Source organism: Hypanus sabinus, chromosome 3, assembly GCF_030144855.1.
Source record: "Hypanus sabinus isolate sHypSab1 chromosome 3, sHypSab1.hap1, whole genome shotgun sequence".
Taxonomy (NCBI): Eukaryota; Metazoa; Chordata; class Chondrichthyes; order Myliobatiformes; family Dasyatidae; genus Hypanus; species Hypanus sabinus.
This window is the reverse complement of record NC_082708.1, coordinates 11608619-11896976: the sequence shown is the minus strand read 5'-3', so window position 1 is coordinate 11896976 and position 288358 is coordinate 11608619. Positions and strand designations below refer to the sequence as shown.

Here is a 288358-nt window from a genome sequence, read left to right as displayed (position 1 = left end):
GTCCACAATAGAGACCCATATCAGAATCAGGTTTATCATCACCCACATTTGTCATGAAATGTGTTTTCTTGTAGTAGAAGTACAGTGCAATACATAAAATTACCTCAGTACAATTTAAAAGTCTTAGGCACCCTCACTATATACTGTATATGTGCCTAAGACTTTTGCACAGTATGGTATGTATTGTGAAGCTTGTTAGCTCATGGCAGCAATACAGTGCAAAGATATAAAATTAAAAAATAAATAAATAGTGCAAAAGAAAGGAAAATGAGGTCATGGGATCTTGAACCATTCAGAAAGATGATGGTGGAGGTGAAGAAGTTGTCCCTAAATCATTGGATGTGTGTCTTCAGGCTCCTGTACCTCCTCCCTGATGGTAGTTATGAGAAGAGGGCATGACCCAGATAGTGAAAGTCCTCAGAGATGGGTGTAGCCTTCTTGAAATACCACCTCTTGAAGATGTCCTCATCGGTTGAGTCCACGTAGATGCTGGAATCTGCAGCAACAATCTGCTGGAGGAACTCAGTGGGATGAGCAGAATCCGTGGACCTGGAACATCAACAACTCCCGCCCACCTCCACCTTAGATGTCGTTCGACGCACTCCCCTCCCCAGAGTTCCTCCAGCAGGACGCTGGTGAAGTTTGGACAGTATAGCTGCCGAGGTGGGCCACCAAGGAGTGAAGGTGTCGACTCACCTCACTGGTTGAGGCACATTCCACTGGGGAGCACTGTGATTAGACGTTTCTCTAGCGAACCAGGAGCCTGCTGTAACAGGACAACTGGTGATAATTTCAAACTAAAATTAATTTACATGAGAAAAGCTGTGGAGTCCGCACTGGCTCTCTGCCAGTCCTAACAAGTAGCTAAGTGACAGTGTACTGTGGACTGGTCTTCATGAAAAGGATTAAATTAAACAACAAAAGCAATTAATGCTAAGGTAACAAATATATTAATAATTCCCTCTTTATATTTATTCACTGTGTGTTACTTATGTCATTGCTGTGTTGCTAAATCACCCAGAGCCTTGACTTTCAACAAGACTAACTACATAGTCTCCAACCTGACTGCATGACTTCTCTGACTTCTGGTAATTTCTCCCCCCACCCCCACCTTTCTTTTCCATTTCTGATTCTGGTCACCCTCTCAGCCCTTCTCTTCTCTTCACCTACTCCTCACCTCCATAGTCCATTCTCCTCTCCTGTCAGATTTCTTCTTCTTCAGCCCTTTATCTCTTGCACCAATCACCTCCCAGCTTCTTACTTCATCTCACTTCCCCCACCCATCCATCTTCCTCCTCACCTGGCTTCCCCTGTCACCTTCTAGCTTGTACATCTTCCCCTCCCCCCACCTTCTTATTCAAAATTCAAAGTAAATTTATTATCAAAGTATATATATCTCACTGTATACAACCTTGATATTCATTGTCTTGTGGGCATATTCAATAAATCTGTAGAGTAAGACGGTATCAACTTGTGTGTTCAACCAGTCTGCAGAAGACAACAAACTTGCAATTACAAAGAAAAAACAGAAATAATAATAAATAAGTAATAAACTTCAAGAACATGAGATGAAGAGTCTTTGAAAGCAAGTTCACTGATGGTGTGAACATTTCAATGATGGGCCAAGTGAAGTTGAGTGAAGTTATCCCCTTTGGTTCAAGAGCCTGATGGTTGAGGGTTTTATTCTGGCTTCTGCCCCCTTCTTTTCCAGCCTGATGAAAGGTCTCAGCACAAAATGTCAACTGTTTATTCCTCCCCTTAAATGCTACCTGAACTGCTTCAGCATCTTGTGTTTGTTGCTCTAAATTTCCAGCATCTGCAGAATCTCTTGTGTAAATAAAACAGCAAATGCAATTAAGGAGTAAGTAACAAATGCACTAAATCATTACCTATCTTCGCATTTATTCTGTGTGTTAGTTATCCTGTTGCAGTGGTCCTAAATCACTCACAGCCTTGACTTTCCTCAAGACTTTATCTGAGATTGCTGTTGAATAATATGGCCAGGAAAGTACATTTGTGCCTTTACATCCTCAGATTGCTCAAGAAAGCTGGCATGTCTCTGATGACCCTCACCAATTGTTATAAATTCACCACAGAGAGTATCCTGCCCAAAAGCTTCACAGTTTTGAACAGCAACTTCTCTGCTCAAGTCTGCAAGGAATCTCAGAGAGATAAGGAGATTAGCTTGATTTTTCTCACATACATTACTGTGCAAAAGTCTTAGACACTTATATATATAGCTGGGGTGTCAAAGACTTTTGCACAGTACTGTGTTTGACAACATAGAGTCCAAGGCAAGTTTGCTAAAGTGGCAGGAGCAGAGGATGCTGGGAATGGTGAGGGTGGAGTGCTGTGGGAGGGATGTGGGACAGGCAGCAGAGACGGAGTGCCAGGGTGGTGGTGCGACTGCAGACAAAGCCAGCCCTGAGACACCAGGCAAGGTCATTTGATTCCAAACAATTGGTTTATTCATCATTACAGAAAGTCTGCCTGGTGCTTCCCAATCCCTCTCCACTCCCTTCCTCTTTTCCTCACCATGATTCCCCTTTCCCTACCCCCTTCCCACTCTCAGTCTGCAATAGGTTTATCATTTTTCACATGCGTCATGAAATCTGTGGGGTGTCTTTTGCGGCAGCAATTCAGTACAATGCACAAAATTACTAGAGTGCTGCCCAAAAGTCTTAAGCACCCTAACTATACATGACTTCTAGTTCTAGTCTCACCCAACCTGATCTCTCCTCATGCTCCTGTTGCACTTTGAGGAGTCAAATGTAAGGGGAAAGTACAGTTAATGACTTTTAACAGCATTGGTATACAGAGAGATCTTAAGGTCCAAGTCCACAGCTCCTTGAAAGTGACCACACAACTACATAGGATGTTTGCCTTCAGTTGTTGAGACATTGAATATAAGAGTAAGAAATTCACATTGCCACTGTATAAAACTCCGCCAAGCTAATCTTTACAACTCATGATCTCAGTGTTATTTTTTTTATTTGCAGTTTGTTTTCCTTTGCACCTTGGTTGTTTGTCAGTCTTTGTTAAAGTATAGTTTTTTATTGTGAAGTCTATTATATGTATTTATATTTCCCGTAAATGCCCGCATGAAAGTGAATCTCAAGGTAGTACGTACTTTGAGAATAAATTAACTTTGAACTTTGAACTTCTAAAGTTCAATGTACAGGTTTGTATATGGGGTGACATGTATCAAATTACATATACAACCCTGAGACACCTTTTCATGTGGGCATACTTAGTAAATCTAGTAAACATGATCAAATCAGTGAAAGACCACACTCAAAAGGATGGACAAACAACTGTTGTGCAAAAGACAACAGATTGGTTGTACTATGGGCAATTCTTCTCACCCTATTACTGGAAGGAGATGTAGTGGAGAAGTAGAAACAGCAGACACTTCCAGCCGGGATCCTTCATCGAGACTGGAGTCCCTCCAGCATTTACTGTTTGTTGCTCTGTGTTTCCAACATCTGCAGAGCCTCTTGTGTTTAGGAAGGATGTAAATATTTTGGAAAGGATGAAGAAGAGATTGCATGGATGTTGCATGGATCTGATGGGAATGTGGGGAGAACACATTGTGGGGTAATGAGATTTCTCTGAGAGCTGATACAGACTCAACAGGCCAAACGGCCTCCTATGTCCAATGTCAGTAAACAACAATGCTGCTGAACATGGGAATAATTAAATTACTTTGTTGGAACCCATTAAGGAAAAGCAAACTATCCCAGACCCAAGCATTCACTACAGAGAAATAGAAAATATTGGAATAATCTGCAGGTCAGTCAGCATCTGCAGTGGGGAGAAATGGAGCTAATGTTTTAGGTTGGAGATTCCTGGCAGAGATTTCTAGCATAAGTAGATTTTTTATTCACCTTCAGCAAAGAAAAGAGAGCATATCTCTGAAGACAGAGTTTCTAAACACAAAATGATTAGCAAGATTTAAATGTAGTTATTGAGGAGAGCAGGACAGAAAAGGAGCAGAGAGACTGTCATAAGTAAACAAAATCAGTAATGCATACAAGCTGAGTCCTTTTCAATTATTTAATGTTTTTTTTTTAATTTTAAAAACATCATAAAAGATCTAAGATGAAAATTTACTGTTACTGATAGGCTTACATGTTATAAGAGAGATAAATAAACTTGTTTAACTTTTTAAAGGGACTTGTTTCATTTAATAGCATCTTGCCTTCAAAAATCACTCATTCTTTATTTGGACTTGTTTTAAATTCAAAAGTCTATTTTTTATGCTTGTTCAACTATGAAACAAGATGATGCCTGACTCGGTGGGTCAGACAGTGCCGGCGGAGAGGAATGTCCAGTTGACGTTTCAGACAGAGAGCTTCCATCTGCACTGAATGAACAGAGGGGAGATAAGCAATAGGAAGAGGTGAAGGGCAGGAGTGGAACAAGAGCTGGCAAGTGATAGTGGGCCCAGGTGAGGGGAGGTTGATTGGCAGATGGAGGAGGGAAGAGAAAGGCTGTGAGGTGATGGCGGGAGACGAGGAATTGAAGATGATGGAACATGATAGGAGAGGAATTGCAGGACTCTTCCCCGGAGGATTATTGTTAATCCTGCACTCCACTTCCATTAGCACATACACAGAACAAAATATGCAAACACACTCACACACACTCCTACGCACACAGGCACACACAAAGTCATTTACTAACCTGTACACACACACTTAAAGAGGAGACACACATACACCCATGCATAACATATACAGCAAAAGCACACATTGACACACATGCAAATACTAAAATACACATTAACATTAACACAAAACGCACACATAAAACTAAAAGAAATACACAGAATATGAACATACAAACAATATACACGAAGGTACATACAGCAAAATCACAACATCATATGTACACACACGAACATACATAAACACGTGCTCACAACATGTATAACCAATGAAAACAATGCACATCCAGGTATTTCTCTCCATTCTGTAATAAAACAGAACAAGCTCCCTTGTTAGAATAAATCTACAAATACGTTTCAACTGTAAGTTCTCTGGAGGAAGTCGGAGAGTATAATGGACATATTCATTGCGCCAAGCTTCAGAGCTCCTTCACTGTCCACGGGGCTGCACAGTTCCCCGTGTCCCAGATAAACCTGCACCAAGAGAGGCTCTGACAGGAGGACTGAAATATCCAGCTTCTAAATATTCTCATTCCCCCCCCCCCCACAACCACCCACCACCACCACCACCACTGCTCTGTCCTTTCCTATCTGTCACCTTATGTGCACAAGTGCAAAGGAGAATGAAATAACTGTCACTCTGGATGGGATACAGCACGAAACAAAAAGACAATAAGATAAAGAACACAATTTTAAAAGCTCAATAAATATTAATACATAAGATTGCTTATATACGTTTGTACATAGATTGATTCTATGTCCATAAAGTGACACTTGGCACAGGAGTGTCTGTACATAAAATGCCAAGTGTCTCTTTATGGACATACAATCAATCTATGTATATAAGCTATCTGATGTATTAATATTTATTGAGTTTTTTAAATTATTGTGTTCTTTATCTTATTGTGTATTTTTGTGCTGCATCGGATCCAGAGTAACAATTATTTTGTTCTCCTTTACACTTGTGTATTGGAAGTGACATTAGACAACATTGAATCTTGAGACAATGAAGTCCTCAGAGCAGGATTCATTTGCAAGGTTGAGGACACATCGACCAATTTGCTCACAGCAAGCCTCCACTAAATGCAATGTGATCGTGGCTTGGTAACGGAGATTACCAAGATTAGCGATGATTGTAATTCATGGTCCAAAGATGAGCAGTTCTGGAAGGATTCGGAGACCATGGAGAGGGAGCAGAGAGGTTTGGCAACATGCCGTCTGGATTAGATTGTATGAGCTATAAGAACAGTTTTGATAAGCCTGGATTCTTTTCCCTGGAGCAGGAAAGGCTGTGCAGAGATCTGGTAGAAATTTATAAATTTTGAGAGACATAAAACCATAAGACTATAAAACCTTAAGACACGAGAGAAGTATTAGGCCATTCAGCCCATCACATCTGCTCCACCATTTGATTATGTCTGATTTATTATCCCTTTCTACTCCATTCTCCTGCCTTTTCCCCATAACCTTTACCACCTTTACTAATCAGGAACCTATCAACCTCTGCTTTAAATATACCCAATGACTTGGCCTCCACTGCTGTCTGCAGCAATAAATTCCACAGATACACTACTCTCTGGCTAAAAAAATCTTCGTCATCTCTGTTCTAAAAGGATCTCCTTGTATTCTGAAGCTGTGTCCTATGGTCATAGACTTCCCCATTATAGGAAATACTCTCTCCACGAAATAATTGTCACTCCGGATGGGATATGTACACTATTTAGGCCTTTTAATATTCAATAGGTTTCAATGAGATTCTGCCACCCCTCCCCTCACTCTTCTAAACTCCAGCAAGTACAGGCCCAGAGCCATCTTAGAAACATAGAAACCCTACTGCATATTACAGGCCCTTCGGCCCACAAAGCTGTGCTGAACATGTACTTACTTTAGAAATTACCTAGGGTAACCCATAGCCCTCTATTTTCCTAAGCTCCATGTACCATCAACTGCTCCTCGTACATTAACCCTTTCATTCCTGGGATCATTCTCGTAAAATCCTCTGGACCCTCTCCTATGCCAACACGACCCTTCTTAGGCACGGGGCCCAAAACTGCTCACAATGCTCCAAGCGTAGTCTGACCAAGGCCTTATAAAACTTCAGCATTACACCCTTGCTTTTATTTTCTAGTCCCCTCAAAATGAATGCTAACATTGCATTTGGTTCAATGGTTCAATTTAATGTCAGAGACCGTGTACAGTCCACAACCTAAAATTCTTACTCTTCACAGACATCCACAAAACAGAAGAAAAAACCCCGAAGAATAAATGATAGAAGACGTGAGAAACCCGAAGCCCCCTGCACCCACGTGCAAGCAGCAGCAGAAGCATCGACCTTCACCCTTCCCTCCAACTCGAGGGCTTCCTTTCGACAGCACGGTACACTGCTGTCTCGATGTTCCAATCTCCTGCAACGGTTCAGTCAGCAACACTGGCAAGCAATCAGATCACCCACAGGGCCACGTCCCGAAGCTCCATGTCTTCCAAGTCGCACCCGAAGATCCCAGAAACCAAGCCCCTGGGCGAGAACCCGCTGCCCGTGAAGGAGGTAGTTTGAGTGCGGCTGTAGGTGACAGGCTCCAACAGTACCCCAGGCACCTTGAAAAGGGGAAAAAAGAGACTTAAAAAGAGAAGAAATTTAACTGTTTTGTGGACAAACGGTAAGAAATCACTCAGGTCGGCAAAAACATCTGGCTGCATTTGCCTTCCTCATCACTGACTCATCCTGCAAGTTAACCTTTAGGGAATCCTGCGTGAGGGATCAAGTCCCTATGCACTTCCAATTTCAAAATTTGCTCTATTTTAAAAATAATTTATGCCTTTATTCCTTCTACCCCAGTGCATTACCATATACTTCCCTCCACTATATTCTCTATGACAATTCTCCGGTCATTCTCCTAATCTATCTAGCTCTTTCTGCAAACTCCCTAATTCCTCAACACTATCTGCTCCTTCATCTATCTTTATGTCATCTACAAACTTTGTCACATCCCCTCCCTTCGCTGTGCTCTCTGTCTTCTTAACTCTACTTGATCACAGAGGCACTAGACATGGAGCTACTAGACAGAGCTGGGGATCTCATTGAAACCTATAGAATATTGAAGGGCCTATTATAGAACAGATGTGAAGAGGATGTTTCCTCCAGTGGGGCAGTCTAGAGCAAGGAGACACAGCCTCAGAATAGAGGGACATACCTTTAGAACAGAAATGAGGAGGAATTTCTTTAGCCAGAGGCAGGAGAACCTGGGGAACTTATTGCCATAGAAAACTGTAGAGGCCAAACTGTTGGGTATAGTTAAAGTGGAGGTTGATAGGTTCTTGATTAGTAAGGGCATCAAAGGTTATGGGGAGAGAGCAGGAGAATGGGGTTGAGAGGAATAATAAATCAGCTGTGATGAAATGGTAGAGCAGACTCGATGGGCCGAATGACCTAATTTGGCTCCTAAGTCGTGGACATGTGGAGGACTGTGGTGAGGTTACTGGAAACTAGCGATCGAGCCAACCGCTCTTTACCTACCTATCCCCCCCTCCCCACCCAATGTAGATTCCAGTTCTGCGTAGAGCTGGAAATATTGCATCGACTGTTGCTGCCATCCCTCGCATTATTAAGCACAGGATTTCAATTTTGCAAAGGTTCTCCCTAAAGGATTACGCCCCTTGACTCTGCTCAATGCTGTAAATAAATACTGCATCATCGCTTGAGATTCCTTTGCACAGCAATGGATGGTGAAAGAAGATCCAGGCCATGTTTACATCGTAAGAAGTGAAAGATTTATATGACTCTCAAGGGAGGCCTTGAGAGCTGCCTCAAAGGTCAATAGAAGGGAGGTTCTATGGGACTTAGGTACAGTAATACTGAGAAAGATTTTAACCTGACATCCTTGACATCAGAAATAATATACAGAGAGCAGCGACCATTCATCACTGAAAGGAGAAAGCAGTCCATGGGAATCATTGATTGATCGCTTCACACAGCCAAACAGAAATTTCAGACATTTAGGATGGGTCTTTGTTGGCAATGCAGTACTGTGCAAAAATCTTAAGCACATACATATGGCTAGAGTGCCTAAGATTTTTGCGAAGTACTGTAGTAATTTTATGTGTTGAACTGCACTGCTGCCACAAAAAAAGACAAATTTCATAACGTGTGAGTGAAGACAAATTTGATTCTGATTTGGGTCTCTATCATGAATTGAGAGTGGGCAGGGGGCAGGGACAGGGGAATTTTGTTTGGGAAAAGAGGAAGAGAGAGGGGAGGGAGCGGGAAGCACCAGACAGACATTCTGTAATGATTGATAAACCAATTGTTTGGAATCAAGTGATCTTGCCTAGTGTCTTGGGACTGCACTGGCTCCACCCTCCCACCCCTGGTACACCATCTCTGTCACCTGTCCCACACCCCTCCCTCTCCCTTTCTCAACCTCCTTTGCTCCCGCCAGATTTACAAACTTGCTCTCCACTCCACGTTGACAAACAGTACTGTGCAGAAGTCTTAGCACCCTAGCTGTACTGTATGTATGTGCCTAAAACTTTTACACAGTACTGTATGTGCTTTAGGGAACATCCACAGGCCTACTGCTGGCAGCTTTAAGACAAGTGTTCTGGAAAATAGGAGACATTCACTGTTCAGCCCCTGCACAAACCATGTTAAAAAAAGGCAAGCTACACTCCACAGTCTCAAAGTGGTCTCTTGCAAAGCATCGGTATCAGCAGAACGTGTCAGAGTAACTCACCTCCTGAGGTAGATGTGGCAGACAACGGACTCTAGCCTATACTCAATTGCTAGGTAAAACCATAGGGCAAATCCGGGGTATAGTAGAAAATCTCCAAAGACTAATGGAACTGGTACCAGAAGTGAAAAGACAACTGGGCAGATATCAAGAAGCAAAAGGCATGTAGGAGAAGATCTGTCTGATCAGATAGCAACGAATGGAGGGAGTGTCAGCACAGTGTATTTTTCATAAAGTTCGAAGTCCTGTGGGTCAATGGTTCAACTTAAAGCTCAACATTCAAAGTAAATTTATTATCAAAGTACATACATGTCACCACATAAAAACTTGAGATTCATTTTCTTGTGAGCATACTCAAATGCACAATAGAATAATAACCAAAATAGAGTCAATGACAGGCCACTCCAACCTGGCCATTCAACCAGTGTGCAATAAACAACAAATTGTGTAAATCCAAAAGGAAAGAAATAACAATAATAATAATAAATAAATATTGGGAACACGAGATGATGAAACCATGGAAGTGAGTCCCTAGGTTCTGAAAACATTTGACTGATGACACAAGTGACGTTGAGTGAAGTTGCCCCTTTGGTTCAACAGCCAAAGACCAAGCAACCATTGGCAACACCTTTACAGATATCAGGCAGGAAGAGTTCAGGCCTTTATTTTGAAACATATCCCCGCCGACTTTTATTGTGATTGTGGTTCTGACTTCTGAATTCTGACAGCACTGCCATCTTTCAATTTAAAATTCAGTTGTACCATGTGAGCAGGGCAGCGTTTTGATTTGGTGGAGTTTTTACCATAAGAGTTAGGCCATTTGGTCCATCGAGTCTGCTCAGCCATTTTGTCACAGCTGATCCAATTTTTCATCCAGTCCCAACCTCTTGCCTTCTCCCCATTTCCCATCGTGCCCTGACCAATCGAGAATCTATCAACCCCTGCCCTAAATATGTGTAAAAACAGCCTCCACCGCTGTTTGTGGCAGTGAATTCCACAAATTCAATGCACTTTGGCTAAAGAAATTCTAATCTAATTCTAATCGAATCTGAATTTCTAATAAAGCCACTCTAATCTGAGGCTGTGTCCTCTGGTCTTAGACCCTCCCACCATAGAAAACATTCGATAGGTTTCATTGAGGTCACCCCTCATTCTTCTGAATTCCAGTGAATACAGGCCCAGAGCCATCAAACACTCTTCATATGACAAGCCACTCAATCCTAAAATCATTTTAGTGAACCTCCTTTGAACCCTGTCCAGTTTCAGCACTCTCGTTCTGAGATAAGGGGCCAAAAACTGCTCACAATTTCCAGCGAGGCCTCACTAGTGCTTTATAAAGTCTCAACATTAGATGCCTGCCTTTATATTCTAGTCCTCTTGAAATGAATACTAACATTGCATTTGCCTTCCTCACCACTGACTCAATCTGCAATTTAACTTTTAGGGAATCCTGCACCTAGACTCCCAAGTCCCTTTGCACCTCAGTTTTTTTTTGTATTTTCACTCCATTAATAAAATAGTCAACCCTTTCATTTCTTCTATCAAAGTGCATGACTAAACACTTCCCGACACTATATTCTATCTGCCATTTCTTTGCCCATTCTACTAACCGGTGTAAGTCCTTCTGTATCCTCTCTATTTCCTCAAAGCTACCTCCCTGTCCACCAATCTTCAGATCATCTACAAACTTCACAACAAAGCCATCAATTCCATCATCCAAGTCATTTGCATTTAATTTTTTAAAAATCAGTTCCAACACAGACCCCTGTGGAACACCTCTATTCACCGGCAGCCAGCCAGAAAAGGCTCCATTTATTCTCACTCTTTGCCTCCTGCCATTCAACCACTCCTTTATCCATGCTAGAATTTTTCCTATAATACCATGGGCCCCTATCTCGTTAAGCTGCCTCATGTGTGGCACCTTGTCAATGGCCTTCTGAAAATCCAAGTACACAACATCAACCAATTCTCCACTCTCTATCCTCCTTGTTATTTCTTCAAATAATTCCTACAGCTTTGTCAGGCAAGATTTTTCCTTGAGTAAACCATGCTGATACGGCCTATTTTATCATGTGCCTCCAAGTACCCTGAAACCTCATCCTTAATAATCGACTCTCAACATCTTCCCAACTACTCAGGTCAGACTAACTGGCCTACAGTTTCCTTTCTTCTGCCTCTCTCTTGCCTGCACTTTACATATCTGAAGAAACTTTTGGTATGTTCTTTAACATTATTGGCTCGCTTACTTTCATATTCCATCTTTACCTTCTTAAGGAGTTTTTTACTTGCCTTCCGTTGTTTTGTAAAAGCTTCCCAATCCTCTAACTTCCCATTAATTTTTGCTCTATATATGCCCTCTCTTTGGCTTTTATCTTGGCTTTGACTTCTCTTGTTAGCCGCAGATGTGTCAGCCGACCTCAATCCCAGTTGCTCCTCTGTTGCCTGTAGTCTTTAGTATCTGTTCCCTCTTGATTTTTTGACCCTTAATGGCTTGTAATTTTGAAGTCTATTATTAAAGGTATCATTCACAGCTAATTCATCTCCACTGCTCTGCTTTTGAATCTGGGTTTCCTGGCATTTTCTAAAAATAATCGGAATTTACTACAATACAGAACAGTCCCTGTGACCCAGTGTTGTGTGAAACTGATTAAACTGGTCTTTAAACAACTAACACAACACAGAACGGTTGTTACCACCCACAATGTGTGAAACAGATTAAACGAGTCATTAAACAACGAGGACAACACAAGAACATCCCTGTGACCCACAGTGTTGTGTAAAACAGATTAAACTAGTGATTAGAACCATAGAACATTACAGCACAGAAACAGGCCTTTTGGGCTTTCTTGGCTGTGCTGAACCATTTTTCTGCCTAGTCCCACTGACCTGCACCTGGCCCATATCCCTCCAAACACCTCTCATCCATGTACTTGTCCAAGTCTTCCTTAAACGTTAAAAGTGAGCCCACATTTACCACTTCATCTGGCAGTTCATTCCACACTCCCACCACTCTCTGTGTGAAGAAGCTCCCCCAATGTTCCCCTTAAACTTATCCCCCTTCACGCTTAATCCATGTCCTCTGGTTTTTTTCTCCCCTGGCCTCAGTGGAAAAAGCCTGCTTGCATTCACTCTATCTATACCTATCATCATTTTATATACCTTTATCAAATCTCTCCTCATTCTTCTACGCTCCAGGGAATAAAGTCCTAATCTATTCAACCTTTCTCTGTAACTCAGTTTCTCAAGTCCCAGCAACATCCTTGTAAACCTTCTGTGCGCTCTTTCAACCTTATTAATATCCTTCCTGTAATTTGGTGACAAAAACTGCACACAATACTCCAAATTCAGTCTCACCAATGTCTTATACAATCTCACCATAACATTCCAACCCTTATACTCAATACTTAGATTTATAAGGGCCAATGTACCAAAAGCTCTCTTTACAACCCTATCTACCTGTGACACCACTTTTAGAGTATTTTGTATCTGTATTCCCAGATCCCTCTGTTCTACTGCACTCCTCAGTGCCCTACCATTTACCTTGTATGTTCTACCTTGATTTTTCCTTCCAAAGTTGGTTTTTCCTCACACTTGTCTGTATTAAACTCCATCTACCATTTTTCAGCCCATTTTTCCAGCTGGTCTAGATCCCTCTGCAAGCTTTAAAACCTTCCTCAGTGTTCAGTACACCTTCAGTCTTTGTATCATCAGCAAATTTGCTGATCCAATTTACCACATTATCATCCAAATCATTGATATAGATGACAAATAACAATGGACCCAGCACTGATCCCTGTGGCACACCACTAGTCACAGGCCTCCACTCAGAGAAGCAATCCTCCACTACCACTCTCTGGCCTCACAACCATTACTACCTCTAATCCAATTTACTAACTAGTGACTGAATCTTCCTAACTAACCTCCCATGCGGGACTTGTCAAAGGCCTGACTGAAGTCCATGTAGACAACATCCACTGCCTTCCCTTCATCCACTTTCCTGGTAACCTCCTCGAAAAGCTCTAATAGATTGGTTAAACATGACCTACCATGCACAAAGCCATGTTGACTCTCCCTAATAAGTCCCTGTCTATCCAAATTCTTGATCCTATCTCTTAGTACTTCTTCCAATAATTTACCTATTACCGACATCAAATTTACCAGCCTATAATTTCCAAGATTATTTTTAGAGCATTTTTTAAACAACGGAACAACATGAGCTATCCTCCAGTCCTCTGGCACCTCACCCGTAGATACCGACATTTTAAATATATCTGCCAGGGCCCCTGCAATTTCAACCCTAGTCTTCTTCAAGGTCTGAGGGAATACTCTGTCAGGTCCTGGGGATTTATCTACTCTGATTTGCCTCAAGACAGCAAGCACCTCCTCCTCTTCAATCTGTATAGGATCCATGACCTCACTACTTGTTTGCCTTATTTCCATTGACTCCATGCCAGTTTCCTTAGTAAATACAGATGCAAAAAACCCATTTTGTTTTGGTTCCATACATAGCCGACCACTCCGATCTTCAAGAGGACCAATTTTATCCATTACTATTCTTTTGCTCTTAATATACCTGTAAAAGCTCTTTGGATTATCCCTCACCTTGACTACCAAAGCAATTTCATGTCTTCTTTTAGCCCTCCTGATTTCTTTCGTAGTTTTCTGCACTTGTTATGCTCCTCAAGCACCTTATTTGCTACCTGTTTCCTATACGTGTCATATATCTCTCTCTTCTTCTTTATCAGCGTTCCAATATCCCTTAAGAACCAAGGTTCCTTATTCTTACTCACTTTGCCTTTAATCCTGACAGGAACGTACAAACTCAGCACTCTCAAAATTTCTCCTTTGAAGGCCTCCCACTTACCAATCACATCCTTGCCAGAGAACAACCTGTCCCAATCCATGCTTTTTAGATCCTTTCTCATTTCTTCATATTTGGCCTTTTTCCAGTTTAGAACCTCAATCCGAGGACCAGATCTATCTTTATCCATGATTAAGTTGAAACTAATGGCGTTATGATCACTGGAACCAAAGTGTTCCCCTACACACACTTCCATCACCTGTCCTAACTCGTTTCCTAATAGGAGATCTAATATTGCATCCTCTCTAGTCAGTACCTCTATACATTGATCTGGAAAACTTCCCTGAACACATTTTACAAACTCTAACCCACCTAGACCTTTAACAGTATGGGAGTCCCAATCAATGTGTGGAAAATTAAAATCCCCTACTGTCACAACTTTATGTTTCCTGCAGTTGTCTGTTATCTCTCTGCAGATTTGCTCCTCCAATTCTCGCTGACTATTGAGTGGTCTATAATACAACCCCATTAATGTGGTCATGCCTTTCCTGTTTCTCAGCTCCACCCATATGGCCTTGGTAGACAAGTCCTCTATTCTGTCCTGCCTGTGCACTGCTGTAGCAATTTCCTGACTAGCAATGTCACCCCCTCCCCCCCACCCTTCATCCCTCGGCCTCTATCACATCTGAAACATCGGAACCCTGGAACATTAAGCTGCCGGTCCTGCCCTATAATGTTGTGATTCCATGTGTCAATCCATGCCTTCAGCTCATCAGCCTTCCCCACAATACTCCTCGCATTGAAATAGACACACCTCAGAAGATTATTACCACCACACACAACCCTTCTATTTGTGAATTTGCATGAACCTTTAACATCATTTACTTTCACCCCTGCTCCACTATCTGCTCTGGCACTCTGGTTCCCATCCCCCTGCAAATCTAGTGGGTAACTCTCACCAATAACACTAACAAACCTCTCTGCAAGGATATTGGTCCCCTTGTAGTTCAGGTGTAACCCATCTCTCTTGTACAGGTCCCACCTGCCCCAGAAGAGGTCCCAATGATCTTGAAATCTGAAACCTTGCCCCCTACACCAGTTTGTCAGCCACGTGTTCATCTGCCAGAGCATCTTACCCTTACCCTCACTCGCACGTGGCACAGGCAACAATCCTGAGATTACCACCCTCGAGGTCCTGCTTTCTAACTTCCTACCGAGCTCTCTATACTCACTCTTCAGGACCTCCTCACTCTTTCTTCCTACGTCATTGGTACCGATGTGTACCATGACATCTGGCTGCTCACCCTCCCACCTCAGAATGCTGTGCACGCGATCAGAGACATCCCTGACCCTGGCACCCGGGAGGCAACAAACCATCCAGGAGTCTCTGACACAACCACAGAACCTCCTGTCTGTACCCCTGACTATCGAGTCCTCTATCACTACCACTCTCCTCTTCTTCCACCCTCCCTTCTGCACTGGTATACTCATTGTTGAGCGGAATGGCCGCAGGGGAACCCTCTTCTGCCTGCTCTTTCCCCTTCCCTTGCTTGACAGTAACCCAATTACCTGTGCCCTGCTCCTTTGGCGTAACTACCTCCCTGTAACTACTATCTATAAACTCCTCATTCTCCCAAATGATCCAGGGGTTATTCAGTTCCTGCTCCAGTTCCCTAACACGGTTAGGAGCTGCAGCTAGATGCACTTCTTGGAGGTGTCGTTGTCAGGGACACTGGAGGTCTCCCTGACTTCCCACATCCTGCAAGAGGAGCATTCCAACATCCTGCCTGGCATTCTCTCTACTCTAAACAAACTAAACAAACCTTACTGGAACCTACCCTCGCCTCTGCCTGTTCACGCCGAAGCCTGTTGAACCAAAGCTGTCCCACTCTGCTCCCTCTCACTACGCTGTATGTTGGTCTTTTTTTTTAACCTTTGGCACTCTACGTCACGTGCCTGCACAGTCTAGCCTCTTTTCCCCGAGCAGTGTAAAAATAAAATAACTTCTCTCCGAGATTCCTTTACTCCTTTACTCTCAGCCGCTTGCTTCGATTTTTACTAAATAACGAGTACATCACAGAACAGTCCCTGTGGCCCACAACGTTGTGTAAAACTAATTAAACTAGTTATTAAGGAACTACTTGCCTTTTAGTCCATGCATAGTTGTAATGAACTGAGCTGTGTGATGTTTTTCACTGAAGCTTGGTACATGGTATTATAAAATCCAATTGTAATTTGTCAAAGTTTAAAGGAGATGTTTAGGCCAGGTTTTTACGCAGAGATTGATAAATACCTGCAATGGTCCGCCACGGGTCGTGGTGGAAATAATACCATAGTGGCATTTAAGAGTCATTTTGACAGACATGGGTCTATTCAGGAAATGAAGAAGTACACACGCAGTAGCCTCTCTATTAGGTACACCGGTATACCTGCTTGTTAATGCAAATATCTAATCAGCCAATCATGTGACAGCAACTCAATGCATAAGAGCATGGTGAAGAGTTTCAGTTGTCGTTCAGACCAATCATCAGAATGGGAGGCAGAAATGTGATCTAAATGACTGACTGTGGAACGATTGTTGGTGATTCGAGTATCTCAGAGATACTAATCTCCTGGGATTTTCACACACAGCATTTTCTGGAATTTACAGAGGATGGTGCGAAAAATGAAGAGCATCCAGTGAGGAGCAGTTCTGTGGCTGAAAACACCTTGTTAATGAGAGAGGTCAGAGGATGATTGCCAGATTGGTTTAAACTGACTGGAAGGCAAATAACCACATATTTAAACAGCGGTGTGCAGAAGAACCCCTCTGAATGGACAACACGTTGAACCTTGAAGTGGATAGAATACAGCTGCAGAAGACCATGAACATACACTCAAAGGCCACTTTATTAGAGAATACCTAATAAAGAGGCCACAGAGAGTGGATCTGTAGGGATTTAGTTTAATTTGGCATTGTGTGTGAACCAAGCGTCTTACAGAAAATACGTACTGCTGGGTGTGATGATGGAGGCAAACGCTATGGAGGAGTTCAAGAGGTTCTTAAAGATTCAAAGACTGAAAGTGTGTATGCAGTCTACAACCCTGAGATTTGTCTTCCCCACTGACAGCCACGAAACAAAGAAACACCATGGAACCTGTTCAAAGAAAAACATCAAAATCCCAACGCTCAAAAAAAGAACAAACCACACAAACAGGAAAACAAAGGAGTGAACAACACAGAATATAAAACACCAACCCATAAATCATCAAAACAGTCCAGGTATATTTAGCTCGGCTCGGTTCAATCTTGCTGCCTCTCTGTCGTCTGTTGACTTCAGGCCACAGAGCCTCTCTGCCCTGATCAAAATTGCACAAAATAGCAACAACAGGAGTGACCAGAAACCAGAAACACGTCATAACATGAACGACAGAGTCTGTGTTCAGCAAACTGTTGATTAAACATTGCCCAAGACCCTAGATTCAGGCACCACCCTCCGGCTGCATTGAGCAAGAGTGAGAGAGAAATACCGTTCATACTCTGGGACCTTCCTCTGGAGCATTGGGTTAGAGGAAGAGAGAGAGAGAGAGAGACAGTCATACGCAGACGCCTTCCTCCGGCAGCAGCAAGCGAGAGGCTATTAGACAGCGCTGAACACCCACCCACCTTCCACTCTCGCCTCGATGACTTAATTGGCGAGATTGGCAAGAAATGGAGTCAATCATGGGCTCATGCTCCATCTCCAGGCTTCTTGGCCTCCAGGCAGTATACTTCACTCGAAACCACATGGAACCCCCTTGGAGACAGCAAAGCACCTGATTGCTCAATCAGCATGAAAACTGAGGTTTTCAGCTGGGTCTTTTTGGTCTGAGGCTTTGGTTCGAGAGGCTTCAGCACAGAAGTACAGGTGATTAGCAGGTAAGGACCAGTAAGGGTTTTTTTTTTCACTGTAGTTAACTAAACGCATACCAAACTGCTACCAAATTAATGCAGAAGGGATGCAAGATCAGGGGATGTGTTGTAGCTGCATGACATGGGAGTTGGTTGACCCCACGGTGATTCCTGGTGACCACATCTGCAGCAAGTGTCGGTTGCTCGAGGAACTTGGGCTCAAAGCTGATGAGCTGGAATCAGGGCTTCAAACACTGCAATGCATCAGGAAGAGGGAGCGTTACCTGGACACTGTGTTTCAGGAGGCAATCACACTCATTTGATTAACTACTTCAAATTCAGTCGGTGGCTAGGAACCAGAGGGTGTGCCTGCAAATGAGGGAGGTAGTGAGATTCAAGATACGGTGCTGGAGGAATCTCATGCCTTGAGTTTACCTGACAGAATTGAGAATGTTACTGCCAGTGAGAATGTGGGTGGGGACTGTAGAAAAGGTGAGCAACTGAATCGCAGCACTGCGGTTCAGTGAGCCATTCAATAACGTGCTGAGATCAAGACAGTTGAGAGCGTTCAGTTCCTCAGAATGAACACCACCAGTACTCCTTTCTGATCCAAACACATTGATGCCACAGCCAAACAAGAAGTTCTACTTCCTCAGGAAGCTAAAGAAATTTGGCATGCCCTCTCCGAGACTCGACAATTGCTATCATTGTACCATAGAGAACGTCATATCCAGATGCATTTCAGCTTGCTATGTTAACGGCTCTACCCATGACCACAAGAAATGGCAGAGTTGTAGACCCAGCTCAGCTCATCATGGGAACCAGCCTCCCCTGTTTATACCTCTCACTGCTTTCCCATATCAGCCAGTATAAACCCACCCCAGACCTTCCCTCTTGTCTTCTTCCCACTCCCATCAGGCAGGAGATACAAAAGCTTGAAACCATGTACCACCAGGTTCAGGGACCGGTCTTCTACCCTGTTATTATAAGACTATTCATCTTATTGTCTACCTGCTCTACACTTTCTATAGTTGTTACACTTTATAACCATATAACCATATAACAATCACAGCACGGAAACAGGCCATCTCGGCCCTCCTAGTCCGTGACAAACTCTAAATCTCACCTAGACCCACCTACCCGCACTCAGCCCATAACCCTCCACTCCTTTCCTGTCCATATACCTATCCAATTTTACCTTAAATGACACAACTGAACTGGCCTCTACTACTTCTACAGGAAGCTCATTCCACACAGCTATCACTCTCTGAGTAAAGAAATACCCCCTCGTGTTTCCCTTAAACTTCTACCCCCTAACTCTCAAATCATGTCCTCTCATTTTATTTTGCTTTCCATTATTGTTTTACCTTGTTTGACCTGTGTGATTTCAAGCAACACACACAAAATACTGGAGGAGCCCAGTAGGTCAGGAATAAACAGTTGATGCTTCATGCTGTGACTCTCAGGAAATGTCATGAACTTGTTTTGGGGTAACAGTACAATGCAAGACATCATCGTTATGAACCATGCCATATGACGTAAGCAATCATGTTCTTTGACCATTGTTATATACCCGTGGGTATCTTGTACCTGAATGGGTATCTTGAACCGCAATGTAATTGAGGCTATGCTGAGCATGAGGTAATGGTCTTGTGATGGTGGAGCGACGTCATTTTCCCGCCAGTGAGAGGTCATGTGATAGTTTTTTTCAACAAGGTATAAAAGGAGAACCCCCGCCCTGTGACAGAGGCAGTTCGTGGTTGAATTCGTTCAGTGACTCCATGTTGCTGCATATTTCGATGTTATGACGCAGTTTCATTTCAAAGTGGAGTTTTACTTTCTGCCTTAAGTCAAAGATTATTGCTGGTAGTTTTGCTACAATATTGCCAGTTAAAATATAGTTGGAGAGTGAAGATTCGTCTAAGTTTGGAAAGCTGAAAGATCAAGGAAAGTTGATGACGGCTGTGAAGCAGGTTTGACCTTTATTTAATTTTCACACAAAGAATTAGTAACCTGCGTCCATGCTAACTCCTGCTTTGCAAAAAAATAGCAGAGAGTTGGATGCAGAGTTTCGCCAAGGAAAGATCAGTGCCTTTAAGCTGTTTTATTTTCTTCAATCGTAAATCCCTCAGCAAAGCATACTTCAGCTGGGATCAGCAGTAACATCGTGAAAGAGGATTTAATTCAAGGAAAGCCTCTCCTTTAATTGAATGAAAATCATTTTGGACTTTTTGCAATTCTACTTTAAAAAATTAAGTTCACATTTCTCGCTTTAAGAACTGTTCGAGCTGCTGTATCGCAGCTGACTTCCGGTTAAGTTAGTCGTTTGTTTACTTTTGGGTTTTTTTAGCAGTGTTTGATAAATGTTTTATTTGTTATAAAAAACCTGTCTCAATCATATATTCATTGTTGTTGGATCATAACACCATGATTGTTCTTGGGAATTTTTGCCATTGCCTTCTTCTGGGCAGTGCCTTTACAAAGTGGGTGAGTTACTGACTGTTTCACCACTGGTGTTTAAGGCAGCAATGAAGGCCCTCCATCTCTGGCTGCACTCATCATGTCAGTAGCTTCCTCTTGGTTTTCACTGCAGTCAGTCATGCAAGTTCTGGATGGAGACTCAGATGTCGAAGGATTCTTCATTGCTGTTTCTGTAATAAATTTTGTTCGACCAGTCAGGGTTGTCAGCCAGGAGCTGTACTCCCAAACCTGGAGGATTGGTGACCTCTCCTCTACCCTTTGACCTGTTTCCATGGGTGACCTTACCAAGAGCCAAAGCATGAAGCCCTGACTCCAGCCAACATAGCTCTCCAGGTCATTGAGGCACGCAAACCTCCAAACCACGACAAGGTTGTGGTCCTCTTGGAGGACAAGACAGATGACCACATCCATTATCAATACCCTTCAGAGACTGTCTGCCTGGCATCAGTGGTCACACAAACAGGACTTATGATATGCACCAGCTACTCATAGGACCATCCACCACATGCTCCCATGGTTTCACCTGACCTTGATCAGTGGCTAAACAGGTGCTACACCTTGCCCAACGGTGACCTGTAGGCTATCAGAAGGAAGGATCACCTTACACCTCCTTTGGTAGAGACATATCTCTCACCCACTCTCTCCCATAACCTTTCAAAAATATTATCTACATCCATCTAAAAAGTGGATCAAAGTCAAAAACAAAGTTAAGTTCATTACCATACAAGTAAGCACGGCTGCAATGAAAAACCTGTTTGCAGCAACATTACAGACACAGCGTATTAGATAAGCAGCATTGACAACACAAATGAACTAAATATACAAAATGCAAAATTTTTACAAGAAAAAGCACAATTAGAACAAAAACAAACCAAAACTCATTGGAGTGCAGAGTGGTCAAAGTGGTCATAGAGTTGCAATCCAGAGATAGTGATTAGGTTTGTGCCAGAGGGTTCAAGGACTGAATGGTTATGTGACAATTTGCTTCTGTTTCTGGTTGCCCCTTTCTTGTTGCTATCTTGTGCGATTTTGATCAGGGCAGACTGGCTCTGTAGCCTACAGTCCACAAGCGACACCATGCTATCTTGAACCGAACTGAGCTGAACTGAACATTCCTGGACTGTTCCGATGACATTGTGGTTTGATGGTTTATAGTCTGTGTTTTTTGTTTGTGTTTTTTTTTTGCTGTTTGCATGATTTGTTTTGTTTTTTTTGCAGATGGTAGTCTGATGTTTTTCTCTGATTTTCTTTGTTTCGTGACTGTCTGAAGATGATTCTCAGGGTTGTATACTACATACATAACATGATAATAGATGTACTTCAGATCTTTGAAACTTCAAAGAGAAATTGCTGCTGCTGAATGTGGTGCTGTGGGATGTCAGGGATCTGTACCTCCAGCCTGGTGGTACCTGCAAGAAGATGACATGGTCCAGGTAGTGGGGATCTTTGATGGCGGACATTGCTTTCTTGAGGCAGCGCCTCCTGTGAACGATGGGAAGGGATGTGCCTGTGGTGTAACCTGCAGTTTATGTTCCTGCACAATTGAATTGCCGCACAACACCATGATGCAACCAGTCGGGATGCTTTCAGCAGTATATCTGTTGAAATCTGTTGTATATCTGTAGGAGTAGAAATATCGGCCCGGACTAGAAGGGCCGAGATGGCCTGTTTCCGTGCTGTAATTGTTATATGGTTGTAAGTTTGTTTGAGTGCTTGGTGACAAGCCAAAGCTCCTTAACCTCCTAAGAAAGTAAAGCTGCTGATGCCTGACGAGTACTTTGATGTTCTGATGTGCTGGGCCCAGGACAAAGCATCCCATCTGCCAACACTCAGGAACTTACAGTTGTTGACTCTCTCCAATGCAGATGATTAGATGCTGTTTTCAAAGGGATAGCATGACTGTTGAGAGCAGAATGGCCATGTTTGTGTGAATCTATAAATATTGATAATTGGAAACACGGGAATCTACATAATCACATTTAAACCAAATCGTTTTGGTATTTTCTCCTAAATATTTAATAGTTTTATTTCTCACTTCCTTTTGCATCAGCACAGCTCACTGCCAATCATTTTGTCGTTGCAAACTGAAAAGAAATGCAATCAAAACTTCTCAGAAGGTCAGCGGGATCCATTAAACAATTCACTTCACCCATTCCGCAATAATAGAGACGTACAAATGGAAAAATATAAACTTTAACAGAAATACATTCAACTTAATCAGATGGAAATATAAGGCAGGATAGAGACTGAATGTTTTCTCAAATGTCAAGCAGAATCAGCTATTGTTTAATTCATACCTTTACTAACAAAATTCAGTTTGTATCAATGGGGAAATTGGTTCCACAGTTGCAAAGAGTAGAAAGTCTGCCTGTATAATGTGGCACTGTCTAAATGCCATTCTCCATTCTCCCCCCTACAGCTAATCTTCTTTCATAGGCCAGTGTGGCTGCCTTCCTTCCCTCAGCTACGAGGGGTGATTGATAAGTTTGTGGCCTATGGTAGAAGGAGTCAATTTTAGAAAACCTAGCACATTTATTTTTCGACATAGTCCCCTCCTACATTTACACACTTAGTCCAGCGGTTGCGGAGCATACGGATCCCTTCTTTGTAGAAGTGGTCCACAGCAGGGGTGATTAATAAGTGCATGGCCTAAGGTAGAAGGAGAAGAGTTATTAACTTCAAACTTTCTGCATAATCACTCGAAGAGTTGAACTGCACGTGCATGTAATGGGAGTTGTATAACTCATCTTCTGGAGGTCCAAGACGCAGCCTTCTACGAAGAAGAGATCTGTATGCTCCACGACTGCAGGACTAAGTATATAAATGTAGGAAAAATAAATGTGCTAGGTTTTCTAAAATTGACTCCTTCTAGCTTAGGCCACGAACTTATCAATCACCCCTCGTATTTATCTATAATGTCCACTGCTCCTATTTTCCTGTGTGTCCTTTCATTTAGAGCAGGGGTTGTCACCTTTTTTATGCCATGGACCAATAACATTAAGCAAGCGGTCCATGGACCCCAGGTTGGGATCCCTTGATTTAGAGATACAGGGTGGAACAGGTCGTTGTGGCCCAATGAGCCACACCACCCAGCAACCCACCTGTTTAACACTAGTCTAATCATAGGACAACTTACAATGACCAATTAACCTAATAACTGGTGTATCTTTGGACTGTGGGAGGAAACCAGAGCACACGGAGGAAACCTCATGCACACAGGAAGAACATACAAACTTTCTTACAAAGGACACCAGAACAAAACTCTGAACGCTGATGCCTCAAGCTGTACTAGCACCACAAGAATCACAATGCTACTGCAGCATCCCATTATTCAGTTCTTGTTTGACTCAACAATGGATGGAGGTCGAGTAGGCTGGAACTTCATTAACACAAAATACTCGGTAGATGCTGGGGTCAAAGCAACACGCAGGAGGACTCAGCAGGTCGGGCAGCATCCATGGAAACAAACAGTCAGTGTTTCGGGCTGAGTCCTGATGAAGGGTCTCGGCCCGAAACGTTGACTATTCGTTTCCATGGATGCTGCCCGACCTGCTGAGTTCCTCCAGCGTTGTTGTGCCTGGAACTTCATTAAACTGTGAGATATGATAATGATCTGGACTGAATGTTGATGATCATAAACACGAGAAAGCCTGCTGGTGCTGGAAATGCAAAACAACACACACAAGTTCCTTTAGCATTTTGTGTGTATTGCTTTGAATGTAGGAGCTGTTTGGAATTCTCAGTGGGCATGAAGATCTACGAAGCTGTTGATAGTGAGGACAGTATTTGGCTGAAGACAGATATCGATCGGCTGATAAAATGGGCAAAGAAATGGCAGATGAAATTTAATCCTGGTAGGTCTACGGTGATACATTTTCAGAATCGGATTTGTTATCAAGTCACGTCAAGTCAAGTCACTTTTTATTGTCTTTCCCACCATAACTGCTGGTACAGTACACAGTAAAAATGAGACAATGTTTTTCAGGACCATGGCGCCACATGAAACAATATTAAAAACTACACTGAACTACGTAAAAACAACACAGAAAAAAACTACACTAGCCTACAGACCTACCCAGGACTGCATAAAGTGCACAAAACAGTGCAGGCATTACAATAAATAATAAACAAGACAATAGGCACAGTAGAGGGCAGTAAATTGGTAACAGTCAAGACTCTGGGTATTGAGGAATCTGACAGCTTGGGGGAAGAAACTGTTACATAGTCTGGTCGTGAGAGCCCAAATGCTTCGGTGCATTTTCCCAGATGGCAGGAGGGAGAAAATTTTGTGTAATGGGTGCGTGGGGTCCCTCATAATGCTGTTTGCTTTGCGGATGCAGCGTGTAAATGTCCGTAATGGCGGGAAGAGAGACCCCAATGATCTTCTCAGCTGACCTCACTATCTGCTGCAGGGTCTTGCGATCCAAGATGGTGCAATTTCCGAACCAGGCAGTGATGCAGCTGCTCAGGATCCTCTCAATGCAACCCCTGTAGAATGTGATGAGGGTGGGGGGTGGGAGATGGACTTTCCTCAGCCTTCACAGAAAGTAGAGACATTGCTGGGCTTTCTTTGCTATGAAGCTGGTGTTGAGGGTCCAGGTGAGATTCTCCACCAGGTGAACACCAAGAAATTTGGTGCTCTTAATGATCTCTACCGAGGAGCCGTCGATGTTCAGCGGGGAATGGTTGCACCGTGCCCTCCTGAAGTCAACAGCCGTCTCTTTTGTTCACATTCAGAGACAGGTTGTTGGCCCTGCATTAGTCCGTTAGCCGCTGCACCTCCTCTCTGTAAGCTGACTCATCGTTTTTGCTGATAAGACCCACCACATTCATGTCATTGGCGAACTTGATGATGTGGTTCGAGCTGTGTATTGCAGCACAGTCATGGATCAGCAGAGTGAACAGCAGTGGACTGAGCACAGAGCCCTGGGGGGCCCCTGTGCTCAGTGTGACGGTGTTGGAGATGCTGCTCCCAATTCGGACTGACTGAGGTCTCCCAGTCAGGAAGTCTAGGATCCAGTTGCAGAGGGAGGTGTTCAGGCCCAGTAGGCTCAGCTTTCCAATCAGTTTCTGAGGAATGATTGTGTTGAATGCTGAACTGAAGTCTATGAACAGCATCCGAACGTATGTGTCTTTTTTGTCCAGGTGGGTTAGGGCCAGGTGGAGGGTGATGGCAATGGTGTCGTCCGTTGAATTTGTTTGGTTTTTTTTGTGATAGCAATAGATTTAATGATTCAGAGTACATTTATTATCAAAGAATAACAACCTTGAGATTTGTCTGCTTACAGGCAGCCAAAAAGCAAGAAACCGAAAAGAACCTAATTAAAATAAGAAAGACCAATACCCAATGCAAAGCAAAAGAGAAAAAAATCAAATCATGCAAACCACAGAAGCAAGCAGCAGCAACAGCACAGTGCAAAAACATAAAAAACCACAAAGATAAATAAATTATGCAAAAACAAAGTAATAATGAGATAACGTACATGGACAATGGTGGAGTGGAAGAAGGTATTTCTGAGTCGAGGACTGTGTATCTTCAGGCTCCTGTACCTCCTTCCCAATGGCAGTAATGAGAAGAGAGCAGGTTCCAGTAGTGAGGCAATCTCTTCATAAGAGACGTGGAATGTTATGTTGCAACCAGATCCATCACTGTTCTGTCCTAACTTGAGAAAGAGGAGACTGCACATGAACTTGAAAGACAGTTTGTTGAGCTACAGCTGTGTGGAACCTGCAAAAGGAGGAAGGTTGACCATGTGGCTAGCAACCCCATCCCATAAAAAAGAACCTTGAGCTACAGAAACACCAACAGAAGCTCCAAAGATCTCAGCCCTGAGAGAGAAAGAATCTTTGCCTAGAAGACAAGAAGATGAGCTACAATGAGGGACAACTTGAAAGGCTTGCCTCGGAAAGAGGACTCTAGCAAGTTACTGTCAGTGGCCTATGCCTCAGCAGGAGCGATGAGCTTTAAATAAGTAAGCTATGTGGGAGAGAAGTGTTAGATTGATCTTAGGGAGCTTGTAAGATCAGTACAACATTGTGGGCCGAAAGGCCTGTACTGTTCTATGTTCAAAGTAACATTATGTAGTGGTGAAGTCGGGGGGCACCTACAAGGTGGGGATTACTTTGTGTAATTCTGGTCACTCCATTACAGGAAGGATGTGGAGGCTTTGAAAAGGCTACAGAAGAGGTTCACCAGGATGCTGCCAGGATTCATGGTTGTGAGGTATAGGGAGAGGCTGGACAAACATGGGTTGTTTCCTCTCGAGTGCAGGAACCACTGGCAGATCTGATAGAAGTTTGTACAGTTATGAAAGGCATAGGCAGACTAGATATAAGAGTGTCTTTCCCTGGATTGAAATGTCAAATGCATTTAAGGTGGGAGGTGTGTGGAGGGGTTGGGGGGGATTAAAGGAGATGTGTGAAACAAGCTTTTTACACAGAGTGGTGTGTTCTGGAATGAGCTGCAGGAGTAGCTGTGGAAGCCAGTACGATTGTGGTGTTGTCGAGGCTGTTAGACTGACATATGAATGTGCAGGAAATCATGAGACATGGATTCTGTCCAGACAGAAGGGATATAGTTTAATTCAACATTGAGATCGCTGCAGATATCATGAGCTGAAGGGCTTGTTCCTGGACTGTCCTAAGTTCTAAGCTCACAAGACCACAGTCCCTCTCCATTTCCCAACAATGGAATGAGGCTATGGACACAAGAGGTTCTGCAGATGCTGGAACTCCAGAGCAATATACACAAAATGCAGGAGGAACTCAGCAGGTCAGGCAGCATCCATGGATATGAATAAACAGTCAATGTTTTGGGCCGAGAACCTTCATCAGGACTGGAAAGGAGGGGGGAAGATACAGAATAAGAAAGTGGGGGGGAGATACAGAATAAGAAGGTGGGGGAGAGGAAGGAATATAAGCTAGAAGGTGACAGCTGAAGTCAGGTGGGTGGGGAGGAGAATGGTTGAGTGGAGAAGCTGGGAGGTGATAGATGGAAAAGATAAAGGGCTGGAGAAGAAGGGATCTGATAGGAGGGGAGAGTAGACCTTGGGAGAAAAAGAATGAGGAGGGGTACCAGGGGGTGGGTGATAAGCAGGTAAGAAGAAAAGGTAAGAGTGGGTCAGAGTGGGGAAATGAAGAAGAGGGAAGGGGGAGGGGAAAAACTACCAGAAGCTGGAGAAATCAATGTTCATGCCATCAGGTTGGAGGCTACTTAGACGGAACCAACCTGAGCGTGGCAGAAGAGGATGCCATGGATCTTCAATGCAGGTGATGGACATCTGCTCAGATTGTGGATGTGCACTCGCCAAGGGAGAGAAAGCTATGCACCAAGTGCTGGTTGAGTCAATGTTGTGGATAGTGCCGAAGGTTGTCATAAGTTACAACTGGATGTAGACAGGTTGCAGATGCAGAGCTGGGTGGAGAAGTGGCAGATGGAATTCAATCCGGACATTGTAAAGAGACAGATGGAGATCATCAAACTTGATGGAAGAGTACGAGGTCAACGGTAAGATTCTGAGCAGTGTGGAGGGACAGAGGGATCTTGGGGTCCACGTCCATGGGTCCTTCTGAGTCGCTGTGCAAGTCAATGAAGAAGGTGTATATTGTGCTGGCCTTCATTAATCGTGAAACTGAGTTCAAGAACCACAAAGTAATGTTGGAACTGTACAAAACTCTAGTTAAAAGCAAAGAGTAGATATGCAGAGAGCTACTTGTAAAGGTGCCAGTTTGAATGGTTTATCAATAAGATATAGGAGCAGAAAGCATTCAGCACAAAGAGTCATTTGATTAAGGCTGATATTTTTTCAACTCTATTCTCCCACCCTTCTCCCATATCCATTAACCCACTTACCAATCAATCTACCAACTCACTTCTTTTGTGGGATGTGGCTGGAAACTTAGATCACTCATACAGAACCCACACAGTCACAGCGAGAACCTGCAAACTCCACACAGGCATCAGCCACAGTGAGGATTGGACCGAGGTCTGTCGTGCTGTGAGACAGCAACTCTTACCAGCTCCACCACTCTGTCATCCAAGTGTTTCCAGCACTTTCTCGTTTTGACTTATTGATGATCCAGTTGGGTTTTGAACAACAATTCAGTATCTTTAGGATTACCAGAAGCAAGATTAGCTCTTAATCCTTGAGTTATTTAATTACTTGAATTTAAAATTTTCAGCTGGGAATTGAACTTATATCTGTGATCAATGACCCAGGTCTTGGGTTAATAATCAAATAATTTAAATTTGGGTGACTCTCTCTTGAGTATGATTTCTCTCGTTCTTCCTCTCTCTTGCTGCCTCTCTGTTTATTTCTCTCCCTTTTTCTTTCTCTGCTTCTCTATCTGTTTCTTTCTCTCTCTCTCTCTCTCTCTCTCTCTCCTCTCTCTCTCCCCCTCTCTCTCTCCCCCTCTCTCTCTCTCCCCCCTCTCTCTCTCTCCCCCCTCTCTCTCCCCCCATCAGTTTCTCTTTCTATCAAATATTGAAATCTATAGTGGGGGGTCTCTGACTGTTTATCTCTCTCTCTCTCTCTCCCACCCCTGTTTCTCTTTCTATCGAATATTGAAACCTATAGTGCTCTCTCTCTCTCTCTCTCTCCCCCTCCCCAGTTTCTCTCTCTCCCCCCCCCCCACCCCTCAGTTTCTCTTTCTATCGAATTTTGAAATCTATAGTGGGGGATTCTCTGACTAGAAGGCACAGCGTCAGAATACAAGGACGTCCCTTTAGATCAGCGGTGATGAGGAATTTTTTTCAACTGATGAGAACACATAGGAACAAGATTAAGCCATTCAGCTCACCACGTCTGCCCCACAATTCCATCATGACTGATTTATTATCCGGATCAAACCCATTCTCCTACCTTCACTCTGTAACTTTCAGTGCCCTGATTATTCAAGAACCTATCAATATCTGCTTTAAATATACCCAATGACTTGACTTGCACAGCCGCCTACAGCAAAGAATTCCACAGATTCACTACTTTCTGGCTAAAGAAATTCCTCACCTCAGTTCCAAATGGATGTCCATCTACTCAGAGGCTGCCCCCTCTTGTCCTAGACACCCCCACTATAGGAAGCATCCTTTCCACTTCCCCTCTATCTAGTCCTTTCAATATTGGATAGTTTTCAGTGAGTTCCCCTTCATTCTTCTGAACTCTAGTGAGTTCAGGCCCAAAGCCATTAAATGCTCCTCATACATTAACCCCTCATGCCCAGAATCATTCTCCAGAATGTCCTCTGGACCCTCACCAACACCAACACATCTTTTCTTAGACGAGGGGCCCAAAACTGCTCACAATACTCCAAGTGTAGTCTCACCAATGTGTCATAGAGCCTCAACATTACATCCTTGCTCTAACATTCTAATACAAACATTGCATTTGCCTTCCTTACCACTAACTCAACATGCAAGTTAGCCTTTAGAGAACCCTGCACAAGGACTCCCAAGATTTTCAAATATTTTCCCCATTTAGAAAATAGCCTTTATTCCTTCTACCAAAGTGCATGACTGTACACTTCCCGACAAAATATTCCATCGCTGCTTTATTCCCCATTCTGATTAAATCCTTCTGCAGACTCCCTGCTTCCTCAACACTACCCGCCCCACCACCTCTCTTTGAATCATCTGCAAATCTGGCCACAAAACAATGGTGGACATGATCTCATTGGCTCTCCATGCGGCCTTGGATCATCCTGGCAACACAAATACCTATGTCAGAATGCCATTAATTGACTACAGTTCAGTGTTTAACACCATCATTCCTACAGTACTGATCTGTGTGGATTGGAAAAAATATCTCCACCTCGCTGACAATCGACACTGGCGCACCTCAGGGATGTGTGCGTAGCCCACTGCTCAACTCTCTCTATATCCATGACTGTGCGGCTAGGCACAGCTCAAATACTATCTCTAAATTTGCTGATGATATAACCATTATTGGCAGAATCTCAGATGGTGACAAGAGGGCGTACAGGAGTGAGATAAACTAGCAGCAACAACCTTGCACACAACGTCAGTAAGACTAAAGAGGTGATTGTGGACTTCAGAAAGGGTAAAACGAGAAAATACACACCAGTCTTCATAGAGGGATCCGAAATGCAGAGAGTGGACAACTTCAAGTTCCTTGGTGTCAAAATCTCTGAGGACCTAACCTGGTCTCAATACATCAATGTAGCTATAAAGAAAGTAAGACAGCAGTTATACTTCATCAGCAGTTTGAGGAGATTTGGTATGTCACCTAAAACACTTGCGCATTTCTACAGATTACCGTGGAGAGTATTCTAACTGGCTATATCGTGGAAGGTCATGTTTGACAAATCTTATTGAATTTTTTGAAGAAGTTATGAGGAAAGTTGACAAGGGTAAAGCAGTGGATGTTGTCTATATGGACCTCAGTAAGGCCTTTGACAAGGTTCCACATGGAAGGTTAGTTAGGAAGGTTCAATCGTTAGGTATTAATATTGAAGTAGTAAAATAGATTCAACAGTGGCTGGATGGGAGCTGCCAGAGAGTAGTGGTGGATAATTGTCAGGTTGGAGACCACGGACTAGTGGTGTGCCTCAGGGATCTGTGCTGGGTCCAATGTTGTTTGTCATACACATTAATGATCTGGATGATGGGGTGGTAAATTGGATTAGTAAGTATGCAGATGATACTAAGGTAGGTGGCGTTGTGGATAATGAAGTAGGTTTTCAAAGCTTGCAGAGAGATTTAGGCCAGTTAGAAGAGTGGGCTGAATGATGGCAGATGGAGTTTAATGCTGATAAGTGTGAGGTGCTACATTTTGGTAGGAATAATCCAAATAGGACATACCTAAATGGCAGGGCATTGAAGAATGCAGTAGAACAGAGTGATCTAGGAATAACGGTGCGTAGTTCCCTGAAGATGGAATCTCATGTGGATAGGGTGGTGAAGAAAGCTATTGGTATGCTGGCCTTTATAAATCAGAGCATTGAGAATAGGAGTTGGGATGTAATGTTAAAATTGTACAAGGCATTGGTAAGGCCAAATTTGGAGTGTTGTGTACAATTCTGGTCACCAAATTATAGGAAAGATGTCAACAAAATAGAGAGAATACAGAGAAGATTTACTAGAATGTTACCTGGGTTTCAGCACTTAAGTTACAGGAAAAGGTTGAACAAGTTAGGCCTTTATTCTTTGGAGTATAGAAGGTTGAGGGGGGACTTGATAGAGGTATTTAAAATTATGAGGGGGATAGATAGAGTTAACGTGGATAGGCTTTTTCCATTGAGAGTGAGGGAGATTCAAACAAGAGGACAGGAGTTGAGAGTTAGGGGGCAAAAGTTTAGGGGTAACACGAGGGGGAATTTCTTTACTCAGAGAGTGGTAGCTGTGTGGAACGAGCTTCCAGTAGAAGTGGTAGAGGCATGTTCGGTATTGTCATTTAAAGTAAAATTGGATAGGTATATGGACAGGAAAGGAATGGAAAGTTATGGGCTGAGTGTGGGTCAGCGGGACTAGGTGAGAGTAAGCGTTCGGCATGGACTAGAAGGGCCGAGATGGCCTGTTTCCGTGCTGTAATTGTTATATGGTTATATGGTATCACCATCTGGTATAAGGGGGCCATTGCCCTGGATCGAAGTACATTGCAGAGAGCTGTTAAGTTACTCAGCTCCATTATGGACGCTAACCTCCATAGTATCCAAGACACCTTCAAGGAGCTCAAAAAGACAGCATCTATCGTCAAGGAACCCACCACCCAGGACATGCTTTCTTCTCATTATTACCATCAAGAAGAAGGTACAGAAGCCTGAAGGCACACACTCAGTGATTCAGGAACTACTCCTTCCCCTCTGCCAACTGAGTTCTGAATGGACATAGAACTCATGGACACTAAGTCACTACTTTTATTTCTGATTTGCACTACTTATTTAATTTTACTACAATATTTTATTTTTTTATATACATATAGTTACATACACACACACACACACACACACACACACACACACACATATATACTTACTCTAATTCGCTGTTTTTTCTATATTATCATATATTGCATTGTACTGCTGCTGCAAAGTTAACAAATTTCACAACATATGCTGGTCATATTAAAACTAATTCTGATTCTGTTCAATTCCATCGTCCAAATCAATGCCATATAACATGAAAAAGAGCGGTCCCAGCACTGACCCCTGGGGAACATCACTAGGCACTGATGCTGCCTGGCCTGCTGTGTTCCACCAGCATCTTGTGTCTGTTGTTCCTTGAATTTCCAGCATCTGCAGATTTCCTCGTGTTTGATCACCAGGCACTGGCAGCCAACCAGAAAGGGCCCCATTTATTCCTAGTCTTTACTTCCTGCCACTCAACCAATCTTCTGTCCATGCTAGTATCCTTCCTGTAATATCAGGGGCTCTTACCTTGTTGAGTAGCCTCATATGTGGCACTTATCAAAGGCTTAGAGATCGTGGATGCATTGGTAATCATTTTCCAATGTTCTATAGATTCAGGAACAGTTCCTGCTGATTGTAGGGTGGCTAATGTTGTCCCACTTTTCAAGAAAGGAGGGAGAGAGAAAATAGGGAATTATAGACCGGTTAGCCTGACGTCAGTGGTGGGAAAATTGCTGGAGTCAATTATAAAAGAGGAAATTACGACACATTTGGATAACAGTAGAAGGATCAGTCCGAGTCAGCATGGATTTATGAAAGGAAAATCATGCTTGACTGATCTTCTGGAGTTTTTTGAGGATGTAACTATGAAAATGGACAGGGGAGAGCCAGTGGATGTAGTGTACCTGGACTTCCAGAAAGCTTTTGATAAAGTCCCACATAGGAGATTAGTGGGCAAAATTAGGGCACATGGTATTGGGGGCAGAGTAGTGACATGGATTGAAAATTGGCTGGCTGACAGGAAGCAAAGAGTAGCGATTAACAGGTCTCTTTCGGAATGGCAGGCTGTGACCAGTGGGGTACCGCAAGGTTCGGTGCTGGGACCGCAGCTGTTTACAATATACATTAATGATTTAGATGAAGGGATTAAAAGTAACGTTAGCAAATTTGCTGATAACACAAAGCTGGGTGGCAGTGTGAAATGTCAGGAGGATGTTATGAGAATGCAGGGTGACTTGGACAGGTTGGGTGAGTGGGCAAATATATGGCAGTTGCAATTTAATGTGGATAAATGTGAGGTTATCCACTTTGGTGGCAAGAACAGGAAGGCAGATTGCTATCTAAATGGAGTCATTAGGAAAAGGGGAAGTACAACAAGAACTAGGTGTTCTTGTACATCAGTCAGTGAAAGCAAGCATGCAGGTACAGCAGGCAGTGAAGAAAGCTAATGGCATGCTGGCTTTTATAACAAGAGGAATTGAGTATAGGAGTAAAAAGTTCCTTCTGCAGTTGTACAGGGCCCTGGTGAGACCCCACCTGGAGTATTGTGTGCAGTTTTGGTCTCCAAATTTGAGGAAGGACATTCTTGCTATTGAGGGAGTGCAGCGTAGGTTCACAAGGTTAATTCCCGGAATGGTGGGACTGTCATATGTTGAAAGATTGGAGCGACTGGGCTTGTATACACTGGAATTTAGAAGGATGAGAGGGGATCTGATTGAGACATATAAGATTATTAAGGGATTGGACACGTTGGAGGCAGGAAACATGTTCCCTCTGATGGGTGAGTCCAGAACTACAGGCCACAGTTTAAGAATAAGGGGTAGGCCATTTAGAACAGAGATGCGGGAAAAGCTTTTACACCCAGAGAGTGGTGGATATGTGGAATGCTCTGCCCCAGAAGGTAGCGGAGGCCAAGTCTGAATGCATTCAAGAGAGAGTTGGATAGAGCTCTTATAGATAGCGGGGTCAAGGGATATGGGGAGAGAGCAGGAACAGGGTACTGATTGTGGATGATCAGCCATGATCACAGTGAATGGTGGTGCTGGCTAGAAGGGCCGAATGGCCTACTCCTGCACCTACTGTCTATTGTCTATTGCCTTCTGAAAATCCAAGTAAACAACATCTACTGCCCTTCCTTTGACTGTCCTGCTTGTTATTTCCACAAAGATTTTCAACAGATTAGTCAGGCAAGATTTCCCCCATGCTGACTTTGGCTTATTTTATCATGTGCCTCCAAGTATTCCGAAACCTCACCTTTAATAATAGATTTCTTCTAACATCTTCCCAGCCACTGAAGTCAGGGTAACAGGTTGATAATTTCTGTTCTCCTGCCTCTCTCCCTCCTTAAAAAGCGGAGTGACATTTGCAATTTTTCAGTCCTCCGGAACCATTCCAGAATCTAGTGATTCTTCAAAGATCACCACTGATACCTCCACAATCACTTCATTTCCTTCTTTTAGATCCCTGGGGTGTAGTCCATCTGGTCCAAGTGGAGTATCTTTCTTTTTCAATATTTTTATTAACTTGCACATTGAAGAATACAGAGTACATGAGAATATATATTATGAATAAAAAAAGATAGATTAGTACCGAATACATTATATTTAAATCACACTTGCAATCACAGTACCCTATATTCATAATCAAACACGTACATTAATTAAATTGTAATTTGAATTGTAATAATTTAAGAACCTAAACCCACTACCAAGATCAAAGCTGTTTGGTAAAGAAAGAAAGAAAAAAATCCTTATCACATAGTGATTTATGTTATTAGCCAACATCTGTACTTTAACACCAAATCAAAAGTTTTGAAAGTAGTAAGTGGAGTATCTACAGGACTATGTAAAAGTCTTGTAGGCATTGTAGCTAATTATACAATATATGTGTCTAAGATTTTTGCACAGTACTGTACCTTCAGACCTTTCAGCCTCCCAAGCACCTTCTCCTCAGAAATAACAACAACACTCACTTCTGCTCCCCGACGCTTGAATTTCTGGCATACTGCTGGTACCTTCCACAGTGAACGCAAGCACAAAATACTTATTAAGTTCCTCCTCCACTTCTTCATCCCCCATTACCACCTCTCCGGCATCATTTTCTAGCCAGCTGATACCCACTCTCACCTCTTTTTCACACTTCATATATCTGAAAAAAATGTTGGTGTCCACTTTTATATTATTAGCTAGCTTGCCTTCATATTTAATCTCTTCTCTCCTTATGGTGTTTTTAGTTGCCTTCTGTCGGTTTTTAAAAGCTTCCCAATCCTCTAATTTCCCACTGATCTTTGCAGTATTATATGCCTCTCTTTAGCTTTTATGTTATTTCTCACTTCCCTTGTCAGCCAAGGTTGTTATTCTCCCTTTAGAATACGTCATCTCAGAATCAGAATCAGTTTTAATATCATTGCTATATACTGGAAGCAGTATATTGCAATACATAATAATAAAAACTAAAAATTACAATAAGATACATACATATAAAAATAAAGTAAGTATTGCACAAAGAGAAAAAATAGTGAGATCATGTTCGTGGTTCATTGTCCATTCAGAGATCTGACGGTGGAGGAGTAAAAGCTGTTTCTGAAATATTGAGCATGTGTCTTCATGCTCCTGTTCCTTCTCTTTGATGGTAGCAATGAGAAGAGGGCATGTTCATGGTGATGGGAGTCTTTAATGATGGATGCCACCTTTCTGAAGAATCACCTTTTGAAGATGTCCTTGATGCTGGGGAGGCTAGTGAAGATAATGGAGCCGGCTGTGTTTACAACTTTCTGCAGCTTTTTCTGATCCTGTGCAGTGAACCCCCCCCCCCCCCCCATACTAGAAGAGGATGCAGCCACAGAATGCTCTCCATGGAAATCTAAGAAATTTGCGAGAGTTTGACGTTGAGTGCAAGGTCGTTGCTGCAACACCACTCAACCAGCTGATCTAGCTCACACCTGTACGCCCCCTCGGTACCATCTGAAATTCTGCCAACTATAGCTGTGTTGTCAAGAAATTTATAGATGGCATTTGAGCTGTGTCTAGCCATACAGTCGTGTGTGTACAGAGTGTAGAGCAATGGGCTAAGCCCAGTGCACCAGTGGTGATTGTCAGCAAAGAGGAGATGTTATTTTTGATCTGTACTTACTATGGTCTTCTGGGGAGGAAGTCAAGGATCCAGTTGCAGAGAGAGATACAGAGGCCCAGGTTTTGGAACTTTGGGATGTATCTACCCTACGCCTTCTGAATTGCTCACAGAAATTCCAGCCATTGCTGTCTGTCATCATCCCTACTAGCGTTCCCTTCTAATCAACTTTGGCCAGCTCTTCCCTCATACCTCTATAGTTCCCTTTACGTCACTGTAATTCTGAGGCATCTGGCTTTAGCCGTTTATATGCCACTTTAATAACCTAAAACACTCAAAAAGGCCATTGGCAAGCTAGAGTGTCGCATTATTCGGCTGCAGAACAGCCCTTGGGAAGAAGCCGTTTTTCGATCTTACTTCCTTGCTACCAGATGGCAGGAGATTGAACAGACAGTGTCCGGGATGGGATGGGTCTTTAATGATGTTGCAAGGGCGCTGTAGGCATCGAGAGTTGAGCATCGAGGTCCAGTAGTTGAGTCCCAGTGATGAGCTGAGCCATCCGAATCACCCATTGGAGTGCTTCGTGTTCCGCTTGGCTGCAGCTAGGGTTCCATTCTGCATGTCATTCTGTATGTCAGTATGCTCTCTATCGCACTTTGATAATAGTTAGCCAGCAATTCCTGGGGCGGATTAGATCTCCTTAAGCACAACAGGTAGTCAGAGATGTCCTTCCCTACTATCGAAGTCGTGTTGACAGACTCAGAGAGTTTCTCAGTGATGTTCATCCCCAAAACCTTGAAGCTGGAGATCCTTTCCACTACCTCACCGTTTATGAATAGTGGGTCTTGTTCAGAACCACTTGCCTTCCTGAAGTCAGTTATCATTTCTTTTGTCCTCTTGATGTTGATAGGTTGTGGTTCCCGGACCAGTCAGACAGTTTCGGCACCTCCTCTCTTTATGCAGATTCATTATTGCTCGTGATTAGGCCAATCGCTGTTACGTGTCTGCAGATTTGATGACCGAGTTTGCAGCATGAGCAGGAGTGCAGTCATGGGTGAAGACAGAGTTGCGATGTGGGCTCAGTATGCTCCCCTGCGGAGTGCTGGTGTTCAGGGTTGGTGGGGTTGGTGTGCACGTGCCTAGTTTCACTGTCTGTGTATAACTAGTGAGGAAGTCCAAGATCCAGTTGATCTCAACCACAAGCTGCTCTAATATGTCGTCTCATGGGCATTCTACAAACTCCAGCCTGATTCTCCGGATCTGATATTGAAATCCCCCATGACAATCGTAACATTGCCCTTTTGACATGCCTTTTCTGTCTCCCACTGTCATTTGTATCCTACAACCTGGCTAATGTTCAGAGACCTGTATATACCTCCCCTCAGGGTCTTTTCATACTTGCAATTTCTTAACTCTACCCACAAGGTTTCTACAACTTCCAATCTTATGTCACCTCTTTTAAGGATTTGATTTCATTTATTTTACCAACAGAGTCAGTCCAACCTCTGCCTTCCTGCCTGTCCTTCCAATACAATGTGTCCATGGAGGTTAAGCTCCCAACTATGATCTTCTTTCAGCCACAACTCAGTGATGCCCACGTCATACCTGCCAATCTCTTACTGTGCTACCTTATTCCATATATTATGTGAATTGAAATATAACACCTTCAGTCCTGTATTCATCACCTTTTTCGATTTTGCCTCCACGTTATATGTACGTCAACTCTCCCCACTAACTGCAATTTTGTCCCATCTTCTGCCTGTCCTTCACCACAGTCTCACTACACACTGCATCTGCTTGATTACCAAGTGCCCCATCCTCAGACCATTCACCCCGGTTCCCATCCTCCTGCCAAATTAGTTTAAACACTCCTCAACAACTCTAGTAAACCTGCCCGTAAAGATATTGCCCCCCCCCCTCAGGTTCAGCTGTAACCTGTCATTTACCTTCCCCAGACGAGATCCAGAAATCTAAAACCCTGCCCCCTGCACCAATTCTTCAGCCTTGGATTCCTCTGCCAAAGCATCCTATTATCCTCACTTGCACTTGGCACAGGCAGCAATCCGAAGATGAACTTCCTAGAGGTCCTGTTTTTCACCTTCCTACCTAACTCCTTATATTTAGAACGGAGGTTGACAGGTTCTTGATTAGTGATGGCATCAGAAGTTGTGGGGTGAAGGCAGGAGAATGGGGTTGAGAAGGATGATAAATCAGTCATGATGGAATGGAAGGGCAAACTCAATGGGCCAAATGGCCTAATTCTGCTTCTGTCTCTTAAGGTTTTATGGTCTCTCTCTTTCCCTCCCTCAATTTCTATCTCTAATTCTCTCCCTCAATTTCTCTCTCTAATTCATGCCCTCAATTTCCCTCTCTCTCTTTCTCTTCACTGTGCTGGCCTGCTGACTGTTTCCAGCACTTCCCGTATCATCTGCACTGAAGTAAGTCTAGACTCAGTGCTTAAAGAAGAGACAGTGGTAAATAAGTGGCAGATTACAGGCTTTTTTAAAAAAAATCACTTCTATCTAATCCACATATGTGGGCATCACAGTGGCAGGCAGCACAATGTTAGAAACTGAGTTACAGAGAAAGGTTGAATAGGTTAGGGCTTTATACCCTGGAGCGTAGAAGAATGAGGGGAGATTTGATAGAGGTATAAAAAATTATGATGGATATAGATAGAGTGAATGCAAGCAGGCTTTTTCCACTGAGGCCAGGGGAGAGAAAAACCAGAGGACATGGGTTAAGGGTGAAGGGGGAAAAGTTCAAAGGGAACATTGGGGGGGGTTGCTGTTTCACACAGAGAATGATGGGAGTGTGGAATGAGCTGCCATTTGCGGACTCACTTTTAACATTCAAGAAATACTTGGACAGGTACATGCATGAGAGGTGTACGGAGGGATTCGGTCCAGGTGCAGGTCAGTGTGACTAGGCAGAAACATGGTTCGGCACAGCCAAGGGCCAAAAGGCGTTTCTGTGCTCTAATGTTCTATGGTTCTATGGTTAATACAGCTCGGGGCATTCCGGAGTTTGGGGTTCAATTCCAGCACGATTCTGTAAGGAGTCACTGTACGTCGTCCCCATGGAATGCGTGGGTTCTCTCCATCCCCCCTCCAGAAGCTCCCACAGTCCAAAGATGTACCGGGGACATTAGTTGGCCATTAAGTTAGGGTTAATTGGAGTTGTTGTGGGTTGCTTGGTTGGCCTGGCTCACAGGGCCAAAAGGGTCCTTTGCAGCATTGCTAAATTAGCAAGTACATTCCGACCTTTCTCCTACAGTTAAGATATCAAATGGGTGAGTGAAATGTTAATTTGAATGAAGGCAGCAACCCAAAAAAAAAGGAATCCCACTGAGTAAGCAACAATGAATGTGTTTCAAGAGCGGTCTGAGTGTGAGTTCCCGGAATTAATAAGCAGTTCACAAGAAAGGAGTCAGTGTCTTTACCTGGTATCATAGCAATCTGTGTGCTAAACCAGCTCAAAGGTTAAACATCTCCTGAATATGTATGTGTTAGACACATTCCAGTGTCATTTTCTGCAAGTGATCATGGTGCAATGAAATCCCAGGACAGGAAGGCTCATCTTAATGCCAGCTTCATGGCTAATACACACGCAGTGGCCACTTTATTAGGTACACCTGCTCGTTAGTGAAAATATTTAACCAGCCAATCACTTGGCAGTTCTGGACCTCTACCTACAGGAGAGATGTCAATGAGATTGAAAGGGTACAGAGCAAATTTACAAAGATGCTGCCAGGATTTGAGGACCAGAGATACAGGGAAAGGTTGAATAGGTTAGGACTTTATTTCCTGGAGTGTGGGAGAATGAAGGGAGATTTGATAGAGGTGTACACCATTTTGAGGGGTATATGAAACAAGCTTTTTCCACTGAGGTTTAGTGGGACTACAACTAGAGGTCATGACTTAAGAGTGAAAGGTGAAATGTTTAAGGGGACCCTAAAGGGGAACGTCTTCACTCAGACGGTGATGAGACTGTGGAATGAACTGCCAAGAAGTGGTGGACGCAAGTTCGATTTCAACCTTTAAGAGATGTTTGGAGAAGTACTTGGATGGGAAGGGAATGGAGGGCTATGGTCTGGGTGTAGGTCAATGGTTCTAAGCAGAATAAGAGTTTGGCATAGATTAGATGAGAAAAAGGATATGTTTCTGTGCTGTAATATTCTATGACACCAATAAGAACTGGCAGGTAAAAAGTGGATCCAGGTGAGAAGAGATTGATTGCCATTTGAAGTCATGTTGAAGGGAATGGTGGTAATAATGACAGAAGCCAGGAGGTGATTGGTGGAGACAACAAAGGACTAGATATCTGATTGGAAGAGAGACCATGTGACCAATTAGGTGAGCAAGGAGTCAAATATGGGAACAGTAGGGGGGAGGGGAGTAGTCGGATGGGTGGGTCTGGGTGATGGGCAGATGAAGTGTGAGGAATAGAGACTGGGAGATGGGTGATGGGTGACTGGAGAGTATGGCTCAGAAAGAAGGGTATCTGTGAGACTCCCTGGGCTAGAAAGAGACAGAAAGAATCGCAGGAGAGGTAGGGTACATGAACTTGGCTTTTAGACTACCCAGCTGGAATATGATGTGCTGTTTCTCGACTTTGAATTTGGGCTTGCTAGGGAGGAGAAGGCCAGAGAAGTGACAGACACACCACACTGTTGCTAAAGAAATTCCTCCTCATCTTTGCTTTAAAGGGATTTCCTTGTATTCTGAGTCTTAGAATCCCCCACTATAGGAAACATCCTCTCCACATATACGTACGTAATCCAGGCCCTTCAAAATTTGGTAGGTTTCAATGAGATCCCTCCCTTCATTCTTCTAAATTCCAGCGAGTACAAGCCTCAAGTCCTAAAATAGGCCTTGATCTCAGAACCTTATCAGTTTATTATCAATCGTTTCTTTTTTATTCTTCAGCTCTCAGTAATTTTTATTCCATTTCTTCAACTCTCTTGGAAATACGTATTTGTCATTCTGATGGAAATTTTCAGCAGTAATATTACATGCAGAGAGCTTATAGATTCAGAAGAGCTTAATAAGGTAAAACATATCATAAGTCACACATCAAATATTTATGGAACGCATTGCTAAGAGTGTATGAATAATTAAATTTGATGCAATATCCCTTCTATATTCATATGGCTGGGCTACATTTATAATCCCTTCAGAAAATAAAATCTACATTATATTTATTTTAACACTCGGCAGGGGGTGGGTAATTAATACTGATGTACGAGGCATTCTTGCACCTGGGTCAGGTAACAGCAAATTAGAATGACGTTTGGCGCAACACTTTTCAACAGCAGAGATCAGTGACCGGGATTCAAGTCCCTACTGCCTCTGTCTGTGAGGAGTTTATATGTTCTCCCTGGGTTTACTTATTTATTGATATAGCACAGAACAAGCCCCTTCGGCCCATTGAGCCGCTCTGCGCAGCACCCCGCCGATTAAACCCCAGCCTCATCATGGGAAAATTTACAATGACCAATTAACCTATATGTCCCATGAGTCCTGCAGGCCTGTGCACCTGTATTTGTTAATTGTTGTCTTATCTAGAGTTGTTAAGCCCTTGCACTTTCTGATTAACCTTGTCGAGTTTATTGAGAGTGGCAGGGGTTTTCCGTGTTCTGTGATCATTTAAGTGGACTCCTGATTAGCGCTATAACAGGGTCATTTTGCTTCAAGAATGATTCGTCTCACCCTGTCACTCAGTCAAGCCACTGATGTTCCGTTGGAATTCCCATGAATAAACTCTTGTTTCTGTTCCTATATGGGAGTCTGTCGTTCCTCTGCACTGTCTGTCACTCCCATGAAAGTGCAAATCAGAAGTCCGCTTTAAATAATATGCTATATCCATGTGCCTCAGACTTCTGCACAGTACTGTATTTGTCAATGTGGAGAGGAGAGCGAGTTTGTTAATCTAGTGGGAGCAAAGGATGCTGGGAATGGTGAGGGTGGAAAGCTGCAGGAGGACTGTGGGACAGAGAGCAGAGAAGAAGTGCCAGGGGATGGGAGTGGCAAGGGTGCAGACACATCCAACCAACGTCATTTGATTCCAAATAATTGGTTTATCGATCATTACAGAACATCTCTCTGGTGCTTTCTGCTCCCTCCCCTCTCGTTTCCCCTTTTCCCAACCATGACTCCCCTCTCCCTGCCCCCTTCCCTCTGTCAGTCTACAATAGAGACCCATATCAGAATCAGGTTTGTCATCACTCACATATGTCATGAAATTAGTTTTTTTGCATTAGCAGTACAGTGCAAATTACTACAGTACTGTGCAGAAGTCTTAGGCACATATATATATATATAGCTGGGGTGCCTAAGACTTTTGCACAATACTGTTGAGCTTGGACCGCATAACACTATAGACCCTTTGCCCCATGATCTTATGCTGACCTTTTAACCTACTCTATGTGAACTGTGTTGGTTGTTGACTCAATCGACACGTTTCACTCTATGTTTCGATGCATTGACATACATGTGACAAATAAAACTAACGAGAAGCTAATCTTTAAAAGTCCTGTGCAGCTAGCCCCAGCCCAGAGCTCCAACCGCTCTCTCTCGACAGCATGCCTTCAGCAACATAACCAATGCAGAATCACTGTGATTTGTTTTACGATGATCCAGCGCTGGGATCCGGCAGCATCTTGGCAGGCCTTGTATATCTTGTGGAGGGTTTAGTGTTTTGATGCCTCAGGAATTATTTAAGTCGATTCAGGAAAAGGTTACCATATGTGGTGGATACATGCCAGTCCATCACAGAGGAAGCCCTCCCCACCATTGAGCACGTTTCCAAGGAGATCAGCATCCTTCGACAAGTTCTCCACCATCCAGGCCGTGCCCTCTTGTCACTACCACCACTGGGCAAGAGGTAATAGAGATGCAACACTACCTTGTAGCTCTTGATCTCAAGACCTATTTTGTCTACTGAAAATGCCCACAAGAAAATATATCTCAGTTAATATATGATGTTATATAAGTACTTTGATAATAAATTTGTTTTGAACTTTGACCCTTTCAGATATTGTCAATGATCTACGGACTTGTGAAGGAAGGAAGGCAAGGAGATTTCTCTGGGCGGTACGCTGGCATAGGACAGCTTGGGGCATCAGAGTTCAGAGTTCAATGGCCATGCCATCTGTAAGGACTTTGTACGTCCTCCCCTGTGACTGTGTAGGTTTCCTCTGAGTACTCTGGTTTCCTCCCACAGATCAAAGATGCACTGGTTAGTAAGTGAATTCATCATTGCAAATTGTCCTGTGATGAGGCTAGGATTAAATAGGCTGGCTGCTGGGTGGTGCAACTCGTTGGGCCAAAAGGGCCTGTTCCGTGCTGTATCTAAATAAAATATTAAAAATTACTAACTTTCAAAGACATGCGGGTTTGTAGATTAATCGGTCACATGGGTGTAATGGGGAGGTGTGGACTAGTTTGACCTTAAGGGCCTGTTACTGCTCTGTATCTCTAAATAAGTAAGGTACCTGGTTTTTAATTCAACAGTATTGATCCTTCAGCTACAGGATCAAATGCTTAATTGCCAAAGTCTTAAGCACACCATCAGATCAGTTTGTGCAATGCACATGTGACAAGATTATAAATAATTGTTCAAATAAAATTTTAAAAAGTTAAAATAATTTATTTTATGTGACTATCATCTCATGTTGAGAAAGGAAAATGCGTTTAGTTGAAAATTCTGAGAATCTGTATGCAAGATATTCTTTTACAGTATTGAGCGCTGAATCTGCCATTGACTCGTAAAGGCTTGCGTTCAATCTTCAGCATACAATTGACTGCCCATGCCTGCCAGAATGCCTGGGGAGGGGGTAGTTCACACCATACTCATTCCATAAAGTGACTGATATATGAACAAGCGTATCTGTATTTCATTTACCATATCCCTTTTTTAAGGGTACTACAAAATTTTGGAGGCACTGCTGGTACTGGATGTGCAGGTGGACCATCTCCTTGCTAGATTGAGTTCATACAAGCCACATCCAGCCTTTTCTTATTCACCTACAGCAGCAGCAGAGTGAGGCAGTCGAGTGAGGTGGGCGAGGCTGAGGGCTGATGGAGCAGAGCGAATGTTGTAGAATCAAGTCAGCGACAGGTAATCTTACAGTCACCACAATAACTCACACCACTGCCAAGGGGAAAAGAAAGTGGATGTGCTTAGGGATCTCCAGGAAGAAATGAGTGAGAAAGTGTGGCAATTACCTAAAGAATTACTCAGTAGCTTCCTTCAGCTCCCAGGACAGGACCTAGCTAAGAAAACACCTTTGTCTCTCATACTCCTAATAAGTCACCATCTGGGAAATGTGGAGGACAGCGGCATGTCTGAACTTCTGCAGGTTACAGACAAGTTAAGTGAGTTAGTGATTGTTACAACTGCTGTGGCTGATGAAACAGGAAGAAAACAGGGAAATTACAGTAATCCCACCCCCCCCCCCACCCCAATGGAGAAGGAAAACTCTGATTTTAAACCTCTGCTGTCTTGTGGCCATACCCATCCATGGGGAAGGCTTCGGGAGTAAACCCTGAGGAAGAAATCCAGAGCCGGGGTCCCTAATGCAGTTTGATGTTGTTTACAACTTCACTCTGGCAACCTCTGCGATGACACTGGTGCCAAGCTGTATCGGCGCCTGCCCTTTCCTTGGACTACATCAGTGACGCAACCCCCTGATCCCCTGGGACCGATGGCTGACTACCCTGACACCCTGAGCCAATAGGCTGGTCCTGGACTTATTTCCACTTGGAATAATTTACTTATTTTTATTTAATTATTTATGGTTTTATATTGCTATATCTCTACACTATTCTTGGTTGGTGCGACTGTAATGAAACCCAATTTCCCTCGGGATCAACAAAATATGTCTGTCTGTCTGTCTGCAGCTGAGCATCTCTCTCAAAGATGATGAACCAGTTGCCCACTCTTATATCTCAGTTCCAAACCCCCCCCCCCCCCTACAATGAAATGAAAGGTTACTTGCATGACCTAATTGTCCATGGGTGGATTGAGAAACCTAACTCACCTTACGCCTCGCCATTCATGTGTGCCAGAAAGAAAGATGGAAGCCTTTGTCACTGTTTTGACTACAGGGACCTAAATAAGAAAACAATTCCTGACCGTCAGCCCATTCAAGACATTCTGCACAGCTTAGGGGGTAATGCTTGGTTCTCATTACTTGATCGGGGGAGGCACACAACCAAGGATTCATGATGAAGGGAAGAAGGCCACTAACAAGCTTCATAACCCCCGGGGCTTGTATGAGTGGGTTTGAATCCCCTTTGGACTCACAAATGTGCCCATGACCATGGAGGAGTGCCTTGAAGGATTAAGAGATGAAGTCTGTGTACCACCTCTGGTTGACGTGCTGGTATTCGTTAAGACCTTCGATGACCATGCTGATGTGGTGAAAAGAGAGCTACAGCGAATGTGGGCACATGGAGTGAAACTTAAACGCAGCAAGTGCAAGGCGGAGGTTCACTACCCGGGGAGAATTGCGTCGGCAGAGGGAAACCAGATGGATCTTGCAGACACATTGGCAGTAACAGCGCTGAAAGAGAAGAGACCAGGCTCAGTGGGAGAACTGAGAAAACTTCTGGGTCTATTAAGCTATTATTGGCAGTACATTGAAGATTTCTCTAGAATCGTGACACCCTCTATGACCCGTTAAAAAGCGGAGATGACAGTGACCAAAATCAGCTCAGCATGTGTAGCGTCAGAAAGACAAATAAGAGGAGGAACTGTGTGCCCTCATGCAAAGCGATCCTGTGGGCTGAGACACAGGAAATTTTGGAGAAGCTGACTGCCTGCAGAGTACAGCAACCTGTGCTGGATTCCCAGATTTTGTACAACCATTCATTCTCCACATTGATGCCTTCCAATAGAGGTTGGGAGCAGTCCTGTATCAAAAGCAAGATAGCAAATTGAGTTTCATAGACATTGATGAATGCAGAAATAAACTACACAGTGGGAAATTGGAATTCCTTTCCAATGGGAAATCACTGAAACATTTAGGGATTACCTGTACTATGCCCCGACATTCTCAATTTAGAGTGACAACAACTCCCTCATGTATGTTCTGTCTTCAGCAAAGTTGAATCCAACCGGATATAGATGGGTTGCTGAACTGGCCCATTTCTACTTCACCATCCGTTATCCCTTGGGAAATGAAAATGTCGATGCTGACTCTTTGACCCGAATGCCAATAGCCGTGGAAATGTCTCTGAGTGTCTGTACAGAAGGAATCTCATCCAATTCAGTGGGAGTCACAGTCCAGCCTTTTGAAGTGCAGCAAAGTGCAGACATACCCTGGTCCGTGACAGTATCTGTACCGTTAGACACAGTAAATATCGATTTGGTGAACACATCAGTTCCACCACTGTCCAGGAGAGAGATCCGGCAAGACAGGAAGAGGATGTTAACTGACATTTGGATGCTCAGGTTCAAAACCTACTTTTCAACAAATACAGACATTAAGCAAGTGAGCCAGGTGCTTCCTGTGGAAGTGGGATAAATCAGTATTGGATGAGGATCTCATTTTTTATTGAAAACTTACCCAATAAGCACAGCCAGTGCTACCCGAGAAATTCAATTGTACAGTCCTGAAAGAGCTACGTGATAAAATGGGGCACCAAGGTGTTGATTGCACAACAGGTCTGGGAAGAGAGAGATTTTTCTGGCCTCACATTGAGCACCATGTGCCACAAGTCTGTATCTGTCTCAGGTAAAAGAAGCCTGTGTCGGAAGGCACAGGATATATACATCCCAAAGAGGAAGAAGTATTTTAAAGGAAAGATGACACAACCATGGGTACCAAGAGAAGTCAAAGCCAACATAAAAGTCAAATAGAGGGCATATAATAGACCAAGAAAGTTACTGGGAAGTTAGAGGATTGAGAAGCTTTTAAAAATCAACAGAAGGCTACCAAAAAAGTCATTAAGAAGGAAAAGATGGAAAAAAATTTTGATAATGATTCGAGTGACACGGAAATACGTAGCCTTGAGATTTACAATGACAAAACTAGCAAGCGGCAAGAAATAAGGCTTACGCCAGAGGTGAACGTAAAATTAATTAAAGTGGAATTGGGCACCGGCTCGGCTGTTTCAGTCATTCCAGAAAATGAGCTTGAGTGGCATTTCAAAGATACTGAACTGAAGCCTGTAGATATCCAACCAAGATCTCACATTGGAGAAGAGAGAACTCCAGTGGGGATGACATTTGTTACAGTGAAATACAGCAACCAACAACCCACATTTAGCTTGTATGTGTAATAAACAAGAGGGCAGCATTGTAGAGGCATGGTTCCCTGAGGCAACTACAACTTGATTGGAGATCCATCTACCATTTGCATACCACATCCCTTTTAATAGGATCAACCGAAACCAAATTAAGAAAGGTACTGGATGATGCCACAACTACCTCCATGCTGTACACCATGAACCGTTGCCCAACTGAGGGCAAACAAGTGTTGTCATCCTCTGTCCCCTGGCTGGAAAGCAAATTGGACCAAGGAGGGCGAAATCGTGAAAGTGTTGAAAGCAGTGGTCCGACCACAACAGTTTAACATGGTTTGGTTTTAATCTGGAAGAGAATTCAAGGACAATAGTAAGCATTCAGCTTTAGTGAGTATAAAGACCCAGAATCTGTGAGAATTAAAGTTGTTTCATAAACCTCAAGTGGGAGACAAAGAGAGGGCTTTTAATAGAGCAAAAATTAGTGGGAATTTAGAGGACTGGGAAGCTTTTAAAAAGCAATTTAAGGTAAACAAAAAAGTCATTAAGAAAGGCCGTCACTATCATCCCCGTGCCGAAGAAGTCTTCAGTGTCCTACCTCAATGACTATCACTCACATGTTGCACTCACATCCATCATCATGAAATATTTCGAGAGGCTCGTCATGAGGAATATCAAGACCCTGCTGCCCCCCTCACTGGACTACCCTGCAGTGCACGTACCGTCCCAATCACTCAACAGACTACGCCATTGCCATCACCCTCCACCTGGCCCTAACCTGCCTGGACAAAAAAGACACATACGTTCGAATGCTGTTCATAGACTTCAGTTCAGCATTCAACACAATCATCCCTCAGAAACTGATTGGAAAGCTAAGCCTACTGGACCTGAGTACCTCCCTCTGCAACTGGATCCTAGACTTCCTGACTGGGAGACATCAGTCAGTCTGGATTGGGAGCAGCATCTCCTACACCATCACACTGAGCACAGGGGCTCCCCAGGGCTGTGTGCTCAGTCCACTGCTGTTCACTCTACTGACCCACGACTGTGCTGCAACACACAGCTCGAACCATATCATCAAGTTTGCTGATGACACAACCGTGGTGGGTCTCATCAGTAAGAACGACGAGTCAGCTTACAGAGAAGAGATACAGCAGCTAACGGACTTGTGCAGAGCCAACAAGCTGTCTCTAAATGTGAACAAGAGAGATGGTTGTTGACTTCAGGAGGGCACAGAGTGACCACTCCCTGCTGAACATTGACGGCTCCTCGGTAGAGATCGTTAAGAGCAACAAATTTCTTGGTGTTCACCTGGCGGAGAATTTCGCCTGGTCCCTCAACACCAGCTCCATAGCAAAGAAAGCCCAGCGGTGTCTCTACTTTTTGCGAAGGCTGAGGAAAGTCCACCTCCCACCCCCCCCCCCCCCCCCCACCATCCTCATCACATTCTACAGGAGTTGTATTGAGAGCATCCTGAGCAGCTGCATCACTGCCTGGTTTGGAAATTGCACCATCTCAGATCACAGGACCCTGCAGCGGATAGTGAGGTCAGCTGAGAAAATCATTGGGGTCTCTCTTCCCGCCAGTACGGACATTTACACTACACACTGCATCCGCAAAGCAAACAGCATTATGAAGGACCCCAAGCACCCGTCATACAAACTCTACTCCCTCCTGCCATCTGGGAAGGCACTGAAGCATCAGACTCCTCAATACCCAGAGCCTGGACTGACACCAACTTATTGCCCTCTACTGTACCTTTTGTCTTGTGTTACAAATCAGCAACAATGAATATATAATTGAGACAGGATTTTTTTAAACAAATAAAGCATTTAGTAAACACTGTAAAAAACCCAAAAGTAAACAAACGATTAACGTAACCGGAAGTCAGTTGCTGTGCGGCAGCTCGAACAGTTCTTAAAGCGATAATGTGAAAACAGTTCCTAGAAATAGTAATGCGAAAGTCCAAAGTTTTACCCAGTCGCTTGAGAGAGGCTTTCTTTCCTGTACTTAAATTCTTTCCACATTGTTATTGCTGATCCCAGCCGGAGTACGTTATTCCCCGGAGGATTTACGGTCAAAGGAAATAAAATGGCTTAAAGGCACTGACCTTTCCTTGGTGAACCTTTGTATCCAACCCTCTATTCTTCTGGCAGAACGGGGGTTATCATGGATATTCGTTACTAATTCCTCGTGCGAAGATTAAACAAAGGTCGAATCTGTTTCACCGTCGACATTAACTTTCCCAATCCTTCAGGATATCCGAACTCCTCTAAAATCTTCACTCTCCCCTGAGCAAACTGGCAGTATTATAGCGAAGCTGCCAGCAATAACCTTTGAGACTTAAAACAGAAAGTAAAACTCCACTTTTAAACAAAACTGCGTCATAATATCGGAATACGCAGCAACATGGAGTCAGTGGTGAGTTCAGCCACGAACTGCCCACGTCATAGTGTGGGGTTCTCCTTTTATACCCTGCTGAAAAAAACTATCACATGACCTCTCACTGGCCGGAAAATGACGTCACTCCCCCATCACAAGACCATTACCTCATGTCCAGCATAGCCTCAATTACATCGTAGTCACGTGACAGGCACAAGATACCCACGGATACGTAGCACTTGTTTATTATTGATTATAATACCTGCACTGTTTTGTACACTTTATGCAGTCTTGGGTAGGTCTGTAGTCTAATGTAGTTTTTTTTTCTCTGTTGCTTTCATGTAGTTCAATGTAGTTCTTGTACTGTTTCATGTAACACCATGGTCCTGAAAAATGTTGTCTCGGTTTTACTGTGTACTGTACCAGCAGTTATGGTCGAAATGACAATAAAAAGTGACTTGACTTGACTTGACTTGACTTGAGATGGAATACAAAAGTAAGCTAGCCAGTAATATTCAAGAGGACACCAAAAGTTTCTTCAGATACATAAAGTGTAAAAGAAGCAAGAGGGAGTATTGGACCATCGGAAAACAATGTTGGAGAGATAGTAAAGCGGGACGATGAAATTGCGGAGGAACTGAATAAGTATTTTGCATCAGTCTTTGTTATGGAAGACATTAGCAGTATAGTAGAAATTCCAGGTACAGGGGGCATGAATTGTGTGAAGTTACCATAACAAGAGAGAAGGTTCTTGGGAAACTGGAAGGTGTGAAGGTGGTTAAGTCACCTGGACCAAGATGGTATTCACCCTAGATAGTAAACACTCTGAAAGAGGTGGCTGAAGAGACTGTGGAAGCGTCAGTACTGATCTTTCAAGAATTATTAGATTCTGGAATTGTTCTGGAAGACTGGAAAATTCAAATGTCACTCCACACTTCAAGAAGGGAGAGAGGCAGAAGAAAGGAAACTATAGGCCATTTAGTTTGACCTCAGTGGTTGGGAAGATGTTGGAGTCGAATATTAAGGATGAGTTCTCAGGGTACTTTGAGGTACATGACAAAATAGACTGTAGTAAGCATGGTTTCCTCAAGGGGAAATCTGACCTAGCAAACCTGTTGGAATTCTTTGAAGAAATATCAAGCAGGATAGACAATGGAGAATCAGTTGATGTTGTGTGGATTTTCAGAAGGCCAATGACAAGGTTCCACACACGAGGCTGCTTAACAAGCCCATTGTATTACAGGAAAGCTTCTAGCATGAATACAGCAGTGGTTGAATAGCAGGAGGCAAAGAGTGGGAATAAAGGGAGCCTTTCCTGACTGGTTGTCAGTGACCAGTGGTGTTCCTCAGAGTTCTGTGTTGGGACCGACTTTTTTACATTATATGACAATGGTTTGGATGATGGAATTGATGGCTTTATTGCAGAGTCTGTAGGTGATATGAAGATAGGTGGAGGGGCAAGTAGTTTTGAGGAAGTAGAGAGGCTACAGAAGGACTTAGACAGATTAGGAGAATGGGTAAAGAAGTGGCAGGTGGAAAACAGTTTTGGGAAGTGCATGATCTTGCACTTTTGTAGAAGAAGTGAAAGGGTTCTCTATTTTCTAAATGGAGAGAAAATACAAAAAAAAGAGATACAAAAGGACTTGGGAATCCACGTGCAGGATTTCCTACAGGTTAATTTGTAGGTTGAGACTGTGTTCAGGAAGGCAAATGTGATGTTGTTATTCATTTCAAGAAGACTAGACTATAAAAGCAAGGATGTAATGTTGAGACTTTATAAAGTACTGGTGAGGCCTCACTTAGAGTATTGTGAGCAGTTTTGGGCCCCATATCTTAGAAAAGATGTGCTAAAATTGGAGAGAGCTCAAAGGAGGTTCATGAAAATTATCCCAGGATTGAGTGTCTTGTCTTATGAAGAGTGTTTGATGGCTCTGTGTCTGTACTCACTGGAATTCAGAAGAATGAGGGGTGACCTCATTGAAATCTATCGAAGGGTGAAAGGCCTTGATAGTGAGGATTTAGGAGAGGATGTTTCCTATGGTAGGACGGTCTAAGACCAGAAGACACAGCCTCAGAATTGAGGGGCATCCTTTTAGAGTGGAGGTGAGGAGGGAGTTCTTTAGCCAGAGTCTGGTAAATCTGTGGAATTCTTTGCCACAGGCAGCTGTATATTTAAGGCAGAAGTTGATAGATTCTTGATTGTTCAGGGCATGAAGGGATATGGGTTGAAGGCAGGAGATTGGGGCTGAGAGGAAAATTAGATCAGCCATGTTGAAATGATGGAGCAGACAAGGTGGGCCAGATGGCCTAATTCTGCTCCTATATCTTATGGTTTCATGGTCTTAAAAAGCTGTCTGCAAATATAGGTGCACAAACCAAAGCCCAGCTGGATGAATGGAAGGCCAAAAAAGAAAGGAGTTAATGTAGATATGAAAACAGAGGATTCGACAGATGATGTCATGGATGAGGAAGCCAAGAGGAGAGATTAGATCATAAAGTGAGCAATAGAAGGATTAATAAGAGAATACCCCTGTAAACCAAATGGACCTTCGCAAGATCAAGATGCACATCCCAGAAAGGTGAGAAAAAGAAAGGCAAGAAGTTGAAAAGAAGAGAAGAGATAGAGAGAAAGAATGTGAGCAAGGAAGAGAAAGTCTTGAAAGGGAGAAGGAACGTGAGCAAGAAAGAGGGCAGGGTAGAGAGAGAAAGAAACTGAAACCAGGGGAGAAGCAAGGATCAAAGTAGATCCAGAGAGAAAAGTTGAGAGAGGGAGAAGAAGGGTGTCATGAGCCGTCAGAACCATTTCCTGCAGACCCAGAGTCAACTCTGACAACAACCATGGAGGAGACCCAGAACCCAAGGTTCCTTTCACAGGTATAAGTCTCACCGGCCAGAGTGACTCACCTGTCAGGGAAAATGTTATCCCACCAGAAAAAGAAATACTCCACAGCATTTAAATATTCAGGGCTGAATGGGACAATTTAAAAATTTACTATGCTGTGGGTGTCTATATAGTAGTTGTATTATCTATAATATAATATTCTGTGTATATAGTTGAGTTGCATTCTATATTGAGTTGGAGTTCATAGCTAAGCAGGGAGGAGTCATGTATTTAATATTTCAGTACTGTAAATTTATTGTTTCATTAAGCATTCATATTCATTTAAATAATTAATTATGGGTTACATGTAAAAATACATGAATTGCAGATGTCAAAATGATACCACATGATAAGTGCATGCCTTACTTTAAGTAAAGAACAAACTAAAACTCACACCCCTCAGCTCTCTTGTCTTCCTTTGAATTAGTTTAATGTTTTGGAAGTTACAAAACATAGCCATTGTAAATTGTCCTTTGATAGGTTAGGGTTAAATTGGGATTGCAGGGGGGTGCTAGGAGGTGCGTCTCGGAGGGCCAGAAGGGCCTGTTCTACATTGTATCTCGAAATGAATAAAAACTAATGCATTAACCAATTCATTAGCATGTCTTTGGGATGGGAATGGGGTGTTGAGGAACTGGAGCAGCCAAGGGAAACACACACGGTCACAGGGAAAGCATGCAAACTCAGCACAGGTCAGGATTGAACCAGCTCACTGCAGATGTGAGGCAATAGTTCTCCTTGCTTTGCCACTGTGCTAACTCCATTGCAAGTGCGAGAGTCAATTTTACCAAGTAATGCTTTTGTTCCCGAAATCTCTCACAAGAAAAATCAGATTCATTTTGTGCAATATATCTTTCATTCATGTTTACAGGAAGCTGTTTCACAATTAGCTTATATGAGTTTCCTAAGGAATTTAAGTTCCTCACAGGAAGTCTTGCTTTCATGAAACCATCTCTTTCATGCCAGGAAGACTGAAATTGTATCTCATATATCAACATTATACAGACTTGTACATGTGGGTAACAGCATTCTACCTGAATCCCTCACAGCTTGGTCTGGCAAGACCGCAATGAAATGCAGATAGTTGGGAACGCAGCCCAGGCAAGACTGAAGAACATAAAACACCACAGCACAATACAGACCCTTCAGCTGGCGATGTTGTACAAACGTCTTAGTCCACTCGAAAGTGAATCTAACAGTTAGATTCTAACCCATCCCTCCTGTATAGCCCTCCATTTTTTGATCATCTTAAAAGCCAGTAATGTATCTGGCTCTACCACCACCCCTGGCAGGGCATTCTGTCCACTCAGCACTCTCTGTGTAAAGAACCTGACATCCCTGCTATACTTTCCTCCAATCACCTTAAAATTACACCCCCTCATCTTAGAAATTTCTGCGCTGAGAAAAGGTCTCTGGTTGTCCACTCGATCTATGCCTTCTATCATCTTATACAACTCTATCAAGTCACCTCTCATCCTCTTTCAATCCAAAGAGAAAAGCCCTAGCTCATTGAAGCTATGTTCATCAAATAATCCAGCCTCCCCTCCATTGACCCCTGCTGCTTCAAGCAAACGTAATCAAAGATCCTTGCCACCCTGGTCATTATCTCTTCTTTCCCTTCCCCTTGGGCAGAAGATACTGAAACATGTACCACCAGGCTCAAGGACAGCTTCTATCTCACTGTTATCAGACTCTTGAACAACAAGGTGGACTCTTGGCCTCACAGTCTATAATCTTACTCTTCATCATTTCCCTGCACTGCACTTTTTCAATGAATTTTTCACCTTATTCAGAATTGAGTTAACTTGCTCTAGCTCAATGCACTGTGTAATGATTTGATCTGTATGAACAGTATGCAAGACAAACTTTTAAATGTATCTTGGTTCACTCATTATGTGCCACATCATATGATGTGGGTGATTATGGACTTTCCATGACCATCATTGTTCTTGGCAAGTTTTACTACAGAACTGGTTTGCCATTGTCTTCTTCTGGACGGTGTCTTTACAACATGAGTGCCCCCAGTCATTATCATTATCCTTCAGAGATTGTCTGTCTGGCATCAGTGGCCGCATAACCAGGGCTTGTGATATAGAAACATAGAAAATAGGTGCAGGACTAGGCCATTCAGCCCTTCGAGCCTGCACCGCCATTCAGTATGATCATGGCTGATCATCCAACTCAGAACTCTGTACCTGCTTTCTCTCCATACCTCCTAATCCCTTTAGCCACAAGGGCCATATCTAACTTCCTCTTAAATATAGCCAATGAACCGGCCTCAACTGTTTCCTGTGGCAGAGAATTCCACAGACTCCCCACTCTCTGTGTGAAGTTTTTCCTCATCTCGGCTTCCCCTTTATCCTTAAACTGTGACCCCTCTTTCTGGACTTCCCCAACATCAGAAACAATCTTCTTGCATCTAGCCTGTCCAATCCCTTTAGAATTTTATACGTTTCAATAAGATCCCCCCTCAATCTTCTAAATTCCAGTGAGTATAAGCCTAGTCGATCCAGTCTTTCTTCATATGAAAGTCCTGCAATCCCAGGAATCAATCTGGTGAACATTCTCTGTACTCCCTGTATGGCAAGAATGTCTTTCCTCAGATTAGGGGACCAAAACTGCACACAATACTCTAGGTGTGGTCTCACTAGCTGCTCGTACAACCATCCACCACCTGCTCCTGTGGCTCCACATGACCCTGATCCGGAGTGGAGGGGTTACTCCTTGCCCAAGGGTGACCTACTCAAGAACTTGTACGTCTCAAATAGATTACCCAACGTTCTTCTAAACCCCATGAAGAGCAGAGTAAATTGTTTACATGGTAATAAATAAATAAATACAACAATAAGTACAGCAATGGACACAGGATGGTGCAAACCTTGCAGAGAAAACTGAAGTAGCATAAAATGAAATGTTAAAGCAACAACAATGAAATAACTGAGGTAGAATTAAGAGTCCAGGAATGTGGTACAACAAGACCTGACAGCGGATAGTAAAAAGCACCAAGAGGATCACAAGGGTCCTCCTCCCCACTATCTGTGACGTTTACTGGAAGCGTTGCACATAAAGGGCCCATAGCATTGTTGAGGATCACTTCCACCCAGCCCACAGTCTCTTTGACCCACTACCACCAGGAAGCAGGTATAGGAGCATCAGGACTAGGACAGCCAGACTGGTTAACAGCTTCTTCCCTCAGACTGTGGGACTAATGAATACCCTGCCATTGCCAAAGACTAATCACTAGGACAGTGGGCCTTTTACTGTTTACCTGTGCTACGCACTACATACATTTTGAATTATATTTTATTAACTTGTTTGTGGTAATATTTTGTTTTATGTGCTGTCTGTGATATCTGCTTTGTGGGTGCACCATGGTCCGGAGGAACATTGTCTCGTTTGGTTGTACAGTCAGTTTATGTACAGTCAGATGACAACAAGCTTGAACTTGAACTTGGCACCATCAGGAAGAGATGTGAGAGAGTTGATTGGTTCAATCCAACAGAAAGAGTTTAGTTTTATTAGTCACATGTACATGGAAACATTGAAGTAGACAGTGAACCATAGACCAATGAGTTTTACCTCAGCAGTGGGCAAGTTGTTGGAGAAGATCTGGAGTGGCAGGATTTATGGGCATTTGGAGAGATGTAATCTGATTAGGGAGAGTCAGCATGGCTTTGTCAAAGGCAGATCATGCCTTACAAGCCTGATTGAATTCTTTGAGAATGTAAAACACACTGATGAAGGTAGAGCATTGGATGTAGTGTATATTGATTTCAAAAGGCATTTGATAAGGTTTCCCCATGCAAAGCAGAAAGTAAGGAGGTAAGGGATCCCAGGAGACCTTGCTTTGTGGATCCAGAATTGGTTTGCCAACAGAAGGCAAAGGGAGGTTGTGGAGATCTCGCATACCTTTTTGAGAGATCACCTTTTGAAGATGTCTTCGATGATTGGGGCGGCTAGTGCTCGTGATGAAGCTGACTGAGTTTGTAACTTTCTGCTTCTTTTGATTTTAGAAAAACAGCAAGAAACAGACCCTTCTGATCCAGAGCTGCACTGCTCAGCAACCCACCTATTTCACCCGAGCCTAATCACAGGGCAATGTACAATGACCAATTAACCTACTAAATGGTACATCTTTGGAATATGTGAGGAAACCGGAGCAACCGGAGGAAACTCACAGTTATTGGGCAGAATGTACAAACTCCTTACAGATGGCACTGGAGTTGAATTCTCAACTCTGACAACCCAAACTGTAATAGTGTGGCCCTCTTTCAGTTAGCCCTGCCGAAGGGTCTTGGTCCAGAACGTCAACTGTACTTCTTCCTATAGATGCTGCCTGAATTTCCAGCATCTGCAGATTTTCTCGTGTTATAGTGTGGCATGAACCGCTTTAGTACTGTGGTGCCCCAAACCTCTGCATCTTTTTTCAATCACAGGCAGTAGCCATCCACCCCCATACCAGATGGTGATGCAACCAGCTTAAATGGTCTCCAGGGTACATCCGTAGAAATCTGATTGTCCTTGGTGACGGACCAATTCTCCTCAAACTCCTGATAAAATATAGTCACTGATGTGTCTTCTTTGCAATTGCATCAATATGTTGAACCCAGGATTGATTTTCAGATATGTTGACACCCAGGAACTTGAAGCTGCTTACCCTTTCTAACTCACCATTCAATGAAGCCTGGCATGCGTTCCTTTGACTTCTCCTTCCTGAAGTCCTACTGACCAAACCAAATAACCAGGAGGAAACCCAGGTGGTCGTAGGGAGAACATACAAACTCCTCACAGACAATGGTAAAAATTGACCCTTGATTTTACAAGTGGCACGCTGTAAAGTGTTGTACTAACTGCTACGTTACAATGCTGGTGTATGGGTGGAAGAGGCTGTTCTTAAAGCTGGTTGTCCGAGCTTTCAGGATTCTGCGCCTTCTTCCAGAAAGTAGAAGCGAGAACAGGGAATGGCCAGGGTGGCAGGTTGGAGAATCAAATAATGGAGGGCTTGGTTTCTCCAAAAGGTGCTGAAAATTCAAGGCTAATCAAAAATAAAATACAAGTGATTCTGCAAAAACTGGAAATCTGGAGCAGCACACAAACAAACTGCTTGAAGAACCCTGCAGGTCAGGCAACATTAACTGATCATTTCCGTCCATAGAGACTGCCTGCCCTGCTGAGTTCTTCCAGGTTTATGCTTGTGCTGTTAACATAAAAGACCTATGGTTTTCATGCTTGGAGTTATCTAATCCGGACACCTGTGGATGACCAGTTGTTGAGTCTGACAGACTTTTGATTGCTAATGGAACCAAAGGATATGGGGCAGTCAATAGTCTGCTGGAGGAAGTCCATGGGTCAAGCGGGGAGAAAGGAATTGCCAGCATTTCGAGTCAAGAATAGAGAGGAAAATGGCCAATATAAAGAGGAAGAGGAAAAGGCGAGAGAGGGACTAGTAGGTGACTAGGGACTGAGAAGGCAGAAAGGATGATGGAGTCGGGTAGGGGAAGGGGCAGGGTGGAGTTGGGAGACATGGGCTGATGCATGATAGACGGAGTGAGGTGCAGGTGGGTGAGGTGGAAGTGGAGGAAAGAGGCTGGAGAGTCATATAAAAGCACACAAATATTAACAGCACAAAATCCTGGAGGAGCTCAGCAGCATCTATGGAGAAGAATAAACAGTCAACGTTTCAGATTGAGACCATTAATCAGGACTGTAAACAATGGAGGAAGAAGCCAGAATAAGAACATGGGGGAGGGGAAGACTAGATGGGCCAAAGGGCCCATTTCTGTGCTGTAGTGCTCCATGACTCCTGATGAATAGTCTCGGTCTGAGACATCCGTGCATTCTTCCAGCATTTTGTGTGTGTTGCTCAAGATTTCCAGCATCTGCAGAATCAATTGTGTTTACAAATGCTAGTAGTGCTGGAATCTGGTAGATACAGAAGGTGATCATATGAAACGTTACCCAGAACCAAAGGGAATCATAAACACACGAGATTCTGCAGATGCTGGAAATCCAGAGCATCACACACAAAAAGCTGGAGGAACTCAGCCGGTCAGGCAGCATCTATGGAGGGGAATAAAGAGTTAACATTTTGTGCCGAGACTCTGCCAGAATAAGAAGCTGGGGAGAGGGAAAGGAGTACAAGCTGGAAGGTGATGGGTGAAGCCAGGCGAGGGAGAACGAATCATTTACACAAGAGATTCAGCAGACGCTGGAAATCCAAAGCAACACACACAAAATGCTGGAGGAACTCAGCAGGTCAGGCAGCATCCATGGAAAAGAGTAAACAGTTGAACTTTTGGGCTGAGACCCTTCGTCAGGACTGGATGAGTTATCGTGCATTCAGAGGTGCTCTTCTGCTAGTCCTGAGGGGGAGGGTGGATTGGTGGGGGGGAGGGGGGTATGAATTCAGAAGCTGGGAGGTGATTGGTGGGAAAGGTAAAGGGCTGGAGAAGACAGAAGAGGGAGAAAGAGAAGGAAGAGAGGACCCGGGGGAGGAGAACGGAGATGAGCCTGAAATCAAATAAACAGGCGTGACTGGTGAAACAATCTCTTGTGTTCATCTTGGCTTGATTGTCGTGAGAGATGGGGAGAAAAATCAGGAAAAGCACCAAAGCAAGAGAAAGCGTAACTAAAATTATAATTCCCAACCATTAGTTATGCATTTCATTTCACAGTCAATAATAAAGGAACACACAACACATATAAATTAAAGATATTCAGCCAATTTCATGGCTGTATTCAATTTCACCTGATCAGGAAGTGCATTTTGTGGTGACTATCAGGCCGAACTGGAACGTAAAATCCGTAACAGTACACTTTAGATTAAGAATAAGATTTTCTGTATTCATACACTTTATTAATCAAGGTGTACAGTAGTACACATAACACACATAATACATGAAACTTATGAAGTTAAGGAAGAATCTACATATGAATCACATAAATAAGGAACTAAAGTGCATTAATATTAAATATTGTAAGGTATGGAACAGATTAACCAGTGACTCTTCAAATACAATGCAACAGGAAATTCAAAGGAGTAATGGCCTGGGGGAAGAAACTGGTTCTCATCCTGGCTATTCTTATTTTGAAGCATTGTAGTCTCCCACCTGATGGTAGAAAATCAGAGGATGCTGGATGGATGGGTGGGATCCTTTACAATACTAAGGGTCCTGTGTATGCAGCGCTCCTGATAAATGTCCCCCATGGATGGTGGAGAGACCCCTATGATCCTCTCAGCTGTTCTCACAGTCCTTTGTAGGGACTTCTGGTCTGATGCTCCAATGCTGACATACCAGATGGAGACGCAGCTTGTCAGGATGCTCTCAGTGGTGCTCCTGTAAAACACATTTAAGATGGGAGGGGGGTGGTGAAAGCCTTGCTTGCCTCAATCTTTTTAGGAAGTGGAGGCGCTGCTGTGCCTTCTTGTTCTGGGAGGTGATGTTAAGGGATCAGGCGAGATCAACATGGTGTGAACTCCCAGCAATTGGGGCACTTAACTCTGCAGAGGAGCCATGTATTCGCAGAGGGGGATGGTTCATCTGCACCTTCCTGAAGTCCACAATGATTTCCTTTGTCTTCTCCATGTTCAGGCTTAGGTTGTTCTTCTGATAGCCATCCAGCAGCCACTCCACTTCCTCTCTGTACTCCATTCTAATCATTGTTCTTGATAAGGCCACCCACTTAGTGATAAGTTCAGCAAACTTGATGACACGTTTTGAGCTGGATGAATCCCATCCGCCATCCCGCATCCTCTTTGACTTTCTACCATCAGGCAGGAGACTACAAAGCATTAAAAGACAAGAACGGTCTGGATGAAGAAGTTTTTTCCTCCAGGCCAACTTCCTGCTACAAAGTACTCAAAGTGTTACTTGTTAATCTGTTCTGTACCTGGCAATATTTAATATTAATGAACTTTAGGTTTGTTATTTAAGTGTGATTTCATCTATGGATTTTATCCTTAACTTCATAAGTTTCATGTTTTATGTGTACTACTGTACTTTACACCCCGGTTTGAAGGAATGTTGTCTTATTTCTATATACATTATATGGTTATATACGTCGTGCATCAGCAATGTGAACAGCCACCTCCTGTACCTAATAAAGTGACCACTGAGTGTGGGTTCATTGTCTTCTGCTGCTGTAGCCCATCAACTTCAAGGTTCAGTATGTTGTGCATTCAGAGATGCTCTTCTGCACACCACCTCACTATTTTCTTTCGTTTATTGCTCTCATTTTGCAATACTTATTTAATATATAAGTTTATGCAGCTTTGATGGCTGAGATGGGAGAGACTGTACATACAACAACTGTTACCCAGGTGTCGCAGCTTTATGGCAGGGTGGCAAAGAGAAAGCCACGGTTAAAAAAAACTCACATGAAATTTTGGCTAGAGTTTGCCAGAAGGCATGTGGAAGACTCTGAAGTCAGCTGGAAGAAGGTTTTAAGGTCTGATGAAACCCAAGTTGAGCTTTTTGGCCATCTGACTAAACGCCATGTTTGGTGTAAGCCAAATACCGCACATCAGCAAAGACACACCATCTCTATCGTGAAGCATTGGTGGTGACTACATCAGGCTGTGGGGATGCTTCACTGCAGCAGGCCCTGGAAGGTTTGCGAAGGTAGAAGGTGAAATGAATGCAGCAAAATACAGGGAACTCCGAGAGGAAAATCTGATGCAGTCGGCAAGAGAACTGTGACTTGGGAGATTTGTTTTCAGGCAAGACAATGACCCCAAGCACAAAGCCAAAGCTACACAGGAATGGCCTAAAATCAACAAAGTTAATGTCCTGGAGTGGCCAAATCAGAGACTGGACCTCAATGTAATTGAGAATTTGTTGGCTGGACTTGAAAAGGGCTGTTCACTCATGATTCCCGTTCAATCTGACAGAGCTTGAGCAGTTTTGGAATGGGCTTTTGTAATGGCCTAAGTTTTGTGAAGAATAATGGGGAAAAATTAGTGTCCAGATGTGCAAAGCTGATAGAGACCTATCCACACAGACAAGGCTGTAATTGGTGCCAAAGGTGCATCTACTAAATACTGACTTGAAGGGGATGAGTAATTATGTAATCAAATATTTGTGTTTAATAATTGTAATAAACTTAGACCAATTTAGAGAAATTTGTTTTTACTTTGATTTGAAAGAATCTTTTCTGTGGATCAGTGTCAAAAAAACCCGAATTAAATCCACTGTGAATCAATTTTGAAAACAATAAAACATGAAATCTTAAAGGGGGTGGGGGTGAATACTTTTTATTGTGTGTGTGTGTGTGTGTGTGTGTGTGTGTGTGTGTGTGTGTGTGTGTGTGTGTGCGTGCGTGCGTGCGTGTATATATACACACACATATACATACACATGACAAATAAAACTAATCTTTATCTTAAGAGTCCATAACCAACTTCAGGATGCATGATCTGGATTTAAGTGCTCATATTTCAATGAAGGGAAGCATAGGCTGATGTAAAATGGTTGTTAAGAATGAATTCATTCATTTGACCAAGGGATCCATGACCCAGATAGCTGTCTTATGTATTTATATTTATTGTGTATTTTTTATCATTGTGTTAGACCATAATTCATCTTATTATGATTTTCATGCTGCATCGAATCCACAGTAACAATTATTTCATTCTCCTTTACACAGTATACTGGAAATGACATTAACCAATCTTGAATCTTGATCCTGAATCTTTATTTCCTTCAGAACGCAATTCATCAATGTCTCCCTGATGAATAAATTTGCACGGTGTTCATGCATTGAGAACCTGATTCCTGAATGCTGCCAGGACTTGAGGGACTGAGTTATAGGGAGAGACTGCACAGGCTACAAATTTTTTTCTTGAAGCGTAGGAGACTGAGAGATCTTGTAGAGGTGTATAAAATCATAAGGGGCATAGACGGTGTGAATGCACTTGGTCTTTTCCCAGGGTTGGGGAATCAATTAGAAAGCACACACTTAAGATGGGACAGGAAAGATTTATTAGGAACTTGAGAAACAACATTTTTTTTTAACAACAGCTGGCATGTATGTGGACAGGTTCAGGTTCACGGAGTGAAAGGTTTTAGAACAGGTGTTCCAACCTTTCTTTATCCATGGACCAACACCATTAAGCCAGGGTTCATCATCCCCAGGTTGGGAAACCCTGCTTTAGAAGGTTCTGGGTCAAATGATACCATATCAGATCAGCTTGGATGGGGCATATAGGGCAGCATGGATCAGTTGGGCCGAAGGGCCAGTTTCCATCCTGTATAACTCTTTGAATATTTTCTAAATTCAAATGTTAATTTGTACAGTATTTCTGCCTGTATTTTTAAGTGAAATATAAGGCACCTCTTCTCAAAACAAAACCACCGGTTTCAATGCAAACAGGTGACTCAAGACTTATTATCTCAGAAATGTAAGTCTAACAAAGAGTATCGTCAACACAATTTAGAACGTTGTTTTAAAGACATTGTCATATTTAATTATTAATGAATTGTATCAAATAACTGTCTTCATAGGCAGAGATACAAAAAGATACAACAAATTGAGAGAAAATGAGTAAAACAACTGTTGTCTGAAAGCATCTCAAAATGTTATAACAGATAAAATCCATTGGTATTTATGACACAGGGCATTGCCACAAGTTAACATAACTGCAATAGTTTCTAATAAATTCCAAAATTTATAAACCTTAGAATATTAACATCTTAAACAGTTAATCGTAAACAGATAGAATAGATGGAGAGTTTGCAATCCAGGAATATCTGTGCTCCTCAGACTTTGGGGTGATGAGCCTCAAATTCTGAGCAACCTTCTCCGGCTGCGCTCCACCTACTGTACTGCGCCATTGTACCCGAACATCACTAAGAGTTAGGTATACATCTCAAATACTAGTGAAAATAAATGTTCTGTCCGTTATAATGATCTATTCATAACAGAAAATAGGTGTTTTTATAATATAGCAGCACTGGACAAGTACACAGCAATAGGTCCATATGTACTGGGAGTTGCCCTGATTACTTATTTGCAAGTGCAACCTGTATACATTCAAGATTCAGTGGAAAAATTTCACATACAGTGCATATTTTCTCTGCATCACTTGAGTGATATATTTTGAGGTATTTTTCACTCAACCTACTGACTCCATGGGGAAAAAGAAACAGAACTTCTGCTGAAACATTAACTGTTTCTCTTGCCACAGATGCTGCCTGACCCAGAGTATTTCCAGGATTTACAGTTTTTATTTCAGTTTTCCAGCATCTGCAGTTTATTAAAACTTTTATTTAAGTCAATGAGTTGGGGTTTTTACAGCAATGAAGTCACAAAGGGAAATATGGTAATATATTCATAAAAATATGGATATCACCCAATGGTCCAATCTCTTCTCCTATCAGGTAGCATGGAAGCCTAGTGGCTAGCACTGCACTTTACAGGACAGGCGACGCAGGTTCAGTTTCTGCGACTGACTGTAAGGAGTTCATATGTTCTCATCCAGCTACTCCGCTTTCCTCCCACAATCCAAAGACGTAGTGGTTGGTAGGTTAATTCATCACTGTAGGTTGTCCTGTGATTAGGCTAGGAGTAAATCGAGAGATTGCTGGACGGCATGGCTCGAAGGGCTGGAAGGGCCTATTCCGCACTGTATCTCAATAAATAATTAAGTAAATAAATCTGTTTCTCCAGCCCTTTACCTTTTCCACCTATCACCTCCCAGCTTCCTACTTCAGCCCATCTCCCCCTCCCCCCCACCTCCTTAATTTGGCTTCTTCCCCCTTTCTTTCCTGTCCCGGTGAAGGGTCTCAGCCCGAAACACCGACTCTTTATTCATTTTCACTATCAGCTGAATCCCTCCAGCATTTTGTTACTGTGAATAACATAAGCAAAGCTTTATTCTCCCCATGAGTAATCCACTCTACAACCGCTCTGCAGAGTGCCCTGGCCCCGTCAAACTGCACCAAGCACGTCACAAACAACAAAGCGCAGGTGCCGGAAACTTGAAATAGAAACAGTAAATGCTGTAGACATTCAGCGAGTCAGGGCTTCTGATGAAAGATTATCGACCTGAATTGTTTCTCTGCAGGGTTGCTGCCTCACCTGCTGACTTCTCCAGCACTTGCTGTTTCCATAGCATGTCACCAAGGCAGCAGGAGGTCCGGAAGGGCACACACAAGAGAGAAAAAACAATGACACAACTGTTCGTAACCATCTGATCTTGCAACGTTGATAAAACAAAGTGCCTCTGACTTGCACCATCACTTACTCTGATAACCGTGAGATGACTGATCAATCTCTATACTACTTTAGAAAATCTCTGCCCTCAGATGAGCATTGATTATCATAAGCTGTTATTTTTATTGGGCTGAGCTATTGGGCTAACAACCCACCTATTTAGCAGGACAATTTACAATGACCAATTAACCTACTAATCATAGGTCTTAGACTGTGGGAGGAAACCCACAAGGTTCATGGGGAGAAGGTACAAACACCTTACAGATGGTGCCAGAACTGAACTCCAAATTCCAACGCATTGAGCTGTAATAATGTCACGCTAACTACAATGCTACCATGGTGCCCTCGTTATTCCTCACAGAACATTTTAACTTTCAATAAAATTACCCAATAAAACAAAAATACTGGAGGAGCACATCAGGTCAGGCAGCATCTGTGGAAAGGAATAAAAAGGTGACATTTCAGGTGAGGACCTTCATCAGGATGACTCTTTCAATCAGATTTAAAGGTATGAACAAACTATCACATATCAACACAACACACTCACCATTAGTGCTTTACAATGCAGAATTAGACACAGCTGAAAATGGAAGGGCCAGAGCAGTAAAAGGCACTATTTTCAATTCACAAACAGAAGTATTGCAAAACAAATTCTACTAAGGCCAATGAATTTTACTGTGGGTGGTTGATCTACCCTGGCCAATGCACTGTAGTGGAACTCTGCACTCTCTAACGACATCCCAGTCCTGATTATTTGCAGGTCCAAAGTGGGCGATGACTCTTCAGCTTAATGGCTATCAAGGAATACCAAATACAGGATGTTCCAGGATAACCAATAGAGATCCTTGTACCTTATGATCTAAATGCAACAAAGTAGGTGATTGGATAATTTATTGCCAATGGAAACACCAGGAGAAGCAGCAAGGACCTCATCCTTGTGAGAGGAGGGACTTTGCCTCAAGGACATATGAGGTCTTATGATGAAAGTTGCAAGTCCGTGGAAGCCACGGGACTGATCAACCTTCTATCATCCAGGGCCATCGCCACTGGAACATGGAACACCTGGGGACATATTGAAAGACTGGTCCATGACAGGACACTGGCGAGCTGCTGTTAGTGGCCTAGGCCCCTGTAGGGGTGAAGGACATGTGACTAACTAATGGAAAGGTGCATGGATGGGAAGGGTATGAAGACCATAAGGCTTAGGAGCAGAATTAGGCCACTCAGACCATCGAGTCTGCTCCACCATTCTGTCACGACTGATTTATTAGCCCTCTCAACCCCATTCTCCTGCCATCCGAGACCCTTACTAATCAAGAAATTGAGGTCCAGGTGCAAGACAATGGGACTAGGCAGATAATAGATGGGCTGAATGACATACCTCTGTGCTGTAAAACTCCATAACTTTATCTAGGAAAAATGGAAGTTCAGGTGGCTGTGTAAGAGGGAAGGGTTAAATTGATCATGGAGTAGGTTTCTAGAGGTTTTAGATACTTGGCAGATGTCATTCAATGTGAATAAATGTGAAGTTATCCACTTTGGAAGCAGGAACAAAAGGGCAGAGTATTGTCTGAACGGTGTAGAGTTAGGTAAGGGAGAAATGCAAAGAGACCTAGGAGTCCTAGTTCACCAGTCAATGAAGGTGAATGAGCAAGTACAACAGGCAGTGAAGAGGGCAAATGGAATGTTGGCCTCTGTTACAAGGGGAATTGAATACAAGAGCAAGGATGTCCTTTTGCATTTGTACAGGGCCCTGGTGAGACCACACCTGGAATATTGTGTACAATTTTGGTCTCCAGGTTTAAGGAAGGACATTCTGGCAGTTGAGGAAGTGCAGCGTAGATTCACTAGGTCGATTCCTGGGATGGCAGGGCTGTCTTACGCAGAGAGATTGGAGAGATTGGGCTTGTACACACTGGAATTGAGGAGATTGAGAGGGGATCTGATTGAAACGTTTAAGATAATTAAAGGATTTGATAGGATTGAGGCAGGAAATATGTTCCAGATGTTGGGAGAGTCCAGTACCAGAGGGCATGGATTGAGAATAAGAGGTCAGTTATTTAAAACAGTTGAGGAAGAGCTTCTTCTCCCAGAGAGTTGTGCAGGTGTGGAATGCACTACCTCGGAAGACAGTGGAGGCCAATTCTCTGGATGCTTTCAAGAAGGAGCTAGATAGATATCTGATGGATAGGGGAATCAAGGGATATGTGGACAAGGCAGGGACTGGGTATTGATAGTGAATGATCAGCCATGATCTCAGAATGGCGGTGCAGACTCGAGGGGCCGAATGGTCTACTTCTGCACCTATTGTCTATTGTCTATTGTTAGCACAACATTGTGGGCTGAAGGGCTCATGCTGTGCTATGTAACTCTTTAAATCTAGAACCACAGCTCCAGAGTTATCGATAGGGAGAAGGGAAATAGGAACGAAGGGTCTCGGCCCGAAACGTCGACAGCGCTTCTCCCTATCGATGCTGCCTGGCCTGCTGTGTTCTACCAGCATTTTGTGTGTGTTGTTGTTTGAATTTCCAGCATCTGCAGATTTCCCCGTGTTTGCTCCAGAGTTATGACAGCTTCCTCACCAAAATGAATCGGCTGCTTCTGTTTCATAGGAACCAGGGTGGGATAAAGGCTTGGATCCCACTGGAGGTGCAGAGATCACCTTCAGTTCACTGTCGGGGGTCTGAATACAACTTTTACTTTCAAATGGGTTTTGTAAATGTAAGGTGGCAGTATTCAATGGAACAGAATACACAGACGGTCTTTTGCGATCAAAAAAGAGAAAAGAAAGAACCCAATTCTGTGCCTGGAAACTGGCTTAAAGACTCTAATCATATGCAGGCAAACCAAACAATTCCGGCTGAAAATCTTCTAGTGACTTGATCATCAAGGTGGCTGCCTTTGTTAGCTCCGGGTCTAGTTGTGGGTCAGGAACTTGGATCACCTGCATTCCTGCGGCCAACGCTGCTTTCACTCCGTTCACAGAATCTTCAAACACGAGGCACTGGTACAAAAAAAACAAAGCACTCAATTGAAACAAGCAATGTACAAATTGTTTCGAATCCCTTTTATTTTCTAGCCTACCCATCCCCTGAACCATCCACTAAGCAAACACTCAAAGTCAAAAATCAAAGTAAAAGTAAATTCATTATCAAAGTACATACACTAAGTGACAACTTTATTAGGCACACCTGGTCATTAATACACATATCTCACCCAGCACCCAGGGCATGCCCTTTTCTCACTGTTACCATCAGGTAGGTGGTACAGAAGCCTGAAGGCACACACTCAGTGATTCACGAACAACTTCTTCCCCTCCATCGTCTGATTCCTAAATGGACATTGAACCTGTGAACACCACCTCACTTTATACATATATATATAATTTCCGTTTCTGCATGATTTTTAATCTATTCAATACACGTATACTGTAATTGATTTATTTCTTCTATATTATGTATTGCATTGAACTGCTGCTGCTAATTCGACAAATTTCACATGTTGGTGATAATAAACCTGATTCTGATTCTAAGTGACTTTGACTGTTGGTGCCAGATTGGGTGGTTTGGAGTTTCTCAGACTCCGCTGGTCTCCTGGGATTTTCGTGCGCAATAGTATCTAGAGTTTACAGAGGATGGTGCGAAAAACAAAAATAATATCCAGTGAGTGGCGGTTCCATGGGTGGAAGCACCTTGTTAATGAGAAAGGTCAGAGAGAATGGCCAGACTGGTTCAAGCTGACAGGAAGGTGACATAATAACTAAGTGTAACATCGGTGGTGTGCAGAAGAGCGGCTTGAGATGAATCTCAAGGTTGCATAATGAATACACACTTTGAAAATAAATGTTTGAGCGCTGAATGCACAACATGTCGAACCTTGAAGTAAATGGACTACAGCAGTAAAAGCAAAATACGCTCAGTGGCCACTTTATTAGGTATAGGAGGTAACAAATACAGTCATTATTAAGTGCACATACAGTATAAGTCTGTGCCAACCATGATGCCAAACTAAACCTACATTTTCTACCTGCATATGATACACACCCCTCTATTCCCTCTACATTAATATGTTTATCCAAAAGCCTATTAAATGTGACTGTTAGTACAGCTTCCACAACCACCGCTGGCAGTGCTTTTCAGGCTCATATCACTTTGTGTAAAAAACATTCTGCACAACTCCTTAAAACCTTTCTCATCCCACCTTAAAGCTAAGCCCTGTGGTATTCATTATTTTAAGTCAATGTAAATTCATTAACAAAGTATGTACAGTACATGTCACCATATACTACCCAGAGATGAATTTTCTCACAGGCATTTACAGGAAGATAAAGAAATAGAACCATAGAAACATAGAACACAACAGCACAGTACAGGCCCTTCAGCCCTCTGTGTTGTGCTGACCAATATAATTCTTAAAAAGTACTAAACCCACACTACCCAATAACCCTCCATTTTTCTTTCATCCATGTGCCTGTCCAAGAGGTTCTTAAATACCCCTAATGTTTTAGCCTCCATCATTATCCCTGGCAAGTCATTCCAGGCACTCACAACCCTTTGTGTAAAAAACTCACCCCTGATGTCTCCCCTAAACTTCCTTCCCTTAATTGTGTACATATGCCCTCTGGTGTTTGCTATTGGTGCCCTGGGAAACAGGTACTGACTATCCACCCTATCTATGCCTCTCATAATCTTGTAGACCTCTATCAAGTCCCCTCTCACTCTTCTATGCTCCTAAGAGAAAAGTGCTAACCTTGCTTCATTTGACTTGTTCTCCAAACCAGGCAACATCCTGGTAAATCTCCTCTGCATCCTCTCCATAGCTTCCACATCCTTCCTATAATGAGGTGACCAGAATTGAACACAATACTCTAAGTGCGTTCTCACCAGAGAATTGTAGAGTTGCAACATGACCTCTCTACTCTTGAACTCAATTCCCCTGTTAATGAAGCCTAGCATCCCATAGGCCTTCTTAACTACCCTATCAGCGACCTTGAGGGATGTATGGATTTGAACCCCAAGGTCCCTTTGTTCATCCACACTCTTAAGTAACTGACCATTAATCCTGTACTCAGTCTTCTGGTTTGTCCTTCCAAAATGCATCACCTCAGACTTGTCTGGATTGAACTCCATCTACCATTTTTCTGCCCAGCTCTGCAGCCTGTCTATATGCTCTTGTAACTCCATCCACAACTCCTCCAATCTTCGTGCCATCTGCAAACTCACTCACACATCCTTCCGCCTCTACATCCAGGTCATTTATAAAAATCACAAATAGCAGGGGTTCCAGGACAGATCCCTGGGGCACTCCACTAGTCACCGACCTCCAGGCAGAATACTTTCCTTCCACAACTACCCTCTGCTTTCTTCCTTTAAGCCAATTTTTTATCCAAACAGCCGAGGTTCCACTTATCCCATGCCTCATGACTTTCTGGATGAGTCTCTCATGAGGGACCTTGTCAAATGCTTTGCTAAAGTCCACGAAGACCACATCCACTACCCAACCCTCATCAATTTCTTTTGTTACCTCTTCGAAAAACTCAATCAGGCTCGTGAGGCATGATCTTTCCTTCACAAAGCCATGTTGACTATCCATGAGTAGACTGTACTTCTCCAAATGCTCATAGATCCTATCCCTGAGAATCCTTTCCAGTAGTTTGCATACCACCAATGTAAGACTCACCGGTCTATAGTTCCCAGATTTCTCCCTATTACCTTTTTTAAACAAGGGAACTACATTTGCCATTCTCCAGTCCTCTGGCACTTCCCCTGCAGCCAAAGAGGATTCAAAGTTCATAGCTAATGCTCCTGCAATCTCTTCTTTCAATTCCCACAACAACCTGGGATGTATCATATCCAGCCCTGGGGATTTATCAATCTTAATGTTTTTAATAAGATCCAGCACTTCTTCCTTAATCTCCACATTGTCCAGTACACAGGCCTGCTCTACTTCAACCTCATCCTGATCAAGATCCTTCTCACATGTGAATACTGAAGCAAAGTATTCATTTAGGACCTCCCCAAACTCCTCCGCTTCCAGGCACATGTTGCCCTCTTTATCCTTTAGTGGTCCCACCTTCGTACTCGTCATCCTCCTAAACTTCACATATGCATAGAACGCCTTGGGGTTCTCCTTAATACTACATGCCAAGGCCTTCTCATGCCCCCTTCAAGCTCTCCTAAGTCCCTTCTTTAGCTCCTTCCTGGCTACCCTATATTTCTAATAAGCCCCTCCTACTTCCTGCTTCTTATATCTAACATATGCTTCCTTTTCCTCTTGACGAGTGGCTTCACATGTTTCGTTCCCTTTTCCTACCATTTTTTCCTTGTCTCAGTGGGACCAACCTATCCTGAACCCAGCTCAAGTGGTCCTTAAACTTCTCCCACATTACTTCTGTGCTTTTCCCTTTGAACATCAGTCTCCAATTTACTCTCGCTAGTTCCTGCTTCATCCCGTCAAAGTTAGCCCTTCCCCAGTTAAGCACTTTACCATTTCGTCTGATTTTACCCCTTTCAATAGCTATGCTGAAACTAAGGGAGTTGTGGTCACTCTCACCAAAATGCTCCCCCACCAAGGGGTCTGTCACCTGACCAGGTTCATTACCCAGAACTAGATCTAGTATAGCCTCTCCTCTCATCACCCGGTCCACATACTGTGTCAGGAATCCTTCTTGAACACACCTGACAAATTCAGCCCCATCTATCCCCCTTGCACTCTGGAGGTGCCAGTCAATATGAGGGAAGTTGAAATCACCCATAACTACTACCCTGTATTCCCTGCACCATTCTAAAATCTACCTGCTTATCTGCTCCTTGGTGTCCCGAGGGCTATTTGGGGGCCTATAGACTACTCCCAGCACAGTGATTGATCTCTTCCTATTTCTGACTGACTCCGTGGACACTCCTTCTGCAGCGACCTCCCTTTCTATAGCCGTGATACTATCCCTGACCAGCAATGCCACTCCTCCCACCTTTTCTACCTCCCATCCTATTCCTTTTAAAACATCTGAACCCCGGGACCTGCATCATCCAATCCTGCCCTTCCTCCAACCAAGTTTCAGTAACGGCCACAACATCATAGTTCGTAGAGAATTTATGTAAAACTATATACACAAAGACTGACAAACAACCAACGTGCAAAAGAAGACAAAATATGCAAATACAAGTAAATAATATTGAGAACATAAATTTGTAAATTTGAAATTTAAGTGACTACTAGACAGGTATATGGAGGAATTTAAGGTGGAGGGTTACATGGGTGGCAGGGTTTAAGGGTCGGCACAACATTGTGGGCCGAATGGCCTGTACGGTGCTGTATTGTTCTAAAGTAAGTCTACAGGTCGTCACCACCTTTGATTTGGCCAAGATCAGTGGTGTCATCAACAAATGTAAATATGACATTGAAGCTGTACGTGGCGACTCAGTCACGGGTATTAAGTAAGTAGAGCAGGGGGCTAAGCACACAGTCATATGGTGCACCTGTGCTGATGGAGATCATGGAGGAGATGTTGTTGCCAATCTGAACTGACCTGGATCTGCAAATGAGGAAATCGAGGATCCAGTTGCACAAGGAGGTATTGGGGCCAAGGTCTTGGAGGTTAGTGATTAGTTTTGAGACATGCTTCCAGACAGTAATTCCTCTGGGGTTTTTGTCAGTGAAGTTGCAGTGGTATTTTGTCCAATAGGGATCCTTATATGTTAATCAGGAGAATGAATACAACAGACCACAGAATGACGAAGAACAGCACAGCTAATTAACCCTGCCTATGTAACACTAGACAGGATTAGATAGTGTAAATCTAAAGCTTCCCAAGGTTGTCAAGCCGAGGGGTGGTAGTGGGGACAAGCTCCCACTATCTAAAGTGCTCCTCACAGCATGCGCCTCAAGTAGCCTTTGACAACCAAGTCCAACCCCTGGCCTTCTCGTGTGGCTTAGCCTCTAAGCCCGGTGGAACCGTTTCTACTGACAGGAGAAGGGGCGAAAGCAGGTCCTGATGCCTTAAAACCAGTGCCTTGGGTAGATGGAGCTCGTCAGCCTGGGAAGGCAGTCCATCTAAGAGAGGGAAAGCTCTGATTTCAAACCTCCACTACCTTGAGGCCATACCCACTCATGGGAAAGGCTTCAGGAGTAAACCCTGAGGACAAATCCAGAGCTGGAGTCCCTAAGGCAGTCCGACATTGTCTTAAACTTCACTCTGGCAACTCCTGTGACGTCACTGGTGCCAAGCTGTATCAGCCCTTGCCCTTCCCTTGGACAACATCGGTGGTGTGGAGCTGCTTGGGCAACTGCCGGTCTTCCATACAACCTTGCCCAGGCCTGTAACCTGGAGAGGACACTCGTAAGACTTTCCAGGCACTGATCCATGGTCTCGTGAACCTAACGGATGCCATCCTAAAGCTTCCCACCCTCTCTAATTTCCCCCTTCTCTCATGTCTGATGGAGTTTGTGCCAAGTAGAGCCACTATTCTGATAATCATTTATATTTTCCACAGTGCACAACAACTACATCAAATAAATGGCAATTAGCTTGCCTAATTCTGCAAAATAAAAAAAACTGAAAGGAAATAAAATGCTATAATACATCACAACAGAATAATAACTTAGGATAAATTAGACTCTTATGTTTTTCCAAATTCAGGAACATTTATTATCTGTCAAACATTGTCCTCCAGTACCAGCATGGATAACAACTTCACTCACCCCAACTCTGAACTGATTCCACAACCTATGGGCTCACTTTCAAGGACTCTACAAGTCATGTTCTCAGTCTTATTTATTTACTATGTATTTATTATTATTGTTATTATTTGACTGGTTGCATCTCAGCCAAGTATGGAAACACCAATGCCCTCGAACGGAAAAGCCTACAGAAAGTGAAGGATACAGCTCAGTCCATCACTGAGCACATCTACACAGACCGCTGCCACAAGAAAGCAGCATCTCTCATCCAGGAACCCCACCGCCCAGGCCACACTCTCTACTAACTGCTGCCTTCAGGAAGGAGATACAGGCTTCTGGAACAGTTATTATCCTACAACCATCAAGTTTCTGAACCAGCGTGGTTAACTTCACTCACCTCAACACAACCTATGGACTCACTTTCAAGGACTCTTCAACTCATATTCTCAATATCATTTAATATTTCAAAGTTCAAAGTTTAAATTTAATACCAAAGTATTTTTGTCATATACAACATTGAGATTCATCTTCTATCAGGCACTCACAAAACGAAACACAGTTAAATTCACGAAAGAGCATACACAAGACCACCTCATATCTAATTTGCAAAAGAGAACAAATCATGTAAATAGTTTAAAAAAGGTAAACGGAAACACATGGAACATGAACTGCAGAGTCCCCATGAGTGAGTTCACAATGCAGAGCATGCCTGATGGCTGTAGGGCAACGACTGCTCCTGAACTTGGTGGTGTGGGACCCAAGACCCCTGCACTTCCCACATGAAGTAGCAGTGAGCAGAGAGAGAGAATGGTCAGTCAGGCAGACATCATTGAACACATACATACATGCATGCACGCATTCATTCATTCATTGATTTATTTGTCTGTTTGTTTATTTTGTATTTGGCACACTTTTCTTCTTTTGACATTGGTTGTTTGCCTTTGTGTGTTTCTTTATATTTACTGTGAACGCCCTCAAGAAAATGAATCAGGGTTGTATATGGTGATATATGTACTTTGATAGTACATTTACTTTGAATATTTTGAACTTAGGAGCAGTATTAAGCTACTGAGCCCATTGAGTCTGTTCTGCCATTCAATCATTGCTGATTTATTATCGCTCTCAACCCCATTCTCCTTTCGTCCATGAGAGGAGAAGGGAACTGAAAGAGTTACAACCAGGAACAAACACGTTCTCTTTTTAACATATTTTGCAATGGCTCGTGAAATTCTAATAATAGTATTGCTTTTAAGACTATCCCCCTCTTCCTTGAACCTTGCCTGTATTCTACCCTTGTCCTCGAAGCCTTTGCAGCCCCTGGTTTGTGTTACAAATGCATCTCAATTCTAGGTTTAGTGGAGACTAATATTTCTGTGACAGCAACCTCTTGGAAGAAGTCTTTCAGCATGCAGAAGACAGTCCATCTCTATTACTGTTTTCAGTGCTTTGAACAACATCCACGTCAAAGAAAAAGCTGTCTTTGCCACTCAGTCTCTATCCAGTCTGCAGAATTAACTCAGACTCGTTTAAAATCCCTCAGTGTCCGTGTCGAGAGATCTAAAAGCCTCAACTGCGATACAGTCCGACGTTTGTGGGTAAGTTTGAAAGCTACACAAAATAGCATTATCAGACCCTTCAGAAACGCTTTATATCTAGACATTGCGTAGAAATGTACTTGACAAGCTTGCAGCGAAAGACCTAATTGACTTCCATGAAGTCACAAAGCTTGTATGCAAGTAACCAATTATTATTCGAGTAATATGCATAATGGAAAGGCTTAATTAATTCCCTGAAACTAGAGGCAATTAAAACTCTTCATTACTAAAGACGCCAAACTAACGACCCCATAATCATTGCATTTATTTGTAACAGCAAATATATACGCATCAGGCGGGCTCTTTGTGTCTTGATTATGCCAATACTGAAAGACATTAATTCTCCTTGGTATTGAGGAGGGATTCATGCCAAATTTGGCGTAAGAGCAGGATATTGCTTAACACACACACACACACACACACACACATACAAACACACAAAAGACTAAAATTGTCAATGTTACAGAGCCTGCTAGAAAAATAGCGATTTATTTTCATTTAGAGATGTATCGCAGAACAGGCCCTTCTGGCACCGCCCAGCAACCCACCTACTTAACCCTAGTTTGACCACAGGACGATTTAAGATGTCCATTTAACATACTAACCGGTACAATTTCTGACTGTGGGAGGAAATCAGAGCGCTCGAAGGAAGCCCACACGGTCACAGAGAGAATGTACAAACTCTTCACAGACAGCACCAGAATTGAACTCTGAACTCTGGAATGCCCCAAGCTGCATTAGCTTAGCGCTAACCGCTGCACTATCGTGGTGTGACACTGATAAGCAGTTCAAAGGAAACCATCAGATAATACCGCAAAGACTTCCCTCAGCTTCAATAAAAAAAAATAGAAATAAAAATGTGTTAGTCACTTGCATTTTCTCATGTGTCCTGTATTACAGATTTCAAAAGGGCTCTTGTATGACGAAGGAAAATCTTCTTCCCAGTCACGTCAGGTCCATTAATTATCCTAAGATGAAGAATTATGAATTCTACTGCACAGAATATTGATCCTAGATGGTAAAAAAATGTACAAGGACAAATTCCACAACTCTTGAGTGTGAGAACAGTATAATCACAGATGATGTGTAAAGATAGATAGCTGCTGTTTGATTAACATTACTATGGAATCACCTGCTATGTACACTCACAGAGGCTTAGGGAGATGGAGCAAATTTTCAAAACAGAAAGGGGGATATCACAAAATACACAATGTCAAGTATGCTGTATGTCTTCCCTAAGCACCAAAGAAACGCAAATTAATAGAATTCAAAGGTCAACTGAGGGGGTAGCTAATCAGGACCAAGGCAAGCAAATTGGGGACCTATATAAACGCGAGCACTCCCAGAGAGAAACACCAACAACTGCGCACTGAGGTTGTCACCTCGACTGCTGATGAAACGTCTGAAGCTGACTGCCAAGCTCCATGTACACCACATCAAACGCTTCAACCCAAGCTACCAATATTCACACCATCTTACACATCATCTATTGTAACAAGTGGCATTGACAAAACTAAGCTGCTTGTATTTATTAATGACTTCAACGCCATCAATATCAGCAAATATTCACCATCTTATCTTTGGATTTACCGAAGTCCATATACACTCCACAGCCAGTTTAAAGATGCAGGAGAGGAAGCTGATGTGGTCTTCGCCCATCCACTTCAAGGTTCGATGTGTTGTGCTTTCAGAGATGCTTTTCTGCACACTGCTGTTGTAGTACACGGTTATTTGAGTTATTATCACTCTTCTATCAGCCTGAACCAGTCTGGCCATTCTCCTCTGACCTCTCTCATTAACAAGGCATTTTCGCTCACTGAACTGCCGCTCACTGGCTCTTTCTTTTATTTCTCGCGCCATTCTCTTTAAATTCTAGAGACTGCTCTGCATGAAAATCCAAGAAGATCAGCAGTTCCTCTGATACTCAAACCATCCATCTGGCACCAACAATCATTCCACGATCAAAGTCACTTAGATCATATTCCTTCCCCATTCTGATGTTTGGTCTGAACAACAACTTAACCTCGTGACCATGTCTGCGTGCTTTTATGCATTGAGTTGCTGCCAACATGATTGGCTGTTAGATATTTGCACTAATAAACAGGTGTATAGGTGTATCTGATAAGTGGCCATCGCATGTAGGCCTGGGGAATCTGAGTCTTCAACTTGGAGACCGACCAGCCCCGAACTCTAAAACTAGAACATAAAACTCCATCATTAAAATCTTTGACGAGGTGTAAATATTCTTTAGCAAATCTTCTGACTGTCTCATCCAACTTGATAAGGATAGCTCAGAAAGTCTAATTAAATATTAAAGAATAATACAATCAAGGGATGGTGTGCATCTTAATCGCCATCAGATTTCTGAACTGATAATGAACCAACCCATCTACACTACCATACTCTCTTTATGCTACTTATTTTTTTAATATACTTTCTATTGTAATTAATAGTTTTTAAAAAATGGATTGCACTTTACTGCTGCTGCAAAACAACAAATTGCACTACATATGTCAGGGATATTAAAACTGACCCTAGTTCTGAAAAAAAAATTCTACCTTTTGGGTTGGTTAGGTCTAGTCCTGAAGATACTTGCACCCATCTCTTGAAACTCAGATTCACCATCTTTTCTTTGGATTTTGATTCTGGCCAAGAGAATCTGAGTTTCTAATTTGGAGACTGACAAGTCCTCATCGACAATATAAAAACTCATCTTTGTTGTCAGCTTCGTCCATTACAAAGCTTCTTAAAACTGGAGGTGGGTACAGACTGTGCTTAAAGCAACTGCGCTCATATACAGTAGGGTTCTTAGCTTTTATTAGTCTGATATCTGAATTAACACATAAGAACAGAATTTGGCCTTTCAGCCCATTGACTCTGTTCCACCATTCTATCACAGCTGATTTGTTCTCCCTCTCAACCCCATTTTCCTTCTTTCTGGAACTTTGACAACCGTACTAATCAAAGACCTATCGACCTCTGCTTTAAATATACACAACGATTTGGCCTCTACAGCCTTTGGTGGGAATGAGTTCCACAGATTCACCATCCTCTGGCTAAAGAAATTCCTCCTCATCTCTGTTCTAAAGGGATGTCCCACCCACCAACCCCTCACACATACACAGAGGCCTCCAAACCCAGGGCAGGCCACCTCTGGGCTATCAGTGGCCTGGACTCTCAGACTTACTCACAGACTTCGGGCCTCTATCCTCCAGTCCCTACCCTGGACTAAGAGACTTGACCGTTGGGCCTGTAACTCTGGACTCACAAACTTTAGTCTTCGATATTCGGGCTTTCTACCTCCAGACTCACTGAGCTCTGGACTTTGACCTTTAGCTTTACCCTCCGAACTTCATCAACCTCTGTGTATCCACTTAGACATACAGCACGGTAACAGGTCCTTCAGCAAAATGAGCCCACATTGTCCAATGTCTTCCAGTCCAGGCAGCATCCTAGTAAACCTCCTCTGCACCCTCTCTAAAGCTTACACATTCTTCCTATAATGAGGTGACCAGAACTGAACACAATATTCCAAGTGTGGTCTAATCAGGATTTTATAGAGCTCCAACATTACCTCACAAAAGGATCCTGCAAAAAGTAGTGCATACTGCCCCATCATTGTAGTGCATACAAATACATCGTGGTACTGATGTATTGAGCACATGTACACAAAGCATTGTCACAGGAAAGCAGCATCCACCATCAAGGACCCCCACCACCCAGGATATGCTCTCTTCCCACTGCTGCCATCAGCAAGAAAGTACAGGAGCCTCAAAACCCACACCACCAGGTTCAGGAAGAGTTATTACCCTTCAACTATCAGGCTCTTGAACCAAAGGGGATAGCTTCGCTTGCCCATCATTGAAATGTTCTCACAATCAATGGACTCACTTTCAAGGACTCTTCATTTCATGGTCTCAACATTTATTGTTTGTTTATTTATTATCATTTCTTCTTTTTGCACTTACACAGTTGTCGATTTCCACACTCTGGTTGAACGCCTCAGTTGGGCAGTCTTATCGGTTATAGTTATCATTCTATAGATTAATTGAGTATGCCCACAAGAAAATGAAAATCAGGGTGACATATGTACTTCAATAATAAAATTTACTTTGAACTCAGTTCCCTGACTAATAAAGGCCCCCTAACAACCTTATCAACTTGCACGGCAACTTTGAGAGACCTACTGACAATGACCCCAAGATCCCACTGTTTCCCCTCACTGCAAGAATCCTATATTCTGACTTCAAATTCAACCTTCCAAAATGAATCACTTCACACTTTCCTGGATTGAACTCCATCTGGCACTTCTCAGCCCAGCCCTGCATGCTGCATCCAATTTTGTGGATTGGTACCTTAAGACTAGATCTATTTGAAGTGGAAAATCGCAATACTGTGGTTTAAAGTGAGAAAAGCCGACCACTGGGCTGCTGAGATAAAGTTACTTTCATAGCTTTTCCAAGTTGAAAACCGAAGCAAATTGCTTGTACGCATGTAATATTTCTTTAATACAGTGGAACTTTGATTATCCGCCATTATAAAAGGCACCCAATCTCAACCTGTGACTAAAAGCTCATCTGCTGTCAGCTTTCTCTCCTGAATTCTCAACCTTCCCATTGTCTGGAAACCAAGTCTCAAAGATGCACTGAATTGAAAATTTAACTGTTGTTGGACACCTTGGCAACAAATATTTATCCTGGAAATTTGTGACAAATATAACTAAATTGCACTTTTGGCAGTCTATGCTATGGTGAAATCATGATTCGAAATTCCATACAGATTACTGCAGTCCTGCCAGAATTCACTGCATTTATTTCTCACCTTACTTCAGTGAGCTTACCCTGCCATTTAGATAAGCAAGATACTGTACTTTGTTACAGCAGGTTTTTCACCTCTCTTTTTCATGAGATACATACACTCAGAGGCCACTTTATTAGATATCACCTGTACCTAATAAAGTGGTCAGTGAGTGTATTTTTGTGGTCTTCTGCTGCTTTAGCCCATCCACTTCAAGTTTTAACAAATTGTGTGTTCAAAGATGCTCTACTGCGTATCACTGTTGTAACGCATGGTTTCTTGAGTTACTGCTGCTTTCCTGTCAGCTCGAACCAGTTTGGCCATTCTCCTCAGACCTCGCTCATTAACATGGCGTTTTCGCCCACAGAACTGTCACACACCCGATTATTTTTTGTTTTTTTTTTACTCATTCTCTGTAAACTCTAAAGACTGTTGTGCATGAAAATCCCAGAAGATCCAACAGTTTCTGAGATACTCAGATCCTAGCACCAACAATCAATCCATGGTCAAAGTCACTCAGATCACATTTCTTCCCCACTCTGATGTTTGGTTTGAACAACTGAACTTCTTGACCAGGTCCGCATGTTTTTATGCAATAAGTTGCTGCCACATGATTGGCTGATTAGATATTTGTATTAACAAGCTGGTGCACAGGTATACCACCAAATAAAGTAGCCGCAGAGTGTATGTGTCAGTGACACAAACATGTCCACTCACTTTTAGCATATCTATTCCTCCACCTAACAACCTTTATCACGTGGGGACAATTCTGAAGCGATTCACAGAGACATGAGCACAAAACGTTAACTATACCTGCACAATCTCATTAGCGAGAGCCTGGGAGCACTTTGTTGGCCGGGCCTTAATCGGCGTGAAGGCGATGAGCTGTCAGCATGAGCCAAACACCAGTGAGTCTCTTCGCCAGGGAAATGGTTGGACAGATTGTAACGAAGAGGTGGGTGTGGGAAAGGACTGAGAGAGGCTCACGCTTGGGAGAGCTTTAATCTGTGGTGCATGAGACGAACAGCAGTACAGCGAAGTGGAAGCATTACCTCACAGAGAACGGAGTTCAGCGCTGACCTTGTGTATTGTCTGTCTGAAACTGGCACCATCTCCCTGTGTCTGAGTGGACCTGTGGCTGGGCGACTCATCCCAATAATATGCAGGTTGGAAAGTTAATTGGCCCCCGCAAGTTAACCCCGATCATACCGCATGAAAAAAGCCTCTTCTGCCAACTTGTCTGAGCTGACCAAGGTGTTAGTCACAGAAACACTAAGCCCATTGCCAGCCATTAAGCGTGGCACGTTAGTGTAGCAACCAGCAATTGGGATTCAAATTCTGCCACTGTCTGTAAGGGGTTTGCATGTTCTCCCTGTAGCCACACGGGTTTCTTCTGGGTGCTCTAGTTTCTCTCACATTCCAAAAACTAGGGTTATGTTGGTACCAGAGGCGTGGTGACACTTGTGGGTTGCCCGCAGCACATCCATGGACTGTGCTGGTCATTGACGCAAACGATGCATTTCACTGTGTGTTTTGACGTACGTTTGACAAAGAAAGCTAATCTGATCTTTGGTGCCACTTGTCTGTATTTGGCTCTTATCCCTCATTTCATATGTGGTTGCTTCCTTCGTCAGCATAGTAACCCCACGACTTACTGACTCTGACCGGACATCTTTGGAGACTGGAGCACCTGGAGGAAATCCATGTGATAATGGGCAGAATGTACCAACTCCTTACAGACAGCAGCAAGAATTGAATCTCAATCGCGATCGCTGGCGCTGTAAAGTGGGGCGTTACCCGCTATGCTATCGTGTCACCCTACAAAAGGAAGATGGTTACGCATAGATCAGGCAAGCAGGAAAGAACTTCCAGAGCAGAAAATCATCAAAACCACATGAACAAAGGAAATAAATTCTACAAATCACGAGGTCTACTGCCCTCGTAGTGCATTATGTACAAAGCTAAGCAGGGAGTTAAAACACCTTCCCAAAAATCACCTGAGCTGGAAGCTTTCTTCAGCGTTTTTAATGAGAAAACCATGAAACTGCAGAAAGTTAAGTGAAGCACTTATTAAGTAATTCAATGCAGGATCGTTGCATTTGTTCAACATATTAATATTATTGATTATTCTCACAATCAGTGTTAAACAAGATAATGCACACTTAGCTATGCCATGGACTAGAGTGAACGTAGGGTACAACGACAACATAATGGCGATGAATGATAAATATAATACTTCCTTCAAAGCATATCCACTCAATGTTTACCAGTACTAAGAAAACTTAAAACTTGCAGATATTACTGTTTCAAGAGCAAATAGAGAGTGGATGGAAATGGCACCTATCATGCTTGCTCCAAGTCAAAATCTAAATTAACCCATGCAGGAAATGATGTAAAAAAAAGCTTACGAACAGGAAGTAGTGTTTGTATGTACAAAACAAAAAGTGCCTCTAGTGACAGAACACAAAGTATCAATAAAGATGTAGGAACCAAATGCTATTCATACATATTAAAACAGCATTTGTTTTAGACAACCAACTTAATGCATTTTCTGGTCAGAAGATAGATAGTCTACAGCTTTTTTAATAACCAAGATAACTGACAATGTACCTGTCACCTTATGAATTTTAAGGACGTGACACCTCAATCGCTTCAAAAAGATAATAATCCCATGAATTATTTAAAAATAGTTGCGGCTCTCAGGAAATTTAATCTAAATAAATGTAACACCTTTTTTTAAACATGTGAGTGTTAAGAACTAACGTCGCGAGGCAGTAATGTGAAAATAAAAAATCCACTTTATCTAATTTCTCCAAGTCTGAGTGAAAGAAAATGCGTTGTGATAATAAATCTGTATGTAAAAATTTGAAGCACTGTATTTTACTCTGAGACGGGAAAAAGATGAATGGGTTTCAATGAATACTGATCTGACAGACACATGGAGATTCTGTGAGGTAATGAGAAGGGAACATCTCCAGTAAAATAACAGACAGACTAAGGACTGTGGATATCACTAGACCGTTAACTTTTTTTTGAATGGAAAAGATTCAGAACTGTGTGCCACGGTATGTCCTGGGCCCAACATTTCAATGCAGCTACAAAGAAGGCATGACAGCAGCTATATTTCATTAAGAGTTTGAGCAGATTTAGTATGTCACCGAAGATACTCATAAATTTCTACAAATGTACCGTGGAGTGTATTCTAACTGTCTGCATCACTGTATGGTATGCAGGTGGCTACTGCACAGATTCAAAATAAGCTGCAGAGAACTGTAAACTTAGCTCCATCGTGGGCACTAGCCTCAATGGTATCCAGGACATCTTTAAGAGGATTGATGCCTTAAAAAGGCAGCCTCCACCATTACGGACCCCCCCCCCCCACCCCCCATCACCCAGGACATGACTTGTTCTCACTGCTACCGTCAGGAGGTACAGAAGCCAGAAGGCACACACTCAATGATTCAGGAACAGCTTCTTCTCTGCCATCCGATTTCTGAATGGACTTTGAACCCATAAATACCATGTCAATACTTCTTTATTTCTATTTATGCCTTACTTATGTCTTTGGATTGTGGAAGGAATGCGAAGCACTCAGAGGAACACACGTGTTTACGGTGAGGATATATAAACTCCTCACAGATGGTGCTGAAAATAAAGTGTGACACACTGAGCTATAATGGTGTTGTGCTAACTGTTAAGATACAATGGTGCCATGAGATGGCACTGAGGTATGGTTTTTGTCAAGGTCATAGCTCAGATTTAGTTGTTTTTTTAACTCTGAAGGTATGGTTTTTATGGCAGAGAGGAGCTAGGAAGTAGGAGAAGCAGAGAGAGGATGGGGTTCAGGGAAAAGGATAGGCAGGGGTTAGCGGTCAGGTTGGACCTTAGGCCTCTGCTCTGTGCTCAAAGGCCAGCGACGTGGGCAAATATTGAAGGACCATTTGACATCCTTGGATACCAGGCTGTCCCAGGTCAGTGGGTACCAGGAATGGATGTCCATTCGAGCAATAGGCATAAGGGTTGGTGCGCCAGTGAGCCTAGGGTTTGAAGTCTGTATTTTGAGGTCGATACAGAAAATCAAAATGTGAAAGTCAGTCAGATGTCTGGGAGTCAAAGCCTAATGGCCAGAGCCTGAGAAATGTGGCCTAGAGGACTGTCCTGGAGTTGGAGGACAATCCTTGTGAGTAGATGGGATGGTGGGAGGAAAGGGGCTTGTTTTGCTGTTGCTGTTTTGTACTGTGTTGTGTTCAATGATGTTCTACCGAGCATTGTGGGGATGCTATGGTGCCTTGAACTCTTTGGGTCAGAAGGACCTATAACTGTGCTGTATTTCTAAAATAAAATAAAATTTTGGCAAAATTGCTCCTTCTTACACTGGAAAATATGGATCAGAATAGAGCAATTTAGGATTAAGTACTACCAAGTTCACCAGTGTTGGCAGGTTGGTATCCTTGTACCTGCCTACAAACAAGGTAAAAAACATTAGTTGCTATCAAGGTGAAAAAAATACCAACATGTACAGATGCTTTCTTTGTGGCATATGATAATGTTCATTTTTCTTGAAAGCAAAGATGTCAGCAGAGAAAAAATAAATGTCTGCTGTGATGCTCCTTACATCTGGCCATGGTAAAAAACCATTTCCTTAACCTTATTCTCCTGACAGCATATGCCTAGTGCCTGCTTCCCTGAGGATAATACTGGAACTATTGACCATTGTATAATAGAAGCATCAGAGATAATTAGTAGTGCAGAAGACTGACAACATCAGGGCAATAATTTAACGGAAATTCAATTTATTCTCGTCTATGTGTAAGAACATGGCAGATGGAACGTGCTAATAGAAAAAAATAAGAAAAGCAGACACCAGATGCTGGAGGAACTCAGCAGGACAGGTAGCATCTGTGGAGGGGAATAAGCAGTCAGCATTTCGAGCCAAACCAGACTAAGAAGGTAGGAGGATTAAGAGTACAAGCTGGCTCTCCACAGATGCTGCCCGACATTCTGTGTTCCTCCAGCATTTTGTGTGTGTTACTCTGGATTTTTTGCTTCTGCAGAATCTCGTCTGTTCATAAGAAAAGCAAAATGCTTCTCCAAGGGCCGTCACCTTATCGTGGTGGAGAGGCTCGTGAGCTCCTGAGATCCAAACAGCTATGCGGTCTGGAGTTTAGCTCTTTGCTCCTGGTAGGATCACTCACACTGTAAGGTCAAGGGAGAAGTTCCAGACAAAGAGTGATCCAACCAAGAGCTCAATGGTGGAGCCAGGCAGAGTCATCTTGCATTCCATGCCACTGGACCCTGACCCCAATCTGTCAAAGACTCTGGGGTGACTGCCTGTGTATCAGCCTCCCCGCATTAAACAAAGTCATCAACAGGTGCTTTCCATTAAAGGAATCCAGATTAACTAGGCTACCTGAAGACAACCCATCAGGAGAAGACTGTACTTGACTCAAGTGATCACACTACTACCTTTTAATTAACTTTCTACTTTCTACTTTTTATAATGTGAAAAATGTTGGTGTTCAAATGTAACCTTGCACACGAATAGTTGATGTGCAGGGAGTTCATAGTTCAAAGTAAATTTATTATCAAAGTACATATATGTCACCATATACAACTGAGATTCATTTTCTTGTATGAATACTCAATAAATCCTTTATAGAATAATAACCATAATAGTATCAATGAAAGACCACACCAACTTGGGTGGACAACCAGTGTGTAAGACAACAAACTATGAAATACAAAGAGAAATAATAATAAATAAATAAACAGTAAATATTGAGGACATGTCAGGAAGAGTCCTTAAAAGTGGGTCCATTGGTTGTGCAAATATTTCATGATGGAGGCAAGTGAAGTTGAGTGAAGTTATCCCCTCTGGTTCAAGAGTCGGATGGTTGAGAGGTAATATCTGTTCATGAACCTGCTGGTGTGAGTCCTGAGGCTCTTGTATCTCCTTCCTGATGGCAGAAGTGAGAAGAGAGCACGATCTGGATGATGGGCGTCTCTGATGATGGATGCTGCTTTCCTGCAATGACGTTTTGTGTAGATGTGCTCTTTCTTCTTCCAGAGAGTAGAAAATTCTTCAACCATATAGTCTGTGGGAGCTCAATTACTGAGTATATTTAAGAGTTTGAATAACCTGGAATCAAGGAAAGATTGAGTGATCCAGGGGAAATTTTCTCTCCGGAGTAAAGGACAATGAAAGGCAACTTGTTAGAGGTGTACAGGATGATAAAAGGCATAGATCAAATAGAGAAACAGATTCAAGGGTGGAAATGGCTAATACAAGGGGGCATAATGTTAAGGTGGCTGGAGGAAAGTTAGGGGGATGTCCGAGGTACATTCTTTACACAGAGAGTGGTGGATGCTTGGAATCTGCCGCCGGGGTGGTTGTAGGAGAAGATACATTAGGGAGATTTAAGAACCTCTTAGATAGGCACAAGGATGATAGAAAAATAGAGAGCCGGGTAGGAGAAGGATTAGATTTACCTTAGAGTAGGTTAAAAGGTCAGTACAACATCATGTGGCAAAGGGCCTTAACCTTGCTGTAATATTCTACGTTCTTAAAGGATAGGAGGTTGGTGATGGAACTTGGCAAAAGATCAATTATAATGTTATTAATTGCTTTATTTAGCGATACAGCATTAAACAGGGCCTTCAGGCCCAATGAGTGGTTCCGCCCAGAAACACACCTAATCACAGGACAATTCTTGGTCTACAGCTCAGCATTCAACACCATAATTCCCTCCAGGCTCGACAAGAAGCTCAGAGACCTCAGCCTTCACCCTGCCTTGGGCAGCTGGATCCTGGACTTCCTGTCAGATTGCTGGTAGGTGGAAAGATTGGGCTCTCTCACTTCTGCCCCCCTGACCTTCAACACAGATGCCCCCCATAGCTGTGTCCTAAGCCTCCTCCTTTACTCTCTGTACACCAATGACTGCGTTGCCATCCACAGCCCCAATCTGCTAATTAAATTTGCAGATGATATTACATTGATTGCCCTTAATAATTAGATATTCTACAGAGAAGAAGTCATCACTCTGACGCAGTGGTGTCAAGGGAACAACCTCTCCCTCAAAGTTGCAAAAACAAAGGAACTAGTTGTGGATTACAGGAGGAATGGAGACAGGCTCACCCCAATTGACATCAATGGATCTGGGGTTGAGAGGGAGAACAGCTTCTTGGTATGCACATCACTGAGGGTCTCATTTGATCTGTACATACCAGCTGTGTGGTGAAAAAAGCACAACAGTGTTGGTTTCACCTCAGATGGTTGAAGAAGATTGGTATGAATCCCCAAATCCCAAGGACTTTCTACAGGGGCATAATTGAGAGCATCCTGACTAGTTGCAGCACTGCCTGGTATGGGAACTGTACTTCCCTCAATCGCAGGGCTCTGCAGAGAGCAGTGCAGACAATGCAGCGCATCTTTGGATGTGAACTTCCTACTATTCAGGATATTTACAGGGACAAGATGCATAAAAAGGGCCCGAAGGATCATTGAGGACCCAAGTCACCCTAACCACGTGTACTGCGTATGTTAATCAAAATGGCTACTTTGTTTGTTAAAAGTAAAAATGCTGCTTTGTTATGCTAACTGGTGAGAGAGTGCTTTTTCTTGCAGAGCACTCTTGAAGCTTGTTTGGGTTATAGTTACTGATAACGAGGATTGTCTTCATTTGTTAACCAATTGGGATTGATGCTATTCGTTCCTGTGGGTCTGTGAGCTGTTGTTGCACCGACTTTTGGGAAGTCGGGAAGGAGATCACAAGGAAGGCGGATAGGAGCTGGAGGCGCGCTGGTCGATCACTGAGGGTGGTCCCAGGCGCGCGAGTTGTGGAGGTCGGAGAAGATCGAAGAGTGGATGGAAGACTCGATGGTTGAGCTCCAACGATGTGCACTTATTGACTGAACCCTGATAAGCTCTGGCGCCTTTTCCTTACTTTCATATATATATTGTATCATTATTAATCACTTAGTTCTAGTAAGATTTATAAAGTGTATTCTGTAAACGTACATGGTGTGCGCTTGATATTGTGTGTGTGAGTTTGTATTAGTGTGCATTTCACAGCATCCACGTATACGGGAAGTGCGGTTTGGCAGGTGGACGAATCTTCCCCTAGACATACACCAGCCAATCACGTAAGTGTTACACACAAACTGCTCCAGCTGCTACCATCAGGGAAATGGTACCGCAGCGTTAAAGCCAAGACCAACAGGCTCTGGGACAGCTTCTTCCACCAGGCCATCAGACTGCTTAATTCACACTGACATGTATTTCTAAGCTATATTAACTGTTCTGCTGTAAATCTTACTATACATACTATTTATTACAAAGTACTATAATTTGCACATTGCACATTCAGATGGAGATGTAACTTACAGATTTTTACTCCTGATGTAGGTGAAGGATGTAAGAAATAAAGTCAATTCAACTTACAAAGACCAATTAACCTACTAACCAGTCTTTGGACTGTGGAATGAAACCAGAGCACCTGCAGAAACACGCATGGTCACAGGAAGAACATACAAACTCCTTATAGACGACTCTGGAATTGAACTTTGAACTCCAAAGCCCTGATCTGTAATAGTGTCTCGCTAACCACTACTCTCCGAGTAGAGGTGTTTTGGAGCCTGTCCACCTAAACTGAGAGCGTGGCTTGATTGATCTAAGCGCCAGGCCAATTTGGGAATGTTGGGTACGAGCCAGAGTGTGGTGGGAGGGGTCCAAGCCCACAGCCTATCGATTCGAACATGGCTCAGAGCTTAAGAATGAGAAATGACCCGATGCTTGGACAATTTAAACGTCGGGCCAGATGGATTGAAAAGGCAGGGTATTGAGACCAGAGGCAAAGGTCAGGCCAATTCAGCTCGCTGCTCTGTGACATTTGCTCTGCTCCCCACTGCACTGAAGGTATGGCTGGAGCCAGCTCTGGGCTTTGTGTCAGCAGGCCCTGCGGCATTTTGCTCCATTGTGTGATGGACTGAGGCTGTGGGCCTGCTCCAGGCTTCATACCTATGGACTCACTTCCATTCTGAATGCTGTTTGCCTGTTTTTATTATTTACATGATATTTTTCTCTCTCTCTTCACATTGGGTATTTGTTGGATTTTTAAAAATGGATTTCTTTTGGGTTTCTTGGTCTATGGTTGCCTAAAAAGAGGTGAATCTCAAGGTTGTATACAGTATACACACTTTGATAACAAATGCACTTTGAACTTCGAAGTTGAACTTTGCTGGAACCAAAATGAAAGGCTAAATGTCCTACTCTTCCTTCTAGTTCTTATGAGCCCTGAATCCTCAAACTTCTGACTCTAAAGCAAGTCAATAAAAGACCAGATGGCTACAAATCAGGGAAGGCTCTTCCCTCGGCACCTATTCACTTCCTCGTTAAATACCATCCCATTGTTGAGGTTTGCTTTCCTCATCTCCTTTGGCATTAGCTTTGAAGTTTTTTTTGCACGGAAAGCAAACTGAACTACAGAATGATGCCAAAACAATAAAAAATCATGGAATCTGAAGTAATAAAAAATAAATTAACTTGTTTAGCTCCCTTGTCGCAGCTGCCTTGGCCACTGGCTCTTATTAAGGGCTGTTTTTCAGCTGAAAATTATTTCTTTGAGTTGTCAGATTTTTCTTGGGGCAGCGCTGGTTTCTTCGAGTCGGCTGTCAGTTTTTACTGAGCTCCTTGACTGGCCATGCTATGCTTTTTTATGAGTTTGGAAGGTTGTGGGGTAATCTAATAGTGGCATTTAAAATGATGAAAGGATTCAATAAGGGAGAAAGAGAGAAGCTATTTTCTGTGCTGTGGAAAGAACGGACTATTACAGCGAGGCCACTTAGGAGTAATACTTGGAAGCACAGTTCCACAGAGGGGCTTCTGGAATCTGCAGCTCTCAGCACCTAGAAATGACAAAGTTGTTGAGACTTCTATAGGTGCACAGCGGAGAGTACTCTGACTGGTTGTGTCACGGCTTGGCTTGACAAAAAACAGGCAAACAGCATACCAATATCTAAGAAGAGAAAAGCCAGCGAGGAGTAGTGAATACAGCCCAGTCTATCACAGGAAATGCCCTCTCCACTACTGAGCACATCTACAAGGAGCACTTCCGCAAGAAAGCAACATCCATCATCAAGGACTCCATCGGGAAGGAGATACAGGATTAAGTCCCACACCACCAGGTTATTACCCTTCAACCATCAAGCTCTTGAATCAGGATGCATAGCTTCATTTGCCTCTTCAATGAACTGATTCCACAACCTATAGACTCACTTTCAAGGACTTTACAACTCAAGTTCTCAATATTATTTATTAATGATGAATATTGGTATTATTACAGTGGATTCCAATTAACTGGTCCATCAATTAATCGGGCTACCTGCTTATTTGGGACAACTCTTAAAGAACAAAATCTAATAGAGCAAATAGCCATGATTCCCTTCAATAATTCGGAACACTCTGCTGCTTGAATGGGACAGGAGATTGTTGCTGAACAGTTTCTAACTAGCATCAGTTGCATGGCCATCAGATACTACATCGTGCTTCAAGTGAACAGTTTTTACATAGCCTTAATTGTATATGTATATTTTAAAAACAGAGCTTTTTGTCATTGATAGTTGGCAAGAAATAAGCTGGAAGAAAATTCAGAATTGTTTTGCTCACTGTGGCTTGAAACATTCATACTTGGAGATGCCAGAACTGGCCAGGAGTGAACATGAAACTATTCCACTACATTAACAAGTTAGGTACTATGAAGAATTTGTTGAAAGTATCGACAATCGTCTTGAATGTTACAATGAAAATGAAGATTTGGAGGAAGCAACTATCAAAAGCATTGTATGAAGGCAGTCCATTACCTGCACTAGGTGATGCACTGATTTTATTCATTTAGTCAATCAAAAGAACATGACAGTGTACACTAGATGAATTCCTCCATCAATAACTATTAGGAACTAACATAGTTTTATAGTACTGTAGTAGACAATAGACAATAGTCAATAGGTGCAGAGGTAGACCATTCGGCCCCTCGAGTCTGCACCGCCATTCTGAGATCATGGCTGATCATTCACTATCAATACCCAGTCCCTGCCTTGTAGTAGTATTGGTAATATTATAATTTGTTCTGTATTTCATTTAAATACATAATTCATTACTCAGTCAAGCAGCAGTTTGGCTTTTTAACACCTTTTTAACTATCTCCATGAACCTGGATATTTGGGGCAGCTGCTTAATTGAACCAATATGTATAGGTCTTAATGTGTCCCAATTAACCAGAGAACACTATTATTATTTTGTATTTGCAGTTTCTTTTCCTCTGCTCGTTGATTATTTGTCAATCTTTATATGTAGTTTTTCATTGACTCTCTGGTGTTTTTTGTACCTATTGTGAATGTACGCAAGAAAATGAATCTCAGGGTAGTAAATGTTGACATATTTCTACTTTCATAATAAATTTACTTTGAACTTTGAGCAAATGAAGTTCTCAATTCTGTGAATATAGAAGGGTGTCTAAGGAGATGAAGCAGAATGTGACTGGAGGGTAAGGTACACCATGACAATATGAATGATCAATGCCAATTCTTAAAGTTCGTATTCGTCTTCTCTGTGAAGTACAAAACTTAATCAAGATCAAGTTTATTGCCAAATGCACAAGAGCAAACATGCACAGGTACGCTGGAAAGCACACTTTCAGCAGAGCAGTATCACAGGAGTGGAACTGAGGAATGGAGAAGTCTACTAATAGTGGTGGATAGAGCCCAGTCCGTCACAGGCAAAGCCCTCCCCATCATCCGGCAACTCGTTCAGGTTCCGATGAAGGGTCTCGGCCCGAAACATCCATAGATGTTCCCTCCATAGAAACTGCCTGACCAGCTGAGTTCCTCCAGCACTCTGTATGCTAATTTTTGTTTATTTATTTAGAGATACAAGTACTTTGGGCCCTTTGAGCTGTGCCACCCAGCAACCCGTCTATTTAACACTAGTTTAATTACAGCACAATTTACAATTAACCTTCCAACCAGTAAGACTTTAGACAGTGGGATGAAACCAGAGCACCGGGAGGAAACCCTTGCGGGTCATGCGATCACGGGGAGAATGCACAAACTCCTTACAGAAGCCACTGGAATTGAACTCTGAACTCCAGGATACCTCAAGCGTCACAATACCATGGTGTCCAATCTTTTATATCTGGTCCCTCCTTCACTTTTGTTCACTGCTGTATACGCTAGGGTGGCAGTGCAGCGATATATCTGTACCAAAGGAGGTGTAGGGCGCTCCTTCCCTCCACTAGCCTGCAGACCACCCTTGGGCAAGGTGTGTAGCACCTGCTTAGCCCCCCAATCAGGGTGACATGAAGTATTGGTGGATGGTCGTATGAGCGACTGGTCCATGTCACAAGTCCTGTTTATGCAAACACTGATGCCAGGCAGACAATTTCTGAAGAGTATTGCTAATGGCTGAGGTCACTACCCAGAAAAAGGAAATGGCAAACCACTTCTGTGGAAACATTTTCCAGGAACAATCATAAACCACAATTGCCTACGTCATACGACATGGCACATAATGGTGATGATGACGATGATGATGTTATTTATGTAGCTGTGATTTGATGTTATTTTTTCCACAGTATATTTCCATGTTGCATTACTGTCTTGTACAGAGGAGCCACTGCACAGGATTGGAAAATGCTGCAGAAAGTTGTAAATTCAGCCTGCTCTAACATGGGCACCAGTCTTCCCAGGTGAAGCATCAAGAAGGTGGCATCCATCATTAAGGACTCCAACACCCAGGACATGGCCTCTTCTCATTGGCATTATCAAGGAAGAGGTATAGGAGCCCGAAGACACACACTCAACATTTCAGGAACAGCTTCTTCCCCTCTGCCATGCTCAATGAACCCATGTACACCACCTATCTTTTTTCTGTTTTGCTCTCTTTTTGCACTATATCTTTAATTTTAAATATTTCTTATTGTAATCTATAGCTTTTTATTATTATATTTTACACTGTACTGCTGCCGCAAGACAAACGTCATGACATGTGCAAGTGATATTAAACCTGATTCTGACAGTGCTCAGTGACCCAAACCAAAATGGAAAGGTAATTGCTCCCACGTTACAGCCTTGCCCAAAAAAGGCAGAACAAAGGAGCTGTAGTGTCCACTTTATACCACTTGTGGTCACTATTGCACTGTGTAACTGCAGCACATCAGTTATTTATTTTGTGATACAGTACAGACTTGGCCCTTCTGGCCCTTTGTCCCACCAACGCCCCAGCAAAGCCCGTAAGACTCGAATAATCACAGGGCATTCTAATATGCGGGAAGAAACCAGAGCACCCGGGTAGAACACCTGCATTCTGCATGGAGGACGTAGAGACTCTTTCCAAAAAGGTGTGGGAACTGAACTCCTAACTCCAGAATTCTCCAAGCCGTAAGAGCATTGTGCTAACTGCTTCACTACCATGGCACCCGCTGCAGCACTACCCATACCTCAAAGAACGAACACAAACCACTGCACCAGTCTGCAGGAACATACATTTATTTGATCATGAGACATTGGAGTAGAATTAGGCTATCAAGTCTGCTCTGCCACTTGATCATGACTGATTTATTTTCCCTCTCAAACCCATTCTCCTGTCTTCTCCCCATAACCTTTGGCACCCTTACTAACCAAGAACCCATCAACCTCTACTTTAAATATAATCAAAGAGTTGGCTTCACAGTTGTCTGTGGCAATGAATTCCCCACATTCATCATCATCTGGCTGAAGAACACTACAATCTAATCTAATCTAATCTTTGCTGCATTTGAGGGATCACCAGCAAAAAGAAAGGGACAACAGCGTAGCAGTTCACGGATTACTTCAAAGCACCAGCGACCCGGTTTCAATTCGCACCGCTGTCCACAAGGAGTTTGTACGTTCTCCCCTTTTACCACACGGGTTTCCTCTAGGTGCTCCAATATCCTCCCACATTCAAGTTAGGGTTAGAAAGTTGTGGGCATGCTATGTTGGCACCGGAAGTGAAGTGACACTTGCAAGATGCCCCAGCACATCTCACACTTTGCTGGTTGTTGACAACAAACAACACATTTCGCTATAATGTGACAAATAAAATTAATCTTTATATCAATTTATAATCTTTATCTCATAAAAGACTAAGAGTAAATAAGACAAATTATTGGAGGATCTCGGGAGATCAGTCAATATCTGTAGGAGGAAATGCAGTCAACGTTTCATGTTGAGACCCATCACCTGCACCCTTTCAGTCCAAATGAAGTGTCTCGAACTGAAGTCTGTTTCCCCAGAGATGCTGCTCACCCCACTGACTTCCTCCACTACTTTATTCATTGCTGCAGATTCTAGCATCTGTAGTCTCATGTGTTGAAACAATGAAAATAATTCCCCATGAACCACTGCAGTCTGTATAGCAAGGGAAATCTACTACTGGGTAGCAAGCTCCAGGATATCGACCTGGCAATGACAAAGAAATGGAGATACCTTTACTGCTGGAGACGCAGAATGTGAACTGTGGAGGGGAGGTGAGAAGTATCAATTTTCCACATAACAGTTGTTCTTTAATCTTTTCTGACAACATACATTCAATGGCTACTTTATTAGATATCTTCTGTAGCTAATACAGGTGGCCCCCGTTTTTCGAACATTTGCTTTACAACAGCTCGCTGTTACAAAAGACCTACATTAGTACCTGTTTTCGCTAACCAAAGAGGATTTGCGCTTTTACAAAAAAAAAAGCCCGTTTTAAACATGCGTTTACCCCGAGAAAGACTACCATGACCATGAAGCCTTGTGCGGGCAGTTGTTTGCGTATGCGTGTACATGCGTGTGTGCGTATGCATGTTGATTTTTTTTCTCCTAATTAATTTTGGCTCACTGTCTTCCCGATTTTGATAAGTGAAACTACACCGTACATACAATATTTCTACTTTATATAGGCTGTATATTTATCATATCATTCCTGCTTTTACTCATATGTTAGTGTTATTTTAGGTTTTATGTGTTATTTGGTATGAATTGGTAGGTTATTTTTTGGGTCTGTGAGCGCTCACAGATTTTTCCCATATAAATAAATGGTAATTGCTTCTTCGCTTTATGATATTTCAGTTTACAAACGGTTTCATAGGAACGCTCTACCTTCGGATAGCGAGGGAAACCTGTAAGTGGCCATTGAGTGTACGTTCATGGTCTTCTGCTGTTGTAGCCCATCCACTTCAAGGTTCGACGTGTTTTGTATTCAGAGATGTTATTCTGCACACCACTGTTGTAACAGGTGGTTCAGTTATTGTCACCTTGTCAGCTTAAACCGGTCTGGCCATTATCCTCTGACCTCTCTCAGTAAATAGGCTTTTTCACCCACAAAACTGGACTTTTCTTTTGTTTTTCACCCCATCCTCTGTAAACTTTGGATACTGCAATGAACGAAAATTCCAGGGGGCTGGCTGATTCTGTGATACTCAAAACATCCCATCTGGCACCAATCATTTCACAGTAAAAATCACTTAGATCACATTTCTTCTCCATTCTGACGTTTGGTCTGAACAACACATGAACCTCTGGACCATGTCTACATGCTATTATGCTTTGAGTTGCTGCCATGTGATTGGCTGACTAGATTTTTGCATTAACGAGGTGTGCAGGTGTACTGAACAAAGTGACCCCAGAGTGTAAGTCCCAGATTTAGGATGTGATGTAGCCTTGAAACATTTCTCTACGGCATCTTGTAAATGATTCAATGTAAATGACTTTAACGTGCCATAAGAGAAAGTGTCAATGCTGAAGATGTTAGAGAGGGTGCCAAACAATGGCTCTGTTCCTAGAACATACAACAGTACTGTACAGGATTCTTAAGGTCGTTTAATCTTGCTATAGCTGGGGGAGGTGGTAGTGTGGTTTAGTTCCCACTATCTATTAAACGCTCCCAAGTACATGTGCCTCAAATAGCCTCTGACAACTAAGACCAGCACCTGGTCTTCACACATGACTTAGCTACATCATCTGGTGGATCCATTTCTACTGAGAGGAAAAGGGGCAAAGGCGGGTTACTGGTATCTCAAAAGCATAGAAACATAGAAAACCTACAGCACAATGCAGGCCCTTCAGCCCACAAAGCTGTGCCACACATGTCCTTACCTTAGAAATTACCCAGGGTTACCCATAGACCTCTATTTTTCTGAGCTCCATGTACCTGTCCAGGAGTCTCTTCGAAGACCTTATCGTATCCACCTCCACCAATTGCCAGCAGCCCATTCCACACACTCACCACTCTCTGCGTAAAAAAACTTAACCCTGACATCTCCGCTTTACTTACTTCCAAGCACCTTCAAACTACGCCCTCTCATGCAGAATTAAAACCAGTCACTTCCGGCAGAGGAGGCTCATCATCCATGGTCGGCAGCTCATCTCGGAGAAAGCTAACTCTGATGTCAAACCTCTGCTGCCATGCAGCTATACCCGTTCATGGGGAAGGCTTCGGGTGTAAACTCTGAGGAGAAACTTGGAGCTGGAGTCCTGAAGGCAATCCTGTATTGAGTTCAACACTGACTGGCAACACCTGAGATGCCGCTGGTGCCAAACTGAGTCGGGTCTCTGCCGTAACTTTGGATTCATCAACTGCGTGGAGAAGGGGAGCAGACTATATGGGCAACAGCTTGCTCTCCATATCACATCCTGCCTTGGATGTCATGAAGACAAATGGGACACAACATCCATGGTCGACCCCCGACCAACAGAAAGCCTCCAACAGCGCAGGAACAGGCTCTGCAGTCCACCATATCTGTGCCAACATGACACCAATTTAAACTGCACATCCATATCTCTCCATTTCCTGTCTTTTCATGAGCAGGTCTGAAAGCCCCTTAAATCCGTGCAATCATATCTGCTTGGAATTGGTTTATCACTTGTACTAAAATATAGCAGTTGGCACTGGAATGTATGTCAACACTTGCGGGCTGCCCCCAGCACACCCTCGGGTGTGTTGGCTGCTAATGTAAGCAATGCATTTCACTGTACGCTTTGATGTACACATGATAAATAACCCTGAATCTTGAATCTTGCATACTGTTCATATAGATGCCATTCATTACAGTGTACTGAGAAAGAACAAGGTAGAAACGGTACCAGTGTCGTAGTAGCTACAGAGAAAGCGCAGCACAGACAAAGCAATGAAGTGCAAGACCATGAAAAGGTAGATTGTGAAGTCAAGAGTCCAACACTCTCTCATTGGACCTATACTCAGACAGGCAAATGAAACACTGGGTGCAGAATAGAAACATAGGAAACCTACAGCACAATATTTCGGCCCACAAAGCTGTGCCGAGCGTATCCTTAACTTAGAACTACCTAGGCTTAATCATAGCCCTCTATTTTCCTAAGCTAATTCTAAGAATACACCATCTTTGGCCTGCTCTTGCAACCACAGTACTAGATGACTGTTCTGTATCCAAGTACGTGGTCAACGGGGACCATTAAAACATTGATAATAGTTCACTGAATTACAGTAGCGCCAATGATAAAAGATTAGTTTTATTTGTCACGGGCTCATTGAAACATACAGTGAAAAGAAGCATCCTACATACAGCACTGTGCAAAAGTCTTAGGCATGTATATATAGATAGGAATCCTAAGACTTTTGCACAGTACTGTATCTGTCAATGTGGAGCCAAGTGCAAGTTTGTAAACCTGGTGGGACCAATGTATGTTGGGAATGGTGAGGACGAAGCACTGAGGGAGGGGTGTGAGACGGGTGGCAGAGAAGTAGTACCAGGGACAGGAAGTGTCACGGGTGAAGACATACCCAGTGCCAAGACACCAGGCAAGGTCATTTGATTCCAGAAGTTTATTGATCATTACAGAATATCTCTCTGCTACTTCCCACTCCCTCCCCTCTCCATTCCACTTTTCCCAACCCTTTCCCACTTTCCCCTATCCCTGCCCCGTTCCCACTCTCAGTCCACAGTAGAGATCCATATCAGAATCAGGCTGATGATCACTCACATATGACATGAAAATTGTTTTGCGGCAGCAGTCCAGTGCAGTACATAAAAGTACTGTAATGCTGTGCAAAGGTCTTAGCCACCCTAGCTATATATACGTGCCTAAGACTTCTGCACAGTACTGTAGTCCCGAGCCAGCCCGTGTGTATCACCATACTTCCAGCACCAATACAGCAAGCCAGAGCGGTCAGAAAACTGAGGTACAAAACACCGTAGTTACACAAGTCCAGCAGTTTTTCTTCCCTCTCTGTTCTCATTCTGCTAATTAAATTTGCAGATGACACTACACTGATTGACCTAATCTACAATAATAATGAGGCAGCCTACAGAGAAGAAGTCATCACTCTGACACGGTGGTGTCAAGAAAACAATCTCTCCCTCAATGTCGCAAAACCAAAGGAGCTGGTTGTAGACTACAGGAGGAATAGAGACAGGCTAACCCCTATTGACATCAGTGGATCTGGGGTTGAGAGGGTGAACAGTTTTAAGTTCCTCGGCATAAACATCAGTGAGGACCCCACGTGGTCTGTTCCTACAGGCTGTGTGGTGAAAAAGGCACAACAGCGCCTCTTTCACCTCAGAGGGTTGAAGAAGTTTGGTATGGGCCCCCAAATCCTCAGAACTTTCTATAGGGGCAAAATTGAGAGCATCCTGACTGACTGCATCACTTCCTGGTACGGGAACTGTACTTCCCTCAATCACAGGACTCTGCAGAGAGTGGTGCAGACAGCCTAGTGTATCTGCAGATGTGAACTTCCCACTATTCAGGTATGTAAAAAGGGCCTGAAGGATCACTGGGGACCCAAGTCACTCCAACCACAACCTGTTCCAGCTGCTACCATCTGGGAAACGGTACCATAGCATAAAAGCCAAGACAAACAGGCTCTGGGACAGCTTCTTCCACCAGGCCATCAGACTGATTAACTCATGCTGACTCAACTGTATTTCCATGTTATACTGACTATCCTGTTGTACATTCTATTTATTACAAATTACTATAAGATGCACATTGCACATTTAGATAGAGATGTAATGTAAAAATTTTTACTCCTCATGTACATGAAGGATGTGAGTAATAAAGTCAATTTGTGGTCTCCTCTCCTGTAGCAAGATCAGCAGCAGTAGCCAAGTCTAAATTGTCTTCTCCAATCAGGCACCACTTTACTCAATATCACTTGGTCCTCACTCTGTCACACTCTCCTTGTTCTATCCATACTACCTACTTGGCAACTTAAAATGTGCTAGATTTCTAATTTCTCCCAGCTCTGTTGGAGAGCATAGCCTAAAAGATCAAATATCTCTCTCTCTCTCTCTCCCTCTCCCTCTCCATGCTGCCTGAGTTGAACATAATCCCATTCTTGTAAACCTCCTCTGGATCCTCTCCAGGGGCAACATATCTTTAGATAGAGAAGCCAAATAAAAATGAGAACCCTTTTTGTTCTAAACTCCAATGAGAAACAGGCCCAGAGCCATCAAACACTCCTCATATGTTAACTTTTTTATTCCTGGGATTACTTTCATGAACATTCTCCAGATCCTCTCCAATGCTTTCTTGGGTATGGAGAAAAAAGCTGCTCACAATACTCCAAATGCAAATTGACCAATACCTTATAAAGCCTCAGACTCAGAGGCACAGAAAAGTATGCAGAAAAAAGGCCTTTTGGTCATCTCGTCCATTTAAACCTCCTACTCCTACTCCATACCCCTACTATCCATGTTGCTATCAAAACTTCTCTTAAACACTGAAATCCAGCTCACACACACCATTTGCGCTGGCAACTTGTTCCACAATCCTACGACCCTCTGAGTTGTTGCTCACAGATACAAGAGGTACTGCAGATGCCAGAAATCTACAGCAATACACACAATGTGCTGGATGAGCTCTGCAGGTCAGGCGGTATCTATGGATGGGAATAAACTGTTGACACTTTGGACCTTGACCCTTCATCAGTCCTGAAATATCGACTGCTTATTCCCGTCCACTGACGCTGCGTGACCTGCTGAGCTCCACTAGGACACTGTGTGTGTGTTGCTTTTATCCTTACTTTTTTATTCTAGTCTTTCTGAAATAAATGTTAACACAACACTTGCATTCCTCACCACTGACTCAGCCTGCAAGTTAACCTGCACTGGAACTCCGGAGTCCCTTTGCACCTCAGATTTCTGGATTTGTTTCCCAATTACAAAATACTCTACGTCTTTATTCCTTCTACCAAAGTGCATGACCGTACACTTCCTCATCTTGTGTTCCATCTGCCACTTCAATGCCCATTCTCCCAGTCTATCAAGTCCTACCCTGCTGACGAAAACTTCCAATATCAGATTTACTGCATCTACTGTTTTTTTCCCCTTTTCAATCACAGTAATGCTTAGATAAGCAATACACTTGGTAAAACACATTATTGAATGAAATTGCTCTAGACCTAAGTATTTCTCAAAACCATTATATGGGCACTTTGGGGGAGAGACAGAGTGGAGAACTACAGGGAGCGGCAGAGAATAAACCAATGAAGAACACAATGCATTTCCCACTGATTGAGCTTGGAAAGATGCTCCAGTGTGGAACAGAGGCTCAAAAGACAAAATAAATTTCTGCCAATACATTCTAATGCAACATCATGGTATCTCATGTGATGTTTATAATTATTCAGAAACACTGATTGGCCAGAGCTAGATCCTATCTAGAGAGAGATGTAATGTGAAAAGAAACTATCCTCATTTGACTATCCTAGTCTTTTTCCCAAATTTAAAATGTTCATTGTAGGTCAACCCAACTTTTAAAGAAAAAAAATTCCAAGCAGGCATGAAATTAAAATTTCATGTCACCCACATTATCTATTATTTAAATTCTGATAACAGTTTCCTTTGATACACAATTTGCTAAATATATTAGTTAGAGCTGGTAGAAGAACATCAATATGGCATCAGCTCCTCCTTAGCTAATCATCCTGACAGGCTACTCAATTTTCAGATAAGCTTCTTCGTGTGATGTCTAAAATATCAACAGTCCATCAGATACCATTACAGCATAAGACACTGGAGAAGAATTAAGCCATTTTGCACATCAAGTTTGTTCCACTGTTGATCATGGCTGATTTATTACACTGTTCAACCCCATTCTCCTGCTTTCTCCCGGTAACTATTGCCGTTCTTACTGATTAAGAACCTATTAACCTCCACTTTAAATATACCCAATTACTTGGGCTCCACATGCATCTATGGCAATGAATTCCACAGATTTACCATCCTCTGGCTAAAGAATCTTCTCCCTATTTCCATTTTAAATGGGTATCTTTGTTTTCTGAGGCTTTGTCCTCTGGTCCTAGACAAACCCACAATTTGGAAACATCCTTTCCATGTCCACTCTAAGTCTTTCCATATTCGATAGGTTTCAATGAGATTCTCCCTCATTATTCTAAACTCCAGCGAGAACAGGTCCAGAGCCAACAAACACACTTCATACATTAACAATTTATGCCTGCTAGTATTTTATGTAACTACTTACATACATGTAACTGTTTAGTATGTTTTCTAGTAATCACAGTCTGTACGTGCAATTGTTCAGTGTATACCCTAGTGGTCAAAGTATGTATATACAATTGTCCGTGTCCGAGGATTTACCATTCTGTCTGTTCCTGGAAGTTTCTTGACATCGTGTTATTTGAAGAAGGGCTATCTGATTGGTTAACTCTTATCTACAAATTTGAATGGAAGGTATCTTATCTATGGGTTATCAGGAATGCTGAACACATTGGCCCACTGTCTTTTCCCGTTATTTGTTCTTAGCTGTTAGACTTCAGCAGCTCTACATTTCCAATTCCCTTTATCCTACTAGCACTTAATAAAACAGTTGTGAAGCCTCACATTTTACGCCTCTTTCTAGACTTCTGAAAGAACGTTGGATTAAAAACTCAGAAGCTAATATCTCCTAACTTTTTATATTTGCTTAAAACTGTTGGTAGTGTAGAGGTTAGCACTACAGTTTACAGTACTAGCGACTCAGATTCAATTCCACCCACTCTCTGTAAGGAATTCGTACTTTCTCCCAGTGACTGTATGGGTTTCCTCCGGATGATCTGGTTTCTCCCACATTCACAAGACCAACTGGTAGGTAGGTTAACAGCTCACTGTAATTTGGCCCCTTATTAGGCTAAGGCTAAAGCAGGTATTTCTGGGTAGCACAGCTCGAAGGGCCGAAAGGGCCTATACTGCGCTGTATCTTAATAAATTAAAAATCACAGTCCTAGTGAAAGGATATTGACCTGGTGTGTTAACTCCTTCTCCCTCCAGTGAACATGCTGAGCATATCAATCACTTTTATTTCAGATCTGCAGAAGCTGCAGTAAGTTCTTTATAGACCATAAAACATTAGGATCAGAATTAGGCTATTTGACCCATCAAGTCTGCTCCACCATTGCATCACAGCTTATTATCCCTCTCAACCCCATCTTGTTGCCTTCTCCCTGTAACTGTTGACGCCCTAACTGATGAAGAACCTATCAACCTCTGCTTTAAATATGCACAATGACTTGGTCTCCACAGCACTGAATTCCACAGATTCACCACACTGTGGTTACAGAATGAGAAAACAGTTGCTTACATAGACAGATTTTAAAGCAAGATTACATATCAGCTTTAATTCTCACATGCACATCCGAATCAAACAGTGAACTGTGCCATTTGTGTCAATCATATCAAAAAGGATTGTGTTAGGAGCAGCCCACAAGTGTCAGCTTGCTTCTTGCATGACCGCAAGTGTTGCCACGCTCTGGAAGACCCTAGCTGAATGCCTTTAGAACGTGAGAGGAAACCCACACGGTCACGGGGAGAATGTACAAACACATTACAGGTATCGATGGGAATTCAATCCCAATCAATGATCACTGTCACTGTAAAGTGATGCGTGAAGCACTACCTAGATGGAACACAGTCCAGCATAGTTACACTTTAAAAGACCTGTGATATTGGGACAATGTCTTTATCTCTTTCCAACCAATTTGCAACCTTCCTGTTGTGAGAGGGAGATGCCGGTTCAATCACTCGTGGCTAAGGACTCAGCAGTTCGATGTTTAATGTCCTCGGCGCTGAAGGTGCTCTATGGTCATGAACTCATTTTTGGAAGACCGTGCTGTTCGCATTCCAGGTGTTTCTGATTACTCTCATTTTTGCTATTTGTCCAATTTGATCGAGGCACTTTGGCACCGAACTGGCTCTATGGCTGAGACTTGCAGACATCGAATCAAAGCTAACCCGAACTGACTGGGTGGCTGTGGCTCCTGGACCGTCTCGGGGACTCTGTGGTTTGATGGTTAATGTCCTGTGTTATTTGCTCACTTTTTTGCTGTTTGCACAATTTGCTCTTTTTTCACGCGTTGGGAGTTTGATGTTTTCTTTAAATGGATTGATTCCATGGCGTTTCTTTGCTTTCTGGCTGTCTGTGGGAGGACAAATCTCAGGGTTGTATACTGTATACGTACTTTGAAACTTCGAAGTTAATCCTACCACTGGAGAACAATTAAGAATTTGAACACTAAATAATTTCCCTGCTCCTGAGAAGAGAATGCTGAGGTAATGAAGAATGCTGAAACTGGCCAAATGAATGCAGACTAATTGAATGTGCTAAGTTCCTGACTCAGGTTTGCATTAGGTGCATTCAGCAGAGCTGTTGAGTAGCTATTACCATTGACTTACTGGTCCTGAGTAACTCAAGCTGGCTGTAGAACAGAATAAGAAATAGAATGAGAAAGGGTAAGTGTTTGCCTGATACTTCTGACACAGGACAATCTAAATTCCATTCACAATTAAACGCTTCTGCACCACTCTCCCTTTCCTGAACTAAACCCAGGTTGTCCACAGCATTCTTTCGATTTAAGAGTTGCAATACCTCATTAATCAATTTTCTAGTTATTTAGAATACTTCTGTATTTCACCTGAGCTTGAGATAAGAATTTTATATCACAGTAAATACCACCTTATTTGATTATTGTATAAAATTTCCACAGATGTACTGTGGAGAGCATTCTAACTGGCTTCATCACGGTCTGGTATGGGGGCGGGGGGGGGCAGTACACAGAATCGATACAAGCTGCAGAAAGTTGTAAACTCAGTCAGCTCCTCTTGGGCACTAGGCTCACCACCATCTAGGGCATCTTCAGCGAGAGATGCCTCAAAAAGGCGGCAGCCATCATAATGACCCTTATCACCCAGGACATTCCCTCTTCTCATTGCTACATTGCTACCATCAAGGAGAAGGTGCAGAAGCATGAAGACACACACTCAATGATTCAGGAACAGCTTCTTCCCATCTGCCATCTGAACTCTGAATGGACATTGAACCCATGAACACTCGCTCACTACTTTTTTTGCACTACTTATTTAATTTAACACATACATTATATAGTGCCTAAAAAGGTAACATGTTAGTTTTCATACTTTATTGTTTTAAACTTTGAACCACAGGGGATTTAATTTGGCTTCTTTGACACTGATCAACAGAAAAAGACTCTTTTGTGCCAAAGTGAAAACAGATCTCTTGAAAAGTGATCTAAATTAATTACAAATATAAAACTCAAGTATAAGTATATATAATTATTTACTCCCTTCAAGTCAGTATTCAGTAGATGCACCTTTGGCAGCAATTACAGCCTTGAGTCTGTGTGGATAATTCTCTATCAGCTTTGCTCATCTGGACATTGCAATTTTTCCCCTTTCTTCTTTATAAAGCTACTCAAGTTCTGTCAGATTGCATGGGGATCGTGAGTGAACAGCCTTTTTCAAGTCCAGCCACAAATTCTCAATTGGATTGAGGTCTGGACTCTGACTTGGCCACTCCAGGACATTAACTTTGTTGCTGTTAAGCCATTCCTTTGCAGCTTTGGCTTTATGCTTGGGGTCAATGTCTTTCTGGAAAACAAATCTTCTCCCAAGTCACAGTTCTCTTGCACACTACATCAGGTTTTCCTTCAGGATTTCCCTGTATTTTGCTGCATTCATTTTTATCTTTACCTTCACAAGCTTTCCAGGGCCTGCTGCAGTGAAGCATCCCCACAGCATGATGTAGCCACCACCGTGCTTCACAGTAGGGATAGTGTGTATTTGATGATGTGCGATGTTTGGCTTACACCAAACAGCATTTAGTCTGATGGCCAAAAAGCTGAATTTTGGTTTCATTAGACCATAGGACCTTCTTCCAGCTGACTTCAAAGTCTTTCACATGTTTTCTGGCAAACTCTGGCAGAGATTTCATGTGAGTTTTTTTCCCCCAAAAGTGGCTTTCTCTTTGCCACTCTTCCATAAAGCTGTGACTGGTGAAGCACCCGGGCAACAGTTGTTGTATGCGCAGTCTCTCCCATCTCAGCCACTGAAGCTTGTAACTTCTCCAGAGTTGTCATAGGTCTCTTGGTGGCCTCTCTTACTTGTCCCGTTCTTGTACGGTCTCTCAGTTTTGAGGATGGCCTGCTCTACACAGATTTACAGCTATGCCATATTCTTTCCATTTCTTGATGAGTGACTTCTTGTTCTCCAAGGAATATTCAGTGACTTGGAAATTTTCTTGTATCCATCTCCTGACTTGTGCTTTTCAATAAACTTTTCGCTGCGTTGTTTGGAGCGTTCTTTTGTCTTCATGGTGTAGTATTTGCCAGGATACTGACTCACCAGCAGGTGGACCTTCATATATGTAGGTACAATCAATTGGAACACCTTGACTACACACAGGTCTCCAAAAACAGATCTCCATTTATCTAATTATGTGACTTCTAGAACCAATTGGCTGCACCAGTAATGATTTGGTGTGTCATACTAAAGGTTGGGGAGGGAGAAGGGTGAATACATACAATCAATTATTTTGTGTTTTATATTTCTAATTAATTTAGATCACCTTGTAAAGATCTGTTTTTACTTCGACACAAATTAGACTTTTTCTGTATATCAGTGTCAAAAAAGCCAAATTAATTCCACTGTGATTCAATGTTGTCAAACAATGAAACATGAAAACTTATGAGGGGAGGGGGTGAATACTTTTTATAGGCACTGTGTATGTATATGTATGTGGAGAGATATATTCTGGCTGCGTGTGCTGTTTTGCTGAATACTGTGGGCATGTTATGTTGCACCAGAACTCATGGTAAAACTTGTGGGCTGCTCTCAGCACATCCTCAGATTGTGTTGGCTGTTAATGCAAATGATGCATTTCACTGTATGCGTGATTTTTTAAAAAAAATTTAGATATACAGCATGGTAACACAGTCTCTTGAGCCCAAGAAGCACTGTCACCCAATTACAACATGTGACCAAATAACCTACCAACTCTACACGTCTTTGGGATGTGGAGAAAACCAGAGCACCTGGAGGAAACCCACGGGGTCACAAGGAGAGCTTGCAAACTCCTTACAGACAGTGGCGGGAATTGAACTCAGGTCGCTGGTGCTGTAATAGTGTTACGCTAACTGTTGCGCTACTTTTTTTGCAGAAACAGAAGTCAATTGTTTTTACTACTGCAAAATGAATACTCAAAATAGATATTCTATAGGAAATGCTGCACTGCTGTGGTGTCTGCAATTCAATAGTGCATACTAGCATCTATAAAGAAATTGTACTTTAAGTGAACTCTGCATGCTTTAATTCTGTATTAATCACCTGCAATCTAAAAATCTCTGAACTGATAGATAACCAGATAACCAGAAAGGCTAAACCATAAATGCATTTATCAGGTTCGATGATTGGTCAGTGAACAGCTAGACAATACAGACGCACTGAGGGTGTTGTGAAGACATCTGAATCACATGATGATCGACTGCTTGTCACCATCACAAAGGACGGGAATCAAAGAGAAGTCCTTACTAGATATCGGTAAACCTGTCTTCTAATTAAAGAGCACCGCACACAACATGCTGGAGGAACTCAGCAAGTCTATGGAGGGAGCATCTATGGAGCAAGACAAATTGTTGATGCTTCCGCCTGAAGCCCTTTGGAAAGGATTTAGCCCGAATCGTCGACTATATACCCCCCTCCAAAGATGCTATCTGACTTGCTGAATTCCTCCAGCATTTTTTGTGTGTTGCTCAAGAATTCCAGCATCTGCAGAAACTTTTGTGATGATGTCTATCCTGATTAAGGAGGATGAATACTATGATTATCGTATCATCAGTGGAAATAAATGTGAACACCGCTGTAGCTTACAAGGCCAAAGCACTTACAATCATTTTATACATCTGACTCCTACCATAAATTTCACTTACTTTATATTCCAAAATAATTCTAATACGATTCCAAAATAAAGCTACATCCAAAAAATATTTATGTTTAAGTGGAAACCACTTTGGTACAATGATTACACTAATGAGTTTATTATAGCAGAGGCAGAGACCACTTCACTGTGGAGAGCAATCTGACTGGTGGCATCACCACTGGGTATGGTGGAGCCTCTACACAGAATCAGAAAGAACTTCAGAGGCGTGTAAACTCAGCCAGCTCCATCATGGGCACTACCCTCCCAGCATCAAGGATATCTTCAAAAAGTGAAGGCTCAAAAAAAGGGCAGCGTCCATCATTAATGACCTCCATATGCTCTCTTCTTATTACTATAATGAGGGAGGTAGTACAGGAGTCTGTCAAAGTTTTAGCTCTTCAGATTTCTGAATGGACAATTGAACACTCCCTCACATTTGGCTCAATTAAGCAGATGCTCCAAGTAGCAAAGTTTCATGGAAGTAGTTAAAAAGGTTTAAAAAAGACAAACTGATAAACAAATTCTGTATTTAAATGAAATACAGAACAAAGTGGAAAACTACTACAGTACTATAAAACTGTATATTGGTTCCCAATGGTCATCGACGGAGGAATTCGTCCAGTGTACACGAACAAAATCAGTGCAGACACCTAATGCAAATAATGGACTGCCTTCATACAATGCTATCATCCTCCAAACCTTCATTTTCATTGTGACATTCAAGATGATTGTTGATACTTTCATATTCTTCGCAGTTCCTAACTTGGTCAAGCAGAGAAATTGTCTCACCTTCACTTCTGGCCACTTCTGGCATCTCCAAGCCTGGATGTTTGAAACCACCGTGAGCAAAACAGTTCTGAATTGTCTGACTACTTAGTTCTCACCAACTATCAGTGACAACAATCACTGCTTTTTGAACACAAATACATGCAACTAACGCTATTTAAAAACTGTTCGCTCTTACAACACTTTAACATCTAATGGTGTCTCATCAGTGTGTGCATCTGATGCTAGTTAGAAACTGTTCAGCAACAGTCTCCTGGGCCTTTTAAACAGCATAATGTCCCAAATAAACTGAGGGAATCTTGGCAATTTTCTCGATTAGCTGGTGTTCTTTAAAAGTTCTCCTGAATAAGTGGCTGCCCCAATTAACTGATGGCTCAATTAACTGGAATCTAGTGTACTACATTGTACCGCTGCCGCAAAACAACAAACTTCATGACGTACATCAGTGATAATAAACCTGATTCTGATTCTGTGTTTTGTGACATTTGCGAACACTAAAATTATGCCCTATATACCAAGATCATCAGCATACCATAGCATGGTTAAGTAATTCTGTTGTCTTAACATAATAATATGGCGATATTTCCATCTCAAGGGCTATAAATCAACAATATATAATACTAAGCATGCAAAAAGCACTCAGAATCAGAATCAGGTTTATTAACACTGACATACATCATGAAATGTGCTTTTTTGTGTTAGCAGTACAGAGCTATACATAAAATATAAATAAATTGTAACAAGAAATAGTAAATATATTTATTAAAAATCAAATTAAATAAGTAGTGCAAAAAGAGTGAAAAAATATTGAGGTAGCGTTCTTGGCCCATTCAGAAATTTGATGGTGGAGGGGAAGAGCTCTTCCTAAAATGTTGAGTCAATGTCTTCAGGCTCCTGTATCTCCTCTCTGATGATCGCAATGAGAAGAAGGCATATCCTGGGCAATGAGGATCCTTAATGATGGATATTGCCTTCTTGAGGCATCACCTTTTGAAGTTGTCCTTGATGCTAGGGAGGATAGTGTCCATGATGGAGTTGGCTGAGTTTGCAACCCTCTGCAGCTTTTTCCGATCCTGTGCAGTGACCCCTCCATACCAGACAGTGATGCAAACAGTTAGACTGCTCTATATGGTACACCTGTAAAAACTTGCGAGTCTTTGGTGACATACAAAAATCTCTTCAACCTCCTAATGAAATATTGCTGCTGTCTTGCCTTATTTGTAATTGCATCAATATGTTGGGCCTAGCATAAATCTTCCGAGAATTGATAAATAACCAAAAAGGCTAAACCACAATTGCATTTATCAAATACAAAGACTGGTCAGTGAACAACCAGACAGTACAGACACATTGAGACTGTTGTGAAGACATCTGAATCACACAATGATTGATTGCTTATCACCACCACAAAGAACTGGAATCAAACGGAAGTCCTTATTCGATATCGGTTAACCAATTAAAGAGCAACACACACAATATGCTGGAGAAATTCAGCAAGACAGGCAACATCAATAGAGGGAAATAAACAGTTAACGTTTCAGGCTGAGGCCCTTCTGAAAGATTTCAGCCTGAAACAGCGACTGTTTATTCCTCTTAATAGACCCTGCCTGACTCACTAAATTCATCCAGCATTTTGTGTGTGTTGCCCAAGATTTCCAGCAGAATCTCTAGTGTTGATTCTATTCTAATTAAAGAGGTTGCATTCTATGATTATAGTATCATCTGTGGAAATAAAAGCTGCTGTAGTTTACAAGACCAAAGCACTTACAGCCATTTTATACAACTGACTCCTTTCATAAATTTTGCTTATTTTATTTTTCAAATTAATTCTAATACGATTTCAAAGAAAACTATATCCAAAAAATGTTTATGTTTCAGTGGAAACTACTTTGGTACAATGATTGCTGCAAATGAGTTTATGACAGCAGAGGCTGAGACCACTTCACAATGGCAAGCAATCTAACTGGCTACCTCACCGTCCGGTATGGAGGAGCCTCTGGACAGGATCAGGAAAAGCTCTATCATGGGCACTGTTCTCCCAACATTGAGGGTATCTTCAAAAGGTGATGTGTCAAGAAGGTAGCATCCATAATTAAAAACTTCCACCACCCAGGGCATGCCCCATTCTCATTACTACCATCAGGGAGGAGGTACAGGAATCTGAAGATGCATACTCAATAACTTAGGAGCAGCTTCTTCCCCTCCGCCACCAGATTTCTTAAAGAACAATGAACCTAGGAACACAATCTCACTATTTTTCCACTACTTATTTAATTTATATTTATTGTAATTTATAGCATATTTTATGTATTGCACTGTATTGCTGTCACTAAACAACACATTTCATGACATACAGTATGTCAGTAATAATAAAAATGATTTTGGTTCTACCATTTGTTATACAAATGATTGCTTCCATAAATGACACTAATTTTAGTATAATCTTCAAGTTAATTCTAATCCGATTCCAAAGGAAAGTTACATTTGAATAATATTTACGTCCATATGGAAATGACATTGGTGCAATAATGGTACAAATGAATGTTTTACAGCAGAAGCCAGCTCCTGACCTTCGCACGTGGCTTAGCTACTAAATCCAGTGGAACTGTTTCTACTGACAGGAAAAGGGACAAAGGCAGGTTATTGGCTACTTAAAACCAGTCGCTTCTGGCAGATGAGGTTCATCATCGTGACTGGCAGCTTATCTAGAAGGAAATCTCTGAACTCAAAACTCCACTGCCTTGTGGCTATACCCACTCATGGGGAAGGCTTCCGGAGTAAACCCTGAGGAAAAAACCTGGAGATGGAAACCCTGAGGCAGTCCTGCGTTGAGTTCAACGCTGACCGGCAACTCCTGCAAAGCTTCTGGTTCCAAACTGTATCAGTCTCCCCTGTTCCTTTAGGTTCATCAGGTCATGGAGAGGGGTCGACTGTGCTTTTTTCCATAGATGCTATCTGACTTGCTATCCTCCAGCATTTTACGTGTGTTGCTCAGATTCCCAGCATCTGCAGATTTTCTCTTGTTCGTGATAAGAAAACGTATTGAGGTAGTGTTCATGCATTTTATGCATTTCCTGTGTGTTGCTACTGCTTTTTGTTTCTGTTTTTGCATTACTTATTTTAACTTAACTATTTAAGGTACATACATATAATTACTGTAATTTAGTTTTTTTCTATATTATCATGTATTGCATTGTAATGCTGCCACAAAGTTAACAAAGTTCAAGACATATGCTGTGATATTAAACATGATTCTGACTCTGAGCAGTCGAAATAAATTGCTACTGTCACATGTCACAGCTATCTGTTAAGTGTCGCAGCTAACCTTAAAGGGGTTTGTACATATCTGTGCATTTTAGTGCGCGTCTGTGTGTGCATACGTGTACGTGTGCGCGCACATGTGGGGGGGTGTGTGTATGCACACATGCATGTATGTGCATTTCTGGTTGACAGCTGTTTAAACTCATTTCTTACACTATGCAACTACAGCTTTGCCCAACTCCAAGGAAGCTGTCAAATGCTCTGTTCTTCTGGATTTTACAAGAGCATGACTAGTTAAACAATGCTCTGACAGAGACACGTCAAACTCTGACAGCTTCAGTCATTTCTGTGTAAAATCCTGCACAGAGAAACAGGTCACTCAGCCCTTGGTGCCATTCTCGTCATTCGTTATTTTATAATTTGTTATTTATTTTATTTAGAGATACAAAGTTGAACAGACCCTTCCAGCCTAATCAGCCACACTGCCCAGTATCCAACCTATTTAACCCTAGCCCAATCACAGGATAATTTACAGTGACCAACTAACCAACCTTTTGGTATACCTTTGGACTGTGGGAAGAAATTGAAGTGCCCGGAATAAATCCACAGACACGTTTACGGGGATAGCAGGCAAACCCTTACAGACAGCGGTCGGATTTGAACCCCAAACTCCGACATCCTGAGTTGTAATAGCATCACGTTAACCACTACATTACCATGGCACCAAGCGTTCATTCAAAGATTGAAATTCAAAATGCATCTATTATCAAAGTATGTATACAGTATACAACCCGGAGATTCATCCTCCTGCAGGCAGCCACGAAACAATTCAAAGAAATCAAAGAAAACATCAAACACCCAACATGTGAAAAAAATAACAAATCTCTCAAACAGGAAAACGTGAGCAAATAACACACAGAATATTAAACGTCAAATTGCAGAGTCCTCGAAACGGTTAAGGAGTGTTAAGATGAGCTTGCTTCAGTTCAGTCCAGCACTGTGTTGTTCGTTGACTACAGGCCGCAGAGCCAGTCTATGCTGAAGCGCCTAGTCCGATCAGATCGCAGAAAATAGCAAGAGGAACCAGAATGTATAAACACTTTAATATTAACCACAGTCTTCCAAAAATGAACCTACAGCCACGAACCGCACCAATCAAACCTTGCAACGTGGGACCCAAGTCTCCTGGACCTTCCTTCAGCAACTTCTTCCACCAGGCCATCAGACTGATTAATTCATGCTGATGCAGTTGTATTTCTGTTACATTGACCGTTCTATTTATTATAAATTACTATAAATTGCACATTGCACATTTAAACAGACACATAACGTAAAGATTTTTACTCCTCATATATTTGAAGGATGTGAGTAATAAAGTCAATTCAATTCAATTCTGAGAACTGGAAGGAGATAACTCTTCCTATATCCAAAAAGAAAGAAGATATGCAGGTGACACTGGATGTTAAAGGTGACTTCTTTCATATTAAGTGTTAATCTAAGTGTCCAAACTGAGGAACAAAATGTTTTACAGTCAGAAGGTTGGAGACACAATTATTAGAATTGTTTTTTTTAATGTTTCCCATGGCGACACTTTCATGTTGTCTCTCAGCACAATCCTCGCAAAAGATGCATTTCACTGTCTGCAGCAATGTACACTACATTTGATAAATACAGCTAATATTAAAGTCTATCACAGACTTTGTTCACAAGAGGTTGAAGATTAGCTTTGTCACATGTACATCAAATCATACAGTGAAATGTGTCGTTTGTGTCAAATCAAATCAGCAGATATTGTGCTCTGGGCATTCTGCAAATGTTGCCACGCATCAGGTGCCAACATAGCATGCCCACACCTCACTAACCCTGATCAGAATGCCTTTGGAATGTGAGAGGAAACTGAAGCACACAGAGGAAAGCCAGGCGGTCACTGGGTGAACAGACAAACTCCTTACAGCGGCGGGTTTTGAACCCCAATCTCACAGCTGGTGTTGGAAACCCTTGTGCTATCCACAATGCTATGCTGCCACAGCTCATTACTGAGGGAGGAGCAGTAGGAGAAAATATAGAAACACTTGGATGAGACAAATTGAAGCTTTTCTGCCTCTGGATATCTAAGATTCCATGGCTCAACTCTGAGAAGCAGAGAAATGATTCCTATCCAATATTTATCTCTCAGTTTACAACACGAAAACAGATTACCTGATCATCATCACATTCAGTTAGTGAGAGCTTGTTATGCGCAAACTGCTGTCACATTTTCACCATCGGCAGGTGTCTACCTTGCAAAGTAATTCAAGGGCTGTAAAGTGTTTTAGAAAGAGTGATATCATGAAAGGCTTGATATAACTTCAAGTCCTCTTTTCTTTCTCAAATTCTCTTGCCATCCTCAAAGAGCTGTGTACATTAGCAAATGCAGTGTTAGCATTCAAAGTTCAAAGTAAAATTTATTATCAGAGTCTTACATGCAACCCCCAGATTCTTTTTCTGTGGGCACACTTAGTAAATCTATAGAACCGTGACTGTAAACAGGATCTGTAAACTGTAAACATCAGGAACTGTAAACAAAGTGTACAAATGCAGATACAATTAAACAGCATTAAATAACAAGCATGAAATAACAACATAACAGAGTCCTTAAATAAGGGTAGTTATCCCCTTCTGTTCAACAGCCTGATGGTTGAGGGGTAGTAACTGTTCTTGAACGTGGTGGTGTGAGTCCTGGGGCTCTCTTGTACCTTCTACCTGATGGCAGCAGCGAGAAGATAGCATGGTATGGCTGGTGAGGATCTTTGATGATGGATGCTGCTTTTCTATGGTAACATTTCATGTAGATGTGCTCAACAGTTGGAAGGGTTTTACCCATGACGTACTGGGCCAAATGCACTACCTTTTGTAGGATTTTCCATTCAAAGGCTTTGGTGTTCCCATACCAGGCTGTAATGCAGCCTGTCAGCACAGTCTCCACCACAAACCTGTAGTATTTTGCCAAGGTTTTCAATAACATGCCAAACCTCCGCAGTCTCCTGAGGAAGTAGAGGCACTATAGTGCTTTCTTTGCAATTATATTTATATGATAGGTCCAGGACATGTCCTTTGAGATAGTGGCAACCAGGAATTTAAAGTTGCTAACCCTCCCCACCTCTGATCCTCCGACGATTACTGGTTCATGGACCTCTGGTTTCCCTCTCCTGAAGGCTACAATCAGTTCCTCGGTCTTATTGACACAAAGTGAGAGGTTACTGTTATTACACCACTCAGCCAAGTTTTTAATCTGACTCCTCCTGTATGCTGATACAGCCCCTTTGAGACAGCCCACGACAGTGGTGTCATCAGCAGACTTGTATACGGGGTTGGAGTTGTACAACTACAGTCATAGGTGTAAAGCAAGTAGAGCAGGGGACTAAGTACTCATCCTTGAGGTGCTCCTGTGCGGATAGAGATTATGGCGGAGATGCTGCTGCCAATCCAAACTGACTAGGGTCTACAAGTGAGGAAATCCAGGATCGAATTGCATAAGAAGATAATTCATTGTGAGAAGACTACAATATAAAATGAGGATGTAATGCTGATACTTTAAAAGGCATTAGTCAGACTGCACTTGGAGCACTGTGAACAGTTTGGGCCTCTCAAACAGAGATGAGAAGGAACTTCCTTAGTCAGAGGTTGGTGAATTTATCACTGCCACAGACAGCTATGGAGGCCAAGTCATTGGGTATTTAAAGTGGAGGTTGACAGGTTCTTGATAAGTAGAGGCATCAAAAGTTACAGAGAGAAAACAGGAGAATGGGATTAAGAGGAAAAGTAAATCAGCTATGATGGAATGGCCGAGCAGACTCAATTAGACAAATGGCATAAATTCTGCTGCTTTTTTATGGTCTTGTGTTAAGTAACATGGTGAAACTCTAAAATCATACTTTAACATTTTAAATGCAGTTTAACATTTAATTAACTGCTTGTACTTTAAGTAGTTCCTATATTCATACGTGTAACAGTCTAATGTGCCTGTAAGTGGTTATATGATTCTGGAAAGCTCTGGAAGCATCTATGTTCTACATTATTTAAATAATGACTTTGTAATTTGTTAACTTTTATCTATAAAGTTGAATGTAATTTTTCTTATCTGTGAGTGTAAAAATAACTGCTGTCTGCTAGGTGTTATCTTAGTTCTTAGTTCCTTTGTCTGTCTCTGCTTAGTAGACCTATCAGTGTTAGTTCAACTTTCAGTTGTTCTATCAACTCCTAATAAAATCATAAAGCAACAAGTTCTGTGCTTCATCCCTGGCTTCTGAGAGAACCTTAAATTAAAACACCAGAATCTAACACATTTTAGCAGAAGTGATAGATAGTCATGATCGACTAAGGGCCGTAAACTCAGCCATGTTCATCATGGGTACTAACTTCCCCATCATCAAAGATATCATCAAAAGGTGACACCACAAAAAGGCAGCATCCATCATTAAGTACCCCCATCACCTCAGAGTTCCCTTTTCTCTTTGTTATCATCAGGGAGGAGGTACGGAACCCTGAAGACACACACTCAATGTTTTAGGAGCAGCTTTTCCCTCTCTGCCATCAGATTTCTGAACAAACAATGAATCCATTACAATACATCACACTTCTTGCTGTTTTTACACAATTTATTTAATTTGATTTATGTACAGTACTGTTCAAAAGTCTTTGCACGCGCGCACACACACACACACACATATAGAGAGAGAGAGAGAAATTAAGATTTTTGCACAGTACTTTAGTAATTCTATATACTGCATTGTACTGCTGCCGTAAAAAGAAATTTCATGACATATGTGAGTGATGACAAATCTGATTCTGATATGAGTCTCTGCTATGGATTGAGAATGGGGAGGGGGCAGGGAGAAGGGAACCATGGCTGAGAAAAGGGGGAGAGGGGAGGGAACAGGAAGCACCAGTGCAGATTGGAAATAACATTTCCACCTCGCTGACAATCAACACCAGCATGTCTCAGGTATGTGTGCTTAGCCCACTGCTCAACTCTCTCTACACACATGACTGGGCGGCTAGGCATAGCTCAAATACCATCTATAAATTTGCTGATGATACAACCACTGTTGGCAGCCTTTCAGATGGTGACGAAAGGGCGTACAGGAGCGAGATATACCAGTTAGTGGAGTGCTGTCGCAGTGACAATCTTGCACTCAATGGCAGCGAGACCAGAGAGCTGATCGGGAACTTCAGGAAGGGTAAGATGAGGGAACACAAACCAATCCTCACAGAGGGATCAGAAGTGGAGAGAGTGAGAAATTACAGATTCCTTAGTGTCAATATCTCTGATGACTTACCCTGGACACAACATATTAAGCAGCTATAAAAGAAGGTAAGGCAGTGGCTATATTGCATTAGGAGTTTCAGATTTGGTTTGTCAACTAATACACCCATAAACTTGTACAAATGTACTGTGGAGAGCATTCTGACCAGCCGCATCACCTTCTGGTATGGGGGGAGGGGCTTCTACACAAGATCGATATAAGTTGCAAAACCTTGTAAGATTAGTCAGCTCCATTTTGGGTACTATCTATGACATACTCAAGGAGCAATGCCTTGGGAAGGCAGCGTCCATCATTAAGGAACCCCTCCACACCCTTTTCACACTGTCACCTTCGCAAAGGAAGTACAAGAGCCTGAAGGCACATACTGAGCAATTCAGAAACAACTTCTTTCCTTCTGCCATCCAATTTCTTTTTTTTTTGTAATTTATTTTTCATTGAAGTTCATCATCAAACAAACATTTCCATCAGATGTATTTCAGACATTGTACATATATATCATATAATTATATACATCACAAATCTCCACCAAGTATTTATCTGGGGTATACACTTATAGAAAAGAGTGGAGAGAAAAAACAAGCAAAAGGAAAGAACTATGTACAAGTAGGGAGTGATCTTTTTTTTTACAACATATTTATTGATTAGTGAGAATAAAATCAGGCCTATGAGGCATTATGTAGTTGAACCATTTTTCCCAGTATGAATCAAATTGTTTCAGCTTATGATTAACAGATGCTGTTATCTTCTTCATTTTGTAAATGTCCATTGTAATTTCCATCCATGTATTTAAAGTTGGGCTCTCCTGTGATAACCATTTCGTAGTAAGAGTCTTTTTACCAGCCACCAACAGTATATTCATTAAATATTTATCTCTTTTCAATCATTCTTGAGCTATATATCCAAAATATATGGTCTTACTCTCTAAGGCAGAGGTCGGCAACCTGCGGCTCCGGAGCCACATGCGGCTCTTTCATCTCTGTGATGCGGCTCCCTGTGGTTTGTTGGCTTTTGAAATGTAATTTGAAATTTGAAGATTATGGTGATCTTGTACAATCTAAAAACTTTGTGGAGACCCCATTTCCTGGCACATCCGAACCGGCTCACAATTAGCCACCGTTCCGGCTAAGGGAGATAGCCTACGGGGGTTTGTGAGTACGTGTCTTTTGGAGCATCCGCGCCCACGGGGACGGGTTGAGGGAGGCTTTAAAGCAAGGCTGTTTAGTTCGAATAAAGTTACCTTTGACTGCAGTGTCTTTATTTTAGCACTGCGTGTAGCACACCGCTACAACGTGTTTTTTATCGCTATTAATATACATCACCACTGCCAATGCCTGGCACCCGCCAGTGCGCGCTTTCTTTTAATTCTTCGATCCAAGGTAGGCTAACTATGGAGTAACCTTCAACCCAATGTCTTTTTTTCAGAGTTCAAAATGTTTTTGTTGCATGCAGAAATGTAATTTCGTTTTCTCTGCAGGAGTTCATCAATTTCATAAATGCAACACATTATAGTTTGTTTATACATAGCATAAAGGCAAAAAAACCCATTGTATGCAGTGTTATTTCATTTTAAATGTCAAATGGGTTTTGTGGCTCCCAGTGTTATCTTTTCTGTGGGAAATGGGTCCATATTGGCTCTTTCAGTGGTAAACGTTGCCGACCCCTGCTCTAAGGGTATTTCACATTTAAAGATATCTTGTAGGGCATTGCGTATCCCCCTCCAATAGTTTTTGATAACAGGGCAGTCCCAAAAAATATGATAATGATTTGTATTTTGATTTCCACAATTTCTCCAGCAAACAGGGAGGTTACTATCATAATGGGATTTCTGAGAGGGCTTAATAAAATATCTTATCAAGTTTTTCCATCCAAACTCCCTCCATTTCTGTGAACTGGTTCACTTCCATTGATATCTCCATATTGTTGTCCATTCTTCCTCAGATATAATTATCTCTACTTCCTTCTACCATTTTGTTTTAATGTATGAAGTCGAATGTGTTTTAAGATTTGACAACCCCTTATACATACTTGAAATGATTCTACTACCATTATCTGAATTATATGCTTTTCTAAATAGCTCTATCAAGCATGTACTTGCCTTGGTTACATTTTTAAGTGTCTTATTAACATATTGTCACATCTGTAAATACCGATAAAAATCTTGTTTTTCTAGTAAGTGTTTCTCTTTAATCATTTCAAAACTGAACAGCGTTCCTTCTTTCATTATGTTGCGAAGAACTGTTATTCCTTTAGCTGTCCAGTCCTTAAATTTAGCCGCCAATTTATTTGGTGTAAAATCTGGATTCCGTGCAGAGACTGGTATCTCTAAACCTAAAAACCACAGCTCTAGCCTTCAAAAGGGAGTGGATCTCATAATTCATCCAAGGTTTCCGCTTAGGAAATACCCGGATCGTCTTGCGAGACACAGTCCTCTGTGCATTTCCAGATAAAGTCCGTGATTTATGTATTTATGTATTTATGTACCTTTGCAGGTTGTTATCAGCCAAAATTGCTTGTATGGGGATGGGAAGTACCCGCTCCTCAATGTTTTTCCATTGAGCGTCAGATGATGGGTTGCACCAACATATCACAGCTCTCAAAATAATAATCTCTAAGAGAAGGTATGCCCCATCCCCCCCCCTTTTCCTTTGCTAATTGCAAAGTTTTGAGACGAACTCTAGGGCTTTTACCCTGCCAAATATATCTTGATAACATCTTGTTCCATTCATTGAATTGATTTTGATTAATCTCTATTGGCAGGGTCTGAAAGAGATATAACAGTCTGGGCAGTATATTCATTTTAATAGATTCAATCCTTGAACTGAGACTGAAAAAAGGAATCAGGTTCCATCTTGTCACATCTTCCTTAATTTTTTTATATAAAGGCTGATAATTACATTCTGATAATTTTGCCAAATCTTTTGGCATAATGATGCCCAAATATTTGAAAGACCCTGTGTGCCATGCCCAGGGGTATCTACTTTCAATTTCTCTTGGTGGGCTATAGTAATATGAAAGTAATTGGGCTTTATCTATGTTGATCTTGTATCCTGATAATTGACCATATTGTTCAAAGGACTGCAATCAATTTAGGTAAAGAGTATGTTGGTTGCCCTAGATAGATCAAAATGTCATCCGCATAACAAGCCAATTTATGCTCTGACCCTTTAATAATAATTCCCCTGATATCTTCATTTTGTCTGATGTATTGAGCTAATGGTTCCAGATATAACGCAAAGAGAAGCAGTGACCATGCACAACCCTGTCTCGTGCCCCTTTCTAGGGTAAGACTATTTGATAAATATCCATTGATTTTAATCCTAGCAGTAGGGTTGTCATATAGTTTCTGTATAGTTTTAATAATTGTGTCTTGGAAACCAAATCTATGTTAAAACTCTGTAAAGAAAATTCCAATTAACCGAATCAAATGCTTTTTCAGCATCCATGCTTATCACTATTGGTTTGATTTTATTTTTTTGTATATGATCCATAATGTGAAGTGTCCTTCGTATATTGTCTTGTATTTGGCGTTGTCGTATAAAACCTGTCTGATCGTTATGTATCAGTATGGGTCAGGGGTCAGCAACCTTTACCACTGAAAGAGCCACTTGGACCCGTTTCCCACAGAAAAGAAAACACTGGGAGCCGCAAAACCCGTTTGACATTTAAAATGAAATAACACTGCATACAACGTTTTGTTTTGCCTTTATGCTATGTATAAACAAACTATAATGTGTTGCATTTATGAAATTGATGAACTCCTGCAGAGAAAACGAAATTACATTTCTGCATGCAACAAAAACATTTTGAACTCCGAAAAAAAGACGTTGGGTTGAAGGTTACTTTTAAGTAAAATACTCAACGTCTATTTGAGTCCTTCTTGTATTTATGAAAAACGCCAAACTTAAATTTGCCGCCAGCAGCAAACCAAAAATAACGTCAGCCAGCTGTCAACCTGAAAAATAAAAGGACTATTTCACTGAACAATGAAAACATATGAATATACGTAAAATAATAGGCAATTAAAATATTTATCATACTTGGTCAGGTTGACTCACACCTGACAATGCAGTCGTATTCAGTAGGGATGGATCGATGCTTAGGGGAGTGACCGGGAAGGATGATGTGTTTTTTTCCTCTCTGAACTCACAGAAGCGTTTCCCAAACGATGTTTGCATTGCGATGATTGCAGAATGTAAATACTCCGAATTTATCATGTCGTGACATTGTTTGAACTCTCTCAAATTGGGGAAGTGAGACAATGTGCCTTTCTGTAAATCTCTGGCAAGCAACGTCAACTTGCGCTCGAATGCCAAAACATCCTCCAACATGTGCAGGGCTGTACGTCCTTACCCCGTTGAAGAGCTGTGTTCAGCGTGTTCAGGTGCGCTGTCATGTCTACCATGAAGTGTAGCTTTTCCAGCCACTCTGGCTGTTCCAGCTCAGGAAAGTTGAGCCCTTTGCTGCCCAGGAAAGTTTTCACTTCTTCCAGACACGCGACAAAGCGTTTCAGCACCTCCCCTCTGGACAGCCAGCGTTAAAAACATGTTGTAGCGGTTGCTACACGCAGACAGTAAACTGCAGTCAAAGATAGCTTTATTTGAACTAAACAGCCTTGCTTTTAAGCCTCCCTCAACCCGCCCCCCCATGGGCGCGGATGCTGCAAAAGACACGTACTCACAAACCCCCGTAGGCTATCTCCCTTAGCCTGAACGCTGGCTAATTGTGAGCCGGTTCCAATGTGCCAGGAAATGGGTCGCCACAACGTCTTATTTAGATTGTACAAGATCACCATAATCTTCAAATTTAGATTTACATTTCAAAAACTAACAAACTAACATAAAATACATTTTAATTAAATACTGACCATGTAGCGGTGTGCTACACGCAGCGCTAAAATTACGACACGGAGTCGGTAACTGCAGTCGAAGGAAAAAACTTTATTCGAAATCTTCAGCCTCACTTTTAAGCCTCCCTCAACCTGCCCCCCATGGCGCAGAGGCTCCAAAGCTCTGTGCTCGCAAACCCCCGTAGGCTATCTAATTGTGAATCGGTTCGGATGTGCCAGGAAAAGGGTCGCCACAACCAATTATTTCCCAAAGCAACAGGGAGCCGCAGCACAGACGTAAAAGAGCCACATGTGGCTCCGGAGCCGCGGGTTGCCGACCCCCGGTATGGGTAGAAACTCCTCTAATCGTTTGGCCATAATGGAGGTAAATAATCTATAATCTACATTAAGAAATGATATTGGTCTAAATGACCCGCATTCCTTTTTATCCTTGCCTTCTTTTGGTATAGCTGAGATTATCGCTTCCTTCCAACTGGGAGGCATTTGTGCCTTTTTTAGAGCCCAGTTCAGTGTGGGGGGGGTAAAACAGTAATTAATTCATTTTTAAATTTTTTGTACCACTCTGTCATATATCCATCTGATCCTGGTGACTTGCTTAATTTAAGCCTACTAATTGCAGCATTTAATTCAACTTCAGTTATGTCAGCAGTCATCGTTCTATTTTGTTCTTTGCTGAAAGTGGGTAACTCTAGAGAATTCAAGAAGGTGTCAATTTGGGTTATGCTTCCCCCTGGAACTTTGGAATATAGAGTTTTGTAAAACACTTCAAAAGCTTCTTGAATTTCACTTAGCTTATTTTTTTATCATTTTCGTTCTTGGGTCACTAATTCTATGAATTGTATTTTCTGCTATCTTTTTTCTTAGTTTCCACGCCAGTATTTTCATAGATTTTGATCGACTTTCATGATGTCTCTGTTTCAGAAACATTAAATTTTTCCTGAGTTCTTGCATTGCCAAACTATTAATTTCATTCCTAATTCTTTTAATTTCCCCTAATGTATCCTGTGCCAAATTCAATTTGTGTTTTTCTCTAGTTCCTTCAGCCTATTTTGTAATTCCTCTAATGTTTTATTCCTTATTTTTTTCTTATATGAAGATATCGCTATAATTTTCCCTCTCAAGACCGCCTTCAGAGTATCCCATAAAATGGGAGGTGAAACCTCTCCATTATCATTAAATTCTAAGTAGAGACCAATTTCTTTTTTAATTTGTTCCTTAAAGTACGAATCATTGCGTAGACTTGTATTTAGTTTCCAAATAGTATTGTTTGGTTGCCGGTCAAAATCAACAGATAAATATATAGCTGCATGGTCTCTTACATCTATTGTCCCAATTCCACAGGTGTTTATTTTGTCTTTGTCTTTTCCAAATGTTATGAAATAGTCTATTCTTGTATATACAGAATGGGGAGCAGAATAACGAGTGTAATCCCTTCTGTCAGGGAAAAGGTCCCTCCATATATCAATTAAACCAACATCCTCAAAAAATGTATTAACTTTCTTATGTAAAGATTTTGTTTCATAGGTCTTTCAATTGGAAGAGTCTAAGTTTGGTTATAATTGTAAATTTAAGTCTCCACCACATATCAGGAGACCTTCTGTTTCCATTACCATATCAGTAATTTTCTGAAAGAAACCAATATCACTTCCTGGGGGTGCGTACATATTCAATAGAGTAACTGAATTTCTGTCTATATTCCCCCTTAGAATATATCTGCCCTCTTTATCTCCCATTTCGAATACTTTTTTCAAAATTTAGCTTACTTGAGATAAGAATAGCAACTACTCTCCTATGTACTGATTTATGTCTGTAGTCGCCTCTTCCACTATTTGGTACAACTGCGTTCTGTCATCAGGGCATGGAGTTTGAAATCTAATCTTTTTTTGCTTTACTACTCGCTTTACTTCAGAGTATTCTTTACATTTCTGCAGAACCGCGGGTGGTGGGGGGGGTAATCTTGGTTGAAATATAATACTTTATTGTCTAAAAACACTCTCTTCTTACCCCAGGTCCTTCGCACAATCTCTGCCTTGGTGCTATACCAAAGGAATTTAATTATTATTGAATGTGGCTTATCTTGGGTAGACTTCGGGACTAATGCACGATGCATCCTCTCAATTTCCAGCGCGTCCCGCAGCAACTTTCCAACAAACTCCGTCATAGACGAGCTCTCCGCTCCTTCGGGAACATTGTAGATTCTGATATTTTTCCGCCGTGATCTTCCCTCCAGGTCAAGCAGTTTACCTTCTTGGTGATTTAATATTTTATCGTCATGCTCAGTATTCGTTCAACGTTTTGAACACAATCTTCCACCTTCTCAATTCGAGTCTCTCATTGACGTTGGCGAGCTCTGACTTAATATCATGTAGCTGCTGCTTTATTTCTTTCTGGAACTCCCTTATCTCTTTCAGGATTTCGATCATATTCGCCGCTTTGCCTGAACGAGGTCCAGCGTCTGCCTCACTAGCACGCGGTCGGGTAGGTGAGCCACTCGTTGCACTCCTCTCGGCCGCAGGCTCCACAGTGTCGCTTTTTTCATTTCCTTTCTTTTTCCCCATTCTTGCCCCTCTTTTCAGTTCAAATATTTTTCAAAAAATACTATATTTGATGCATTAACAGGGCTTAATACAGAGGAGCTAGTGACTTAAGCTGCCATTCTCTACGATGACATCACCGGAATCCCTCTGCCATCCAATTTCTAAATGGACATCGAACCCTTGAACATTACCTCACTACTTTTTATTTTCTCTTTTTTTTCACTACGTATTTTACCTTAACTATTTAATAGACATATATATACTTAATGTAATTCAGTTTTGTCACTGTATTTACTTGTCATGCATTTCATTGTACTGCTGCCGTAAAGTTAATAAATTAATAAATACATGCAGGTGATATTAAATCTGATTCCGATCAGTAATGATCAGTAAACCAATTGTTTGGAATCAGATGCCCTTGCCTGGTGTCTCAGGGCTGTGTGTCTGCACCTGCACCACTCCCTGCCTCTACCACTCCTTCTGTCACCTGTTCCACACCCCTCCCAGGCACTCCACCTTCACCATTCCAAAGATTCTTTGCTCCTGCCAGATTTACAAACTCACTCTCCACCCTGCATCAACAAATACAGTACTTAGACAGCCTGGTTATATATATGTGCCAAAGACTTTTGTACAGCACTGTATATTTATTAGAATTTCTGATTGTAACATATAGACCAGAGTAACATATAGGCCAATCAGTCCATTAAGTCCATGCAGATTCTCAGACCATTCCTATCTCCTTACTCTGTTTCCTGTAACCTCTCTCCTTTACATGCCAATTCCCCCATCAGCCTTCTAAACTAGAAGAAATTCATAGTCACCAATTAACTTAACAACCAGAACTTCTTTGGGTGCAGAAGGAAACCACAGACTAGGGGAACTATCTAGCCATGGAAGCAAACTCCACAGAGGTCTGAATTCAATCAGGTGGAGCTGGAGCGAAGATACAGCTGCACAACATTTTGATTCAGAAACACAAGTAAGTCTGCAGACACTACAAATCCAAAGCAATTCAAAGCAAAGCATCTTCTCCCTTCCTTCTCAGTCCTGATGAAGGGTCTTGGCTCAAAACATCAACTATCTATTCATTTCCATAGATGCTGTCTGACTTGCTGAGTTCCTCCAGCACTTTGTGTGTGCTGATTTTGATTCAGATTTGGATTCATTTATTTATCACATGTATATTGAAACATATAATGAAATGCACCTTTTGTGCTAACCACCAACATAACCTCAAGGTGTGCTGGGGGCAGCCTGAAACTGGCACCACACAGTCCAGCACCAATAGCGTGCCCACAATGCTCGGCAGAACAACACAGAACACAATAAAACAAGCCCGTACCTTTCTCCCCCTTGCCAACCCACCCATGCACAACCTAAGACCGGGCTGTCTGCGGATGAATGGGGGATGTTTAGAGACACTAACCAAACTCAAGCAATTGTGACTAGGTTTGATGGGCATCTTGATCAACGTGGACAGGTTGGGCCATGTACATCAAAACATACAGTGAAATAGCCATTTGTGTTATTAAGCAACAAACCCTAAGGATTGGGGTGGTGGGATGGAGATATGTCTCTACCAAAGGAGGTGAAAGGTGCTCCTTCCCTTTGCCAGACTGCAGGTCACCCTTGGGCAAGGTGTAGCACCTGCATAGCACCCCAATCAGGGTGACGTGAAGCCCTGCGAGCAGGAGGTGGATGGTCGTATGAGCAGTTGATGCATATCACAAGTCCTGGTTATGCGACCACTGACACCAGGCAATCTCTGAAGAGTATTGATGATGTCTGGGGGATCGCCTATCTTGGCAGGATACTGCCCCGAAGAAAGCAATGGCAAACCACTTTTGTAGAAAAAATTTGCCAAGAACTATCATGGTCATGGAAAGACCGTGACCATTCACGTCATACGACAAGGCGCATGATTGAATGGAACCCTAAGGGTACACTGGCGGGAAACCTGCAAGTGTCGCCACACATTTCGGCGCCAACATAGCCATCCCACAATGCTCAGCAGAATAACTGCAGCACAACAGCAGAACTAAACAGCAGAACAAGTCCTTTTCCCACACACACACACACACACACACACCTCTCAATCCAACCAAGAGCCTTTTGCTTAGAGCCCATCAACTTGGTAGGAACTTGGTACTCTGCACCAACAAACAACCTTTCAAAACCGATGTTACCTTAAAAGAATGACCGATTGATGTCTATTTAATATTAAATTGGTAGAACCAAGGAAGTCAAAGGTAGGAAGCAGATATTACCAAGCTGTGAATTTGCAGACCAACAGTTGTGGTTCAGCACTTCAGTGAAAGTCAGCCACTTCGGCAGAGGTGAGGCAAACATTTATATAACCAAAAATAATCATTTCTTTTAAAAAAAAGATGTCTTACGTCTGTAACATCTGGTGGAGGTTCAAATCTCTGAGCACAGACCAAGAAGGTATCAGGAGCAGGTTTACCCTTCTTCACGTCCGGGTGATCACCATCTGTAACATGGTGGAATACGCTGAAAAACTTCTTGTGATTGGTTGTCTTTAAGTCGAGCATTCTCTTCATTGAGCTGGTACCCACTGCCATCGGGACGCAGTGCTTGGCAAGGTGGCAGACCAACTTCTCCGCACCTGAGGGAAAATCAAGTAAAACACTGATAACTAAATATGAAATGGATGAAAGCAAATTGGAGAGCCAGGTGGCAGGGAAGCAGTAGATTGACTTGGAGTAGGTTAAAAGGTTAGCACAACATCGTGGGCCATAAGGCCTGTCCTATTCTGCACTGTTCTTTTTTCTACTAATTGAGCCTATGCCACCCAATTACATTCCTTTGACCAATTAACCTATGAACTTTCAAATGCGAGAGGAAATCGGGTAAACCATGAGGAAACCAATATGGTTACATGGATAAAAGTAAACTCCTTACAGACATTGGAGGAATTGAACCCAGGGTGCTGATTCTGTAATTGAGCAATGCTAACCACTACGCTAACAAGCCGCCCATTTCGCTGCAAGTGCCATTTTAGAGAATAGTTACAATACAGACAACTTTGGCCCTGATTGCCTCATCTTAATTATGGATGTCTTTCTGCATATCCATTCCCCATCAGGAAGGTCTAAAACCTTTCTATTCCTTTCTACAACAAAGATTCAACCATTTCCTCTGCAACAGCACATTAATCTGCTTGGCTAAACTTGTTCTTAACCTGAAGAACTTCTTGAAGACAGAACATTACAGCACAGTCAAGGCCCATTGACCCACAATGCTAATCTTATTACCCTTCTTCTACATAGCCCTCCATTTTTCTTTCAGCCATATGCCTATCTCGGAGTTTCTTATATGCCCCTACCACCAAACCTGGCAGCGTGGTCCAAGCACTCATCACCTTCTAAAAACTTATCTCTGAAATCCTTTCTATGCTTTCCTCCAATCACCTTCAAATTATACCCCCTCGTTTTAGCCATTTCCACTCTGGGAAAAACTCTCTGACTGCTCCCTCCATCTATGCTTCTTATTGTGTTGTACACCTCTATCAAGTCATCTCTCATATTCCTTCACTCCAAATAGAAAAGCTCTAACTTGCAAAACCTGTCCTCATAAGATATGCACTGCAGTCCAGCCAGCATCCTGGTACAGTGTCTATAGCAGAAGTCAACCTCTTAGAAATTTTCATTTTTTACTGTTTTACAACGTTGAGTTACAGTGGATTTGGCTCTTTTTGACACTGATCAACAGAAACAGAATCTCCTATGTCAAAGTAAAAACAGATCTTTATAAAGTGATCTGAATTAGTTACAAATATAAAACACAAAATAAATGATTGCGTAAGTATTCACCCCCTTCAAGTCAATATTTAGTAGATCCATCTTCGGCAGCAATTACCGCCTTAAGTCCGCTTGAATAGGTTCTTATCAGCTTTGCTCTTCTTTACAAAACCGCTGAAGTTTTGTCAGATTGCATGGGGATCATGAGTGAACAGCCCTTTTCAAGACCAGCCACAAATTCTCAATTGGATTGAGGTCTGGACTCTAACTTTGTCACTATGGACATTAACTTTGTTGTTGTTAAGCCATTCCTGTGTAGCTTTGGCTTTATGCTTGGGATCATTGTCTTGCTGGAAAACAAATCTTCTCCTAAGTTGCAGTTCTCTTGCACACTGCATCAGGTTTCCCCCGGGATTTCCCTGTATTTTGCAGAATTCACTTTACCCCACGGCATGATGCAGCCACCATGTTTCACAGTAGGGATGGGGTGTTTCTCATGATGCATGGTGTTTTACTTACACCAAACAAAGTGTTCAGTCTGATGACCAAACAGTTCAATTTTGCTTTTATCACGCCATAGAACCTTCCAGCTGACTTCAGTCTCTAGCCGAAATGGCACGCAAGTTTTTTTCAACAGTTTTTTCTCCTTGCCACTCTCCCATAAAGCTGCAACTAGTGAAGCACCCGGTTAACAGCTGTTGTATGCGCAGTCTCTCCCATTTCAGCCATTGAAGCTTTTAACTCCTCCCTCACTATTCCCCTTTTTGCATGGTCACTCAGTTTTTGAGGACGGCTGCTCTAGGCAGATTTACAGCTGTGCCATATTAGTACATAGAACATAGAAATCTACAACACATTACAGGCCCTTCGGCCCACAATGTTGTGCCAACCACGTACCTACTGTAGAAACTCCTTAGAATTTCTCCAACACATAGCCCTTTATTTTTCTAAGCTCCGTGTACCTATCTAAGAGGCCCTTAAAAAAACCCATTGTATCCACCTCTACCACTGCCGCCAGCAGTGCATTCCACGCACCTACCACTCTGTGTGATAAACTTACCCCTGACATTCCCTCTGTACCTATTTCCAAGCACCTTAAAATTAAAACTATGCCCCCCTTGTGTTATCCATTTCATTCCTGGGAAAAAGCCTCTGGCTATCCACACAATCAATGCCCCTCATCATCTTATACACCTCTAGCAGGTCACCTCTCATTATCCATCACTCCAAGGAGAAAAGGCCAAGTACACTCAACCTATTCTCATAAGGTACACCCTCCAATCCAAGCAACATCCTTGTAAATTTCCTCTGCACGCTCTCTATAGTATCCATATCCTTCCTGTAGTGAGGTGACCAGAACTGAACACGGTACTCCAAGTGGGGTCTGACCAAGGTCTTATATAGCTGTAACATTACCTCACGGCTCTTGAACTCAGTTCCACGGTTGATGAATGCCAACACACCATCTTAACAGCACTGTCAACCTGCACAGCAGCTTTGAGTGTCCTATCGACACAGACCCCTCCACACTGCTAAGAGTCTTACCATTCATATTATACTGTCTTCAAATTTGATGTTCCAAAATGAACCACTCACAGTTATCTAAGGTGAAGTCCATCTGCCACTTCTCAGCCCAGTTCTGCATCCTATCAATGTCCCGCATTAACCTCTGACAACCCTCCACACTGTCCACAACAACCCCAACCTTTGTGTCATCAGCAAACTTACTAACCCACCCTTCTACCTCTTCATGCATGTCATTTATGAAAATCACAAAAAGGAGGGTTCCCAGAACAGATTTCTGTGGAACACCACTTGTCACCAACCTCCATGCAGAATACGAACCAACTACAACCGCCCTTTTCTTTCTGTTGGCAAGCCAGTTCTGGATCCACAAAGCAAGGTCTCCAGGGATCCCATGCCTCCTTACTTTCTGAAGGAGCGATGCATGGGGAACCTTATCAAATGCCTTACTGAAATCCATATACACTATATCATCGCTCTATCTTCATCCTCAAAGAATTCAACCAGGCTCGTAAGGCATGACCTGCCCTTAGCAAAGCCATGCTGACTATCCCTAATCAGATTATGTCTCTCCAAATGCTCATAAATCCTCCCTCTCAGGATCTTCTCCAACAACTTGCCCACCACTGAAGTAAAACTCACTGGTCTATAATATAGATAGTAGTTATCTCTACTCCCTTTCTTGAACAAGGGAACAGCATTTGCAACCCTCTAATCCTCCGGTACTTCTCCCGTCACTACTGAGGACACAAAGATCATCGCAAGAGGCTCAGCAATCTCCTCCCTTGCCTCCCACAGTAGTCTAGGGTATATCTCACCCAATCCCAGTGACCTATCTAACTTAATGCTTTTATAAAGCTCCAGCACATCCTCTTTCTTGACACCTAAACGCTCAAGTGTTTCAGTCTGCTGTAAGTCATCCCCACAATTGCCAAGGTCTTTTTCACTGGTGAATACTGACTCCACACATACGTTTCCACTGTCGCACCTGATCGGTCCTTTTCTCACACGGCTTATCCTCTTGCTCCTCACATACCTGTAGAATGCCTTGGGGCTTCTTTAATCCTGTTCACCAAGGCCTTCTCAGGGCCCATTTTGGTTCTCCTAATTCCATTCTTAAGCTCCTTCCTAGCAACTTTGTAATTTTCTAGAGCTCGAACAGTATCTAGTTTTATTATCTTTTGTAAGCTTTTCTTTTCTTAACTAGATTTTCTACATACTTTGTACACAATGGTTCTTTTACCTTACCATTCTTTCCCTGCCTCAGTTGAATATGCCTATCCAGAATTCCATGCAAATGCTCCCTGAATAGCATCAAGTTCCTGCCTCATAGCATCATACTGTATTTCCCCCTACCTTAATTAAGAGTTTTCCCAAATTGTCTGCTCCTATCCCTTTCCTGCGCTATGGTGAAGGAGATAAGAGTTGTGGTTACTACCTCCAAAATGCTCTCCCACCGAGAGATCTGACACCTGACCAGGCTCATTTCCCAATACCAGATCAAGTACAGCCTCTCCTTTAGTTGGGTTATCTACATATTATGTCAGGAACCCTTCTGGAACACACCAAATGAACTCCACCCCATCTAAACCCCTCGCACTAAGGAGACACCAATCAATATTAAGAAAGTTGAAATCTCCCATCACAACAGCCCTATTATTATTGCACCGTTCCAGAATCTGCCTCCCTATCTGCTCCACAATATCCCTGTTACTCTTGGAGGGGGGGGGGGTCTACAAAAAGCACCCAGTAGAGTTATTGCCCCTTTCCTGTTTCTGACTTCCACCCACACTGGCTCAATAGACTAGCCCTCCATGAGTTTTTCCTTTTCTGCAGCCGTGACACTATCCCTAATTAGCAGTGCCATATCCCCACCTCTTTTGCCTCCCTCTCTGATCTTTTTGAAACATCTAAAGCCTGGCCCTCAGCAGCCATTCCTGCTGAGACATCCAAGTCTCTGTAATGGCCACAACATCACAGTTCCACACTTTAAGTTCATCCACCTTACACTCCTTGCATTAAACTAGACACAACTCAAACCATCAGGCTGAGTGTATCTTTGCTCTAACATCTGCCTATCCTTCCTCACAAACTCCCTACAAGCTGTCTCTGCTTCTGCTCCAAACTCCCTATCCTCTGCCTCTTCACTTCAGTTCCCACCCCCCTGCAAATCTAGTTTAAACCCTCTCCACCAGGATATCGGATTCAAGTGCAACCCATCTTTTTTGTACAGGTCACACCTGCTCCAGAAGAGGTCCCAATGATCCAAATATCTGAAAATCCCTGTCCCCCACTCAAATCCTTCAGCCACGTGTTTATCCTCCACCTCATCCTATTTCTATACTCACCTGGGAGACAAACTAACACCCTTGTGCCTTTTTTGCATTCACAGATCGCCTATCTGTCCCCCTAACTATAGAGTCCCCTATTATCGCTGCCATCCTCTTCCGTTCACAACCCTTCTGAGCCACAGGGCCAGACTCAGTGCCAGAGGCTTTCCTCAGGTAGGTTGTCCCCGACAACAGCGCTTAAAATGAGGTATTTAATATTAAGCGGCATTGCGTAAGGGTGCTCTCCACTACCCAACACCACTCCTTCCCTCTCCTAACAGTCACCCACTTATCTGTCTCCTGTGGCCCTGGGGTGACTACCTGCCTGTAGCTCCTGCCTATCACCTCCTCATTCTCCCAAACAAGCCGAAGGTCATTGAGCTGCACCTCCAATTCCCTAACTCTGTCTCTAAGCTCGACACTTTCCATTTCTTGATGATTAACTTAACTGTACTCCAAGGGATATTCAGTGACTTGGAAATTTTCTTGTATCCATCTCCTGACTTGTGCTTTTCAAAAACCTTTTCGCAGAGTTGCTTGGAGTGTTCTTTTGTCTTCATGGTTTTTGCCAGGATGCTGACTGACCAGAAATTGCACCTTCCAGATTCACGTGTATTTTCACTAAGATCAATTGAAACACCTCTTCATACACACCGAACTCCATTTAACTCATTATGTGACTTCTAAAACCAGTGATGATTTGGTGTGGCATATTAAATGAGCTGAATATTTATGCAATCAATTTATTTTGTGTTTTATATTTGTGTTTAATTTAGATCATTTTACAAAGATGTTTTCACTTTGACACGAAAGATACTTTTTCTGTTGATCAGTGTCAAAAAAAGACAAATTAAATCTGCTGTGATTCAATATTTCCAAGGGGAGTGAATACTTCTTATTAGCACTGTAAATCTCTGTACCCTCTCAAAAGCTTCTAGTTAATACCAGGAATTGTGTACACTTTATAGACTACTTCCTCAACCCACTCTACCACTTTCAAAAATTAGTTCACACATATCTCCCTTTCAAAAATCAGTTCACATACGTCTCCATAGATCTGTATGCACCTGCAATATTTTAGTATCGACATTGGTATTGGTTTATTGGAAATAATTTGGAAAATGTGTAATTGGGAAAAAGATAGGCTTGAGTTCTTCTCTGATCTTGGCAATTTACTTGTAAATACCGTACCAAATGAGGAGACCTCATCATTGTGCTGTTAATTGTGGTGTATCCTCCATATGGTGACATAACGTTTGCTCATAAATTGCCAGGATCAGAGAACAATTCAACCCAATCAGTGAAAAGCTTTTAAGTACGATTAATACAGATCAAATTACTGGACAATACACTGAGCTAGAATTACGCAGACCAATAACAATGCACAATAAAGTGTAAAAGCTACCAAGAGTGCAGTGAAGTATCCTTCAATTAATGCTGCTTGTTGAACAGTACATTACAGGAAAAAGCCCTTCGACCCAATATACCTGTACTGTTCATGATGCCAACTTGAATTGCACATCTGCCTGCCTTCCTACCTGTTCACGTCTATCTGAGTGCCTCCTAAACATTGCTATCATAAAGAAAGGAAGAAGTTAGCAGAAAGGAAATTATGGACCAGTTAGCCTGACTTCAGCGGTTGGGAAGATGCAGGAGTCAATTGTTCAGGATGAGTTTATAGGGCGCTCGGTGACACTCTGCAAGATAAGGCAAAGTCAGCATGGTTTCCTGAAGGGAAAATCTTGTCTGGTGAACCTTTTGGAATTCTTTGTGGAAATTACAAGTAAGAAAGATAAAGGGGATGAAGTGGATGTTGTATATTTGGACTTTCAAAAGGCCTTTGACAAGGTACCACACATGAAGCTGCTTACCAAGTTAAGAGCCCAAGTTATTACAGCAAAGTTACTGGCATTGGCTGATTGGTAGGAGGCAGCAAGTGCAAATAAAGGGATCCCTGTCTGGTTGGCTGGCAGAGATTAGTGGTGGTCCGCAGGGGTCGGTTTTGAGACCACTTCTCTTTATCCTGTATATCAATGATTTAGATGATGGAATAGATGGCTTTATTGCCAAGTTTGCAGATGATACAAAGACTGGTGGAGGGGCTGGTAGTGTTCAGGAAACAGGTAGGCTACAGAAGGATTGGAGAATGGGCAAGAAAGTGGCAAATGAAATACAATGTTGGAACATGCATGGTCATCCACTTTGGTAGTAGAAATAAATGTGCAAACTACTTTCTAAGTGGGGAGAAAATACATAATAAGAACATAAGAAATAGGAGCAGGAGTAGGTTATCCAGCCTATCGAGCTGCCCCGCCATTCAATAAGATCATGGCTGATCTGTCCATAAACTCAGCTCTATCTACCCGCCTTTTCCCCATAACCCTTAATTCCATTACTACGTAAAACCCTATCTAACTATATCTTAAATATATTTAATGAAGAAGCCTCAACTGCTTCCCTGGGAAGAGAATTCCACAGATTCACCACTCTCTGCGAAAACCAGTTTCTCCTCATCTCCGTCCTAAATCTTCTTCCCTGAATCTTGAGGCAATGTCCACTAGTTCTAGTCTCACCTATCAATGAAAACAACTTCTATCTTACCTATCCCTTTCAAAATTTTGTATGTTTCTATAAGATCCCCTCTCAATCTTCTGAATTCCAGAGACTATAGTCCCAAGCAACTCAAGCTCTCCTCACAGGTTAATCCCTTCATCCCTGGAATCAACCTGGTGAACCTCCTCTGCACTACCTCCAAAACCAGTATATCCTTCAAGTAAGGAGACCAGAACTGCACACAGTACTCCAGGCGCAGCCTCACCTGTACCCTGCATAGTTGCAGCATGCCCTCCCTGCTCTTAAATTCAATCCCTCTGGCAATGAAGGCCAACAATCCAATTGCCTTCTTAATAACCTGTTGTATCTGCAAGCCAACTTTTTGCAATTCATAAACAAGCACTCCCAAGTCCCTCTGCACAACAGCATGCTGCAATCTTTCACCATTTAAATAATAATCTGCTCTTTTATTATTCCTTCCAAAGTGGATTATCTCACATGTAAATGTGAGGATCTCTCAAATCCAAAAACCTGAGTTGCAAAGGAACTTTTGCAGAACACCCTAAAGGCTAACTTGCAAGTTGAGTCAGTGGTGAGTCATTGGCATCCATAGCAAAAGGATTTGAGTACAAGAGCAGGGAGGTTCTACTGCAGTTGTACAAGGTCTTGGTGAGACCACACCTAGAATATTGTGTGCAGTTTTGGTCCCCTAATCTGAGGAAAGACATTCTTGCCATAGAGGGAGTACAGAGAAGGTTCACCAGATTGATTCCTGGGATGGCAGGACTTTCATATGAAGAAAGACTGGATCGACTAGGCTTATACTCACCGGAATTTAGAAGATTGAGGGGGGATCTTATTGAAACATATAAAATTCTAAAGGGATTGGACAGGCTAGATGCAGGAAGATTATTTCCAGTGTTGGGGAAGTCCAGAACGAGGGGTCACAGTTTAAGGATAATGGGGAAGCCTTTTAGGACCGAGATGAGGAAACACGTCTTCACACAGAGAGTGGTGAATCTGTGGAATTCTCTGCCACAGGAAACAGTTGAAGCCGGTTCATTGGCTATATTTAAGAGGAAGTTAGATATGGCCCTTGTGACTAAAGGGATCAGGGGGTATGGAGAGAAAGCAGGTACAGGGTTCTGAATTGGATGATCAGCCATGATCATACTGAATGGCGGTGCAAGCTCAAAGGGCCAAATGGCCTAGTCCTGCACCTATTTTCTATGTTTCTATGTGAGGAAGGCAAATGCAATGTTACCATTTATTTCAAATGGTCTTTCTTTTTAAATCTTTTTATTAATTTTCAAACATAGGCATAATAACAATAGTAATACAGAGAGATTGGGAATACATAGTATATACAAGTATAAACTATAGATAACACAAATGTATTAAGCCTCCCAAACTCTTGAAGTAGATAATATAATGGAAAAAAATATGCCAAAAAGAAAAAAACACAAATTAGAAATAAAACAAAAACTAAACTAAGCAAACCTAAACTAAACAAAGCTGGGCTATTATATTACAACAGATATAATCGATAATGTCAATAACTCCACTCCTCTATCCAAATATTTAAGGATAATGAAAAGGATTTGGAAAAGGTCAAATTACATCATATGTAAGTGTTAAATAAATGATCTCCAAATTTCTTCGAATTTAACCGAAGAGTCAAAGATGACACTTCAGATTTTTTCTATATTTAGACAAGATATAGTTTGGGAAAACCATTGGAATGTAGTAGGAGGATTAATCTCTTTCCAATTCAATAAAATGGATCTTCTGGCCATTAATGTAACAAATGCAATCATCCGACGAGCTGAAGAGGATAATTAACTATGTTCCACCACTGGTAAGCCAAAAATTGCGGTAATAGGATGAGGATGTAAATTAATATTCAAAACAATTGAAATAATATCAAAATATCTTTCCAATATTTCTCCAAATAAGAGCAAGACCAAAACATACGAGTCAAAGAGGCTACTTCTGAATGACATCTAGCAGATAGGATTTATGTGGGACTAAAAACAAGCGAGCTTATCTTTAGACTTGCGGGCCCTATGCACCACCCTGAATTGTACCAGCGCATGTTTAGCACATATTGAGGAAGAGTGAACTAATTGAAGAATTTTCTCCCATTTCTCTGTAGGTAAGGAAAGTTGAAGTTCTTTTTCTCATTCATTCTTAATTTTATCTGATATACCTGGCTGTATTTTCTGATAAGGGTTTAAACCTAAAATTTTTCCATGATATCAGTTAGGTATGAATTTGGAAAAATCTGTAACATATTATTCAGAAAATTTCTAATTTGTAAGTATAAAAAAAATGGGACCTAGCTAAATTATATTTATCAAACAACTGTTCCAAAGACACGAAAGATATCTAAGAATAAATCACAAAAACATACTATACCTTCATTTTCCATCTCAAAAAGGCTTGATCCTTAACAGAGGGTTGGAAAAAGAAATTAGATATAATAGGGCTTGAAAGAATAAATTTATTCAAGCCAGAAAATTTATAAAATGGAAACTATATTCATAATGTATATTTGATTATTGGATTAACCATTTGTTTACTCAATTTAGAAAGGGCAAAGGGAAGCGTGGCCCCTAAGATAGAAACCAGTGAGAACCCTTGTACAGATTTACATTCAAGGTTTACCCATTGTGGACTTTGAATTACATCCAAGTCCTGTATCCAAAATATAAAATATCTAATATTAATTGCCCAGTAATAAAAAATCTTAAATTCCGCAATGCCAAACCACCGTCCTTTTTAGACTTCTGTAATTATTTTTTACTTAACCTAGGACTTTTATTCTGCCATATATATGAAGAAATTTTAGAGTCAACAATATTGAAAAAGGAATTAGAAATAAAAATTGGTAGCGCTTGAAATAAATATAAAAATTTAGGTAAAATGATCATCTTAATGGTATTGATTCAACCAGTCAGTGATAAAGACAATGGGGACCATTTAGTAAACAATTGCTTAACCTGATCAACTAAAGGTAAAAAATTAACCTTGAATAAATCCTTGTGCTTCTTAGTAATTTTAGCACCCAAATAATTAAAATTATCTGCGACCAATTTAAATAGTAAATGTTTATAAATTGGAATTTGCATGTTTAATGGGAATAGTTCACTCTTATTAAGATTCAGTTTGTAGCCGGAAAAGCTACTAAACTGAGAAAGGAGAGATAAAACTGAAGGAATGAATTTATCAGGATTGGAAATATATAGTAACAAATCATCTGCATATAGTGATAACTTATATGTCCCATTCCCACAGGTAATACCAAAAATACTGGGTGAATCACGAACTGCAATAGCTAAAGGTTCCAAAGCAATATCAAATAATAAAGGGCTAAGCAGACAGCCTTGCCTAATACCACAAAACAACTGAAAAAAGGGAGATCTTTGGTTATTGGTAAATACCGAAGCCAAAGGGGTATAGTATATCAATTTAATCCAAGATATAAATTTCGGACTAAAAATTAAAATTCTCAAGCGTACTAAGTAAATATGGCCATTCAACTTTATCAAACGTTTTCTCGGAGTCCAGTGAGATGAGACACTCTGGAATTCTAGATGAAGGAGTGTAAACTATATTAATTAGTTTGCTAATATTAAAAGATGAATAACGATTTTTAACAAATCCAGTCTGGTCAACAGAGATAATCTGATGTAATATGTCCTCCGATCTGGTTGCCAAAATTTTAGAAAAAATCTTAAGAGTCCACATTCAGCAAGGATATGGCCTATATGATGCACATTCAGTAGGGTCTTTATCTTTTTTAAGAATAAGGGAAATAGAGGCTTCGTAAAAAGATTGTGGTAGTTTACCTATGGTTAATGCCGCCTTAAAAAAGTTACATAACCAAGGCGAGAGTATAGTAGAAAAGGATTTAAAAAATTCTACTTTATTACCGTCTGGACCAGGTGCTTTGAACTTATCGAAAAAATAGCCTCTTTTATTTCTTCTTCCATAATGGATGCATCTAATGTTAAACATTCATTGGATGATAATTTCGGAATATTCAGTTTACTTAAAAATTTGTGTATTGTAGTAGGGTCATCAGGGGATTCTGATTGATATAAAGAATTGTAAAATTCTTGAAAAGATTTATTTATCTCATCATGATCAACTGTCAGGGTACCATCTCGTTTATGAATCTTGATAATCTGGCATTTGGCCAAAGCAAATTTCAATTGATTAGCCAGCAATTTACCAGATTCATCACCATGAATATAAACCTGGGTTCTAGTTTTACTTAACTGATTTTCAATCGAAGAGGTTAATAACAGACTATGCTCCATTTGAAGTTCGACTCTTTTTATAAAGCTCCTTACTAGGAGCCATAGAATATTTCTTATCAATTTCTTTAATCTTGTCAACCAGCATAAGTATTTCACTATTGATTCATTTTTTCACTCCAACAGAATATGAAATAATTTGTCCACGAATATATGCTTTAAAAGTGTCGCATAATATCCCTTTGGAAATTTCTTCTGTAACGTTTGTTGAAAAGAAAAAATCAATCTGTTGTCTAATAAAACTGACAAAGTCTGACTCCTGAAGTAGAGTAGAATTGAACCGCCATAGACTAGCACTAGAAAATGTATCCGTTATTTTCATAGATAGTTTTGAGGGAGCATGGTCAGAGGTGGCAATGGAATCATAGTTATTCATTAATGGATGGAATTAAACGATAATCAATAAAGAAATAGTCAATTCTAGAATAATTATGATATACATGATAAAAGAATGAAAATTCTTTATCCTTAGGATGTAGAAATCTCCAAATTTCTGAAACTCCGGAATCAACCATAAAGGAGTTGATAAAAGAAGCTGATTTGTTCGGGAGTGCCTGGTTAGACGTAGATCTATCTGAGGGATTTAAACAACAGTTAAAATCCCCACCCACTATCAACATATTAATATTTAAATTAGAAAGGGATGTAAATAATTGCTTAAAAAATTCAGGACAATCAACATTTGAGGCATTAACATTACTATAACAACTTTTTGTTAAAAAGTAAGCCAGTAATTATCAAAAATCTACCATTCAAATCTGAAATTGTGTCATAATGAACAAATGAGGTTGAAGAATCTATAAAAATAGAAACTCCTTTCACTTTAGCTTGAGAATTCAAATGGTACTGTTATTCCTTCCAAAACCTAAAGAAACGCTGATTATCCTCTTTCTTCACATGAGTTTCTTGTACGAAGATAATATCAGCATTCATTCTATGGAATACTTTTTTTTTCATTTAATCAGATGGTTTAAACCATTTGTATTCCAAGAAACAAAATAAATAATCTTATCCATGTTACCAATATCTACCATATAATATGTAAAAGGTTAACCAGAATACAAACTCATGAACCCAGAAGAGGGAAAAAGGTTTAGAGAGGAACCGGAAGTTACACTTCGGACATTTTTGTAGTTTCCAGTCAGTCCAGTTAGGAAAATCTAAGCAAAAAGTAAAAATAGAAATATCCCCTCCCCTCCAAGCGCAGAAGCCGGAAAATAAGCCGAAGAATGGCCAGCAAGCAAACTAACACTAAAGTTAGCCCCATCTCTCAGGAAGGGAGCCCAAAAGATATACAATTAAAAGAAAACCACCCATATTCAAAAAAAGATTACCGTAAAAAAAGACGACAACAGTTAATAATAGTTAAAAAAAAGACTAAGTTTAAAGCATAAAACGAGGTACAGTTGTACTAATATTTTGGAAAAAACAAGCGCCAAATCACGTTGCCAATTGTTTTCAAACACAACCGAATGAAAATGACGTATCAAAAGAGTAAGGTCTCATAGGAAGAAGAAAGCGGAACGACTTCTTGAAAAAAAAACCTAAAAAAACTGAACACTTCTCCATAAAAATTATAGAGAAACAAATAGTGAAAAATCAAATCCTTTAGTTAATTACTTTCAAAATCAAACGATTTGTAATAAAGAGAACAAAATCACAGAAAAAGAAAAAGAGTGTTTACCTAGACATACAAGAAATACCTACACTACCAATCGAAAACAAAGACACCCAAATTATGAAGATCCAGGTCTATAAGCTAATTATTAGCTTAAAAACAGACAAGTAAGAACAAATAATGAAAAATACAATACATTGATTAGTCCGGAAGAGCATGCTGCTCGAGGAAATTTTGGGCTTTAATTGGAGATTTAAACCATCGGTGAGAATGACTCTCAAACACACTGGAAACAAGATCCGTTCGAAACCTTTTCGATGAAACTCTTTGACAGCACGGATCCAAAACACATCCGTTCCCTCAAAACTTCAGGATCGAAATCTTCAACAATGTGGAACTTGAGACCTTGAAAGCTGAACACATCCTTCTGCCGGGCAAGTCGGACCAGATGATCATCCCCAGGAGGTCCGATCATCCGCGGGTTCTGTCTCCAAGATCGATAATTTTGGATTTGTAACGCTTCAACACTTGAGAGGCTGAAGACAACCTTTGTTCCTAAGTTTCAGTTCCACGATCTCTCTGACGAGCAGCCTCATTGAGCTCTAAAGTTCTTGTTTGTTGTTCAAATTCACGTCTACACATTTTGATACTGTCTTCAACCGTCTTTAAAATTCCTTCAAGTGAGGAGAATTTTTGGCTGAGTATTGTGGACAACTTTGGACTCCTTATCTAGAAAAAATGTGCTGGCATTGAAGAAGGTTCAAAGGAGGTGCACAAGGATGATTCCAGGAATGAAACGTGAAATAAGGAACGTTTGGTGGCTCTGCGTCTGTACTCACTGGAATTTAGAATGACAGGGGAACACATTGAAACCTTTGAAATGTTGAAAGCCCCAGACAGTGTAGATGTAGAAAAGATGTTTCCCATGGTGAAGGAGTCTAGGACAAGAGGGCTCAGCCACCGGATAGAGGGATATCCATTTAAGACAGAGATGCAGAGAAATTGCTTTGGCCAGAGGGTGGTGAATTTGTGAAATATGTTACCACAGTCAGCTGTGGAGGCTAGGTTGTTGGGTGTATTTAAGGCAGAGAATGATATGTTCTTGATTGGACATGGCATCAAAGGTTATGGGGAGAAGGCCAGAGAGTGGGGTTAAGGAGTGCAAAAAAGGATCAGTCATGATTGAATGGCAGAACAGACTCGATAAGCCAAATGTCCTAATTTTTTTCCTATGATTACTGCCTGTGCCACGTGACAGTGAGTATAGGAATAGAATGAGGTGGAGGATAAATACGTGGCTGAGAGATTGGAGCAGGGGGCAGAGATTCAGATTTCTGGATCACTGGGACCTCTTCTGGGGCAGGTGTGACCTGTACAAAAAGGATGGGTTGCACTTGAATCTGAGGGGGACCAATATCCTGGCAGGAAGATTTGTTAAGGCTACTGGGGAGAATTACTGGGGGCTGGGGTGGAAACCAAACTGAAGTGACAAACGAAAGGGAGGTTGGCTCACAAATAGAGAAAGCTTGGAGACAGTGCAAAAGGGAGGATAGGCAGGTGAGAGAGAAGGGACACGCTCAGTCCCATAGTTTGAGATGTGCCTATTTTAATGTGAGGAGTTTCATGAATAATGCAGATTAGCTTAGAGCATGGATCAGCACTTGGAGCTATGATGTTGTGGCCATTACAGTGACTTGGATGATGCAGGGGCAGGAATGGCTACTTCAAGTGCCAGGCACTTGATGTTTCAAAGAGGATAGGGAGCGAGGCAAAAAAGCTGGGGGTGTGACACTGTTGATCAGAGATAGTTTCATGGCTGCAGTAAAGGAGGAAGTCATGGAGGAGTTTTCTATGGAGTCTCTGTGGGTGGAAGTTAGGAATAGGAAGGGGTCAATAACTCTACTGGGTGTCTTATTATAGATTATCCAATAGTAACTGGGACATCGAGGAGCAGATAAGGAGACGGATTCTGGAAAGATGTTATAACAACAGGGTTGGCATGGTGGGAGCTTTTAATTTCCCAAATATTGATTGGCATCTCCCTAGAGTGAGGGGTTTAGATGGGGTAGAGTTTGATAAGTGTGTTCAGGAAGATTTCTTGATACAATATGTAGATAAGCCTACAAGAGGAGAGGCTATACTTGATCTGCTATTGGGAAATGAACCTGGTCAGGTGTCAGGTCTCTCAGTGGGAGAGCATTTTGGAGATAGTGATCATAATCCTATCTCCTTTACCATAGCATTGGAGAGGGATAGGAACAGGCAAGTTAGGGAAACGTTTAATTGGAGTAATGGGAAATATGAGGCTATCAGGCAAGAACTTGGAAGCATAAATTGGAAACAGATGTTGTCAGGGAAATGTATGGAGGAAATGTAGCAAATATTCAGGGGATATTTGTGTGGGGTTCTGAGTAGGTATGTTCCAATGAGACATGGAAAGGATAGTAGGGTACAAGATCCGTGGTGCACAAAGGCTGTTGTAAATCTAGTTCAGAAAAGCTTACGAAAGGTTCAAAGAACTAGGTAATGATAGGAATCTAGATTATAGGGCTAGCAGGAAGGAGCTTAAGAATGAAATTAGGACAGCCAGAAGGGGCCATGAGAAGGCTTCAGCGGACAAGATTAAGGAAAACCCCAAGGCATTCTACAAGTATGTGAAGAGCAAGAGGATAAGACGTTAGAGAACAGGACCAATCAAGTGTGACAGTGGAAAAGAGTATATGAAACTGGAGGAACTAGCGGATGTACTTGGATAAGTTGGATAAGTCACCGGGACCGGACGGGATGTACCCCAGGCTACTGTGGGAAGCGAGGGAGGAGGTTGCTGAGCCTCTGGCAATGATTTTTGCATCATCAATGAGGACGGGAGAGGTTCTGGAGGATTGGAGGGTTGCAGATGTTGTTCCCTTATTCAAGAAAGGAAGTAGGGATAGCCCCGGAAATTATAGGCCAATAGTTGGTAAGCTGATGGAGAAGATCCTGGGAGGCAGGATTTATGAACATTTGGAGAGGCATAATATGATTAGGAATAGTCAGCATGGCTTTGTCAAAGGCAGGTTGTGCCTTACTAGCCTGATTGAATTTTTTGAGGATGTGACTAAACACATTGATGAAGGTGAAGCAGTAGATGTAGTGTACGGGTGTCCCCCCGTTTTTCGAACGTTCGCTTTACGACACCTCGCTGCTACAAAAGACCTAAATTGGTTACCTGTTTTCACTGTTATGAGAAAAGGCAGCGCGCGCCGAGCAGCCAAGTTCCTCCCCTGGAAATACATTCTAGCCGGCATTGCTTAAACATGTGCCTGTGAGCATCTGTGCTTTATGTCGATTTACTTTCCATTAGAAAGATGAGTTTTAAGGTATCGAAAAAGCCTAAAAGAGCACATAAGGGTGTTACACTTAGCATAAAACTAGACATAATTAAGCATTTCGATTGCGGTGAACAAAGTTAGGATATAGTGAGTTTGGCTAAGGGTTTGTGGAAGTTGAAGAGGTTTTGGCATCCCATGACCAAGAGCTGACAGATGAAGAGTTGATGAAGAGGAAAGGATAATTGAAGCCGAATACAGTAGCCAACGGCCCAAAAGTGAAGTCGTCCAGGAACTGAACGTAAAGCAATTGCGTGAGATTTTCGCTGCGATTGACAATGCTGCAATGATTGCAGAAAGTATGATTTTAATTTTGAAAGGGTATGTAGGTTTAGGGCAGGATGGTTTGAGTGCTTACAAAGAACTGCATGATAGAAAAATGCGCAAGGCTAAGCAGTCAAGCATACTGTCGTTTTTCAAGCCTTCTACATCAGCCACAGAAGACGATGAACCTCGACCAACATCGAGGCAGGCAGACATAGAAGGTGACCTGCTTGCTCTGATGGAAACAGACGATGACGAGATGACACCCCAGACTCCTCTACCTCCCACCACCACAACCTCCAACGACTCAGCCTAACACACCATCATCAGTGTGCTCACCATCTTCCTGATTCCGGTAAGTGAAACTACACTGCACATACATTATTTCTACTTTATATAGGCTGTGTATTTTTATGTGTTATTTGGTAGCTTCATAGCTTAAAGGTTACTGGAAAGAATGCTTCTGCCGGGAGCGCTTGCACCGTGTGTTTCTGCCGGTGTCGTGGTTTCTCGTGCCCCACAAACGACCAGGTGACGCAGAAGATTCTTCAAGAAGGGTTAAACTTTAATTTGCAAATCAAAGCTGAGACAGTCAGTGTGCTCACCGATCCTTGGACATAGCATTTTTTACAGCAATCTCCTGGTTTAGTTGCATTAGCATATCCAATCGGTCTATAGTTGCGTATCACACGTACATCTGCCACTATTGTTTCTACCCATTGACTTAATCATGTTCTAATCTACATCTCTTAGCTATGTCTCATTAACACACCATTCTCTTCTACATTCTTAAAATTTCATTCTCCTACTAAATTGGGTACATGCATAGCAAATAGCAACAAAGCTGACTACATAGTTTTGGTTACACAGCCAACAATTTCAACTTTTATACTCCAATACCGGGAGCGCTTGTGCCGTGTGTTTCTGCCGGGACCTCTTGTGCCGTGTGTTTCTGTCGGGACCTCATGTGCCGTGTGTTTCTGCCGGGGGCGCTCGTGCCGTGTGTTTCTGTCGGGAACGCTCGTGCCGTGTGTTTCTGCCGGGAGCGCTCGTGCCGTGAGTTTCTGCCGGGGGCGCTCGTGCCGTGTGTTTCTGCCGGGGGCGCTCGTGCCGTGTGTTTCTGCCGGGAGCGCTCGTGCCGTGTGTTTCTGCCGGGACCTCATGTGCCGTGTGTTTCTGCCGGGACCTCTTGTGCCGTGTGTTTCTGCCGGGAACGCTTGTGCCGTGTGTTTCTGCCGGGAACGCTCGTGCCGTGTGTTTCTGCCGGGAGCGCTCGTGCCGTGTGTTTCTGCCGGGAGCGCTCGTGCCGTGTGTTTCTGTCGGGAACTCTCGTGCCGTGTGTTTCTGCCGGGAGCGCTCGTGCCGTCTGTTTCTGCCGGGAGCGCTCGTGCCGTCTGTTTCTGCCGGGAGCGCTCGTGCCGTGTGTTTCTGCCGGGAGCGCTCGTGCCGTGTGTTTCTGCCGGGAACTCTGGTGCCGTGTGTTTCTGCCGGGAGCGCTCGTGCCGTGTGTTTCTGCCGGGGGCGCTCGTGCCGTGTGTTTCTGCCGGGGGCGCTCGTGCCGTGTGTTTCTGCCGGGGGCGCTCGTGCCCTGTGTTTCTGCCGGGAACGCTCGTGCCGTGTGTTTCTGTCGGGAACGCTCGTGCCGTGTGTTTCTGCCGGGAGCGCTCGTGCCCTGTGTTTCTGCCGGGAGCGCTCGTGCCGTGTGTTTCTGCCGGGAGCGCTCGTGCCGTGTGTTTCTGCCGGGAGAGCTCGTGCCGTGAGTTTCTGCTGGGAACTCTGGTGCCGTGTGTTTCTGCCGGGGGCGCTCGTGCCGTGTGTTTCTGCCGGGGGCGCTCGTGCCGTGTGTTTCTGCCGGGGGCGCTCGTGCCGTGTGTTTCTGCCGGGAACTCTCGTGCCGTGTGTTTCTGCCGGGAACTCTCGTGCCGTGTGTTTCTGCCGGGAACTCTCGTGCCGTGTGTTTCTGCCGGGAACTCTCGTGCCGTGTGTTTCTGCCGGGAACTCTCGTGCCGTGTGTTTCTGCCGGGAACTCTCGTGCCGTGTGTTTCTGCCGGGAACTCTCGTGCCGTGTGTTTCTGCCGGGAACTCTCGTGCCGTGTGTTTCTGCCGGGAACTCTCGTGCCGTGTGTTTCTGCCGGGAACTCTCGTGCCGTGTGTTTCTGCCGGGAACTCTCGTGCCGTGCGTTTCTGCCGGGAACTCTATTGCCGTGCGTTTCTGCCGGGAACTCTCGTGCCGTGCGTTTCTGCCGGGAACTCTCGTGCCGTGCGTTTCTGCCGGGAGCGCTCGTGCCTTGCGTTTCTGCCGGGGGCGCTCGTGCCGTGCGTTTCTGCCGGGGGCGCTCGTGCCGTGCGTTTCTGCCGGGAACGCTCGTGCCGTGCGTTTCTGCCGGGAACGCTCGTGCCGTGTGTTTCTGCCGGGAACGCTCGTGCCGTGTGTTTCTGCCGGGAACGCTCGTGCCGTGTGTTTCTGCCGGGGGCGCTCGTGCCGTGTGTTTCTGCCGGGGGCGCTCGTGCCGTGTGTTTCTGCCGGGGGCGCTCGTGCCGTGTGTTTCTCCCGGGGGCGCTCGTGCCGTGTGTTTCTGCCGGGAACGCTCGTGCCGTGTGTTTCTGCCGGGAACGCTCGTGCCGTGTGTTTCTGCCGGGGGCGCTCGTGCCGTGTGTTACTGCCGGGGGCGCTCGTGCCGTGTGTTTCTGCCGGGAACTCTCGTGCCGTGTGTTTCTCCCGGGAACGCTCGTGCCGTGTGTTTCTGCCGGGAACGCTCGTGCCGTGTGTTTCTGCCGGGGGCGCTCGTGCCGTGTGTTTCTGCCGGGGGCGCTCGTGCCGTGTGTTTCTGCCGGGGGCGCTCGTGCCGTGTGTTTCTGTCGGGGGCGCTCGTGCCGTGTGTTTCTGTCGGGGGCGCTCGTGCCGTGTGTTTCTGTCGGGGGCGCTCGTGCCGTGTGTTTCTGCCGGGGGCGCTCGTGCCGTGTGTTTCTGTCGGGGGCGCTCGTGCCGTGTGTTTCTGTCGGGAGCGCTCGTGCCGTGTGTTTCTGCCGGGAGCGCTCGTGCCGTGTGTTTCTGCCGGGAGCGCTCGTGCCGTGTGTTTCTGTCGGGAGCGCTCGTGCCGTGTGTTTCTGCCGGGAACTCTCGTGCCGTGTGTTTCTGCCGGGAGCGCTCGTGCCGTGTGTTTCTGTCGGGAACTCTCGTGCCGTGTGTTTCTGCCGGGAACTCTCGTGCCGTGTGTTTCTGCCGGGAGCGCTCGTGCCGTGTGTTTCTGCCGGGAACGCTCGTGCCGTGTGTTTCTGCCGGGAACGCTCGTGCCGTGTGTTTCTGCCGGGAACGCTCGTGCCGTGTGTTTCTGCCGGGAACGCTCGTGCCGTGTGTTTCTGCCGGGAACTCTCGTGCCGTGTGTTTCTGCCGGGAGCGCTCGTGCCGTGTGTTTCTGCCGGGACCTCTCGTGCCGTGTGTTTCTGTCGGGACCTCTCGTGCCGTGTGTCTCTGCCGGGAGCGCTCGTGCCGTGTGTTTCTGTCGGGAGCGCTCGTGCCGTGTGTTTCTGCCGGGGGCGCTCGTGCCGTGTGTTTCTGTCGGGAGCGCTCGTGCCGTGTGTTTCTGCCGGGAGCGCTCGTGCCATGTGTTTCTGTTGGGAACTCACGTGCCGTGTGTTTCTGTCGGGAACTCTCGTGCCGTGTGTTTCTGTCGGGAACGCTCGTGCCGTGTGTTTCTGTCAGGAACGCTCGTGCCGTGTGTTTCTGTCGGGAGCGCTCGTGCCGTGTGTTTCTGTCGGGAGCGCTCGTGCCGTGTGTTTCTGTCGGGACCTCTCGTGCCGTGTGGTTCTGCCGGGGGCGCTCGTGCCGTGTGGTTCTGCCGGGGGCGCTCGTGCCGTGTGGTTCTGCCGGGGGCGCTCGTGCCGTGTGTTTCTGCCGGGGGCGCTCGTGCCGTGTGTTTCTGTCGGGGGCGCTCGTGACGTGTGTTTCTGCCGGGGGCGCTCGTGCCGTGTGTTTCTGCCGGGGGCGCTCGTGCCGTGTGTTTCTGCCGGGGGCGCTCGTGCCGTGTGTTTCTGCCGGGGGCGCTCGTGCCGTGTGTTTCTGCCGGGGGCGCTCGTGCCGTGTGTTTCTGCCGGGGGCGCTCGTGCCGTGTGTTTCTGTCGGGGGCGCTCGTGCCGTGTGTTTCTGTCGGGGGCGCTCGTGCCGTGTGTTTCTGTCGGGGGCGCTCGTGCCGTGTGTTTCTGTCGGGTCGCTCGTGCCGTGTGTTTCTGCCGGGGGCGCTCGTGCCGTGTGTTTCTGTCGGGGGCGCTCGTGCCGTGTGTTTCTGTCGAAGGCGCTCGTGCCGTGTGTTTCTGTCGGGGGCGCTCGTGCCGTGTGTTTCTGCCGGGGGCGCTTGTGCCGTGTGTTTCTGTCGGGAACGCTCGTGCCGCGTGTTTCTGCCGGGAGCGCTCGTGCCGCGTGTTTCTGTCGGGGGCGCTCGTGCCGTGTGTTTCTGCCGGGGGCGCTCGTGCCGTGTGTTTCTGCCGGGGGCGCTCGTGCCGTGTGTTTCTGCCGGGGGCGCTCGTGCCGTGTGTTTCTGCCGGGGGCGCTCGTGCCGTGTGTTTCTGTCGGGAGCGCTCGTGCCGTTGTGTTTCTGTCGGGAGCGCTCGTGCCGTGTGTTTCTGCCGGGAGCGCTCGTGCCGTGTGTTTCTGTCGGGAACTCACGTGCCGTGTGTTTCTGTCGGGAACGCTCGTGCCGTGTGTTTCTGTCGGGAACGCTCGTGCCGTGTGTTTCTGTCGGGAGCGCTCGTGCCGTGTGTTTCTGTCGGGAACTCTCGTGCTGTGTGGTTCTGCCGGGGGCGCTCGTGCCGTGTGGTTCTGCCGGGGGCGCTCGTGCCGTGTGTTTCTGCCGGGGGCGCTCGTGCCGTGTGTTTCTGCCGGGAGCGCTCGTGCCGTGTGTTTCTGTCGGGAACTCTCGTGCCGTGTGTTTCTGTCGGGAACTCTCGTGCCGTGTGTTTCTGTCGGGGGCGCTCGTGCCGTGTGTTTCTGTCGGGGGCGCTCGTGCCGTGTGTTTCTGCCGGGGGCGCTCGTGCTGTGTGTTTCTGTCGGGGGCGCTCGCGCCGTGTGTTTCTGTCGGGGGCGCTCGTGCCGTGTGTTTCTGCCGGGGGCGCTTGCCCCGTGTGTTCCTGTCGGAGCGCTTGCACCGTGTGTTCCTGTCGGGAGCGCTCGTGCCGTGTGTTTCTGTCGGGAGCGCTCGTGCCGTGTGTTTCTGCCGGGAGCGCTCGTGCCGTGTGTTTCTGCCGGGAGCGCTCGTGCCGTGTGTTTCTGCCGGGAGCGCTCGTGCCGTGTGTTTCTGTCGGGAACTCTCGTGCCGTGTGTTTCTGTCGGGAACTCTCGTGCCGTGTGTTTCTGTTGGGAACTCTCGTGCCGTGTGTTTCTGTCGGGAGCGCTTGTGCCGTGTGTTTCTGTCGGGAACTCTCGTGCCGTGTGTTTCTGTCGGGAGCGCTCGTGCCGTGTGTTTCTGTCGGGAACTCTCGTGCCGTTTGGTTCTGCCGGGGGCGCTCGTGCCGTTTGGTTCTGCCGGGGGCGCTCGTGCCGTGTGGTTCTGCCGGGGGCGCTCGTGCCGTGTGGTTCTGCCGGGGGCGCTCGTGCCGTGTGTTTCTGTCGGGGGCGCTCGTGCTGTGTGTTTCTGTCGGGGGCGCTCGTGCCGTGTGTTTCTGTCGGGAACTCACGTGCCGTGTGTTTCTGTCGGGGGCGCTCGTGCCGTGTGTTTCTGTCGGGAGCGCTCGTGCCGTGTGTTTCTGTTGGGAGCGCTCGTGCCGTGTGTTTCTGTCGGGAGCGCTCGTGCCGTGTGTTTCTGTCGGGAGCGCTCGTGCCGTGTGTTTCTGTCGGGAGCGATCGTGCCGTGTGTTTCTGCCGGGAGCGCTCGTGCCGTGTGTTTCTGCCGGGAGCGCTCGTGCCGTGTGTTTCTGTCGGGAACTCTTGTGCCGTGTGTTTCTGTCGGGAGCGCTTGTGCCGTGTGTTTCTGTCGGGAGCGCTCGTGCCGTGTGTTTCTGTCGGGAGCGCTCGTGCCGTGTGTTTCTGTCGGGAGCGCTTGTGCCGTGTGTTTCTGTCGGGGGCGCTCGTGCCGTGTGTTTCTGCCGGGGGCGCTCGTGCCGTGTGTTTCTGTCGGGAACTCTTGTGCCGTGTGTTTCTGTCGGCAGCGCTCGTGCCGTGTGTTTCTGCCGGGAGCGCTCGTGCCGTGTGTTTCTGCCGGGAGCGCTCGTGCCGTGTGTTTCTGCCGGGAGCGCTCGTGCCGTGAGTTTCTGTCGGGAGCGCTCGTGCCGTGTGTTTCTGCCGGGGGCGCTCGTGCCGTGTGTTTCTGCCGGGGGCGCTCGTGCCGTGTGTTTCTGTCGGGGGCGCTCGTGCCGTGTGTTTCTGCCGGGGGCGCTCGTGCCGTGTGTTTCTGTCGGGGGCGCTCGTGCCGTGTGTTTCTGCCGGGGGCGCTCGTGCCGTGTGTTTCTGTCGGGAACTCTTGTGCCGTGTGTTTCTGCCGGGAGCGCTCGTGCCGTGTGTTTCTGTCGGGAACGCTCGTGCCGTGTGTTTCTGTCGGGAACGCTCGTGCCTTGTGTTTCTGCCGGGGGCGCTCGTGCCGTGTGTTTCTGCCGGGAGCGCTCGTGCCGTGTGTTTCTGCCGGGAGCGCTCGTGCCGTGTGTTTCTGCCGGGACCTCTTGTGCCGTGTGTTTCTGCTGGGACCTCTTGTGCCGTGTGTTTCTGCCGGGAACGCTCGTGCCGTGTGTTTCTGTCGGGAGCGCTCGTGCCGTGTGTTTCTGCCGGGAGCGCTCGTGCCGTGTGTTTCTGCCGGGAGCGCTCGTGCCGTGTGTTTCTGCCGGGAGCGCTCGTGCCGTGTGTTTCTGCCGGGAGCGCTCGTGCCGTGTGTTTCTGCCGGGAGCGCTCGTGCCGTGTGTTTCTGCCGGGAGCGCTCGTGCCGTGTGTTTCTGCCGGGAACTCTCGTGCCGTGTGTTTCTGCCGGGAGCGCTCGTGCCGTGTGTTTCTGCCGGGAGCGCTCGTGCCGTGTGTTTCTGTCGGGACCTCTGGTGCCGTGTGTTTCTGTCGGGAGCGCTCGTGCCGTGTGTTTCTGTCGGGAGCGCTCGTGCCGTGTGTTTCTGCCGGGAACGCTCGTGCCGTGTGTTTCTGTCGGGACCGCTCGTGCCGTGTGTTTCTGCCGGGAGCGCTCGTGCCGTGTGTTTCTGCCGGGAGCGCTCGTGCCGTGTGTTTCTGCCGGGAGCGCTCGTGCCGTGTGTTTCTGCCGGGAACGCTCGTGCCGTGTGTTTCTGCCGGGAGCGCTCGTGCCGTGTGTTTCTGCCGGGAGCGCTCGTGCCGTGTGTTTCTGTCGGGACCTCTGGTGCCGTGTGTTTCTGTCGGGAGCGCTCGTGCCGTGTGTTTCTGTCGGGAACGCTCGTGCCGTGTGTTTCTGTCGGGAGCGCTCGTGCCGTGTGTCTCTGCCGGGAACGCTCGTGCCGTGTGTTTCTGCCGGGAACGCTCGTGCCGTGTGTCTCTGCCGGGAACGCTTGTGCCGTGTGTTTCTGCCGGGAACGCTCGTGCCGTGTGTTTCTGCCGGGAACGCTCGTGCCGTGTGTTTCTGCCGGGAGCGCTCGTGCCGTGTGTTTCTGCCGGGAGCGCTCGTGCCGTGTGTTTCTGCCGGGAACGCTCGTGCCGTGTGTTTCTGCCGGGAACGCTCGTGCCGTGTGTCTCTGCCGGGAGCGCTTGTGCCGTGTGTTTCTGCCGGGAGCGCTCGTGCCGTGTGTTTCTGCCGGGAGTGCTGCTGAGAGCACTTGCGTGAGATTTTCACTGCGGTGGACAGTGCTGCAATAATTGCAGAAAAGTATTCCTACATGAGATAGGATAAGCTGTGCATTTATCAAATCATTCCTGCTTTTACTATATGTTACTGTTATTTTAGGTTTTATGTTTTATTTCACATGATTTGGCTCACAAATTTTTCCCATATAAATAAATGGTAATTGCTTCTTTACAACTGTACAATGTCCTGTGTATGTTACTCAAAATGGGTTTTTTGGTTTGTTAACAGCAGGAATGCTTCTTTGATAAGTGTTTCTCTCGCAGTTATTTTCCTTTATACTTGTTGATATGGTAATTGTATTCATTTGTTAACCAATGGGGAATGTTATTTTGTCTTGTGAGGCTGGGAATTTGGGGGGAGGGGTTTTCGCGGGCTTTTGGGGAGAGAGCGGGAGGAAGACGCCGAGGAAGGTGGACGTGCTCTGCACTGCTCGGAAGACCACCGGGTGTGGTCCTAGGTGCGAAGACGTGGAGGTCGGAGGCAAGCGACGAGGGATCGAATGGTTCGATGTTTGAGCTCCAACGATGTGCACTAAACTGACTGAACTTTGCTAAGTTGGTGCCTTTTTGTTTTTTTCCCTTGCATATATATTGTATTGCCTAATACTCTTTTAATTTTAGTAAACTCTTTAAAGTGTATTTCATAACAGTATTTGTTGTGGGTTTGATACTGTGGGTGGGCACGAGGCATAAACTCGATTCTCACAGCACCTGCATGTACGGGAGGTGGGATTGATGTGTGGCTGGATCTCCTTTTCCCCTAGACTTATACCAGCCTGTTGGGTAAATGTTACACAACATTCCGACTTACAAACCATTTCATAGGAACGCTCTACCTTTGAATAGCAGGGAAAACCTGTATATGGATTTTAGCAAAGTATTTGATAAGGTACCCCATGCAAGGCTTACTGAGAAAGTAAGGAAGCATGGGATTCAAGGGGACATTGCTCTGTGGATCCAGAACTGGCTTGCCCACAGAAGGCAAAGAACAGTTGTAGACAGGTCATATTCTGCATAGAGGTCGGTGACCAGTGGTGTGCCTCAGGAATCTGTTCTGGGACCCTTACTCTTCGTGATTATTATAAATGATGAGGAAGTGGAGGGATGGGTTAGTAAGTTTGCTGATGACACAAAGGTTGGGGGTGTTGTGGATAGTGTGGAGGGCTGTCAGAGGTTACAGTGGAACATTGACAGGATGCAGAACTGGACTGAGAAGTGACAGATGGAGTTCAACCCAGATAAGTGTGAGCTGGTTCATTTTGGTAGGTCAAATATGATGGCAGAATATAGTATTAACTGTAAGACTCTTGGCAGCGTGGAGGATCAGAGGGATCTTGGGGTCCAAGTCCATAGGACACACAAAACTGCTGCGCAGGTTGACTCTGTGGTTAAGAAGGCATTCAGTGCATTGACCTTCATCAATAATGGGATTCAGTTTAAGAGCTGAGAGGTAATGTTGCAGCTATATAGGGCCCTGGTCAGACCTCACTTGGAGCACTGTGCTCATTTTTGGTTACCTCGCTACAGGAAGGACATGGAAACCATAGAAAGGGTGCAGAGGAGATTTACAAGGATGTTGCCTGGATTGGGGAGCATGCCTTATGAGAATAGGTTGAGTGAACTCCGCCTTTTCTCCTTGGAGCGATGGAGAATGAGAGGTGACTTGATAGAGGTGTACAAGATGGTGAGAGGCATTGATCGTGTGGATAGTCAGAGGTTCTTCCCCAGGGCTGAAATGGCCAGCTCGAGAGGGCATAGTTTTAACGTGCTTGGAAGTAGGTACAGAGGAAATGTCAGGGGTAAGTTTTTTACGCAGACAGTAGTGAGTGTGTGGAATGGGCTGCTGGCAGTGGTGGTGGAGGTGGAAATGATAGGGTCTTTTAAGAGGCTTCTGGATGGCTACATGGAGCTTAGAAATATAGAGGGCTATGGGTAAAGCCTAGGTAGTTCTAAGGTAGGCACAGCTTTGTGGGCCAAAGGGCCTGTATTGGGCTGTAGGTTTTCTATGTTTTATGCTCTTATGGTAAAATGCTCCTCAGTCTTCTGAGCGTTTTTTCATTTGTGGAACAATGCAATTAACTATCAACAACCATCAGCCAGGGAAAAACATGATGGTAAGAAGGGCCAGATCAGAGTTACCTTTTTTTCCCGCTCTTGTAACCCTCCAGATTCAGATTTACATTTATCAGTGACTGCGCAAAAGTCTCAGCCATATACATATATGTAAAGCCAGGACTTTTTGCACAGTGTAATATTTGTCAACGTGGAGCAGAGAGCAAGTTTGTAAATCCAGCAGGAGCCAAGATATTGGGAATGGCAAGGCTGGAGCATTGCAGGAGGGGTGTGAGACAGATGGTAGAGAAGGAATGCCAGGGTGGGGGTCTTGGCATGGGTGCAGACACACCCAGCCCTAAGACACCAGGTAAGGTCATTTGATTCCAAACAATTGGTTTATTGATCATTACAATATGTCTCCCTGGTGATTCCCACACCCTCCCCTCATCTGACGCCCCCTTCCCACAATCAGTCCACTATAATAACACACATCAGAAACAGGTTTATCATCACTCACAGACAGTGATCTGATCTTCAGCTAAGTCACAATAATGTACAAACACAATCTGCCTAAACTAATAACACACAATTATACTTTTCATGTCTGTATTGAACACTTTATCATTCACAGTCCAATCTGCAAAAAGTATATGAACCCTTGTATTTAATAACTGGTAGAACCTCTTTTAGCAGCAATAACCTCCACCAAATGTTTCCTGCAGCTGCTGATTACACTTACACAACAGCGAGGAGGAATGTTAGTCCATTCCTCCATACAAAATTGTTTCAGTTCGTCAGTATTTCTGGGATACCTTGCATGAACACCCATCTTCAGGTCATGCCACAGCATCTCAATTGTGTTAAGGTTTGGACTCTGACTTGGCCATTCCAAAACTCACATTTTCTTCTTTTTAAGCCATTCTTGATTTATTCTTGTGTTTCAGATCATTGTCTTGTTGCATCATCTAACTTTTATTAAGCTTCAGGTGACAGAGCATGACCCTGACATTCTCCTGTAAAACGTCTTGATACAATTGTTTGTGTGTTCTTAGTTTAGACAGATTGTGTTTGTCTATTACTGTGACTTAGATGAAGATCAGACCACATTTTATAAGTAATTAATGCAGAAAACCAGGTAATTTCAAAGGGTTCAGAAAACTTTTTTGAAATTTTGTTTTTTTTTTGCAGCAGCAGCTGTATAGTGCAATTCATAAAACAACAATAATACTGTGGAAAAACCTTCAGCTCCCTAGCTATGTATATGTGTCTAAGACATTTACATAGGACTGTATATCGAAATGTACAGTGAAATGTGTCAATTGCGCTAACCAAGACACCTGAGGATATACTGGTGGCAGCCCACAAGTGTCACCACATACTCCAGCACCAATATGCCCACCGTGTTCAGCAGAACAACACAGAACACAACAAGCAACAGCGGCAAAACATTCTATGTTCCTCCTTCCCATCCACTCACAGTGCTCTAACCCCCAGGACACACTGAAGGTCCTCTTTTGCCTATACCGGACTCGTGGATTTGCAGACACTTAGCTCCGATTTCCCCGGTGTATTTTGCAGACCCAGGTTCGTCGTTGGGCCTCAACTTCTGGATATCTGATTGACCTTTGGGTTTCGATCCATATCTCCTAACATCATCATAGAAACACAGAAAATAGGTGCAGGAGTAGGCCATTCGGCCCTTCGAGCCTGCACCGCCATTCAGTATGATCATGGCTGATCATCCAACTCAGAACCCTGTACCTGCTTTCTCTCCATACCCCCGATCCCTTTAGCCACAAGGGCCATATCTAACTTCCTCTTAAATATAGCCAATGAACCAGCCTCAACTGTTTCCTGTGGCAGAGAATTCCACAGATTCACCACTCTCTGTGTGAAGAAGTTTTTCCTCATCTCAGTCCTAAAAGGCTTCCCCTTTATCCTTAAACTATGACCCCTCGTTCTGGACTTCCCCAACATCGGAAACAATCTTCCTGCATCTAGCCCGTCCAATCCCTTTAGAATTTTATACATTTCAATAAGATCCCCCCCTCAATCTTCTAAATTCTAGTGAGTGTCATCTGGACTTCTAATACTCCGCTGGCTATTAATCCAGTGTTTAATAGTGACCAAAAGCTATAACACTGATCAATGTTCTCTGAGCATCTGAACAATCTACTTCTGTTCATCTTTTAGATTCCTCTTGATCCAGACTAACTTCACTATCACCCTATGTTCAGTGCACATTATTGCTATATCGCACGACCAATATCTAACCTTCAAGTGGCACTTATAGCAGTTACGTGAAAAACAAACCAAAACTGAGAGACTGAGTGAAGAACTTACTTTATTATGAAGCCAGCAAAAATGAATGCTATTTTAACGATAAAAAACTAACAAAACTAGCGTAGCAAGTGAAATAAGTGAAACAAGCAAAACAAGCTGTCAACAAAAAAAATCCATGTGCCCTACTAAGTCTCTCTCTGACTTAAACCAATGGAACTAAGTGTGATTATGAGATTAATCTGCTTCTGCCACGTCCCCATCCACGTGACAAATCACCATACCCATAATAAACATAAAATCCAATGCAGACAGATAGAAAATAGATACATATCTCCTGCAGCAAAATTGGAGCAGATTAGCTGGCCATTATTTCTCCACTATTGTGACTAGTTGACAATAACAAAACTCTGAAAAGATTCATCAGTGCATGAATGGGCAACTAAAGAAATCAGATATGTATTCTTTAGAGTTCAGGAAAATGAAGGGTGAGGTGACTGAAACATAACCGATCCTTAGGGGGTACCATCACAGGGAAACATCGCGCTGTCTACCACCAGTGGAAAAATCTCAAAGGGTTTAGAACATAGAACATTGCAGCACAGCGGATTCTTATGCCCACGATGTTGTGTCAATCTTTTAACCTACTCTAAGCTCAATCTAACCCCTCCACCCATATACTCTTTTTTCTATCATCCACATGCCTAGTTTCTTAAACGTCCCTAGTGTATCTGCCTCTATCGCCACCCCTGGCAGGAAACCCCTGGAAAGCACCAACCTTTGACTTCCTCTTTATACTTCCCTCTGCTCTCCTTAAAATATTGTCCGCTTGGGATTCAACTCAATTTTTATTTTAACTTAATAATACCTTTTGTCATGCACTGTACTGCTGCCACAAAGCAACAACCTAGTAATAATAAACCTGATTCTGATGGTTATAAAATTAAGGGTTAAGGGTTATGCATTGGAACAGAATAGCTATTTGGCTCATAGCTGATTTATTAACCCTCTCAACTGTATAATCTTTGAAGCCCTTACAAATCAAAAACCCTATCAACCTTCACTTTAACTATACTGAATGACTTAGCCTCCACAACCATCTGTGGCAATGAATTCCACAGATTTACCACCTTCCAGCTAAAGACATTCTTCATCAATCAGCTCTATCCTAAAGGGACTTATTTGTAGTCTGAGGCTGTGTCCTCTGGTCCTAGACTCTATCCACATCCTCTCCACATTCACTCCATCTGGGCCTTTCAATATAGATGGTGATTTCAATGAGCGGGCGGTGAGGGAGAGGGACAAACTGTCAATGTTTCGGGCTGAGGCAATTCTTCCAGATTGTTGTTCAATATCTTCAGTCACTTATGTCAACTGTTAAACATATTTCCTATTCCTTTCATACTCCTCCAATCTCTTAAACTATTTTTATTAATCTGCAACTTAAATTCCTGTACTGCCCAGAGTCAATGGTAGGCAAGAATAAAATTTTTTAAAATCTTTGCGAGAGAAAATACTTTTTGATTTTGGTCCTGAATTAGGATTTTGTAAATATAACCGAGGCTAATCAGCAGTAAGTTGAAGCATGAGCCGTAGGCATACAGTGCAGAAACAGATCCTTCAGCCCAATACATCCATGCTGAACAGTGCCCCCAACTAAGCTAGTCCCATGTGCTTGCATTTGGCTCATATCCCTCTAAGGCTTCTAAGGTCCACAGGCCCCTTGGTTAATGGTATTGGTCCAAGTATAATAATGGCATTGTGTTGACACGTGGCCAAGTGGTTAAGGCTTTGGGCTGGTAATCTGAAGGTCGTTAGTTCGAGCCTCAGCCGAGGCAGTGTGTGTGTCCTTGAGCAAGGCACTTCACCACACACTGCTCCTGCACGTTTATAGCCCAGTGGCGGCAGTTGGTGCATTATGGATAAGGCATAAGAGATTGGGAATCCCTCCTTTAGCAACAAACCAATGAGGAAGCTAACTAGCATATCATCTCTCACCAGATTCCTTCCTCTCCAGCCCTTCACCTTTTCCATCCATCTAGCTTTACCTATCACCTTTTATCTATTCTCCTTCCCCTCCCCATACCTTTTTATGCTGCCGTCTTTGCCCTTCCCTTTCAGTCCGAAAAAGTGGGTCTTGGGCCGAAACGTCAACTGCTTATTTCCCTCCATTAATGGTGTCTGACTGCTGAATTCCTCCAGGATTTTGTGTGTGTTGCTCAGGATTTGCAGAATCTCGTGTTTATATCCACTCAATGTTGTGAGCGATGAGCCAACGAGGAAGTCTCATAGTGCTAAAACCAGTTAAAACTGTGATCAACCCCTTGTTACCTGGCATCAGCTTTGCTGTAGGAAATAATCTGTTCTCTATAACACTAAGTTCTTCCATCAACTGTTCGGGAGTAATCGGAAGTTCCAGTTTCTTGCAAAGAAGCTTGGCTCCATCTAAGGCATGCATTCCCATCATTACGCTCTTCAACTCCCATGTAAATGTCTTGTTATAATGGGAACACACTTCTTCAAAAGCGACAGTGTATAGCCTCTCCGTGTCTGCGACAGAGAAGCAAATGATAAGATTAGCTTTAGGTGTCAGACGTTCATTGAAACATTGAGTGAAATGTGTCGTCTGCATCAACTACTAACAGGATCTGAAGATGTGTTGGGGCCAGCCCACTTGATCTTACAGCTGATGCTGTAAAGTGGTACATTAACCACTACGCCACCGTGTCTGCCCGTGTGAAAGTACTTGATACTCTTAAACTTACAGCTTTCTTTCTTTCCTTCAGTTCAAGGAGAAAAAGAGCCACAAATCAGATGGAATTTAACGCAGACCAGTATGAGGTATTGCTCTTTGGGACAACAAACCAGGGTAGGATTCATACAGTGAGCGATAGGGCATTGAGGGTTATGGTAGATCATAAGGATCTCAGAATACAGATTCATAATTCCTTGAAAGTAGTGTCGCAGATAGATAGGATCATAAAGAGCTTTTGGTACACCGGTTTTCAAGAATCAGAGCACTGAGTACCGGAGTTAGGATGTTATGTTGAAGTTGTTTTAGACATTGGTGAGGCCTAATTTGGAATATTGTTTGCAGTTCTGGTCACCTGCCTATGATAATATATCAAACAGATTGAGAGTGCAGAGAAAATTTTCAAGGATGTTGGCAGGACTTGAGAACCTGAGTTTTAGAGAAAGGTTGAATTAATTAGGACTTCATTCCTTAGAGCATAGGAAAATCAAGGGAGATTTGATAGAAGTTCAGTACTGTTGAAAAGTCTTTAGACAGGCACGTATACATAGCTCGGGTACCTAAGACTTTTGCACCGTACTGTAGTAATTTTATATACCGCACTGCGCTCTGCTGCAAAAAAAAATCATGACATATGCGAGTGATGATAAATCTGATTCTGATGTGGGTCTCTACTGTGGACTGAGAGTGGGAAGGGGACAGGGAGAGGGGAATCATGGTTGGGAAAAGGGAAAGGGAGAGGGCAGCAGGAAGCACCACAGACATTCTGTGATGCTCAATAAAACCAATTGTTTGGAATCAAATGACCTTGCCTGGTGTCTCAGGGCTGGGTGTGTCTGACTTGAACTAGCCCCCGCCACCGGCACTCCTTCTCTGCCACCTGTCCCACACCCCTTAGCAGCACTCCAGCCTTGCCATTCCCAACACCTCCTGCTCCCACCAGATTTACAAATGCGAATTCCACTCCATGTTGACAAATACAGTACCTTGCAAAACTATGAGGAACATAGATGGGGTAAATGCAAGCATTGAGGCTGCATGAGAGTGTGAAAGGTCAAGGTCAAGGGTGAAAGATGAAATGTTTAAGGGGAACATGAGGGGGAAGTTCTTCACTCAGAGGCTGGTAAGATTGTGGAATGAGCTGCCAGCACAAGTGGTACAAGGTTCAATGTCCACACCTAAGAGAAATCTGGATAAGGATATGGATGGGAGGGGTATGGAGGGCTATGGTCTGTGTGCAGGTCGATGGGACTAAGCAGATTCATAGTTTCCCATGGACTAGATGGACAGAAGGGCCTACTTCTGTACTGCAGTGTTCTCGGACTCTGTCAGCATTAAGGATCTAGATCATCACCATACAACAGGAAAACAGGCCATTCAGCCCATCCAGGCTGAATTAGTCAACATTAGCCAACGTTCGGCCTATAACCTTCTGAACCTTTCTAATCCTTGTAGCTATCCTCCTGGCTTTTAAAAATTATTGTACCTGCCTCAATCACTTCCTCTGCCAGCTGATTTTAAAAAAAGCTGTCCCTCAAGTTTGGGGTGGCACAGTAGTAGAGCAGTTAGTGTAACACTTCACAGCGCCATTGATCTGGATTAAATTCCCACCACTGTCTGTAAAGAACTTGTACGTTCTCCTCATGACTGTATGTGTTTCCTCCGGGCGCTCCAATTTCCTCCCATGTTCCAAAGACGTATCAGTTAGTAGGCTAATTTGGTCAAGTGTAATGTTTCTTCTAAGGTGTGCACACACATACCTTTTGCTACAACACACAAAGGAATTTAAACTGTGCACAAAAGATTGTCACCCTCTACCTCGCTGGCACATATATTTCACGATCGTACACAATCACCTTTCCTTTTCCAGTTTTTGATGCGGGCAGTGTTGGCAATGTGGAGTTGGCGACCATTTGTCCACAGATTGTAGAACTGACTTATTTTTGCTGTTTTTATTGAAGAAGTTATTCGGGGCGCACATTTTGTCACTGGGCAAAAATTTGCACAGCACAAGATTTTGGTCCGCACTGGTCATTACAAATTAGAGGACACATTGGTCACTTGGGTGTAATTGGGCAGTGTGGCTCATTGGGCCGCAAAGGCCTGTTACCGTGCTGTATCTTTAAATAAACAAGTTCCTCTCACCTTAACCGTGTTCCCTCTAGTTTTTGATAACCCCACAACTCTGAGAAAAGACTGAATGTACCACCTGAAGAAGAGTCTTGGCACAAGACAGCAATTGGTTATTAGTTTCCTTGGATGCTGCCTGACCTGCTGAGTTCCTCCAGCATTTTGTATGTACAATGTCTTGTGTATGTGACTCAAAATGGCTTCTTTGGTTTGTTAAGAGTAGGAATGCTTCTTTGTCTGATAAGTGTTTCTCTCGCAGTTGTTTAGCTTTAGACTTGCTGATATGGGGATTGTATTCATTTGTTAACCAATGGAGAATGTTATTTTGTCTCGTGAGGCTGGGAACTTTGGGGGGGGGGGGGGGTTTTGCTGGTTTTCGAGAGAGTCGGGAGGAAGACGCCGAGGAAGGTGGACGTACGCTGCACTGCTTGGTTGACCACCGGGGGTGGTCCCGGGTGCAAAGACGTGGAGGTCGGAGGCAAGCGAGAAGGGGTCGAATGGTTCGATGGTTGAGCTCCAACGATGTGCATTAAACTGACTGAACTTTGATAAGTTGGCACCTTTTGCTTTTTCTTTTCTTTCATATATATTGTATTGCCTAGTACTCTTTTAGTTTTAGTAAACTCTTTAAAGTGTATTTCATAATGGTACCTGGTGTGAATTTGATACTGTGTGCGGGTGCGAGGCATAAACTTGATTCTCACAGCACCTGCGTGTACGGGAGGTGGGATTGGTGTGTGGCTGGATCTCCTTTTCCCCTAGACATATACCAGCCTGTTGGGTAAGTGTTACATTTGTGGGGGCTCCACACTCTCTCCGGGGATGAGGATGAGGAGACACCGGTGGTGCTGCCCTCCTGGTGGGGACTAACTCCACTGTGGTGCGATGGCTCCTGGGAGCTTGTAAGGAAAATCTGTTGGAGGTGCTGGTGTACCTGGACGATTTGATAGTGTTTGGATCAACTTTGGAGAAACATGAGGAGAGGTTGTTGAAGGTGTAGGGCCAGCTTAATGAAGAAGGGCTGAAGCTTTCCCTGGACAAATGCCAGTTCTGCAAGTCATCGGTTAGCTACGTTGGCCATATCATTTCACAACAGGGATTGGCTACTGATCCAACCAAGATAGAGGCCGTGACCACCTGGCTGAGACCCCAGAAAGTGGGCGGTCTGCGCTCATTTTTGGGGTTCTGTGGGTATTACCAGCGATTTGTGAAAGGATACGCCGAAGTGTGTCACCCGTTGACTCAGCCGTTGTGTGGTTATCCCCCGGTGGGGAAGAAAAGGAAGGGGGACCGGAGGCAAGACACTGGAGGATACTGGAACCCGGCGGAACCTTTTGGCTCGAGATGGGATGATCGATGTGAAGAGGCGTTCCGGTCTTTGAAAAGGGCGCTGACCCAGGCCCCTGTGTTGGCTTTTGTCAAATCCCCAAAAGCCATATGTGCTGCACACGGATGCCAGCCGAGAGGGTCTCGGGGCTGTTCTGTACCAGGGGCATGGCAAAGCATTGAGACCAGTAGCCTTTGTCAGCCGAAGCTTGTCGCCCTCTGAGAGAAGCTATCCCAGTCACAAGTTGGGAATTCCTAGCGCTGAAGTGGGCAGTGGTGGACAAGCTGGGCGATTACCTGTACGGAGCCAAGTTTGAGGTGAGAATGGATAACAATCCTCTTATATTTTGACTTCAGCTAAGCTGGATGCCACAGGACATCGGTGGCTGGCGGCCTTGTCGGCATATGAGTTCAGCCTGAGGTACCGCCCAGGAAGCAAGAATGTCGATACAGATGCTTTGTCACATCAGGAGCCGGGGGAACAGGAGAAGGACGAGGAGTGGGAGACTGTCCCTGCCCCTGGAGTGAAGGCGATGTGTCAATTTGCTATCACCATGAAGGCCGAGGGAAGAGGGAGGCTGGAACGAGCCATGGACCACTTGGGGGTTTTTGACGACGCCATACCCCTAGCTTACTGTGACCTGACCGCACTGCGGACTAAACAGTTGCCGGAACTGAGTCTGGGGAAAGTGGCAGCTGCTCAGCAAAATGACCTGGGTCTTGGCACTGTGTGGAGAGCGGTAGAGAAGGGGGATGTGGCGTGGGCCGAGAAGGAGAAGCACCCAACTGTGCCTCTGTTATTGAAGGAGTGGCCTCGGTTAAAGTTAAAGAACCAAATATTGTACTGGGTAACGGCACCTCCGGACCAACCTCGCCGTTGGCAACTGGTCCTGCCGGAGAAGTATCGGCAGACTGTGCTCCAGGCCTTACATGATGATTCTGGACACTTGGGGGTGGAAAAGATCAATGGATTACTCAAAGACCGGTTCTACTGGCCCCAGATAAGGGGGGAAGTCAAAGAATACTGTAGGAAATGCCGTCGTTGCATCCAGAGGAAGACCCTGCCAGCGTCAGCGGCTCCACTGTCGCACTTGCAGAGTGTGGGACCTCTGGACCTGGTATGTATGGATTTTCTGTCAATCGAGCCTGACACCAACAACACCGCAAATGTCTTAGTCATCACCGATCATTACACTCGCTATGCTCAGGCATTTCCCACTAAGGATCAGAAGGCGACGACAGTGGCGAAGGTGTTATGGGAGAAGTATTTTATTCATTACGGCCTTCCCAGGCGAATCCATAGTGATCAGGGGCGGGACTTTGAGAGCCGCCTTATCCATGAATTACTGACTATGCTTGGGGTTGAGAAATCCAGAACTACCCCTTATCACCCACAGGGAGATCCTCAGCCAGAGAGATTCAACAGGACCCTATTGGACATGCTCGGGACACTGGAGATTGGGCAGAAAAGTAAGTGGAGTCGTCATATTGGACAATTGGTTCACTGTTACAATTTTACTCACAATGATGCTACAGGGTATGCGCCCTATTATCTGATGTTCGCGCGGGAAGCAAGGTTGCCCATTGACTTGTGTTTTGGGGTTGAAGTAGGTGAATTACCCGGGAAGCCCTATCTAAAGTATGTGTCCGACATGAAGAGGGAGTTACAGCGGGCGTACAAATTGGCCGAAGCAGCAGCTACCAAACAAAATCACAGGAATAAGATGCGGTATGACCGAAAGGTGAAGCTTGTCCAATTATTGCCGGGCGACCGGGTCCTTTTACGGAATTTGGGACTCCCTGGTAAGCACAAGTTGGCAGATCGATGGGCGGCCAGCCCCTATGTAATAGAGAGCCAGATGCCGTATCTACCAGTTTACCGGGTGAAACCTGAGGATGGGAATGGGCCTATCAAAGTGCCCCATCAGAATCACCTGCTGCCCCTGGGTCAAGCGGTGCAGGTGGACAAGGAGCCAGTGGGAGGTTGCGACTAGTGCAAGGGTTCTGCGAGGGCGCGGAGCGAGGGAAGAGGCCGCTGCTGAAGAGCGGGGGAGGGTCCTCAACCTGGGAATGGATACTGATTCGGAAGATGACGAATCAGATGAGTGGCCCCTGTTCCCATTCGCTGGCGCTCCAGTACCAGAAGAGGAGGCTCCTGCCCCTTCCCATACTGAGTTGGGTGAGAGGAGGGAAGGTAGTGAGGGTCAGGTGGAGAGGCAGCCAGCGTTTGGGGGGGGGGGGAGAGGGTGGAACCCGAGTGTGAGTCGGTGGGTTCTCAGGTGAGGGGGGAACCCCGTGAGGGAGAGGGTGAGGGTCTGTCAGGTAGACCTGGGGTGTCCGAGACAGTGGGTCCGCAGGTGAAGAGGGAGCCCAGTGAGGTGGAAGGGTCGGCAGAAGGGGTACGGAGATCTCAGAGAAGTAGGCGCCCCCCGGAGCAGTTGACATATGTGGTACCAGGAGAACCAAGTGTGATTTCTACTGCTCTGGGTAGTTATGTCGCTGCTTTCTGCACCTGGGTTGGGTTTTGTGTGTTGCAAGAAGCTTTGGGGAACTCTGGTAATGCCATGAGGGCATGACATTTGCTGGTGGGGGGAGAATGTACAATGTCCTGTGTATGTGACTCAAAATGACCTCTTTGGTTTGTTAAGAGTAGGAATGCTTCTTTGTCTGATAAGTGTTTCTCTCGCAGTTGTTTAGCTTTAGACTTGCTGATATGGGGATTGTATTCATTTGTTAACCAATGGAGAATGTTATTTTGTCTTGTGAGGCTGGGAACTTGGGGGGGGGGGGGGGGGGTTTCGCAGGTTTTCGAGACAGTCGGGAAAAAGACGCCGAGGAAGGTGGATGTGCGCCGCACTGCTCAGTCGACCACCGGGGGTGGTCCCAGGTGCGAAGACGTGGAGGTCGGAGGCAAGCTACGAGGGGTCGAATGGTTCGATGGTTGAGCTCCAACGATGTGCACTAAACTGACTGAACTTTGATAAGTTGGCTCCTTTTGCTTTTTCTTTTCTTTCATATATATTGTATTGCCTAGTACTCTTTTAGTTTTAGTAAACTCTTTAAAGTGTATTTCATAATGGTACCTGGTGTGAATTTGATACTGTGTGCGGGTGCGAGGCATAAACTCGATTCTCACAGCACCTGCGTGTACGGGAGGTGGGATTGGTGTGTGGCTGGATCTCCTTTTCCCCTAGACATATACCAGCCTGTTGGTTAAGTGTTACATGTATGTGCTACTGTGTTTGTGCACTCACCCTATCTATGCCACCACCCCTCCCATGATTTCACACAGGCTGAAGGAGCAATATCTTACATTCCGCCCGGGTAACCTTTAACCTGATGACAGGAACTTCAATTTTTCAAACCTCCAGAGGTTGCCCCCCTCTCCTCTCCACCATTTGTTTCCCTCTCTCATCTTAACTCCTGACCTCCTCCACCCCTTTATCTGTCACTAGTCCCTGTGTTGGATTCCCTAAAGGTTGGTTTGCAAGTTGATTCAGTGGTGAGGAAGCCAAATGCAACCTTAGCATTCATTTCAAGAGAACTAGATTATAAAAGCAAGGATGTAATGCTGAGGCTTTATGAGACACTGGTGAGGCTTCAGTTGGAGTATTGTGAACAGTTTTGGGCTTACTGAAGAAAGAACGTGCCAATATTGGAGAGGGTTCAGAGGAGGTTTACAAGAAAAATTCTGGGAATGAAAGATTTATCATTTGAGGTGCATTTGGTGGCTCTGTGCCTGTATCAGGGGGTATCTCATTGAAACTTAATGAATTCTGAAGGGCCCACGTAGAGTGTATGTGGAAAGGAAGCTTCCAATAGTGGGGGAATATATATTTTGGACTGGAGGTGGGGGCTTCTTCACACAGAGAGTGGTGTGAATGTGGAATGAGCTGCCAGATGAAGTGGTAAATGCAGGCTCACTTTTAACCTTTAAGAAAAACTTGGACAGGTACATGGATGAGAGGTGGCTGAAGGGATATGGTCCAGGTACAGGTCAGTGAGACTAGGCAGAAAAATGGTTCGGCACAGCCAAGAAGGGTCGAAAGGCCTGTTTCTATGCTGTAATGTTCTATGGTTCTATACCAATCAACTTCCCCGCTTTACTTCACCCCTCCCCCTCCCGGTTTTGCCTATTGCCTGCAACCTTGTAATTTTTACTCTCTTTCCATCACTTTCTTATTCTGACTTCTCCACTTCCTTTCCAGTCCTGATGAAGGGTCTTGGCTTGAAACATCACCTCTTTACTCTTTCCATAGATGTTGCCTCACCAACCAAGATCCTACAGCATTTTGTGTGTGTTACTTTGGATTTACAGCATCTGCAGACTTTCTCATGTTAAGATTACCTCTCAAGTCTCCCACAATCAAAGGAATACAATAGAAGCCTATCCAACATCTCCCTATAATTTGGTCCCCCAAGTCCTGGCAGCATCCTTATAAACCTTTTCCAAGTCCATGTGGATGGATTACTGAATGATTTCAAGTGCAGTGGAGTTCTTCCAACTCCTTTTCTCTCAGTTCTGTGAGGTGCAGAAATGGCACAGACCAGCTATAAGGCTTGAAAGGAAGGAAGGAGGTACAGGAGCACCAGGACAAGGACTGCCAGACAGGGTAACAGCTTCTTCCCTCAGGCTCTGAGACTAATGAATACCCTGTCACCGTCGAGATCTCATCACCAGGACAGCCAGCTGTTTACCTGTGCTCCACACAACGTGCATTTGAATTATATTTTATTAACCTATTTATGGTAATATTCTGTGTTAGTGCTGTGTGGTGTATGTGTTGTGGGTGCACCATGCTCCAGAGAAACATATCTTTGTTAGTTGAATATACATTTGAATTTGAGAAAAGCATCTAGTGGTATTGGTTTCTGTGAGTCAGAGAGACAATATCTTATAAGGACAGATACACACCAAAGTATAATATGGTGTTCTGCTGTCAAGGTGAATCTATTTTTGAAAGAGGCTGACCATTTAAGGATACGTTGGGGAAGTATGTAATTAAAGGACAACTGACTGCATCATGGGTTAGTTAGACAACCGTTTCTCCTTTTACATTCCTCTTTGATTACTTATCCTTTGCTAGATGAATAATACAAGCACATAACCTCTGGCTTTTTGCATCAGACGCAAGACGTGTATGCGTTTTGGAATGGATCAACAGGACAAGTCCTGCTAGGGTGGAAATCCAGTACTATATCACTGTAAGAAATGTAAAAAGAAGCAATTGTCTGCTAGAGGAACTCAGCAGATCGAGCAGGGTCTGTGGGGGGAAGAACAGGAGTAGAGAGAGACACGGCTGCCCACATTCCCACTCCAAATCCTTTGGTGTGAACCTTTGAGAGAGGGCAAGGGTGGGATGGGGAGGGTAAGAAGGGATAGGTAGAGGGGGAACAGAGAAAGTGGGGGACGGGGATAGCAGGGGGTATGGGGAGGAAGTGGGAGTGGGATGATAGGGATATGGGAAGGGGGTAATAACAAGGGGGAATGGAAAAAAGGAGGGAATGGGATGAATGGAAGGGGGCAGAATGAAGGGACCTTGCTTCGTGAGAGCTGGCCGTAAACAAGTAGAGACCCTAATTAAATGACAAACAGGCTCTGGGGAAACACAGGCCAACTTACCCAGCAGCAGCCCGTCCATGTCGAAAATAACGTGAGTGATCGGCCGGTACAACGAGGATGCTGCGGCCGCCATGTCGCCGGTGAGAGTGGGCCGAGCAGCGGACGCACGGAGTGAGTGAGGGGGGGGAGTCTGCGCTTCACTCCGCGCCGCCGTACCATCAAAACCCCACGCCGGGAGGCGGAGATGAGAAATGCAACGTGTAATTCATTATATATTTAATTCCCATGCTCAGGAACTAAATATTCCGCTTCGTTCCGTTTGTTTTTTTTAAAAGGCTATGTGATCGGACTTCGGTCGGCCATCTCAAGCTAGGGAGGCGGGGCTTAGAACAGTGACGTCATCGTCCTCGGGTGACGTTGCGACACCGAGCAGTGGGCGGGGCTCGAGCCGGTGACGCCGCCGTTCTCCGGGGAGGAGGCGGGGTTTCGGTACCAGCAGCGGTGACCCCGACGTGTTCCGCACGGGAGGCGGGGCTTGGGCTGAGGGGCGGAGCATGGCTCGTGACGCCATAGAAAGAGGGCGGGGCCTGTTACAATAAGCGGGTACTGCGGAAGGTAGTCTTCGGCAAGTGAAGAAGACGTTCACGCCACAACTCCTCAGGTAACCTTCCTGCCTCGTAAAAACGGCAGCACAGTGAACACAATTGCTCTGCGTTTCTTGCCTTTGCCCTTCTCCCCCTTATTTACCTCTATTCGTGCTTTCCCCTTTCTCTGCGTGCTCTTTGTCTCTAAAAACCTTCCGTACAGATTCTCTCTGACCAAGCCGACCCAACTTTCGCTTGCTTGGTAGACAATGAAGCTTTAACAGCTGAAATAACTTTTCATCTCATTCATTGTAACAGCAAACTAGTTTTGGCAACAGTTGGTAAGGACGGAAGCAACACTGAGCTTCCTAGGAAAACAAATGATATTACAGCGACGGAGGATGAGGGGGTGACCTGTTAGAGGTGTTTAAGATGATGAGAGGCATTGATGGTGTGGATAGTCAGAGGCTTTTCCCAGGGCTGACATGGTTGCCACAAGAGGACACAGGTTTAAGGTGCTGGGGAGTAGGTACATAGGAGATGTCAGGGATAAGTTTTTTACTCAGAGTGGTAAGTGTGTGGAATTGGCTGGGGCAATGGTGGTGGAGGCGGATATGATTTTAAGAGACTTTTAGATAGGTACATGGAGCTTAGAAAAATAAGGGCCTATGGGTAAGCCTAGTAATTTCTAAGGTAGGGACATGTTCAGCACAACTTTGTGGGCTGAAGGGCCTGTATTGCGCTGTAGGTTTTCTATGTTTCTGTGGATTATTATTACAAGGCTAATTACTGTATGAAGTTTGCCAAATTTTGAACATTTGATGCTGTCCTTTTTAAATATCTTTCCAGTTCTCCATGCTTGGATAGTAGCAAGACACAAAAAGCTGGAGGAACTCAGCCCTCAATGGAGGGAAATAGATGGTTGGGATCCTTCATCAGGACTGGAGAGTAAGATGGGGGTTAGCCAGTCTAAAAAAGAGGAGGGGAAGGGGTGGAGCAAGGACAGGTGGCTGATAGGTGGATCCAGGTGAGGGGCAAAGTGGGAATGATGTACGAAGCTAGGAGGTGATACGTGGAAGTTACAAATAATTGTAGATAATTTAATCTGATAGGAGAGGACAGTGGCATGTGAAATAAAGGGATGGAAGTGGAGAGGGAGAAATGAGTGCTTGATGGGCAGATTGAAAAGATAGGGGAGGGGAAAGAGAAGGAGTAGTGGGACCAGAGGGGTAGAGAGGAGAGTGGCTACTGGAAGTTAAAGAATTCAAGTTCAAATTCATTGTCATTCAACTCTATACATGTATACTGCCAAATGAAATAATGTTACTCCAGACCAAGGTGCACAACATAGCACACATAACTCACACACAACACAAAGTAATATTATCACAAATAATTTAACAAATGAAACGATATGATTCATTAAGATAGTTATTGCTGGTATTGGGGGAGAGGTGAGGGCAGTGGGGGTAAGCTCCCACTACCTATTAAATACTCCCAATGGTGTGTGAAACAAATGGCCTTCGCTTGTGGCTTAGTGACTAAGCCCAGCAGAACCGTTTCTACCAAAAGTAGAGGTAGCAAAGATCAAGTCAAGTCACTTTTTATTGTCGTTTTGACCATAACTGTTGGTACAGTACACAGTGAAAACGAGACAATGTTTTTCAGGACCATGGTGTTACATGACACAGTACAAAAACTAGACTGAACTACGTAAAAACTACCCTAGACTACAGACCTACCCAGGACTGCATAAAGTGCACAAAACAGTGCAGACATTACAATAAATAATAAACAAGACAATAGACACAGTAGAGAGCAGTAAGTTGGTGTCAGTCCAGGCTCTGGGTATTGAGGAGTCTGATGGCTTGGGGAAAGAAACTGTTAAATAGTCTGGTCGTGAGAGCTTGAATTCTCTGGTGCTTTTTTCCCAGATGGTAGGAGGGAGAAGAGTTTGTATGAGGGGTGCGTGAGGTCCTTCATAATGCCGTTTGCCTTGTGGATGCAGCATGCAGTGTAAATATCCGTAATGGCGGGAAGAGACACCCCGATGATCTTCTCAGCTGACCTCACTATTCGCTGCAGGGTCTTGCGATCCGAGGTGGTGCAATTGCCCAACCAGGCAGTGATGCAGTTGCTCAGGATGCTCTCAATACAACCTCTGTAGAATGTGATGAGGATGGGGGTGGGAGATGGACTTCCCTCAGACTTCGCAGAAAGTAGAGACGCTACTGGGCTTTCTTTGCTATGGAGCTGGTCTTGAAGTACCAGGTGAGATTCTCTGCCAGGTGAACACCAAGAAATTTGGTGCTATTAATGATCTTTACTGAGGAGGCATCGATATTCAGCGGGGAGTGGTTGCTCTGTGCCCTCCTGAAGTCAACAACCATCTTTTTAGTTTTGTTCACATTCAGAGACAGGTTGTTGGCTCTGCACCAATCCGTTAGCCGCTGCATCTCCTCTGTAAGCTGACTCGTCGTTCTTGCTGATGAGACCCACCACAATCGTGTCATCGGCGAACTTGATGATGTGATTCGAGCTGTGTGTTGCAGCACAGTCATGGGTCAGCAGAGTGAACAGCGGTGGACTGAGCACACAGCCCTGGGGAGCCCCCGTGCTCAGTATGATGGTGTTGGAGATGCTGCTCCCGATCCGGTCTGACTGAGGTCTCCCAGTCAGGAAGTCTAAGATCCAGTTGCAGAGGGAGGTGTTCAGGCCCAGTAGGCTCAGCTTTCCAATCAGTTTCTGAGGGATGATTGTGTTGAATGCTGAACTGAAGACTGTGAACAGCATTCGAACGTACGTGTCTTTTTTGTCCAGGTGGGTTAGGGCCAGATGGGTTACTGGTACGTTAAAAGCAGTCGCTTCGGGCAGATGGGACTCGTTGGCAGCTTGTCTAGGAGAAGGAAAACTCTGACCTCAAACCTCCGCTGCTTTGCGGCTACAGACACCGATGGGAAAGGCTTCAGGAGTAAACCAGGAGGAAAAATCTGGAGTTGGAATCCTGTGGGGAGTTCAACGCTGACTGGAAACTCCTGCGACGTTGCTGACACCAAACTGTATTGGTCCCTGCCGTTCCTTTGGATCTGTCAGCTGGGTGGAGAGGGGGTGCCTACTGCATGGGCAACAGCTTGCTCTCCATATCATACTGCCCGGGCTTGCATATCACATGGACAGCTAGGGCGCAATATCCATGTTCAACCCCGACCAAAAGAGGACCTCAAAACTGAAATGTATTCCAGGAGGTTCGCACTTAGCATACAATGTGGTGGCATCACACAGTGTGACGTAGTGTCGTTGCTGGTTTGGGGTCTGGCCCCTCCTGTTGGTGCTGCCCTCCAGTGTGTGCCCAGAGGACGACAAGCCGGATTGCATTTGTCTGTCGATTGCTGCAGACTTGTTTTTGCCGGCAACATGCATGAACCATCAATCTACAGGATATATCACTCAGACACTTGGTTTTTGTTGTGCGTGACTGTATTTCATGTGCTATCTGTGCCTTGTGCTGTGTATGACTGTTGGTTCTGTGTGTTGGCTCTTGGTCTTGGCGGAACACTGCTTAGTTTGGCTCTGTTCTTGTAGGATTAAATGGCAACATCAGGCTGCAAATTTTTTCTGAAAGTGTTGCTTCCTCAGAATTTTTTTTTTGGTTCTGATAGACCGTTTGAAGCAGAACATAAATATAATTTCAGACTACTTGTATCACGTAGGAATTTGGAGAAACAAGAAATTAACTTTTATTTAATATAATGCATTTCTTTGCATAATGGTGCTGACGCTTTGCAATAGTTCAACTAGGTGTAGCCCGCTAGCACGCCTTAGGCTCACTCAGCTCATTTCCGTCTAGGGGGAGCAGCCTTCGGCCCCGCCAAACTGGGTAATCAGCTTGTGTACATGCTGTGTGATGTTCCCAACACGCCAAATAACAGACGGTACACCATATGCGATTAAATGGTTACGCTTTACAGATCTTACTAGAACTAAGTGACTAATAATGATACTGTATTTATGAAGGAAAAGAAAATAAAGAAAAGGCACCAAAACTTATCAAAGTCCAAACCACTTCATGCACAACCGTTGGAGCTCAATTAACGAAGTCTTCTGACCACCATTTGATCCCCTCAGACCTCCTCAACTCGTAGCTCAGGACCACCAGAAGTGACCAACCAAGCAACCCCCGGCACGTCTGTCTTTGTCTCCTCTCCTCGCTGAAAATCCTGGCCTTGGACCCCCCGCTTGGGCTCCATTCCTTCACCCAGCTTACAGCATCGTGCCCTCTCTCTCTCTCACCCCCTCGCACCAACTCCCCAAATCCCCACCAAAACTACTCACTTAACAGAACCATCAGAAGAATAACCTCTATCCCAATTGGTTAATAAATGAATACAGTTCTCGTTATCAGCAACTCTAAGCCCAAACAAGCTGCGAGAGAAAGCACTTAGAAGCATAACAAAGAAGCATTCCTACTTTTAACAAAACAAAGAAGCCATTTTGATTAACATACGCAGTAACAAAGAAAGAAGAAACCCCTTACATAAGCTAAAAATATGTTTTGACGATTTTCATTTGTACTCATTGTCTGAGGCTTCCAGCTTAAGTGCCCAACAATAATCAGCCAGCTTCGATGTATTTCAGTTGTCCTAATACAGTTTCTCCATGACAGCAATGTCCTAGTGAAACCTTTCACCATGCTCGTCACTAACAGCACCAAGATTGGCAGGGGAGAAGTCTAAGTGGGAATTCAGAAAATAAATTTTTAGTTACATGTTGCACTTCGTGGTTTTGTGTGCTTGAAGCATGTTGTCAATCAGCTGCAGATATTTTTGGTGCTCTGTGATCGTCAAGAAAACTGGCATCCTTGAATGCCTTCCATGTGATTTTCTTCTGTCCCACTAGAAGTTCTTCGAATTGCCTGTCATTGATGACCTGTTTGGTTTGTAGACCAACAGATGTGCTTTCCTTAATCTTGGCATCAGTTAACTAACTTGAATTATGAATTGAAATAACAAATATAGGCAAGTTCAGAGAAAAAAAAAGGCATGTGATAGGATCAGGAGCCCAAAATTGATAAGATACACCCAAAAGTATTCTGGAAGCAAAATCTTGGTTGCCCAGTGGAATTGAACTTAAATAGTCAAAAACATCATTGTTTGCACTGTCCATGCTCTGATTTGTCTCCCAAATTCCAAAGGCACACGATTAGGGTTTGTGAATTGCGTGCAGATTATGTTGGCGCTGAGGCGTGGTGATTCTTGTGGGCTCCTCCCTGCATTATCAGTCATTGATGCAAAGCAACGCATTTCACTGTATGTTTTGATGTACGTGCGACAAGCAAAGCTAATCTTTCTTTCTAATTTTTTTAACCAGGTTGTAGATTATTCAGGTGGAATATTAAGTGCCATTCCTCTGGTTTGCCTTTAGCCTTGGCCCGGCATAAATGAGGTTGCAGACAGACACGTCAGTGTGGGAATGGGAAGTGGGATTGAAATGGTTGGCCATCAGGAGATCCCAGCTGGTGTGGTGGATGGAGTGAAGGTGCTAGACCAAGGGTTGCCAAACTGGAGTCCACGAACCCCTTAATTAATGGTAGAGGTCATTGACATTTTTTTACAAAAAAAGGTTGGGAACCCTTACGCTAGATGAAGCGATCTGAAATTTGGTTCAGATGAAGAGTCTAGACCCAAGTTGTTGACAGTGTACTTCCCTCCACAGATTAAAGTTTGAAGTACATTTGTTATCAAAGTATGTATACTTTAAACAGCTTTAAGATTAGTCTCCTTTCAGGCAAAACAAAGAAATCCAGTAGAACCCATTAAAATAAGTGCAGGCTGTTGAAAACGCAATGTGCAAATAAAGAGCCCACCTGCATTCCTCCAGCATTTTGCTTATTGAAGCACATTTGCTTCATTTCATTTGGGTGCACTCACTGGAGAGAAACGTTCAGTGGGTTATTGCATGAAATTATCACCAACTGTACAACTTTAAGTAGTACATAGAACATGGAATACTACAGCCCAGTACAGGCCTTTCAGCCCACAATGTTGTGCTGATCTTTTAACCTACTCCGCGCTCAATGTAACCCTTCCTATAGAGCTCATAACCCTCAATACATGTGCCTCTTCTGAGTCTCTTAAATGTGACTGATGTTTTGACCTTTACCACGAACTCGAGCATAACATTCCAGGTGCTCTGCCATCAAATTTCTCCGGGATGAATACTACCTCACTATTTTTGTTTTACTCCTTTTGCACTGACTTAGTTTGATTTTTTTTAAATAGTGTACATAGATTTCTTCTGCTGGTCTCTTCAATTTAAACAATCTCACTCAAAAAAAAAAATTGGCAGGTCACCTTTTTCGAGCTGCTCTCCTACACTGTGGAACCCAATACCCAAAACTATAAGGGGTGCAGACTCAGTTAACACTTTTAAACACCAGCTCAAAGCCTATTTATTTAACCTTGCTTTTGAATAACATCTTATCTTTTACTTTCATGTTTGCACTTTATCCCATTGAGAAGCATTTCAAACTACATCATCTGTGTGAAAAATGCTCTGTAAATAAAGTTCTTGTAATACTATTGTAATTTATAGTTTTTTTTGTGCATTGCTCTGTACTGTGGCTACAAAACAACACATTTCATGACATATCCAGTGATATTAAACCTGATTCTGATTCTAAGTTTAAAAAAACATGATATTTACACTCAGTTCCTACTAATTGATGAGTCTGCTGACTTAGCCAAGGGGAATGAGTACCTCACTACTCTGAGTGTAGAGGTATACTGGTTTGTTGCTGTTCAGTCGAGTCAGACTCTTTGTGACCTTGTGGACTAGAGGGTCCGTAGGGTTTTCATGGCAAGATACAGAGCAGGGACCCAGCTAGATATGAACTCGGGACCATCTGCCTTGAAGTCCAGTGCTGATGCCACTACAGCTCCGCCAACACCATGGTACCGGTGTCTAACTCTCAGTAGTGTACAGGTATATGTACAGGTCTAAGATATTGCCAGATCTGCAGAGAACTGGAAAATATAGCCCCATAAGAAATGGCATAAAGGATGTAATTAAGCAAAAAGGTTCTAGAAAAGCTTCATCAGGATGTTTCCAGGATTGGACGGTTTGAGATGTAAGGAGAGACTGGGTAGGCTGTGGCTGTTTTTTCCCTGAAGCAAAGGAGGCTTGAGGGGTGATCTCTGAGGTTTAGAAAGTCGTGTGAGGCACAAATAAGATTGCACATCAGAGTGTATTTCAACACGTACATGTTGCTGGAGGATCTCAGCAGGCTGGGCAAGCACGTATGGAAAAGAATACAGATAACATTTTGGGCTTTCAGCAAAACTCTCTAGAATTTCTAGGGAAAGAAAGATGAATAGATTTAAAAGGTGGGGGAGGTGAGACAGAAACACGAGGTGATAGGTGAAATGGAGATGGGGAGGAGTGAAGTAAAGAGCTGGGAAGTTGATTGGTGAAAGAGATACAGGGCTGGAGAGGTGGGAATCTGAAAGGTGAGAGTAAAAGGCCATGGAAGAAAGAACACCAGAGGGAGGCGATGGGCAGGCAAGGAGATGAGGTGAGAAAGGGAAAAGGGGATTGGGAATGGCAAAGTGGGGAGTGGGGGAGCAATATCTGAACTATGAGAAATCAATGTTCATGCCATCAGGTTGGAGGCTACCCAGACAGAATATAAAATGTTGTTCCTCTAATCTGAGTGTGGTCTCATTGTGACAGTGAAGGAGACCCGTGCATAGACGTATCGGAATGGGCATAGGGCATGGACAGGGTGGACGCACATACACTGTTTCCAATGGAAGGGGAGCAGAATAATAGAGGACATGGAGTTAATGTGAGAGAAGGAAGATTTTTGGGACTTGAATAACTGCATAGAGGGAACTGGAGGTCATGGGTTAAGGGTAAAAGGGAGAACGTTTAAAAGGAACATGAGGGGAATCTGAACTCAGAGGGTGGTGAGAGTGCGGAACAAGCTACCAGCACAAATGGTGGATGCGGGTTCGCTTCCAACACTTAAAAGAAATTTGGATAGGTTTGTTGATTGTGGGGGGGGGGGGGCGGGGTGTGGAAGGCTATTGCGCAGGTGCAAGTCAATGGAACTGACAAATCAATTGTTTTGCATGATGATGAGCCAAAAGGTTTGTTTCTGTGCTGTAGTGTTGCTATGACTACAGTGGGTACAGTTCCATAATTTAAGAGACATTTGGGCAGGCACATAATTGGGTGGTGGGGTGGAGATGCATCTCTACCAGAGGAGGCACTCCTTCCCCCCACTAGCCTGCAGGTCACCCTTGGGCAAGATGTAGCACCTGCTTAGCCCCCCGATCAGAGTCATGTCAAGCCACGGAAGCAGATGCTGGATGGTCGTATGAGCAGCTGGTGCATATCACAAGTCATGGTTACGCGACCTCTGATGCCAGTCTCTGAAGATGCCCGTCTTGTAAATACACTGCCCAGAAGAAGGTAATGGCCAACAACTTCTGTGGAGAAAAATTGCCAAGACCAATCATGGTCATGGAAAAGACCGTGCTCACCCACGTCATCAACACAGTACAATGATGATGATGAAAGGGTGAAATGTGCTAGGTCAGAAAGATGCCTTGGTCAGCGTGGATGACACAGACCTAAAGGCTTGTTCTGCGCTTTACATTGCATTACAATCTCTTCTCCCTCCTGCTGTCTGGGAAAAGACTCTGAAGCATTCGGGCTCTCACAACCAGACTATGTAACAGTTTCTTCCCCCAAGCTATCAGACTCCTCAATACCCAAAGCCTGGACTGACACCTTGCCCTATTGTCCTGTTTATTATTTATTGTAATGCCTGCACTGTTTTTGTGCACTTTATGCAGTCCTGTGTAGGTCTGTAGTCTAGTGTAGTTTTCTCTGTTTTTTTTTATTACGTAGTTGATGCACCATCAGTAACTCACTCTGAGACGTAAATGCGAGATATCGGGTTTTATTGACTGGAAGAAGGAACCAGCAGTGAGTGACCACCATACTACATCCTGGAGACTGAGAGGCCGGGCCCAGGCTCTGATTGCCTTTATACAGGGGTCTGTGGGAGGAGGCACAGGAGCAGTCAGCAGGGGGCGTGTCCAGACAGGCACACGTAGTTCACCACAGTAGTTCAGTCTAGTTTTTTGTACTGTGTCATGTAAACCATGGTCCTGAAAAACATTGTCTCATTTTTACTGTGCACTGTACCAGCAGTTATGGTTGAAATGACAATAAAAGTGACTTGACTTTGACATTTTGTCTTTGTTTCTTCATTGGAAGTGTTTCTTTTGCCTTTGTTGGAGTCAGATGATGTAAGAGGCTAGAAATGCCAAATTCATTCTAATCTTGCTGATTGAAACTTCATTATTTTACTTTCAGCAACATGAATGTTCTGGTGGTGTTCCTCCTGCTTCAGTGGGCCAAAGCACTTCTCAGCCAAAGGGCCAACCGGCGACCAAACTACATTGTTTTAATGGCAGACGATCTCGGTATCGGAGACTTGGGATGTTACGGAAACACCACTCTCAGGTTCAAATCTCATTGTGTCTGCTCTGCATTTCAAAATAGCTGATCCATTTTCTCTCTCACCCCCAATCTCCTGTCTTCTCCTCATATACCTTAATGCTTTGGCTAATCGAGATTCTGTCAACCTCTGCCTTAAATATACAAAATGACTTGGCCTCCACAGCCCCCCTGTGGCAACGAATTCCACAGATTCACCACCCTCTGGCTAAAGAAATTCCGTGTGTGTATATGTGTTTGTATGTGTCTCTACGTGTGTCTTTATTTATTGATAAGGTACCGAGCAGACCCTTCAGGCTTTTTGAGCCGTGCTGTACAGCAATCCCTCGATTTAACCTTAGCCTAATCACAGGACAATTTACAATGACCAATTAGCCCAACAACTGGTGCGTCTTTGGACTGTGGGAGGAAACCAGAGCACCCAGAGGAAATCCACGCAGTCACAGGGAGAACTTGTAGACGGTGGCGGGAAATGAGCTTAGGTCGCCTGTACTGTAAGGTGTTGCACTGACCACGCCACTACCGTGCTGTGTGTGTGTGTGTTTGTGACTTTGCTTGTGTCGCTCTATATGTCTGTGTATGTGTACGCACGTACTCTGTGCGTATGCGTCTCTGCACATCCCATCACCTTATTCTGTCTCCACCCCACCTCAGCACTGTGTGTGTGTGTGTGTGAATCTGCGTCTCTGGATGTGTGTGTTTGTGGAAGGGTCACTCTGTCTCTATGACATGTCTTCACTGTGATTTTTAAGTTGGTGCTTGTTGTTTCTGTTCATCATCAAGTCAAATTTATTGCCACGAGGACTCACTTTCAAGGACTTCCTCTCTTGAAAGAGTCTATTGCTGATTTATTATTCTTATTTTTGTATTTGCAATTTTTTGGCCATTCTGTTGGTTGTGGTCTTTCATTGATTCTATGGTGTTTCCAGTGAGCCTCACGTCTGTGGTGGGAAAGCTGTTGGAAAAGGTTCTTGGAGATAGGATCTATGGGCATTTAGAGAACCATGGTCTGATCAGGGACAGTCAGCATGGCTTTGTGTAGGGCAGATCGTGTCTAACAAGCTTGATAGAGTTCTTCAAGGAGGTGACCAGGCATATAGATGAGGGTAGTGCAGTGGATGTGATCTACATGGATTTTAGTAAGGCATTTGACAAGGTACCACACAGTAGGCTTATTCAGGTCAGAAGGCATGGGATCCAGGGAAGTGTGGCCAGGTGGATTCAGAATTGGCTTGCCTGCGGAAAGCAGAGGGTTGTGGTGGAGGGAGTACATTCAGATTGGAGGGTTGTGACTAGTGGTGTCCCACAAGGATCCGTTCTGGGACCTCTACTTTTTGTGATTTTTATTAACGACCTGGATGTGGGAGGAGAAGGGTGGGTTGGCAAGTTTGCAGACGACACAAAGGTTGGTGGTGTTGTGGATAGTGTTGAGGATTGTCAAAGATTGCAGGGAGACATTGATAGGATGCAGAAGTGGGCTGAGAACTGGCAGATGGAGTTCAACCCAGAGAAGTGTGAGGTGGTACACTTTGGAAGGACAAACTCCAAGGCAGAGTACAAAGTAAATGGCAGGATACTTGGGAGTGTGGAGGAGCAGAGGGATCTGGGGGTACATGTCCACAGATCCCTGAAAGTTGTCTCACAGGTAGATAGGGTAGTTAAGAAAGCTTATGGGGTGTTAGCTTTCATAAGTCGAGGGATAGAGTTTAAGAGTTGCGAGGTAATGATGCAGCTCTATAAAACTCTGGTTAGGCCACACTTGGAGTACTGTGTCCAGTTCTGGTCGCCTCACTATAGGAAGGATGTGGAAGCATTGGAAAGGGTACAGAGGAGATTTACCAGGATGCTGCCTGGTTTAGAGAGTATGCATTATGATAACAGATTAAGGGAGCTAGGGCTTTACTCTCTGGAGAGAAGGAGGATAAGAGGAGACATGACAGAGGTATACAAGATATTAAGAGGAATAGATAGGGTGGGCAGCCAGCGCCTCTTTCCCAGGGCACCATAGCTCAATACAAGAGGACATGGCTTTAAGGTAAGGGGAGGGAAGTTCAAGGGGGATATTAGAGGAAGGTTTTTCACTCAGAGTGGTTGGTGCGTGGAATGCACTGCCTCAGTCAGTGGTGGAGGCAGATACACTAGTGAAGTTTAAGAGACTACTAGACAGGTATATGGAGGAATTTAAATTGGGGGGTTATATGAGAGGCAGGGCTTGAGGGTCGGCACAACATTGTGGGCCGAATGGCCTGTACTGTGCTGTATTGTTCTTTGTATTTGCTGTGATTACCCACAAGAAAATGAATCTCATCTGTATATGGTGATATATATGTACTTTAAACTTGAACTTTGAAGTATGGTGAGGTATGGGTAATTTTAAAAATTTCCAGCAGCATCGCAGGCACAGAGGGACAGACATTCTCCCTGTGACCACGTAGGTTTCCTCCTGCAGTCCAGTTGGTATGTTAATTGGTCATCATACATTGTCCAGTGATTAGGTGAGGATGAAATCAGGGGATCGCTGGGCGGTGTGGGCTCAAAGGGCCGGAACGACCTATTCTGCACTGTATCTCAATAAATAAATAAAAAGTTACCTGAGTGCACATTACCTTGTGGCCATTAAGTCCTGGAGGTAAAGGGAGATCTTCCTTGAAGGATTTTAATATGGTTAAATTCAGCACAGTGACAGGCTGTTCCATGCTGACCATTAGGTACTTACACACTTGCTCTGATACTGTTTTATTCTTCCAAGAATTGTGTCAACACCCACCCCCCCCCCCCCCCACTCCTGTCCCCGCCCAACTCCCAGAATCGACCACTCACCTACTAGGGCAGTTTACATGAATTAACCTGTCAATCTGCCCATCACTGGGCTTGGGTGGAAGCCGGGCCTTTGCAGTGTGGGAGGTGTCTGGAGTACCCACTCAATCACGGGGAGCACGTGTAAACTCCTTAACGACAGTGGCGGGAGTTAAGCTCCACTGTAAAGAATTGCACTAACCCTCCTGGCCATGCTGTCCTCTCACTACTACCATTGGGAAGGAGGCACAGGTGCCTTGGGTTCCACACCACCAGGTTCTGGAACAGTTATTACCCTGCACCATCAGACTTCTGAGCAAACATGGATAACTTTACTCACCTCAACACGGAACTGACTCCTCAACCTATAGACCCATTGTCAGGGACTCTGCAACTCTTGCTCTCAGTATTTTTTTTATTATTTGTATGATGATTTGTCTTCCTGTGCTGCAAGGTTCCCCAACCTTTTTTTTAATGTCATGGACCCCTACTATTAACTGAGGGGTCCTGCTATAGAAGAATGTTTCCTGTAGTGGGAGAGACTAGGACCACAGGGCACAGCCTCAGAATAGAGAGATGTCCCTTTAGAATGCAGATGAGGAGGAATTTCTTTAGTCAGAGGGTGGAATTCATTGCCACAAGCGGCTGTGGAGGTCAAGTCATTGGATATATTTAAAGCAGAAGTTGGTAGGTTTTGGATTAGGAAAAGCATGAAAAGTTACAGGGAGAAGGCCGGGGAATGCGATTGACAGGGTTAATGAATCTGCTGTGATGGAATGGCAGACTAGATTCAATATGACAAATGACCTAATTCTGCTCCTGTGTCTTATGATCTTTTGCACATTGGTTATTTGTTCGTCTTTCTGTATGGCCTTTCATAAATTCTATTGTATTTCTTTATTGCCTAGTAAATATCTGCAAGAAAATGAGTGTCAAGGTCGAACATGGTGACATACACTCAGTGGCCACTTCATTAGGTGCACTAAACACCTGTTCATTAGTGCAAATTTCAGCCAATTATGTGGCAGCAACTCGATGCATGAAAGCATGCAGGCATGGGCAAGAGGTTCGGTTGTTCAGACTAAACATCAGAATGGGGGAAGAAATGTGATCTGTGACTTTGACCGTGGGATGATTGCTGGTGCCAGATGGGGTGGTTTGAACATCTCAGGAACTGCTGGTTTCCTGGAACTTCCATACACAACAGTCTCTACAGTTTACAGAGAATGATGCAAAAAAAAAGAAGCATTGAAGAAGACGTCCGTTTAATTAGTGGCAGTTCTGTGAGCAAGAAATGCTTTGTTAATGAGCGAAATCAAAGGAGAAAGGCCACACTGGTTGAAGCTGACCAGAAGGCAATAATAACTCAAACAACCACATGTTATAACAGTGGTGTGTTGAAGAGCGTTTCTGAATGCGCAACACTTTGAATCTTGGAGTGGACGTGCTTCAGCAGCAGGGGAGCACACCAGATCCCACTTCTGTTCCTAACAAAGTGGTCTCTCAGTGTATACTAATATTAAATTTACTTTGATTTTTGACTTTTGTCCCCTGAAGAGCTGCCTGCTGAGATCATAGACACTGGCTGAATGATAGCAGGATACAATTGCAGTCAAATTGACACAGAGTGCTCGACCACATTGTTCCGTGAAACTCGTGCTGAGAATGTAACCTCTAGGTGGCTTTCACAAGCAACATTAGGCTAGCTGTAATGCTATTTTAATGCTGTTCTGATGTGAAGATGTTTCCAGTGTCAGAGGTGTCCTAATCATTCCAGTCAAAGGTACATGTTTTAGACCTTTCAGTCAGCTTGAGACTGCAAGAAACTTGTGTTGGTCATATTGGTGGCTTTACCTTCCTGTTCACGCAGCCAACCTGCTGAATTGGTTCATTTTTGTCTCGTGCTGAGGTACAGTGGAAAAGCTTTGTTTTGCGTGGCAACAGACAGATTAGCGGTGCATTTGTTAGAACAAGGGAAAACTAAAAGAGTCAGAGAAGAGAACGGCACTGAAACAGGACCTTTGTCCCATCTGGTCCACGCTAAACCATTTAAACTGCCTACCATCAACATATACCAGGACTACAGCCCTCCATATCTCTACCATTCATGTACCTGTTCAAACTTCTCTTAAATGTTGAGATAAAGCTCACATGCACGACTTGCACTGGCAGCTTGATCCACACTCTCATGATCCTCTGAGCAAAGAAGTTTCCTCTTATACTTTTCACCCTTAACAAATGACATCTAGTTTTAGTCCCACCGAAGCTCAGTGGAAGAAACCTGCTTGCATTTGCCCTATCTATACCCCTCATAATTTTGTATCAGATCTCCTCCCAGTCTTCTGTGTTCTAAGGAACTAAGTCTGAACTTTCTCAATGTTAACTAGGCTAGATTACTTTGAACAGAATTTAGTTCCAACATGTCAGTCTCTGGCCTCCTTTTGTGCCAAGATGAAGCCACCTTCATGCTGGAGAAACAATGCCTTGTATTCCGACTGGGTATCCTCCAACCTGATGGCATGAATATCAATTTCTCCTTCCATTTTGAAAAATCCCTCCCCCTTCCCTCTTCTTCTATTCCCCACTCTGGTGTCTTGCCTCTTCTCACCTGCCTATTATCTCTCCCTAGATCCCCTCGTCATTCCCTTTCTCCTAGGATCCATTTTCCTCTTCTATTAGATTCCTTCCTCTCCATCCCTTGAGCATTCCCACCCACCTGGCTTCACCTGTCACCTTCAAGCCGTCCTCCTTCCCACCTTTTTATTCTGGCATCTTCCTCCTTCCTTTCCAGTCTTGAAAAAGGTCTCGGCCCAAAGCATTGACTCCTTATTCATTTCCATAGATGCTGCCTGTTCTACTGAGTTCCTCCAGCATTTTGTGTGCATTCATGTGGACAGAGAACAGTCTGAGGATTCCATCTCAAGGGACCTGAAAAATCAGATTGTGCAATTTGTATTTATTTATTTGTGTTGTCTTTTTGTTAATCTGAGTTAGTAAGAACAGAATTTGCTACCCATTTTCAATTGCTTATAGAGAAGGTGCCTTTTTAATTGTTTCCTTTCTAGGGAGCTCTCATAGAGGTTTTGGCAAACGAATTCTGGGACTTAGATCCAACGATAATGAAGGGAAAGCGATGCACGAGGAAAAATTTCTTTAGCCAGCGGGTGGCAAATCTGTGGAATTCGTTGCCACAGCCAACTGTGGTTGGCCAAGCCGCTCATCGTTCTATGCAATGTCATATGATGTTGAACGATCATGGTCTTTTGACCATGATTGTTCTTGGCATTTTCTTTTTACAGAAGCGATTTGCCATTGCCTTCTTGGGCAGTGTCTTCACATGGTGGGTGACCCCAGCCATTATCAATACTCCCCGGAAATTCATGTGACCCTGATCCCAGGGGTGGGGGAGGGGGTGTTGCTAGGCAGGTGCTACACCTTGCTCAAGCGGAGGGAAGAAGCACCATACTTCTCCTTTAGTAGAGATGTATCACCGTCTCGCCACCCAGAAGTCACTAGGTATTTTTAAAGTGGAAGTTGATAGGTTCTTGATTAGAAAAATGTAAAACAAAACATTACGGGGAGAAGGCAGGAGAATGGGGTTGAGAGGGGTAATAAAACTACCATGATGGAATGGCTGAGAAGACTCGATGGGCCAAATGGTTTAATTCTGCTCCTGTGGGCACTCCCATGCATCTGTAGTTCCTGTCTTGGTGGCAGAGAACAACTGTGTGAGCATTTGGAAGCTGCTGTTGTTGTCTTGACATAAAACATTGGCAATTCCTTCCCCCCACCCCCCACAGATGCCGCTTAACATGACAAATTCCACCAGTAATACAGCATGAATATAGGCTTCGTCTTAATATATCCATGTCGACCACATTATCTACCCAGCTCATCCAAACTTTCTGTCTTCAGCCCATATCCTTTAAGTCTTTCCCCTTTGTGTACCTGTGCTTAGTTTTGAACTCTCCTAGACTGGGGAAAAGACTGTTACCATCCTCCTTATCTAAGCCCCAATCACTTCTGGTTGCTTGTTCCACGGTAGTGTAGTGGTTATTAGCGTAACACTTCAGTACTGGCAACCCGGGTTGAATTCCCACCACTGCCTTTAAGGAGTTTGTACGTTCTCTCTTTGGCAGCATAGGATTCATCTGGGTGCTCTGGTTTCTTCCCATGGTCCTAAGACGTACCGGTTGTATGTTAATTGATCATTGTAAATTGCCCCCTGATTAGTCTAGCTACGGTTCGATTGGGAGTTTCTCATACATATGCTCAATACACTCTGTATGCAAATATTGCCTCTGTATATTGCCCTTTTAAATCATTTCCTCTCACCCTAAACCTATGCCCTTAGTTTTGGACTTCCCTAGCCTAGGGAAAAGACTGGCTAGGAAACGTGAATGTGAGGAAAATGGAAGGATATAGACATTATGTAGGCAGAAGGGATTCGTTTAGTTAGCCAATTGATGACTAATTTCATTGTTTCACCACAAAATTGTGTCCTGAATAGCAGCAGAATTTTGGATGACCTCAAGTTTATGGCCGTGGGATATTGGCTACAAATTGTCCAAGATTGCAGGAAATTTCAGCGGGTCTGTTTGCCCTTTTTAGACAGCTTTCACTTTCTCAAACAACCCTATTTCCTGGCCACTTATCATTTGTTTTGTAGCTATTGACACCTATCAAAGTCAGAAAGAGAAGAATCATGCCAAACCTGTTGGTTTTGTCTAAGCGGCAGCATTCTGTCAATTTATTCATTTAGTCCTGTTGTCAAAATGCTGATAACAGAAATATAATAAGGTTGAGCACCCCTTATCCAAAATGCTTTGGGCCAGATATTGGATTTTTTTTTGGATTTTGGAATATGTAATGAGATAGCTTGGGATCGTCATCATTCCCTACTCTGAATTTATGTGCTACTGGTAATAGTCTGTGAGCCAGGACCCCAAATTTGGTCCACCAGTACCATCTGGGGGGAATAATTCTTCTAGTGATTTTTGGCAGGTATACACCCCTAGTGCTAGAAAATATGCGATAGCATTACAGTGGTGGTAGCTTTCTCTGTATATCAGAACTGATATCATACCCAACAAGATCATTGTACAAGTCACTTCTTTGGTCATAAAACTTGAATCTTTTGTGCTATCTGGTGGAGTTACACTCCTGCAAGATTCTACAAGGAAGCACATTCGTAGGAAACTGGAATCTGAGCTGGGCAATTCAGTAGATATATTTCCAGATGACAAGGGAAAATTGTTAATGGTTCCTGAAAGTGTATCATTAAGGGACATTGTCTTGGAAAATCAAACTCTACAGAGGGACCTCAAAGTTTGGAGGGGCAAGGCAACCAATTTCGACAAGATCATTGATCATCACATATCAGATCAATCATTAGACAGGAGATGACTGTGACTCCCTGGCCATTCCATCCATCTGATGTGAAAGATAGTGCTCATACCTCCATACTGGATCAACTAGAGCGGCTTCTTGTTGGACTGCTCACTGGAAATCCTGACACCAAACTCAAACACAGAGGGTCTCTGCTCTGGTTCAGTCATTTAGTCAGGACATAATATATGCTGTGACATGTGGTCAACATAAACCACCGAAGCACCTTCTACTTCCTTTTGCAGTAACAGGTAACACTGAGCTCATCCAAACACTGAACAGGCTTGGGCATGGGGTGTCTCACTCCCAACTTGAAGAGAACGACACTGCTCTGTGTCTCCAAAAGCTTGCAACAGCCTCCAACCAGAGAGTTGTACTTCCAGCCTCCATCAAGCTTCATGTCTTCACCAGTCTTGCATGGGATAGTATCGATAGACTTGAGGAAATTCTCACTGGAAAGGGTACATCACATAGAGTCAATGGCATAGTAGTACAGGCCAATGTCTATGGACCACATCTGCCAGGAGCTGAGCTTCCAAGCATTGAGAAGCTAAAGCAGAGGTCAGTCACCATTGAGGACCAACAACTGGAAGTATATGTAGCATGTGGGCCCACAGCCCCTCCCAACCAGGGAACACTGTGTCCAGGAAACCAAGGAAGCTGTTCTTCTTGCCTGTAAGAAGAAATGTGGACACTTGCAAGGCAAACAGATCCAGAGAATCAGACAATCCCAAGCTGGACTAGTTTTAATATCAGCACCAGGGACCAAGAACCAATCTCACAAGATATTGTTGGGTGTCTGCCAACCATCAATTCACCAGCCACAGAGTTGACCACAGTATTCAAAATCCTGAAGCAGTCAGAGCTAATCAGGGAGGAACTTCATCTAGATACAATTGTGGTAGTCACGGATCTAGCACTCTATGCAAAAGCCACTGAAATGGCCTGGAAGCACAAAGAGCACTATTCTCTGGATAGGGCCATTCCATACCATACGTAATGCCTTAGCCATCCTAGGAAAGCGATTTTGGGATGTAAAGGACGTATGCATAGAGGCTGGAATTGTCGCAGAGGATGCAATCAATGGAGTCCTTGATGGTAAACACTACAATCGTGCTGTCAGGGTCCACAAGTACATCTACGAAGCACTGATGAGACTCACATGAGAAGAGTTCACACCGTGGATTGAGGACAACATTCCAGAGAGGAGTGGGATGATCAAATCATTCTTAGACCATGTGAACGACATGGCCAGTGACTTGAACCAACAGAAGTTGAACAATCTGCTGCAAAATCCACCGTTAGCTGAGCTGATAACCCTGTGGACAGACTTTCTGGAACACCTCCATCACAACAATGGAGAGCTATCTGCTTTCTGGATATCTTACATTGACATGGCAGAGAACATAGTACTTGGGCTTCTGTGCGCCTCTCGTGAGGGGGAGTGGGAGTTGCACTTCCATGCTATAAGAATCATGATCCCATGGTGCTTTGCCTGTGATAAGATGAATTATGCTGGGTACCCGTCTTTGCTCAGATGATGAACCAACAAGAGAAGAATCCTTCCGTGTATGAGGCCTTCAAGACAGGCCAATTCTCAGTGCAGCTGTCAAGTAACAACCCCTTTGGGCAGATCCCTGTGGACCAGGCTATTGAAGCCACAGTGAACAAAGACCAGCACCTGATGCCATCCTGGATCTACTGGCCTGTAACTGTCCAGAAAAATGTTCGCTCCCAAGATATATGTGTGTTGCAAATGGCCTCAGGTGTAGACCGGCAGACTGTGAGAACCAGGCGTCCACCTGAGAGGGTGTGGAAAGTTCAGGTGAAGACGTGGAAGTCTTGAAAAATTATTATGATTATTAATAGCTTATGAAAGTATGAAAAACAAAGTCTGGAAAGCAGTTTTTGATTAAATATATTCATTTTACAACCAAATGGAGCCTAAGTTATGGCCGTGTGGAACCCCACATTTGAATTATTGTACTGTAATTCTATATGCTATGACAAAAGCTTAAGATTGTTTTGATTTGATACAATATGGAAAATATCATGCCTTTGATAAAACTCTAGAAATCTCTCCAAATGAGGTTTTTACCTTTTGGGGGGCGGGGTAACATTTTCTGCTGTACTGATGTTAATATGGAATATATACAAAAAGTAATTACTTATTTGAATTCCTGAATAAATTCTCCACAAATCCATGTGATTATATGGGTCCTATGGTTTTTATTGACTTTTTCCAAAATAAACAACAGACAAATATTTTTCTAAAAATGAAATAACTGACTCTACTGAAATTGGGCACTACTGTGAGTGCCACCAATGGCATAGTTTTCAGTGTAGAATTTTATAACAGCATTTGATGAAAAGTGCTTGAACTCAGCTATCATTGTGACAAATTTCAATCACTGATGACAAAATACCACTAGCTTGAATATATATGTTGTACTTTATATTGGCCACTTTTCAGAAATGCTTATTTTAGCATAGTGGTGTAAAATGCATGACAGCACACATAAAGCTACCACTGGTGCAATGCTATCACATATTTTCTAACTCTAGAGATGTATACCTTGCCAAAAATCACTATGAGCATTATTCCCCTCGGATGGTACCGACCAACCCGACTGGTTCACGGTCTTTGTCTTAAACTTGTCCATCACACATGTACCGATGCAGCCATTCAATCTATTGTATTTTCATCAGTGATCTTGCCAGGCCCACCAATGAATTTCTCTGCTGCTTCATGATCAGCAGATACTTTATCACCACAGGTCTTTAAAAATTTAAAGCCGTGCCCCTTCTTAAATTTCTGCAACCAGCCTGAATATTCACAACTATTTTCATCCTCATAGATCTTTGTTTGTTTCCTGACCAGCATACTATTGAGCAGCATATGTTTACTCCAATGCTGAATGACCCACTCTTTCAATACACGATCGGGATCTTAATTTTCCCACTTAATGCTGTGCTTTTCTATTTTTCTGTTCATTGCGTATGTTAGGGTCCCTTCCCAGATTTGCCTGTGATGTGCATTGTCTGGGAACCTTCCCAGCACTTTGTGGAATTTTCCATTTGTGACATGTCAGGACTCAAAAACAAAATGTTGGATTTCAGAGGTTTTTGAATTTTAGAATTTTTGGAAAAGGAGTTCTCGACCTGTTTCAGCACTGGTTAGCATTTATCTACATGAAACCACAGCTACTTGCGTACAAGTACACTGTTCACCTCGAAATACAGTGCAAATGTATTCACAATAATATATGCAACCATTTTGTTTAAGAAACAACAAAAAAAGGTTAAAAGTACATAGTCATAAAGTAATACAGCACAGAAACCAGCCCTTCAGCCCAATTTGTCCACACTGACCACGGCAGGAACAACAGCTACATTGGCCACCATCTTATTGAACGGCAGAGCAAGTTTCAAAGTTGAAAGTAAATTTATTATCAAAGTGCATATATGTCACCATGTACAACACTGAGATTCATCTTCTCGTGCGTTTTACCTCCTACCCATTGGGAGCTGTGAGACAATGAAGTGGTTTGGGAAGTGGGGACCTTTGATAGAAATTGCCTTCTTGAGGCAGCACTTCGTCTACCTATGGTGTGGAGGGACGTGCCTGTGATATATTGAGCCAAGTCCACCACTCTCTGCAGCTTCTTGCGTTCCTGTGCATTTGAATTGTCATACCAGATCATGATGCAACCAGGCAGAATACTTGCCAAAGTTCATCTGTAGATGTTTGGTAACATCCTTTCTTTGGTATTACTTTGGCCTGAGTCCAGTACTCTCTACAACTTCATTACACTCCTGTGAATTTGAATTATCAAATATCAAGGGATATTAGAAACTTGGTTTTGGAAAAAGAGGGATGTCTACAATAAATGTAGGCAGCATGGAGTAAAGGAATTGCTCGAGGAATATAAAGAATGTAAGAGGAATCTTAAGAAAGAGATTAGAAAAGCTAAAAGAAGATGTGAGGTTGGTTTGGCAAATAAGGTGAAAGTAAATCCGAAAGGTTTCTACAGTTATATTAAAAGCAAGAGGATAGTGAGGGATAAAATTGGTCCCTTAGAGAATCAGGGTGGTCAGCTATGTGTGGAGCCGAGGGAGATGGGAGAGATTTTGAACGATTTCTTCTCTTCGGTATTCACTAAGGAGAAGGATATTGAATTGTGTAAGGTGTGGGAAACAAGTAAGGAAGTTATGGAACCTATGACAATTAAAGAGGTGGAAGTACTGGCACTTTTAAGAAATTTAAAAGTGGATAAATCTCCGGGTCCTGACAGGTTATTCCCCAGGACCTTGAGGGAAGTTTGTGTAGAGATAGCAGGAGCTCTGATGGAGATCTTTCAGATGTCATTAGAAACGGGGATTGTGCCGGAAGATTGGCGTATTGCTCATGTGGGGTTTAAAAAGGGTTCTAGAAGTAAGCCTAGCAATTATAGACCTGTCAGTTTGACATCAGTGGTGGGTAAATTAATGGAAAGTATTCTTAGAGATAGTATTTATAATTATCTGGATAGACAGGATCTGATTAGGAGTAGCCAGCATGGATTTGTGCGTGGAAAGTCATGCTTGACAAACCTTATTGAATGTTTTGAAGAAGTTACGAGGAATGTTGACGAGGGTAAGGCAGTGGATGTAGTCTATATGGACTTCAGCAAGGCCTTTGACAAAGTTCCACATGGAAGGTTAGTTAAGAAGGTTCAGTCGTTAGGTATTAATGCTGGAGTAATAAAATGGATTCAACAGTGGCTAGATGGGAGATGCCAGAGAGTAGTGGTGGATAATTGTTTATCAGGATGGAGGCCGGTGACTAGCGGGGTGCCTCAGGGATCTGTTTTGGGCCCAATGTTGTTTGTAGTATACATAAATGATCTGGATGATGGGGTGGTAAATTAGATTAGTAAGTATGCCGATGATACTAAGATAGGAGGTGTTGTGGATAATGAGGTGGGTTTTCAAAGCTTGCAGGGAGATTTATGCCGGTTAGAAGAATGGGCTGAACATTGGCAGATGGAGTTTAATGCTGAGAAGTGTGAGATTCTACATTTGGCAGGAATAATCCAAATAGAACATACAGGGTAAATGGTAGGGCATTGAGGAATGCAGTGGAACAGAGAGATCTAGGAATGACAGTGCATAATTCCCTGAAGGTGGAGTCTCATGTAGATAGGGTGGCGAAGAAGGCTTTTGGAACGCTGGCCTTTATAACTCAGAGCATTGAGTACAGAAGTTGGGATGTAATGTCAAAATTGTACGAGGCATTGGTAAGGCCAAATTTGGAATATTGTGTACAGTTCTGGTCACCGAATTATAGGAAAGATACCAATAAATTAGAGAGAGTGCAGAGACGATTTACTAGGATGTTACCTGGGTTTCAGCACTTAATTTACAGAGAAAGATTGAACAAGTTAGGTCTCTATTCATTGGAGCGTAGAAGGTTGAGGGGGGATTTGATCGAGGTATTTAAAATTTTGAGAGGGATAGATAGAGTTGACGTGAATAGGCTGTTTCCATTGAGAGTAGGGGAGATTCAAACGAGAGGACATGATTTGAGAGTTAGGGGGCAGAAGTTTAAGGGAAACACGAGGGGGTATTTCTTTACTCAGAGAGTGATAGCTGTGTGGAATGAGCTTCCTGTAGAAGTAGTAGAGGCCAGTTCAGTTGTGTCATTTAAGGTAAAATTGGATAGGTATATGGACAGGAAAGGAGTAGAAGGTTATGGGCTGAGTGCAGATAGGTGGGACTAGGTGAGATTAAGAGCTCGGCACGGACTAGGAGGGCCAAGATGGCCTGTTTCCGTGCTGTGATTGTTATATGGTTATAGGGTTATATCAAGGATCAACTTTATTTGCCATTACACTTACGTGGAATTTGCAGTGGTGTGCTGGTCAGGGGGTCATACGAAAAAGCAAACAAAATTTATATAAAAATAAGGTTAGATGTTCAATTGTGGATATGGAATAAAATACCATATACCATGTATTCACCGTACTATGCAAAAGTCTCAGGCACATGTATACAGCTAGCTACCTAAAACTTCCACACAGTATTGTAGTAATTTTATGTATTGCATTCTACTGCTGCCACAAAAAAAAGTATCGTGACATTTGTGAGTGATGATAAACCTGATCTTGATTTGGGTCTCTCTTGTGGCCTGAGAGTGGGAAGGGGGCAGGGAGAAAAGGAGGGAGCGGGAAGCACCAGAGACATTCTGTAATGTTCAATAAACCAATTGTTTGGAATCAAATGCTCTCGGCACTCCTTGTCGCCACCTGACCCACACCCCTCCTGCAGTGCTCCAGCCTCGCCATTCCCAGCATCCTTTGCTCCCACCAGATTTACAAACACACTCTTTGCTCCACGTTGACTAATACAGTACCGTGCAAAAGTCGTGGGCACCCTAGCTGTCTACAGTACCTATGTGCCTTAGATTTTTGCACGGTACTGTACTATGCAAACAGCATTATAAAGAGTGGTTTAAAGTGTTTGCCATGCAGTATAATGATAGGTATACAGTAATAGAAAGGGGCGGGGAGAACAACTAGAATCACATTAACTGCCTTGAGGACAACGTTTTAAGATGGTATGAAGTTTTTGTTTAAATCGCCCTACAGTGCCTTCCAGAAGGATAGTGTTCACAATGATGTTTCCTGCCCATTTCTTTGTCCTGGGCACTTTCAAGTCCTGCAGTGTTGGTAGACTGTAGCCAGTGGCCTTTCCTGCTGGTCTGACAGTTCATTGTAGTTTCCCTATGTTGTGAGACGATGTTGCAACAAACCAGACGGTAATGGCTGATGTATTAAGGCAACACATTATGGTTATCGAGGTAAATTCTAGATGCTTTCTCAAAAATAAACGGTTCTCTTGTAAACCTTGGTAATGTATTTCTTCCCCTTTCACAGGACCCCTCATATAGACAGCCTGGCAAAGGATGGAGTACTGCTGAGCCACCACATAGCTGCAGCTTCTGTCTGTACCCCAAGCAGAGCTGCCTTTCTGACAGGCCGATACCCAATCAGGTCGGGTAAGTACGCTTGCAACTAGGGCAGGGGTCGGCAACCCGCGGCTCTGGAGCCGCGTGCGTCTCTTTGATCTCTGTGCTGCGGCTCCCCGTGGTTTGTTAGTTTTTGAAATGTAATTCGAAATTTGAAGATTATGGTGATCTTGTACAATCTAAAAACTTTGTGGAGACCCCATTTCCTGGCACATCCGAACCGGCTCACAATTAGCCACCGTTCCGGCTAAGGGAGATAGCCTACAGGGGTTTGTGAGTACGTGTCTTTTGGAGCATCCGCACCCATGGGGACGGGTTGAGGGAGGCTTTAAATCAAGGCTGTTTAGTTCGAATAAAGTTACCTTTGACTGCAGTGTCTTTATTTTAGCGCTGCGTGTAGCGCTACACCGCTACAACGTGTTTTTTATCGCTATTAATATACATCACCACTGCCAATGCCTGACACCCGCCAGTGCACGCTTTCTTTTAATTCTTCAATCCAAGGTAGGCTAACTATGGAGTAACCTTCAACCCAACGTCTTTTTTTCGGAGTTCAAAATGTTTTTGTTGCATGCAGAAATGTAATTTTGTTTTCTCTGCAGGAGTTCATCAATTTTATAAATGCAACACATTATAGTTTGTTTATACATAACATAAAGGCAAAAAAAAACCGTTGTATGCAGTGTTATTTCATTTTAAATGTCAAACGGGTTTTGTGGCTCCCAGTGTTTTCTTTTCTGTGGGAAATGGGTCCATATTGGCTCTTTCAGTGGTAAACGTTGCCGACCCCTGAACTAGGGTAATACACCACTTCTGAACAACGAACTACCTGCTGGACGAAGGTCGTTGGCAGCAGTAGACCAAATTGGAATTAGTTTACTATTGTCACACGTACTGAGATACAGTGAAAAGCCTGACCTGCAGACTCTTCATACAGATCAGATCATTACGCGGTGCAAGGTAGTACAAGGTAAAACTATAACAGACCACCACTGAGCACGTTTACAAGGAGCACTATCGCAGGAAAGCAGCATCAACCATCGGTGGATCCCACCTCCAAGGCCATGCTCTCATCTCACTGCTGCCATCAGGAAGAAGGTACAGGAGCTTCAGAACCCACACCTCCAGGTTCAGGAGCAGTTACTATCCCTCTTAAACCAAAGGGGGCAATTTCACTCACCCAACACTGAACTATTCCACAACCTATAGACATGCTTTCAAGGACTCTTCACATCATGTTCTGGGTATTTATTGCTTATTTAGTTTTTGTATGTATGCAGTGTGTTGCCTTTTGAACATTGGTTAGTTGCCTCTGCTGTTGTGTGTGGTTTTCATTGAATCTATTGTGTTACTTCGTGTTTACTGCAAACGCCCACAACAAAATGAATGTCATGTAGTATATGGTGATATGTATATACCTTGAAAATAAACTTACTTTGAACTTTTGAATGTAGGATAGACATACACAGCAGATGCTGGGAATCTCGGTTGGTAATTGGTGGACTGATGAATGGTGAAGGAAGATGGGCACATAGAGCCAGGTAGAAAGAGGAAGGGATGAGGTGGAGGCAAGTGGGTGATAGATGGAGGTAAACAAAAGAAGGGGCACGTTGAGCCAAATGGAGGGAGGAGAGGGTGAAGCGGAGGCAGCCTGAAGGACGATCAACAAGAATACATAGGCTACCTGTACTGGGTGGTGATTACGGGAGCCATCGGGGAGAGGTGTAGAGTAGGTGGAGCCAAACGGTGCGGCAGGGTGGGTGTGTGTGTGGGAGGTGGTTCACCAGTGTCTCATCTCTATTGCCTTCATCTCCATCCTAAGTGAGCTGTACCACCACCTGGGACTGACCTCTGATTCCAGACTCCACGGCTAAGAACATTCTCCTTTCGCTTAGCCTGTCAAAGTCTTAGGAACATTTATAAGTATCAATGGGATCTTTACTCTTATTTTCAAGTCCACTCTCATATTTCCTTACAATACAGGTGGCCATTCTGCCCACCAAGAATCTGCCAGCTCTCAGAGTAATCATCTTTCACCCCTAACCTATGACTTCCAGTTCTGGTCTCACCCAACCTCAGTGGAAAAGCCTGCTTGCATTTACCCTATCTATACTTCTCAAAATATTGTAGAACTCTATCAAATCTCCTCATTCTCCTACACTCTAGGGGGTAAATTCCTAACTTGTTCATCCTTTACCTATAACTCAGGCAACATTCTAGTAAACCTAACACTGGACAACAATTTTTTTTTAAAGCGTTGCTTTCCTCAGAATATTTTTTTTATTATGATAGATTGCTTGAAGCTGAATGCAAATATAATTTCAGACTTCTTGTATCATGTAGGAATTTGGAGAAACAAGAAATTAACTTTTATTGAACATAATGTGTTTAATTGCGTAACACTTTGCAAAAGTTCAACTAAGCTAAAAATGTTTTGTTGATGATTTTCATTTGTACACAGTGTTTGAGGCTTCTGGCTTAAGTGCCCAACAATAATCAGCCAGCATTGATGGATTCCAGTTGCTCTGGTATTGTTTCTCCATGACTGCAATGTCCTAGTGAAACCTTCCACCATGCTCGTCAGTGACACTGCAAAGACTGGCAGGGAGGAAGTCGAAATGGGAATGCAGAAAATGAATCTTTAGTGACGTGTTGCACTTAATGGTTTTGTATGCTTGAAGCATGTTGTCAACCAGCTGCACGTAGTTTGGTGCTCTGTAGTTGCCAAGAAAATTTTCAACAACATCCTTCAATGCCTTCTATGTGATTTTCTCCGGTCCCACTAGAAGTTCTTCGAATTGCCTGTCATTGATGACCTGTATGATGTGTGGACCAACAGGAGTGCCTTCTTTAGACTTGGCCTCAGTTATTCTGACTTGAATTATGAATTGAGATAACAAATCCAGGCGATTTCAAAAAAATAATGTGTGATAGGGAAATTTTATGGTGATTTTCATGATCAGCAGCCCAGATCCATAAGATATATCCAAAAACTTTCAGGAAGCAAAATATTTGTTGTTCAGTCTAACCCTTTATCAGTCCTGAAGAAGGGTCTCGGCCTGAAACTTTGTCTGATTATACCTTTCCATCAATACTGCCTGACCTGCAGAGTTCCTCCAGCATTTGTGTTACCTAACATACTTGTAAATTTTCTCTGCACTCTTTCGATCTTACTGATATCTTTCTAAGTGACCAGAACTGCACACAATACTCCAAATTTGGCCTCACTTTTTGCCTTCAACATAACAACCCAACTCCTGTAAGCAGTACTATGATTTATGAAGACCAATGTGCCAAAAGCTGTCTTTATGACCCTATCTACCTGTGACACCACTTTCGAGGAATTATGGACCTGTATTCCCAGATCTCAGTTCTATCACACTCCCCAGTGCCCTGGTGTTCACTGTGTAAGACCTGGTTTGTCCTCTCAAAAAAACAACATCTTACACTTGTCTGAATTAATTTCCATCTTTTGTCCCCATTCCTGCGAGATTACAAATTTTATATGAATACAGGCATAAAAAGCAGTTCCAAGCAGCACATCTACTTGTATTGAGTAGTTGACATGAATTTCAAACTGCGAGGTCTCACTTCACCAAGCTCTTCAAAGAGTTCAGCTGAGGACGTCAATAATGTAACAGATTAATAAATGAGGTCAAATTGAACAGAGTCAAGGGAGAAGCAGCAGAATAGATGGCACAAAACACAGGGTCAGGGTAAAAGGCAGTAGTTCTGAATAACAGACGGTGGGAAGTGGGCTTCATAAAAAACGCTGTTAGCCTATAAGATGGTGGAGCAGAATCAGACCTTTTAGTCCATTGAATATGCTCCACCATTCATAATTATAGAGTCATAGAACACTACACAAGCACTTTGGCCCATCAGTCTTTGTCAAACCATTAATCTGCCTAGACCCATTGACCTGCACCCAAACCATAGCACTCCACACCCCTCTCATCCATGTACCTATCCAAATTTCTCCTAAATGTTGAAACCAACCTCACATCCACCAGTTGCGCTGACAGCTCGTTCCACACTCTCACAACCCTCTGAGTGAAGATTCCCCTCATGTTCCCCTTAAATTTTTTACCATTCATCTTTAACCCATGACCTCTCATTCTCGTCTCACCCAGCCTCAGTGGATAAAGCCTGTTTATATATCCTACCTATCTATCTGTACCAATCATTCCATTATGGCTGATTTCGTGTTCCTCTCAATCCCATTCTCCTGCCTTTTATGACCTTTGATACCCTGACTAATAAAGAACCCATCAACTTCTACTTTAAATATTCCCAATGACTTGTCCTCTACAACTGTCTGTCGCAATGAATTCCAGAGATTCACAACCCTCCGGATTAAGAAATTCCTCCTCATCTCTGTTCCAGATGGACATCCCTCTATTCTGAGGCTGCCCTCTGGTCCTAAAATCCCCACTACAGGAAATATCCTCTATACATCCACACGATCTGGGCTTTTCAATATTCAATAAGTTTCAATGATATTTCCTCCCCCCCCCCCCCCATTGATCTAAATTCCTGCAAGCATAGGCCCAGAGCCATCAATTGCACCTTATATGTTAATCTTTTCATTCCTGAGATCATGCTCATGAACCTCCTTTGGATCTCCAATGCCATCATATCTGTGCTTAGATAGGGGCCTAAGACTGCTCACAATACTCCAAGTGCAGACTGACCAGTGCCTTATAAAGCCTCAGTATTACCTCCTTGCCTTTATATTCCAGTCCCCCTCAAAATGCATTCTAACATTGCATTTCTCTTCCTCACCACTCCTCAACCTGCAAGTGAACCTCCCCGGCCCCCCCCCCCCCCCCAATCCCATATCTCTCCATGCCCTGACTAATCAAGCACCTATCTACCTCTGGCTTAAATATACATAAAGACTTGGCCTCCACAACTGCCTGTGGCAACAAGTTAAACAGATTCACCACTCTCCAGCTAAAAAAAATCCTCCTCATCTCAGTTCTAAAAGAAGAGAATTGCCTATCTTGAGGCAATGTCCTTTGGTCTTAGACTCTCCCACCATAGGAAGAATCCTCTCCACATCCACTCTATCGAGGCCTTTCACCATTCAATACACTTCAATGAGATTACCCATTATTCTTCTGAATTCTAGTGAATACGGGCCCAGAGCCATCAAATGCTTTTTATATGACAGGCCATTTAGTCCTGGAATCATTTTCATGAACCTCCTTTGAACCCTTTCCAGTTTCAGCACATCCTTTCTCAGATAATGGGCCTAAAGCTGCCTACAATACTCCAAGTGAGGTCTCACCAGGGCTTTATAAAGCCTCAGCATCACATCCTTGCTTTTATGTTCTAGTCTAGTCTTTTTGAAATGAATGCTGACACCACATTTGCTTTCCAAATCACAGGCAAGTTAAACTTCAGCGAATCCTGCACGAGGGGTATCTTCTCTCCATTTAAAAATACAGTCGACCCTTTCACTCATATCGAAGTGCATAACCATAGACTTCCCGACACTGTATTCCATCTGCTGCTTCTTTGCCCATTCTCCTGATCTAAGTGCTTCGGTCGCCTCTCTACTTCCTCACGCTCTGGTGTGTACAACATCTGGTCCTGATGACTGATCTACCTTCAGAACCATTCAGTTTTCCAAGAACCTTCTCTCTAGTAACAGTAACTTCATGCACTTCATGACCCTGACACCGGGAACTTCCACCATCCTGCTAGTATCTTCCACAGTGAAGACCGATGCAAAATACTTATTCAGTTTGTCCATTTCCTTGTTCCCTATTACTATCTCTCCAGTGCAGTCTTCCAGCAGTCCAATATCTACTCTCACCTCTTTTACAGTTTATGTATCAGAAAAAACCTTTGGTATCCACTTTAATATTATTGGCTAGCTTTTGTATTCCATCTTCTTAATGGGTTTTTTTTGTTGCTTTTTGTTGGTATTTAAAATCTTCCTAATCCCTTAACTTCCCATCAATTTTTGCTCTATTATATTGGCTTTCACTTCTTGTTAGCCTCAGTTGTGTCATCATGCCTTTAGGATACTTCTTTGAAATGTATATATCTTGTTTTTTAATTGCTTCCAGAAATTCCAGCCATTGCTGCTCTGCCATCATCCCTGCCAGTTTTCTTTTCCAAACAGTTATGGCCAACTCCTCTCTCATGCCTTTGTAATTCCATTTACTCCATTGTAATGTTAATAATTCTGACTTTTGCTTCTCCTTCTCAAATTTCAGGGCAAATCCAATATATTATGATTACTTCCACTAAGGGTTCTTTTACCTTAAGTTCTCTAATCAATTCTGGTTCATTGCACAACACCCAATCCAGAATTGCTGATCCCCTAGTGGGCTCAACCATGAGTTGCTCTGAGCCACAGCACCAGACTCAATGTCAGAGATCGAGTCACTGGCTCCCCCTGCTGGTAGTTTGTCCCCCCTCAATAGTATCTAAAGTTATATATATTATTGAGGGGACTGAGAGTGGGAACAGGGTAGGGAGAGGGGAATCATTGTTGGAAAAAGGGGGAGGGGAGGGAGTGGGAAACACCAGACAGACATTCTGTAATGATCAAATAACCAATTGTTTGGAATCAAATGACCTTGCCTGGTGTTTCGGGGCTGGGTGAGTCTATATCCACCTCATCACCCCAGCACTCCTCCTCTGCCACCTGTCCCACACTCCTCCATGATGCTTCATTCTAACCATTCCCAACATCCTTTGCTCAGATTTACAAACTCACTCTCCACTCCATGTTGACAAATATGATATTGTACGAAAGTCTTGGGCTCATACCCCTTGAATGTACAAGAAAAATCGTAATCAAAACCATAGTTTTGCATGTGAGGGTTAGAGGACACTATGTGAGTGGGATGGAAGAACAGGGCTTGTTTCACTGATGTTGTTCTGTTGTTTGTTTCATTCTCTTTTGTTATTCATCCGAGCATTGTAACTTGCTAGAGATGTCGTCGTCATCATCACGTGCTGTGTCATGTGACATGGGCAATCATGCTTTATCCATGACCATGATTGTTCTTGGAAAATTTTTCTGCAGAAGTGGATTGCCATTGCCTTCTACTGGGCAACGTCTTTGCTAGACGGATGGTTCCAGCCATTGTCAATACCCTTCAGAGATTGCCTGCCTGGCATCAGTGGTCGTTTAACCAGGACAGCTACTCAGACGACCATTCACTGCCGGCTCCCATGGCTTCATGTGACCCTGATCATGGTGCCAAGCAGGTGCTTCACCTTGCCCAAAGGTGCCCTGCAGGCTAGTAGAGGGAAGGAGCTCCCTGCATCTTCTTTGGCAGAGACATATCTAATTAATTTGTGGACAAAAGAAGGGAAAGAAGTGGGTTTATTGTCCATTCAAAAATTTGGTGGACATTGAACACAAGTGTGAGTCTTCAGGCTCCTGTACCACGTCCTTGATGATAACAATGAAAAGAGGGCATCTCCTAGGTGGTGGAGGTCCTTAAAGATTTAAATGATGAGTAATTGGAAGATAAAAATGTGGAAGGGACAAAGACACCTAGAAGTCCAAATACTGAGATTCACAAAGGGTTGCCACACAGATCTATAAGATTTTTGAAAAAAGAACAAATCATGGACACAAGAGATTCTACAGAGGCAAGGCACAACAAAATGCTGGAGGAGCTCAAATACACAGATCACCAAAAGAGCTTTTAAACTTGCTGAAAGGTTTTGAGCAGCTGAGTGAGATAACTTCTACTTGTGAGAACGAGCAATACTGAAAAACGGGACGGATGCCAAGATACCAGAGAGGAAGTTCAGAGTGCTGAGGGGGAGAATCACCGTGACAAAGTGTTTCAAGTGAATCTGCAATGAGATCTTTGACTTCCTCATCAGGAGACCACAGTCAGTGCAGATCGGAAAGAACACTGCCTCCTCACTGACAGCCACCACAGGCATACCTCAGGTTTATTATGGCTAACGTGTGTCATGGCTTGCTGCTTAGCGGCAGCAGAACATTGCAATATATTTTTTAAAAATCAATCTGCTGGCAATGGCACTCAGGGACTTGGGCTATGTTTTATTTTGTGACTGTTTTCCTGCTAACGTATGCTGTGTGCGGCTGTTGGTACTGTGCTTTGAAGAGATTTGGCATGTCAAAAAATACACTCAAAAACTTCTATTGTTGTACCGTGGAGAGCGTTCTGACGGGCTGCATCACTCTGTGGTATGGAGGGGCTACTGCACAGGACCGAAAGAAGCTGCAGAAGGTTGTAAATCTAGCAAGCTCTATCTTAGGTACTAGCCTACAAAGTACCCGGGACGTCTTCAGGGAGCAGTGTCTCAGAAAGGCAGAACCATTATTAAGGATATCCCATCACCCAGGGCATGCCTTTTTCTCACTGTTACCATCAGGTAGGAGGTACAGAAGTCTGAAGGCACTCACTTAGTGATTCAGGAACAGCTTCTACCTCTCTGCCATCCGATTCCTAAATGGACATCGAATCTTTGGACACTACCTCACTATTTTTTTACAGTAGTTTTTGCAAGTTTTTTAAATCTATTCAATATACGTATACTGTAATTGATGTACTTGTTTATTTATTATTATTGTTTTTTATTTTATTTAGTATTATTTTTCTCTCTGCTAGGTTATGTTTTACATTGAGCTGCTGTTGCCAAGTGAACAAATTTTATGTCACGTGCTGGCGATAATAAATCTGATTCTCAATATAATCCAAAACCTTGAGTTCATGAATGTTACAGCAGTCTGCAGTCGACCTCAACACAGCCTGTTCTGTACCAAGTAAATGGCAGTGGTCAGTACTGACTCCGGCCTGGAGGCTGTGCCACACCGCCCCCAGCACTCCAGCGGAGCGCACGGACTCCGATTCCTCTCTTGTGGGCAGCTGTGAATAGGCAGCACTTCGTCCGAGGTCCAGTCCTCGCCACAACTGAGGCCAGATGGCTCCCGCACCGTCCACCAATAAATCTGTGAATTGGACCTACAGCTCTCCACGCCAACAACGTCTTAACGGGGTCTTGCAATCTCAACAAAAAATGATTAAGGTGATCACCCACTGTGAGATTGCACATTACCTTCATGCACAGACTCTGCCTACGCGCCTCTGGCACAGGCAGCAGCACGTTCCGCATCAAGTCCAGCTGGTTCAGATTATCCGCCAGTGAGAAACAGGCTGATGGGGTCGACCTGCAGTACTTCAAGTTCTCAAAATCCACCAGTGCCTTGTGATCACAAGAAACATGCCTACAGAAGAACGTCTGGCTGGCCCCACTGAAGCTGCTGCACCTGAGCACGCCTCTGTATTACCATTGCCTCACACTCCACATTGAACTTCATCTCACAAGTGCCTCTCCCTTCCATCAACCTCAGAAAGCCACTTTCCCTCCAGCTTCTTGCCCTCTGCCATCAGACTCTGAACCGTCCATGAACCCTACCTCACTGCTCCCTGTTTGCATCGATTTTTATAAATTTCTTACTGTGACTAATATTTTTATGACTTGTGCTCTACTGCTGCTCTGAAACAATGAGTTTCACAACGTTGTCAATGATAATGAACCTGATTCTGGTGACGGGTGCATGAGAGAGGAAGCTCGGAGAGAAGGGAGCAGATTATGTTGATGTTGTAGGAGGAGCCAGTGTAGATTCAGTGGCCACTTTATTAAGTGCACCTGCTTGTTAATGCAAATATCTAATCAGCCAATCACATAGCAGCAACTCAATGTATAAAAGCATGCAGATATGGTCAAGGGTCAATTGTTGTTCAGACTAAACAGCAGGATGGGGAAGAAATGTGTTCGAAGTGACGTTGACCTTGGAATGATAGTTGGTGGTGAATATCTCAGATAAGACTGATATATAAGGAGCCTCACTCACCACAGTCTCTAGACTTTACAGAAAATGGGGCGAAAACCAAAAAATATCCAGTGAGTGGCAGTTCTGTAGGCAGATACACCTTGTTGACTAAGAGAGGTCAGAGGAGAATGGCCAGACTAGTTCAAACTGACAGGAAGGCAACAGTAAAGGCCGATTTATACTTCTGCGTCAAATGAACGCCATAGGTATGGCATAGCCGCGTAACCTACACCATAGCCTGACGCGCACCTCTCCAAAAAAGTAACTGCGCATCGCGGCAACTCAGACTGCAACAACTGGATCGGTAGCATTGCATTTCCTCCTGTCTAGGCATGCTGTGCGTATACTGATGCGAAATAAATGATTGGAGACGATGAACCAAATCGTCAAATCTACCTGCCGACATCTGAAAATATTTGAAATGCATTTCCTCGTCTCAGTGGCCGGACAAGCACAGAAAGTTCACCCTCGTTCTGCCTCAATCTGTTCAATGGTCATACACACCATCTCCTCCGACGTCTTCTCTCTTTTCTGCATTGCAGTAACTTCAATAAAAGTAACCCTTGTTCAACATTTATTAGCTCCAACTCCAACATGATGCGCTCAGTTGCCATTAGAAACCCCACCGCCAACTAGCGTTTTGACGGTGAATTGCAGAGCAATGCAGACATACCAACGCACAGGTAGAAATGCTCACAACAACGCAGGCCACTTACGAGGGCTACAGCGTAGGCTACTACACAGAAGTAGTAACTCAAAAACATTGATGTGCAGAAGAGCAACTCTGAACACACAACATGTCGAACCTTGAAGTGGACAGGCTGCAGCAGCGGACGGCCACGAACGTACATTCAGTGGCCACTCTATAGGGTGCAGGAGATAACTAATAGAGCAGCCTCTGAGTGTAAAACACAAGAAAGGCCTCTTTCTGTGCTGTCCCGTTCTATGACTAAAAGTCCAAGTTCTCTCTCTCTTTTTCAGGAATGGCCTCCTTCCACAGAATGGGTGTCTACCTTTTTGTTGCTGGGTCAGGTGGACTTCCCACCAATGAGAGCACCTTTGTCAAGCTGTTGAAAGAGGAAGGCTATTCCACTGCCTTGATAGGTAAGGGGTAGTGGCTGACCCTTCTGATACAAGGCAATTATGTTTTAATAAACACAGGAACCATCCACATACAAAAATGCTGGGGGAGCAGGTCAGGCAGCATCTATGGAGGGAAATGAACAGTCGACGTTTCAGGCCGAGACACTTCCTCAGGGCTGGAAAGTAAGGGGGAGGAAGTCAGAATAAAAAGGTCGGAGGAGGGGGAGGTGTACGAGCTGGAAGATGATAGGTGAGTCCAGGTGAGTGGGGGGGGGGGGGGGTTGAAGTCAGAAGCTAGGAGTTGAAATGGGGAAGAGATCAAGGCTGAAGAAGAAGGAATCTGATTGGACAGGATAGTGGACTATGGGTGAAAAAGGAGCAGGGCACCAGAGGGATGTGATAGTCAGATGACAAGAGAGGAGGTAAGAGCGGAGCCAGATTGGGGAATGAGGGGATAAAAGAGAAAGGGGAGGAGAGACAGATTAGCAGAAGTTAGAGAAATCAATTGGTTGGCTACACAATTGTCGCCTACCCCATTTCCAGCGCCCTCAAGTGGATCCAGACCTCAGGCTACACCACCACCAACTCCAGGTCCCACAACCCCAGATACCTTCAGACTGCAGATTGTGCCGCCTTTAGCTCCAGCTCCAGTCTGGACCTTGGCCATAGCACCTCAAACCTGAGACTTCCCTGCTGCCACAGTTCCCTTCAGACTCCCCTTCCTCCACAACCGCTCTCCTCTAACAGCTGGAGGGATATGAGGCCACCACCACCTCCTCCAAGCCACCCGGACTAGGAAATACAGTATTGTGCAAGTCTTAGGCACGTATATAAATAGATATTTCATTGATCCCAAAAGAAATTACAGTGTCACAGTAGCATTACGAGTGCACAGATATAAGTACTAGAAGAGAAGTAGGAAGCATAAAAGACAAGTTAACACAAACAGTCTAATAGGAGGGTGGTGGGGTCATCACTTCCCCAGCTACTGGTTGACTCATTATAGAGCTTAATGGCCAAGGGTAAGAATGACCTCATATCGCGCTCTTTGGAGCAGCACAGTTGTCTCGGTCTATTACTGAAAGTGCTCCTCTGTTCAGCCAAGGTAGCATGCAGAGGGTGAGAAACATTGTCCAGAATTGGCAGGATTTTCTGTCGGGTCCTCTTTTCCATAACAGCCTCTAGTGTGTCTGGTTATAGCTAGCGTGCCTAAGACCTTTGCACAGTACAGTAGTAATTTTATGTACTGCTCTGCACTGCTGCCACAAAAGAACAAATTTTATGACTTGTGTGAGTGATGATAAACCCGATTCTGATGTGGGTCTCTATTGTGGACTGAGAGCGGGAAGGGGGCAGAGAGAGAGGGGGAAGCATTATTGTGAAAGGAGAAGGAATGGGGAGGGAGGGAGAAGCACTGGAGGCACATCCTGTAATGATCAATAAACCAATTGTTTGGAATGAAATGACCTTGCCTCCGCCACTCACCCACCCTGGCACGCCTCTGCCACCTGTCTCACATCCCTCACGAATGACTCCATCCCTCGTGAGTGAATGGCTCCATTCCTGCCATTCCTAACATCCTTTGCTCCAGCGAGGGTTACAAACTCACTCTCCACATTGGCAAATACCATAGGCACACTAACTATATACTGTATGTGTGCCTAAGACCTTTGCTCTGCACTATATGTGCTGTGTGTGATATGTTTTGTGGGTGCACCAGGGTGTGGAGGAACGTTGTTTCATTTGGTTGTATATGTGTACATACAGTGGTTTACTTTACAGGGAAGTGGCACCTTGGCTTGAACTGCGAAACCAGTGACGATCACTGTCACCATCCGGCACGTCACGGGTTTGACTACTTTTACGGCCTTCCGTTGACCAATCTGCGCAATTGCAGGCCCAACAGTGGCAACGTCATCATCGCAGGAACTCGAAGTATCACCAGTTTCACTCTCCAGCTTGTTACGGCGGGGCTTTTCACCCTGTTGCTCCTGGACTACTTGACCTCGGTGAAGGTACCTTGGAGAGCTCTGGGCTATGCCTTCCTGGTGGCCGCCATATTGCTTGGCATTATAGTGATTTTCTTCACCCAGTTTCGCAACTTCAACTGCATCCTGATGCGAAATGAGAAGATAATTCAGCAGCCCTTTTCGTATGACAACCTGATGCAGAAATTGACCAATGAGGCCACAAACTTCCTGGAACGGTAAGAGATGTGAATCCAATTACCCATTTATTTGAAGGTATCTGTTGGGGTGGCATGGTAACATAGAAGTTAGCATAACACTTATTACAGTGCCAACAAATGGAAGATAGCGTTCCCTCTAAGGTGTGCGCATGTGTGCACACACATCTTCGCTACTAGCGGAGAAAGGAATTTAAACTGTGCACAAAAGGTTGTCACCCTCTATCTCATTGGCATGTTAAGTATATTTCTCAATCGTGCACAATCCATTTCCTTTTCCGGTTTCTGATGTGGTCAGTGTTGACAGTGTGGAGTCTGCAGATTTTAGAACCGGCTTATTTATACTGTTTTTATTGAAGAAATTATTGATTTTCTATGTCGAATTCCAAAGAAGCAGAAAAGAACTGCTATCCTTGGAATAGCTTCAGGTTTGCTTCCAATTAAAAATTCAGTGCACACATGTTGTTGTCACTGGGCAAAAAACTGCACAGCACAAGATTTTTGCGCACACTCCTCTTTATAAATTAGAGAGAACATTGGAAGATAGGGGTTCAATTCCCGCCGCTGTCTGTGCATGTTTTAGAGTCACCTCTAGAATGTTCACTGATTCTTAATGTCTTATGGTCTTAATAGTTTTGCACAAATACCAGAACTGTTCTAGGCCTTGAATCAGGCTATACTATTGTGAAGTAGCATGAATTTGCTTTTAGTTTAGAAGATTGTGATGTTAGAATAGAAGACCAGAAGATATTGGAGCAGAATTAGGCCATATGGCCCGTTGAGTCTGCTCCACCATCCAATCATGGCTGATCCAATTTTCCTCTCAGCCCCAGTCTCCTGCCTTCTCCCCATATCCCTCCATGTCCTGACCAATCAAGAATCTATCAACCTCTACTTTAAATATACATAAAGACTTGATCTCCACAGCTGCACGTGGCAAAGAATTCCACAGATTCACCACTCTCGTCTCCACATCCACTCTATCAAGGACTTTTGCCATTTGATAGGTTTGAATGAGGAGAAGATGTTTGCTATGGTGGGAGAGTCTAACACCAGAGAACACAGCATCCGAATAGAGGGGCATCCTTTTAGAACGGAGATGAGGAGGGATTTCTTTAGCCAGAGTGTTCAATCTGTGGAATTCTTTGCCGTACAGGTCAAGTCGGAGAGGAAAATTCTGTGGGAGCCTCTCACAAACTCTAACCTGTACGTGTTTGGAACGTGGGAGGAAACTGGAGCACCCAGAGGAAAAACTCCATACATTTGAAAGGGACTGTATGGGAGGGGGCAACCTCTCCACTCAGTGTGGTGCGTAAATGGAATGAGCTACCAGAGGGAGTGTTTGAGGCAGGTACAGTAACATTTAAAAGATACTTGGATAAGTATGCGAATGGGAGGGGCTTGGAGGCTCTGAGCCAAATGCAGGCAAGTGGGACTACCTTGGTGAGCACTATAGTCAGCACGGCTGAGTTGGGCCAAAGGGTCTGTTTCCGTGCTCTGTGACTCAAAGGATAGTGGGAGCAAAGACTATTAATATTTTTACTACAGGACTGAATAGATTCTTGATAAGCATGTGGGTACAAGGGGGGCAAAATCTGCAATGTTTTAAAACCAGCTTCACAACCTTCAACCCAATTCCAAAGAGTTAAGCGAGCAAGGAAGTCTCCAGATGAGGTGAGATTGGCCGAGCTTGGATTGTTTTCATTGGCAATGGGGGCTGCCACATGAACAGAGTTAATGTGTAAACAAGTTCAAAGCTCAAAAGAAATGTATTATCAAAGTTCATATATGTCACCATATTCTACCCTAAGATTCATTTCTTGCGGGCATACTCAATAAATTCAGAATGGAATAATAACCATAATAGAATCAATGAAAGACCGCACCAACTTGGGCGTTCAAACAGTGTGCAAAAGATTACAAACTGTTCTAATAAAAAATAAATGATATGTATTACTTATTTATTATTATTGAGAACATGAGGTTCCAGTCTTCTGTTAAATCTCTCCCCTTGCACCCTAAACCTATACCTTCTGCTTCTTGATTCCATAACTACCCCACAAGATGATGTACACCTCTATAAGATTACCTCTTATCTAAGATGTCAGTGGATTTGCATTCAATGACTTCAAATCATGTTATGACAATAGACAGTAGGTGCAGGAGTAGGCCATTTGGCCCTTTGAGCCAGCACTGCCATTCAATGTGATCATGGCTGATCATCCACAATCAGTACCCCGTTCCTGCCTTCTCACCATATCCCTTGACTCTGCTATCTTTAAGAGCTCTATCTAACTCTTTCTTGAAAGCATCCAGAGAATTGGCCTCCACTGCCTTCTGAGGCAGAGCATTCCACAGATCCACAACTCTCTGGGCTAAAAAGTTGTTCCTGAACTCTGTTCTAAATGGCCTACCCCATATTCTTAAACTGTGGCCTCTGGTTCTGGACTCCCCCACATCGGGAACATGTTCTCAATATTTAAAGTACAGATTAATAGGCTCTTGATTGGTAACAGAGTTAAAGGTTACAGGCAGAACACTGGACAATGGGTTTTTTTAAAAAAAGCCATGATTGAATGTGGAACAGTCTTGATGGACTGAATGGCCTAATTCAGCTCCTTTATCCAATGGGCTTATGGTATTTTTGTGCAGATTCAGATCCAAATTTATTTATCAGATGTACATTGAAACATACAGTGAAACGTGTCATCTACGTTAACAAATGACACTCTCAAGGATGTGCTGGGGACAGCCTGCAAGTGTTGCCACACATTCTGGCACCAATACAGCAATCCCACAATGCTCAGGACAACACAACAAAACAGGCCATAAGGCATGAGAGCAGAATTAGGCCATTCTGCCTGCTTTTCCTCACTATTCTGATTTATTGTCCCCCTCAGCCCCATTCTACTGCCTTTCCCTGTAACGTTTGATGCCCTGACTAATCAGGAACTTAATTTTGGAGTAAGTGAAAAGACTGGTACGACATCATGGGCCGAAGGCCTGTACTACGCTAGAATGTTCTACATTCTATGTTGTAGTCAACCACCGCTCTTTGGAAAAAACAAACACAATCCAAATGGTTTATTGGCAAACAGCCAATTGCTCCTCATTCCTCTAAACTTCAACAAGTACAGGAAAACTATCTTTCTGGAAAAGAGAGTTGGGAATCCATAATTGGATTACAAATGGATCCGCCATGACGTTATTACATGTAGATACAGGCCATGGAGCTGAATGGCATCCGTTCAAGTTTAATTGTCATTCAACCATACTCATGTGTACAGCTAAGTGAAGTAGTGCCAAGGTGCAAGACTTGCACACAATACGTATTATTACGATAACAAATACAGGCACAACAATCTCACGCTGTGAAGCTCCATCACTATCCAGTAACACGTTAGTGGGGTAGAGCTTCAGGACTTGGTGTTTTTAATGTCCAGCAGTATCTTGCAATCCTAAGAAAGGCATAAAAACAAATCATTGCTCCATTGGTTGGACCCGAAAAGGCTGCTAAGACAAAGCACAATGTCATCTTACTGGAAACCTGCTAGTTGGAATGTTTGTGTATATGTTCAGTCCTGGGCACAAGCTTGGCAAATTGATTTCCAATGCATCTTCACTGGTAGACCTCAGCTTTCTGAGTGTCTTGTCATCTTCAGGAGCTCCACCTTTCATCTGTGCACCTGGGCTTATAGATCATGCCTTCTTTAGACAGAATCTTAGCTTTCATGTCCACATCAAACAAGTTCCAGTTCAGATAGCCAGAGATTAAAGTTTTCCACCATTATTTCTACCACTCTAGTTTTTTAAGTGGTGTTGATTCAAAGACGTGACTTCAGTGCAGTTGTTGGTTTGTTCACAACAGTTCCTGTTGCTAATGGTCAGATCCTGCCGATTAGAATCTGAAGCTTCAACACCTATTTGCTTTGAAGCTGATTTTACTTTGAACTCTCTGTATTTCCTTACAAGCTGCAATAAGAAGCTTCTACTGATAACAGAACAAAATCTATCACAGAAGGATGATTCTCCCTTTCTTGTTCTTTTCCCTTTCTCTCTTCCTATTTCCCTCTTATCCCTCCTTTCCCTCCCTCTCTTTCCATAACGCTATAAGATACAGGAGCAGAATTAGGCCATTTGTCCCATCGAGTCTTGCTCCATCATTTCAGCATGGCTGATCCATTGTTCCTCTCAACCCCTATTTCCTGGCTTCTTCCCGTATCCCTTCATGCCCCGACTAATCAAGAATCTATCAACCTCTGCCTTAAAAATAACCACTGACTTGGCCTTATAGTTACCTGTGACAACAGATTCCCCAGATTCACCACCATCTGGCTAAAGAAATTCATCCTTATCTCCATCTTAAAAGGACATACCTCTATTCTGACACTGTGTCCTCTGGTCTTAGACTCTCCCACCATAGGAAGCCTCCTCTCCCCATCCACTCTACTGAGGCCTTTCAACATTCAGTGAATTTCAATGCAGCCACCCCTCATTAAAATACAGTTTCTAAACTGTACTGATGATTAGGGTTTTGCCATTTGGTTCAAGAACTGAACCGTTGACGTAGCTGTTCATGAATCTGATGGTGGGGAACTTCAAGCTTCTGTACCACCAGACCAATGGGAGCTGGCACAGCTACCTCTACTGCACATTCTCTATAGCAGCACACTTTATTTTGCATTCTGTTATTGTTTTACATCATACAACCTCAATAAGACCATAAGACATAGGAACAGAATTAGGCCATTCAGCCCATCGCGCCTGTTCCTCCATTCCATCATGGTTGATCCCGGATTCCACTCAACTCCATACACCTGCCTTCTCACCATGTCCTTTGATGCCCTGACTGATCAGGGAATGATCAACTTCCACCTTGTATGTATGCACGGACTTTTCCTCCAACACAGCTTGTGGCAGAGCATTCCACCGATTTACTACTCTCCAGCTAAAAAAAAATTATCTTTACCTCTGTTCTAAAGGGTTGCCCCTCAATTTTGAGACTGTGCCTTCTAGTTCTGGATATCTCCACCATAGGAATCATCCTCTCCACATCCACATTCGCCCTATCTAGTCTTTTCAACATTTAGTAGGTTTCGATGAGATCCTCCTACATTCTTCTAAATTCCCGTGAGTACTGGCCCAAAGCTGCCAGACGCTCCTTGTATGGTCCCAGAAACATCTTCATGAACCTCCTCCAGACTCTCTCCAATGATAACACGTCCTTTCTGAGATGGGGAGCCCAAAACTGTTGACAGTACTCTTAAGTGCAGCCTGCCTAGTGTCTTATAAAGGCTCAGCATTATCGTCTTTACCACAGACTCAACTTGTAAATTAACCTTCTGGGAGTCTAGCATGGGGACTCCCAAATCTCTCTGCACCTCTGATGTTTGAATTTTCTCCCCATTTTAATAATAGTCTGCACTATTGTTCCTTTTACCAAAGTGCGCTATCATACATTTCCCAACACTGCATTCTATCTGCCACTCTGTTGCCCATTCTTCCAATTTGTCTTAAGTCCAGCTGCAATTGCATTGCTTCCTCAGCACTACCTACCCCTCCACCTATCTTCATATCATCTGCAAACTTTGCTACAAAGCCGTCAATTCCATTATCCAAATCATTGACAAGAAATGTGAAAAGTAGCAGTTCCAATACTGACCCCTGACGAACACCGGCAACCCCTGCTGGTCACTGGCAACCAACTAGAAAGGGCCCCTTTTATTCCCACTCGCTGCATCTTGCCTGTCAGCCATTCTGCTATCCAAGCCAGTATTTTTACTGCAACGCCATAGGAGTTTATCTTGTTAAGTAGCCTCATGTGTGGCACCTTATCAAGCACCTTCTGAAAATCAAAGTAAATGACCTCCACTGCCTCTCCTTTGTAGTTGATCTGCACAGAAAGTATGCAAGACAAACTTTTCATTGTACATGTGACAATAGTAAACCAATTCAATTCTAATTTGAATATTTGATCAATGTTGCTTTAACAAACAACGTCTCCTGTAGATATAACCGATGGTGGGGAGGGATATGCTCGTAACTTGTTGGGCTGAGTCCAATACTTCTCCAGGCCATCACATTTCCTGTGTTTTCAATAAGATATAGGAACAGAATTAAGCCATTCGGACCATTGTCTGCTCGGCCCTTCGTTTGAGGCTGATTTATTTTCCTTCTCAGCCTGCCTTCTCCCCATAATCTTTGACACCCTTGCTAATTAATGCCTATCAACCTCTGCTTTATAAATACCCAATGACTTGGCTTCCCCAATGAATTTGTGGCATCCATCATACGTGGCAGGCATTTTATAATGTGCTCTTCTTCTACAGCAATTCAGACCATCCATTCCTGCTCTTCATGTCCTACCTACAAGTCCATACAGCATTGTATGCCACCCCAGAGTTTCACGGGAAAAGCAAGCATGGTTTGTATGGGGACTGCGTGGAGGAGATGGACTGGAGTGTAGGTAGGTGTTCTGAACCATTCTGTATTCTGCTAGTTTGTGCTGCTTTGCTAATAAATCATTTGGATTGTGTTTGTTTTATCCAAAGAATGGTTTAAATTTAAGCATGGTGGTTGATTGTAATATAGAACGTTCTGAACGTTAAAAGGCCTGGACAGATTAGATATGGCAAAGTTATTTCCCATGGTAGGGGAGTCTAGGACAAGAGGGCACGACTTAAGGATTGAAGGACGTCCATAAGAACAGAGATGCGGAGAAATTACTTTAGCCAGAGGGTGATGAATCTGTGGAACTTGTTGCCACGGGCGGCAGTGGAGGCCAAGTCATTGGGTGTATTTAAGGCAGAGATTGATCGGTATCTGAGTAGTCAGGGCATCAAAGGTTATGGTGAGAAGGCAGGGGAGTGGGACTAAATGGGAGAATGTATCGGCTCGTGATAAAATGGTGGAGCAGACTCGATGGGCCGAATGGCCAACTTCTGATCCTTTGTCTTTTGGTCATAATCATATAAAACATAGAGCATTCTAGCATAGTACAGGCCCTTCAGCCCATGATGTCGTACCAATCATTTAACTTCAAAATTAATCTCATCCTTCTCACCACACAGCCCTCCATTTTCTTTCATCCATGTGCTTATCTAAGAGTCTCTTAAATGCCCTAATGCCTTTCCCAACACCCCTGGCAGATGGTTCCATGTACCCGCCTCTCTCTGTGTAAAAATAAAACTCACCTCTGACATCTCGCTCTGCTTTCCTCCAATCTCTTTGAGAGTATTTTCTCATGTTTTGGCCATTGCATCCCAGGGAGAAAAGTGCTGGCTCTCCACTCTATCAATACCTCTTTTCATTTGCACACCTCCAACAAATCTTTTGCTTCAAAGAGAAAAGCTCCAGCTTGCTCAGCCTTTCCTCATAAGGCACATTCTCTAATCGAGGAAGCATCCCGATGAAAGGATGTTAAGATATTCAGCGGTAGAGTTAATGAATCTGTCAGTATTTTCCTGCAGTGCAGTAGGCCATCTCAAGGAAAGGCTGCTCAGATGACAATTCAAGTCCTGTTCACATGAAGTCTATCATACGGGCAACTGTCTGAAAAATATCACACGATCCAATTCACACCACCACTCCTCTGACATCCCTCCTGTACCTTCCTCCAATTATGCTCCCTTATATTAGTCGTTTCCACCTGGGAAACGGGCACTGGCTTTCCAATCTACCAATGCTTCATATTATTTCAAGTGAAAAGTTCAAATTAAACTTATTATCAAGACACATATATGTCACCATATACAAACCTGTGATTCATTTATGGACATTCTTAATAAATCCAATAACCATTATAGAATCAATGAAAGACTGTACCAACAGGGTGGATGACCAGTGAGCAAGTATAACATTAAAGAAAAAAAGTAATAAAAATAATAAATTAATAATGAATAAATATTGAGAGCATGTGATGAAGCGTCCTTGAAAGTGAGTCCATTGGTTGTGAGAACAGCTCAGTGAAGGGGTGAGTGAAGTTATCCCCTCTGGGTTTAAGACCCTGATGGTTAAGGGGTGATTACTGTTCCTCAACCTGGTAGTGTCAGTCAAGAAGCTCCCGTACCTTCTTCCTAATGGCAGCAGTGGGGAAAGAGCGTGACCTGGGTGTTGGGGGCCCCTGATGATGGATGCTGCTTTCCTGTGACAGTGGTGAGGATGATTTTACGTATGACAGACTGGGCCGTATCCACTACCTTTTGTTGGATTTGCCATTCAAGGGCGTTGGTGTTCCCATGCCAGGCAGTGATGCAGCCATTCTGTCAAGTCACCTCTCATCCTCATCGCTCCTAAGCTCACTCAGTCTTTCCTCATAAGAAATGTTCTCTATTCCAGGCAAAATCCTGGTAAACCTCCAGTGCATTCTGCCTAAACTTACACATCCATTCTATAATCTGCAAACAGACAGGAAGTCACAAGACCATAACGAGAGAGATTGTGAAGTCAAGAATCCATCTTATTACACTGGGAATTACATTCAATAGTCTTAAAACAAAGTTATTGAGTCTGCTGGCACATGATTTCAGGCTTTTTTTAAACATTTTTCCCAATAGGAGGCAGGATAAAAGAGGATTCCCTGGTGGATGGATCTTTGCTCACATTGGCTGCTTCACCAAGGCCCTGGGAAATGTCATCAAATCCATAGAGGGGAGGTTGGTTTCCAAAGCGTGCTGACCTGTATCCATAAGTTTCTTAAGATCCTAAAACACAGGAGCAGAATTAGGTCATTCTCCTTCATCATTCCATCATGGCTTATTTGTTTTCCCTCCCAACCCCACTCTTCTACACTCTCCCTGTAACCTTTGGCACCCTTGCTAATCGAGAACCTGTTAACCTCTGCTTTAAATATACCCAATAACTTGGCCTCCATAGCCACTGAAGGCAATGAATTCAATGGATTCACTGCCTTTAGCTAAAGAATTTCCTCCTTATTTCTGTTTTTATTCTGAGGCTGTGCCCTCTGGTCCTAGACTCCCTCAGTATAAGGAACATCCTCTCTGCGTCAACTCTATCTAGGTCTTTCAATATTTGATAGGTGTCAATGAAATCCCCCCCTACAGTCTTCTAAACTTCAGCGAGTAAAGCCCAAGAGCCATCAAACGCTCCTCGTTTTGTTAACCCTTTCATTCCTGGGATCATTCTCCTACACCTCCTCTGGGTCCTCTCCATTGCCAGCACATCCTTTCTTAAATAAGGGACCCAAAACTGCCCACAATACTCCAAGTGCGGTGTGGCCAATGCCTTGTAAAGCCTCAACTTGTGGTTGACCAATGCACTGAAAGTTGTTAAATTAGATCATGCTCCCGAGCCGTATCTGTGTGTTCCGATGAGAACGAAAGTTCAGCTCCACAGAATACGTGACATCAAGATCTCTGCTTTTAATCAAAGTCTCCTCAGCAGCAAGGGAATGTATTTGTGTCATTTGCTGAGCAATTGGTTTGAACCAGCCACTTTGTACGTGTAAGGCCTCAAAATCAATTTTTCTCAAGAGTGGCATACAGCAGTGAAACGCATACAGAACATGATCTGTCCAGAATGGACCTCTTATGTCTAAAGTTTATCTCTGTACAAAATAAAATCAGATGGTTACTTTTCAGCTAGATGTTACTTGAGAGGTTGAAATCACGAGAAACAGTTACAAATGTTTTAATAAGCTGGAGTTGATAAAGTTCCAGTGTTCAAGTGGTATATTCATAGGTTGCACACATGAGAAAATTATGCAGATGCTGGAAATCCAGTGTAACACGCACAGGATGCTGCAGGGACCCAGGCAGCATCTATGAAAATGAAAAAGTAGTCAACATTCAGGGTCGAGACCCTTCATCAGGACTGGAAAGGACGGGGAGGAGTCAGAGTAAGAAGGTGGGGGAGGGGAGGATGAAGTACAAGGTCGTAGGTGAAAGATGAAACCGGGGAAGGGGGAAGGGTGAAGTGAAGAGCTGAGAAGCTGATTGGTGGGAAAGATAAAGGGCTGATATGAGAGGACAGAAGACCATGGAAGAAAGGGAACAGGGAGAAGCACCAGGGGAGGGTGATGGGCAGGCAAGGGGATAAGGTGAGAGGGGGAAGCAGGAATGTGGAATGGTGAAGGCAATGGGGGGACAATCACCAGAAGTTCAAGAAATCGATGTCATGCCATCAGGTTGGAGGCGACCCAGATGGAATACAAGATGTTGCTCCTCCTAACTGAATGTGGCCTCATCGTGGCAGTGGAGGATTGACATGTCAGAATAGGAATGGGAAGTAGGAATGAAATGGCTGGCCATCGGGAGATCCTGCTTTTCTGACAGAGTGGAGGTGCTCGGCGAAGCAGTCTCCCAATCGACGTCGGGGTCTCACCAACATACATGATGTAAGATTGGAAGCACCAGATACAGTGGATGACTCCAACAGACTCGCTGGTGAAGTGTCACCTCACCTGGAAGATCTGTTTAGAGCCCTGAATGGTAGTGAGGGAGGAGGTGTAGGGGCAGTTGAGGCACTTGTTCCGCTTGCAAGGATAAGTGCCGGGAGGAAGATCAATGGGGAGGGACGAATGGACAAGGAAGTCACATAGGCTCATCTATTTTTGTGCAACTAATCCACCTCATCAGTTGGGCTTGGACTGTAAAATGCAATCCTCACTTCCTCTTCCAAAAAAGAGCTATGCAGAGATTTATTCAGTGGTTAAGAGTTGAGTTGGTTAAAGCACTCAACATTTAGTGATTTTCCCTTTTAATTGCTAAGAGAAAGTGGTGGTTCATATAGGTTTCAAATTCTGATTCCTATTCCTTTATTTATCATATCTACATCAGAATATGCAGCGAAATATGTCATTTGCATTAACAGCCAACGCAACCTTAGAATGGGCTGGGGGCAGCCTACAACTGGTGACACACATTTCAGTACCAACATAACAAAACATGAGAAAATCTGTTGATGTAAGAAATCCAAAGCAGCAGACACAAAATGCTGGAGGAATTCAGCAGGTCAGGCAGCATCTGTGGAAAAGAGTAAACAGTCGATGTTTCGGGCCGAGACCTTTTTTTTCCAGGGCTGAAGGGAAGATTTAAACTTCAAGGTAGGCATCCCTTGAGGAGGCTTCACAGTGGAGTGGTAAATCACAAACACAGGGAAATCTCCAGATGCTGGAAATTCGAAGCAACACACAAAATACTGGAGCAACTCGGCAGGTCAGGCAGTATCCAATGAAAAGAGTGAATAGGTAATATTGTAGGCAGGTTTATCAATTAGCCTGAGTCACCATAAGATATAGGAGCGGAATTAGGCCATTTGGCCCATCAAGTCTGCTACATCATTTCATCACGGCTGATCCATTTTCCCTCTTAGCCCCGATCTCCTGCCTTCTCCCTGGAACCCTTCATGCCCTGACCAGTCAAGAATCTATCAATCTCTGCCTTAAATATACCCAAAAACTTGGCTTCCACAGCCGACTGCAGCAATGAATTCCACAAATTCACCACTCTCTGTCTAAAGAAATTCCTCCTCATCTCCGTTTTAAATGGAAGTCCCTCTATTCTGAGACTTAGACACCCCACCATGGGAAAAATACTCTCCACGTACACTCTATCAAGGCCTTTCGACATTCGATAGGTTTCAGTGAGGTCCCCAAAGCAGGGATGTTGTGAAGAAGTGAGACATTGAAACCAGGTTATGAACTTCTTAAAAGAGCTGGCACAGTGTAATGGGGGAAGGTATCAGAGGATAATAGGAATCCAAGTTGGGAAATTACTCACTGAAAGCCAAAAATTTTATGGAACACACATATAAAAGACTCTTCAAAACTATTCTGCTTGGGCAGATTTTGATGTCTGTAAGATATAGGAGCAGAATTAGGCCAGTCAGCCCATCGATTCCATCATGGCTGATTTATTATCCCTCTAAACCCCATTCACCTGCCTTCTCCCCGTAACCTTTGACACTCTTAATAATCCAGAACCAATCAACGTCTGCTTTAACCTCTGTCAACAAAGTGACAGAGTGGTTGGTGTGTGGAATGCACTGCCTGGGTCAGTGGTGGAGGCAGATACACTGGTGAAATTTAAGAGACTACTAGACAGGTATATGGAGGAATTTGAGATGGAGGGTTATATGGGAGGCAGGGTTTAAGGGTCAGCACAACATTGTGGGTCGAATGGCCCGTACTGTGCTGTGTTGTTCTTTGTTCTTTTAACTTTCAGCGAAGAACTTCATTCCCAGTATCTTTTATAAAAAAAAACATATTTTTGTGTTTGGTATTCAAGTTGATTACTATGGACCTATAGTACTGTGCAAAAGTCTTGACTGCATATATACAGCTAGTGTGCCTAAGACCTTTGCACAGTACTGTAGTAATTTTATATATTGCTTTGTACTGCTGTCACAGAAAAAGAACAAATTTCATGACACATGTGAGTGATGATAAACTGATTCTAATAAGTGTCTCTAATGGACTGATAGTGGGAAGGGGGCAGGGAGAGGGGAATCATGGCTGGGAAAAGGGGAAGGGAGATGGAAGCACCAGAGAGACATTCTGTAATGATCTATAAACCAGTTGTTTGGAATCTATTTACCTATAATTACCTTGCTTGGAGCCTTCAGACACCCACCTCTCCCCCCTCCCCACCACTGCCCCGGCACTCCTTCTCTGCCACCTGTCCCTCACCCTCCCACAAGACTCCATCCTCACCATCCCCAACATCCTTTGCTCCTGCCAGATTTCCGCTCCACGTTGACAATTACAGTACTGCGTCAAAGTGTTAAGCACCTTAGCTGTATATATGTGCCTAAGGCTTTTGCACAGTATTGTACATGCCCAGAGTATAAATGTCATGGAAATTAGCCTTTTTGCATCAGCAGCCCAGCATGTTACAAACAGGACAAATGCAAGTTGACATAAACTTAAATGAACATAAATTATACATAACTTAAAATGGTAAATTGGTTTATTATTGTCACATGTACTGACGTACAGTGAAAAAGTTTGTTTTGCATTCTGTCCATACAGATCACTTCATTACAACAGTGCATTGAGGTGGTATAAAGAAAAGCAATAACAGAATGCAGAATAAAGTCTTAACAATTACAGTGAAAGTACAGAAAGACAGAATCAGAACCGGGTAGACTGTGAAGTCAGGAGGAGTTTGTCTTATCATACTAGGGTTTGTGAATAAAACATGCAAGAGTTGCTTAACAACTGCCACAACCCTTTACTTCCATTGCAAACATAGCAAAAGCAGTCGCCTTACACTGATGTCATTACGACAGACACCATCTCTTAAAGTGAGCACAACATGATGGTGTTTGTGAATTATGTCTCTACTCTGAACCCTACACAATGCCCCCCCTCGCCCAGAATGCACCAAAACCAGCATTGTGAGTCTGTCTGGAGCTTGTTTGAGCCGCCAGGCTCGGGTCCAATATGCTTTGGTGCCAATAAACATCTGGTGCCAACTGATAGGGGTGCACTGACAGATGTCGAGATGCAAGGGGTATGGTAGTGTAAACATCCAGATCTTGCTGGGCTGCTTTAAGGCGACCCAGAGGTCTGACGTGAATTGGGAACCACGGTCGGAAAAAATATCAGGTGGGGTGACCAAACTGAGTGACCCAGATGCTTCCAGTCTGAAGGCACTTTGGAGGCCAGGGTGACCGGTCAAGACATTACACAAGAGTGAAAGCCTTGCTTCCCCGAATTTGAGGCCAGCCAACTGAAAAGAGCTTGTTTGCTGTTGTGAAATCTCTGGTCATGTCTATCGACCACTCAAGAATGCAATTAAGGAAGCTGCCTCTAAGGGCACTATACAAGGGGAGCATAAGTTCAGCAGCTTGCGAGATGAAACGATGATAGAAATCCACCATCCCTAAAAACTCCTGCAGTGTGGGGCAGTAGAAATCCATAATAGCGGCTTCTTTTGAGGGCAGGGTGTTGCATCTTCTGCACAGATGTGGCCAAGGAAGTCAATGGTTGACAACCCAAAATGGCATTTAGCAGAATTAATAATCAGCCCATGTTGACTAAAGAGCTTGAAAAATGTGCAGAGATGCGATAAGTGTTCTGTTTCAGATAGACTGGCAACAAGGGCATTGTCAAAGTAAATGCATTCATTAGTTGCTGGAAAGTCTATGCCGCATTTTTAAGCCTGAATGGCATGTGCAGAAACTCAAATAGGCCAAGCAGGGTTCTACCAGCAGTTTTGGCAACCCCGATGGTAAAGGTAGCCCCTGACTAACTCCACTTTAAAACAATTATCTTTCTTGCTTATTTATTTATTATTATGATTTTGTTTGTTTTTTCTCTTTATGTATTTGCACGGTTTGTTGCCTTTTGCACACCGGTTGTTTCTTTGTATCTACTGTGAATGCCCATGAGAAAATGAATCTCAGGGTGGGACATGGTTACATATATGTACTTTGATGATAAATTTACTTTGAATTAGGCCACTTTAAGAGTAAGTTTCTTCTAGGAGTGAACTTTGCGTAGAAAAAATAGTTGATCAAATACTCAATTTAAGGCACCGTTGTGGAGTGGATGTGGAGAGGATGTTTTCTACAGTGGGTGAGTCTTGGACCAGAGGGCGCAGCCTCAGGATAGAGGGGCATCACTTTAGAACAAAGAGGAAGAGAAGTTTCTTTAGCCAGTGAGTAGCAAATCTGGGGAATTTGTTGCTATGGCTGGGCGTTGGAGGCTAAGCCATTGAGCATATTTAAAACTGAGGTTGATAGGTTGTTGATTAAAAAGGGTGTCAAATGTTATGGGAAGAAGGCAAGAGATTGGGGTTGAGAGGGATAATAAATTAGCCATGTTCGAATGGTGGAGCAAACTCACTGGGCTGATTATCTTATTTCTTATGGCTTTTCACACTGTGGAGTTGCATGAGATAGATCTGTCACTGTTGAACCCAGCACCATTGAGGCATCATAGTAGTGCAGAGACCAGAGTTGTCCCTCACAACTCCATCAAACCAGGATCGATCCTGACAACATGTGCTCGGCAGGCCAGGCAGTATCTATGGAAAAAAGTCTTCCTTAGTCTTCCTTATCTCCAACTCAAGCTGCAAGTTAACCTCCAGAGAATCCTGTGGACGGATTCCAAGTCCCCTCTGCTGATTTCCAAATTTACACCCCATTTTAAAAATAGTCCATGTCTTTATTCCTTCCACTGAAGAGTGTGACCATCCACTTCCATACACTGCATTCCACCTGCAGCTGTAGCTCCTTCCAGTTAGAGAAGATTAAACGGACCCTTTAATGAGAGGCTCTTTACTTAGTGAGCATTTTGTTATTTCAGTCCGTACTAAGCCGTGCTTCTTCTGACCCAATACCTTTTAAAGATTATTAAATTCAGCAGGAAACTACAACTTAGACGAAGTGGAAATACTGAGTAAATAACCTCTTCTGCCCAGGATGCACAGAATGCTTAATGGGCTGTGGCATCAACTTTACAATGGCTCTTAAAAGAAATGGTTGATTAACACTTTTTTAATGGTTTTCTGATTTTAAGAGTGTGTGCTTCATTTCTAAAGGGGGGAAATGCACTCCAATATTCTGTCTCTAGTCATGGACTTGGGTGGCAGGGTGCAGATATGCCTCTACCAAAGGACTGTAAGACATAGGAGCAGAATTAGGCCATTTGGCCCAGCAAGTCTGCTCCCTAAAGGAGGTTTAAGGCACTCCATAACCTGCAGGTCACCCCTAGGCAAGCTGTAGCACCTACTTAGCCCCCACCCCCCAAAATCAGGGTCACGTGAAGCCATGGGAGCAGGAGGTGGATGGTCATATGAGCAGCTGGTGCATATCACAAGTCCTGCTTGTGTGACCACTGACACCAGGCAAACAATCTCTGAAGAGTATTGATAATAGCTGAGGTCACCCGTCTTGAAAGGAAGCTGCCCAGAAGAAGGCAATGGTAAACCATTTCTGTAGTAAAATTTACCAAGAATAATCTTGGTCATGGAAAGACCATGATGGCCCACATCATATGACATGGCACATAAGAAATGAACGAACGAATGATGAACTAATCTGGGAGCTAGAATGTGGTTTAAAAAATGACATGAAATACACTCAGTAGCCACTTTATTAAGTAGCCCCTGTACCTAATAAAGTGGACACTGAGTGTATGTTCGTGGTCTACTGCTGCTGAAGCCCATCCACTTCAAGGTTTGACATGTTGCACATTCAGAGATGGTCTTCACTGTTGTGAGACATGCTTATCTGAGTTACTTCATCTTCTTATCAGCTTGAACCAGCCCACCTCTCTCGTTAACAGGGTGTTTTCACCCAAAGAACTGCCACTCCCTGGATGTTTATTTCTGATTTTTTGCACCATTTTCTGTAAACTCTGGAGACTGTTGTGTGTGAAAATCCCAGAAGATCAGCAGTTTCTGAGATACTCACACCACTCCACCTGACACCAACAATCAGTCCATGGTCAAAGTCACATTTCTTTCCCATTCGGATGTTTGGTCTGAACAATAAACTGAACCACTTGCTTGTTACTGCAGATATCTAATTAGCCACTCATTAGCAGCAACCCAATGCATGAAAGCATGCAGACATGGTCAACAGTTGTTCGGCAGACTAAACATAAAAATGAGGAAGAAATCTGACCTAAGTGACTTTGACCGTGGAATGATAGTTGCTGCTAGATGGGAAAGCTACTGATCTCCTGGGATTTTCACACATCACAGTCTCAGTTTACAGAGAATGGTGAGAAAAACAAGAAACGAGCAGCAGTTCTGTGGGCGAAAATGCCTTGTTAATGAGAAGGGTCAGAGGAGAAATGGCCAACCTGGTTTAAGCTGACACGAAGGTGACAATAACTCAAATAACCATATGTTACCACAGTGAAAACCATCTCTGGACACACAACATGTCAAACCTTGAAGTGAATGGGCTGCCACAGCAGAAGACCACAAACGTGCACACAGTAACCAATTTATTAGGTTCAGGAGGCATTAATAAAGTGGCCACTGACTGTCGATCTTTGAGTTGTATGTCAGTGGCGGGCAAACTATTAGAAAGTACTCTTGGATACTGGATTTGCATTTTACTCTTGTTAATTCTTTAATGTTCTTCTTAATCAACAGTTTATTAAGAAGGCAAATGGAATGTTGGCCTTCATTACTAGAGGGATTGAATTTAAGAGCAGGGAGGTTATGCTGCAACTGTATAGGGTACTGGTGAGGCCACACCCGGTGTGCTGTGTGCAGTTCAGGTCTCCTTACTTGAGAAAGGATCTACTGGCTTTGGAGGCATAGAGGAGGTTCATCAGGTTGATTCCAGGGATGAAGGGGTTAACCTATGAGAAGAGATTGAGTCGCCTGGGACTATATCCTCTGGAGTTCAGAAGAATGAGAGGGGGTCTTATAGAAACATACAAAATTTTGAAAGGGGTAGATAAGATAGAAGTAGGAAAGTTGTTTCCATTGGTAGGTGAGACTAGAACTAGGGGACATTGTCTCAAGATTCAGGGGAGAAGATTTAGGACAGAGATAGGGAGTGGTGAATCTGTTGTGTTCTCTGCCCAGGGAAGCAGTTGAGGCTTCTTCACTAAGGATATTTAAGATACAATTAGATAAGTTTTTACATAGTAAGGGAATTAATGGTTATGGGGGAAAAGGCAGGTAGGTGGAGCTTAGTTTATGCACAGATCAGCCATGATCTTGTTGAATGATGGGGCAGGCTCAATGGGCTGGATGGCCTACTCCTGCTCCTATTTCTTATGTTCTTATGTAATTCAGAATAACTGCATGTTGTTGCTTTGTCGCAAGGCCTATATCTAATCTTCAAGTGGTAATACTGGAGTAGATAAGCTGCCCATTATCTCTGCTATTATAACTAACCAGCAGTAACAACACTCTGAAGACACTCATTACCTGTGAACATACAGCTGAAGAAATTAGAGATAAATTAGATCTGTCTTCAAAGTTCAAAGTAAATGGACTGGGCTGTATCCACTACATTTTGTAAGCTTTTCCACCCACTCCTTGGTGTTTCTAACCCAGGCCGTGATGCAACTAGTCAATGTACTCTCCACCACACGTCTGTAGAAGTTTGTCAAAGTTTTAGATGATATGCCGACTCTTAACAAACTTCCAACAAAGTAGGAGCACTGCCATGCTTTCTGTATAATGGCACTTACATCCTGGACCCAGGACAGTTCCACTGAAATAATAACAGTGAGGAATTTAAAGTTGTTGACCCTCTCTACTGCTCTCTACTGATTCCCTGAGAAGAACTGGCTCATGGACATCCGGCAAGAGATTGTTGCTATGGCACCACTCAGCCAGATTTTCAATTTCCCTCCTATATCCTATTTCATCATCACCTTTGGTTTGGCCAATGACAGTGGTTTCATCAGTAAACTTAAATATGACACTGGAGCTGTGTTATTAGTATTATAGTCATAATTATAAAGTAGTTGAGCAGGGGGCTAAGCACACAGCCTTGTGGTGCACTCAAGCTGCTGTAAATTGTAGAGAAGATGTTGTTGCCATTCCAAACTGGGGCCTACAAATGAGGAAATGGAGGATCCAATTGCACAAGGAGGTGTTGAGACCTAGGGCGTGGAACTTATTGATTAGTTTTGAAGGGATGATAGTATTGAATGCCGAGCTGCAGTCAATAAGGAGCATCCTGATCTATGCATCTTCAAAGTAAACTAGTTAGCAAAGAACATGTATGTCACCATATACAACCCTGAAATTCATTTTCTTGCAGTAAATCCATAAAATAATATCCAAAGAATAATAACATTAACAGAATCAGTGGTACTAACTTGGGCATTCAACCAAAGCTCAATGGTGTAGCATATTCCATTCAAGGGCATCGGTGTTTTGATACCAGACTGAGATGCAATCACTCAATATACTCTTCTCTATACATCCTCTGAAATGATAACACCAAGGAATTTAAAGTTGCTGACCCTCTTCATCTCTGATCCTCCAGTGAGGACTGGCTCATGGACCTCTAATTTCCTCCTCCTGAAGTCAATGATCAGCTCCTTGGTCTTGCTGACATTGAGTAAGGGGTTGTTGTTTACTGTCCAGATGTTGCAGAGTTGTATAAAGAGCCCTGTTGTGGCCCTGTTGCTCTAGTGGGCAAATTGGAGCTGATCCAAGTTGTTTCTCAAGAAGGAGTTGAAATGTTTCATCATCAACCTCTCAAAGTATTTCATTACAGTGAGTGTAAGTGCTACTGGACAATAGTAGTTGAGTCAGGTTACCGCATTCTTCATAGGCACTGGTATAATTGAAGCCTGCTTTAAACAGGTGGGTACTTCAGACTGCCAAAGCGAGACATTAAAGATATGAGTGAACAGCCCCGCCAGTTGATCAGGACTGGTCTTTAGTACTCAGCCAGGTACCCTGTCTGGGCAGGATGTTTTCTGTTTGTGTGCCTTCTTGAAGTATATTCTCAGGTTGGCCTCAGAGGTTGGCTGTGAGAGTTCATGAAGTTACTTCCATATTTTAACAAAGTGAGCATAAAAAGCATTGAGCTCATCTGGGAGTGAAACCGTGTTAACACCTGTCACTTGGCTTCACTCTGTAGGAGATGATAGCATTCAGGCCTAGCCACAGTTGTCAAGCATCCTTCAGTGATTTAAGTTTGGTCTTGAATTGCCACTACACCTGTGAAATGGCTTTCCAGAGACCATACCTCGACCTCCTTTATTTTTCTTGGTTGCTAGACCTGAATGCCACTGATCTGGACCTCAGCAGTCTGTGGACCTCCTTCTTCATCTAGGGCTTCTGCTTTGAGAAGATTCTTAATGATTTTGTTGGGACACACTTGACTACGACTCTTTATATGAAATCCGTGACAATCACAGCTATTCATTCTGACGCTGTGATGAGTTCCTGAACACAGTCCCGTCCACTGACTTGAAGCAGCCCCACAGCCATCCCTCTGCCTCCCACAATCACCCCTTTGTTGACCTTATCACTGTCCCTATTCCTTGTTATTGTCCTTATTCCTTGGAGTTCAGGAAAATGAAGGGTGACTTGACTGAAACATGCAAGATCCTTAGGAGGCAGTGAGTCATAGACCAGTGAGTCTTACTTGGGTGATGGGTGAATTATTGAATAAGATTCTTAGAAACAGGATTTGCAAGCATTTGGAGAAACATAGTCTGATTAAGGACAGTCAGCATGGCTTTGTGAAGGGTATGTCATGCCTCATGAGCCTGCTCGAATTCTTTGAGGAATTGACAAAGCACGTTGAAGGTAGAGCAGTGAATGTGGTGTATATGGATTTTAATGGACCGCCCAGGGTGGCACAGTAGCATAATCTGACATAACATTACTGCAGCACCTGGGTTCAGTCTCCACTGCTGTCTGTAAGGAGTTTGTACATTCTCCCCATGATCACATTGGTTTCCTCTGGGTGTTCAGCTTTCCTCCCATGGTCCAAAGGTGTACAGGTTGGGGTTAGTGAGTTGTGGGCATGCTGTGTTGGCATCAGAAGTGTGGCAACACTTGTGGGCTGTCCTCAGCACATCCTCGGACTGTGTTGGTCGACGATTCAAGCAGCACATTTCACTATATGCGTGTTTCGATGTATATGTGACAAATAGAGCTGATCTTAATCTAATGAGCAACATTAAATAAAAGTATTCTGATAATTGTGATCAACTTTCTGACTGTACCATATTTTGCTCTACAGTTTGAACTCTTAGATCAGGGTCACCAACCTGGGGTTCACAGACCGCTCAGTTAATGGTTGGGGTTAAAAGTTGGGAATCCCTGACTTGGATTGACAACACAACTTGAAAGGAGTCATATTTGACCACCCAGGGTTCCCTCCGGTGCTCCGCTTTCCTCCCACATTTCAAAGACGTAAAGGTTAATTGGTTCCATGGGTGTAGTTGGGTGTCCTGGGATCGTTGGGCCTGGAAAGCCTGTTAACTTGCTGTATCTCCAAATAAATAGCTAATACAAGAGGGCACAGTTTTAAGGTGATTGGAAGAAAGTATAGGGGGATGTCAGGTAGATTTTACACAGACTCTTAGAAAGGCGATGGGGCAAATACATGCTTGATAGAGCTCTTTAGAAAAGCATATAATTCAGATAATGGTAGTAGAATCATTTCAAACATGTATAAGGGGATGTTAAATGTTAAAACACATTCGACTTCATACATTAAAACAAAATGGGAGAAGTAAGGAGGGATAATTATATCTGAGGAAGAATGGGCAATAATATGGAGATATCAATGGAAGTGTACCAGTTCAAAAAATGGAGGGAATTTGGATGGAAAAACTTGATAAGATATTTTATTACACCCTCTCAGAAATCCCATTATGATAGTAACCTCCCCGTTTGCTGGAAAAATTGTGGAAATCAAAATGCAAATCATTATCATATTTTTTGGGACTGCCCTGTTATCAAAAACTATTGGAGGGGGATACACAATGCCCTACAAGACATCTTTAAATGCGAAATACCCTTGGAGAGTAAGACCATATATTTTGGATATATAGCTCAAGAATGGTTGAAAAGAGATAAATATTTAATGAATATACTGTTGGTGGCTGGTAAAAAGACTCTTACTAGGAAATGGTTATCACAGGAGAGCCCAACTTTAAATACATGGATGGAAATTACAATGGACGTTTACAAAATGGAGAAGATAACAGCATCTGTTAACCATAAGCTGGAACAATTTGATTCATACTGGGAAAAATGGGTTAACTACATAATGCCTCAGAAGCCTGATTTTATTCTCACAAATCAATGATTCTGTTGTAAAAAAAAAAGATCATTCCCTACTTGTACATAGTTCTTTCCTTTTGCTTGTTTTTTTCTCTCCACTCTTTTCTATAAGTGTATACCTCAGATAAGTACTTTGTGGAGATTTGTGATATATATGATTTTATGATATATATGTACAATGTCTGAAGTACATCTTATGGAAATGTTTGTTTGATGATGAACTTCAATACAAAAATAAATTATAAAAGAAAGGCGATGGATGAAAGAAAAATGGAGGGCTATGTGCAAGGGAAGGGTTAGATCGATCTAGCTCTAGGTTAGAAGGTCGGTAGGGTACTGTGGAGTGAAAGGCCTGAAGTTCTACTGTTCACTTTACTCAGTACCTGCTGGACCCAATAAAGTGATCACTAAGTGCATGTTCATGGTCTTCTGCTGTTGTAGTCCATCTACTTCAAGGTTCTACATGTGTGTTCAGACATGCTGTTCTGCACTTAACTGTTGTATCATGTGTTTGTTGAGTTACTGTCACCTTCCTGTCGGTTTGAACCAGTCTGGCCATTCTCCTCTGACCTCTCTCATTAACAAGGCGTTTTTGCCCACAGAACTGCCACTCGCTGGATGTCCAAACAACACACACAAAATGCTGGCGGAACTCAGCAGGCCAGGCAGCTTCTATGGAAAGAAGTATAGTTGATGATCCGGGACTAAAGAAAAAAGAAGAGCAGTTTGTGTGTGTGTTGCTTGGATTTCCAGCATCTACAGATTTTCTCTTCTTTCTGACTCACTGGAGATTTTTTTTGGTTTTTGCATTATTTTCTGTAAATTCTGAAGACTGTTATGTTTGAAATTCCCAAGAAATCAGCAGTTTCTGAGATAGTCAGCCATCCCACCTGGCACCAACAGTCATTCAACGGTCACTTAGATCACATTTCTTCCTCATACTAATGTTTGATCTAAGCAACAACTGAATCTCTTGACCATGTCTGCATGCTTTTGTGCATTGAGTTGCTGCCACATGATTGGCTGATTTGATATTTGCCACTAAGTGTGTGAAGAAATAGAAAAGAAACTTCCACAGTGTTGAAGATGGGGTGAAAGAGCCCATTACCTGTGGTGCACCAACTTCTGAGATGTGTGTTAATTTACGTTCTTTGTCATTACAGGACAAATCCTGGCTTCATTGGAAAGGCTCGGTCTTAGTGAACAGACTCTGGTCTATTTCACTTCAGACCAAGGGGCCCATGTTGAAGAGGTTTCGGACAGAGGGGAGATGCATGGAGGGTGGAATGGCATCTACAAGGGTAAGTGGACATCGCTGTGATATGGCAAGTAGTAACCCAGAATGCATATCTATTCATAATTTCTGATGTCCTACCAGAATATGCGTTGTCAACGCATTTTCACGTTGTGTTCTTTGACTTGGAATGATTCATAAACACGAGATTCTGTAGATTCTAAAAATCTTGAGCGAAATACACAAAATGCTGGAGGAACTCAGCAAGTCAGGCAGCAACCATGGAGGGTAATAAGGAATTGACAGTTTGGACCCAGACTCTTCTCATTCCCTTCCTTCTGAGGTCCACTGTCCTCCTCTATCTGATTCCTTCTTGTACATCCTTTAATTTACCACTTGTCATCTCCCAGCTTCTTGCCTCATCCCTCCTCCCTCTCTACCTAAACATGAGAGGGCCTTTGGATGTTCTCCCTCTGACTGGAAATACGGATCCATTATTCTTTGGAAGTAGTGTCACAGGTAGATAGGATTGTAAAGAAAACTTTTGGCCCATTGTCCTTGGCGCTATCAAAAGCATGTGACAGTTCTTTAGTAGTTAAGCTAAGAAATCCGGCTAAAAACAAGCACTAAGAATACCTTTCTTAGGTCATTTATGTTAAGTTATCACCACAAACAGTGAAAGGCTGAGCGATGGTGAGGCAAGTTCAGGGTATAAGCCGAGATGGTGTGTTGTAGAATCATTGCAGATAGAGTTCCAATGCCTGTACGACTGGCCGAAAACCAAGGCAAAATGAGAAATCGGGCCCAGGCAGAGGAGATTCGACCGCCCTGGTGCGAAGTTGGATCACTCTGAGCACTGAGCTGATTTGAAGAACTTGAGAGCAGCTTCGGACTGGGTAGTGTAAACTGGGCCCATAGTGAATTGCTGGGTGGCGTGGTCTAGGCTCGGAGCCTTTCGCTCCATCAGGTCCCAGTGCAAAACACAACTCGCTATTTAGACAATTTAAACGCTGGCCCAGATCGGAGGCAAGAGCTGATTTTGCTTGCTCTCCACGATGTTCACTCCTCTCTCCAGGGCGCTGTCCGTTGTTTGGTCAATTTAAACCAGCTCAGACTGACTGGAAAGACAGGGTGTCGGGATCCAGGATGAGAGCCATTCACTGCGATGTTTCCTTCTCTCTCCTTGGCACTGAGGATATGAAGACTGCCCTGGCTGCTGTGCTCTGTGCCCACTAATATTATTAATTGATAAGCAAAACTTTGGGCCTACTGCGGGCTGTTCCAAGGTTCCGATCTGAGAACTCATTTTTGGTTCAGGATGCTGTTGTTCACTTAAATTGTTTGCATGATTCGTACTTTTTTTCTTGCACATCAGGTGTTGGTCTTCTATTTTTATTTTTATTCTTAAAATGGGTTCTTTTGGATTTCTTCCTTTGTGGCTACCTGTGAGCAAACAAATCTCAAGGTTGTATAATTGTACATTCTTTGATAATAAATGTACCTGAATATATCAGAGCATTGAGTACAGACGTCAAGATGTTATGTTGAATCTGTATAAGATGTTGGTGAGCGCAAGTTTGGAGTATTGTTCTTACTTGGAGCAGTTCTGGTCACCTACCTACAGGAAAAATATCAATAAGATCAAAACAGTACGAGAAAATTTACAAGGGACTTGAGAGCCTGAGCTATAGGGAAAGTTTGAATAGGTTAGGACTTTATTCCCTGGAGCATAGAAGAATGAGGGGAGATTTGATATACATAATTATGAGCAGTATAGATATAGTAAATGTAAGCAGGCTTTTTCCAATCAGCTTGGGTGAGACTCGAACTGGAAGTGAAAGGTGAAGGGGAAGGGTACATGAGAGGGAATGTCTTCACTCAGAGATTGCTGAGAGTGCAGAAAGAGCTTCCAGTAGAAATGGTGTGGTTTCAGTTGCAACATTTAAGAGAAGTTTGGGGTGGGAGTGGTATGGAGGGCTATGGTCCAGATGTGGGTCAAAGGAACTAAGCATAATAACAACTAGACATGAACTGAATGGGCTGATAAGCCGGTTTCAATGCTGTAATGCTCCATGACTGTACCAAATGGAGTTCCCTCAATTGCTCCAGTATCTTCCTGCTTCCCAAAGATGTATTGCTTGAATTTCCTTGTGTTAAGTATTGGTAATTGTTTTTTTTCCCCTACATTGGGGCCAGCACGTAAGTGACATTACAAAGGAAGCATGGGTAGTGCTTCTACTTTCTTAGAAGTTTGTGAAGATTTGGAATGTCATCTAAAACTTTAAAAAACTTCTACAGATGTGTAGAAGAGAATATATTGACTGGTTGTATCACAGCCTGGAGTATGGGAACACCAATTCCCTGTATGGAAAAGCCTGCAAAAAGTAGTGGGTACAGCTCAGACAATCATGGGTAAAGCCCTCCCCACCATTGAGCACATCTACATGGAGCATTGTCGCAGGAGAGTTGCATCCATCGTCAAGGACTCCCACTATTCAGACCATGCTCTCTTCTCACTGCTGCCATCAGGAAGAAGGTACAGGAGCCTCTGGACCCACACCACCAGGTTCAGGAACAGTTATTACCCCTCCACCATTAGGCTCTTGAACCAGTGAGGATAACTTCACTCACCCCATCACTGAGCTGCTCCCTCAACCAATGGACTCACTTTCAAGTACTCTTCATTTCATGGTCTGAATATTTATTGCTTATTTATTTATTCTTTTTTTCTTTTTGTATTTGCACAGTTTATTGTCTTTTGCGCATTCATTCTTTTGTGTTTCTAATATTTACCATGAGTGCTCACAAGAAAATAACTCTCAGTTGTAAATGTGACACACTGCACTTGGGAGTGATTGGCCCTCCACTGGTCAAGGTTGACCATGGATTTTGCTGTCTGCGTTGTTGGTGCATCGCCGTCTGTGGCTGATGAGACCGGCATCAGAATGGCAGTCTGTTACAAAGGTCGCATGTATAAGCGGTCTCAGCTCTGCTAGGGGTACAGCATTCCTTTCTCCGGGCTCGTTTGTCTTATGCCACTTTCAGCAATTTTTCCTCACCTGACTTAACTTGTTGTCTCTGGGTGCTTCTACATTTGGCTGCAAATTCCTGCCAGGACTCAATGTTGATGTCCGGTGCCTTTGTGTCCCGCTCGTGGACATCCTTGTAGCGCAGTTGTGGGCAGGCAGTGGTTATTTTGCCTGAAGCAGCTCACTGTAGGGGATGCCTTTTGGGATATGGCCATCCTGCATGTGACAGACGTGGCCCAGCCAGTGCAGCCGCCCACTGCCTAAGCAGCAGGTACACTCTAGAGAGGCCTGTACGAGAGAAACCCTCAGCATTGGATACTCTGTCTCTCCAGGAGGTACCCAAGGTGCGATGAACGCACCTTGAATGGAAGGTGTTGAGTCTTTGCTCCTGCTTAGCACATGTTGTCCAGGTCTCGGTCCTGCCCAGCAGTGAACTGGTGACACAAGTGTTGTACACTGCCATCTTTGTTTTGACCGAGAGTTTGGAGTTCTCCCGGACTCGTGTGATCTGGCAGGCAAAAGTTGTTGCAGCCTTCCCAATGTACTTGTCAATTTCTGTGTCCAAGGAGATGTTGTCACAGGTGATGAACCCCTGTTTGTAGTTATCAGTGGCAATGACTGGTGATGCCTCCACATCTTGTCTCAGGACTTTAGTCTTTTTCAGGCTGATAATCAGACCAAATTCCTTGCAGACTTGGGAGAAGTGATCCATCAGGCTCTGGAGGGGCTGTGGAGTGTGGGTTCTGACTGCTGCATCATCGGCAAACAGCACGTCTCTGGTCGTGGTCCTGCGCAGTTTGGTTTTGGCTCTTTGGTGGGCAAGGTTAAAAAGCCTGCAATCTGATCTAGCATGGAGCTAGATCCCCTCCGTTACAGTGCCAAATGTGTGCCTCAGGAGGAGGGCAAAGAAGATCCCGAAGTGCGCTGGGGCAAGAACACAGCCCTGCTTGATGCCACCTGTAATGTCTAGGGGCTCTGAAGAGCTGCTGTTATACTGCACTGTTCCCTTCCTGTTGCTGTGGAAGGATTTCATTATGCTCTGTAGTCTTGATGGGCAGCCTACCTTAAGGAGGATCTGAAAGAGCCCATCTCTGTTGACCAAGACAAACGCCCTGGTGAGATCAATAAGTGCAACGCAGAGGGGCTTTTTATGTTCTCTGCACTTCTCCTGGAGTTGGTGGAAAGAGAAAATCATGTCCATAGTTGACCTTCCAACATAGAAGCCTCTGTGACTCCCATTCAGCCAACTTCTGTAGGTGGATTTAGAAGACTCGGGAGGAGACTTCACCAACAAATTCAAGAGGGTGATACACCTGTAGTTGTCACAGTCGCTTCGCTAACCTTTGTCTTTGTAGGGAGTAATGATCATGGCTCCCTTCATGTCCTGTGGTACAGCTCCTTCCTGCCAGCACTGATAGAAGACTTCATGCAGCAGCTATAGCAGTGTCGTCATGCCATGTTTGATCAGATTTTGGGGAGCCAAGATGTCATTGTCTGGTGCCTTCCCTGCGGCGAAGCTACCGATGGCCTTGCTGAGCTCCTCCAGGACAAGATGATGAAAGACATTGATGGTGTGGATAGTCAGAGGCTTGTTCCCAGGAATGAAATGGTTAATACAAGAGGGCACAGTTTTAAGGTGCTTGGAAGTGGGTACAGAGGAGGTAAGTTTTTTACGCAGAGAGTGGTAAGTGAGTGGAATGGGCTGCCAGCAACAGTGGTGGAGGTAGATACAATAGGGTCTTTTAGGAGACTCCTGGATAGGTACATGGAACTTAGAAAAATAGAGGGCTATGGGTAACCTGAGGTAATTTCTGAAGTAAGTACATGTTCAGCACAGCATTGTAAGCCTGTTTTGTGCTGTAGGTTTTCTATGTTCTAAGGAAATCTGCAGATGCTGGAAACCCAAGCGACATGCACCAAATGCTGGAGGAACTGGGCAGGCCAGGCAGCAGAAGTTCCCTTTCCTCTGTGACAGGGTTTCCACTCTGCTGGGCACCCAGTTCTTCCTCAGAGGACTTGCAAACTGCTCCAGCAGGTCTGGGTGAGACGCCTTGCTGACATCAGTGTGGGGGTTCCCTTCTTGTGTAATGTTGTGTTGCCGTCTGATCTTGCAACCCAACAGAGAGCGGTTGCGTCGCAGTCTGTGTTGTGATAGGAATATGTGATAAGCACACTGCAGGGGAGGGAGAGCCAGTGTCTGGAGCGAGCGTGTCTCCAGGAATCCCGTGTTGAAACTTGGTCTGAGGTATGAGTTGGAGATTACATAGATCATGGTAGGTGCAGAACTCCAGTAATTGCTGTCTGCTCTCGTTCATCTTGCCCACACCAAAGTGACTGAGGCAGGAGGGCCATGAATCATGATCTGCACCCACTCTGGCATTGAAGTCATCCAGCAGAACGAGATGTTCTTCTCAAACTATTTCTTGTTTAAGTTTAGAAAAAATTAGAAGTACTATTTTTGATTCATCAATTAAATTTGAAGAAACTTGGGGACCGTTCATTCGACACTTTCATATGAATTAATTTGACTTCTTCCAGACCTTTACTCTTATTATTCTTGTTCTGGTATGGAGTTCCGGAGTTTTTGACACTATCATATACATATAAACTATTATTACTGCCCATGTTAGTTTAGGTTTATTTTTTTTATTATTTCCTTAAATATACATTTTTTCTTATATTTTATACTTTTTTTTTCTTTTGATGATTATTTTTAATCTTTTCATGTATAATCAATATAGATTAGATTGATTATTGTATAATCCTTTTTTGCTGATAGTTTAATAAGATATTGTTATCTTGTTACTAATTTAATTTCAAATCTATTGTATTCATAACCTATTTAATATAATATTATGTTATGTTTTTTTAAAAAAAACTAATAAAAAGATTGAAAAAGAAAGAGATGTTCTTTGCAGGAGAAATTCCTGACGGTGGCTGCAAGACTCTCGTGAAACTCATCACTTGCCTCAAATTTGGAGCACAGTGTGGAAGTGTACACACTGTCAACACTACCTTCAGTAGTGTACTTTGAGGCAAGAGTAAGAAGTCGCTCAGATCCAGTGCCACCTGGTTCCACCATCTTCATCAATGTGTTCCTCACTGCAAGGCCTACTCCATGCTCTCTGGGATCGTCCCTTGCCTGTAAAAGGTATAGAGTTCTCCTTTAATTTGCCCAAGTCAACCAGACGTGCCTCCTGAAGGGTAGCTATGTCAGTGTGAAGTATTTTGAGCTCCTCATTTGTTGCAGCTGCTTTCCTGACATCTTGGAGGTTATCAGAGAGGCCAGTCAACATTGTCCAAGTATTCCAACATCCCAGTTTTAGAGTTGGTCTCTTTCTCTGTGTTGTCTTGCCTGGTGGAGTATTTTCAATCAGTTCGGAAAATACCCAATCCCTGTAATCCAATGAAGAAAGCAGACTGTGATGGGACAGTATGTTTTCGACTGGGGGCTGCCCAGTTTAAGGTGGCCAGTGGCTGTCCAGTGACAACCAGGAATCTCTCCCACCATCGGAAACAAACCCTGGCACCATGTTCTACATCAGTTGAGTGGAGTGGCTTGTAATTGTCGACTGCTGCTTCCTGTATCGTGTCAAGACCATGAGGCAAAGCTGGAATGTAATGTCCTGAATCGTGTTGATGCTGCAAGGTGAAGTCAAAACTCAAGCCAGTACAGAAGACGGGGCAGTACGATATGAAGAGGAAGCTGTTGCCCATGCAGCAGGATACCCCTTTGCACACAACTGATTAAACCCAAGCAAAGGCAGAGACTAATACAGTCTGGCACCAGCAGCGTCACAGGAGTGACCAGTTAGCATTGAACTCAACGTTGGATTGCCTTAGAGATTCCACCTTCAGTCCTGAAGCCTTACCCACGAGTGGGTATAGCTGCAAGGCAGCAGAGGTTCGAGATGAGAGATTTCCTTTTCCTCAATGAGCTGCCTACCATAACTGGCAAGCCCCGTCTACCCAAAGCGATTGGTTTTAAGGCACCAATAACCCTCCTTTGCCCCTTTTCCAGTCAGTAGAAATGCTTCCACCAGGCTTAGTAGCTAAGTCACACATGAAAGCCAGGAGCTGGGCTTGCTTGCCACAGGCTATTTGAGATGCGGGCCGTAGGGAGCATTTAACTGGTAGTGGGAACTTATCCCCACTGCCACCCCTAATTATAACAACTTCAAGATACCTGGCATATATGTACTTTGATAATAAAAAGTCCTTCAAATTTTGAACTTTATGAATTATCCCTAGAGTGGGCTGGTGACCGGAGAATAAGGGCTGAGTTGATAGCCATCTGAGAGAAACTAGGTTACAGGGAAATAAAAAAGGGGCTGGGACTGATGGAAATGTTCTGAAAACAGGTGTGGGCTCAATGAGATGAATGGTTTCCTTCGAAATCACAAGGAAATACAGGATCGGCAGAGTAGTGTAGCACTTAACACAATGCAGTGTTCGATAGCTGCCACTATCTGTAAGGAACTTTTACGTTCTAGCCCGGAATAAAGCTCTGTGCTGTCCAGTCTCTTCCCATAACTCAGTCATTTGAGTCGTGGCTCCAGCCTTGAAAATCCTTTTTGCGCTCTGTACAGTTTAATAACATCCTTTTTATACAGAGGGCAGCCTAGCCAGGGTAGTGGAGTAGTTAGCGAAACGTTTTGCAACGCTAATGATCAGAGATTGGAGTTCAATTCCCAACGCTGACTATAAGGAATTTGTAAGTTCTCCCCATGACCACAAGGATGCCGTGGGTTCCTCCCATATTACAAAGGTGTACATGGTAGGGTTAGTCAGTTGTGGGCATAATATGTTGGCACCAGAAGCCAGGCGGCTCTTGCAGGCTGCCCAGCACAATCCTTGCTGATTTGATTTGAAGCAAGCGATACATTTCATTGTATATTTCGACATACATGTGACAAATAAAGTTAGTCATAACTTTACCTGGACGTGCCTCTTCCAAGAACTCCACCGGGAATTTCAAAGTATATCTACTGATGCTTGAGTGATGTTTCCCATCCACTTCCAAAAGCTGTATCTGACCTCAGATACTTTTCTTTTGCTGAGCTCCAGATGTTCTCTTTGTCCTCTGCTTCCTGATTGCTTTGAAATTGAAAGGGGGTATAGTCTGAAATCCTTTTGACTTTTACCTCCCTCGTTCCACCTCTCCTTGTACAACAACAGAGTCATATATCATAGAAACAGGCCCTTCAACCCAACTCGTCCATGCTGTCTGTTGCCCAGTGAGGTTGACTCATCTGCCTATATTCCATTTATGGCCTTCTAAAGCTCTCCCAATTCAGGGTCTCCCACCCTGGAGTCCACAGACCCCTTTTGCTTAATGGTTCATGGCATATAAAAGGTTAAGAGCCTCTGAAAGATGGTTAATCAGAATCAGGTTTATTACCTGTGAGATATTTCATGGAATTCGTTGTTTTGTTGTTGTTGTTTCGTTGTTTTGTGGCAATTGTTACATGTCATCGTTGCTTGGATTAACTGTAAGCATCATTTAGGTGCGCCTGGACGAGGCATGGGGATGGCATCATATAACAAATGGGTGTAGGCATTTTCTATTGAATTCAGGAGGTTTCTAAAAATTTCTGCAGCTAAGCGATGCAACGGACTGTGAGTTACCAGCGAGAGAGTGAGTTGAGTTGAGTTAGTTGAAGAGTTCACTACAGCAGTGGGCGTTCCCAATATTTCTCCATGGCCAGAAGATTGTGATAATTTGCGGCACACACTGCATATTGGATACATGACTGTCACTTTGTATGATCCATACTCGGATTTCTGGAGCATTTTGTGGTGACCACTTTTTGTTAACCCGTACACGGATCCGGGTGTGTTACATGGCGACCACTTGTGTTAGGGAATATTCCATGACCGTCACCTTGTGATATCCCTACATGGATTTTGGAACTTGGGCGTCACTTTGTTATCCCTCCGTGGACTCTAGTATTTCAGTGACAACCACTCGACCTCTGGAGTCTTCTGTGACTGTCACCTCATTATCCCTGCGTGGATCCAGTGTGTTACGTGACAATCACTTGTCCTCTGGAATTTTCCATAATCGTCACCTGGTGTCATCTTAACTTGGATTCATGAACCCTTCCTCACAGACACCAGTGCCTGTTCCTGTGGATTCTGGAACCTTCTGGATTGCCATCCTAGGACTCTGTTTGAGTAAGACTTGGGAGGAAGTGTTTCCAGACCTCCACAGTTTGTGAGCTAAGATGCAATGCACGGTTAAATTTTGGTTAAGGGAGCAATTGTTTTAATTGTCTGTATTTTGGGTAGGTATTGAAAATATATTTGTTTAACATTGACATCTGTGGTCTATGGCTGCTGGCACATAACAATACATAATTCTAAAAAACTGTGATTTACGGTAAGAATATAAAAATAAATAGTGCAAACAGAGAGGGCAAAATGGTGAGGTAGTGTTCAACGACAGTTCAGGAATCTGATGGCCGAGGGGAAGAAGCTTTTCCTGAATCATTTGACTGTGAGTCTTCGGGTCATATTCCTGCTTCCTGGTGGTAGCAATGAGCCTCTGGCTTTAAACCTATGTTCATATCCCCTCCCTGGGGATAAAAGATAGGTTTATGCACCTCAAAGTTCAAAGTGAACTTATTATCATTGTAAGCTTGCATGTGACAGCTGCCACACCCCTGTATACCACTTTGACAGGCAGGCTAAACCTGGTGAGGGTAGCTGGCAGGCCTCGTAACACAGTGAGATGGGGGGGGGGGGGGGGGGAACACCTGGTCCAGCATGGGCAGATTTGATCTGTAGTCAGATCCAACGGCCGGGAAGTCAGTACTGCCACGCTTCGTGGAGAGCAAAGGGCATGACAAGGCACAGAAGACGTCATGGTCAACATCTGCAACCAAGGAAGATTCCAGCTGTGACGCTTCTTCATATCACTGGGCCCGGATTTCCGAGGTTGGGAGAGTGGAACTGCCCCAGTGGAATGGCTTTTCTACTTCAAAAACTCCCACACAGGTTTCCTGCCATCGTCAGACACGATGGACAACTATAGTGACATTTCAGTTCATGTATGTCACTATATACTAGCCTGAGAGTCATAATTTGTGGGTTTTCACTATAGAACAAAGAAACACAATGGAGTCAGTGACAAACTACACACAAAGACAGATAAACAACCGACGTGCAAAAGAAGAAAAACTGCATATACAAAAAAAAACAAATAATTATAAATAATACTGAGAACATGAGTTGTAGAGTCCTTAATTTCATGATCTTGTATATCTCAATCAGGTCACCTCTCAATCCTCCATATTCCAGTGAATAATGTCCTAATCTACACCACTTTTCATGTAACTCAGACCAGGAAAAATGCTGGTAAATCTTTTCTGCACTCTTCAAGTTAAAAGTAAATTTATTGTCCAAGTACACCACATACAACTCTGAGGTTTGTCTTCGTGCAGACATATGCAGTAGAAGTGGCATGATAGCATAGTGGTTACCACAATGCTTTACAGTTCTGGTGACCTGGGTTCAGTTCCTGCTGCTGCCTGTGAAGATTTAGTACATTCTCCCTGTGACTGCATGGGCGCTCCGGTCTCCTCCCACAGTCCAAAGCTGTACCAGTAGGTAGGTTAAGACCATACGACAAAGGAGCAGAAGTCAGCCATTCGGCCCATCGAGTCTGCTCCGCCATTTCATCATGAGCTGATCCAATCTCCCCTTTAGTCCCATTCCCCCGCCTTCTCACCATAACCTTTGATGCCCTGACTACTCAGATACCTATCAATCAATAACTGGTCATTGTAAATTGTCCCGTGATTAGGCTAGGGTTAAATCAGGGATTACTGGGCAGCATGGCTCGAAGGTCCTGAAGGGTCTATTCCAAGCTATATCTCAATAAGTCAATGAATAAAATAAAAAATAAATAAATCCAAGAATAGAATCAATGAAAAATTGTGTTTAGACTTAATAACACTTAAGTTTCTTTCACGTTTAACAGCAATCTTCCTTATGACAGGATGACCAAACTGTACACAATGCTCCAAGTGCAGCCTCACCAATGTCTTACATAACTGCAGTATAATTTCCCAATTCCTATACTCGATCCCGACAATAAAATAGAAGTTCTCTTTCATCTCCTCTTTTCCTTAATGTTCACCGACTGAAACCTACTATTCTTCAAGATTTCATCACGGAGTTATAATCTTCCTCGAGTCAGCCCGAATGCCATTGGAAGTACGTAGTGTCATATAGACGTGGAGACAGGCCCTTTGGCCCCAACAGTCCATGCCGACCTTGATTCCAATTAAAGCTTATTTTGCCGTGTTTGGCCCTTGTCCTTCTAAATCTTTCATATCCCCATACCGGACTAAGTACAGTACTGTGCAAAAGTCTTCGGCACCCTAACTATATCAGAATCAGGTTTCATATCATCAGCATATGTCTTGGTATTAAACCCTGTTCTGATTCTGATATCGCTAAGGTGCCGAAGACTTTAGCACAGTACCGTAGTAATTGTATGTGTTGCACAGTATTGCTGCCTCAAAAAAACACATTTTATGAAATATGTGAGCAATGATAAACCTGATTCTGATACGGGTCTCTGTTATGGACTGAGACTGGGAAGGGGGCAGGGAGAGAGGAATCATGGTAGGGAAAAGGGGGAGTGATATTCTGTAATGATCAATAAACCAATTGTTTGGAATCAAATGGCCTTGCCTGGTGTCTCAGGGCTGGGTGTGTCTGCACCTGCGCCACCCTCTGCCCCTGGTACTCCTTCTCAGTCACCTGACCCACACCCCTCACCATTCCCAACATCCTTTGCTCCCACCAGATTTACAAGCTCTCTCTCTACTCCACATTGACAAATACATTACTGCGCAAAGTCTTATGTACTCTCAATATATATATATATATATGTATATAGACTGTGCTGCAATGAATGAGATACAGCTTGAACCACATCATCAAGTTCGCCGATGACACGACCGCGGTGGGTCTCATCAGTAAGAACGATGAGTCAGCTTACAGAGAGGAGGTACAGTGGCCAACAGATTGGTGCAGAGCCAACAACCTGTCTCTAAATGTGAACAAAACAAAAGAGATGGTTGTTGACTTCAGGAGGGCACAGAGCAACCACTCCCTGCTGAACATCAACAGCTCTTCGGTAGAGATCGTTAAGAGCACCAAATTTCTTGGTGTTCACTTGGTGGAGAATCTCAGCTAGTCCCTCAACACCAGCTCCATAGCAAAGAAAGCCCAGCAGCCTCTCTACTTACTGCAAAGGCTGAGGGATGTCCATCTCCCACCTCCCATCCTCACCACATTCTACAGGAGTTGTATTGAGAGCATCCTGAGCAGCTGCATCACTGCCTGGTTCGGAAATTGCACCATCTCAGATCGCAAGACCCTGCAGCGGATAGTGAGGTCAGCTAAGAAGATCATCAGGGTCTCTCTTCCCGCCATTACAGACATTTACACTACACGCTGCATCCGCAAAGCAAACAGCATTATGAAGGACCCCGCGCACCCCTCATACAAACTCTTCTCCCTCCTGCCATCTGGGAAAAGGCGCCGAAGCATTCAGGCTCTCACGACTATGTAACAGTTTCTTCCCCCAAGCTATCAGACTCCTTAATACCCAGAGCCTGGACTGACACCTTACTGCCCTATTGTCCTGTTTATTATTTATTGTAATGCCTGCACTGTTTTGTACACTTTATGCAGTCCTGGGTAGGTCTGTGGTCTAGTGTAGTTTTTTTTTTCTATGTTGTTTTTCACGTAGTTCAGTCTAGCCTAAGGCTTTTAATTGTACCTTTTTTATGTACCTTTAATTGTACTATTCTTAATGTATCTACCATAATTCTTCCTCTGGCAGGTCATTCCACCCTCTGGGTAAAAAACATTGGCCCTCAGTTTCCTATCACATGTCTCCCCTCTCAGTTTTGATGAAATATATCCCGTCTGAGTGGGCAACAGTGGTGGGATAAGAAACTATAATGTGTTCAAATATGCTCCTTCAATTATGGCTGTTTTTTTTCCCACCTCATTCTACCCCTCCAATTTCCTTGCAATCCTTAACCCCTGTCCAGTCAAAAACCTGTCATTCTCTGTTTTGATACACTCAACTTTCCAGATTAACTCTAATTCTATTGGTATGTCTTATATAACTGAATTTTCCTCTAGCCTTTGGTCGTTGCACAATTCCAGTTTCACAAGACACGGAAAATTACTTTTCCAATGCACTGACCAATGTCTATTGGCACATAAGGCAACAATGTACATTTCACGTGACCAATATTACTTCCATGTATAATCTTTTCTCATTTTAACCCCTTTTAAAAGTGTCCTGATTTGTTCTCCTTCCAATTTTCTTCTAGGAGGAAAGTCCACCAACTGGGAAGGTGGGATCCGTGTTCCAGGTCTCCTCCGATGGCCTGGCGTCCTGACAGCGGGCAAGACAGTCCATGGGCCAACCAGCAACATGGACATCTTCCCAACAGTTGTCAACCTGGCCCAAGCAACGATGCCAAGTAACCGGTAAGCAGACGGGTTTGTGGAGGGAGGTGGACGGTTGCCGACATTCTGTTCTAACAACAAGGAGGCCAGGTTGAGGACGGCACTTGTGGTCAAGATGTTTACTGTGGGCAGGGAGGCAAAAAAGCCCCAACGTATGACAAAGGTTCTGGGAAAACCACATACAGGTATGCGTCACTTAATGTCCATGATATGTTCTGTGAAATCGGACATTATGTGATTTGGACGTTGTGCAAACACTATTATATACTTAGCAAACCTAACTGTAGTGTACCTGTATTGACTAAATAGCCAAGAACTTACACTAAAACTGTATAGTGTACACTATACTGTAAAGATGTCAACAATATAGAGACATTACAGAAGAGATTTACTAGAATATCACCTGGGTTTCAGCAGCTAAGTTACACAGAAAGGTTGAACAAGTTAGGTCTTTATTCTTTGGAGCATAGAAGGTTGAGGGGGGACTTGATAGAGGTATTTAAAATTATGAGGAGGATAGATAGAGTCGATGTGGATAGGCTTTTTCCATTGAGAGTAGGGGAGATTCAAACAGGAGAACATGAGATGAGAGTTAGGGGGCAAAAGTTTAAGGGTAACATGAGGGGGAACTTCTTTACTCAGAGAGTGGTAGCTGTGTGGAACAAGCTTCCAGTAGAAGTGGTAGAGGTAGGTTCGATACTGTCATTTAAAAAAACATTGGATAGGTATATGGACAGGAAAGGAATGGAGGGTTACGGGCTGAGTGCAGGTCGGTGGGACTAGGTGAGAGTAAGTGTTCAGCACGGACTAGAAAGGCCGAGATGGCCTGTTTCAGGCCCGTAATTGTTATATGGTTATAATATATGCGTGCACTATAAATCTTTATTTCATTTTAAACTCTTTAATTTTTTTCACTTTTTAAACTTTCTTAGCCTACGTCACACATAATTTATCATTGTGCGACATGCCTAAATCCCGAGCAATATCATTCACTGGTTTTCCACCTTCATATTGTTTAATAACCTTTTGTTTCACTTCCAAATCAATACTTCTCCTTTGCCTCTTGCTGCTGCTATCACTAGGACGTGGTTTTTCTATGTTTGGAAGGCATGATGCACTTTACGGCAATATTTTTGAAAGAAAATTAGACAGAGAGATAATGCTACTACACTCAAGTGACATGCGATACACGAGATTGGTTACGTCTGCTACATCACGTTCTCCGATCGGGACTACGGACCGATATGTGATTGGACGTTGTCCAAATGGTGCACACCTGTAAACAGAAAACCACACAAACACGAGAAAATCTGATGCTGGAAATCCAGAGCAACACTCACTGGAGGAACTCAACAAGTCAGGCAACATTTATGGAAGTGAATAAACAGTGGACGTTTTAGGCCGAGGCTCTTCTTCAGGACTGAAAAGAAAGGGGGAACAGAACAGAATAAAAAGGTGGGGGTGGGGTAGCTAGAAGGCGACTGGTGAAGCCAGGTAGGTAGGAAAGAATAAGGGCTGGAGGGGAAGAAATCTAATTGGAGAGGAGAGTGAACCTTAGGAGAAAAGGAAGAGGGAGGAGATCCAGGGGGAGATGATAGGGAGGTAAGAGGCCAGAGTGGGGAATTGAAGAAGAGGGTTGGAAGATGGTATTTTTTTAAACAGAAAGGAATTCGATATTCATGCCATTGGGTTAGAGACTGTCCAGACCGAATATAAGGTGTTGCTCCTCCACCTTGAATGTGGCCATATCTTGGCACAAAAGGAGGCCATGGACCGACATGCTGGGATGGGAATTAATATGTTTGGCCACCAGGAATTTCCTCGCTGGCAGGTGGAACAGAGCTGCTGTAGATGCAGGAAATCTGGATCAGCACACACAAAATACTAAAGGAACCTAGAACATAGACCAGGACTTCCGCCTACGATGCAGTGTTCTCTCAATCAATCTAACCATTCCCTTTTACATAAACCTCCATTTTTCTATCATCCATGTGGCCATCTAAGAGTTTCTTCAATGTCCCTAATGTATTTGCCTCTATCATGAAGACACCCCCCCCCCGCAACATTTTCCGTACACCCTCCATCCTCTGTGTATATAATCTACCTACAACATTGCTCCTACTCCTTAAAATTATGCTCCCTCTCATTAATCAATTCTGCCCTAGGTAAAGGTCTCTGGCAGTCCAGTCGACCTATGCCTTTAATCATCTTGTGCGTCTCATTCAAGTTGCCTCTCATACTCCTTTGCTCCAAAGAGAAAAGCCCTGGCCTGCTCAACTGAACCTCATAAGACATGGTTTCTAATCCAGGCAATATCCTGGTAAATGTCCTCTGCACCCTCTCTAAAGCTTTCCACATCCTTCCGAAAATGAGGTGACCAGAACTGCACACGAAACTCCAAGGAAGGATGCTCCAGCAAACTACAGATTTTCTCCCGTTTACAATACTCCAGGTGTGGTCTAATCATGGTTTCATAGAGCTGCAACACTACCTCGCAGCTCTTGACCACAAAGTTCAAAGTGAGAATTATTATCAGAGTGCACGTATGTCGCCACATACAACCCTGAGATTCGTTTTCTGCAGGCATACTTAGCAAATTATAACCATATAACAATTAACATATAAACAAACCATATCGGCCCTTGTAGTCCGTGCCGAACACTTACTCTCACCTAGTCCCACCTACCTGCACTCAGGCCATAACCCTCCATTCCTTTCCTGAAAATATAACTATCCAATTTTTTTTTTAAATGATGAAATCGAACCTGCATCTACCACTTCTACTGGAAGCTCGTTCCACACAGCTACCACTCTCTGAGTAAAGAAGTTCCCCCTCATGTTACTCCTAAACTTTTGCCCCCAACTCTCAACTCATGTCCTCTTGTTTGAATCTCCCCTACTCTCAATGGAAAAAGCCTATCCATGTCAACTCTATCTATCCCCCTCATAATTTTAAATACCTCTATCAAGTCCCCCCTCAACCTTCTACGCTCCAAAGAATAAAGAACTAACTTGTTCAACCTTTCTCTGTAACAGGTGCTGAAACCCAGGTAACATTCTAGTAAATCTCCTCTGTACCCTCTCTAATTTGTTGACATCTTTCCTATAATTCGGTGACCAGAACTGTACACAATACTCCAAATTTAGCCTCACCAATGCCTTGTACAATTTCAACATTACATCCCAACTCCTATACTCAATGCTCTGATTTATAAAGGCCAGCATACCAAAAGCTTTCTTCACCACCTTATCCACATGAGATTCCACCTTTGGAGAACTATACACCATTATTCCTAGGTCACTCTGTTCTACTGCATTCTTCAAAGCCCTACCATTTACCATGTGTGTCCTATTTGGATTATTCATACCAAAATGTAGCACCTCACACTTATCAGCATTAAACTCCATCTGCCATTTTTCAGCCCACTCTTCTAACTGGCCTAAATCTCTCTGCAAGCTTTGAAAACCTACTTCATTAGCCACAATGCCACCTATCTTAGTATCATCTGCATACTTACTAATCCAATTTACCACCCCATCATCCAGATCATTAATGTATATCACAAACAACATTGGACCCAGTACAGATCCCTGAGGCACACCACTAGTCAGTGGTCTCCAACCTGACAAACAGTTATCCACCACTACTCTCTGGCATCTCCCATCCAGCCACTGTTGAATCCATTTTACTACTTCAATATTAATACCTAACGATTGAACCTTCCTAACTAACCTTCCGTGTGGAACCTTGTCAAAGGCCTTACTGAAGTCCACATAGACAACATCCACTGCTCTACCCTCATCAACTTTCTTAGTAACATCTTCAAAAAAATTAGTAAGATTTGTCAAACGTGACCTTCCATGCACTAATCCATGTTGACTGCTCCTAATCAGACCCTGTCTATCCAGATAATTATATATACCATCTCTAAGAATACTTTCCATTAATTTACCCACCACTGTCATCAAAATTACAGGACGATAATTGCTAGGTTTACTCTTAGAACCCTTTTTAAACAATGGAACCACATGAGCAATATGCCAATCCTCTGGCACCATCCCAGTTTCTAATTACATTTGAAATATTTCTGTCAGAGCCCCTGCTAATTCTACACTAACTTCCCTCAAGGTCCTAGGGAATATCCGGAGATTTATCCACTTTTATATTCCTTTAAAGTTCTAGTATTTCCTCTTCTTTAATCTTCATAGTTTCCATAACTACCCTACTTGTTTCCCTTACCTTACACAATTCAATATCCTTCTCATTAGTGAATACTGAAATTATAGAACATTAACTGTAAACAGGATCAGTAAACTGTAAACAAACTGTGCAAATGCAGATAATAAGTAATGAGCATGAGATAGCAAGATAAAACAGTCCTTAAATGAGTGTAGTTATTTCCTTTTGTTCAAGAGCCTGATGTTCGAGGGTAGTAAATGTTCTTGAATCTGGTGGTGTGAGTCCTGAGGCTCTTGTACCTTCCACCCGATGACAGCAGCGAGAAAAAAGCATCCATTTCCCCATCTAATGAAGACCAACAGACAAGATGCCTTCTTAACCCTCCTATCAAGTAGCATAGCAACTTTAGGTACCTATAGACATGGGCTCCAAATCTCTTCATTCCTCCTCGCTGCTAAGACTCGTGCCAGGAATGACTGTTGCCAGAACATTCACTGTTCCTTTTCCTCATATACACTGTCAGAGCTGCTCAGTTACTCCTGTATTTTGTGTGCGTTGCTCTGGCATCAACACAGACTTGCTGGCCCAGTCTGCCTCCTGTATCCATGTGACATTGTATTAAATAAAGAGTGAAGGTAAAATGTTTAAGGGGAACATGAGGGGGAACTTCTTCACTCAGAGGGTGGTAAGAGTGTGGAACGAGTTGCCATTGCAAGTGGTGCATGCACATCCCATTTCAACGTTGAAGAGAAGTTTGGATAGATACATGAATGGTAGGGGTATGAAGGGCTACGGTCCCGGTGCACGTCAATGGCATTAAGCAGTTTAAATCGTTCACCATGAACTAAATGGGCCAAAGGGCCTGCTTCTGTGCCATATTTTTCTGTGACTCTAGTTCTTCATGTTTCTTAGAGTAGCTGTAAGAAATGTTTAAACTAGTAGTAGTTACTCATTGTAAATCCTGAACTTGTTAGTTTGTGATAGAATTTCTTAGTGCAGTGATTCGGGGTGGGGGGCATTGTTGGGGGTGAAACATTATAGAATCGTTATAGAAGTTATTGCAATATTCTGGTATTTGGGGAGGTGTTCCTTAAAATTGTATAAAACGGTATGCAACAAGCTTTTCACTGTTCAGTGATGCTTGTGAATATACCAAAACTATTCTAAATCTAGTTCCCTTTAAAACTCCTGCCGCTCACCTTAAAGATTGTTTTCGATATCCTCACCATGAGTCACCGTCATGAGAGGGCACAGCCTCAGAAAAGAGGGGTGTCCCTTCAGAACAGAAACAAGGAGGAATTTCTTCAGCCAGAGGGTAGAGAATCTGGAATTCATTGGCACAGACGGCTTCATTGGGTATACTTAAAGTGGAGGTTGATTGGTTCTTGATTAGACAGGGTGTCAAAGGTTACAGGGAGAAGGCAGTAAAATGGGAATGAGAGGGATAATAAATCAGCCATGATGGAATGGTGGAACAGACTCAATGGGCTGAATGGCCTAATTCTGCTTCAACATCTTATGGACTTCCCTCCTCTCAGACCATTACCTTCCCTGACGTATGGCCAGAGTAAGATCGGCCAACTGCTTTGCTCTAGCAAGTGAAATGTAAATCTTATTCAATTTAATTTTTTATAAATATATACTGTATATTTCTTATTGTAATTTATAGTGTTGTTATTATGTATTCAATCTACCACTGGTTCCTTAAGGTTGTTATAGCCAGGGATGGTGGTGAGGATAAGCTCTCATTAGTGTGTGTCTCAAATAGCTTCTGACAACCAAGACCCTCTCCTACTGAACCCAGCATTTCTACCAACCGGAGAAGGGGCAAAGGCCGGTTACTGCCCTCTTAAAACCAGTCGCTTCAGGTAGACGGGGCTCGTCAGCCATGGTAAGCAGCTCATCGAGGAGAAGGAAAACTCTGATCTCAAACCTGTGCTGCCTTGCAGCTACACCCACTCATGGGGAAGGCTTTGGGAGTAAACCCCCAAGGAAAACTCCAGAGCTGGAGCCCCTATAGGCAGTCCTACGTTGAGTTGAATGCTGACTGGCAACTCCTGCAAAACCTCTGGTTCCTTTGGACTCATCAGCCATGTGTGCAACAGCTCGCTCCCCATATTATGTAGATAGCTGGGACGCGATATCCATGGCCGACCCTGTCTAACTCTGTACAGCTGCTGCAGGGCAACAGATTTCATGACATTGTACCAGCGATGTTCAGCCTGTTTCAGATTCTGACTCTGATTGCCTTGACCCTTCCCTCTTGTAGGATAATCGATGGCCGGGATTTAATGCCTTTACTCCGAGGTGAAGTTCAGCAATCCGAGCACGAGTTTCTCTTCCATTACTGTAACAGTCGCTTGAGTGCAGTTCGCTGGCATCCGAGGGATGGTAAGTCCTTTGCATTGAATTGGCAATTGGTGCGTTTGGATTAGTGTGGGTTTGGTTCATGATTTCGTTGGTTCACTTACGATTTTCCTTCAGCATTATCTGTTGATTCCATGGGTCACTTGAGATATTTAGATGCCCATTCTCATTCACCTGTACCCCAACTGTTAGATGCCCTTCCTGTTTAACCTGTGCCAGAGGAGGATGTGGGAGAAGAGCTCCCACTGCCTATCAAATGCTCCCAAAATAGCCTGACAAGCAAGTCCAGTTCCTGACCTTAATGTGTGGCTTGGCTACTAAGCCTGGCAGAACCGTTTCTACTGATGATCGCTTCAAGAAGACAGGGCTTGTCAGCCGAGGTTGGAAGCTCATCAAGGAGAAGGCAAACTCTGATCTCGAGCCTCAGCTGCCTTGCAGCTACACCCACTCATGGGGAAGGCTTCAGGAGTAAATGCTGTGGAAAAATTTGGAGCTAGGGTCCCTGAGGCAGACCTACATTGACTGGCAACTCCTGCGACACCACCAGTGCCTCACTGTATTGGTCTCTGCTGTCCCCCTGGACTCAACAGCTGCCTGGCGAGGGAAGCCTCCTGCATGAGCAACAATTTGCCCTCCATTACCGTACTGCCCTGGCTTGTGTATCGCATAGACTGCTGGGATACAGCATCCATGATCGACCCTGACCAATGGAGGGTCGCTGATATGCAAAAGTAATTACAGCAGGGTGATATTTCATACACCTGACAGATTTACAGTGCAGTAGTCACGTGAATGGTAGCTGCAACAGCAATGCTTTCAAATAGGATTTTTGTTTACCATTTCAGTAACATTTCAGATTGATAGATTTCACATTTCCATATTTCTCCTGTCACCTCAACAGAATTACATATTTTAATACTAAAAACCAATTACATGAACTTTTAATAAGGCAATGACCCCTTTCTTCTGAGAGTTTAGTTCCATAAGACCATAAAATGGGCCAGCTCAGTAACACAATGGTTAGCCCACACTTTGCAGTACCAGCGACCCCTGTTCAATTCCCGCCACCCCGCCTGTAAGGAGTTCGTACGTTTCTCCCCATGACCACGTGGGTTTCCTCCGGGTGCTCTGGTTTCCTCCCGCAGTCCAAAGATGTACCAGTTAGTAGGTTAATTGGTCATTGTAAATTGTCCTGTGATTAGGCTCGGGTTAAATCGGGTTGCTGGGCGGCATGGCTCGAAGGGCCAAAAGGGCCTATTCTGTACTGTATCTCAATAAATAGGGCCATTCAGTCCATCGAGTCTTCTCTGCCCTTCGATTATGCCTGATTTATTATCCCTTTCAACCCTGTTGTCCTGAATTTACCCCATAACCTTTGACACCCTTACTAATCACGAGGATGATTAGGTGGAAAATCTGTGGAATTCATTGCCACAGGTGGCTGTGGAAGGCAAGTCACTGGGTATATTTAAAGGAGAGGGTGATAATTTCTTGCTTAGTGAGGGCATCAAAAGTTATATTCTTTACACAGAGAATGGCAAGTGTGTGCTGGGGTAGCAGTAGAGGAAGGTACATTAACATTATTTCAAAAACTCTTGGGCACGTGGATGAAAGGAAAAGGGATTAAGAGAGAAGAGAGAATAATCTTTAGGCTTGATTGGGACAACTTAAAATTTACTATGCTCCTGATTCCTGTATAGTAGTTGTAGTATAGGATGCTGTGGATACAGTGAGTAGACACAGTAACACTGGGCAAGGAACAGAAGAAAGCATTAGTAATAGATGTGGCAATCCCGAATGACAGCAACATCAGGAAGAAAGAATATGAGAAGCTGGAGAAATACCGAGGCTTGAAAGAGCAGATAGAGAGGATGTGGAAGGGTAAAGCCAGAGTAATCTTGGTAGTGATAGGAGCACTTGGAGCTGTGACACCTGGACTTGGAGAGTGGCTCCAACAAATCCCGGGAACAACATCTGGGATCTCAGTCTAGAGGAGCGCACTACTAGGAATAGCACGGATACTGCGCCAAACCTCAAGCTCCCAGGTCACTGGTAGAGGACCTGAGATAGAGGGAAAAATACACATACATATCTCCCAATATGTATGTGTGTGTGTGTGTGTGTGTCTCTCTCTCTCTCTCTCTCTCTCTCTCTCTATATATATATATATATAAATAGACACACACAATCCACACTATCCTATAATATCCAGATATGTAATGTATTGCTCTCTTGTCACATATGTGTTTGTATAAGTATGTGTGTGACAAGAGAACAATACATTATATATTTGAGATGCATTCTATATTTAGTTGTAGTTTATAGCTAAGCAGGAAGGAATGGAGTGCATTTCATTTTTTCGTGTAATACTTGAGTAATATTATTAATATATTATTTGATTAAACATTTTTTGTTTCCATAATTCATTGTTAGTTATATGTAAGAAGTGTGTGAATGCTGTACGTCATTACACCAACATGTCACACGTGAGCACTTCACTAAAAAGAAAAGCTAGAGTAAGTATACAGGTGTCCCTGGCTCCTGTGTTTGCCTTTCAATTAGTTTCTGGATGTACAAATCAGAACAGGTATGTCTTTGGAATGTGGAGGGAAACCGGAACACCCAGAGGAAACCCACATGGTCACGGGGAGAACATACAAACTCCTTACAGACAGTGGTGGGCACCGAGCCCCAATCAGGTATCACTGGTGTTGTAAAGCATAATTCCTACAAAATTGTGGCCACTGTGTGGCAGTATGTTATGTCCTCTCAGCAGAGTACGTCTTAAAGCAAGAAGCATATTGGGTTTCGCTGCAGGTGTGTGTGTGTGTGTGTGTGTGTGTGTGTGTGTGTGTGTGTGTGTGTGTGTGTGTGTGTGTGTACACGTACAGCGAAGCGGCTTCACAAGTTTGATAAGTGTGACAGAAGACCCTGATTACGAATAAGCACATTAACCATTTATTTACAGACAAACAGTAAAACGTTCAACCGACCAAGTACTCATCTGTTCCACCCTAAGTTACAAAAGCTACAACACTGAACATTTAGTAATGCTTCAAACGCAACAGGTGCTTCGCTAAGGTTTCCAAGTTACACAACTACAAAACTAAGCATTCAACAAATACTTAGCTAAGTGTGTCTGTGCACCCTCTTAATTCTACAGCGTTCTTTCCCAGTGATTCCTCAGAACTTATTGCAACCTCAGAGTGGAGAGCAGTCACTGGAGACAAGGGAAAACCAGCCAGTCTCTCTCACATGAGCTATTCTTATACCCCCGAGGCTCTAGGAACCGAGCACCGGTGTCATGGCACACAAGGCAACCAATGGGAAAGAGCTGCTACATCTCTTGAACAGGCCAATCAACATCCAACGTGGCGGCAGCAGCTTTCATAGTATAAACAATATTATAGTGATTTAAGGTGTTTACAATGCAGTGCAGTGAGGGGTGTAATAGAGAATGGGGTGCATGGGGTGCAGTAATTGGAATGGTTGATCTGATTAACTGTGTGGATGCAGAAACTTTTAAAATCACATGAAGTTAACGGAGATCTGTTAGAGGTATACAAAATTTTGAGAGGTGAATGTAAGACTTTTTCTCCACTGAGGTAGGGTTAGATGAGAAATAGAGGTGATGAGTTAAAGGTGAAAGGTGAAATATTTAAGGCGAACATGAGAGGGAGCTTCTTCACTCAAAGGATGAGGTGAGCGTGGAAGGAGCTTGCTGGGTTGGTAGTGTTCATAATATCCTTTGAACATTGTTCTCTCTTTCACAGGCACTGCTGTATGGAAAGCCCACTTCTTCACACCTAACTTCAACCCAGAGGGAGCACAGGGTTGCTTTGACACACATATCTGCATGTGCGACAGACAATTTGTCAGCTATCATGACCCACCTTTACTCTATGATCTACTGAGAGACCCATCAGAGATGTCACCTGTGACGCCTGCCTCTGAACCACGCTACCACCAGATCTTAAAGGTGATGTTGGCAGCGGTGGAGGACCACCACAGGTCAGTGACAGCTGTCCCCAACCAGTTGTCTCTCAACAACGTACTGTGGAAGCCATGGTTACAGCCTTGCTGTAGTACTTTGTGGCAGAGCTGTCGGTGTAGCAGCGAGAGAGGCAACGGACCACCAGTGGATTCTGACTCTTCCCTATCCGATGCCTGACCAGACTGTAATCTAGATCTATAAGAAGCAGGCGATGATGTGGTGGCCTTCCTTCACCTTCCATTCTTGGAATTCTTCTTGGACTTCCTTTGCTTTGTTCTCTTACTTTCTCTTCTTCCTTCCTCCATTCCACCCCTCCTTTCTCCCCTCACCCCTGTACTCTCCTCTCTAAACCCCTTCCCTTCCCCCTCTCTGTCTGACCCCTCCTCACCTCTCTTCCCCCTCTGTTGAATATTTAATACTTCAGTAACATTTGAGTAATCTTGTAAATATATTGTTTCAATAAGCATTCTTTGGTGTTTATATCATTCATTATGGTTATCGTAAAAATATTCATGAATTGCATACATCATCACACTACTACAGGATACATGTGGGTCGCGCTTAAAATAAACAAAGTTGGATTCATATTTCAGACTCCCATGTCTTACTTTGAAATATCTAATGTTTTGAAGTTACAAAGGTGTTAAAACGAACCCGAGATGGCTACCAACCTGTTGAAATGCAGCGAGATGTTAGAGTTTAAAAAAGCACAGCAAGCAGTGGTCAAGTTTTTTTAAAAAGCGCAGCACATGTTCTTCAGAAGGGAAGACACAATCAACTTTATAAAACAGGCAGAAAATGGAAGAATTCATGGGTTCATAAACACTGAATACTTAAGTGATAATAATCATAAAAAAGAGTAGAAGTCACTGGCTATATCAGGAAGATTGACACGTTTGATTGAACCAGAGATAACAGGATTTTATATACTGAATGGAAAGAGCAATATTTTGAAACAAATTAACAGCCAATGAGAAAAAAAGTACCAATTTTGCTGAGCACATTGGATTTAAGGGTATGCAAGACCATCAGATATAGGAGCAGAATTAGGCCATTTGTATGTGTCCTACTTTGTTACATTTTCTGCAACTTTCACCTTTAAATCTGCAATGGTCTGATGAATCTGAGCCCCTGTCACAACAGTAACACCATTTGTTCAGACGAGTTGGTTTCTGTTTAGAGGTTGCAATTTTGTTCATGCTCACGTTCATTCTTGACAACTCAAGTTGTGTCTCTGTTTGCTGTTTTCATTGCTACAGCAACTTCAACTGCTCTTTTAAATATGAGTTGCACTGCAGTTAGGAGCCATTTTTGAATGCTTTCTTGTAAGATTCCACAGACTGAATGATCTCTCAGTGCATCAATAAGCCTATCATTGAACTGACAATGTTCAACCTCTTCACAAGAAAATCTGTGGATATCAGAAATCCAAGCAACACACACAAAATATTGGAGGAACTCAGCAGGCCAGGCAGAAGAGACAACATTTTGGGCAAAGACCCTTCTTCAGGACTCAGGACAGTCCCAATGAAGGGTCTTGGCCTGGAATGTCAACTGTTCTCTTAATCTCTTTAATTCAGCCATGTACACTGAAATGGACTTCCCTTTCTTTTGATTTCATGAATGAAACCTAAAGTGTTCTGCGATCAACAATGGTTTTGGTTCTAAGAGTTAACAGATTACTTTCATCATATCAGGAAAGATCATTTCTGCTAGTTTGGTTGGAGCAGTTAAACTTTGAAGCAAAAGCCTGTGTTCATCCCCCTCAAAAAATAGGTATATCACTTTGGATACTGTTGGGGGAGATTGACCTAACAGAGGTGATGCACCATCAATAACTCTCTGAGACGTGAGGCGAGATATAGGCTTTTATTCACTGGAAGAAAGAACAAGCAGTAATTGACCACCATGCTACATCCTGGAGACTGAGGGCAGGGCCCAGGCCCCAGTCGCCTTTATACTGGGGTCTGTGGGAGGAGCCACAGGAGCAGTCAGCTGGGGGGGGGGGGGGGGGGGGGCGTGTCCAGACAGGTATACATAGTTCACCACAAGAGGAAAATCACTGTCAGGTCTCTGACACTGAGTCTGGCTCTGCGACTCAGATGGGGGGGGGGGGGTGGAGAGGAGGTGAGCTGTGGTGATAGGGAATTTGTTAGGGGAACAGAAAGGAGGTTCTATGGGCAAGAATGAGATTCCAAGATGCAATGGTGCCTCCTGGGTATCTGACCGGGACACCTCTAATGGAGTCCTCAGCATTCTCACATGGGAGGGTGAACGGCCAGATGCTGTGGTCCATGTAGGTACCAATCACAAGGTTCTGCAAAGGAAAGTCAGGAGTTAGGTACTAAGTTCAAGGGCAAGACCGCCAGGGTTGTGATCTTGGGATTGCTACCCATGCCACGTACTAGTGAGGCCAGAACTGGAAGAATGTGCAGTTTAACATGTGGCTAAGGAGTTGGTGTAGGAGGGAGGCCATAAGATTTTTGTATCTTTGGGCTCTCTTCAGAGACATAAAGTATGAAAGAGAAGCAAAAGTGGATATTAGACCACTGGAAAACAGTGCAGGAAAGGCCACAAAAGGACTTGAATTAGGACAACAGGCAAAGAAATGGCAGATGGAATACAATGTCAGGAAGTGTATGGTCATGCACTTTGGTAGAAGAAATGAAAGGGTTAACTATTTTCTAAATGGAGAAAAAATATGAAAAACTGAGGCACAAAGGGACTTGCAAGTCCTTGTGCAGGATTCTCTGAAGGTTAATTTGCAGGTAAGGAAAGCAAATGCGATGTTAGCATTAATTTCAAGTGGACTAGAATATAAAAGCAAGGATGTAATGTTGAGATTTATAAAGCACCTATGAGGCTTCACTTGGAGTATTATGAGCAGGTTTGGTCCCCTTGTCTTAGTAAGCTGTGCTAAAACTGGAGAGGGTTCAAAGGAGGTTCAGAAAAATGATTCCAGGATTGAATAGCTTGTCATGTGAAAAGCATTTGATGGCTCTGGGCCTGTATTCACTAGAATCCAGAAGAATAAGGAGTTTCCTCATTGAAACCTATCGAATGGTGAAAGGCCGCGATAGAGTGGATGTGAAAAGGATGCTTCCTATGATGGGAGTGTCTAAGACCAGAGGACACAGCTGTAGAATTGAGGGGCATCCTTTTAGAATGGAGAGGACGAGAAACTTCTTTAGCCAGAGAGTGGAGAATTTGTGGAATTCGTTGCCACAGGCACTATGGAGGTTAAGTCTTTATGCACATTTAAAACAGGTTGATAGATTCTTGACTGGTCAGGGCATAAAGGGATACGGGGAGAAGGCACAAGACTGGGGCTGAGAGGAAAATTGGATCAGCCATGATGGAATGTCAGAGCAAACTCAATGGGCCTAATGTGTGAATTCTGCTCCTATTTCTTATCGTCTTTACCCCAGCCTCCTTCCCTTCTTCCCCCCCCCCCACTACCTCATATTCTGCCCACTCTTCTTTCTCTCTCTATCGCCAGTAAGGAGAGTTAAAAGGAACTTAAGGAATTACTTTGTGGGGGTGGGGGAGCACATGAACATTATAGGCACTGCGACCTTCTCCTGCACTGTTGAAGCCTTATTAAATGTACCATTTTATTGTCATTATTCATCAGTTCTTCTCTTGCCCTTCTTTTGGGGAAACAAAAGTGACCTGCTTTTAAAAATAAGACTATTAGACATAGGTGCAGAATTAGGCCATTTGGCCCATCAAGTCTGCTTTGCCATTTCCTCATGGCTGACCTATTCTCCCTCAGCCCCAATCTACCACCTTCTCCCTGTCTCCCTTCATGCCTTGACGAATGAACGGTCTGTCAATTACTGCCTTAAATATGCCCAATGACTGGGGCTCCACAGCCGCCTGTGGCAATGAGTTCCACAGATTCTCCCTCTCTTCTGAAATCAATCATATTGCATTCTGAAGTTTGTCAAATAATCTTAAATTTGTGAGCAGCAACCAATTGGAAAGCATTGTCAACACTGGGTAACATTCTGGCTATGTACAGGAAGACATTAATAAGATTTCGCCATAGGTTTGCTATTGGCACGTTAACCATGATAGATAAATGAGACAGAGAGAGACCCTATTAGGAGAATTAAATGTCCAAATAAGACCGAGGGACTGAGTTATCTGTGGTTTTTTACACACGAACCATTACTGACACAATGTCTCAGTATCTCTCTCATTTACTCTGAGATACTGAATGTGCCTGATGATGCTTACCACACTCAGTGGCCACTTTGTTAGGTACACCTGTTCATTAACACAAATATCTAATCAGCCAAATATGTGGCAGCAACTCGATGAATAAAAGCATGTAGACAAAAGTCGCTTTGACCGTGGAATGATTGTTGGTGTCAGACGGCTTGGTAAGAACATCTCAGAAAGTGCTGATCTCCTGGGATTTTCACACACAGCAGTCTCCAGAGTTTATAGGGAATGATACAGTACTGTGACTGAAAACAACTTGTTAACGAGAGACACACGAGTGCATCTGCAGATGCTGGAAATAAATTTTAAAAACACAACTGGCAGAAAACTGGCAGAACTCAGCAGGCCAGACAGCATCTGTGGGAGGAGGTAGTGACGACGTTTCAGGCCGAAACCCTTCATCAGGAGTGAAGTAACATGGGATGGTGGAGAGGGGATAAGAAGAGGGGGGAGGGATGAAGTAGAGAGCTGGGAGGTGATAGGCTGGAGGGAAATGGGCTAGGGGAAGGTGGAGAATTATGGGAAATAAAAGAGAAAGAAAGGTAGGGCTGGGGGGAGATTATAGTGAGGGGGGAAAAGAGAAAGAGAACCAGACTAAAATAATAGATAGGGATGGGGGTAAGGGGGGCAGGGGTATCAACGGAGGTCTGTGAGTTGGATGTTCATGCCGGCAGGTAGGAGGCTACCTAGGCGGGAGATAAGGTATTGCTCCATCGACCTGCATGTGGCCTCATCTTGACGGTAGAGGAGGCCATCGGCAGACAAGTCAGAGTGGGAGTGGTCTGTGGAATTGAAGTGCGTGGCCACAGGGAGATCCCGTCACTGCTGGAGGACTGAGTGCCGGTGTTCGGCGAAACGGTCTCCCAGTCTGCGGTGGGTCTCCCCAATGTATAAATGGCCACATCGGCTGGTTGTGGGATCACGTAGGAGGTGGCGGAGGTTACGGAGGATTATACGTTGGATCTGTAGGCTGGTAGGGTGATAGGTGAGGACCAGGGGGACTCTATCCCTGGTGGGCTGGCGGGGGGGATGGGGTGAGGGCAGAGGTGTGTGAAATACGGGAGACATGATGGAGGGCAGAGTTGATAGTGGATAAAGGGAAGCCCCTTTCCTTAAAAAAGGAAGACATCTCCTTTGTCCTAGAATGAAAGGCCTCATCCTGAGAGTAGATACGGCAGAGGCAGAGGAATTGAGAGAAAGGAATAGCATTTTTGCAGGAGACAGGGTGGGAGAAGGAATAGTCTAGGTAGCTGTGGGAGTTAGTAGGTTTGTAGTAGACATCGGTGGATAGGCTGTCTCCAGAGATAGAAACAGAAAGATCTAGAAAGGGGAGGGAGGTGTCAGAAATAGACCAGGTGAATTTGAGGGTGGGGTGAAAGTTGGAGACGAAGTTAATGAAGTCGACGAGCTCAGCATGTGTGCAGGAAGCAGCACCGATGCAGTCGTCAATATAACACAAGAAAAGAGGAGGACAGATACCGGTGTAGGCTTGGAACATAGATTGCTCCACATGGCCGACAAAAAGGCAGACACAGCTAGGACCCATGCGGGTGCCCATGGCTACACCTTTAGTTTGGAGGAAGTGAGAGGAGCCAAAGGAGAAATTGTTAAGGGTGAGGACTAGTTCCACCAGGCAGAGAAAAGTGGTGGTAAAGGGTAACTGGCTGGGTCTGGAATCCAGGAAGAAACGTAGAGCTTGGAGACCTTCCTGGTGATGGATAGAGGTATATAGGGACTGGACGTTCATGGTGAAAATGAGGTGGTGGGGGCCAGGGAATTTGAAATCTTTGAAGAGATGTAAAGCATGGTCACCTGCGAGTCAACTGGGGTGATATACTGTATCCGGTGCTCCCAATGTGGCCATTTATACATTGGGGAGACCCGCCGTAGACTGGGAGACCATTTCATCGAACACCGGCGCTCAGTCCTCCAGCAGTGACGGGATCTCCCTGTGGCCACACACTTCAATTCCACAGACCACTCCCACTCCACTATGTCTGTCCATGGCCTCCTCTACCGTCAAGATGAGGCCACACGCAGGTCGATGGAGCAATACCTTATCTCCCGCCTAGGTAGCCTCCTACCTGCTGGCATGAACATCCAACTCACAGACCTCCGTTGATACTCCTGCCCCCTCCCTTACCCCATCCCTATCTATTATTGTAGTCTGGTTCTCTTTGTCTTTTTCCCCCCTCACTATAATCTCCCACCAGCCCTACCTTTCTTTCTCTTTTATTTCCCATAATTCTCCACCTTCCCCCCAGCCCATTTCCCTCCAGCCTATCACCTCCCAGCTCTCCACTTCATCCCTCCCCCCACTTCTTATCCCCTCTCCACCATCCCATGTTACTTCACTCCTGATGAAGGGTTTCAGCCCGAAACGTCGTCACTACCTCCTCGCATAGATGCTGTCTGGCTTGCTGAGTTCTGCCAGCATTTTGTGTTTTTTGTTAATGAGAGAGGTCAGAGGAGAAGGGCCAGACTGGTAGATGACAGTAGCTGGAATAACCACACATTACAACAGTGGTGTGCAGAAGAGCATCTCTGAATGCACAACACATAGAGCCTTGAAGCAGAGGGGCAATGGCAGCAGGAGACCACAAACATACACTCAGTGGCCACTTAACTAAGTACAGGAGTTTGCTAATAAGGTAGCCACAGAGTGTAATTGCACGGTGCTTTATTAATTACAGAAGGCAACTTGTTTTATCATATTGGTAAGCAGTTTGGCCTTCATAAATCGTAAAAGTATGCAGACATGGTCAAGAGGTTCAGTTGTTGTTCAGACCAAACATCAGAATGGGGAACAACAATGTATTGAGTTCAGGAGTTGGGATGGAATGTTGAAGTTGTTTAAGACATTGGTGAGGCCTAATTTGCAGTAATGTGTGCAGTTTTGTCACCTGCTGTACCTACAGGAAAGATGCCAATCAAATTGAAAGAGTGCAGAGAAAATTTACAAGATGTTGCTAGGACTTGAGGACCAGTGTTACAGAAAAGGTTGAAAAGATTATTACTTTATTCTCTGGAGTGTTGGACAATGGGGGGAGATATACAAAATTGAGGGTAGAGATAGGGTAAATGCAAGCAGACTTTTTCTTCTGAGGTTGGGTGAAATTAGAACTAAAGGTCATGGGTTAAAGGTGAATGGTGAACTGTTTCAGGGGGCACCAGGGGAAATGTCTGCATTTGGAGAGTGGTGAGAGTGTGGGACAAGCTGTCAGCACAACTGGTGGAAGTGAGTTCAATTTCAACATTCAAGAGAAATTTCAATAGGTACATGGATGAGAGGGACAAGTTACAGTTGCAGGTCGATGGGACTAGGCAGATTCATTGAGCAACACAGACAAGATGAAGGGTCTGTACTGTGTTAGGATGTTCTATGATACTATGAATCAAACTGCAGGTCTGGAAAAAAAGCAGGAAGTTCTAGGAACAGTTATCAGATCTGGCAGCATCGCTGGAGAAACGTTCCATATCAATGATCCCTCATCACAGTCGACGAAGGATCGTTGCCTTGAAACATTAGCTTTTTGCTCTCTGCACTTGCAACTAACAAAAATAGTTAAACCTTGTTCTGCCAGCACAAGGTCCGTCACCCTCCATTCCCTGCATATTCATGTGTAGATCAAAGAGCTTCCTGAATCTGCTTTCGTCATCATTCGTCAGCACACGTCAGGTAGCCTGACCACTCATGTCGAGTGTGATGTTCTCCTAACCCAGGGGTCCCCAACCTGGGGTCCATAGAGCCCTTGCTTACTGCTGTTTGTCCATGGCATAAAAAAACATTTTCCAACCCCTGTCCTAAAGAGATTGTTCCCTGTGACTTTGTGGGGAGGCTGATACACTGGCAGCCACCACACGGTCCTTGACGGGTCAGAGTCAGGGTCCAATGGCATGGACATCTGGAGACCCTTCACTGCTACAGCCTCCCTCCACCTTCACTGCCATCGTGATATGTCATCATCTTCTGCCATCTCCACTCTGAGGTCTTGGTTTGGATCGCTCTTTGTCTGAAACTCCCCTGTTAGCCTGATCATCGTGGGGGGCCTTGCCAGGAGCGAATGCCCGGTTGTGCATTGGTCTCAGGACCTCACAAGCCTCTCCATCGCAACAAGGTAATGCTCCTTGGAGAAGGCATGCCAAGTACACACCACTCTCTGCGTAAAAGCAAAATTTGCTCCACACATCTCCTTTGAAATCCCCCTCCACCACACTAATTCATAATAATATATAATTTTATTTTTATTTATTTCATTTAGAAATACAGCATTAAAGGAGGCCCAGTGAGCCATACTGCCCAGCAACTCATCGATTTAGCTCTATCCTAATCACAGGACAATTTACAATGATCAATTAACTGACTAACTGGTACGTTTTTGGACTGTGGGAGGGAACCAGAACACCTGGATGAAGCCCACACACACATAGGAAAGAACATACAAACTTACTTACAGAGGATGCCAGAATTGAACTCCAAATGCCAGAACACCCTGAGTTGTAACAGCCCCACACTAACCGCTATGCCACCATAGTGCCCATTTGACTCTCTGAGAAAGATACCGTCTTTCCACTGTGCCTCTCATAATCTGATGAACTTTTATCAAGTCTCTCCTCGGCCTCCACGGCTCAAGAGAAAACCTAATTTTGATCACAGAGGTTGCAGCTCAGAAACAGGCACTTCAGTCCTAGTTCCATCGTCCCACACCTGGACCATAGCTCTCCATACTCCTCTTATCCATGTACCTCTCTTAAATGTTGTGTTGAAGAAGTATAAAACATTGTGTCAGGAGACTGAGATTCTCTTGGATTCTCCTGGACTCAATCTCTCCAGGAGTTTTGCTGTGTGAATAAGGACTTTCACCTTTCCCAGTTGCAGCTTCTGCGTGGCTCAGTTTGGGTCAATCATAAAGTACATTTCAGGCCGAAACCCTTCATTGGGACAGTTAGGGATCCCCATCACCCAGGTCCTGTCTTGTCTCGTTGCTACCGTCAAGAAGGAGTTTCAGAAGCCTGGAGACACACACAATGTTTCAGGAACAGCTTCTTCCCCTCTGCCAGCTGATTTCTGAATGGACATTTGAACGCATGATGATGTCTGGCCTGCTGTGTTCCACCAGCATTTTGTGTGTGTTGTTTGAATTTCCAGCACCTGCAGATTTCCTCGTGTTCATTCTTATATATGTTCTGATGAAAGGTCTCAGACATAGACATTGACTGTTTTTTCTTTCCATAAAGTTTTCTCCAGCATTTTGAGCATGTTGCTTTGGATTTCCAATATCTGAGGAATCTCGTGTGTTTATGACCCTGAGAAGTCGACTGTTTATTCCCCTCCATTGAAGCTGCCTGATTTGCTGTAGTCTTCTAGAATTTTGCATGTGTTGCCCAGGTCCGGAAAAGGTCGATGAAGATGAGGGTGGTGAGTGTGTGGGAAATGGGAAGTGACATCCAAAAGAAAAATTTGATTTGAAGTTGACTTTGCAAGTGAGGTGGATACCATCAACAAATACACATTCTAATGAGTGAATGGTCTTCGATGCAATGAGCTAAAATCCTCAGCATGAACGATACACCAGAGACCAAAGTGATTAATGTTTGCATCTTGAGCACTTCCGAAACTTGAAGAAGATTGCTGGGAAGAAACGCTGGAAACCAGCTCTCCTCGGTTTGCTGTGTTTACAGATTATAATGAGTCAGCGACATCCCATCACTCACAGCCCATGAGTGCTTTAAAAATTCATCACTTTGCTGAACAGATTTCTTGCTGAGGCTGCTGCTTCTCACTGAGGTCAGATAGAAATAACATAACTGCCCGGTCAGGGCTGCAGAGATGAACTTCCAACGGTGAAGGCATTGGTCTTATATCTGTTTGTCTTCTCTGTCAAAGTCCGATTGAATCATAGTCAGTTCACCTCCCGCCGCAACTCAGCTCCTCAGTTCCCACCAAAATTAATGATCTGCATGGGCTGCACGTCCGTTTTCCAGTCATGCTAGTCACACAGTATTGTGGCCACTTTATTAGGTACACCTTTACACCTGCTCGTTAATGCAAATATCTAAACGGCCAATCATGTGGCAGCGACTAAATGTATAAACACATGCAGACATGGTCAAGTGGTTCAGACCAAACATCGGAATTGGGAGGAATGTGATCTCAGTGACTCTGACCGTGGGGTGACAGGGTGGTTTGAGTATCTCAGGAACTGCTGATCTCCTGGGATTTTCACGTGTGACAGTCTCTGGAGTTTAGGGAATGGTGCAAAAAACAAAAAAAAAAAAATCCAGTGAGGAGTAGGACTAACCGAAAGGAAAGATAGTAAGAGATTTGAAAGTAGTGGGGGGAGGGGGAAATGCGAAATGATAGGAGAAGACCGGAGGGGGTGGGATGAAGCTGAGAGCTGGAAAGGTGATTGGCGAAAGTGATACAGAGCTGGAGAGGGGAAAGGATCATGGGACGGGAGGCCTCAGGAGAAAGAAGGGTGGGGGGGAGCACCAGAGGGAGATGGAGAACAGGCAAACAACTAAATATGTCAGGGATGGGGTAAGAAGGGGAAGAGGGGCATTAACGGAATGAGTATCTCTGAATACACGTAACGTGAAACCTTGAAGTGGATGGGCTACAGCAGCAGAAGATCATCAACATATGTGTAGTGGCCAGTTTATTAGGTACAGGATAAATAAAGGGTCCATGAACGTCTCTGCAAGGTTATTGCTAAGGACAAGTATTTCTTACAGTACTTTAAAGCCAGTTCTGAAAACCTAATAAAGTGCTCTTCTGTGAAGGACTTAGTATCCACACAGCTTAGAACATTGTAAACAGAACAAGTGCTACACCTGTCCTTACACTTCCTCCCTCACCACCATTCAGGGCCCCAGACAGTCTTTCCAGGTGAGGCGACACTTCACCTGTGAGTCGGCTGCTGTGGTATACTGTGTCCGGTGCTCCCAGTGTGGCCTTTTATATATTGGTGAGACCCAACGCAGACTGGGAGACCGTTTCACGGAACACCTATGCTCGGTCCGCCAGAAAAAGCAGGATCTCCCAATGGCCACACGTTTTAATTAAAATTCCCATTCCCATTCTGATATGTCTATCTATGGCTTCCTCTACTGTCAAAAGGAATCCAAACTCAGGTTGGAGGAACAACACCTTATATACCAGCTGGGTAGCCTCCAACCTGATGGCATGAACATTGACTTCTCTAATTTCCGTTAATGCCCCTCCTCCCCTTCTTACCCCATCACTGACATATTTAGTTGTTTGCCTGTTCTCCATCTCCCTCTGGTGCTTCCCACTTCTTTCTCCCGAGGTCTCCCGTCCCATGATCCTCTCCCTTCTCCAGCTCTGTATCACTTTCGCCAATCACCTTTCCAGCTCTTAGCTTCATCCCACCCCTTTCCGGTCTTTTCTTATCATTTCGCATTTCCCCCTCCCCCCTCTACTTTCAAATCTCTTACTATCTTTCCTTTCGGTTAGTCCTGACGAAGGGTCTTGGCCTGAAACGTCGACAGCGCTTCTCCCTATAGATGCTGCCTGGCCTGCTGTGTTCCACCAGCATTTTGTGTGTGTTGTTGTTTGAATTTCCAGCATCTGCAGATTTCCTCGTGTTTGCAGCTTAGAACATTGATTCCTTAAGGTTGTCATAGCTATGAGTGATAGTGGGGAAAAGTTCCCACTACCTATTAAATGCTTCCAATGGCTTACGTCTCAAATAGCCTCTGACGACCAAGTCCAGCTCCTGGCCTTCACGTGTGGCTTAGCTGCTGAGCCCAGCGGAACCGTTTCTACTGACAGGAGAAGGGGCATTGTGGACTCCTTAGAGCCAGTCGCTTCAGGCAAATGGGGCTCGTCAGTCGATCCAGGAGATGGAAAACTGATCTGAAACCTCTGCTGCCTTGCAGCTAAACCCACTCATGGGGAGGCTTTGGGGGCAGCCCTGGGGGAAAATCCAGAGCTGGAGTCCCTAAGGCAGTCCTACGTTGAGTTCGATGCTGACTGACAACTCCTGTGACGCCGCTGCTGCCAAACCATATAGGCCTCAGCCGTTCCTTTGGATGGAGAGGGGGAGCCTGCTGCATGCCAACAGCTTGCTCCTCATATTGTACTGCCCCGGCTTGCGTAGACAGCTAGGACGCAACGTCCATGGTCAACCCAGATCATCAGAGAACCCACCTGCCGTCCTGGTACCATTCTGTGCTACCATCTATTTGATTTAACTTCACCGCCAGCGTGTGTTTCCTGCAGGGAGAGATACTCGAAGACAGCCAACAAAAACGAATTGTCTACACAGAAGAGATATTGCAATGTAAATTGTAAAGAGAACAAACTGTCCCAAGGTAACATTATATGTAATTCAACCACAGTTTTCAGCTTCCGTAACCTCGTAAAGTACTTGCTTATCAATTGAAATTGCAAATTAAACTAATTTATCAGAAAAGTTTGCCATATAAAAATGTTACTATTAATTCCTTTCAGAGTTTTTGTTTTCCTTATTTTTTTTCAGACAGAAGGCAAATTCCACTGGGACTGCTCCACTAACTGGCAGTTCTTCAGTTCTTCACTGAGGTGCCAGGCCTGGTTCAAGTGATAACCATCAAACTGAATCACTCCACCACTGACAGCCACGACTTCAGTTGCTGAAGCGCTAAGTCCTGGAATTCATACACAAAATACCGGAGGAACGCAGGTGTGTCAGGTAGCCAGAGGCCTGATGTTTGTGAGCTGGAAGCCCAGTGTCTGAGAGATTGCTGGACTGGGTTGGGGGCTGTAGCTTGTAGGCCCGGATGCAGCTTGTCCCGTGGTTGGAGGCCTTTCCGTGTGTGGGAGTGGGTGGTGGATGGGTGGGAGGGAGGAAAGGTGGCTGCTTTGCTGTTGAGATGTATCTTTTGCATTAACAAGGATTTGCCGAGGGCAGCCCGCCACACAGTTCAGCGTCAACGTAGCTCGCCCACAATGCTCGCAGAACACGCGATCAACCACAACAGAACAACACCAGAACAAGCTGCTTACTTCCCTTCTACCCACCTACCCATCCACACACACAGACACTGTCCTCTAACCCCACGACAGGCCTCCAGCCTCCACTGGACTTGGACTTGCAGACATCAGCTTTTCAACTTCCCCAGTGGGCTCAAAGAGACTCACAGGCCTAAGCATGGTTATCAGGCCTGGACTTCCAAATAGGTAAGGCCGAGAACTATATGGTCCCAGTGCAGGCAAAATGGACAAGGGATAGCCAGTGGATGTAGTGTACCTGGACTTCCAGAAAGCTTTTGATAAAGTCCCACATAGGAGATTAGTGGGCAAAATTAGGGCACATGGTATTGGGGGCAGAGTACTGACATGGGTTGAAAATTGGCTGGCTGACAGGAAACAAGGAGTAGTGATTAACAGGTCCCTTTCAGAATGGCAGGCTGTGACCAGTGGGGTACCGCAAGGTTCGGTGCTGGGACCGCAGCTGTTTACAATTAATGACATTAGTGACTTAGATGAAGGGATTAAAAGTAACGTTAGCTAATTTGCTGATGACACAAAGCTGGGTGGCAGTGTGAAATGTCAGGAAGATGTTATGAGAATGCAGGGTGACTTGGACAGGTTGGGTGAGTGGGCAAATGTATGGCAGATGCAGTTTAATATGGATAAATGTGAGGTTATCCACTTTGGTGGCAAGAACAGGAAGGCAGATTACTATCTAAATGGGGTCAAGTTAGGAAAAGGGGAAGCACAACGAGATCTAAGTGTTCTTGTACATCAGTCAATGAAAGCAAGCATGCAGGTACAGCAGGCAGTGAAGAAAGCTAATGGCATGCTGGCCTTTATAACAAGAGGAATTGAGTATAGGAGTAAAGAGGTCCTTCTACAGCTGCACAGGGCCCTGGTGAGACCCCACCTGGAGTATTGTGTGCAGTTTTGGTCTCCAAATTTGAGGAGGGACATTCTTGCTATTGAAGGAGTGCAGCGTAGGTTCACAAGGTTAATTCCTGGAATGGAGAGACTGTCATATATTGAAAGATTGGAGCGACTGGGCTTGTATACACTGGAATTTAGAAGGATGAGGGGATCTGATTGAGACATATAAGCTTATTAAGGGATTGGACACGCTGGAGGCAGGAACCATGTTCCCGCTGATGGGTGAGTCTAGAACTAGAGGCCACAGTTTAAGAATAAGGGGTAGGCCATTTAGAACAGAGATGCGGAAAAACTTTTTCACCCAGAGAGTGGTGGATATGTGGAATGCTCTGCCCCAGAAGGCAATGGAGGCCAAGTCTCTGGATGCATTCAAGAGAGAGTTAGATAGAGCTCTTATAGATAGCGGAGTCAAGGGATATGGAGAGAGGGCAGGAACGGGGTACTGATTGTGTATGATCAGCCATGATAGTGAATGGCGGTTCTGGCTAGAAGGGCCAAATGGTCTACTCCTGCATCTATTGTCTATTGTAAAAAGATTAGGTGTAGATGGGCAGATGGGTCAGAATGGATGTGATGGCTCGAATGGCCTACTTCTGTGCTGTAAGCTATAACCATGGATCTGAGAAAACAGAAATTGGTGGCTGTGTGGAAAGGCCTGTCAGGATGGTGGTAGAGGTACGGGGTTTATTATTGTCACTTGAACATAGAACATAAAACAGTACAGCACAGGCCCTTCAACCCACAATGTGATGCCAAACGTTTAAGCTACTCTAAGAGCAATCCAACACTCCCCACCACACAGCCGTCCATCCCCAGTGAGAGCAGGACGGACCCTGGAAGACATTCCCCACTCCAACCATCTCCAGTGAGATTTGGGCAGACATTCCCCACCCCCACATTAACCTATCCTCAGGGAGAGTGGGACAGATCCAGTCAGACATTCCTCACAGCCGCCCTAATCATCAGCAGTAGTTGTGGGACGCACCCAGGGAGGTATTCTCCACCCCAATCTCGCCTTCCCCAGTGAGAGTGGGACAAACCCAGGCAGGCATTCCCCGCCCTGACCATCCGCAGTGAGAATTGGGTAGATGCAGGCAGGCATTCCTCACCCTCACCCTGACCATCCCCAGTGAGAGAGGGACAGACCCAGACAGATAGACCACCGCCGAATTGAAAATCTGATCACTTACTGTGATTGGTTATCATTCTCTGCTCTGCAATCAGGCCCATGTCCTGTATTCCATCTGCAGGCCTCAGGTACCCGAGTAATTGAGTTCATGTATCGCAGATTTATATTCCTGCCAGTTAGTGGCATAGTGACATCAACACTGGACCTCAAGACAGGTGGTCCTGAGTTCAAACCCAGCTGGCTCCCAACCTGGGCGGCAGCAATATCTGCGCGGAAGAGAGGCCTGGCATTCTACTTCCACATCTTGCTATGAAAACCCTATGGACCCCATGGTCCATAAGATCATGAAGAGTCGCACTTGACTTAATGACTGAACAACAAACAAATGGAGATATAGCATGATCTGTATTCCATACTCAGGAAGGTACAAAAATGATTGGAAATCTTGCTCATATATTCATGAAGCAAATCTCTATATGAACCAGGTCCATGGGTCAGTTTCTGCAAGGTCTGGACCTGTATTGCAGTGCAAAGCTGAATCCTGTATTCCCACATGCAGGGTGAACTGATTGTTCTCTACCCGAAGCAGGCTGGACCCACGTCTGAGTGGGTATGATAAAATGGGGTGTTGCCGAAGGTTTAGGCTGGTAGGAGATCTACAAACCATAATCAGTCTAAGTATCAGAAAAGAACACAAATCAGAATAAAACTCATACAGACATTGAGGTCGGGGGTCAAATAGAATGAGACCGTCTCTCCCCATGAAGAGCAAAATGGGCACAACTTCATCCGGGCATCAGTGAAAGTCATGGCACAAGCAAGCACGCGACATGCTGGGGAACTCCAGACTGTTTTGTAAACAGACATGTAGACCTTGGTCCCATTTATGAGACAATGAAGGCAAAATTCCAGACCACAACGCACAAAGTTCATCACACAGCCAACCAATCCTCCCCACGTCAAAGGCGAGTTTCCAGAATGACAACCAATCAGTTGGTTGATAAGTGCACAAAGCCCAAGCATTCGGGGACACACCGCAGTCGACAGTGTGCTGGTGATGTCTCCTTGAATGGTGAATTGCCAGGACTGGAAAATAGCTCAACCCAACCATCAACCATTACTTCCATCAAATAGGGTCATCAAACAACAGTCCATAAAGATAGTCAACCATAAAGTGAGAACAAAATGAGCTAACTTGTCCATATGGACGAGGGAGCCATAATAAAACAGGGGAGTTGGAAAGGCAGAAAGGCAGCTACAAAACATTGGGGTAGAGAAATATTGTCATAGACACAGAGTTATAGAGCACTACAGCTCAGAAACAATCTCTTCAGCCCATCTGCTCCTTGGAAACTATTATTCTGCCCACTCCCACTGGTGCTCACCTGGACAATAGGCTTCCACACCCCTCCCACCCATGTACTCCACTTATTGAAATTTCCCACAGTTCAACCCACACCCACCATTTCTACTGGCAGCTCGTTCCACACTCCCAATACCCTCTGAGTGAAGAAGTTCCCTCTCAGATTCCTCTTCAAGATTTCACCCTCCACCCTAAAGCTTTGATCTCTAGTTCTAGTCTCGTCCAACCCCGGTGGAAAAAGGTCTGCTTGTAACATTATGTTTGTAGTATAGGTCTATCAAATCGCCCTCATTCTCCTAACTCCAGGGAATTAAAGTCCTAGCCTATTCAATCTTATCTTATAACTCCAGACCTGAGGTCTGGAAAATTCCTTGTAAGTCTTCTTTATATTCTTTCAACCTTACTTACATCTTTCCTGTAGATGTGTGCATGAACTGCACAAAATACTCCATATTAGGCCTCACCAATATCTTATACAACTTCAACGTAACATCCCATCTCCTGTACTCAGTACTATGATTTATGAAGGTCAATGTGCCAAAAGCTTTCTTTACAATCCTATCTACCTGTACTGCCACTTTCAATGGGTATTCCCAAGTTCTGTTTGTTCCTCAATGTGTAAGACCTACCCTGGTTGGTCCTACCAAAGTGCAACATCTCACATTTGTCTGCATTAAATTCCATTTCCCATTTTTCAGCCCATTTTTCCAGCTGATGCAGATCCCTCTGCAAGCCATGATAGCCTTCCTTGCTGCCTGCTACACCCCCAAGCTTGGTGTCATCTGCAAACTTGCTGATCCATTTAGCCACATTATCATCCAGATCATCGATATAGGTGACAAACAAAAATGGACTAAGCACCGTTCCTTGCGGCACATCACTAGTCACAGACCTCCAGTCAGAGAGGCAACCCTCTACCACCACCTTCTGGCTTTTCCTGCAAAGCCAATGTCGGGTCCAAATTACTATCTCATCTCATCAGTGACTGAATCTTCTTAACCAATCTCACATGCGCGACCTTGTCAAATGCCTTGCTGAAGTCATGTAGACAACATTCACTTCCTTGCTTTCATCCACTTTCCTGGAAACCTCCTTGAAAACTCTGTAAGATTGATTAGACACGACCTACCATGCACAAAGCTATTATGACTATCTCTAATCTGTGCCTGTCTATCCAAATACTCATAGATCCAGTTCCTTAGAATACCTTTCAAAAACTTTCCCACTACTGATATCAGGCTGGTTATAATTTTCTGTTTTATTAAAAAGCCTTTCTCAAACAGCAGAACAACATTAGCTATCTTCCAGTCCTCTGGCACCTCTCCTGTCACTAAGGATGACTTACATAGCTTTGCTAGGGCCCCGGCAATTTCTGCACTTGCCTCCCAGAGGGTCCAAGGGAACACATTAGAAGGCCCTGGGGATTTATCCACCATGATTTGCCTTCAGAAAGCAAAAAGCTCCATGACTTCACTGCTGCTTTCCCTCACTTCAAAATACTTTGTCTATCTCCCAAGTAAATAAAGATGCAAAAAAGATCCATTAAAGATCTCCCCCATCTCTTTTGACTCCACACTCTGATCTTCCAGAGGACCAACTTTGACCCTGCTGTGCTTTTCCTCTCAACGTATCTGTAGAATCCCTTAGGATTCTCCTTCACCTTGTCTGCTGGGGCAATTTCATGCCTTCTTTTAGCCCTCCTGATTTCTTGCTTAAGAGTTCTCTTGCATTTCTTCAACTTCATAAGCACCTCACTTGTTCCTACCTTCCTGGTCCAATCAACACTTGCCAGATTCCTTCTGATGCCATCAACATTGGCCTTTCTCCAACTTAGAATCTCAACCTGAAGACCTTTTACCATATTTACTTTGAAACTAATGGCATTATGACCACCAAATGCAAGGTGTTCCACTACATTAACTTATGTTTCTTACAACAATCTACAATCTCTCGTCAAATTTGTCCCTCTAAATCCTGCAGACTATTGAGTGGTCTATAATATAGCCCCATTAATGTGGTCATATCTTTCTTATTCCTCATTTCCCTCCACAAAGCCTCACTAGACGAGTTCTTAAGACTGGGCTGACTGAACACTGTTGTAATATTTTCCCCAACTAGTAACTCCACCCCTCCCCCTTTAATGCCTCCTACTCTGTCACATCAAAAACAACAGAACCCCGGAATATAAAGCTGCCAGTCCTGTCCCTCCTGCAAACAAGTCTCACTAATGGCTACAATATCATAAATCCATGTGTCGATCCATGCCCTGAGCTCATCTGCCTTTCCTACAACATTTCTTGCATTGCAATATATGAAACATAAGAGCATTAGTCCTGCAAACACGAGGAAATCTGCAGATGCTGGACATTCAAACAACACACACAATATGCTGGTGGAACACAGCAGGCCAGACATCATCTACAGGGAGAAGCACTATCGACATTTCGGGCCGAGACGTTGACAGTGCTTCTCCCCATAGATGTTGCCTGGCCTGTTGTGTTCCACCAGCACTTTGTGAGCATAAGTCCTGCCATGCTCAACCTTTTGCTTCCTGACTTTGTCTGAGGTCGTGACAACATCTGTATCCACAACCTCTCCACTATCTGTTCTGGCACTCTGGTTCCCATCCCCCTGAAACTCTAGTTTAGCCCCCTCCCCAGTGCAGTGCAAGCAAACCTTCCCACTAGGATATTAGTCCCTCTCCAGTTTAGGTGCAAACTGTCTCTTAGAACATAGAACAGTACAGTCCAGGAACAGGCCCTTCGGCCCACAATATTGTGCTGAACCAGTTACAAAGCAAATCAAAAACACCCAAACAACAATCCCTCCTCCACCATGTCCATATCTCTTCAACCTCCTTGTTTCCAGTCGCCTTTCCAAACGTCTCTTAAAAACCTATAATGTATTTCCTCTACCACCAGACCAGGCAACGAATTCCAGGCATCCATGACTCTGAGTAAAAAACTTACCCCTCACAACCCCTTTGAGCCTACCCCCTCTCACCTTCAATGCATACCCTCCAGTATTTGCAATTTCAACCCTGGGAAATAGATACTCTGGGCACTCTATCTATACCTCTAATGATCTTATAACCCTCTATCAGACCTCCCCTCAGCCTCTGAGGCTCCAGAGAAAACAACCCAAGTTTTCCAGTCTCTCATGGTTGCACATGCCTTCTAAACCAGGTAACATCCTCTGCTGCATCTTCTCCAGTACATGCAATACTCCAGATGTGGCCTAACCAGAGTTTTATAAAGTTGCAACAGAACCTCCTAACTTTGAGCTCAATGCCTCGACTAATAAAAGCAAGCATTCAATAAGCTTACTTAACCACTTTATTGACCTGTGTAGCCAATTTCAAGGAGCTATCGACTTGGACCCCGAGATCTCTCTGCTCAGCAACACTGTTAAGGATCTTGCCCAGTCTCCTTGCATTTGCGCTACAGAAGAGCAACACCACACATTGATCTGGGTTAAACACCATCTGCCATTTCTCAGCCTATATCTGCAACTGATCTATATCATGCTGTATTCTTTGCCAGTCTTCTACACTATCCACAACTCTACTAATCTTGGTATCATCCGCAAATTTACCAACCCATCGATTTACATTTTCATCCAGGTCTTCTATACATCTCAAAGAGCAGAGGTCCCAGCACAGATTCCTGTGGAAATCTGCTAATTACAGACCTCCAGCTTGATTAAATCCCTTCAACCACTACTCCTTGTCTTCAATGTACAAGCCAATCCACCACGGATCTCATGCATTTTAACCTTCTAGATTAATCCTCCATGAAGGACTTTGTCAAATTTCTTACTAAATTCCATGTAAACGCTCATCAATGTCTCTTATCACCTTGTCAAAAAACACAATCAAGTTGGTAAGACACAACTCGCCATGCACAAAGCCCTACTGGCTCTCCCTAAGTAGACCACTAGTCTCCAAATGCTCATGTATACTATCCCTAAGTATTTTCTCCAGCAATTTCCCTACAACTGACATGAGACTCACTGATCTATAGTTCCCAGGATTTTCCTTTGTTCCCTTCTTAAACCGAGCTACAACATTAGCTACTCACTAGTCCTCCAGGACCTCACCTGTGCCTAGAGAGGACATAAAGTTACTAGTCAAGGGCCAGTAATCTCATCTCTTGCTTCCTTCAATATCCTGGGGGAAAGATCCCATCAGGCCCTGGGACATCCACCTTAATACTCCTTAGGAGGCTCAACACTTCCTCCTCTTTGACTTCTAAATGTCTTAACATATTTATACACTCAGTAGTGATCTCCTGGTTCTCGATGTCCTTCACCTGGATAAATACTGAAGCAAAATATACATTAAGTACCTCACCCACATTCTCTGCATCCAGGCAAATGTTCCTGCCTTTATCCTTGAGTGGCCCCACCCTCTCCCAAGGTATCCTCTTGTTTTTGATAATATGTATAGAATGCCTTGGGATTCACCTTAATCCTACTTGGCAAATACTTTTCATGACCCTGCCCCCGTCTTTCCTAACTCCCTTTGTTAGTTCTTTTCTAGCTTCTTTATACTCCTCACGTGCTTCTGAAGATTTATATACTTTTCCTTTTTCTTCTTGACTGAATTCATCACTTCTCTGGTCATCCAGTCTTTATCTTTCCATCCCCATTCTTCCTTCTAACAGGAACATACCTTTCCTGTACTCTGTGTAAATGATCTTTAAACACTCTCTACATGTCTGATGTGGTCTTGCCAAAGAAAAAGTGTTACCAATTAACGTTTCTTAGTTACTGCTTAATGCCCTCGTAATTTGCCCGACTCCAATTTAAAACTCTCCCACAAGGACCTTTGCCTATAGCTATCCTGAAAGAAAGGCAGTTGTGGTCACTGTCCCCTAACTGTTCATCGACTGAGATATCAATCACCCCCCAGACTCATTACCCAACACCAGGTCCAGTACGGCCCCTCCTTTCATTGGACTGTTCACATACTGATTTATGAAACTTTTCCTGGATACACTTAACGAATGCAGCCCCATCTAAAACCCCTTACACTAAGAAGGTCCCAGTTTATAATAGGGAAGTTGAGATCCCCATGACAACAACCCTACTTTCTTTTACCCATTTCCTTAATCTGATTACATATCTGTCCCTCTGTGTGATTGCAACTTTCCTGTTCCTGAGTTCCATTCAAATGGACTCAGTGTCCGATCCCTCCATTATGTCTCCTCTGAGTGCAGCTGTGATATTGTCCCTGATTAGCAGTGCAACTCCACCCCCTCTTTTACCTCCTCCTTTATCTTTTCGAAAACTTTGAAAACCTGGTACATTCCTGTCCCTCTCTCAAACAAGTTTCAATAATGACTACAACATCATAGTTCCATGTGCTGATCCACGCTCTAAGTTCATCACTCTTACCCATAATACTCCTAGTATTAAAATATACACATTTCAAACTATCTGACCTATCATTTCAAATTTGCCTTTTAATACTTTCCCTGATATCTATTTCCCAGTCCAGTCCTTCACTTAATGACCTGCACCCCGGTTCCCAGTCCCCTGCACAACTAAACTCCCCTGAGTAGCATCAGCAAACCTCTCGGGCAGGATATTGGTTTCCCTCCAGTTCAGGTGCAACCCGTCCTTCCCTTACATTTCACCCCTTCCCTGGAAAAGGTTCCAATGTTTCAAGAACTTAAAACCTACCAATTCATACCTGCTGTCATCCCTTTCCCACCCTCACTAGCCTGTGGCACAGGTGTAATCCAGAGATTACAACCTTGCCCTCTCTTCATCCTCTTTCCTATCTCTATCTACTCATTGTGTAGGACATCTTCCCTTTACCTGCCCATGTCATTGGTGCCAACATGTACCATGATCTCTGGGTCTTCCCCTTCCCCCTTAAGAGTTATATCATGGACTCTAGCACCTGAGAGGCAACACCATCTCTTTTGCGTCTGCTTTCCAGCCACAGAATTTCTTTTCTGTCCCCCAACTATTGGGTCCCCTATAACTACCGCACTGCCTGACTCTACCTTTCCCTCTCAGGGCTCAGAGATGGTCACAGCACCACCAGCTATGATCTAATGCCCCCCCCCCAGACTCTGGACATACTTTCTGGCTGGAGACATACTGAGTTTACCCCACCCTGAGTGGAACTGGACAATGCCCATTGTCCCGAGCCCATGGAAACACCGGGAGAGCAGATCCACGTCCAGGGGCCCGGAAGCCCTCTAGTCCTGAATGAGACACCCTCACTGTGCTGAAGCATCTAAAGAGCCCAACAGTCACTGCACTGAGCCGGGAGAGAAACCCTTGTCAACATTCACCAAGAAACAGTCAGATCAAACAACTTCAAGCAGAACCAGTCAGGCTGACAAGCAACCATCGACACACGGTCACGGCAACTTTTAAAATTAGAAATAAACCAACGTCAAAACTAATTTAGAGGTGGAAGAGTGAGCCCTCGGACCCCAGGATGGAGGGGATGGAAATGGTCCTGAGGAGAGAGAGGTGGCTTCCCTCCCTTTCCATGATTCAGTTTGTTTGTGGAAGAGAATGTTAGCGGCTTTCGAGTTAGCACTGAGACACACTGACCTGAGGAGCATCGTTTGATTGCAGTCGGGGTCTACGCTCTCGGGATCATAGAGTGGACTGGTCACTCTCGTCTTCATCACCGGCTCATGCGGTGAAAGCTCACCCAGTTGCCATGGATTTCAGCAGCCTTGTCCCTGTGGGAGAAGAAAGAGCAGGCGTAAATTCATCAGTTTACAATTAGACAATGAGAGGGTCATTTACACAGAGTCACAGATGAAAATCTGTCCACATCTTCTTCCCTACCCTGTCTACCAGAGTCGCCACTTTCAGGGAACTCTGTACCCCTCGGCCTCTCTGTTCTACAACTCTGCTCTGGGCCCTGTCATTCACTTTGTATGTTCTGTTCTGGTTGAACTTCCCAATACCTATCACATCATGCTTGTCCCAGTTAACTTCCACCTGCCATTCCTTGGCCCACTTTCCTGGATAGTCTCCATCCCATTGTAGCATCAGACAACCCTCACTTTCACCAGTCACCAATTTTATTGCCATCCACAAATTAATTATACCACCTACATGTGAGAAACTGCAGATTAAAACAAGATGACAAGACCATTTACACTTCGAGATTCCGACGGAGTGTGAATCACTGCCTGAGTATTAAATGTGGCAGGTTCTCTTGTCTGCATTTGGGCAATGGGCACCACCTGACATCACTGAGCGACCTTTGACATCACCCTGGGTGGATCAGCTGTGAGCAGCTCCTTATTGCAGCCCAGGAACAAGGGTCGTTGCTAAGAAACTGCTCCCAGCTTTACAACATCTCACTGTTTACTTGTTTACAACAAGAAGCCGAACAAGGAATATTGGTTAGATGTTCAACTTCATCACGGACAGCTCTGACTCTTCAGACAGGTCATGCTGCCTGTGCTGGAAAGCTGGGGTTGGCAATAAGTCTCCCAGGCTCTGGAAAGCTGGGGTCAACGAGTCTCTCGGGCAGTGCGTTGAGATAGAACAGGGAAAAGCAATAACAATGCAGAAAAACGTGTAGCAGCTACAGAGAAAGTGCAGTACATGTAAACAAATAACGAGTTAGCTCACAACGAGGATAATCGTAAGATCAGAGATCATCTTATTATTCTAGAGAACCATTTAATAGTCTTATTAGAGTGGGATAGACGCTGTCCTTGATCCTGGTGGCCCACGTTTTCAGGCTTCTACCCAATGGGTGAGGGGAGAAGAGAGAACGTCCTTGGTGAGAGGCTCTCTGGTTAGGCATGCTGCTTTACTGAGGTAAAGACAATCCAGAGAGAGCCTACAGAGTCTGATAACAGTGGTACAGAGCCTACCTATTATAATGCCCCTCCCTTAGCACACTTGGGTCAAGATTTTAAAAATAGTGTTAATGTACTATTGCGGCAGGAATTCCAAGGAAATTCCAGACAATGAGAGTTTTCATAGAGCAGATCAGGACCATACACTCGGTGGCCAAGTTATTAGGTGAAGGAATGAAACCTGGCATGGTCTTCTGCTGCTGTAGCCCATCCACTTCAAGGTTGGACATGTTGTCCACTCAGAGGGGCTGTCCTGCACACCACCGATGTAATGCAGGTCTCCTCCCAGAAGTGAGTGAGAGGCTTTATGTAACGCTGAGAGCAGGCATGAGGCACTTGAGAATTAACTTGACAGCTTTTGCCGCGACCGGATGGTGGGTGAAGAACGACCAAATACTGAAATCTGACACGTGTCCTGGTGTTAATTATTAATTGAGTCCTGAAAATCTGCCAGAAGCTTTCAGGCTTTAAAGATGAATGATGAATACAGTATTTTGACTGAAAATAGGTTTTCAACTACAATGTTAAAGTAAAGCCAAACTGGTCAATAGGATTAATTTGATGGTTATTTTGGTTAAACTGCTGCTTATTTAGATTAAATGTCTACTTAATTGGTTATTTGGATATTATTCTATTGGCTATTAACCAACTGGATATTAACCTACTGGTTATTTAGACTAACTGTTTACTTGGATGAACCTACTGGTTATTTACCTTCTAGATATTAACTACTGGTTATTTGGATTAACCAACTGATAATTTGAATTAAGTTCAGTTTGAGGACAAGCAGATGTGTTTAGCATTTGATGATAGCATTGAAAAACTCAAGTATAGACAGACTGTTGCTTTGGTCAGTATTGCTGTTAGAGTTAGTTTATTGTCATGTGTAGGGATACAGTAAAAAACCTGTCTTGCAGACTTATCAGACAGATCAAGTCATTAAACAGTGCATCGAGGTAGAACCAGGTAAAACAAAAACAATGCAGAATAAAGTGTGACAGATATAGAGGAAGTATGGTGCAAGGTTAAAGACGATCTTAAACACAAGAGATTCTGCTGATGCTGGAAATCCAGAGCAACACACACAAAATGCCGGAGGAACTCAGCAGGTCAGGCAGCATCTATGGAGAGGAATAATGAGTGCTAGTTAAGGGCCTTGGTTAACGTTTATTCCCCTCTATAGATGGTGCCTGGCCTGCTGAGTTCCTCCAACGTTTTGTGTGTTGTTAAAGATTAGCTTTATTTGTTACATGTACATTGACAAATACAGTGAAATGCATCATTTGTGTCAACAACAAACACAGTCCAAGAATACGCTGGGGGCGGGCCGCAAGTGCTGCCATGCTTCCAGAGCCAACATAGCATGCCTGCAACTTACTAACCCTCATCTGTATATGTTTGGAATGTGGAGGAAACGAGATCTCTCAGAAGAGACACAAGCAGTCACTGAGAGAACGGACAAGCTCCTTACAGACAGCGACAGGAGCTGAACTCTGATCTCATAGCTGATGTTGTAAAGCTTTAGGCTATCTGTTGCACTACCATGCCATCCCAATATTGATGCAAGGTCATAATGAGGTACGGAGGTCAAGATTCCACTTCATCATACTCAGGAACCATTTAACAGTCTTATTACAGCAGCAAGAAGTTGTCCTTAAGTATACACAAAGTACACTGCAGATGCTGTGAAGTCAAATCAACACGTACTAGCATGCTGGAGGAACTCAGCAGATCAGGCAGCATCCGTGGAAACAAGCAGTAAACGTTTCAGGCCAAGACCCTTCGTCACACCCGTCCTGATGTCCTTGTATGTGTTGATTTGTCCTCAAGTATGGTGTTTTCAGGCTTTTGTATCTTCTGCCCGAAGGGAGAAGGGAGAAGAGAGACTGTCCAAGACAAGTGGGGTCTTTGATTATATACACAAACACAAGAGATTCTGCAGATGATGGAAATCCAGAGCAACACACAGTAAATGCTGGAGGAACTCAGCAGGTCAGGCAGCATCTGTTGAAGTGAATAAACAGCTGACGTTTTGGGCTGAGACCCTTCGTCAGGATCTGCTGAGCTTGTGTGTGATGCTCTTTGATTGTGCCGGCAGCAAAAAGATTCTGACTCATGTTCTGCTTGGGTAATCTAAAGCCCAATTACCTTGACTTGGCATCCTCTCCCATTTTCCGTTTGTCCGTTTCAAGTTCCAAGATCTCTGAGGATCAAACATATTGATGCAATTACAAAGAGGGCTTGTCAGCAGCAACATTGCATCAGTAGATTGAGGAGATTTGGTAAGCCACCAAAGACACACAAATTTCTACAGAAGTATCATGGAGACCATTTTAACTGGTTACATCAGCGTCTGGTATGGAGGGGTCACTGCACAGGACTGGAAAAAGCTGCAGAGAGTTGCAAACCACCAGCTCCATCATGGTCACTAGCACCCCCCCACCCCACCCCCACCCGCATCAAGGACATTTTCAAAATGTGTTGCTTCAGAAAGGTGGTATCCATCATTAAAGACCCCCATTACCCACATTCTGTCCTCTTCTCATTGCTACCATCAGAGAGGAGGTATAGGAGCCTGAAGGCACACTCAATGTTTTATGAAGTTTTTTCCCCTCTGCCATCAAACGGGAACCCAAGAACACTACCTCACTATTTTTGCTCTCTTTTTGCACGGCTTATTTAATTTAATTTATATATATATAATGTGTGTGTGTGTGTGTGTGTGTGTGTGTGTGTGTGTGTGTGTGTGTGTGTGTGTGTGTGTGTGTGTGTGTTTGTGAGAGAGTGTGTGTGAGTGTGTGCTTATGTATATGTGTATCTTATTGTAATATATAGTCTGTTTTATGTATTGCAATGCACTGCTGCTGCAAAACAACAAATCTCATGGCATACGTCAGTGATGTTAAACCTGATTCTGATTCTGATTCCCATCAAACTTAGAAATCCTGTCCATGCCCCTCATATATAAAATCATAAGATCATCCCTCAGTCTCCTAGGCTCCAAGGAATAATATCCTAGCTCCCTATAACTCAGTCCCTCACATCCTGTCAACATCCTCATAAATCTTTTCTGCACTCAGGTTCAGGGTCCTGTCATCAGCAAGTCTTGAGTACAAGGCCTGGAATTCAGTGTCCTCCTCTTTGGTCTTCATTTGTTGGCATTTGGCTGGTGCTGGGGTCGATACCAATGATGCGAAGCCTGAAGGTCAATCCAAGTCCAGAAGCCAAGGCCTGATGGTTGGAGTCTAATGTCTGTGAGCCTGGGAGTCCAATGGCAAGGTCAAAGGCCCAAAGTCTGTGAGTCCTCTGGAGAAATCAAAGGCCCAGTGCCTTCCCATCTCCTTGTCATGGTAAGAGGCTTGTGAATTCCTGAGATACCAAGAGCAGAGCTTAGCTTAGCCCCTGGTAGGGTCACCTATGGCGGACAGGTCAAAAGGGAGATCCAGACAAAGGGAGATCTTCAATGGTGGAGCTGGTGGAAGATGATGACACATCACAACAGCAATGAACGGTCCCCAGTCATCTTGCATTCCATGCACTGGACCCTGACCCCTATCTGTGAAGGACCATGCAATGGCTGCCCATGCATCAGCCTCCCCACGTTAAACAAAGTCACACACAGGCGTTCTCCATTAAATAAATAACCCCTTGGGAGAATATCATACTGGATTGGAGTACTCACGATAGAGATATAGGGTAGATAAGATCGTTGGGGCACCTTGGTACTGTTGCAGTTAGCACACAGCTATTATAGCTCATGGTGTCGGAGTTCCAGCATCCTCTGTAAGAAAATTCATATCTCCTTCCCGTGAATGCATGGGTTTCCTCACACAGTCCAAAGTTGTACCGGTTAGTAGGTTAATTTGTCATTGTAAAATGTCCTGTGATTAAACTAGGGTTAAAATGGTTGTTTGCTCCACTCTGTATCTCTAAATAAACTCATGAGGGGCACCAACTGGGTGAAATCACATCGTCTTTTTCCCAGGCAGGGTTTGCTAAAAACAAGAGGACACTGGTTTAAAAGTTTTTAAGGAGACATCAAGGGATACCTTCCTCGTGCACAAGAATGAGCGGCCAGAAATAGTGGTTGAGGCGGGCACATTAGCAGCATTTAAAGCACATAGATGGAGCAGATTGGAGGGTTTTGGGCCAAATGATGGCCGATGGGACCAGCTCACTCAGCAGCATACCCAACAGGGATGTGTTGGACCAAAGGGCCTGTTTCCCGGCTGTATGACTCTATATCATTCTCCACACACATACGCCCTCCACCAATCAATTACTTCACTGATCTCACTGCTGCGCAAATTTAACAAAAATATGGTTGAATGGCATTAACCCCAATCAAAGAAAGAGGAGGTGGGGCTTTCAATCTGTCAACCTCATTAACCTGACCATTTGATTTTTGGACAGAATTCATCGACTTAATGAGACACAACCACATTAGCCATATTTATAATTCATCAGCAAAGCCCATCAGGAATAACAAGGCATTGCACAATATGTTTCCATCTCCTTATCAACCAGATGGGGATGCATTTAGGTCTCAATAACAGCTGACGCTAAACATCCTTAATTCACCCTGTACTTACAGCCTTGTTTGGAAAAGTAAAGATCTGGAGGGCATGGAACTTAAGGAAATCAAAATGAAAACACATTGAGTCTGTGGACTCTTCATGCCTGTGGAGTTACGACATTTACTCAGCTCTGTGCTGATCGGAGACTGAGGTCTGCTCAGCCTGTGGAGTTACGACATTTACTCGGCTCTGTGCTGATCTGCGACTGTGGTCTGCTCAGCCTGTGGAGTTACGACATTTACTCAGCTCTGTGCTGATCTGAGGCTGCGGTCTGCTCAGCCCGTGGAGTTACGTTGCTTTTACTCAGCTCTGTGCTGATCTGAGACTGCGATCTGCTCAGCCCGTGGAGTTACGATGTTTTTACTCAGCTCTGTGCTGATCTGAGACTGCGGTCTGCTCAGCCCATGAAGTTACGTTGTTTTTACTCAGCTCTGTGCTGATCTGAGGCTGTGGTCTGCTCAGCCTGTGGAGTTACGACATTTACTCGGCTCTGTGCTGATCTGAGACTGAGGTCTGCTCAGCCTGTGGAGTTACGACATTTACTCAGCTCTGTGCTGATCTGAGGCTGTGGTCTGCTCAGCCTGTGGAGTTACGACATTTACTCGGCTCTGTGCTGATCTGAGACTGAGGTCTGCTCAGCCCGTGGAGTTACGACATTTACTCAGCTCTGTGCTGATCTGAGGCTGTGGTCTGCTCAGCCTGTGGAGTTACGACATTTACTCGGCTCTGTGCTGATCTGAGACTGCGGTCTGCTCAGCCCGTGGAGTTACGATGTTTTTACTCAGCTCTGTGCTGATCTGAGGCTGTGGTCTGCTCAGCCCGTGGAGTTACGATGTTTTTACTCAGCTCTGTGCTGATCTGAGGCTGTGGTCTGCTCAGCCTGTGGAGTTACGACATTTACTCGGCTCTGTGCTGATCTGAGACTGTGGTCTGCTCCAGCTGCAGTGATGCCTGGCTTTGTGTCTATGGACTTGCTTTCATGAAACTTAATGCTAGTGATCTGTATGCTAACTGGTTACTTTTATTGTTAGCACAATTTTTTTTTTAATCTCTGCACATTGGGTGTTTGACGGTCTTTTTTTAACGGGTTCTTGTAGGTTCCTTTGTTTTGTGGCTGCCTGTGAGGAGACAAACCTCAAGGTTGTACATAGTATACATACTTCGATAATAAATGTACTTTGGAGTTTGAGGAAGAGTCCTCCATGATTGGAAAGAACTTTAGAGTAACATGCACAAGATCGTGGAGGAACTCAGCACGTCAGGCACCTTCAGGCTCTAAGCCCGAGGCGGCAACTGCTTATTCCTCTCCATAAATGCTGCCCAACCTGCTGAGTTCCTCCAGCATTTTCTGTGTCTGTTATTCTCATGTTAAAGAATTTTGGACGTGAAGTATTAATTCCTGCCATTGTCTGCAAGGAGTTTGTATGTCCTCCCCATGACCATATGGGCTTCCTCTGGGTGCTCTGATTTCCTCCCACATTCCAACCATGTACTGGTTGGAAGGTTATCACAGAGGAGGAAACCTGCGGATGCCAGAAATCCAAAGCTACACACATTAAATGCTAGAGGAACTCAGCAGGCCAGGCAGCTTCAGTTAATTGGTCATATGGGTGTAATTGGACCACGCAAGCACATTGAGCCGTTAGGGCTTGTTACTGCACTGTATCTCTAAAGAAAATTAAACAGTAATACAACACACAGTGTGATGGAGGAGTTCAGCTAGTCAAGCAACATCTGCGGGGTGCGGGGGCCAGTGAGGGGGGTGGGGGGAACTTAACGTGCATCACCATTACAGTCGCATTTCATCGTAAAAGCAGCGATCACAAGACGCACATAAAATGTGCAAAATTATATAAGAAAGAACACATTCAGAACTAATGAAAATAAAGTCTACTGTAGTGTTTAAAATATAATTTGCTAAGTTTTATAGTCAATATCTCCTAAATGATAAACTCAAGCATGCTGTATCCATGAGGAAATCGGCGAGTTAGTCCTGACGAACTTGGCCCGAAACGTCGACAGTGCTTTTTCCTGTAGATGCTGCCTGGCCTGCTGCGTCCCACCAGCATTTTGTGTGTGTTGTATGCTGTATCCTTTCTTTACTGTTTCGTCATTATGTGACATGTCGTATGATCTGGGCGATCATGATCTTTCCATGACCATGATTGTTCTTGGCAAATTTTCATACAGAAGTGGTTTGCCATTGCCTTCTTCTGGGCTGTGTCTTTACAAGACGGATGACCCCGGCCATTGTCAATACTCTTCTGAGGTCGTCTGCCTGGCATCAGTGGTCACATAACCAGGACTTGTGATATGCACCGGCTACTCATACAACCATCCACCACCTGCTCCAGGGCTTCACGTGACCCTGATCGGAGGGGGGCTAAGCAGGTGCTCCACCTAGCCCAAGGGTGACCTGCAGCCTAGTGGAGGGCACGAGTTGGTTCGGACGTATCTCCTCCCGCCACCCCATCTGTTCCTGGTGCCGCTTTCTGGGAGATACAGCTTGCACGTCAGTATCCTTCAGCAGACCAGTGCTCCTGAGTCCTGCCATTGACTGCATACTTCCCTTTTGCATTTTCAAACTCAGAGGTGCAGGGGGTCTTGGGAGTCCTTGTGCAGGATTGCCTGAAGGTTAACTTGCAGGCTGGGTCGGTGGAGAGGAAGGCAAATGCCATGTCAGCAATCATTTCCAGAGTACAAGAATATAAAAGCAAGGATGTAATGCTGACGCTTTATAAGGTGATGGTGAGGCCACTCCTGAAGAATTGTGAGCAGGTTCGGGCCACTTATTTAAGAAAGGATGTGCTGACATTGGAGAGGATCCAGAGGAGGTTCATGAGATTGATCCCAGGAATGAAAGGACTATTGGATGAGGAGTGTTTGAGGTGCTGGGTGGGAGCAGGGTGTTAAGCCGTCTAACTTCCTGGAGGAAGAAGCTACTTTCCAATCTGACATTCCTGGATCTTATGCTACCGTTCCTCCTATCCAGTAGCAGGAGGTTGAAAAGATGGACGATTGTAGGTAGATGTGAGTCTGATCAATCAGACAGCAATTTTGTACCCTCATATTACTTATACCAGGGGTCGGCAATGTTTACCACTAAAAGAGCCAATATGGACCCATTTCCCACAGAAAAGAAAACACTGGGAGCCACAAAACGAAATAACACTGCATGCAACGGGTTTTTTTTGCCTTTATGCTATGTATAAACAAACTATAATGTGTTGCATTTTTGAAATTGATGAACTCCTGCAGAGAAAACGAAATTACATTTCTGCATGCAACAAAAACATTTTGAACTCCGAAAAAAAGACGTTGGGTTGAAGGTTACTACATAGGTAGCCTACCTTGGATCGAAGAATTAAAAGAAAGCGCGCACTGGCGGGTGTCAGGCATTGGCAGTTGTGATGTATATTAATAGCGATAAAAAACACGTTGTAGCGATGTAGCGCTACACACAGCGCTAAAATAAAGACTGCAGTCAAAGGTAACTTTATTCGAACAGCCTTGCTTTAAAGCCTCCCTCAACCCGTCCCCATGGGCGCGGATGCTCCAAAAGACACGTACTCACAAACCCCCGTAGGCTATCTCCCTTAGTCGGAACGGTGGCTAATTGTTCGGATGTGCCAGGAAACGGTGTCTCCGCAAAGTACAAGATCACCATAATCTTCAAATTTCGAATTACATTTCAAAAGCTAACAAACCACGGGGAGCCGCATCACAGAGATCAAAGAGCCGCATGTGGCTCTGGAGCCGCAGGTTGCCGACCTCTGACTTATACCCTTGCCAAGAAACTAAGATCTAGCATACCTGTACACCCGGAATGAAGATATGAAGATCCTGCCCGCCCACTCCCCCCACTCCACAGCTCATGGTCGCACTCTCATCCTGCACTGGTCACTTGTCAGCTTTTATGAAAATTGGGGGGGGGGGATCTCATTGAAACCTATCAAGTGTTGAAAGGTCTCGGTAGAGTGGATGTGGACAGGATGGTTCCTATGCTGGGGGAGTCCAAGACCAGAGGACACAGCCTCAGAATGGAGGGACATCCATTTAGAACAGAGGTGAGGAGGGATTTCTTTAGCCAGAGAGTGGTGAATCTGTGGAATTCGTTGCTACGGACGGCTCTGGTGGATAAGTCATGGGGTATACTTAAGGCAGAGGTTGATAGGTTCTTGATTAGGCAGGACATGAAGTGTTATGGAGAAAAGACAAGAGATTTGGGCTGAGAGAGAAATTGCTCGGCCTTGATGAAATGGCAGAGCAGACGCAATGGGCCAAATGGTGTAAATCTGCTCCTATATCTCATGGTCTTACTGCTGCTATTTCACACATTTATACAACTGCTTGTTTTATAATTATAGTGTCAGTAACATTATATTTCTGGTGAATTTAATTAGGTATTTATTTAGTTTAATTGAAGAAATGATAAATTTCTTTTTTACCAGTCCACATGAAGGGTCTCGGCCTGAAAAGTCAACAGTTTACTCCTTTCCATAGATGCTGCCTGGCCTGCTGAGTTCTCCAGCATCTTGTATGTGTTGCCTGGATTTCCAGCATCTGCAGATTTTCTGAAGTTGATGAACTTTTTCTCCCGCAGCCCTAGGAAAGCAATCTCTTTCCATTTTAGAGCTATAAACTTTATTTATTTTTTGAAATACAGCACAAAATAGGCCCTTCCGGCCTTTTGAGTCGTACTACACAGAAACCCACCTGTTCAACCCTAGCCAATCAATTAACCTATGAACTAGTATGACTTTGGACCGTGGGAGGATAACAGAGCAGCTGGAGGAAACCCACGCTATTCATGCTGGAAATACATCCAGCATTTATCCTAGAGGTAAAATATATTTGCAAGGTCCAATTGCACCAAAAACTTCCTAATTTTGTAATGTCTGTTTCTTATGATCTGATTTCAAAGTTCAGTCACTCTGAGGTCAACGGAGCCAAATTCCAGAGGTGAACCACATTGGTGCATGAAATCGAGGATGAAATTTTAAAGTGTTAAGTCTTTTTTTTCCCTCACCCAACATTTCTGAGAGGTTTTTTTACACACAGAGAGTGATAGGTGCCCGGGGCAGTGGTGGAAGCGGATACAAGAGTGGTGTTTTATCGGCTTTCAGACAGGCAGACGAATGCACAGGGAATGGAGGGATATTGATGGCTTGCGGGCAGAAGAGATTTAGTTTGATCTGGCATCACATTAAGCGCGCATCATGATCCAAAAGGACTGACCCTCAGCTGCAGTGTTCTACATTCTACAACATAGAGTCAGAGATCACTGCAGCAGAGAGACAGGCCATTCTGCCCATCTAGCCCATGCTGACCTAATCATCTGCCTAGACCCATCTTGCTGCAGCTGAAATGTTTATCCCCAAATCCCTCCCATCAATGGACCTATCTGAACTTCAAAGTTCAAAGTAAATTTCTATCAAAATACATCATCATCATCATTATCAAAATACATCATTTCATGCACCAATGTGTCAAATAACACAAGCAATCACAGTCTTTCCATGACCATGATTGTTCTTGGCAAATTTTTCTAGAGAAATGGTTTGCCATTGTCATCTTCTGGACAGTGTCTTTACAAGATGAGTGACCTTAGCCATTATCAATACTCTTCAGAGATTGTCTGCCTGGCATCAGTGGTCACATAACCAGGATTTGTGATGTGTACCAACAGCTCACATTACCATCCAGCACTTGCTCCCATGGCTTCACATGACCTTGACTGGGAGTGGGGGGTGGGGCTAAGCAGGTGCTACCCCTTGCCCAAGGGGGACCTGCAGGATAGCGGAGGGAAGGAGTGCATTACACCTCCTTTGGTAAAGATGTATCTCCCCCCTGCCACCCAAAAGTACATTTTTGTTCCCCTTTTCGACTCTGAGACGCATTTTCCGACACAGTAAATCTAATAAGCATGATGGAATGAAGGATGGACCTCTAGTTTCCTCCTCCTGAATTCAATAATCAAACCCTTGGTCTTGGTGACATTGG

At 43.8% G+C, this 288358-nt stretch overlaps 2 protein-coding genes across 3 annotated transcripts; one reads left to right on the top strand and one right to left on the bottom strand.

The window, feature by feature from the left end:
• Positions 1-62603: 62603 nt before the first annotated feature.
• Positions 62604-168246, bottom strand: pudp (pseudouridine 5'-phosphatase). 2 transcript variants are annotated; one of them, XM_059963747.1, is made up of 4 exons: positions 167935-168246; positions 158435-158653; positions 126645-126874; positions 62604-68205 (listed from the first exon to the last, which is right to left on the bottom strand). In XM_059963747.1, the coding sequence occupies exons 1-4, from the start codon at positions 168005-168007 to the stop codon at positions 68029-68031; spliced, it is 699 nt and encodes a 232-aa protein (XP_059819730.1). In that variant the 5' UTR covers positions 168008-168246; the 3' UTR covers positions 62604-68028. The 2 variants fall into 2 exon arrangements, with proteins under 2 accessions (XP_059819730.1, XP_059819731.1); XM_059963748.1 differs by lacking the exon at positions 62604-68205 and adding an exon at positions 120642-120814.
• A 157-nt stretch (positions 168247-168403) lies between these two features.
• LOC132391052 (steryl-sulfatase-like) lies at positions 168404-253883 on the top strand. The gene is made up of 10 exons (XM_059963746.1): positions 168404-168535; positions 177843-177992; positions 193088-193209; positions 204005-204127; positions 205889-206312; positions 212621-212757; positions 229153-229290; positions 242617-242776; positions 249205-249326; positions 253076-253883. Exons 2-10 carry the CDS (start codon positions 177847-177849, stop codon positions 253471-253473), a joined length of 1770 nt encoding a protein of 589 aa, XP_059819729.1. The 5' UTR covers positions 168404-168535; positions 177843-177846; the 3' UTR covers positions 253474-253883.
• The last annotated feature ends 34475 nt before the right edge of the window (positions 253884-288358 follow it).

Bases quoted from the DNA above. Each gene is read 5' to 3' on its own strand.
- pudp (XM_059963747.1), bottom strand. From the start codon at position 168,007: ATGGCGGCCGCAGCATCCTCGTTGTACCGGCCGATCACTCACGTTATT. The intron at 158,654-167,934 runs GTAAGTTGGCCT...TCTCTGTCGCAG, and splicing joins CATGGACGGGCTGCTGCTGG to ACACGGAGAGGCTATACACT. The intron at 68,206-126,644 runs GTAAGACATCTT...TTTTTGTACCAG, and splicing joins CTCCACCAGATGTTACAGAC to TGCCTCGTGTTTGAAGATTC.
- LOC132391052 (XM_059963746.1), top strand. From the start codon at position 177,847: ATGAATGTTCTGGTGGTGTTCCTCCTGCTTCAGTGGGCCAAAGCACTT. The intron at 206,313-212,620 runs GTAAGAGATGTG...CTTCTTCTACAG, and splicing joins GCCACAAACTTCCTGGAACG to CAATTCAGACCATCCATTCC. The intron at 212,758-229,152 runs GTAGGTGTTCTG...TTGTCATTACAG, and splicing joins GGAGATGGACTGGAGTGTAG to GACAAATCCTGGCTTCATTG.